General features: G+C 46.1%; 5 protein-coding genes and 1 pseudogene across 17 annotated transcripts in view; 5 read left to right on the plus strand and 1 right to left on the minus strand.

Moving 5' to 3' along the window:
- Positions 1-3792, minus strand: part of SH3TC2 (SH3 domain and tetratricopeptide repeats 2) — a 100800-nt gene extending 97008 nt beyond the window's left edge. Inside the window, exon 1 of the mRNA XM_051843483.2 lies at positions 3656-3792. The gene's annotated coding sequence lies outside the window, so the exon portion shown is untranslated. The remainder of the gene's footprint in view (positions 1-3655) is intronic.
- The window catches only part of LOC138850089 (kelch repeat and BTB domain-containing protein 2-like), a 12377-nt pseudogene extending 3965 nt beyond the window's left edge, over positions 1-8412 (plus strand).
- A 35376-nt stretch (positions 8413-43788) lies between these two features.
- Positions 43789-166242, plus strand: ABLIM3 (actin binding LIM protein family member 3). Of its 11 annotated transcripts, XM_070076295.1 has the most exons (23): positions 44215-44591; positions 84294-84431; positions 101083-101266; positions 103134-103246; positions 111309-111435; positions 115521-115614; positions 121659-121746; positions 136187-136245; positions 138883-138954; positions 143393-143548; positions 144905-144934; positions 145402-145531; positions 146247-146348; positions 148037-148084; positions 151087-151221; positions 152297-152361; positions 153556-153703; positions 155035-155064; positions 155593-155651; positions 157119-157179; positions 158199-158206; positions 158735-158815; positions 164029-166242. In XM_070076295.1, the coding sequence occupies exons 1-23, from the start codon at positions 44579-44581 to the stop codon at positions 164140-164142; spliced, it is 2055 nt and encodes a 684-aa protein (XP_069932396.1). In that variant the 5' UTR covers positions 44215-44578; the 3' UTR covers positions 164143-166242. The 11 variants fall into 11 exon arrangements, with proteins under 11 accessions (XP_069932387.1, XP_069932392.1, XP_069932393.1 ...); XM_070076286.1 differs by lacking the exon at positions 164029-166242 and adding an exon at positions 43789-44140 and having other exon boundaries at positions 44501-44591; positions 148034-148084; positions 158199-158815; XM_070076285.1 differs by lacking the exon at positions 164029-166242 and having other exon boundaries at positions 148034-148084; positions 158199-158815.
- A 12409-nt stretch (positions 166243-178651) lies between these two features.
- Positions 178652-244738, plus strand: AFAP1L1 (actin filament associated protein 1 like 1). Of its 2 annotated transcripts, XM_008255226.4 has the most exons (19): positions 178652-178924; positions 204864-204992; positions 205837-205920; positions 206630-206727; positions 207716-207824; positions 211625-211723; positions 212343-212554; positions 214700-214879; positions 216637-216726; positions 219997-220090; positions 220307-220456; positions 221527-221738; positions 223674-223819; positions 224452-224524; positions 227119-227230; positions 232788-232952; positions 235011-235204; positions 238399-238527; positions 243576-244738. In XM_008255226.4, exons 1-19 carry the CDS (start codon positions 178909-178911, stop codon positions 243597-243599), a joined length of 2316 nt encoding a protein of 771 aa, XP_008253448.2. In that variant the 5' UTR covers positions 178652-178908; the 3' UTR covers positions 243600-244738. The 2 variants fall into 2 exon arrangements, with proteins under 2 accessions (XP_008253448.2, XP_017196665.2); XM_017341176.3 differs by lacking the exon at positions 238399-238527.
- Positions 244739-247756: 3018 nt separating this feature from the next.
- On the plus strand, positions 247757-256174 carry GRPEL2 (GrpE like 2, mitochondrial). Of its 2 annotated transcripts, none has more exons than XM_002710299.5 (4): positions 247757-248470; positions 250280-250433; positions 251771-251852; positions 252656-256174. In XM_002710299.5, exons 1-4 carry the CDS (start codon positions 248394-248396, stop codon positions 253018-253020), a joined length of 678 nt encoding a protein of 225 aa, XP_002710345.1. In that variant the 5' UTR covers positions 247757-248393; the 3' UTR covers positions 253021-256174. The 2 variants fall into 2 exon arrangements, with proteins under 2 accessions (XP_002710345.1, XP_051699462.1); XM_051843502.2 differs by lacking the exon at positions 247757-248470 and adding an exon at positions 248973-249840.
- Positions 256175-258521: 2347 nt separating this feature from the next.
- Positions 258522-268310, plus strand: PCYOX1L (prenylcysteine oxidase 1 like). The gene is made up of 6 exons (XM_002710300.5): positions 258522-258711; positions 262404-262610; positions 263654-263828; positions 264865-265076; positions 266197-266337; positions 266752-268310. The coding sequence occupies exons 1-6, from the start codon at positions 258624-258626 to the stop codon at positions 267411-267413; spliced, it is 1485 nt and encodes a 494-aa protein (XP_002710346.1). The 5' UTR covers positions 258522-258623; the 3' UTR covers positions 267414-268310.
- Positions 268311-270103: the final 1793 nt, after the last annotated feature.

The following is a 270103-nucleotide window of genomic DNA, read 5'->3' on the forward strand; positions in this document are numbered from 1 at the left end:
CTGCACTCCCGGGCCACAGCAGAGAGCTGGCCTGGAAGAGGGGCAACCGGGACAGAATTCGGCGCCCCGACTAGGACTAGAACCCAGTGTGCCAGTGCCGCAAGGCGGAGGATTAGCCTATTGAGCCATGGCGCCGGCCAGAGTTTAGTCTTGCACATGTGAAATTTAAGAGTCCTATGATACATCCAAGTAAAGATGGGTGTTTACAGTTGAGGGGTAACTTATAAGCTGAAAGTATACATTTAGGAGTTGTTAGTGTAGTGGGTATTTAAAGCCATGAGATTGGATGAGATATCCTAAAGGAATCAGCAGAGGATAGAATGTAGAGGATAAATCAAGACTGAGCCTTGAGCAAGAACACTGATTCTTACAGGAATAATAGAGGAGGAGAAACCAGTGAAAGAGATTGATAAGGGTAGCCAGTGAGATTATATGAATCAAGAGAGTATGGGGTTACAGAATTCAAAAGAGGAAAGTGTTTCAAAACCAGAAGGCAATCAACTATGCTGATGCATAAGTTGCAGTAGGAGACATTTATCACTGGATATTCTTATGCAGCAATGAGGAAAAAGCTTAACTAGAGAAGACTCCAGAGTTTATGATCTCATATTGGCTATAGAGAAAAGGGACAAGACATGAATCAGGCAAAGTTTTGGAACAAGAGGACAGCCCATAAGGAGAAGTCCGTGTTGCTTCCTGATTGGTTGGAGTTGGAAGCAGGATGCAATAACACTTTGATGGTTAAGCTCCTGGGTTTTGAGCCAAGGGTTCACTTCATGTTTAGGAATGTGGAGCAGTTTTCTGGTTGGTTTAGCCTGAACTTCTTCACTGATCAGCTTATTTTATCTACCTGCCCCTCCATTCTCCGGAATTTAGAAGTAAATTTAGGGAATCTCTGAATTTTTCTCTTATGTAGTAGCAGTGGAGGTGGTAAGACGTGATGAAATTCTGATTTTTGGAAGGTAGGGGCAAAATTGCTGTATGTGTGGGAAGGGTGGTGGAACAAAACCCTGAGCACTTGGAGTGTGGGATGTCACAAACTGAGATGGGGGTATGACACAACAAGAAATATACAAAGGCTGGTGCTGTGGCACAGCAGGTTAATGCCCTGGCCTGAAGCGTCAGCATCGGCGGTTCTAGTCCCGGCTGCTCCTCCTCTGATCCAGCTCTCTGCTATGGCCTGGGATAGTAGTAGAAAATTGCCCAAGTCCTTGGGCCCCTGCACTCATGTGGGAGACCTGGAAGAAGCTCCTGGCTCCTGGCTTCGGATAGGTGCAGCTCCGGCCATTATGGCCAACTAGGAAGTGAACCAGCGGATGGAAGACCTCTCTCTGTCTCTACCTCTTTCTGTAACTCTGTCTTTCAAATAAATAAAATAAATCTTAATATATATATATATACACATACACAAAAGCTCTTCAAAAGACATCCACCTGAAATATTTAATGGGTAATAAAATATTCAAGTCCAGCATTTCAGAGAAAGGTCTCTACTAGAATTATAAACTTGAGTATTGTTAATATATAAAGATAAATTGGGAATATAAGAAGAAAGCGCTTCTCAGTGGGAAAAGTAAAGAAGCTTCATGGAGAAGTGCTCTGTGATTGAAGCCTGAAAGGAAGGAATTTTGACACGCAGATACAAGGGGGAAGAGGTGTGGGCCTTATGGTACACCAGGTTAAGCCACCGCTTGGGATGCCTGCATTGCATATCAGAGCACTGGTTCAAGTTCTGTCTACTCTGCTTCCAATCCAGCTCCCTGCTAATATGCCTGGGAAGCAGAGAATAACAGCTCAAGTATTTGGTTTTCTGCCACCTACACAAGAGATCCAGATGCAGTTCCTGGCTCTTAGCTTCTGCCTAGTCCAACCTCACCTGTTGCAGGCATTAAGAGAATGAACAGTAGATGAAGAGAACCAGATAGAAATGTGACCAGAAAATAAGCCTTTTAACTTCTAGCTTATTTATGCATTTTCCTACTTATTTATTTTTTTTAAGATTTATTTTATTTACATGAAAGTCAGAGTTACACAGAGAGAGAAGGAGAGGCAAAGAGAAAGAGAAACAGGTCTTCCATCCAATGGTTCACTGACCAGATAGCCCCAACGGCCAGAGCTGAGACAATCCGAAGCCAGGAGCCAGGAGCTTCCTCTAGGTCTCCCACGCAGGTGCAGGGGCCCAAGGACTTGGGCCATCTTCTACTGCTTTCTCAGGCCATAGCAGAGAACTGGTTCTGAAGAGGAGCAGCCAGGACTAGAACCGGAGCCCTTACAGGATGCCGGAGCTTTAGGCCAGGGCTTTAACCCACTGCGCCACAGGATTGGCCCCTTGCCCACTTATTTAAAAAAACGTTATTGGTTACCTTAAAATCCATGTTTGTTGTAAATATTTAATAAGTGTGTACTGGATTCTTATGATATACTCCAGAGAAGTCTATGTTTTATCCCACCTACATAAAATTAAAAAAAAAAAAAAAAACAACTAAGACTCTGAATGATTTCCCACAGCACACTCAGCTAACAGGGTACAGCACAGTCAGGACTGGAACCCAGACAGTGTGACCCCAGGACTTTTGTCCTCACCACTGTTTTACTGCTGTGTCACAAAGACTGAACAAAGGTGTCTGCAAAAGGATAGCCAGCATCCATGACAAATGCAGGTTCCTGAGCCACAGGTGAGTTGTTCTCTAGACTTTCCTCTTCCAGTACGTGAAATGCACTCTCACCAGGGATCAGCTGAGGAACCAGCAGAAGCAACTCCAGGAGGCAGGGCTGCTGAACGCCAGGACAGAGGTCACCACGCTGCTGGCTCTGACCTCACCCTGGAGAGCTGACTGCAATTTCCAAAACATCAACTCCCCATTCATCTCTTGGCTCCCACAGCAAACAGAGGTCAAGGGCAGACTGCTGATGCCTTACCCTGGAAGTCAGCAGCGAAGTGTTCTTAAAGGACACTTCTGTGTCTGTCCCTCCACCCTTTCTCCTCCAAGCCCATTTTAAAGTTGAAGAAACTGGAGGACATGAAACCAAGCCATTTATTCAACACTTAGGGCAATCTGGGGGCAAAGCCTGTGGGAAATCTCAAACCTTAGGACTCTTCAGGTCAGTGTGCCTCAACAAAACATGTTAAGAATAACTGGTGTGGGGCCAGCACTGTGGAGTACTGGGTAAAGCCACCCCCTGCAGTGCCAGCATCCCATACAGGCGCTGGTTCGAGTCTCAGCTGCTCCACTTCTGATCCAGCTCTCTGCTATGGCCTGGGAAAGCAGTAGAAGATGGTTCAAGTCCTTAGGCTCCTGTACCCACATGGGAGACCTGGAAGAAGCTCGTGGCTCATGGCTTCGGATCAGCCCAGCTCCAGCCATCATGGTCATATGAGGAGAGAACCAGTGGATGGAAGACCTCTCTCCCTCCCTCTCTGCCTCTTCCTCTTTATAATTCTGCCTTTCAAATGAATCAATCTTTTAAAAAAAAAAAGAATAACAGTGTATGACTTAAAATTAGGTCCCCTAGTGAGCAGGCTGGGATAAGTTCATATGTGTGTATTTGTGTATGCATGTATGACTATGTGAATGCTTGCCAAGTTCATGATCCAAGCTCAGGCCCACACTCCCTACCACTCCCAGGGAAAGTAATTTCTCCTCAGGTGAGCTTACCTCAGGGAAATCCAGGTTTGCAGGCATCCAGCACAGTGGATTAGAAAGGAAGGAGCAGACTAACCACTGATCCTCAGTTTCTTTCCTGGAGAAACCCTCACACCTGACCACCAAGGAACCTGTGCCAGGAAGCAAGGGCAGCATCCCTGGAAATAGAAATGGAAAGAGCTTAAATGCCCATCAGTATGGGAGTGATTATTAAGCAGTTACAGAGAATGAAGTGGGTCTTCAGAGCGTCAAGGATAGATCTCAAATTACCTCCAGTATTCAAGCTGGCCTTAAATTTGTGGTTAGAAGACCCAAGGCCCCGTCAGTTTTGAGTTGTCTACTTTATGACCTATTTTCTTCTTCATAAACAATAGCAACCGAAATTAAGGGCTTTTTTTTAAAGTCCTATTCCACAAAATGCTGTGTTTGCCTTTTACTTGTGCAAATCTTGCAAGTGAGTATGTGTGTGTGTACAAATACATTCTACTTGTCTTAGGAGCATTCTTCAAGTACCTGGAACTTGAGGACTATGAGAAGGAAGAGGATCCTAGATGGGCAGAATGCACCAATCACTCACAATAGACAAAATCTCAGCTCCAACCACAAAGACCACATGGAAACAAATGCAGTAAAACCAGATAAATCTGCCCTCAAAGATGAACAGAGCAAAGGCCTCACCTAGGCCACATTGGCTGCATGTCTCCTTGCTCTCCATTTCTACAATCATGAGTTTTGCAAGCAGTTAACTTTAGAAAGCAAAATGAAGTCCTATGCTCAACTATTTTCATCATTGCATTGGCTTCATGATCTAACATATCTGTTTCATACAAAGGAAGATGTGTGCAGGTGTGTTTCCTTTTCTAAGTGTTTCCATTGACAAGTTTCAGTGGATGACTATAGGCAGACAAACGTTTCTACTGCTTCCCTTTTTCCCCACATGACACAGCATGGAATCCGCAATCATTCAGGTCTTACTTCTGTGAAGATTTTGTCCAAGTTCCCTAGAAGGGAAGTTCCCAGAGCCGGATCCAGTCAGCCCAGTTGCTGAATTCAGTACCATCTACTCCTTTGTTCCACTTTCTGCAGTTCTATTAATGGGTCTCAGGCTTACACCAACCTTCCAGGTCAGGAGACAGTGCATAGCCTATTCCCTTGGAGACATTTATCAAAATTCAGATGCCCAGATCTTTCCCAGCCCCAACAAATCAAAATCTCTGGATGTAGGGTACTTGAAGAGCTCTTTTTAAATCCGTATTAAATAATCATAATGTATTTCAGCAAATAATGCCCCAGTGATTTCTTTCTCGGGGATGAGGGGCAGGCCCAGGAATGGAATTCAGAGGTCTAAATGCCCAAGTCTCCTGTCACCTTTTGCTCCACACAAAAGTAAATTTACACTCTTAACCAGCAGGGAGCAGCACTGCTGCAACAGTCTGGCTGTCAGTGAAAATCAACTGACAGGACCCTTGGCTTCCTCACAGATCAGAATCCACAAATAACTGTGTAAAGACTGATAATTGCCTAGGAATTCCCTGTTGGTGAAGCTCCTCTATCCCACTACATCCTTACACCACATCCATGACCTATGGTTTGCACCTGCTATTTTATAGGTGAGAAAAGAGCTGGTTGAGAAAAGACAGCTGATTTCTCCAAAGTCTCATTGCTATTAATTGGCAGAGATGAACTTTCTTGAACATTCCAATTAGCACAAGGACCTGTAGTAGCTCTCATCATTTGTCAAAAAAGACGTGACCTACACACATACAGCTCCAACCCCAAGCCCTGTAGTCAAACAACACCTGCCTACTACCATGATTAGAATCAACTTACCCTACACATATCTGCATGTGTGTAGAAGACAAGAAAATAAGCAAGTTTATCACACATGTACCTCACTTGAAAAGTTTTAGGATAACTCAACCTTGGCTACCACTGCTTGCTACACCCTAGGAGTCCGGTGTGTTGGGTGCCAGACAGGATCCCACCCCTCAGAATCAAAGGACACAGATACTTTAGAGAATTCACGGAACATCAGATGTTCACTCATCTGTCATGAACTACGCAAATGCAAATTTGAGTAGCATATATGCACATTGTATTGAAAAACACTCAAGAACCTAATTAGAACAGGATGATACGGGAGTAATTCTTTTTTTTTTTTTTTTTTTTGACAGGTAGAGTAACAGTGAGAGAGAAAGACTGAGAGAAAGGTCTTCCTTCCATTGGTTCACTCCCCAAATGGCCACTATGGCCGGCACTGCGCCGATCCGAAGCCAGGAGCCAGGTGCTTCTTCCTGGTCTGGGAGTGATTCTAAGTCTACAAGATAATATTCATTAGTGAATGTGTCAGTCAGTCTTGATTCTGAATGCTGCAGATATCAGCATACAGATTCTTTCCTTTACTTCTTTTCCCAGGCCACAGCAGAGAGCTGGATTGGAAGAGGAGCAGCAAGGACTAGAACTGGTGTCCATATGGGATGCCGGCACTTCAGGCCAGGGCTTTAACCTGCTGCACCACAGTGCCTGGCCCCTCTCTCCTTTACTTCTGAAGTATTTACTTAACCTTCCATCAATAAGACTGACTTTTACCATATATTCCATGAGATATAAATGGGATATAGTCATGCCTACTTGAGACGAGAGGAGGCAGATCAATGCTGAATATGTGGTATCCTTGTTGAAACTGTTCTTTGAACAGCAGTTGTTTATTGATCTAGTTTTAGTTGTTGAGGGTGCTGTATCCCCTTCCTGTAAGATGATTCTTGCAGTATGTAGGTCTTATTTCAGTGTATATCCAAGTTCATGATTGGAGTAAGTAAAAACTAATACACACATACCCCTGGGGATTGTAGATGCTTCCACGTTACAGATAACACTACTTTACATATGTACAGGTAGCATGGCAATAAATGACAACCTCACAGAACAGCTTTGTGAAGTAGCTTGCTTCCTCCAGATAGATGATATACTACAACACTGTCAAGAACACTTAATTTTGGGGCTGGCACTGTGGCACAGTAAGATAATCTTCCACCTGTGGTGCTGGCATCCCATATAGGTGCCAGTTTGAGTCCTGGCTGCTCCTCTTCTGATCTAGCTCTCTGCTATGGCCTGGGAAAGCAGCAGAAGTTGGCCCAAGCACTTGGGCCCCTGCACCTACATGGGAGACCTGGAAGAAGCTCCTGACTCCAGGCTTTAGATTGGCCCAGCTTCAGCCATTACAGCCATCTGGGGAGTGAACCAGTAGATGGAAGACTTCTTTCTGTCTTTCCCTCTCACTGTCTGTAACTCTACCTCTCAAATAAATAAATAAAATATTTTTAAAAAAGAATCTTTAATTTTAAAAATCAGTGCAGAGAAATGTGTATCACTGTTGAGTTTTGCTGTTCTCAAATTGTGAGAAAATCAAGTGTTATCAGAATGACAAAGCACAAGTTCACTGCCGTATATCACCAGGAAGCCACCATGTGTCTGTCACATGACCTACCAATAGACTTATCTAACAGAAAAAAAGATTCAAGATACTGCTTTGCTTTGGTTAGTTTCCAACACATGATCACTATCCCCATATTTGTCTTCAATTCTTATTTTTTATTTTATTTTATTTTTTATTTTTTTTGACAGAGTGGACAGTGAGAGAGAGAGACAGAGAGAAAGGTCTTCCTTTTGCCGTTGGTTCACCCTCCAATGGCCGCCACGGCCAACACGCTGCCGCCGGCGCACCGCGCTGATCTGAAGGCAGGAGCCAGGTGCTTCTTCCTGGTCTCCCATGGGGTGCAGGGCCCAAGGACTTGGGCCATCCTCCACTGTACTCCCAGGCCACAGCAGAGAGCTGGCCTGGAAGAGGGGCAACCGGGACAGAATCCGGCGCCCCACCGGGACTAGAACCCCGTGTGCCAGCGCTGCAAGGCAGAGGATTAGCCTATTGAGCCGCAGGGCCAGCCTGTCTTCAATTCTTAGTCAAATCAGAATTGATACACTTTTATAGGTCACACAAAGAGCTTGTTTCAAGGTCTGTGACTCAACAATAAGTCTGTGGTTTTCAAGGTCTCTGAGAGTTCATAGCTAAGTTTTCAAACCTAGGCTTGGGTTGACTAGAGTGGAGGTGAGGATTTTCACTGAAGCATCTTCAGAAAATCATTATGGTCTTTACTCTTCTGCTGCAGCACCCAGCCAGAAAAATGTACAAGCTTTACAGCCCACCAGCCTATTTGCACAAGGTGGGATTGTTGTTGCCTCTGACAGTGACATCTACATAGCAAGGGGTCCAGTTCCTCTGAGAAACACAGAAACAAATCAAGGTCAAACAAGCAAACTTCAGACTGCCTTCAAGGCTGTGAACTGTTTTTATTGATTGGATGCACAGCGAAGTATCTGGTATCCAAAGATCCTGGTGCTTTTAGTACTCCTTCAGGTATCTTTGGTTTGCTGTAAAAGTTACATCTATGCAATTGGAGGAGATGGTGTGAGTGGAGAACTTAATTGGAAAGCCATAGAGAGCTATGGCACTGAGAAGGATGAGTGGACAATGGTGAGCCTTGGCCATCTGCAGGCAGTGGAGTACAGACATTGTAGTTCTTGACTGCATTTATGTGATGACACTGAACTTCATGTACTGTTATTTTCTAAGGTCTGATTCATAGGTAGAAATGGCCATGAGACAGACTACTAGAGGTGGTAACATTTTTGAAGTGAAGAATTGCATATTACCTCCAATTCTGGCAGATGACTCCTCTCTCGCACTACAGAAGGGGGATAGGGCAGAGTGAGAGACCCACTAGTTATGTTCAGTTAAAATCCATGATTTCCTCATGCTCAATTCAAAGTTTTGGCATGGAGGGAATTAGTTTAGTAAAAGCCACGTAGATGGAAAAAATAAGATTTCTTTCCCAAGTATTTGCATGATCCATCCGTCTTCTGTCCTCTTTGTATATCATAAATCCAAGGAAAGGAATGGGTATGGATAAAGGCTCTTTGCCTTATGCAGACAAAAAACTTTGGGAACAGCAAATTCCAAATACCCTGCCATGCCGCTGTGCCACATATTTCCATGTGTGTCATGCAGACACATGCAGGGTGTGCTTTGCCTGACGTTTCTCAATTGTGCCACAGAAAATGGCTTTTTCAAGAGTCCCTGCTTCTCTTAAAGAAGACAGAAAGTAACAGTGGTTATCTGTTTTCCTAAATAGTAAGAAATACAAGGACAAATGATGGGCTCTGGAGTTCATCCTTCTGGAATGCCAAGAAACTTCTGTGTTATTAATACTGAGTATTCCTGAAACAAATGGAAAAGTTTAATTTTTTTAAGATAATGTGGCCTGCAGTGTTGAGCACCAAAAGGACATCCAAACCAAGGCCATTCCAGCCTTGCATCCTTTTTCTCAATAGGCAGAGGCAGTGAACGTTTGTTTTCTGGAGCCATTGCCTTGCTCACTAATCTCATCTTAGGAGTTAAGAGTTAAGCAGATGAGATCAGGATGGGTGGCTCTGGGAGACCCTGATGCCCATCAAGGGCAATGTTTCCATAAATGACTAAGAAGGATTCTATGGAGGCTTCAAGCACAGGGCTCTGGGGTTGGATATGACCATTGAGATGCTTTCCAAATCTGTTCAGAGTAGAAATGAGCTACATGGGGCCAGCGCTGTGGCTCACTTGGTTAATCCTCCACCTGCGGCGCCGGCATCCCATATGGGCGCCAGGTTCTAGTCCCAGCTGCTCCTCTTCCAGTTCAGCTCTCTGCTGTGGCCTGGGAGGGTAGTGGAGGATGGCCCAAGTGCTTGGACCCCTGCACCCGCATGGGAGACCGGGAGGAAGCACCTGGCACCTGGCTTCGGATCGGCGCAGCGCCGGCCATAGCAGTCATTTGGGGAGTGAACCAACGGAAAGAAGACCTTTCTCTCTGTCTGTGTCTACAACTCTACCTGTCAAATAAATAAATAAATAAAAATTTAAAAAAAGAAATGAGCTGCATGGAATATCATATGTCATGTACTCCATGGATAAAATGAATAGGTCACTAAATAACGAACAATGTGGGTATATCTCAAAAATACTATATAGAAGAAGGTAGCCAGATATAAAAAAGTGCATACTGTGTGATTCTATTCTTACAAAGCCTAATGGGCAAAATTCATCTTTTGTCCCCTCTGATACAGGGGTAGGGAGATGGTATTAATTGAGAAGGGGCAACTGTTAGTGATGGAATTCCTCTACCTTGATGGCATATGTATGCACTTAGGATCTGTGTACTCTCTGTAATTAGAAGAGTTTTAGCTACTGAATTAATCTACCCTATTCATGTGACTTGTATCAAAAGACTGATATCAAATAAAATAGCACCTGTTACTTCACTGTCACATACTTTTATTTTTAAGAGCCTCCCTTCCAACTTTTTTGTGCGAATCTCACCCTGGTCCTGATGTTCCAGCTACACTGGTCTTCTTGAATTCAATCATGTGCTTTCCCGCACCACAGGAGTGGAAAATGAAAGATAATGAGAGCAAGCCTGTAAAAAACCAGATCCCGTATCAAGTGTTCTTACAACAACTTAAAGAAAAACAGATAAAAGATAAACTGACTGCAAAGACACGACTTTCAGGATAGCGGCAAAATTCTAATCAGCAAAAATAGACATGGGAAGGGAATGAAATTAAATAGAAAACACAAGTAAAGGGTGTTGGGTGATCATTTCTGCAAGCATTTTTTAAATGCACAGAACCATCCTGTTAACTATTGAGGAACATGTGCATTACTAATAAGAGTATCAGAATATGAACTGCAAAGACACCTGTCATCAGAAAAGAGAATGTCTCTGGGAGGAAGGAAGGGGGCATGATTCAAGAGGACTATAAAGGGGACACACATGGATGGATGGATGGATAGATAGATAGATAGAAAATTTTTAAATAATATGAAAAAGCAAGCTCTGTCACCTTCAAAAGATCTGAGATTCCTACAGCCACACTGGCAAAACCCAGGACCATATCTCCTTGGTGGGACTGTCTGCTTGATGCATTGAACAGCTCATTTCCAAGCTTCTATTGGATTAGTTACTGATGCTAGACTCTCCTTGCTTCCATGATAAATAGGCTACTTTTCCCTTTCCATCAAAGTCAGCTTTCTGCAGTGATTTTATTCTCAAAATATTGCCTACTATGGTTTGGGTATGGTTTGTACCCCTGGGTTCATGCGCTGGGAGCTTGGTTCCTAGAAGAGCAACGTGAAAAGATGGAGATCCCTTTAAGAGGTGGGGCCTCATGGAGGTCCCTAGATCACTGGGGCACTGCCCTCAGAATGAATTAATATATTTATCTTGGGATCTGGATTAGTTCTCATGAGAGGACTTCATAAAAGAACAAACTTGGCCAATCCCCAGCTGCCCTGGCTTCCTGGCTCCCTACCACAAACCTCCCTCCATAATGCCATCTGCTGTGATGTGGTGCAGGCAGGGTAGCCCTCACCAGAGCTGGAGGTATCCTCCTGAATCTCCAGAATTATGAGGTTTACTAAACGAGCCTCTTTACTTTATGAAGTACCCAGTCTCAGGCATTTCATCATAGTTTCAGAAAATGGACTAATATTCTGCCTATGTGGTCTGTAAATGCTTCTAGGAGTGAAAGATGAGTACAGGAAGGGCTCCTACACAGGAAGGCATGGAAACTTCATCAGACAACCTTCAGGAACCTGATACCAAAAACCCAAGCTGAGGGTGACACCCAGTGGCCAGAGCACAGCACAGCTCACAGACTTCCACTCCTTGCTGATGCTTGTGTCCAGGTCATTTGGATACCACTCCTCTGAGCCCAACTTCCATCCCTCAGTGGCCGTGGTCCATGGATGTCTGTGGTCTAGAGTGTTGTTGGGTGTACAAGTTCCCAGCTCCCTCTTCTACTTTCACCCCTTCTAGTTCCAGGCTCACTTTCCCTTTCCCTACTGAATGTACAGTCTCTAGAGCATGGGGTCTCATAGAGGACCAGGTATAGGATAACGGACAGCACTGTGGAAATAAGAAGAAAGACTGCCACATCATGGGACACAGGGATGTTGTTCTTCAGTGAGAGAGAGTCCCTTACAAATAAGCCAGATAATGGGGCCGGCACTGTGGAGCAGCAGGTTAAAGCCCTGGCCTGAAGCACCAGCATCCCATATGTGTGCCGATTCTAGTCCTGGCTGCTCCTCTTCCAATCCAGCTCTCTGCTATGACCTGGGAAAGCAGTAGAAGATGACCCAAGTCTTTGGGCCCCTGCAACCACATGGGAGACCCAGAAGAAGCTCCTGGCTCCTGGCTTCAGATTGGCGCAGCTATGGCCATTGCAGCCATCTGGGGAGTGAACCAGCAGATGGAAGCCCTCTCTCTGTAATTCTGTCTTCCAAATAAATAAAATAAATATTTTAAAAAACCAAATAAGTCAGATAAAATATGATTACTAGGTTAATTTAGTGGTTCTGAGCTATTGAAATTCAGGACAGGGTATAAAACGCTAAGATGCCAATGTAGCCAATCTCATCACAAAGGATCCCAGTGAAACTTGACCTGGTTAGGTCAGCCTCACCTCTGCCAGCATGGCTGCAGGAGTGTTTCTAAACACTCTAGCAACAGATAACTTGGAGATTATTCCAAGGGAATGCTGGTTGAGGGCAGAAACCAATGAGGAATATGACAAAAGTTATCCCAATGATAACAACAATACAAATTAATGGGTATTGATTTCTCTGTCTCTCTCTCTCTCTCTCTGCCTCATACACATACACACACACACACACACACACACACACACACACACTGTGTTAGGCACTATTATAAGTGCTTTACATGTATTAGCTCATGGGAAGTCTACTAGTCCTAATGTTATAAATGTGTTACAGATGAGAAAACTGAGGCATAAAGAGAAAAATTAATGTGTCTAAGTTAGAAAGCTGGTAAACTATTGGAGACACAGGATACATTCACATGGCTCCACAAAGCCTTTTGGCAGTCTGACTCCTGGACTAGGCAAATGACGAAGCCATGCTGCCTTCCAGTGACTTCCCAATGGTCAACCCCAAAGACCTCACCCCGGTGGGCAGTGGCTTTCCTCCCCCACTTCCTCCGCACAGCTGGTTCCTTCCTCTCTGCCAGGTCCTGTCTCCTTTGCCACATCCTTTCCTCTACCCTGGAAGTAGAGGACCTTCCAGGACTTTTCCACATCAAATCTGTTTTCCATTCCTTTTATTCTTTCCCCAGAACCTCAGCTATGGAATGTACTGAATTGAATGTCAGCATTCTGGGATTCCAGACCCAAGGCCTTGAGTCCAGCCCCTCCCTTTCTTTCTTTCTTTCTTTCTTTTCTTTTCTTTCTTTCTTTTTTTTTTTTTTTTTTTTGAAGGTGCTGTCTATGTAACATAGCACACTAGATAGATTTTTTTTTAATTTATTTGATAGGTAGAGTTATAGACAGTGAGAGAGAGAGACAGAGAGAAAGGTCTTCTTTCCATTGGTTCACTCCCCAAATGGCCGCTACAGCCTGCACTCGCCCAGCTGAAGCCAGAAGCCAGGTGCTTCTCCTGGTTTCCCAAGTGGGTGCAGGGGCCCAAGCACTTGGACCATCCTCCACTGCCCTCCTGGGCACAGCAGAGAGTTGGACTGGAAGAGGAGCAGCCGGGACTAGAACCCGGCACCCATATGGGATGCCAGCACCGCAGGTGGACGATTAACCAAGTGAGCCACGGCACTGGCCCGAGTCCAGCCCCTCCCTTTCTAGAAGCCCCTTGTCCCCCTGCAGTAACATGGGGGTAGTTTAAAGCAAGTCCTCACTTTGTGTGCCTGCAAGCCCCACCTAGGGATCTTCTCTATCTAAATGTCACTGCCAGGCTCCACAATGGCCAGTAAATGACAGTCTCTGGGGTGGAGCACAGGTGTCCACATTTGCAAAGTTCCCAGAATGTCCAGCTTCCTGTAGATTGGTCCTCAGCAGTGGCCTCTCCTCTCCATTCTCACGCCCCTCTTAGGTGCCGATCTCAGCCTTCTCACTTGTCTCGTGCCCCCAGGTTGCCCCTGTTGATGCACCCCTCACCCAAAGCTAGGCTTAGCCTCCTGGGAATCGTTCCAAACTACCATTTGTCAGCCTTGCTCAGAGACTTTAAGTGGCTCCCCATTCCCTGCCAGGTGAAGGGCAGGCCCCGCGTGGGCATTCCCAACTTCTGTATCGCGGCCCCACCAGGCCTGTGCAGCACTACCTCAGCCTCCTGTCCCCATTCACATCTGTGTTACCCTAGGGAGACAGGGCAGCACTACTGAGCTCTGTCCCCTTGGTAAGCTGGGTGAAGTAGGCTGGCCATCTGTGGCTAATTGATCAGGAAGATAAGTCAGCTCCTCAGAATTAGCTCTGGGGCTGGCGCTGTGGCACAGCAGGTAAAGCCACTACCTGCAGTGCCAGTATCCCATATGGGTGCCAGTTCGAGTCCTGGCTGCTCTACTTCTGATCTAACTCTCTGCTAAGGCCTGGTAAAGCAATAGAGGATGGCCCAAGTACTTGGGTCCCTGCACCCATGTGGGAGATCCGGAAGAAGCTTCTGGCTCCTGGCTTCAGATCAGCGCAGCTCCGGCCGTTGCAGCCCTCTAGGGAGTGAAGCAGTGGATGGAAGATCTCTCTCTCTGTCTCTACCTCTCTCTGTAACTCTGCCTTTCAAAGAAATAAATAAATCTTTTAAAAAGGAAAGGAGAGGAGAGGAGAGGAGAGGAGAGGAGAGGAGAGGAGAGGAGAGGAGAGGAGAGGAGAGGAGAGGAGAGGAGAGGAGAGGAGAGGAGAGGAGAGGAGAGGAGAGGAGAGGAGAGGAGAGGAGAGGAAAGAAATAAGCCCTGCCAGAGTCACAGAGAACAGAAAGCCACTTCTTAGTGTCCTGGCTGAGGTTGACTTCACAGGTTAACTTTCCACAGGAGGGCCAGCATGGTTGAGAATTCTCCTTTACCACCATACTGACAATCCACTGGTCCCTGCATGTACACTTCCCACAATGTAGACCCTCCACAGTAAAAGGATAAATGTCAACGACGCAGAAGCACCCTTACTGTCAAACCCTGGGACCTCTGCCAGGGAGCAGGGGCAGTCACTCACTGGGGTAGGGGAGCCACAGGTGCTCCAGCGCTGTCACTAGCACGAGAACCTGTCACCCCCACAGGCCTCAGCTACAGCCTGATCCTATTCGATTGGGCTTGGAAGAATGTGAGAAAGCGAGATGTTGGAAGAATGTACTTTCCGAAGCACTGGTTTAATTATGTTATTTTTAAATTATCTTTACATTCATCAACTTTTTGTGGCATTCCTTAAAAGCATAATGAAATCTCCAAAGCAAATACACCCTCTTCTAAAACATTCAAGATTGGAATTTCCCAAACTCACAAAGACAAGTGTGATTTCCTGGTACCTTCCTTAAAATTCTGCTGCCTTGGGCTCCAATTCCCAAGCACTGGACAATGCACAGCCCATATAAGAGCCAGGATTACTTTCAATGCTCCCATACCTACCCTCATCCTATGCCCAAGAATTTTACTTCCTAGTAAAAATCAAATGAAAATCATTAACTTTTAATAAAGTATGGTTTTTAAGTGTACTTATAAATACAAATTATCTAGATTAATATTTGCCTCCATCTAGTCATACTCTCCAACAAGCAAACACCTGTCTTTTTCTGTCCTGTTGTCGAGAGTTGGCCCTTAGGTATGCATTTTGTTAGTGTTTCTGGCATCCTTTAATCTGCAAACAAATTATCTGAAGACTTGACAAATGAAGGTTCCATTTCAGGGCCTCTGAGTGGAGCCTTAGAGTCTACATTTCTATCAATCTCCCAGGTGAAGCTGAGCTTTCTAGTCTGTGGATCACACATTTTGAGACCCATAATGCTTGCTCAAGGAGAGGTTTACTACAGAGGCCAGGAAACCACCAAGAACACAGCAGAAAAATTGCTCCCTTGCTCCTTCCCACCATGCAAGAAAGCGTGCTGACCTGACATCCCTTCACAGTTTGAGCCTCTCCTCCCATGGATTCGTCCGCAGCAGTAGCCCAGCATCTACTGGAAGACGTAAAACATGCTTCTATTCAAGTGCACTCACTTGCTTAGCTTGGCTTGCCTTTGTAATGGTAAACTTCCCTAGAGAAGGTTGGTGAGCCAGTATGCACACAGTAGTACTGATGCTGTACTTCAAGGTCCTCCTTTGCCTTTCAGGAAACACATTATAACACAATAAAGCTATTTTTAGAAATTAGCTTTCTAAGGCACAAATAATGTGATTTTTAAAAGACTTCGGAGTAAAATATATTATAATAGAAACACAAAAGATGAGAGAGAAGAAACGGAAGGTTACTCCTGGAGTGTGCTTATCTTGTCAAGATGAAGGTATATATTTTATTTTTTTAAAGATTTATTTATTTTACTTGAAAGTTAGAGTTACATAGAGGAGGAGAGGCAGAGAGAGAGAGAGAGAGAGAGGTCTTCCATCCACTGGTTCACTCCCCAGTTGGCTACAACGGCCAGATCTGTGCTGATTCGAAGCCAGGAACTAGGAGCTTCTTCTGGGTCTCCCATGTGGTACAGGAGCCCAAGGACTTAGGTCATCTTCCACTGCTTTCCCAGGCCATAGCAGAGAGCTGGACTGGAAGTGGAGCAGCCAGGTCCCAAACCAGCTCCCATATGGGATGCTGGCACTGTAGGCGATGGCCCTACTTGCTACACCACAGTGCTGGCCCCGGTATGCATTTTAAACCCTAGAGCACCACTAAAAAAACCCACAAACCAAATAGTATATCTAATGTTAAATGAAATCATTTTGCAAATATAGTAAAAGGAAAAGAAGAAAAAGGAACAAAGAACAAATAGAACAAACAAATAATAACAAGGTGGTAAATTTAAACCCAAACATAATAATTCTATTAAATGAAAATTTCCTAAACTCTCCACTTAAATCTAGAAGTTGGGGTGAACATTTGGCCTAGCAATTAAGACACCTTTGATACCTGTACCAGGGCTGGTGCTGTAGTACAGCAGGTTAATGCCCTGGCCTGAAGCACCAGCATCCCATATGGGTGCCAGTTCTAGTCCTGGCTGCTCCTCTTCCAATCCAGCTCTCTGCTATAGCCTGGGAAGGCAGTAGAAGAAGGCCCAAGTCCTTGGGCTCCTGCATCCATGTGGGAGACCCGGAAGAAGCTCCTGGCTCCTGGCTTCAGATCAGCGTAGCTCCGGCCATTGTGGCCAATTAGGGAGTGAACCAGTGGATGGAAGACCTCTCTCTCTCTCTCTGCCTCTCCTTTCTCTGTATAACTCTGACTTTCAAATAAATAAATAAATCTTTAACAACAACAACAAAAAGACACCTGTATCCCATATCAAAGTGTCTGGGTCCAGGTCTTGTCTCTGCTCCTGGATTCAGCTTCCTCCTAAAGTGCATGCTGGGAGTCAGCAGGCAATGAAGAGGCTGGGTCCCTGTCATCCACATGGGATGGACTGAGTCGTCAACTCTCAGCTTCAGCCTGGCCCCAGTCCCAGACAGGAAGGCTTTTAGGGAATGAACCAGAAGACTGGAGTGCTCCTGCTCATTTCTTCACTGGCTCACTCCTTCCGTGTGTGTGTGCATGTGTGTGTGTGTGTCTTTCTTTCTCTGCCAAATAAATAAATAAAGTCAGAAGTTGCTAGGTTGAATGATAAACCCAAATATATAAATAAAAAGTTATAACTAGATTAAAAATGAAAGGATGGAATAAGAAATTTCATTCAAACATCAATCAAAGAGAAGCCGATATGGTTATTTTACTACCAGTGAAAGTGAACTTCAGAACAACAGATATGATTAGATATAAATAGGAGCGTTATCTAATAATAAAGGGGTTAATTCATTAAAAAAAAACATAAAATTCTTGAAAGGATATGCACCTAACAAAACAAGTAAAAATACACAAAGAAATCTGTAATAGAACTATAAGAGCTAGGAAAATCCATTATTTCATTTAAACATTTTAACACTTCTCTCAGTAATTAATAGTGCGTGGAGACCAAAACTTTTTTAAAAAATCAATAAAGATATATAGGACTTGAACAACACTTTTAATCACCTTGACCTAACTGACGTTTTATACAACCCTTCACTGAAAATCAAGAGAATTGGCATTCTTTTCAAGGAACACTCACCAAGACAGAACATGTCCTGGGACAAAAAGCAAATGTCAATAAATTTGAAAATGTTAAAATCATGCAGAGCATATATACTGACCACTAAGGAATTAGGTTAAAAACCAATAAAAGATATATCTGGAATATTCAAAAATATGTGAAAATTAAACCAAACACTCCTAGCTAAAAGAACAAGGGAGAAGTCACAGGGAAACTGGAAAATAGTTTGAAAGCAAAGAAATCAAAACTCAGCTTATCAAAATTAGTGGAGAATGCAGAGAAGCAATGCTTAAAGGGAACCTACAGCATAAAATTCTCATAGGAGGGGTCTTAAAAATTTTCATAGAAATGCATATTATGAGAAAACTATACATGGATTTCAAATTTTGCATCATTATAAACCTGTAAATTCTGTTTTCCATGAACCTTTTGAAATCCCCTTATATTAGAAAAAAAAAGAAAGTCTCAAATCAATCTAAGCAGAGCAAATTAAACACAGAATAGGGGAAGAAGATAGAAAATAGCAAAGATAAGAGAAACCAAATAGAAACTGGACAAAAAAGACAGCATCAATGAAACCAAAGAGCTGTTTCTTTGAAAGGATTGGTAAAACTAATCTGGATTCCAGAACATTCTCTGCCCCAAGATATAGAAACAGTCACCTATGTTAGCATCATCCGTCCAGAGCTGAGACCAAGGAATATGAGCTGGAATAGGCTGGGCAAGGACAACATTGTAACACTGTCACTCTTCCACCTTCTGCTACTGGAGGCCTAGGAACCCAAACCCCAGTCAATGCAGCCTTTGTAGCCTTTGAGGCCAAGGGAGGGTGGGAGGGGCCGCCCAGCCTGTAGGCCTGATAGTCCTTGCACTGTCAGGCCTCTGCCTGGGGAGCACACTCCCTCTGCCTCTCTGCAGACTGCTTCATGCCTATCAGGCTGTGGCACATTCCTAGCATTCTAGGACTCAGATACACAGCCTGGTTCTTGTGGGGGTGCCCAGGGTGGAGGAGGAGGACAGAAAGCATCCAGGAATCAAGGCTTCTGCCCTTGCTCCCTCCCTGACTGCCTTGGCCCACACACCCTTGCCCACCATGCTTAGAAAGTGAGCCCCACCCAGCCCTCTCTGCAAAGCCGCCCTTGTGTGATCAAGTGAGAGCTGTGGGCAGTGTCTCACCTCAACCCCAGCAGCCTCAAGGAGCCAACTCCTTGCTGACCTTCATAGCCCCAGACACTGGTTCTCAAAGGCTCAGTAAAAAAGAAATTGGCTAATGTAGCCCAGTATTTTATAGGTGAGGGGAGGCAGGACAAAATATTTTAAGGCTATAGGCAAGCACAAAATCTAGTCCCACCAGACGGCCTCATTTGCTTTTTGCTAATTTGGATAGGCAACTGGCAGGAGCATTCAGTTGACAGAATGGATTAATGGTTAAAAAGCCTTACATGAGATCTTGCTCAAACTAAGAGAAAAAATATGGGCTGAATGCAAATAAGGTTAGACAGAGTGAAGACTGATTTAAAGGCCACTAGTGAATTACTTCACACTTTCTTGATACTGTTTTCTGAGCAAGTTCTTAGTCTCAGCTCTCATCCCTCACCAGGCCTAAACCCAATAAAATCTTGATGAAAGGCACAAATTTTACTCTTTTTTTAAGATAAATTTATATTTTTGTCTATTTATTTACCTTTTTTGTGAGAGAGAGAGAGAAGACAGAGCAGAAAGGAGAAGAGAGGGAGAGGAGGATAGGAGGGAAGGAAAGGAAAAGGGAACGGGGAGAGGGAGAGAAAGAGGGGGAGGGGAAAGAGGAGGGGGAGAGGGGCAGAGAGAGGAGAAAAACAGATGGGGAAAGATCTTCCACCTGCTAATTCATTCCTCAATAATATATATAAATGTGTGTGGGACAAGTTAAGATGCGAATTCACTTCTGGATGGTGATGTAGACAAAGCAAGGTGGAGTGTAGAGAGATGCTTAGGGGACTTGGTGAGGTTCCCCTGGTCATGAGTGGATCAAGAAGATACATAGGGAAACAGAATCGGAATTTGCAATTCTCTCAAAAAGCTTGAAGGGTTGGGCCGGCGCCGCAGCTCACTAGGCTAATCCTCCGCCTTGTGGCGCCGGCACACCGGGTTCTAGTCCCGGTTGCCCCTCTTCCAGGCCAGCTCTCTGCTGTGGCCAGGGAGTGCAGTGGAGGATGGCCCAAGTACTTGGGCCCTGCACCCCGTGGGAAACCAGATAAGTACCTGGCTCCTGCCATCGGATCAGCGCGGTGCGCCGGCCGTGGTGACCATTGGGGGGTGAACCAACGGCAAAGGAAGACCTTTCTCTCTGTCTCTCTCTCTCACTGTCCATTCTGCCTGTCAAAAAAAAAATGTATCCCCTCTTTATAAAAAAAAAAAAAAAAGCTTGAAGGGAATGTCACACAATAAGATAAAAGTAAAAGAAATACATATAGAAATATAATGCAAAATGCACTCAAAATTACAATGATGTAAGGACAACCAAAAAAGTGGCTAAAAACACCACATAGAAGAAATACTTGAGGGTACTGGGCTCCTCAAGCTCCATGCATGAAGAATTCCAAAAATGAGGCTACCCAATGCTAATGCCACATAGGCCACATAAGGAGACCTGTGGGTGAGCAAACAAGACAACACATCCTGCTGTGCTTTGTACCAGCTCATGCAACCATGCGTTCAACCCCAGTTGCCAGATATTAAACTACATTTATCAACTGGGATTCACTGAGTAAAGGGCTACTTGTAACACAGTGAGGGATGTCAGTACAACAGAGTACTCACATTAGCAGAGCACACAGTAGCTGCACTTAAGCTCTCAAGAGAGTGACGGAGGGGTCAGCATGGTGGGCAGCACATTAAGCCGCAGCCTGCATCACAGACATCCCCTATGGAAGCACTAGTTGGAGTCCTGGTTGCTAAACTTCTATTCCAGCTCCCTGCTAATGCACCAGGGAAAACACAGACAAATGGTCCAGGTGCTTGGGCCCCTGCCACCCATATGGGAGACCAGGATGGAGTTCCAGGATGCTGACTTTAGCCAGGGCATTGTGACGATCTAGGTAGTGAACCAGCGGATGAAATCAATCAATCAATCTCTCTCTCTCTCTCTCTCTCTCTCTCTTTCTCTCCTCTCTCTGTCCTCTCTCTCTCTCTCCTCCCTCTCTCTCCCTCTCTCCCTCCCCCTACCCAGTCACTCTTTCAAATAAATAAAATAAATCTTTTTAAAAAAATAAAGGATTACACTCCTGTGATTTCTTAGAACCTAACTAAAGGTGGAAATTATAAGAACAAAGATTGCCACTTAGGGACAGAGTATTTGTTCAAGTCAAACAAAAATATACATGCCAGCGCCGTGGCTCAATAGGCTAATCCCCCGCCTTGCGGTGCCGGCACACAGGGTTCTAGTCCCGGTTGGGGCGCCGGATTCTGTCCCGGTCGCCCCAATTCCAGGCCAGCTCTCTGCTGTGGCCAGGGAGTGCAGTGGAGGATGGCCCAAGTACTTGGGCCCTGCACCCCATGGGAGACCAGGATAAGCACCTGGCTCCTGGCTCCTGCCTTCGGATCAGCACAGTGCGCCAGCCGCACCGCGCCGGCTGCGCCGGCCATTGGAGGGTGAACCAACGGCAAAGGAAGACCTTTCTCTCTGTCTCTCTCTCTCACTGTCCACTCTGCCTGTCAAAAAAATATATATACAGATGAAAAAACTTTTATTTGAGAACAAAGAACAGAATTGCAATTTGGGACACATCTGTAAAGGCTGGAGTAGCCTCTAGTGTATTCATTAAACAAAATAAAGTTTTGAAATTTTATTTTATTTGGAAAGAAGAGAGAGACAGGCAAATCTTCCATCTGCTGGTTCACTCTCCAAATGCCTGCAACTTAATCTGGGTCTCCCAAGTAGGTGGTAGGGGACTTAGGTACTTGCATCATCACCTGCTTCCTCCCAGGATGCACGTTAGCTGGAAGCTGGAATTTGAAGCAGAGCCAGAACCTGAACCCAGACAACCCAATACGGGATGTGGGTGTTTCAACTGGTGTTTTAACCACTGTGTCAAATGCCCACCCCCATATTTCATGGCTTTGGTGCTGTTGTAAATACTATTATTTGTAGACTTTTCAGATTTCTAAACATATAGTCACATCATCTGCAAATAGAGACAATTTTTATTTCTTGCTTTCCAATCTGTACACCATTTATTTCCTGTTTGTTTAGCAGCATTTTGAACAGTAGTGAGAGTGAACATCTTTGCATTGTTCCTGAACTTAGGGATAAAGTACTCAGGCTCAGGCTTCCAACATTAAGTATGATGTTGGCTACACCTGCTATAGCTGCAGCTGACCTTTATTAGGTTAAGACCACTCCCTCTTATTCCTTTTTTTCCTGAGAGTTTTTATTATGAATGAATGTTAACTTTTGCTGAAAAGCTTTGCCTATATTTTTTACAGATTGATTGATTGAAAAGCAGATTGACAGGAGATGACAGAGAAAGAGAGAGAGAGAGAGAGAATCTTCTATCCACTGGTTCATTCCTCAAATGGTCACAAAAGCTGAGGCTGGACCAGGATAAAGCCAGGAGCTAGGAACTCTGTCCATGTCTCCCAGGCAAGTAGCAAAAACTCAAACACTTAAGCCATTTTCCATTGCTTCCCAAGCACATTAGCAGAGAACTAGATCAGAAGCAAAGTGGCCGAGATGCAAACCAACACTCAAACATGGGATGTAGGTGATCCAACATGCAGCTTAACCCACTGTGCCACAACACCTGTTTCATTTTGTCTGCATTTAATAAGATAACCGTAACGGTCTATCTCTACTTGTCTGTTGTAAACAATGTTTGATTTTCAAATGTTGAATCAACTTTGCATTTGTAGGCTTACCCACCTGGTCATTATGTGTTATTCTTTACATTTACCATTGGATTTAATTTCCGAATATTTTGCCAAGGACTTTTGCCATCTATGTTCTTGAGGGATACTTGGGCTGTATCTTTCTTTTCATGCATGTTCTTTGTTTGGTTTTGACATTAGGCTAATATTGGCCTCATCAAACAAATTGGGAAGTATTCCACCTTCTTCATTTCTCATGAAAAACTCAAAAACTCTGTAGAATTGGTATCGCTTCTTCCTAAACATTTGACAGAATTCACCACTGTGTTCATGTGGGCCAGTAGTCACCTTTGTTTGAAAGTCTTTAGCTACATATTTAATTGTTTCAGTGGGTGTAGCATTGTTTGAATTACCCATCTCTTTTTTTTTTTTTTTGTGAGCTTTGAGGGTGTGTGTCTTTCAAGCAATTTGTCCAATTTATGAAAGTTTCTTGTAAGCATAAAGTTTCCCATGATATTCCTTCGATATATTTTAACTTCTACAGAATGTATGGCAAATTTTTATCTTTCAGTTCTGATATCATTAATTGATGTGTGCTCTCTTTTTCTTCTTGATCAAGCTGGCTACCAATTTATAAATTATAGTTTCATTGATTCTCTCTATTGTTTTACTGTTTTCTCTTTCATTGATTCCTGCTGTTATTTCATCTGTTTGCTTTGGGCTTAATTTTATTTCTTTTTGTAATTTCTTAAGCTGGAAATTAAGATTATAATTTTAAGATTTTTTATTCTTCTATACATAATTAATACTGTAAATTTCTTTTAAGGCATTTCTTTACATCACACTCATTTTTATGTTATGTTTTTATACATTTAACTGAAAATGGTTTAGAATTTCCTTTATGATTCATTCTTTGTCCCATGGGCTATTTAGAAGTATGTGAGTTTTTGGCCAGCACCACAGCTCGATAGGCTAACCCTCCACCTGTGGCGCCGTCACACCGGGTTCTAGTCCCAGTCGGAGCGCCAGATTCTGTCCCAGTTGCCTCTCTTCCAGGCCAGCTCTGGCCCGGGAGTGCAGTGGAGGATGGCCCAAGTCCTTGGGTCCTGTACCTGTATGGGAGACCAGGAGAAGCACCTGGCTCCTGGCTTTGGATCAGCGCGGTGCACCGGCCGTGGTGGCCATTGGAGGGTGAACCAACGGTAAAGGAAGACCTTTCTCTCTGTCTCTCTCTCTCACTGTCCACTCTGCCTGTTAAAAAAAAATTCTAAAATAAAAAAAAGAAGTATGTGAGTTTTTTAAATTCCTAATTATCTGGTGTTTTCTTCATATTGTTCCCATATTCATCTCTTGCTTAACTCCACCATGGTCAGAGAACAACCACTGTATAATTTCATTCCTTATAAATTTATAGGGATTAGTTTTATGGACAGACTATGATTTTTCTTGGTGAATATTCCATGTATACCTGAGAAGAATGTTTATTCTGTTGCTGTTAAGTAGAGTGTTCTGCTAAGTAGTTGACAGTATCCTTGAGATCTTCAACCACCAGCTGGTTCGTAATGTCCTACATGTCCTTCAGAACATGCGGGTGACCTGGATGAAGCTCGTGGCTTCAGCCTAGCCCAGCCCTGGCGATTGCAGCCATCTAGGGGATAAACCAATGGATGAAAGATCGATATCTCTCTGTCTTTCCCTCTCTCTCTGTAATTTGGACTTCCAAATAAATAATCTTAAAAAAAATAAACTATGTGAGCCAATACTTTAGAGTAAAAAAAATTAACCTATATAAGTCAAGTCTAGCCTGAGGGTTTCCATATTACAGTGTCGGTGTAAACATCAGTTCTTCTCCTTAGAAACTCATGATTAAATTGGAGTAATGAGATATTCATTTGGATTCTATATTTCAAGGGGACAATGTGGGTGGGTCCACTGGGAGATAAGAACAAAGTGGTAAATATTCAAGCTTGTACTCATTCAGCAAACATGCACTGATCACCTCCCACATGGCTCACATTATTCTACATGGTAGAGATTTATTAGTGAGCCAACAGACAAATCTCTGCCCTTAGAGATCTTATAGTCTGGTAAGAGAAAAGAGACAGCACAAAATCACAAGTATATAAATAATATAGTCACTTATAAGGTAATAAGTACCAATTTAAAAAAAAAATCAGAGCTGCCACAATAGAAAGGATACAATTTTTATTTCTTTAGACAGAAATGGGGCCACAGAGCAAAGATTTAAGGATATGAGAGAGAGACAGAGACAGAGAGAGATCCACAGACAGCCAGGAGAAGAGCATGCCAAGAGAAATGAAGAGCCAGAGCAAAGGCCCTGAGGCAGGAGGTGCCCTGCATGCTGGAGGAAGACCATGGTGGAGAGTGCGGCTTGAACAGGGTGAGCAAGGGTGAATGATTGATCAAAATTGAGCAGGAAACAATAAGTACCATAAAAAAGAGTAACTGGAAATGGTTAAACAAAGGTATTATTTACAAAGCTGTGGGCAAAGTTAAAATAAATCAGAAGAGCAGACACCTGACAGCTGCAAAAATTGGATGCCTTCAGTTTAGGCCAGCAGGGGCCAGCAGAGAGCAAAATTACTGGAGAGGAGAGAGCTGGCTGCAGAAGGCTGTTAACCAGAATCATAGACCTGGTAAAGGAACACAGCCTTAGCTACAGCCAGGCTTGGTAGCGAAGGGACCAGAGACACAAATACACCAACCTCTGTCAGAAAGCCTCTCCCCAGCCCATCCCAGTACCAGCCACTAACTGAGCCAATTGCAAGCTATAGGGCAGCAGAGTGTGGTTGAAGATGCATGTGCCAATCTCCTGGAAAAGACAGCAAGGTGAATGAAGAAGACTGGGGGTTGGATCTAGAAGGACATAAAGAGATCATCCCTGACAAGGAGAGTAGTGGACATGAAATGGGAGCCACTGCAGGATTTTTAACTGAAGATTGATGTGCTTGACTTACATTTTACCAGGAATCTTCTGGGCTGCTCAGTGGAAAGAGACTGGTGGTGAGGAAGGGTCAGGGGGAGGCGCTTGGCCAGGACTTGGCCTGCAGTGGAAGCAGTGGGGGCAGGGAGAAGTGCTCATTTCTGGATACACCTAGGTGGATCCAGAAGGATTTCTGGATGGACCAGATGAGGGACAAAGAAGCATCGAGGATGATGCCAAATGGTGTGGCCCGAGAACCTGGAAAAATGGGAGTTGCCTTGAACTGGGGTGGGAGAGCCTGCAAGTAGAGCTGACAGCTGAGTGGGTGGGCGGGGTGCAAACCTATTAAGTGTGAGTCTGTTTGCTACTCAATTGCACATATAGAACAGACAGTTGGGTACACTAGTTTGGAATTCTTGAGATATGTACTGAACACATAAATTTGGGAACCATCAAGACAGAAATATATTAGAGACAGCACTTCCAAACAGGGAAGACAAAGAGGGCTTCAGGGAGGAGGTGGCATGTAATTTGCATGTTAAAGGATGAAATTTCAACTGCAGAAGTGAAAAGAGATTCTTAGACTGAGGAAAAGCTGCTAGTCAAAGTGGGAAGATAGGAATTTGGACTCATGTTTGCGGAAGGTTGGAAGGAGCTGTAGGCTCCAGGTTAAGGGAAATCAGAGGAAGAACTAGACTAGAACATGGTTCCTGTCTTCCCCCTCATGCATGAGTTTGTCATTTACTCATCACAGACTTATAGACCACTTTCCTGCTCTAGAGGCTAAGCGCTGCTCTGAACATTAATAGCAAAAGCATTTATTGATTGAGCACTCGACAAAACAACCTTCATTGAATCTTTACAACATCCTATAAGAGCCATACTTGCATTAATTCCAGTTTAAAAATAAGTAAAGTGGGGCCGTCATTGTCATGTAGCATGTAAAGCCACCGACTGTGACGCCAGCATCCCATTTGGGCACCAGTTTGAGACCTGGCTACCCCACTTCCCTTCCAGATCCCTGCCAAAGGCCTGGGAAAAGCAGTGGAAGATGGCCCTAGTGCTTGGGCCCCTGCCACCAATGTGTGAGATTTGAATGAAACTCTTGGCTCCTGGCTTCAGCCTGGCCCAGCCCTGGCCATTGCAGCCATCTGGGGAATGAGCCAGCAGATGGAAGATCTCTCTGTGTGTGTATCTCCCTCTCTCTCTCTATAACTCCGACTTTCAAATAAATACATAAATCTTTGAAATAAAATTTAAAAATAAGAATAAAGAAGGTAAGAGTCTGAATGACTTGCCATGTACTCCATAGCCCTCTTAGCCGACAGGGCATAGCAGAGTCTGGATTGGAACCCAGGCATTGTAACCCCAAGACCTTTGGCCTCACCACTCTGCTTTATTATTCTGCCAAAAACACTGAACCACGTATGTGTGGGGATGTAGCCCAACATTCATCACAAAGGCTGATTCCTGAGCCACAGGTGAGCTGTGCTCCAGACTGTCCTCTGCCAGGACATGAAACCCATCCTCGCCAGGGATCAGCTGAGGAACCAGCAGCAGCAGTAGCTCCAGGAGGCAGGGCTGCTGACCAGACAGGAGTCACCTGCTGCTGGCTCTGACCTCACCCTGGAAAGCTGACTGCATTTTACAAAACATCAGCTCCCTTGGCCGGCGCCAAGGCTCAATAGGCTAATCCTCCGCCCTGTAGCACCGGCACACCGGGTTCTAGTCCCGGTTGGGGCACCGGATTCTGTCCTGGTTGCCTCTCTTCCAGGCCAGCTCTCTGCTGTGGCCTGGGAGTGCAGTGGAGGATGGCCCAGGTCCTTGGGCCCTGCACCCGCATGGGAGACCAGGAGAAGCACCTGGCTCCTGGCTTCGGATCAGCGCGGTGCGCCGGCCGCAGTGGCTATTGGAGGGTGAACCAATGGTAAAGGAAGACCTTTCTCTCTGTCTCTCTCTCTCACTGTCCACTCTGCCTGTCAAAAATTTAAAAAAAAAAGAAAAGAAAAACAAAACATCAGCTCCCCATTCATTTCTTGGCTCCTACAACAAATGAAGGTCAAGGCCAGGCCACTGAAGCTTACCCTGGAGGTCAGCAGTTCAGTGTCCTTGAAGGGTGCTGTGTCCACCTCTCCACCCCTCCTTCTCCTCCAAGCCCATCTTTGAAATTAGAAAGTGAAGGCCCTGAAGGTTACATCTCTTGTATACTTTCTGGAAATGTTTGTGACAAACCCTACACTAGAACTGAAACCTCAGGAGTGACTCTCAGGTCAGGGTACTCCCAACAGGACGTGCGCACACTGATCAGCTCATGATTTAAAATGTGGTTCCCTAGTGAGCAGGCTGGGATAGGATTACACGTGGGTATGTTTGCCAAGTTCATGATTCAAGCTCAGGACTGACACTCCCTACCACTCCCGGGGAAAAGAATTTCTCCTCGGTTGAGCTTATCTCAGGGAAATCCAGGTTCACAGGCGGCCAGCACAGTAGATGAGAAAGGAAGGCAGAACCCAGGAGTCCAGTCATTGAGTCTTCCTGGAGAAACCCCCACACCTGAACACTAAGGGACCTGCACTAGGAGGCGGCAGCAGCATCACTGAAACTGTGAGAAATGGAAGGAACTCAAAAGCCCGTCAGCATGGGAATGTGATTATTCTGCAGTTACAGAGAATGAAGTAGGTCTTCAAAGAGTGAAGGAATAATCCCAAAGACATATGATTAAGCAGGAAAAGAAAAAGAAAGCAGAAAGAAATGGACAGTTTAGTGCAGAGTATACTCCCATTTATGTGAGAAAAACAAATCCCACTGTGCATTTGCATGAGTGTGCGTGTGTGCCTCCTCTGCCCGATTTCGGCAATACATGAGCCCCTCCACAGGCGTGCATGGGTGTCCCCTTGCTCACACACTGTGCTGCTATGTGGGATCCAGAGGGAGCAGAGCAGGCGACATCGCTGCCTTCTTGCAGCCAGGTAGGGGAGTCAGGGTGGGAGGAGGGTAGAAGGCAAAGAGACTCTCTTTAATGGGCTCTGCATAATCTGAAGTTTTTACAACTATAACACTCATGAATGTATCATTGCAAATAAGCAAATAAATGAAAGAGGAAGGTGGGAAAAATAAAAATATGCAAGTCCTCTGGAAAAAAAAATAATAAAAGAGGAAGGTGGAAGCAGGCAAGAGGGGATTAAATCCACAGCTGAGTGTGGAGAAGTCAAGAGATGCTCATGGCCTTCCTGGCTGTGGCATCAGAGCAGGCAGGCACCAGTCCCCCTCCCAAGCACCATGTCACAGTGTTGTGGCAGAAAGAAGAAAATCAGTAATAGTATATTTTCTGCAACAAGTATATACCAGTAAAGATTCCGCAACACTCATGGTCTCCTGGTGACCCACTTAGAGCAATGCCTGCAGCTGGTTGTGGCCCTGGAGGGTCTCTGTGGGTCCATTCATGAAAACATCTGTGTTTTCCCCTACAGATGTCATCACCTGCAGACCTGGACGCACACTGTCTTCCCTTTGATCACCTGTCTCCTTCTAGCCTGTACCCTCTGTAGAGAGCTAGGCACTGAGCAAGCACCCTTCTCACTCTTCCTTTAGAAGGTGTACTCAGGTGCCCACATAGACTAACCAAGAGCAGATTACACAGAAGGATCCACCCTTCCAACCTGGCTCCCACTCTGTTCTTGGACTTTTAGTCTGAACAGAAAACTGGCATGATAAACTATCAACCAATAGGGTATCACACACCTATTCAATCCGCCCTGAATTCTTTTTTTTAAAGATGTATTTATTTGATTTGAAAGGCAGAGTTACAGAGAAGCAGAGAGAGAGAGAGAGAGAGAGAGAGAGAGAGAGAGAGAGGAAAGAGGGAGAGGAAAGAGAGAGAAAGAGAAAGAGATAGGTCTTCCATCCACTGGTTCACTCACCAGATGGCCTCAGTGGCCAGAGCTGCACCAATCAAAGCCAGGAGCCAGCAGCATCCTCCGGGTCTCCCACATGCGTTCAGGGGCCCAAGGACTTGGGCCATCTTCTGCTGCTTTCCCAGACCACAGCAGAGAGCTGGATCAGAAGTGGAGCAGCTGGAGCTTGAACCAGCGCCCATGCAGGATGCCATCACCGCAGGCAGTGGCTTTACCCACTACGCCACAGTGACAGCCCTGCCCTGAACTCTTAATAATAAATTTCATCCTTAGATTTGGAATCAGAGCCCTGTTTAAATCCTGGAATTGTTCATTTCAAGCTGATTCCCTTAGGCATATAGACATTCCTGTGTTAAAAATATTATTAATTATTAAATGGAGGTAATAAAATGCCTATCTCACAAAACAGCTGTGAAGATTAAAAACCGTAGTTACACGTGTTTGGGCTTTGTCACCTGTGCAAAGCTGGCATATGATTGTGCATGAATGTGTCCCATTCTGTTGGCTGCAGAAACTGTCTATGCATCTGGAATGTGCAGGGTGGTGAGGAGGAAGAAGTGCCCCAGAGAGCAGAATGTGCCTGGCAGCCATGACAAAGATAAAATCTCAGTTTCTGCCAGAAGACCTACACAGAAATATATCGAAGGAAAACCAGATCTGCACATCCTCAAAGATAATCAGAAAGATTCATTTCCATTGCCTCAGACCAAGGGCAACCTGGCTGCATTTCTGTCCTCCTGTTCCTCAACTGGGTGGCATTTTCTATAGACTGAATGTTGAAAGCTATTCACTTAGGAACAAAACAAGCAGGTATCTACCCAGTCATGTCCATCGTACAATATTCAGCTTTGTAGTTTTATGAATCTATTTTAATAATGATGGAAACATGGATGTCTGTCTGGTCTTCTTCCAAGGCGTTTTTATTAATAAATTCCATTGGTATTCTTGAGAAAATCAAACATTTCCCCTTTAGTCCCTTCCTTCTTCCTTACACAATGCAGCTTTGAGTCTCCAAACCACCATCTGTTCTTGCCCCCTGGCAGGCTATACTCAGGTCCCTCTGAAAGTGGCATGTGCTGATCTGCACCCAGGTCTCCAGGTGTGCACCGCCAACACACAGCCTGAAGGCACTGGTCCCTTCCTCATTTGACTCCCTTTCCTTCTACTGAGTCTAGTCAGAGATTCAGGAAATGGTCCCAAGGATCACTTGGGAAATAAGCAATTCTAACTCATATGGACAGATTTTTCTAAACTGCAAGTTCCCAGATCTTACCCTACCAGGTGACTCTATGGAGGCAGAGCCCTTGAGAATTTTATTATATGAAGACCCTTCCAAAAATCTGTGGAAAATGCTTGTGAAAACACCTTGCATGGATTTTGAAAAATTTTTGCACTAAGAAAAACTTATTTCCACTTTCCACAAACGTTTTGAAATATCCTCATATACTCCCTAGGTAACTGCGTAGCTGAAATATGGCAAACACTATCATGGGGACTCCTTTCAGGGTGACGAGGGACAGGCTGTAGAATTCAGGGATCCTCACGCTCAAGTTTCCTTTCTTAAACTTCTGATCCATGCTCAAGTTAATTAAAAAGTCCTAACCAGCAGGAGGCGGCAGACGCAGGGCAGTTGAGCCACTGAGAGCATCATTTGTGGGGACTCTTCACTCCTCACAGTTGCTGTGATCACAAATAACAGCCTATCACTGCACAGAAGGTTCCCGGTTATAAAACTCCTACAAGGCCTGTGATTCACTACATCTTTGCACCATGTCTGGGAAGTAGGTGTTGGTCTGCCCTTGTGTAACTGACGGACATGCCTGAGAAAAGTCAGGTGACGTCTCCAAAGCCTGACTTTTGAAAATTGTTTACTTATGTCAAAGGCAGACAGACAAAGCTCCCATGTTGTGGTTTGCTTCCCAAATGCCCACAATAAGCAAGGCTGGGACAGGCTGAAGCTGGCAGCTGGGAACTCAATCCAGGTCTCCTATGTGGGTGGCAGGGACTCAGATACTTAAATCATTACCTGCTGCTTCCCAAGATGTGCATTAGCAGGAAGCTAGAGTCGGGAACTGGGGCCGGGTATTGAATCCAGGTGCTCCAATATGAGAAGCAGGCACCTTAACTGCTAGGCTAAATGCCCACTCCCTAAAGCCTTATTTTTAATAAGTGACAGAGATGGAAATTTCCACGCATTATAGGAGGAGGATGGACAGAAGATGAATCACACACAGTAGCTTCATCATTTAAACTTATAAGAGAACATGAACCAGAAACCCACACACACAAGTTTCACACCAAAATCTCAGCTCCAGCTTTAGCAACTCTGCCTAATAATAAAGTCCAGGGTGCTTCTAACCTACACAGAACCACATTCCTGTGGAGGCTACACAAACAAGTGAAACAGACTCATCATCACACACTTAGGGGCACAGTCACGAAAGCTGAGAGTGAGTGAGCAAGTACCATTAAAATACCATGGCTAGTTCTAGGGCTGAAAGTTCATTTAATATCACAGATATCTCAACACTTTAAGTGCAAACAAGCTACCTTTAAAATGCAGATTCTGATTCTGCCAGGCTCTTTTTTTAAAGATTTGTTTTTATTTGAGAGAGTTACAGAGAGAGAAGGAGAGACAGCAAGAGATAGAGATCTCCCATCTGCTGGTTCACTCCCCAGATGGTGACAATAGTCAGCATTTCACCAGGCCAAAGTCAGGATCCAAGAACTTTGTCCAAGTTTCCCACGTGGTTGGCAGGGGCCCAAGTACTTGAGCCCTCTTCTGCTGCTTTTCCCAGGCCATTAGCAAGGAGCTGGATCGGAAGTGGAGCAGTCAAGACACAAACTGGCATCCATATGGGATGCCAGTGTTGCAGGTGGCAGCTTTACCAGTATGCCACAAGGCTGGCCCTGATTCCGTTGGATTGAGGCAGAGCCTGAGTCTCTGCATTTTCTAGCAAGCCCCTGTGTGTCACTGAGAGCTGCTAGAGTAGGGACCACACTTTGAAGTAGGAGGGCCATGGCCTGGGGCACTCCTGAGCCTCTGCCATTCCTCTCCATGGGGGAGGCACTGAGCTGGCAGGAGATGGGAGCCCCTAGCTCCTTGTCTTTTATGATGTGATCATCTCTTCCCACTGAGAGTGACTCTAGTGTTTAAAGACCAGGGTCTTCAAAAGGTTCATGCAAAGTATATATTATGATTCTAAAATTTTTGCAGCAAAATAACTTTTCTCTTAATTCCATTTTTCCACAAATTTTTTCTCTCATATTACTCATTCCTGCTCCTAAACCAAGTCCATCACTAAACCTCACACTTACCTGAAGAAATTTTGATGATTTCCCAGCTCCCAGTTTCTGCATCTTTTCAAGGAGTATTTCAAGTGAAATTTTGAGATGCTAACCCTCATTATTGTTGACATGGAGCAAAGAAAAGATTTTTATAAGTGTTTTGTTTTGTTTAAATTTTCTTCATTGTATTCCAGTAGTTCTCAACCAGGGAATATCTATGTCTTCTAGGGGACTTTTAGAAATACCTGGAAGAAACTGACTACTATCTTGGGGTGAGCAGAATTCAGTTAAATATCCCACAGTGTTTGGGAGAGCTGATGTGGCACAGAAGGTTAAGCCACTGCATGCAATGCTGGCATCCCATATCAGAGTGCTGGTTTGAGTCCTGGTTGCAGGATACAGCTCCCTGTTACTGAACATGAGAAAGCCACAGATGATGGCCCAAGTGCTTGGGCCCATACCATCCATGTAGGAGACACAGACACAGTTCCTGGCTCCTGTTTTTAGCCTGGCCTAGTCCTGGCTATTGTAGCCATTTGGCAGTGAAGCAGCTCATGAAAGATCTCTCTCTCTCTCTCTCTCTCTCTCTGTCTCTCTGTCTCTCACTCTCTATTTCTCTCTGTCTCTCTCTATTTCTCTCTCTCTCTCTCTCTCTCTCTCTCTTCCTTTCAAATAAATAAGTAAATCTTACCAAAAAATCCCACCACACTCAAGACACTGCTCCCCACAACAAACACTTGTCCTACCCAAAATGTCAAAGGTGCTACTCAAGAAATCCTGCTGTATTCTGTCCAACTCATTCTCATCTACACCAGTGGCAACTTACTGAAAGCTTTTTTAAAAAAATTTCTATGAATCAAGGGTAAGAAAAAGGTAATAGATAGCCATCAAAAATGGAGGCCATAGAAGTCTTTTCATGGGGCTGGTAACAAGTATCTGAAGTGCTCAGCAACTGGCTGTGAGTACTAGGTCTGCAACCAGCAGACTGGATGGACTTGGACATGCTCCTCAAAATCTCTAGGCTTTAATTTTCTCAAACACCAGACAACTATAGGGCCCACAATGACAAAGACTGTCTCTGCTTGGGGTAACAAAGTTTATGCATTTTCCTGCCACACAGTAAGTGCTAGTGTATTTATCAAAGCAACGAGTGGTACCTGACATACTTACAATAGATTTTTTTCAAATATGATGTTGAATACGTTGAGTGCTACTTTTTACAAATTGTGTTTAGAAGTTTGAATGTTCAGGATTAGTGTGAGTAGCTGTGCCTTCTCCTGGCAGTACCAGACTTGGTCTCCAGGACACGGAGAGCACCGTGCACCACACTTACCCAGGCATATAGTAGCACTAGTAGAAAAGACTTTGCCCTCCAGGCCAGCACCGCAGCTCAATAGGCCAATCCTCCGCCTGCGACGCCAGCACCCTGGGTTCTAGTCCCGGTTGGGGCACCGGATTCTGTCCTGGTTGCCTCTCTTCCAGGCCAGCTCTCTGCTGTGGCCGGGGAGTGCAGTGGAGGATGGCCCAGGTGCTTGGGCCCTGCACCCGCATGGGAGACCAGGAGGAAGCACCTGGCTCCTGGCTTCGGATCAGCGCAGTGCACTGGCCGCAGCGGCCATTGTGGGGTGAACCAATGGAAAAGGAAGATCTCTCTCTCTCTCTCTCTCTCTCTCACTGTCCACTCTGCCTGTCAAAAAAAGAAAAAAAAAAGAAAAAAAAAGAAAAAGAAAAAGACTTTGCCCTCCAGCCTCAGAAGGCCTGGACTCAAATATCAGCCCCTTACTCTGTGAGCTTAGACATCTGATTCATCCTCTCTAAGCTTCAGTGTGTTTATCTGAGAAATAGAGGTAGCAACATCTCTTCCCTAACAAGCCTCTTGGACAAATTAAAAAAAAAATTTTTTTTTGACAGGCAGAGTTAGACAGTGAGAGAGAGAGACAGAGAGAAAGGTCTTCCTTTTTCCGTTGGTTCTCCCCCTAAATGGCCACCATGGCCGGCGCACTGCTGCGCCGATCCAAAGCCAGGAGCCAGGTGCTCCCTCCTGGTCTCCCATGCAGGTGCAGGGCCCAAGCACTTGGGCCATCCTCCACTGCACTCCCGGGCCACAGCAGAGAGCTGGCCTGGAAGAGGAGCAACCGGGACATAATCCGGCGCCCCGACTGGGATTAGAACCTGGGGTGCCGGTGCCGCAGGGAGGATTAGCCAAGTGAGCCGCACAGCACCAGCCAAAGGAAGAATTAAAATTAAAAGGCAAAATGTATGCAAGGCCCTTGCACATTACCTAGAACACAGTAGGCTCTAAGTAAACACAGGCTTTATTCTTCTTTGGGTCCCCAACCCCTATTTCAAGGGCACCTGGTCAGTTACTTCTCAAAAAGGAGGTAGAGAGACGGTGCTGAAACCACAACCTGGCTCCAGGCACCAAGCAGACCCGACCTCTGTCCGCCGGGTGGAACATCAGGAGCTCCTCCTCCTTGCTCTCCACTCTACACACATGAGCAAGGCAGGTGGGAGTGAACATTCCAGGCTGTTCTGCAGGTCCATGCAGTCATTTTCAGAAGACAGCCCCAGTGACCAGATATACAGCATTTTCATTCTGCTGCGAGGCCAAAGGACACCAATAAAGGTGCCAGGGCTGAAAATTGTTTGGAAGGCAAAGAAAGAAATAGGGAAAGGAGAGTGCAGTCTTTGATTCAATCATGAATTTTGCATAAAGTGCTCCATGTAACAGTGCACCAGAGACCAGAACGCCACACACTCTGCATTCCATTTTTTATGAGAAAGAGGAAAATGAGAAAAAAATCCAAACTGATATTAGGGAAGCATTCAAGAAGCTAAGTTCAAGTGTATATCTTGATTTGAGCACATAGAGCCAAACCATTTATATTTTACAGCAGAGTAAGAGGTTGGAGCTGAGCAGAAGCACAGAGTGTGATCCTTTCATCTTCCAGATGAGCAAGTTGAAGCATCTGGCATTCAGCAACAGGTCCCACACCTCCAGCCAGCAGTGGCAGACTCCGCCTCAGAAAGAAGGGCCAGGGGCTGGGACCCTCGACTCATCCTGCCTGGCTAAGGGCTTCCGCTCCTGCAATGCAGGGATAGAAGCAAAGTTGGAGTTCTTCTTGTTGAGGTACACTCTTCTCTCCGAGCTTCTGGACTTCATTCATTCAAGTAAGAGTCACCAAGCCCTTACCATGTGCCACACCCTCTTCTTGGTATTTGGACTAAGGAGGACAGGAGCCTGGTCCTTTTGCACTTACATTCTAGTGGACAGCACAGTCACTGAACAAGTGCACAAGGAATTTGTACAACGTCACCTCAGGTGGTGTTCTGTGCACTAAGAGAAATAAAACATTTCCTGTTTGACATGTGAATGACGAGAAGGAGCCAGCCATGTGGAATTCAGATCTGGAGGGACAGCAACCAGGAATGCCCTAGGCAAGCGTGGGATGGACCTCAAACAGAAAAGAAGCCCGCTGCTGGGACACAGTGAGCAAGGGGAACATGCTGGAGGGCCGGTCAGAGCAGTGGGCAGAGGCAGGATGCAGGGGCTGCAGACACTCGCCCTTGGTTCCCTGGAAGGTGGAAGCCTCCAGACTCACAGCTTTCGTGCCAGCTGTGCACACCTTCCCATCCTGGAGGTCTTGGATGCTGAGTCACTAGATCAGTTCGAGAGGTGCCACACTGGTCCCTGGGCACACTGTGCACACATTCAGGGCCTTGCAGAGGACACACCTCCAAAGGCCGAGGGAGCCCCCAGGAGCAGAGTGATTGGCACTGTGATGGAGAGAGACTTCCCTTCCCCTAGTAACTATAACTCACATAGTCATGAATCAGCCCAGCCAGCCTGAAGGAAGGGCTCAGTGGGGTCTAAGGAGAATTCTTCAATCAACATCATTAATTTTTAATACACAGTACTCAGGAATACACCGTCCTTGTTTAAAAAAAGAAATAAAATTAGACATAGTCTCTACAACTTAAGTACCCTTACACTTTTTTTTTTTTTTTTGACAGGCAGAGTGGACAGTGAGAGAGAGAGACAGAGAGAAGGTCTTCCTTTTGCTGTTGGTTCACCCTCCAATGGCCGCCACGGCCAGTGCACCGCACTGATCCGATGGCAGGAGCCAGGTACTTATCCTGGTCTCTCATGGGGTGCAGGGCCCAAGTACTTGGGCCATCCTCCACTGCACTCCCCGGCCACAGCAGAGAGCTGGCCTGGAAGAGGGGCAACCGGGATAGAATCCGGCGCCCCAACTGGGACTAGAACCCGGTGTGCCGGCGCTGCAAGGCGGAGGATTAGCCTAGTGAGCCGCGGCGCCGGCCACACTTTTCTCCAACCCTGGTCATCTTGTCAGTTCTCCTCCATCCCACCTAGAGGCTAATAGTTATTATTACAGTTTGGTGAAAATCCTTTCAGGGGCTGGCACCGTGGCATAGTGGGTAAAGCCACTGCCTGCGGTGCTGGCATTCCATATGGGTGACAATTAGAGCCCTGGCTGCTCCACTTCTGATCCAAGTCTCTGCTATGGCCTGGGAAAGCAGCAGAAGATGGCTCAAGTGTTCAGGCCTCTGCACCCACATGGGAGACCTGGAAGAAGATCCTGGCTCCTGGCTTCAGATGGGCACAGCTCTGGCCATTGTGACCATCTGGGGAGTGAACCAACAGATGGAAGATTTCTCTCTCTCTGCTTCTGCCTCTCTGTAACTCTGCCATTCAAACAAATAAATAAATCTTTTTTAAAAAAATCCTCCCAGACAATTTCCTATGCCTTAAAACACACATGCATGTACTTCCAGAGAATACAAGAGATCAGGGCAGGCATTTGGCACAGCAATTAAGACCCTGCTTGGGACTCCCACATCCCATAGTGAGTACCTGGATTTGAGTCCTGGCTCTGCTCCCAATTCCAGTTTCCTACTAATGGGCACCTAAGGAGGCAGCAGGTGACAACTCAGGTAGCTGAGCTCCTGCCATCCACATGGGAGACCCAGATGGAGTTCCTGGCTCCTGGCTTCAGTCTGGCTTAGCCCTTGATGTTGCAGGCATTTGAAGAAGGGAAATCTCTGTGCCTTTCTCTCTGCCTTTCAAATAAATTTTTAAAAACAGAAAATACAGAGGATAGTATAAAGATCATTAAAATATCTATTATGAAAAAAACTGTGCAAGGATTTCTAAAATTTTGCACCAAAAAAAACCCTGATCTTTTAATCCCCATTTTTCTACTAACTCCTCAAAAAAACCCTCATATAGTATGATTTTGTGGAATTGTTTTACTTCCTTGTAGCACATCATCTGTAATGGCTCTGCAACCAGTTTTTGCCCCTCATGAGGCAAGAGGTCTTGAACAGCTGTCCAGGTTGTTCTATAAACACCTACCTTGCTTTTTGAATTGCAGTGTAGCGTTTCTTGGTGTGACATGCCAACAGTTTATCCCCTGTGCATTACAACTTAGACCGTTTCTGACTCCTGCTCTAATAAAAGATGTTGCAGTGAAGCCTCCTAGTGCCTTTTGTGAGTATTCCTCACAAAACAGATGGTAGTTGGAGGACTTGACCCTTAGATGCAATTCTCACATGGAAGCTGAGTCAATCGTGGGGATTTCGAAGCACCTTGTGCTTGTCTAGACCCAGAAGACACATCCTCATCATTGCGGCCCTCATCGTTACCTCACAGCATGACCTTGGCCAGCTTACAACTCCTTCAGAGTTCTTTACAGGGAGCAACTCTAGAGTTCTCATAACTCTAGGAAGTCACACAGTCCTTGCCTCCTACAACTCTGTGACCCTGGGTATTAAACCTGTGGGGATGTGTGCCAGGTCGAGGTCTGACCCCCTTTCAGGGGTTATGTGGACGTTGCTGTGGGTTGCAGTGTGTCAAGAGCACCATGTTCCACTCTAAGCAGTGGAACGCACTGCAAGGATGGTCTGGGGAGGTGACCAGCTTGTACATACCCACTGACTTCTGCTTGCTCTGTTCCATGCCCTTCCTGGATATCAGGGAATATGAAGTCATCTTGTATAAATTCCATGTGAATGCCTGAGCTTGAATCACTGGATTAGGATGCAACAAGGGAGAGTAATCCCAATCACTTTTGCATAGACTTTGGTTTACAAAGCACAGTTTCCCATTTCACTCCTGGAATAATCCTGAGATATACACAGAAAAGGGATAAATATATGAGGGAACTTCGAAAAGCTGGTAGAAATGCATATTATGAAAAATTACGCATGGATTTCAAGATTTAGGCACCAAAACAAATCTACAGTTTAATTCCATTCTTTCATAGACTTTCTGGAGTATCTTCTCAAGTATATTATAACAATGTACAATGAATACTATTGTGCACTACACTTGCATAGACTCATTCAAAAAGAATTAACTGGTTGCCCAAGGGTCACATAGTTAGGAAGTGAGGACAAGTATAAAACCCAGAGGTTCTGATTCCTAAGTCTGTTCTCTTGTGCAAGGCGACATCTACCTTCCTTGCTATGTGACTGTGGAGACCTATTTGTACTCCTTGATAACTAGGAGAAGTGTGCGTCTTCAGCAAAGTCTAAAAGATTTACTGTTCAGAGATGGGCTTCAGGGCTTACTGATCCAAAAGAACAAAGAAGCAAAAGAACAAAACCTGGGGATAGGGCATCTCTGAGAAGAGATGAGTAAGTCCATGTTGTCAGAGAAGCTTGTAGTCTGCCCACTGACTGAAGACACTGTCTGGGGAACTTCATGAAAGGCCTTTCTCCAGAATGACAACTAAGTTAGGTCAAGAGGATGAGGATGCTGCAGCTTTAGAGCAATCCAGGTGTAGAAAATAGTGCATGCAAAGTGCCCAAGACACACAAGCTCCATGGAAGGTCAGGGAGATTTCTCAGCCCAGAGCAAAAGAGGGATGAGCAGAGCAATGAGTGACTGAGCCTGCCTATCAGTGCCAGAGGCGCTCCAAGGAAGGACAAAGCTTGAGGGAATATTAAGGAAATGACAAGCTTCATTCAAGGGAGACACAGGAGAAGGGATACTATAGGCATTATTATGATATATATGCATCATATACATATGTTACATATGTGAGATTCTGAGAGTGGAAAAATTGATTTAACTATTTTATATTACATACTGTATTATGTGTATTCCATAAGTTCTACTCATGTTTCTTATGTGCCCATATACATACATTATTCTAAAAAACATATTATGCATACTTTCCTGAAAATTTTTTTATTTAATCACATACAGTGAAAATCCTTTCCTACTATCATACATAGATCTGCCACACGCTGTTAACAACTACATTTACTTTTCAAAAATAAAAATAGGGGCTGGCACTGTGGTGTAGTATGTTAAAGCACAACCTGCAATGTCAGCATCCCATATGGGCACCAGTTGGATTCCTGGCTGCTCCACTTCTAATTCTGCTCCCTGCTAATGTGCCTGAGAAAGCAGCAGCAGCAGAGGACGACCCAAGTACTTGGGCTTCTGCACCCATGTGGGATCCCGGAAGAATCTCCTGGCTCTTGGTTTTGATCTGGCCCAGCTTGACCATTGCAAACATTTGGGGAGTCAACCAGCAGATGGAAGATCTCTCTCTCTCTCTCTCCCCCTCCTCTTCTTCCTCTTCTTCTCTTTCTCTCTCTCTGTAACCCTGCCTTTCAAATAAAATAAATAAAAATCTTTAATAATAATAAAAGTACTTACTCTCGGAGAGAGACTCAAACAGTCCAGGAACAGCAACTGAAATCTACGAAATCACAAGCACCCCTTTCTGTATTCCCACACCTTACAGACTACAGATGGTAGCCAACTTGTGATGGTTCAACTTAATTTTTTTGACTTCATAATGATGTGAAAGTGATATGAATTCAGTAGAACCCATACTTCAAATTTGTCTCCCTTAGGCCAGTAATACAGTATACTCTCTCACAATGTTGGATGGCAGCTCCCAATCACCCACAAGACATTCAACTTTTTTTATAAAAATGGGCTATGTTAGGAAATTTTGCCCAAATATAGGCTAATGTAAGTGCTCTGACTACATTGAAGTTAGGTTAGGCTAAACTACAGTGTTCAGCGGGTTTGGTGTATTAAGAGCACTTTCAACACAGGATATCATCACCTGGTGGTGAGTTTATGGGGACAGACCCCATCATAAGTCAAGGAGCATCTGTAGAAGCGTTGTGCATTCAAGATGAGGTTGCATGAGCTTTATTCACGAACAGACAGGAGCAGCACTGGGCGGACCCAGCAAGAGTAGGCTGACCTGGCAGGGCAAAAGTATAGGATGCAGCAAGTTGGAAGAAGGAACAAGCAACTGGAGAGAAAAGTTAAGGGTTCAGGCTTGCATTGTTCATTGCTCAGTAACAGCCAAGAGGGCAGCAAAGAAGGGCTCTAGCTGACCCTGGGTAGGGATGGGAAGTCAGGAAAGATGGGATTTCCCGATGGAGAGGAAAATTTTAGTGGGGAAATCCCAGCAGCCTGGGAGGGTGAAGCCATGGCTGTGGGAGAAGAGGGCCCCTAATGTATTCCTCTTTACCCTTGAAGAAGTGGAAAATTAGTCTCCCAATGGTTCTGCCACATGGCTTTCCAACACCCAGGAGCATTCGCCTGTTTCCGAGTGGGACTTGTTTATCTCCATTCTGGGGTCTGAACGTTCAAAACAGACTTCCAAACAAAGGGTCCCTGGGCTCTGTGGTTTTCAGTTCAATGCTCTGGCAAGGATGGGGCCAAAATGCTGCCCTCCTGATGACTTTCACAGCCAAGTCCACAGAGACTCCCACCCCCAGCTTCCTCCTGCGTCTTTCCCCAGCTGCCTTCGATTGTTGTGGACATCCTCACGGGGATAGTTTTTCCAGACTCCCTTAACCCTTTTCTTCCTATCCTTATAATCATGCAAGGGAAATAAGATTAGTTCCCTCCAAAAGAAACTATTTGGGTCTTTCAAAGTGGGCCAAGTCTCAGTGATACTGTCTAAGAACAAAATTAATCAATATTCAATTGGATGTATTATTAAAAATAACTCTAGACTAGAAGAACTTGTCATTTAAACTCCTTATAGCTGGAATATTCTGCGACGTGTTTTCATGACTGCCTCTCTGTGGAAAAGTCCAACATATCAACACCCAATACAAAATTGTGAGTGAATGGATTAATAAATTAATGTCATGTTTTTATTTGACTGTGTTCTATAACCTGAAATTTTCTTTTAACTAAATATATCCCTGGAACAATCCTGTTTTATATATCTAATGTACCTGAGTTTTCTCTCAGAAAAGTATCTTTTTTGTGATCAACAGACTCTAGTAATCTGCAACTGAAGAGCTAAATAAGGAATCTCAATCCAAAATTGTAAGGACTCTGCAAAGAGATCTTTGGAATTTAAACATTTATCAACCACTTGCATTTTCAAGCTGTCTAAGGTTTCTGCCCTTTTCAATGGAAATATGTTGACTGTGAATCACCTGGGATATTTGCCGGAAATACCGAGTGAGGGAATCTGGTACCTGGGGATCTGCATCATGCAGGAATCCTGGGTGCTTGTTATATGCACAAAACATTGAAACTCTCTGGCAGAGGTTAAGGCTACTTTTACTCCATGTCATTTGAAAGAAATCCTAATACGCAATCAAAATGCGTTTCCAATCCACTGATTCTTCGAATTACCTAAAGATTCTTTCATCACTATCATATCTTGGGATCAGAGCCACATCAATTTTTTCCACCCTGTGCAAGGTAGAAACATTGGATTTATCTAAAAGGTCCTATTTCCCCCATTTTAAAGGGTGGCTACCAAACCTTACCCTGACATGACAGACTCTAGTACCCCAAGTCACTCTCACAGAGAACCATGCTAGAAGTGAGGAGCTCTGGTCCAGCTCTGACAAGACGCTGTGAGCTTGGGAAGCTATCTCAGATGCTCTGGCCCACTGTCTCCTTGTCTGGAAGCCAGCGGTTTGAGTGCTCACATCTTTTTTATTCTACACATGTTCTATCTAACTGCAGTCACTCTATAGACAGGATTTACTATCCTCTCAGTCTTGGCTCAACACTCTGAAGTCATGCATCAGTGATCATGAACTAGGTTCAGAAGGTCGCTCCACCCTACAGAATCAACCATGACCCAAATATCTGGAATGCAAATATCTGTACTGTACACCTATAAGAATTAATTATCTCCCTCCTCCAAAAAAAAAAAAAAAAAGATTTAGCTGTTGGGGCCAGTGCTGTGGCATAGCAGGTAAAGCCACCGCCTGCAGTGCCAGCATCCTATATGGGCACTGGTTCGAGTTCCAGCTGCTCCACTTCCAATCCAGCTCTCTGCTATGGCCTGGGAAAACAGTGGAAGATGGTCCAAGTCCTCAGGCCCCTGCACCCACATGGGAAACCCGGAAGAAGCTCCTGGCTCCTGCCTTTGGATCAGTGTAGCTCTGACCATTGCAGCCAACTGGGGAGTGCCTCTCCTCTCTCTGTGTAACTGGCTTTCAAATAAATAAATAAGTCTTTTTAAAAAAAAAAGGAATTAGCTTTTCATATGAACATCTAGGGTAAAATTGTGAGATTGAGTCCAGAGGCCAGACACCTACTGCTCTCATACAATACAGGGAAGAATTTCAGGCTGGGGGTGCTGAGACATTCTACTCTTGGTGTTGTGCGATATTAGATTTGAAAAAGACCTGGGTCATTCTGTCAATAAATATTTACTGATAACTACTGTGTGCCAAGCACTGTTCCAAATATTGGGAGCTGGGCTGGAGTGGGAGTGAGGTAAACCCTACTGTAAGGCCCATTCTTTCTTGGAGCTGACATTGTACAGGGGGAGATAGGTAATAAACACGTGCATCCAAGGCAAGGGACATAGAGAGTAAGTGATGCAAGTGGAGACTGAAGTCAGGGGGTGACAGGAATCCCCACTATCTCATTGGCTTATCCAGCTGGGCACAGAGAGAGCAGTGACCTGCTCCAGACCAGGGCTAGGGTGGGAACTATCTTCCTGCAAAGTTCCAATGATAACTTTCTTTTCCTATCATGGTCCAGCCCTTTGACCCAGTACGGAGGAGAGGAATACAAGTGCGCAAGAACCTCCTTGGGGCCCAGGATCCGTGGCTCTCAGCCATCCCCGTCACCTCCCAGGACCCAGCTAGGCAGAAGCTCGGCGGGGCGGGGCCTCGGACACGCGCTGGCGCGTCCAGCAGGTGGCAGCAGCAAGCGGCCGCGCCCCCCGTGCTGCCAACCCGCGAGCCCGCATCATGGATGGCGAGCTCTCCTATTGCGCTTTGCTCGCCCTGGAATTCGAGACCCCAGACCAGGACCAGGATTCATGAGCCGGTCGCAGGGGCCGGGGCAGGGGCCTCGGGCTCCCGACGCTGGCCGAGAGGTGGGTCCCTGGGCGGGTCGCGGCTGCTGGAGGCCGGGCGGGGACGCGCTGCCCCCGCCCTGCCTCCCGTGGTCCACACCCCCTTTGGGCTCCTGAGCCTCTGGGCTGGAATAGTCCCGGCTGCGCGAGAGCAGGCGCTGCCAGCCCGGCTTCTGCCCGGGATTCAGATCCCAGGAGCAGGGGGTCCGGGGCGCCGGTGTCCTCCCCGCCGCCGCCGCCTCCTCCCTTTCGCGCTCACCTGCGCCTATTAGTCCACTCGCCTTCAAGGCCAGTGGCTCCAGCCCAGACGGACAGGGGACAGCAGAGGGAAAGCGCACCTGAGGATAGAAGCGGGCGCTGCACTGCCTTTTCACCCCCCAGGTGATGAGTGAGGTTCGAAGAACGCAAGATTTGAAAAGCGACCGTGGTGAATGAAAGACCCCGGGCACAGGCACCACCATGAACACGAGCAGTAAGTGGATCCTCCTCTCCTTTGCCATGGGAACAGGGTGGGGGCGGGTGGTGCAGGAGCCTGCGCCGCCGGGGCTGCCTGGAAGGAGGCAGGAAGCTTGGCATCTGCGTGGACACCTGACCCCCCAGACTCTTGCGGCTTTCTCTGCGCCTTGGCAGACACAGAGCTGTTGTGTCTAGCTTTTCATGATAATTTTGCTAATATTTTATCCGAGGCGCCAGTTGCCTGTACTGGGGAGGTTACATGTCTCCTTCTAGCAGCGTCTGGAAAGGCCTAGGAAGCTGTAGTGTGACCATTGTCTGCCTACGGGGGCTCTGAGGAGTCCTTTTTGCACACATCTGGAAGCCCATGGAGGGCCCTACTTGTCCCGAAGCTGCAAAGAGCAGGAAGCTGGTCCGTGGGTGGTGGGTGGGCTGTGGGCATGAGCAGGCAGTGGGATAGGAAAGAGCAATTTGATCAACAAATCCCCACTAAGCCACCTTCAGGTCTGGAATTGTGAAAGATCCAGCTCCTGTGGCCCTCAGCCCGATGGGCTAGGTTCATCTCTCTGCGTCCCTGCAGGCTCCTGGCAGCTCCGAGGTGGGGAGAAAAGGGGAGTCTTTTGGGCACAGCTCTGACATGCCAGCAGCAGCTGCTTTGCAGGGCCAGGCCCAGACATTTTGCTGCTGGGCTGGGCCTCAGCTACAGAGAAATGCAGTCAGCAACACAAGGAGGCAGAGTCTGTCTCTCTTCAGTATAGTCCCTTTGGCCATGGGCACCAGCTGGGGTGCTGTGGCCTGGGAGAGCACATCTGGGTCCAAGTCTCCCTCTCCTGCTCTGTTGCCAGCTTAGCTTGTGCAGGTCATCCCAGCATCAGGTGGGGGTTGCTGAACCCCTACACACACTCACTTTCCTGGGTCTATGACTCGGTTAACACTCCCCCTCTCTGCATTTCACATTGCTCATCTCTAAGATCAAAAGGGTTGAATTAGAGACTTTTCTCATCTAAAAGCTGCAAGTTTTTTTTCTTTTTCTAAAACAGATCTGAGCAGCAAGGCCAGAAAAATCAGTGCCTTATTGAGGCTGTGTCCAGCCAAAACCCACTGTTTCCTCACCCTCCCTCCATTGCAAGGTCGTTGGCATAGAGAAGAGGAAAACAAAGCAAAAGCCACTGAGATGGAAATGAAATATATTTATTTACTATGTATTTGTATGAGTCATCTCCTTGTCTTCCTTTGTGTATTACATATCTATGCTAAGCAAGCGAGTGTGGTTGGCCTCTCTGTCTGCCTCTTGCAGCCAAAGAATTTTGCCTCTTGATTTTGACAGAACAGTGTTTTGGCTTCATACCAGGCTCAGGTCGACCCCATCACCTAATGGGCCACATGTTTGCATCTGCATGCTTTCAGACAAGTCAAGGTGGAGATTACCTGTCACTTCTCCTACTTCTAGGAAAAAAATGTATTTATGGGAGCTCTTGCCCACTAAATGACAGCAGAGAAATATGGCTCATCTATTTTTCAAGGAACTGAGAAAACCAACAAGCAGCTGACTCTGCCCTTTACTCTCCCTGGAATCCTAAGGAACTCTAGTCCTCTTTTCAGCACTGAGTATGCCTGAAAGAAGGAAATAGAAACCCACCCTCCCACCTTTCATTTAAGAAATAATGACTGATAGAATACCATGGAAGAAAAAGATGGATACAAATTCCACTCTAGCCTCCTATATGTTTGTGAAGTGGGAACAGTGTGTTTATTTTGCAGAGGTAGAAGGAAATAAAGAGAGTAGATGGCTAGGGCAGCCACAGGAACCCAGTTCTCAGTAAGGGGAAGCGCTTCTCTAAATGAGTTCCCCAGGACACAGGAGGGGAGATGCACGTTCAGGCCTCACCATTACAACCAACTCAGAGCGTCTACAAGTAGAGAGTAGAATCAGACCTCATGGGGTGAAGGGGTAACAGGGCCATAAGGGCATTGGTGGGAGGTCCTGGGTGACTTATTCTAAGCAGAATGTTCCCCTTTGAGATGTGAGATTCTTAGCTTAACCCTCATGTCTCAGTTTTGCTTTCACTTCTGCTTACGGAGTCCCCGCTGTCCTGCTGGCTCAGAGCTAAGCACTTTCCCTGCTGTACCACACCTCACTCTCCTGTCTAAGCTGTGAGATGGGTATTATTCCTTCATTCTGCTAGGTTGGACTTTGTTGCCAGTGTTTAGAAATTTTAAGTCATGCAGGTAATTGTTTGATTTAAAAAGGTACCTGGAGTGCAACATACTTGACAGTGAATAAAATGCCTAATCAGTGGTTCAAATGTCAACACTGAAGTGGGGGCAAAGTACAAGCTTATTAATGAATTCCTAATACTTTTCATTTGGAGAAGAGTAGCCTGAGGATTTATCTTTGATAGCAGTGAGATGGTAGCTGTGTGGTCTTCAGCAGGATTGTCCCATCTGCAAAAAATGGGGATGGAATGACACCAAAAGGTAAGGTTTTATGTAAAATACAGCTAGTAGTCCCTTAGCTATGGACATAGCTGGTATCACATCAGTGATGGGGGTGGCCAGGTTCTCACTGTCTCATGGTGGTAGCCACTGTCATGGTTGACTTTAAGATATTAGCAAGGAGGTCACTGGCTCTCTTAGATGTCACACCTTCATTGTGAATTGAGATGCATACTTGATGTTTGAGATGCTTACCTGATTAAAGTGGATTATGAGGAAATGCTTTGTAAACAAATGAAATTGCTTTTCCAAACAAGACACCCATTTCTCAGATGACAGAAACAGAAGCTTGCTCAGTCAGTGACTCCTCATATGAATTTTAGTTTCATCAGAATCTTGTCTTCTGAAGTCTAGCTGACCATTAGCATCCCAAGAAACCAGCACTCTAGAGAGCATGCATAATTTGGAATATGGGGGGCGGGGCAGTGCTGGGGAGTGGCCAGACCTGAGTAGAATGCAGAGTGTGAGTGAGGAGGTTCCCTGAGGAGAGAACAGGATGCCAAAGATATGGGGAGGACACCCAGGGCTTGGGAAAGCCTGGGCTCATTCCCAGTGGCTCCAACCTTGGCTGAAGGACTTCGGAGGAAAGAAAGGGAAACAGATTGCTCTCTCCCACCTTGGCTTCTGTGGGGGTGCCGCCACCAACCAGCCTTTCCTCCCTTGCCCACTCCCAGCCTAATTCCAAAGATCTGCCTTTTGTCCTGACCTACTGAGGCAACCCCTGCCTGGCTTCCTGTCATCCACTTCAGCCCTCTCTTGTCATTCCCACACATCTACCCTCTGCCTGATACTCTGTAGGGTTCCATGTGGCCTGGACCTGGCCTTCTTACCATCTTTACCTCATCTGTTTTGCACCATTCTCTGTATCCCCATAACATCTGCCTCCTCCCATTCCTGCCAAGGACTTGCTCCTGCCATCCTGTCCTGCATTGTTCCTTCTCCCTGAAGTGCCCTCTCCCAACCAGCACCAGTGCCTCTGCCCACCCATGTGCTCATCCAGATCCTGCTCACCCTTAGAGCTGCAGAAGTCCTCCCCGGCCACCCAACCAAGCTAACATCCCCCTAAGGGTATGCTTCCAGGGCACCTTAGCCCTGTCCCTTCAGAGCCTCATCTCTGTCATTACATGTGCATCTGTGCGGTCACTGTGTTGAAGGCCCTCTCCCACCTGACGGCAAGCACCCTGCGAGCTGTGGCAGGCATCCCCTAACAGTGACTTGTCCTGAGCTGTTTCTTCTGCTTTGTGCACTGGCTGTTTTTCTGTACCCACAGAGTGGGGAAGGAGTAGAATCCAGACTGCTTGCTCTCACAGTCTGGGGTGTGGAGCACCACCCATCTAATACTCTTCGAGTACATTAAATCTTTAATTGTTCCCTATCAGTGTCTCCAATTACCATGCTGGCACTAGGAGTTCAAAAGCCAAAGGAAATTGAGCTGACCCCACTGTGCCAGGGGTTCTGAGCACCAGGATCAATTCTGTATGCCATAAAATGCCATGTTCCTCACTTGGATCAGAATCTCTCAGTGCTTCAGAAAACTCAGGGTTTCCTGTTGTTGCACAATCCTATGTCAGCTCGTCCTCCAAGTTAGGTGAACATCATGTACACCATGAACAATGGTACCATTTACCATCCTCCCTCATTTAGTAGACTTCCTCCTGCTCTCTGGCCCTTGGTTGCTCTTTAGCAAGGATTGGCATGTTAACAGCTGCTTTTTGGGAGCAGATTTTGTTTTGTTGAAGACAGTATTCAGGGTCATATAAGTCCACAAAGGTATCACTTGATAAGCAGACACCACACTGAAACAGGAAGAATCTGAGCTTTGGGGTAGTGATTCCTGAGTTCAAGTTCAAGATCTATCATGCCCTATCTCTGTGATCTTGAACAGAAAAGAGCTCATCACTGCAAATGAATTTTATCATGTGTAAAATGTGAGTAGCAAAATGCCAATGTGTAGAGTTCTTCTGAGGACTGAATAAAGCAACATGAGAAACTGGTTGTTGGGTCTCAGTGAATGCAGTTTAGTCTGAAGTTGAGTTAGCCATTAAGTAAAACAAAGCTCTGGAATGATGGCGTCATGAAAAGGCAAATTTCTGATGGAAAATTAGCCTGTTTTTCTGATATTACAGCCATTTCTGGGTTTTGTGCACAGAAAAGCCACAGCTTTGGGAAGCTTTCAGGAAGATTATTATCCAAATATTATATGGCAGAGGTTGACAAGAAGGATGTTAGGATCCTAAGTGAGAGACAGTAACCCAAGTTCAGAAAAGGTGTGAGGACAAGGATTTTGGTGATGGTAATAAGACTAGAAATTAGGAGGAAGATCTTCTTGAAAATAAAGATTCAATGGCTTATCACCTGATTGTGTTATATGGTGAAGGAAAAGAGAAGTATTCTATCAGTTAGGGGCCTGGCAGGGAACAGATGGATAATTTAAGTCTGTGAGAAGGACTTGGAAGAACTAAGAGAAGCAAGGGTGACACAATACCAGGAGACTAGTGCCAGTGGCCCATGGCCCATTCCCACAATTGCCCCCAACCTGAAGGAGTGAAAGGAGACCAGAGACCCAACTGGGTATACAGCTGCCTGACACGAGTGTGGCTCCCAGCCCTGAGGAGGCAGCCAGTCCAGTTCCCAAGAAGAAAATACCCTGACTCTTCTCTCTTTCCTCCCTAGATACTCCCCACTTACCAAATCCATTCCCAAGCCAGAGGGTGAAGGAGGCAGCTAAAAGACCGGTAACAGGCAACCTCTCAAGGCTCATTATAGGGTCAGTGAAGGGAGCAGAATGGACCTGGAGAGGCAAGAGTGTCCCAAATGGAAGTCACCCATCACCAGGAGTCAGCTGACTTTCCTCCATTGTTGCCATTGCCTAGATCAGGAACTCTAAGAACCCTTCAGGAAAAGATACATGACAAACACAAACACAGTAGGACGCCTTCTCAAGAAACTCCCACTTTGCAAAACAGACCAAATAGAGATGATTGTATGCGTCACAAGGATAGAGACTTTCTAAAAACAGTTCTTCCCAAATGAGTGAAGCAGCTGTTGAGAAACGACTGCTTGAGGCTAAGGAAAGGGTAAGGGAGAAGGGGTGGTGTTAGAGAAATCATATAAAGAATAATTCAAAAATCATCCAAAAGGAGTGTAACACATTTCTGAAAATCACAACGTGATTTTGAGAGCACTTGGAATGCATAAAGGAAGTGATATCAATTGTGAACTCCAACTTTCCTAGCTGGCAAAAGCTTTCTCTTGCTGAGATAGCATCTGCTGTGGTGAATGGTCAACAATTGGCTCTCACCCAGCATTAGCCACATACTATTGTCACAGAGCAGAAAACAACCAGAAGTGAGGAAGCACCTTCCACATTTGGGTATTTTGCTGGTTAAATTGTCATCCTGCCATTCTTAAAGGTGCATACTCAGAGCTCAACTGCTGGGTTCACATTCCACTCCTGCCCTTTACTTGCTGTGTGTCCTTGAGCAAGTTGCTTCCCTTCTCTGTGCCTCAGTTCCTCATCTTTAATGATAGTCACAGGAGGATAATCATACACTTTTCCTACAGAATTGTTACAAAAATATATTAGTAGTTGTGAATTGCTTGAAACAGTGCCCGTTACATAGTCAGTATTTGGAAATGAATACAAGTAGTGTACTAGAGTACATCAAAACGTTCATGAAAAATGAAATTTAAAAAAAGTTTATATTGGTGCAAAAAATTGAAATCCCTGTACAGTTTTTTCCATAACATACATTTTCCATGAACATCTTGGAGGCTTCCCATATATTAATTTGCTAGGGTCACCATAACAACATACTACAAACTGACTGCCATTAATAGCAGAAATGTACCGTTTGGTAGTCCTAGAGGCTAAAAATGGAAGTGTCCATTTCCTTGCAGGCTGTGAGGACAGCTTCAGTCCCAGGCCTCCTCCCAGGCATGCAGATGTCCAGTGTCTCCCACGCCTCTTCAAATTTTCCCTAAGTGTTCCTGTGTCCAGACCTCCCCTTTTGATAAGGATGCCAAGCTGTACGAGATTAGGGCCCACCCTGATGACCTCACTTTAACTTGATTGTCTCTATAAAGACTTGATCTCCAAATAAGGTCACAATCTGAGGCACTGAGTGTTAGGACTTCAGCATCAGAATTAGGTGATGAATACCATTTAGTCCCTAACAGTATCTCTTCCTTGAGGTGACAGCTCCCCTGTGGCTTGGTTTTCTCTAAAATCAGCCACTTCTAGTGGCTAGTATAGCACGCTGACAATTGATTATTAAATATGGGTGTCACAAAAGTTATCTATGTAGCCTTGATGCTTTCACCCTTATTTTACCATGCCTGACCAGCAGAGGTAGACTTTCTTTCTGGAACCTGATGGGAAGTGTTCACAGGTAGGAGATCCCCACCTGGGAGGTCCACTGTTAACTTAGTACATCCACATCGGGTCTGTTTCTGAGAACATACTTTCAACCCAGCCCCATTTGGCACAATATACATAACTGTAGAGTTTCAATAGTGTAAGGTAATTTACAGGCTTGGTGTTGGCTTTCAGTCCACCTAGTTCCTGGGAATGTCCAACATGGAGACTAAGAATTGTATTGTTCATTTGTTCACTCAACAAATATTTACTGAATTCCAGCTCTGCACCAGGCATGATGCTGGAGCCATAGCAGGAAATCCGACAGACATAGTCCTTACCTTTCCACCATGAAGGTCATATGCCCCTAAATGTGCCCCCTGGTGGCAAGCCAATGGGTCATGTCCTATTTGCCATACACTGGATATTTAATGAATTTGGATCATTTGCCAATTATTGGGAAACTGAGATTTCTGGCTTCTCTTAAAAAGAAAACAAAACTGGAAGATCTTGAAATCCTGACCCTGTTTCTTAGGTGACAACAGTCAGTAGGATTGCCAGCTCTGGATAGGGCGTATACTCATACTGACAGTCTTCCGATTGCCACAGTTGTCACTACTTCCTATTAACTTAGACAAGAAAGCATAATATTTTTATGTTATTATGTTACCTTGCCCCCTGAAGTCATTTGGATTTTTAAACCCCAGTCCAGGTGATCCATATAACTTCAGATCTCAAGAAATGCATCTTCACAGAGATGAGGAAACTGCAGCATATCCATTAATGAGTATGGGAGAAGTTCTGTCTGGAGCTAGCAGTTGATCAAGACTGCCATTCTATCAATGTCCTCTTGAAGTGAGCAAAACTCCGTTGTGGGTCCTTATTTTCCCAGCTGACCCATTCTCAGAAGGGTGACATCATATCCTACAGATACAGCCCTGCCCAGCTCCTGGAGGTCAGCTTTGTTCCCAAGGAACCTGATAGCAGATAGTGGGGCACAGAGCAAAGGAGGGCAATTCTGGATGACTGGTCCCAGCCCTGAGTGCCTCCTCCAGCCAAAAGAAGGCATCCTGGGAGGCTAAACTGTTCCAGAGATTGCACATTTAGGACATGTCTCATTCAGTTGAGGACATCTTGTGAACAGCATGAACCCTGTTATCGGCAAAGTCAGTTAGACAGCCATCCAGCTAAGGGGCAATTCCTGAATAGCCACAACAGTCAGCCCATATCACTTACTCAAGGCCTTTGCTCTCTTATTATAGAGTTCTCCTGTTTAAGAAAGTGGATAATGCCAACATGATTTCTTCTGTTGAGAGCACAGTCTTCCTTATTCCCCTGGAAGAAATCAGGGTAGCAAATAATTTGTAGAGAGTAAAGCACAGTGCCTGGCACATAGTCAGTGTTCAAAAGATATCTGATAGATTCATTCATGAACAAAATGCCAGCTTGCTCTACTAAACCCTAGCATAAAGATCTCTCTACTAAGTCCTCAGTCCATCTTTCTGGGAATCTGCTAAGATTCTCACCTGGACATTTCCAAGGCTCTTTCAGCTCAACCTGAAATGTAATAAAGTTGTTCTCTCTAAAAAGGTGGAGTGCAGGGGAGATGATGGTGGCCATTTGGCTTAGCGGTTGGAAAGCTAGTTGTGACACCTGAATCCTTCAGATTTTCCCAACACCTCTGCCTTCCAGTTCCAGCTTCCTGCTAGTGCAGAACCTGGGAGGCAGCAGTGATGACTTGGATGATTGGATCTCTGCCACCCACATGGAAGACCTGGATTGTGTTCTTGGTTCCCACATTTTGCCCTAGTCCAGCCTTGGCTATTTTAGGCATTTGGAGAGTGAACCAGTGGATGGAAGATTTATCTATCTATCTAATCTCTCCTTCTCTATGACATTAATAGACTTTTAAATTTTCTTATTAAAAAAAAACAGCTTTAACTCTTCTGGACCCAGTTACCCAGTCACTTAAGTTAGTGCTCAGGAAGTGGTCCAAGTTGTCCTCTTCGACATTTCCTTTTCCTCGTTCTCCTGTGTTCAGTCTGTCACTACATGTGATTTCTACCTCTCAAATATGACTTGAACTCCTCTCCTCCTCAATCATCATCATTTCCCAATATCTACAACACCATTAATATTAGCCACTAGAGTAAAAGACTGCAGGTTAGGTAGGGGACTAAGCTCAAGTTCAGAAGTAGGCAGCTGAGCAATGTGTGCTGCTAGGAAATGTGATTTCAGGCTATGTGGACACCAGGTCAGAGCACCACTCTGCAGAACCCAGATTAGACTCTTTCTGAAGTACTGTGATCAAGAAGGATAGTGGTCACCTGGGGCAGGCCCAGAAAGGAGTGACCAGAATGGTGGAGACTTGACAACTGCCGGGAAGAGGCCCTTGAAGGAATCACATGTTGATCTGTGTCTGCCTGAGAGTATGGATGATCTCTCCATGATCTCAGATGCCATTGCGGTGTTGTACTTGACTCCTTAGGTGTCTCTAGGTCTCTTTTCTGAGGGCATCACCAGCCAGACAGGGATACATACAGGCCCTGCTTACCACCCTGCTGTCACAGGGCTATGGTCTCTGCTTGTATGCTTGTGCAACAGCCCATCCCCCTCCCCTGGCAGAATTCCTCTGTCTGCTGCCTGTATCATTTCCAAAGTTTCTTCCTTGCATCTGCTTAATTTTGTGCAAAGCACAGGTCTTTCTCCAATGGCTATTATAGCTTGCCCTCACCAGCACTGGCAGGGCCAATGAAACGACTGCTTTGCAATGGTCTAATGACACAGTTGATCTATTTTAAGCACCTGAAGCATATTCCACCAAGTGCCAATCTTCCCGCTGCAAGCTGCTCTCAGCATTCAGGAGCACGGGCAGGCCAAGGTCTGTTCCTGTGTTTTGAGATCTGGGGAAACAGCCCAGGGATTCCGGCCCTGCCTGTCTGAGACAGTGCAAGGCAACCATAAAATTAGATATTTTCACCGCCAGCAGGAGTTGTTCTCGAAGGAGAACTGCCTGTGATGTCTGGATTATATGGTGCAAGAAGCTCGGGTGACCATAAATCCTTCATTCAAAGGGCAGAGACAGAGCCTGGGCCAGTTACACATAGGGAGAAGGGACTTGGAAGGCAGCGTTTCCGAAACAAAGAGAAGCCCAACCCCATCAGAGAGTTCTTAGCTTCAGATTAGTTTTTTCTCCTCCTAATCAAGAAACATTCTTTTCCAACTAGAGACTATCTGAGTGAAAATGTTTTGCATATACAAGGGCACTTCAAAGAGCTCATGGAAATGCATACGATGAAAAAAACTATGCATGGATTTCAAAATTTTGGCACTAAGATAAACTGATCTTTTAATTCCATTAATTTTCCAAAGTATGCTTGTCTTAATTTTATTTAATCCTTACAACAATCCTATGTGAATGCTGGATCTAAGGATGGTCCCCATATTGTACTGCATCTCACCATTTTTCACAGACATTACTATAATCTATAATAATACTATTACCAATAATAATTTTGTTCATTAGCTCATTTGCTTTATCTCTTATATTCTCTTTTGACTATGAGCCACATGATGGCATTGGCACACCCTGTCTGTTTTGTTCTCTGATGGGTCCTCTGAAGTCAACACAGTGTTAAAAACAGACTGTTGATCACTCACGACAGCATTTCTTGAACACAAGCTAAACTCTTCACATGCATTAGTCCACTGAAGTCCTGCAGAAGTCCCGTGAAGTGGACACTACTCTTATCCTCATTTTACAGAGGAGGAGACTGAAGTTGAGTAGAGAGACAGCTGGCTCCAAATGTCAAATTTCAAGTGACAGAATCTTGAATGAATATACAAAAAGAGGAATTTCTTCATTTTACACAAAATGAAAGTAAGATTCAAAGGTAAATCACCCAGACAAGGTCCCATGAGCTACGGAGCAGTGGAGCAGGTGTTTAATTCACCTTGATCTGATTCTGAGGTCTTCTTTCTCTCCTTCCTGCTGTTTCTTTCACTATTTCCCATTTTTTCTGTCACAGTGGTCACTGGAGGAAAACAAGGATCAGCATGGTTGCTTTTGCAATTGTCTGTCCCTGTGCTATTTGCTCATTCACTTGAGCAATCAAACAAATCCCCACTCTATAGGGTCATGATGTTTCTGATACTGTGGAATCAAAGATGCACAGGACCGAGAGCCTGACCTCAGATTGCATCCCTGCAGTGTCACCAGGAGGCAGATGCAAGCATACATGACTGTAATATGAGGGACGCCATGATGGATAGGGAAGGGGAAAGAAAGAGTTGAGAAGACAGGCCAAAAAATCCCTTTGGAAGGTCTGGGAAGGTATCACTCAACCTGGACCTTGATGGGGAAAGAAACTTTATATAAGGGACAGAAAAGGACAGTATAAAGGACAGTATATAAGGGACAGAAAGAGTCTGCCATGTGGCCTTATTTATTCCTACTCCCAGGCAAGCATTCTAGAAACTCTTACTTCACAACTCTCAAATCCTGGGCCCTTGGCTAGGAACTGGGGTGGAGGGTGAAATAAAAAGATAGAAGGCATTTCAGGAAATGTCAGGAAGTCCGGTTTGTCTATACAGAGTATGAGAAGGTGAGCCTGGAGAAAATAAGGCTGCAGGTGAGGACCAGATCTCTGAGAGTTTCTGATGCCAGGCTAAAGAGTGTCTATTACCATCTGGAGCCAAGGAAGAGTCACAGAGGTTTTGAGCTAAGTGACCTGACCGGAGCTGTGCATTATTCAGGAAGATCTCCCTGGCAACACATAACTGATGCATCCAAGAGCCCAGAGGCAGTGAGAGGCAGGCAAGGTGCCATGATGCAGGCGTGGCAGGATAAGAGGGAGAGTGCGGGGTGCAGGGAGGATGCACAGCAGCAGTCCTGCAGCCCCACTGTGCATGACTCTAGCATCACTGCCCTTGTGCTCATTGGAGGATGTGTTATCTGATTCCGATTTTGGGGACTGTGCAAACTGATACTTTGAAAACTAGGTTACTGACCAAATCGAGAAGCCCAGATAATGTATTTGATAAGAGCTGGAGCTGTAAAATCAGATTGCCTGGGTTCAAATTCCAGCTTGGCCACAGATGAGCTGTGCAGCCTTCTGGGAGTTGTTGTACCTCCCCCTGCCCAAGTTCCAGTTTCCTCTCAAGAAGAGAATACTATAGCAACATTGAGTAAGAGACTCAGCGCAGTGCCTGGCCCAAGGAAAATACTCCTTACTGATTAATACTGACAAAGGAATGAAATACATTTGAATGTATTGGGAAAATTCCATTTTAAGTAGACAAATCAGTCAACACATGGTATTGTTATGATACAGTCACTTCTTGATCATTCCACTGGTAAGAAAGAACAAAGGTATGTATTGATAACCCAGAACTTTTTTAGTAACATTTAAGGAGTGTTTTATACATGTCAGAGCATATCCTAAACACTCTCTGTGAATTATCTCTTTTCATTCTAGGCATGAATCTGGCAAATTTAATGTATAGGGCACTCTTAATTGAGTAGAGAACGTGTTGTACTAGACTAGGGGTTGGCAATTTTCCCTATCAGTGTCCAGACAGTAAATATTTAGAGCTCTGCAGGCTACACAGTGTCTGTAGCATGAAAGCTACCACAGACAAAGTATAGACAAATGGGTGAAGCTATGTACCAATCAAAATTCATTTATTAAAATAAAGGCAGGGGTTATTTTGGTTTATTTATTTATTATGATCAAGAAGATCTTTGGAAAAGTGGACACAGAAAGGACCAGAAAGCTTTCCGTTCTCTGTGTTGACCTCCTGCTCATCAGTACAAAATCCACAACCTGGTATTATCCTTGTGTGGCTCTTCTCAGATGACCAGTGACTGCCAGGCTGCAAAGACTGCCCTGGGATCTGTTCAGTAGATGGTCTTGCACTGCAGAGAATGATACTCAGACCAGAGACTTGCCCGTTTAGGAAAGGCATGCAGGACAATATTCCATGCCAACACTTCCATAGCCAGGGAAAATTCTCCTTCCTCTTCAGTCTCATTCACATTTCCTACACAAAGTCTTCATGCTCTTACAATTAAATATGATAGCCCAAGCAACTGCTCAGCATAATTCTTTGTAAGAATTTGCCTCCAACTCTCTGTAGTACTAATAGGCTGTCAGTGTGGTGTTCTGTCTTTCCCCCTTAGGGGTGGCATATGATCCAGGCTAACCAATCAGAGTATCCCATCAACCTTGGATTTGCAGTGGACATTAAATCCAAGATAAGCAAATCAGAGTGTTCCTTGGAATCGCAAAGGGAGATAAGAAGAAATCTTCATTCCATTAAGACTGAAGGAGGGCCAGCACCGCAGCTCACTAGGCTAATCCTCTGCCTGCGGCACCGGCACCCCGAATTCTAGTCCCAGTTGGGGCACCGCGTTCTGTCCCGGTTGCTCCTCTTCCAGTCCAGCTCTCTGCTGTGGCCTGGGAAGTGCTTGGGCCCTGCACCCGCATGGGAGACCAAGAGGAAGCACCTGGCTCCTGGCTTCAGATCAGCGCAGCGTGCCAGCCATAGCGGCCATTTGGGGGGTGAACCAACGGAAGGAAGACCTTTCTTTCTCTCTCTCTCACTGTCTAACTCTGCCTGTCCAAAAAAAAAAAAAAAAAAAGACTGAAGGAGAAATGTTCATTCCATTAAGATTGCTAAGCTGAGGAGATGAGGCTCTGGGGATACCAATGGTCATTCTCACCCAACACATGGGAAGAACTCATCCAAAAACTAGAGGAAGATCATAGTTCTAACCATACAGTAAATTCCCTGAATCCAGCCATGCCCAAAGCCAGAGGTTCACACCACTCCATATCTCCTAGTAGTAAGAATGAGCAAATTCCCTTTTTTTTTTTATCAAGTTTCAATTGAGTTTCTGTAAAGTATATCTGAAAAGATCCTAACAAAAACACTTTTTTTAACTTTTATTTAATGAATATAAATTTCCAAAGTACAGAATATTGATTACAATGGCTTCCCCCCCATAACGTCCCTCCAACCCGCAACCCTCCCCTTATCCACTCCCTCTCCCCTTCCATTCATATCAAGATTCATTTTCGATTCTCTTTATATACAGATCAGTTCAGCATACATTAAGTAAAGATTTCAACAGTTTGCTCCCACACAGAAACATAAAGTGAAAAATACTGTTTGAGTACTCGTTATAGCATTAGATCTCAATGTACAGCACACTAAGGACAAAGATCCTACATGAGGAGTAAGTGCACAGTGACTCCTGTTGTTGACGTAACAAATTGACACTCTTGTTTATGGCATCAGTAATCACCCTAGGCTCTTGTCATGAGTTGCCAAGGCTATGGAAGCCCCCTGAGTTCACTGACTCTGATCATTTTTAGACAAGGCCATGGTCAAAGTGGAAGTTCTCTCCTCCCTTCAGAGAAAGGTACCTCCTTCTTTGATGACCCATTCTTTCCACTGGGATCTCACTCATGGAGATCTTTCATTTAGGTTTTTTTTCCCCCAGAGTGTCTTGGCTTTCCATGCCTGAAATACTCTCATGGGCATTTCAGCCGGATCTGCATGCCTTAAGGGCTGATTATGAGGCCAGAGTGCTGTTAGGACATTTGCCATTCTATGGGTCTGCTGTGTATCTCACTTCCCATGTTGGATCATTCTCTCCCTTTTTGATTCTATCAGCTAGTATTTGCAGACACTATTCTTGTTTATGTGATCCCTTTGGTTCTTAGTCCTATCATTACGATCAGTTGTGAACAGAAATTGATCACTGGGACTAGTGAGATGGCATTGGTACATGCCACCATGATGGGATTGAATTGGAATCCCCTGGTATGTTTCTAACTCTACCTTTTGAGGTAAGTCAGCTTGAGCATGTCCCGAATTGCACATCTCTTCCCTCTCTTATTCCCACTCTTATATTTAACAGCAATCACTTTTCAGTTAAGTTTCAGCACTTAAGAAGAATTGTGTATTGATTACAGTATTCAACCAAAAGTATTAAGTAGAACAAACAAAAAAAATACTAAGAGGGATAACATATTAAGCTGCTCATCAACAGTCAGGGTGAGGGCTGATCAAGTCACCCTTTCTCATAGTGTTCATTTCACTTTAACAGGTTTCCTTTTTGGTGCTCAGTTAGTTGTCACCTATCAAGGAGAACAAGTGGTATTTGTCCCTTTGGGATTGGCTTATTTCACTCAACATAATGTTTTCCAAATTCCTAACAGGGATCACTTTTCAGTTAAAATTTAAACACCTAAGAATAATTGTTCTCCCTGATTGGCGACAACTAACTGAGCACCAAAGGGGAAACTTGTTGAAGTGAAATGGACACTATGAGAAACAGTGACTTGATCAGCTCTTGTCCTCATGGTTGATGTACAATGTAATACTTTATCCATTTTAGTATTTTTTTTTGTTCTAGTACCACAAAAACACTTTCATTAACCATTCCTTCCATTTGGCAATTACACTTATAATTATCCCCAGTATCAAAATCCTAGCTATCTTTAGGTTGAAATATCTTAAATCCAACTACCTGTCATCCACTCCTGAAGTCATTGTCTTCCCTCTTCTGCATCCCTGCCCTTGGTTTAAAGCATTCTTATAGCTACAGATCATTTGCTATAAATCAACATGGTTTGTCGATTCATGTACATTTCTTAGCATCCCTCTTAGATTATAAGCTCCCTGAGGACAGGAATCCTGTATCAGTCAGCTGTATTGTATTGGTTCCCCAACCATAAACCACAAATCACTGAGAAGCCCGGGAAGTTCTGATGCTTACAAATCTATGTGTGGACCTAACTTCAGATACCTGGGACCTGTCACATGCTTGTGTTTGTGAAAATCCAATATGGCAAAGAGCTACCACAGTATTATTTAGATGTAATACTCACAAAGAGAAGCTAACAAATATTTTTCACTTTAAAAACATGTCCTCAAATGATTTGAATGTGGTTGCATGGATGGACATTATCTAAAAAAATATTGAGCTGTATGTTTAAGATTTATACAATTGATTCCATACTAGTTATGCCAAAATTAAAAATTAAATAAAAATGAAGGAGTTTTTATACATGACAAGTTTATCCATCATTCATACTGTTACAAGATCCCTGTTACATTAATAATTATTTGGGGATAGATCATAGACTTAAGTAAACTAAAAGCTAAAATTATATACCTTCTAGAAGCAAACATAAGAGATTATCTTGTGACTTTGAGGTAGACAATGACTATCTAGAACACAACTTCAGTAAAAAAATGGATAAGAATTCTAATATGCCTCACAAAATATCATATACAGATGGTCAGTAAGCACATGAGAAATAGTTCAACATCATCAGCCATGGGGAAATGCACATTGAAATCACCTCTTTATACCCAAATAGCTAAAAATTTCTCATATATTTCTAGTATGAATTAAAAATCGTACAAGTTTTTAAAATTCATAGTTTCATAAAAATTAAGTATACACCCCAATGATCCAACAACCTATCTCCTAGATATTTGCCCCTGAGAGATTGAAACTTAGATGTGCAAAGACTTATGCAAGAATGTTCCAGCAGCTCAATTCATAATAGCCTGAAGCTAGAACCAACCAAGTTTTTCATGTATGGACAAATGGATAAACAAATAGTGTTATACTTACATACTAGATTACTGCTCCTCAACAAAAAGGAAAAAACACTTGATACAGGCTACAGCATGAGTGAATGTCAGAAATATGCTGAACAGAAGAAGGCAGGTATAAAGGAGTGCATACTGTATGATTCCATTTATATGAAGTTCAATGTCAGAACTTCAAAGACAGATCATAACAGCATTTGCCTTTGATTGGGGAAGTTATTGATTGCAAAGGTTGCAGCAAATTAGCTGGAGTTATGCAAATGCACCCTATTTTGTTTGAGATGTTGTTTAAATGGATCTACGTATTTGTCAAAACACATTGTATTTGAGATCTGTATATTCCATTATTTGTAAATTATACCCAATTTTAATGTGTGTGTGCACATGTGTATCCCTTAAATACAGTCTTAGGCTTAGAAACTGAACTGATGTCAACTCACAGCTCTCCTACTAACTCTGTGACCTTGGAAATTCGTACTTTCATCAGTTCTATGAGTCCATCCTATCAATCTTCTTACTTCAAAGAGTGATTTCAACTACAACAACACCTGTGAAAGTGCTTGGTAAACTTCTGAGCATTGTACATTTCAGGAGCCTCCTCTCCAACCTATTTTGTACTGTCCTTAAGTTCTGTTACCTTGGCTTCCTTGATCCCAACCTCAGGACCCTTCATGCCGACATGTGCTGTTGCATCTGGTCTTCTATGGATGACTGTCACCCATCTCTGCAGTCTCAGCTAAAATGTTTTACCTTCAGATAACCTATCTTCCTTCCTACTTACTCATTTCCTTCATTCTGCTTTTCACATTCTGTAAATACCTACTTTTTTATTTACTCATTGTGGATCTTCCTCATGGGAATATAAACTGCCAAAGGACAGGAAACTTGACTTTTATTCTTAGTGTATCCCCTAGTCCTTAGTACATAAAAATCACCCTTTAAATATTAATGAAAAATTGCACCAACAAACATGAGCTTTGTTGCATGGATTTATAATATATTGTTGCTGATTCAAGACTCCCTGCTCTGAACCAGGTCTTCCCTGGGGCTTGGTGGGTTCCAGAAAAGTGACAGAGGATACAGCTGCTGTCACTGTGGTATCCAGGGACCCAGGGAAGCTTCAGGAGATATTGTCCTTAAGAGGACTGGGATACTTTGCATTTATGGCTATGAATTGTGGTCCCTCTGTTGGACTGTAAACTGGGGCTTCTGCATGTGTCTCCAGGCTGATAGGAGCCTGAAACATGAACAGGCTAGCTCCATCACTGCAGGAACTGTCTTCCACCCTTAAGGCCCTCCTAGTGCCGTGCCCTGCAGCAGGTCCAAGAGCAAGTAGAGTAAGTGCCTGTGTCCATATCTGTCCTCTTTCTTGGTACCTTTCAGACCTCTGGCCAGTCATGGAGCCTCTCATCCCTACCCCCTCCCTCTCTCTCCCTGACAATTAGACAACCTTCTGGCTTTTGTTTTCTAGATTGGAATTTGATTGCACTCACTGAGGCCATTTCTCTCCTTTGACTTAGCCCCAGGTCCAGAGTTTGCCCTTCAGCCCAGGACAACCAGGCATCACTCACAGCTCATCTGCTCACAGGAGTTCTCTGATTTTACAGCTAGATTTTGTGTGTTGACCTGCATTATTTGGTTGTCTGTGACATCAGCACTGTGGTAAAATACTTCTTACCCAGTAACAAAGTCCTGTTGCAGATGTAGACTCAGAATGCTCTGGGGGAAAGCCAGGGGATTTGTAACAGGTGAGAAGTCCACCCCTCCTCTCTCACCTACTTCTTCCATAGCCAAAATTCCACTTTCCTTCTGTCTGGCTGTCTCCCTTGAAATCCATTCTTTTAAACAGATAATGTCAATAAGTCTTTTATGTGGGTAGGATTTGGGGCTTCTCTCTCATTTGAGCATCTGTCTTGTGCCAGTGAGTTTGGGCCTCTGGCCTGCACGTTAATTATTGTCCCAGGGTTCCTGGAGCCAACTGGGGACAGAAGGCCCCTTTGGCTAGAGGGAGGTACTCTGGTAGGACTTTTCTTTTTCTTTTTTTTTTTTAAGGCTTTAGTCTAGCTTAAAGAGGCTGAGCAAGTGAAAATGCATGTGTGCCTCATTTATATTTGCTCCTTTCTGTCTGAGCACCACATTTATCCATGTTTTGCAAAACAAATGTTAATGACTATCTTGGCATTTCTTGAACTTTTATTGGTAATAATAATTTTTTACTACCATTGGTGCCAGGGGGGGTTTCCAATATTTTAGGGTACAGAATAGTAGAAAGCAATCTATGCGTTTGTGTGTGCACATGTGTGGAAAGGACTCATGTGGGCATCTGGGCAGTTCTTTGATTCCCTAAGCCTCAGGTTGCTCATCTGTAAAACAGGCAGAACGATCTTTGCCTTGCCTGTGTCAGATGGTTGATGACAGTCAAATGAGGCAATGGGTGAAAAAGACTTTGAGTTAGCCTCTATTTTGCTAGTTATTAAGCAAACACTTTATTCCTTTGGCTGTCCTTTGAGGTCTGTGCTCCACATTGGAGTGCCTAGGTTCAATTAGGACTCAGGTTCCTGACTCCAACTTCCTGCTGATGCAAACCCTGGATGGCAGCAGTAATGGCCCACATAGTTTGGCCTGCCACCCACATGGGAGACCTGGATTGAGTTTCCAGATCCCAGCCACAGCCATTGTAGGCATTTAGGGACTGAACTGGTAAGTGAGCATGTTTCTCTCTCTCTTTCCTCCTCCCCACCCCCGCTCTGTCTCCCTGCTCTCTCCTTCCTTCTCTCCTTCCCTCCCTCAAATAAATTTGGAAAAGATTTAGAGAAAGAAAGAAGCAAGCAAAGATTTGAATTACTTTTTAAATCACTTTTGGTTGCTGGCTGTTTCTTTTAACCATTAAAATTTAATACAACTCTGCAAAGAAATTGAACACAAGGCAAATCCAGCTTTATCTGGGTTATAGGTAAATGGGGCAAGGTAGAAAGAGTCATTTGACTGTGAGTCTACAGTCCTTATATACAAATGTCTTAATTTCAAATATTTCATCACACTATTGGCCCACACATCCAATCCTGCAGTTCAGTATCTCACTGAATTGTAGAGAGGCCTCTATAATTAAATGATGATAAAAAAAGAGACACAGGACAGTGACCATGGGATAGAGGCTTTGCTGCTTCTCTTTGTGTCTGGAAGGGCAGTGAGCAATCCAGACCCAAAGAAAGAGCCCTTTCATCATGCTCATCAGAGCAGGTGACTTGTTGGCAGCCAGGCCCAGAATTTCACCCTTCAGCTCCTTTTACAAGCCCCAGATGAATGGTGCCGTCACCAGGATTCATCAGTGCCTACATTGGGAAGAACACCCTGTGCACCTCTCAAGAGACCTTGCTTTTCACCCCCTCCTCTCACTTACTGCTCCTGACGCATTTCAGCTGCTCCTTAGTTTCTGCCAATAGCTAACCTGACACAGGCAGTCGGGCATGAGCAGTCAGGACTTCTCCTGCTGAAAGCCATCTGCCTCGGGATGTATCTTCCAGGATGTATAACCCCACCAAACTGGAAGCACCTCTGGCATATCTCTTGGAGCGCGCCTTTCGAAGTGTAAACAGGAAGCAGGATACACTGGAGAGAAAAGAGAAAAGGACAGTGTGGCTGCTGTCTGTGGCCAGGGAGAACAAGGTCTGAGATGAAGCTGGGGAGGCCCACAAGGGCTAGATCATGCAAGGTCTTACAGTTCATGGCAAGGAATCTGGCTTCATTCCAATAGCAAAGTGAAGCCATTGAATGGTGCTAAATGCCACTGGAGGTGGTGGTAGTTGGGATTAAGCATCATTGGATTTGTATTTTGAAACTGTCACTTTGAAGAATGATCAGGGGAAGGAGGCCAGAGAGGACCTGTTGGAATCCTCTGGGCAAGGAATGATGGGGCTAGGACTAGGGATTGATGGGGCAGAGCACCTGCCACTCTGAAAGCTCTTGCATGGTCCTGGGGATTCCATGGCAGTTTTTATACCCTTCATTTTACTTAAAATAATATTAGTTTGCTAGAGCTGCCATGACAAAATACCACACACTAGGTAGCTTAGCAGCAAAAATGTATTTTCTCACAATATTGGAGGCTAAGAGCGGAAGATCAGGATGAAGATAGGGTTGATTTCTTCTGGGGCCTTTCTGCTTGGCTTTTAGATGACCATCTCCTTCTGAGCTCATGTGTTCCCTTTGCTCATGTCTGTGTCATAAGGACACCAGTCATATTAAGACCTACCTAAGTGACCTCATTTTAACTTAATTTTCTCTTGAAAACCCTGATTTATATACACATTCACATTCTAAAGTACGGGGTGTTAGGATTGCAACATCTGAATTGAGGCAGGCTCAGTGATCTGTGTTCTGACAAGAAAGCCAGGGATGCTGATGCGTGATCAAGATTGAGAACCACTGTTTAGTCGATATGTACATGCCATGAGGTTTTAAAGGGAGTTCATATGTGGAGGGGGTGGAGGAGAGAGCCTTAACGTATTTCTTGAAGTATGTTGCACATGAGATAGTCCTTGTGGCGTGCATAGGACTTTGATATTTATATGTAGATGAGCGTATTTACTACAATTGCCATCTGCATGTTTATGTATTTCTTTTACAAAAGTAATTAACAGCCTGGACTCTAACTCGAAAGATCTGCTAGCTGTCCCTTCCTTGCATTTTAGCTGGCTCACTATGAATTGAGGCTTCCACCAACATATGCTCAGTTATAGAACTGGTAATTATGGTTAGAGGCATTTTGTTGGAGGATGCTCCCTTCCAAAGTGTCCAAATATAGCTTGCACTGGAGGTGTATAGCCTACCTCTGCATCTTCTGGACAAAATCAGTAGCCTTGATTCTCACAGTGGAAAGGTCTCTTTAAGGTCATCTAGTCTAATAACAACCCAACTACTCTGAGCTAGCCTTAAATGATAGGTAGTGTCAGCATAGACACATACCTCTTCTGTTGGCCCACTGAATGACTCTGTAGCAAGAGTGAGTGAAGTACTACTCAAGCATCCATTCTGACCCCCTGCCTGTCTTTGTAAATAAAATTTGGTTGCCATGCCTACTCATTTACATATTGTCTATTGTTGCTTTTGAATTACACTAGGGCAAACAGTGCAAATTTTCAATCCCCTCCATTAGCCTTATTATTAGTAAGAACTCAAGAGTGCAAGTGTCCAAAACCCAGTTCAAGCTAGCTCAAGTTGTGCCTTTAAAGACTCAGGTCTGTCTGCCTGGAGTAGCTCTTTGCTTGAAATCCCCTGTGTTGGTTCTAAATGGCTGTTTATCTGGTCATGTCTAGCATGCCTCCTGCTAGGAGCTGTTTCCCTTGTCACTCCATCTGGTTAATTCTTTTCCCTTAACTGCCCATGTCCATTTCACCCCATTCAGTCCACTGTACCAACTGCACTTCCGATATGGTGGTATCTGCAGCCATTGCTTTAACACTAAACCTGGAATCAGAGGTCCCAGGCACTAGTCCTGACTGCAATGCAGAATAGCAAAAATATGAGACAGAATGACAAGACACTTGCAAAGTCAAAAAGCCAGCACCATATAGGAGACATTACTTTTATTCTCTTAGAATCAAAGCATATCTAAGCTGGCAGGGGCACTAAAGGTCATCTTATCCTCATGGCCTGGGTGACAAAATGATCCATCTATAAATGTGCTTTAGTTGGCGCACATAATATTCTGTTTTCTTTTTCATTTTTAATACTTGAGGCAAGATATAAAAACTGGGAGTTTTATCTAAAAATTCAAATTTCTGGCTTCATTGAGTCTATGCTCTAACATGGCAGTAATCATATTTGACCATAGTCTCCTACTCCCTTTGTCTTTTCCCACTCCGTGTCACTCATTTGCATGACCTACATATACCCTTTAGCTAATACAAGTATGCATGTGATTCCCAAAGTTCTGAGCCTCATAGTCGTGCAGCCTCAGCCACCTTCTCACATGTGTGGAGCTCACTACCTAGAGAGGCAGCTCATTTCATCCCTGGGGCAACTGCCATCACAGGGAAAGTTTCCACTGCATGGTCTGTCCTCTTCGGTATCCCAAAATGGGTAAGCAACTTGTCTCCAGGCTCCCAGTGTGTTAAGAGACTTAAAAGTTGGTAAGTGTCACCATGCAGGTAGTGTTTTTACCCTACTTAATGGATCTATGTTCTTTCCTACCTTCTTTGCCTATTCAGTAACTCCCAATCCCATTTAGTGATGAAGGGAACATGACAAAGTCATTTGAAATCAAGTTTATTTTTAACTGAAATTTTCTAAAGGACAGGAATTGATGAACTCTTTCTAAAAAAGACCAGATACCGAACATCTTGTTTTACAGGTCCTATGTTCTCTTCTGCACTTATTCTACTTTGCCATTGTAGTGTAAAAGCAAGCATAGATAATATGGCTGTGTTCCAATAAAACTTTATTTACAAAAACAAGCAGTAGGCATGAATTGACCCTGAGCCATCATTGGCCCACTCATGCTATGGAATCATTCAAGGGGCCAGCAGAAGTATATACTTCTACTGATTCCACCCATCTTTCAATGCCAGGTTAGATGGGACATTTACAAGTAGCTTTCCTTGATTCTTCTGCAGGGTGTTATCTTTAGAGTGTCAAGATTCTTATAGTAGAACAGTTTTCAGTGATGTTCCTAGGATCCCTATGAGTCCCTGAGACAGATCCAGAGACCAACGTTATTTGTGTAACAATCCTAAGAAGTTATTGGCCTTTTCCACTCTCATTGTCTCATGAGCACACGGTGGACTTTTCCAGAAGCAATATGTAATGATGTCATCACTCTGATGGCTAATGGAATCTGTGCTTGTGTATTTCTGTCCTTTAAAATTTTCCCAGATAAGATTCCTGATATGAGAAATACATACAGATGGAATCCATCTAAACAAAACTCCTTGGTGTTCACAATAGAATTTAAGAGTATAGGGGAGTTCTGAGACAAAAAAGTTTCAGAATTGCTGATATTACAAATATTCTGACAATTTTTTCTCATACTACAAAACACTTCTCTTTGTGTAATATGGATTTTTAAAGATGATCCTGAGAAAAATGTCATGTTCTCTCAGATGGGGAGCTATGCTAACCACTGTGTTTTATGATCTCACATGAATTTTCACAAAGTGGTTTATTTATTTTAAAAATATTCACTGTAAGCCTGCTGTGTACCAGGCACTGTGCTTTGCATTAGGACTACAGAGACAAGGTCAGTAGATACTACCCTTGCCCTCCTTGAGCTCAGAGCCCAATGGAGCAAACAGAGATTAACCAAATAATTACAGCTAATCCATACTGAAAATGCAATCAATAGAGGGTACCAGGACTACAAGAATCAATGTCAGCAGAGTTTGCACTGCTAAGGAAAGCTAGTGAAGGACCTTTGACCGATTGGTGAGATGGAGGGTATCCACCAAAAGAAGGATTCCTCAACCTTGGCACCATTGACATCTTGGACCATGTAATTTTATGTGAGGAGTGGGAGATGAACTGTTCTGTACATAGAAGAATATTTAACAGCATCCCTGGCTAGTACTAGGTGCCAGTAGCATATATACACACACTCCAGCCAAAAATGTCTCCAAATATTGTCAGATGACCTTTGGCAAGGAGCTGCAGTCCAGAAATTGTCCCTAGTTGAGAACTGGTGATTTGGAAAAGAGGTGTGGTGGGAAGGCTATTATGGTAGTTCAGGTGAGAGATGCTTGTGCCCGGGGCAGGGCTTATGGGGATCAAGAGAAAGTAAACTGCTGATCTATGGAAGGGCACAGACCATGACTGGGGATATAAGGGAGACAAGGGTGAATTTCAGGGTTCATCACATAGAATCACTGACTGGTTTGCACAAGTGACACCATCACAAGCTGACTCGGAGACCTCATCTTAGGGTAGGGAAAACACCTTTGCCCATCTATCAGCCACCTGAGTTCATCTCTGCCTGGTGGGAGATGGCTCTAATAACAGACCTCAAACAGCTCTTCCAAAAGAAATGACAACTTTAGAAAAGAAAACCATCTGCCAGGGTGGAGTGAATTAAATGTGTGTTTAATCTAACTGTATTAGGACATTATTTCATTGCCAGTTGACTTTTTTAAACATTTGTGGGAGTTGGCAAACACATCGGAGAGAATACACTTTGCAATACTCAGAAGGATATTGGCACATTATCTGATGACAGCACTATTGATACAAATTAGTATCCAATAACAGGGTTTCTAAAATTCTCATCTCAGTATTGAAGCATGTGTGAATCTTCTTTCTAAACACTAACCCAAAAGTTCTCAATGTTGAAAGAGAAAAAGGATTTTTAGAGGAGCTTTTTTAAAATGTGAAATCTGATTCCGTAAGCCGGGATAGGGCCCAGGAATCTGTATTTTAACAATCCCCATCTCTTCCTCACCCCCACCCCAGGTGACTCCAAAGCAGGTGGTCAGTTCACCACCTTGAGAAACATTCAGCAATAAGAAGCACCTTGAAGGAATTTGCCCCAATCCCTTTCCACTACTTACTTCTACTCCAGGAGTCCTCCATCTCACCCCAACTCTACTTGGCCAGTTTGTTCACCTGCAGGGCTGCTCCAGTAAGCTTTCCCTGACTCACTAAATGACCCCATAACATAGCACTTGCTTCCATAGAGTGTGAACACTAGTGACAGGTTCCAAACTCAAACTGGCTTCAACTAGCTGAATGTCTCTCATAAAACAGGAAGCCCAAAGAGGGCCAGTTCAAGAATAGGTTTAATGCAGAGGCTTGGCAATAGCATAGATACCCAGTAACTTTCCATCTGACGTAGCTCCTCTCAGTGGTCACCATGGCACCAGGTTTGTGGTGCCAGCATCACACATGACAACAACTTCCATTGAAGAAAACATTGCTGGGCCCTGCTCCCCCTCCAGGAGACCTCCCTTCGTGTCTCACTGGCCCAGAGTGTGTCTCGTGTCATTAACCAAATCAACACATGGACATAGGAATGAGATTGCTAGGGTCAGTTTTCACCAACCAAGATTCCCTTCCCAAGTCTGGGAAAGGTCACAACCTTTCCTGAAAGACATGGCTACTCAGAGGAAAGTAAACAAAAACCTGTTCCTCCTAGGAGAGAAAGGTGCTATTAGCAGAAAAAGCAGGAAATGACTGCTGGGAAGGCAACAACTGTATCTGCCACAGAACTCCCCACCTTTCCCCACCCTTTCACCACTGGAGGCCGAGTCACAGGAGGGCGAGGGCCATGTTCAACTTGTTCATCTTCAACAAGATGCTATGTGTCATGTTGGATACGTGAAGTCCAGCATGAAGTGACCATAAAATATTTAATTTAAATTGATAGCAAATTATGATTCAGGTAGAAACTATGAGTAATTAGGACATAAATTAGTTGCAAGTGACAAATTCACAACTCCAACTCTTTTTACAAAATGGGATATATTATACTTGTTTGTATAGTTAGGGTGTTCAGAAGCACAATGGCTTCAGGCCCAAGAGGATCCACAGACTCAAACTGTGCATTCAAGGATGTGTTTTCTCTCTTTCTTCATCTCTACGGCCCTTTCAATGTTGGGAGCAATATGGTACCGGCAGCCCCAGACTGTCTCCTCCTAGATTTGCAACCCAAGTGTCTCCACAGAAAAACCCCAGAGTAGATCAAGTCATGTCCCTACCTATTCTACAAGAAGGGATAGGGGTTCTTTGATTGGCCAGGCCTGGGCTACTTGCCCACCCAGTGCTGGGAGAGGGTCAGCCCCACCCAAATCCCATGGAATGGCTTCTCTCCAGGAAAGAGAGGCTCTATTGCCAGAAGAAGCAGAGAGCAGATGCTGAGCAGGCAAAACAACAGATGTCCACTACATTTATGGGTGGGGAAAAAAAGCTGTTTGCAGGGCGTTATATGTAGCCAAACCCAAGTTAGGAACCACTTGCTGATACTCACAGAGCTTAAACATTTCCTCCCTCCTCCCCCAGACCATACAAATTCAATTTGGACCTTGAATGATGCTTTGTTTCCCAAAGATTAAAAAAAAGAAAATGTTGTTGATTTTGGGGGAGGATCTTCTCAAAGTATTCTTTGTCTTTTCTATTTTATCTTTGAGTCTTTTTCTTCTTTTTCTTGGTTATTTATCATTTCTAGACTTCTAAAAAATATAAAAATGCCATTATCCCCTCATTCTAATTCTCTCTATCCTCCCCTTCCCAATCAAAAATAATTCATGAAAAACTTATTGCCTATATATGAACCTCTCTAATCTCTTTAGAAAGCTATAGATTGTAGCTATTTGAGGCATATTTTAATCAATTATTCATTTGACAAGTATGAATTGAGTACCTAATATTAGTATTAAACTGGAGCTTTCTTTGGAATAGAAAATGTGTTTATATCTCCATAATATTAGCTTCGTTTTTAGTAGGAGTAGTAGTAGTAGTCTCATTATAGCAAGCTTTTACTTAGCACTTACTATGTACTAGACAATGTGCTAGATACTTTACATATATTGATTCAGATCTCTTCAAAAATCCTGAAAGCTAAATACTATTATCTGTATTTTACAGATAAAGATAAGTTACTCTAGGGACCTTGCTCAGGTTCACACAGTCTGTGAGAGGCAGAATCTGGATTTGAACCCAGATCTGACAGGTTCCATAGCCTGCTCTCGCCACACAGAAACTGTTCCATAAATGCCTAGTGGATCATGGAAATTGGTTTCTGTTTTTCTGTAAAGATTAAGGTTCAAACCTACCACATTGCATGTGGATTGCAGGCTGTGGACTTTGTGACTCTTTTAGTGAAGATAAATCCCCAAGGCCCACTCCTTATCCTGAGTCCTCCTGTGACCACAAACGGATGTCCCAGAGGCCTCATCAATTTGTCCCTATCCCATGTATTTCCCAATCTCAAATACACCTCTGAAGGGCCTTAAGTTGCAACTTCATTAGCAAGACAGTGAAACTTAGTGTAGATGTCTAATAGAATACTCTACAATGAGAAAAATATTGTATTTCTGCACTATCCAATACAATAAACACCAGCCCATGTAGCTATTGAGTTCTTGAAATTGGCTGGTGTGAGTAGGAACTGAATTTTTAATTTTATTTAGTTTTAATTTAAATAGTCACATGTGACTAAATGTTACTATATTGGAAAGTACCATGCTAGAAACAACTTTATCCTTCTTTTGACTTCTGGTTTTATATGTGCCCAAGAGCATTTTTTTTAATGATGTGTTGCAACCCATTAGCAGATCCTGAAATCAATTTTTGAGTTACAAACAACATTTTTAATGAAATGGCCTAAAGTAAAGGAGTAGAATGGAATAATTAAAAAAGAAAACATCAATACATACCATTGGCATTAAGATAAGTTCTGACTGTGAAACTTTTGTCTCATATATTTGTATAGTGGTTCATTTTTCTTCCAGTAGGTTGTAGCCAAAAAAAAGGCTTGAAAGCCACTGCCTGCCCCTCTGTGGCAGCACCCAGACTTTGAGTGTGACATGTGATGTGATGCTTGCTTATCTAGCCTGGGGTTGTGCAAAGCCTTATTCCAGGAGTGTTCTGTCCTTCCAGATCCTACAGGCATGTGGTGAATGCGACTTTTCTGAGATGGTAATTGAAAGTGACTGTGTGGTCATCTGTCTGACCAGATGCAGAGATCCTCAACTGGTGATCCACTGGCAGAATCCAACCCCACAGATAGGCATCTTTGGATCCTTGAAGAATTTGTGCACAGCCATAATCCCCTGCCACCCAGTAGTATCTTCCACTTTAGGTGGGCCTCCTGTTCAGTCTGGTCCCCCCGGGGTTGACTGTGCCATTTACATTACTTGCTTGGGACCTGAAAGCATTTTTGTTTTACAACTTGTATTTCATTTGCATAGGTGTTCTAATCAGAAAGGAAACAGAGATCACAGAATGAAACACGTTTACTTTGTAGACTGAAAAACAAGGGCCCACAGATTGGGAGTAACCTGTTGAGGCTTCACAAAAAAGTTAATGGTACAGAAGGAACCGGTTCTCCCTCACAGGAAAGAACTGGGTATTGGCAGCAAAAGACAGAGGAGACAGGCAGGAAGGAAAGTTGGGAAAGGAAGAGGGAAGAAGGGAAGAATGCATAGGCAGGGAGAGAGGGAAGCAGAAAAGAGGAGTTGGAAATATGATAAAGCCATCCTCAATCCTAGGAAATGTTTCTATCAGGAGCGCCTCCTCATGGTCCTGTAATCCTGTCCTATGAGATTCTAGCAGGCAGGCAACTCCAGAGGCCACCAAGGGGAGCCCTATAGAGCATGAGCAGTGGAACAAACACTTTAGACACCAAAGAGGGGGCCCCTGGACACCTCTGTCCTCTGAGCAGTGAGGGTGTTTGGGATGGCTTCAGGCATTCCTTGACTTGCGTGGCTGAAACCTCAGTTTGACCCACTCTCAGGCAAAGTGTCCCTTATCGGAAACTTTGGCATTTCCCAATGCTTCTCTAGCCCTGTGTGGCCTTTGTGATGGGGATCCTGAGTGAATTCCTCCTTTTTCTGAGCCTTGGGCTACATTAGTAAAGGTACATCTATAATGGTAGAAATGTGGATGAGATTGGGCAGAAGTGACAGCAGGGGATGTCTTAGGGTGGGCCGGGATCCAAGTAAGTAGCACTCCAGGGCCTACCCTCACTCCAGTCATAACAATTCTGAGCTCATTTACCCACATTTTAGGCCAGGATGACAACTCCAATACCTACAAGTGTCCGGCAGTGTAGGAGAGAAGCTGAACAGGGGGTAAGACCAAAGGAAGAGGTAGGAGCCATGGTGAGCCACAAGGACTGGAAAAAAAAAAAAAAAAAAAAAAAAAAACAAAAAAAAACAAAAAAAAAACAGGCCACCCAAATAAAGCCTGTCTGGGAACCACATCCAGTGCAAGCAACCTCTGCTCTAGGAAGTTTCCCTGAATGACTGCCAGGTCAGCATATGCTTGAATTCCAGTCATGGTTTGCAGTGGAAGCAGTGTACCCTAGAAGCCACCTCATCATTCATTTCATTCAAGAAAAGGTTCATAACTTAAAAGGAAGTGCACATGTTTTCTATAACCGCTCCACTCCAATACTGAAAATCTGTGTCGAGAGGCACTGGCTTGAAGGCTGATAGTCCTTGGATTTCCCTGTAATATATCAGAATTTGATGACCTGCCAGTGTCTCTGGAAGCAAACATTGTGTAAGTGTTAAAACCTCTGGCCCAAAGGCCAGGGGACTGAGTCACTCATAGCACAAAGACAATTGCTGGCTTCCTGAAGTTCCTCTATTTCCAACAGGGTTTCCAGGGCCCCAGACTAAACTCAAACAGTACTTTTCAGATAAGCCAGCCAAGAAGATGCTGCAAAGACCACTGCCAGGCTGGAGAACAAGGTGCAAAATCCAGATTACCGCTAAGAAAGGAGTAGGTCTGCCTTCTTCCTCAGGATACACTGGGCAGAAGGAGGCTCTGCTAGGAACATCCCGTAAAAGGAGGAGAGAACATTGGGCCCTCGTAGATCTACGATGCCCCAGCTCTCACTCTAACATCCACGTATGGTGCAACTTCAGGCAAATTACTAATCTTCTCTGGGTCTCAGAGTCTTCATTTATAAAATGGGGATTGTATGGTATGGAGTTGTAAGAGTTAAATAAATGGCTGGTGTTGTGGCAGAGAGGGTTAAGCCACTGCTTGAGATGCCTCTCATATTGGAGTGCCTGGGATCGGATCCCATTTCTGTTTCTGATCCAGCTTCCTGCTAATGCACATCCTGAGGCAGCATGTGAAGTCTCTACCTGGGTCCCTGCCACCTGTGTGAGAGACCTCTGTAGAGTTCCAAGCTCACAGCTGCAGCCTAGCCCAGCCTCAATTGTTGGGGAATCTAGGGGAAGGTACCTGGAGGTGTACTCCCTTTTTCTTTTTCTCTCTCCCCACCCCTGTCTTTCAAAAAGAAAAAGAAAAAAGAAACTTTTTAAAAATAAATTAAATGAGAGGATACATAGAGGCACTAGGCAGAGTGCCTGGCACATAGTAAGTGTTCAAGCAACCTTAGCCATTTTTAGCTATTTTTCCAGACTCCTCTGTGTCTCTAACTGGGCACTTCATTAAGATAGTGAGGGCATAGTCAGCAGTGACAAGAGAGTGGTGTTGATTGAGCGGAGCCCTCCCCGAGGTATGAAAAATGCTAAGGCTGGTAGACCCCTGCACATCCTCCTTTCTGCATTCAATCTTCTTGTCTATACCTTATCCAACCTTATCCAGCTCTGTTTGCCCTATTCAAGCCCGCAGACCAAGGACAACCAGATGACAGTTTTGAAGGCCTTTCCTTCACCTGCCCTTCTATTCAGTGAGCAAGGCCTCGGGGCCAGGATGGGCAGCAGAGACAGGAGTGAAAGGGGTGGCTTCCTGGCTGTGGACTTTGAAAAGCCTGTGCCTTAGAAGAATGGAAGGATTTACTACAAAGCTAAATATGTTGGAGAAAGAATAAGTTAGGGAGGGCAGAATGGGCTCCTCTACTCTGTGCTACCAAGAATAACTCCCTAGCCCAGGGGAAGGGAAGAGAATATCCGCAAAAAATATGAGAACACAGACATATTTGAGTCTTTAGAAATAGGCTGGATTCTGTGGACACAGGCGCAATCAACAGTAGGGTGGGAAGCAAAGCTGGGGAAGATGGGCAAGTGGCTCAACTGTAGTTTCCACTTAGCTTGAAAGAGGAATCAGTTTGATTCCCTTGATAAAATGCTTGGGAACCAAAGTGTTTTGAATTTGGGAATATTTGTATATACATAATGAAGTACCTTGGGGATGGGACCCAAGTATAAACAGAAAATTCATTTCTGTTCCATACACACCTTATAAACATAGTCTGAAGTAATTTCATATAATATTTTTTGCTGCACATGCATTTTGAATGCAAACTGTCCATGAGGTCAGGTGTGGAATTTTCCACTTGTGACATTACCTAGTCCTCCCAGAAGTTTCAGATCTGGGAGCATTTCAGATTTTGGCTTTTTGGATTAGTGATGCCCAACCTGTATAAGAAATAAAGAACTTCTTGATTGTGCACTGCCATTTGGGCCTCCTCCAGTGAGGTTGTGATGTGACTGCTGTGAGGCCCCTCAGGGTCTAACCCAAATCTTTCTGCCAGGGCAATCATGTGACAGCTGGCTGTCAGACAAGAGCTGTCTGTGTGGCCAAGAGTGCACCATCCTGTCACATGTACTGATAGCACAATTCTGAAGGAAGTGACATGAGCCATGCTGCCAGTTACAGACCGTGGAATCCACTGAGGGGCCTGGCAGAGAGAGACTTCAGAGCAATTTGCAGAGCAACAGCGGTTTTACAACATCTCTTGGGGGGACAGACTGTGCTACTGACCTGCTGACACAGGGAATGTGGCCAGGCCAAGGCCATCTGTGGAGGAACCTCCCTGCCATAGCTGCCAGTACCTGCAGAACTTGCCTCTCTTGGGGACCCAACACACACACCTGTTGGGCTTCACCTTCCCATGCCAAGGGAAGCTGCTCAAGGCTGACATCACAGCTTTTTCACGTTCCATGGATACTGAACACCTCTTCCCTGTCTCCTGGTCTGTGCTCCAGTACCACCAATCAGTATTTTTAAGTATTTTTAAAATTGTGTTTTATAACCAGATGGGAAACAGATGATGACTGCTAATGGGAAAGGTAGATGCTCATTTTAGCCCTACCCCACTCCATCTCACTTCCCTCCAGGGGTAACCACTATTCATTTTTGCACTATAGGCAGCAGATTTCAGGGAGAGAGCATAGGATGCGGAGTCAGACTGCCTGGATTCAGACTCTGCTGCTACCACTTACTAACCGTCTGACTTTGAACAAGCAGCTCAGCTCTCTGGGTCCCAGTTTTCTCATCTGTGCAAAGGGTAGTAGTTAGTCTCTCTTGAGGGTATATAAGCAAATTTCTGGGCACACTTGCTGACATAGAGGAACCACTCTCTAAGTATTATCTCGTATCCTTCTAGGCCTTTACTTATGCATTTACTCCTCCTATTTTATGTTTGATTTCAATTCCAGACTGTCACCTGTACTTCTGCATCTTCTGACCATGACCCTCCACACACCCTAACACCAAACCTCAACATGATGTCTAGACTTGAGATAAGCCACACCTCTCCTGGCCCCAAGGCACCACACAGGCCTCTAGATTTGCCCTTGTTCATCTGGTTTTCCTAGATCAGATAGCCCCATGCACTGAACCAGGCAGACATTGCTGTGTGAGGCTGGGTGAATCCCTTCTCTCCTCTGAGCCTTGGTTTTCTCATCTGTGCAGTGAAATCAATGAGACTGATTCAATCATCCTCTCATTCATTCCAAAGTATGAATGCAGTGAGGACACAGAGATGAGCACTTACTGTATGCTTAGTTCTAGACATGTGTTGGTAAAGAAGGGCATGGTTCTCCCACACCAGGATATGGTGATAACTTCCCAGGCCCTTTCTCCTCTCAAAGTCTGGTTCCAGGCATTTGCACAGTGAACACAGATATGACACAGTGACATGTGCCTGGACTCAGGGGTTACCAGAAGCAGCAAATCACTCTATTTTCCTAAGTCAGAATACATAACAAACACACAAACACATCCCCCTGGAAACAGCAGAGGTGCCCAAAACACACCCCTCCAGGATCCCATAGATCATCGCCTCTCATTCCCACAACAGGAAACACCCAATCTACGTATTCCTCTGCAGGATGTACCAAAGGCATGTGAGCCACCCACTTTGCAGTCCACAGAAACCTATAAACAAAGCCCTAGAGAGAAGGGTAGAAAGCAGAGGCTGCAGAAGGTGGCACATGGTCTGTAGCCAAGAGATTTTTTTTCTTGCCAGTTGTCAGCAGGAAAGGAAAATCAGGAAAGCTTCGCTGGACTTGTCCAAAAATAGGTTTGAGAAGAGTCTGAGCAGAGCCCAGTGGCTGGTTAATATGGGTGACTTAGAAAGAATCCCTGCATTGGGTTGGGGCAGAGTAAACTTGGTTTCATGGAGCCCTTAACATTAATTATTGCTCACTGGGCCCACATTTTGTAATAAACAGTGCACTAAGCATTTTTAGATAATTTAGGTAACTCAATGCCCATAAGTGATTTGAGTTATTCCCACTCTAGAGATAAGGAAAATGGGGGGTGGAGGTTTTGTAGCTTGCTCAAGTTTGCACAGTGAGTGAGTGGCAGGACTAGGATCCACACCCAAGCCCATCTGACTCCACCCTCCATACCTTCATCACTGTGCCTGTGCTTCCCATTCCTTCCTGTGCTGGGTCCCACCATAGCAAACAGGATCATGCTGCCAATCCTGGTTCTGCTCTGAAATCAAACCCGGGCCCTTGTTGGGACCCAGATCCTCTCATTGTACAGATCCTACCTTCACCTTGCAGGCAGCTGCTTTCTACCTGTGAGTGCTGAGATCCACACTTGGGCCCCAGTCTGGTGTTTAGTTAATACCTGTGAACACACTCAGAGTACTTTGAGCTCTAATGAAGCCATAGGAAGCCAGAGTGTGACAGCTGCAACCCTCTGCACACACTTGAATGTGCACTTCCCTGGGCCCCAGGCTGGTGCAAGTTCACTGCTGAACCAGTTGATTCTCTGCTTGACGCTTCACTTTTCAACCAGCAGTTCCACTGTTTTTATTACACTTCCAGCCAATTACTCTCAGTTGTTAGGCTGTCTCCAAGTCAATTTTGTCACTTTTTTAATTATACTCCAGCATAGCATAGATGCTCTTACCTGTTAAAGACTATTTTAAAGACACTCTTTTATAATGTGGGAATATTTTTATCACAAGGTCAAATGACCCCCAAGGGAAAAAAAAAAAAAAAACCCTAAATTGTGCAGACAGAATCTAACCTAGAATCTAACCTAGGTTGTGTGGCTTATAAGACGCCTTCATCTACTTTTAAAAGAGATTTAAAAAGCTGATAACATAAAACACTGAACACATTAACAACGAGAACAGTTAATTGCAAGAAGAGAGTGTGCGAGGAGAGAAAGAAACAGAAGAGCACACACAGAGGCAGAATCATCTTCAAGTGGAGAGAACCTTATAAATCACTAGGTCCAAGCTCAGTGATTCCAGAGGGAACTGAAGCCAGAGAAGTTAGATGATCTGCCCAATATAACACAAGTAGGTAACTGCAGAGAGGGAACTGGAATCCAGGTTTCCCCCTCAGTACTATCTGTCAGAGAAATATAGAGACAAAGAATGACATACAGAGGGAAGGAGGAAAAGTCGGTGAAGGAACTGAATGCTTGAGATAATTTTCTGTTGTGTTCAACTCACGTAAGTGTTCCTACCAGGGGATGGATCACACCTTTCCTTCCAATATGTTCTTTTGCACCAACAACTTGAAATGACCTCTGTAGCATTTGGGAAGAACTCTACTTACAAATTTAACTGTGGAATTAAGACGTATTTTCTTGTAGAACTCTAAGGATTTGGTATGCATATAAAAGAGGACTTCATGTTTCAGACGCTTAATTTTTAATTTCAAAGATGTTGACCAGCTAATTTTCTGTCTTAGAAAATTATTCTGATAGCCTTTACCAACCGATTCTCTTGCTTTTATTCTTGGAAAGATTAGGATTGTTCTGTATTTCAATGCCTGAAAAATTGTGATTTATTTCACTACTCAGAATCCTTTATTTCCAAGATGGAAATAAACTCAGGGTGGGTGGATATATGTGTAACTGGTTTCCATTACAAATTATTATTCAAATACTGCTTTAAAACTCTCAGGGATAAAAATGGATAATTTAGGAGTGGGTATTTAGCCTAGCAATGAAGGGGGCACTGCGTATGATGCCCATGTAGCCTATCTGCGTACCTGGGTTTGACCCCCAGCTCCAGCTCCTCACTCCAGATTCCACCAGTGGAAATCTTGAAAAGCAATGTGGTAATGGTTCAAGTAACTGGGTTCCTGCCACCCAGGTGAGAGATCTGTATTGCTTCCCAACCCTCATTTTCAGCCCAACACAAGCAAGCTGCTATAAGCATTTGGGCAGTGAACCAAGGAATGGGAGCATGCTTGCTTGCTCTCTCTCCCTGTGTGTGTGTGTGTGTGTGTGTGTGTGTGTGTGTGTGTTTGTCTGTCTGCCTGCCTCTCAAAGGAAAGTAAATGGAAAAATTTCCTTTAAAAAATGAATGATTTAAAACTGAAGTGGCAGTCCTGACTTAGGCTGTGTAATTGACTTGTACATTATTTTTATGTGACTGGGTTTAATTTCTTTTTCCCTTCCATGGTGTTCCACACTGTCCAATATGGTAGCCACTAGCCTTATGTGATTACTTAAATATAAATTTATATTCATTTTAATTAAACTAAAATTCAGTTCCTTAGTCACAATAGTTTCATTTCAAGTGCCCAGTAGCCACATTTGTCTAATGTGCTAGACTGACATAGAACAGTTCCTTTATCCCAGGAAGTTCTACTGGACAGCACTGCTTAAGGGAAAGCAGCTGAGAATATCCCTCCTGGCCACCTTTAATGCCCAAATAATCCTCAAAAAGGTCAAGTTTACTAATTGTATTTTAGAAACATACACATAACCTACATATCTAACCTGGGCAACATCATGGTTTGTTTCACGGGTTAGCAGAACTAGTAGTCTTTGAGGCCAGTGGCTGTTCTCAGACATTGCTCTCAAGGCTGGGTAGTTCCTCCTGTATGAGGTAGTCTAAAACTTCCTGTGTAATTCAATTTGAAATCCAGAAGACATCTGCCATTTCACTCCCCAGAAAACCAAATCAAATTAGAAAAAATCCAATTGACCTTGGAAAGTGGTTTTTAAAGACTGAGGTAGAAGAAACTCAGTGCAGGGACTCTGGAGGGACTTTTGGGTCCTTCCAAGAGCTCTCATTGCTGATGGTGATAATTGTACTGTTCGTTCTTATTTTATTTTATTTTCAGACTCACAGCTTTTGTTTCCCTTGGCAATGGTAGAGCACCACACTGCTCATATCAACAGAATCTATATTTTTCTCACAAATTGGGGCACAGGGGAGAGTGAAATATTTTCCAGGGCACAATGGGAAGGAATCAGAAAAGGGAGAAAAGGGGATGGGGCTAAAGAGAACAAGAAACAGTTGCTCTGAGCTGCAGGAGGAAGTGATGGTCATCATGACTCATGACAGTCACCATTTATGGAGCACTTTCTGAAATGCTTCCCCCTTTGATGTGTTGAATAATGATTTCATTAACTAGCTAGTTCATTAAAAAATTCTCTTAAATATAAGTCAGAAAAAAAAGATACAAATAATGAGAATGAACTCCATGAGAGAAGGATTGTAAGATGGACATTATTGCCCCACCCCAGTTAGCAAAATTGTCAGAGGTCATAGCTTCAGGGCTAAGCAATCAACTCTTTGCTCTATTGCACACTTGTGATTTAGGGACCCTATGAGACAGAAATCATCAAAAGTTCTAATTCCCTATTCCTATTTTTAAAAGAAGGAAGGATGAGTTCACTTATGGAGATCATAGACCTCTTTGAGAATATGAGGAAAACTATAGGATAATGTGTTTAAAGAGAAGAGTTAGATCCCAGGTGGATCAGATAGGAAAGTCCAGGTCAAGCTGCAGTAATAAAATGTCTTAGGGCTTATAACAGCAGATATTTGGTCTTGTTCATGATGCACATTCATCATGGATGAGCTGGGAGTTCTGCTCCAGGACTTCTCAATTAGGAATCCAAGTGATACCTCCTGCACACCATCTGGGACATCACTCATTGCTGGGTTACAAGAAGGGCAATATGGCAGCTCACATACCAGCTCCTAAGGGTTCCAATTGGAAGGGACACACACAGTTTCCATTCACATTTCATTGCCAAGAAAGCCACACTGTGCAATCCTTTGTATGGTTGCAACGAAATATTCAAACTTTAGTGAACAGACATAAGTTCCACACTAGGTCAGAAACGCATGAAGTGTGTGTTCTCTAAATTCTTTTGTAATTCAAGGTTGCTGTGAGTCCAGATTAGCCTATACTATACTTACTCAGAGGCTAGCCAGGAAGTCTACCTATATAAGAGATCAGCTACCAATTCCTCTTTAATCAGTTGTTATCTTGGTAACTAGGACAAGAATGAGTCTTCTCCTAGTAGGTATGAGCAGAATTCTGTGGACTCCAGCTTCAACTTTGAGGGAGTTCAACTGTGAGTGAACACTAGAGACTGCCTACAAGAGATATCTATTTCCTCACTGCATAAAGTTATCTCAACAGCTTATACATTATGTTATTGGAGCAGACAGTTAATATCCCTTTCAACCCTGAGATTTTGTGATCTAAGCAAATGCTTACTGTTATTAAAATGCCAAATGACCCATCAAAGAAAGGAGGTACCTTTCTCTGAAGGGAGGAGTGAACCTCCACTTTGACTATGACCTTGTCTAATAAGATCGAAGTTGGTGAACTCAAAAGGCTTCCATAGCCTTGGCAACTCATGACAAGAGCCTAGGATGATTACTGACGCCATAAACAAGAGTGTCAATTTGTTAAGTCAACAACAGGAGTCACTGTGCACTTACTCCTCATGTAGGATCTCTGTCCTTAATGTGTTGCTCAATGTGAATAAATGCTATAACTAGTACTCAAACAGTATTTTACACTTTATGTTCTGTGTGGGTGCAAACTGTTGAAATCTTTACTTAATATATACTAAATTGATCTTCTGTATATAAAGATAATTAAGATAATTGAAAATGAATCTTGATGTGAATGGAATGGGAGAGGGAGCAGGAGTTGGGAGGGTTGCAGGTGGGAGGGAAGTTATGGGGGGGGGGAAGCCATTGTAATCCATAAGCTGTACTTTGGAAATCTATATTTGCTAAATAAAAGTTAAAAAATTAAATGCCAGATGACTAGACTTTTGGATGGTCAAGCCACGTATATCTTAGGCAAAGGAAATCTAGGAAAGCAGTCATGAGAAGGTGTTAGCTAGAGGGTAATAACAGACTTAACAGACTAGAGGAGCTCTTAAGCACCATCAAATGCTGACTGCGGCACTCGAGCTCCAAGGGACTTCACTGCCTTCATAATTTCCAACAGCCCCTCTTCCTGATTATACACATCAGATGTTTTCTCAGTACTCTGGAAAGTGCTGCTCAAAGGCAGCTTTAGATGAGTCCTTTCAACCACTTTTTGCCAGCCAGAGTATACCCCGCTTCACGCCTCCTTTGTAGAAAGTCTTGCTGTCATTCACCAACCGCTGTCATCTTCAAGATGTGGATTCTAAGGCCGAGAGACAGGTTGTAAATTGCTTAGTGCAAAGGCCAGGTGGACACAGGAATCATCTATTTCTTTGAGGACCATAAGTCAATTCCAAGACCCAAGTTCCTTTTGACAAGTTTGTTGCCTAATTTGGATCCAAAGATGACCCAAGAAATGGTATTTGCAGAACATTTACTTTGAAATACCATCACATGTCACTTAACAATTGGAATACATTTTGGGAAATGTATTGTTAGATCCGTTTCCTATTGTGTGAACATTATAGAGTATGCTTACACAAACCTAGATTATAGGTCAATCACCCAACATCATGATCAAGAGACATGATATACATGAGATGTATGAGGGATTACTTTCTAAAATAACAATAAAATTATAGTATAGTAAATACATAAACCATAAGCATAGTCTCTTCTTATCAAGTATTATATGCTGTACATAACTGTTTGCTATATTTTATATGACTAGCAACCAATAGTAGGTTTGTTTACATCAGTGTCACAACAAACTCATGAGTAATGGATTGCACTAGGATGTTATAATGGCTGTGCCATCACTAGGAGAATGGAATTTTTCAGCTCTGTTCTAATCTTATGGGACCACCATCATACATGTAGTCCATCATTGACAGACGTATCATTACGTGGCACATGACAGCACTCTCCTTCCTCTTTTGTTTTTGTTCATTTGGGAATCTGGCCTGTTATGGCAAGAAAAGGCTATGCTCACTCAAATATTTCCCTGCTGGAGGAGGTTTATGGATTTACATCTGAAAGCCATTCACTTAATGCTGCCTCAGTTTGGCAAACCCAATCTGATAATAAATTGAAGGTACTTTGCTAATCATTTCTACCTTTTCTTTTTTTTCCTACAGTTAAGAAAATGATAATATCTTTTAGCAGACTTTTTTTTTTACAGAAGTGGAGCCCCCTGGTTAGCATTCTCGTTTTTCCTCCTGCAGTTCCTTATCAGCAGAATCCTTACAACCCGCGGGGCAGCTCCAATGTCATCCAATGCTACCGATGTGGAGATACCTGCAAAGGGGAAGTGGTTCGCGTCCACAACAACCACTTCCACATCCGATGTTTCACCTGTCAAGGTAGGAGACCCAATTGCCCAGCTACCATCGCAGATCCCTGGTAATGCTGTCACCACCAGAACATGCCACAGGGGCAGAAAGACCAAACACAGGAAATCAAGGCAGGTATAAAGTCTCAAAGAGACTTTCCTTGAGCTTCTTCTTACAAGAATTCTCCTCTAAGAAGTGTGGAGTAAAGAAGGCGGTTACAGTGAGAGAAGTGTTGGGGTGTCAGTGAGAGAGGGAGGCTGCTAACTTGAGGAATAGGTGCTGTCTAGAGGAAAAAGGCAGTCCTGCAAGTTTACCTTACGTATCTGAAAAGGCTCCTGGCTTGCACCTATAAATCCACTGAGAGTGAATGAAAGCATAAACTACCTTGGTGAAAATTCAGCCTGACTCTGAGATAAACACCTTTTCTATGACAGTGTGACAATGTTCGAGGTTAAGTTTAACAAAGGAGAAGATATACCTTGCTTTCTGTAAGGTTTCTAATTGGAGAGCAATTGGATATTTATCTCTCAAATCGTTGCAGCTTACTCATGGCTAACTGATAGTATACTAGACTCAACCAAGCTAAGAGTTCCTAAAGAAGGATGGTAGCACCAGGGAGGAAGGGAGACTCATCTGAGAGTGTGCAGAGAGCCCTTTGGCTCTAGAGGCAACACTTCTTTCCAGATTGTACCAACAAAAGCCTCTCCACTTCCACTTCTTGATCTCTTCTTCCAGGCTCCATGGCAGCAGCCATTCTGAGCCTGCATTGCCTATGGGCTTAGAAAACGTTTGACCCCCAACATTTGACCTCTAACTCTCATCCATTGGTTCTAGATTTGTCCTCATAAACTTTGAAGAATACCTGGTGTTTGTTTTTCCTGCTTTTGCCTATGACTGCCCTTCAGGTACCTGTAGCCAGGTCTTCCCCATGTCAAACAATGGCAAGTCCTTGAATTGGGCATTATCTGACATCATACTGGAGTCTTCCTCTTTGATCCATTCTACTTTGTCACCATCACCCTTAAAGGATAATGTCAGAAATGACCACAGTTCTGAAGGCCTGACTAATGCAGCAAGGATTATGAAGATACTTCAAAAAGTTTGTGGAAAATGGAATTAAGAGATAAATGTATTTCATTGCAAAATATCTTCAAATCCAGACATATTAGGAATCTTTATGAAAAATGCATATTATGAAAAAATGATGAATGGATTTCCAAAAATGCATCAAAATAAATTTACCATTTAATTCCATTTTCCGTGATCTTTTTGAAGTATCCTTGTACATTTCTCTTAATATTAAATTGACTTCCTGAGAAGCCACTTAACACCACTGATTTGTACTGAGTGTAAGTCAATTAAAACCCCCAGATTTTTTTGTATCAATAACTGCTTCAGTCTTACTTATCTGAGATTGACTCCCCCTGCTGTTGAGAAAAACCTTGAACTTCTTTCCTCATGACCTAACTGGACTCTTTATTGACCAAATAAACTACATGCTCCTATTCCCCCTAAAAGCATGTATTGGATGTATTTTATTTGATATGATTTCAAGTTTGTACTGAGAATTAGTAAACCCCATTAACACAAGTTGAATACAAGAAGTTAAACACAAGAATATCTTGAGGGGCTGGCACTGTGGCATAGTAGGTTAAGCCGCTGCCTGCAGCACTGGCATCCCATATGGGCACCGGTTTGAGTCCTGGCTGCTCCACTTCTGATCCAGCTCCCTGCAGATGCACCTGGGAAAGCAACAGAGGACAGAGAGAGTGCTTGAGCCCCTGCATCCACATGGGAGACCTAGAAGAAGCTCCAGGCTCCTGGCTTCAGCCTGGTCCAGCCCTGGCCCTTATAGCCATTTGGGGAGTGAACCAGAGGATGGAAGATCTCTCCCCCTCCCTCCATAAATAAAATAAATCTTTTTTTTAAAAAAAGAATATTTTGGTAAATGACTTTACATCCTCAGAAATTGGGATGGAACAAAGGATAAAGACAATAAAGTTGTATGAGATTTAGGATGTGACTTTGCATTTACTGTGCATTCTTGAGAAAGTGAATCAGTTACCTGTTGCTTGTGCCAGAACATAATACTTGGCCTGGGTGCCTACACATGGCTGCTCGCCTACCAGTATGCTGGCTTGTGCTCCTTCATAAGGTGACCTCAGAGGTCCAAGTGTAGAAAAAGAACAAGCACCAATAACCAAGACCTTTTCAAGCCTCAGCTTGTGTCACACTTGTGAATACCCTGCTGTTGGCCAAATCAAGTCAAATGGCCAATCAGATTCAGGGGCATGGAGAAATAAACTTTTGAGGAAGAATCTGCAGCATTACATTTCAAGACTGTGAGTGCAGAGAAGGTAATAATTTAGCCATTCTGACAATCTACCATGAGGAGGTTGTAAAAATCTCTTTCAGTGAAGATCTGTTGTGGGGAGGGGTGGAACACCATTATCTTTCTGTATATTTTCTATGTTAGCTTGCCTAGAGGTAAAACAAATGACAGGATTTTTCTTTCTAACAGTAACCAGTATGGATTTTAGTTACCGTAAATAGCTTTCTCTTTTTAAAAAAAAAGTCTTAAAAAGATTCTAAAATTTCTTTTATAACTCTTTTATCATGTACTACTGTGCTGACATGAAAGGAAGGAATCTTCAGAAGTCAAAAGCAGAAATCCTGCTATGACTACCAATGCCAAATTTCATCCCAACAGCTCATGCTCAACCTTGGAGACCTTGAATTTTACCTTGATATCTAAATGAATCATAGAGAACAAGAGACAAAGCCTAGAGGCTGGCAAAGGGGGGAATCTAAATGTCCATATAAAGCTGAGATTTCCCCCTGAAAAAGTCTTATACTTACTATAAGGTGGGTTAGAAATAAACTGCTTTTGTTGAAGGAAACCTGCTTGTCCCAAAATTGACATTGGGTACAGGGAATAAAACTGCTATGGAAATGTCTGTCTACAATCCATCTTTCATGGATTCATGCATTATGTTCATGTTACATATTTGGTGTAAATAAAAAAAAAATCAGAGAGTTAAAAAGAATGTAGTCCCATACTTGGCAAATGACAGAAGCAATAATTCTCTTTGTAGGAACTGAACTTTAATTCAGACCTCAAAGAATTCCCACAGATTATATTGTTAAGGAAATGAGTATTTTACAGTCAAAACACAAAAATCATAAGGGATAGAATCAATGGAGGGCAGAATCAGAATATCAAAGACTTTGTATATTGGGATTTTTTTATGATGTAATAATAATGCATTTACACAAGCAAGGGGAGCTAGAAAATATGAACAAGAAACAAACAGCACATTATACAGAGTAACACAAAAGATTTGAAAAAGAAACAAATCTTATAGAAAATTACATATAATATTTGTAATTTAAAACTCAAGGTATGAATTAAATAGCAGATGATGTTGTTAAAAAGAGAATTAATAAACTGGAAGATTTAACTAAGAAAGTTATACAGATGTGGCCCAGAATATAAGAAAGTAGTAAAAAAAGAAACTGACACACAGAGAATATAGTGAGAAGGTTTGGCATACATATAACCAGAGTTCTGAGGATACGTAATAGGAAACATTAATGAAAGGACAATATTTGAAGAGATAACAGCTGTGAATTTTCTGGAACTATTGAAAGACACATATCCTTGAATCTAACTAATCTAATAAATACCTGCAGGAAAATACAAAAGAAACACACCCACATATATCAGAGTGAAACCTCAGATCATCAAAGACAAAGAGACAATAGTTTTCAAATTTTTCATTTGAGAGGCAGTCAGACAGATGGAACTCCCATCTGCTGGTTCACTCCTCAACTGCTTACAACAACTGGAGTTGGGTCAGGCTTAAGCCAGAAGTCAGCAACTCAGTCCTGATCTCTGACATGGGTGGCAGGGACTCAACTACTTGAGCAATCAATGCTGCCTCTCAGGGTCCGCATTAGCAGGAAGCTGGATTCAAGAGCACAGCCAAGTCTCACGGCATGATCTTATATATAACAATCATTAAGTAATACACCAAAGAAACTATTATAACTAATAAACAAGTTCATCAAGGTTTCAAGGTTAAAATCATAAAAAGATACAAAATCATTACAACTAAGTCAATTATATTCCTATCCACTAACAATTAACAATCTGAAAATAAATTGAGAAAACAATTCCTTTTACAATAGAACAAAAATAAAATACCTAGGAATACATTTAATAGAAGCTCAAAACCTGTACTATGAAAACTGAAAAATATTTAAAGAAAACTTAAATAAATGGAAAGTCATCCCATGTTCCTTGATCATAAGACTTGATAATATTAAGACAGCAACACTTTTCAGATTGATCTACAGAGTTAATGCTATCTTAGCTTGAGTTGCCATAACAAAATAATATAGAGTATGTGGTTTAAACTGGGAAACCAAGATCACGGTGCCAACATAGTCAAATTCTGCTGAAAACTTTTTTGGCCTTTAGATGGCCACCGTCTTGCTGTGTCTTCACATGGCAGAGACACAAAGAGATAGCTGTCTGGTGTCTCTTCTTAAAAGGGTACTAAAGCCATCATGAGGGTCACCCCCTCATGATCTCATCTAACAATTATTTCAGAAAGGCCATATCTCCAAATGCCATCACATTAGAGGTTAGGTTTTCCACATACAAATTTGGGGGTAACATAGTTCAGTCCATAGCAAATGAAATCCCTATCAAAATCCCAGCTGATTTCTTTGCAGAAATTATAGCCTGCCCCTAAAATTCATGTGGAATTGCAAGGGATCTAGATCTAGAATCAATCAGACTTGAAAAAGAAGAGCAAAGTCAAAGGACCAAAGTTTCAAAACTTGCTACAAGGCTACAATAGATAATACAGTGTAGTACTAGCACAATAATAGACATAGAAATCACTACAGTAGAATCAAGAGTGCAGAAATAAACCCTTACATTTAAGGTCAGTTGATTTTCAACAAAAGTACCAACATAATTCAACAAGGAAGGTATAATCTTTTCAACCAATGATGCTGGTAAAAGTGAATATCCATATGCAAAGAGATAAAATTTCTTCACATACATAAAAATTAACTCAAAATGGATCAAGTTTAAATGTAGGAGCTAAAACTGTAAAACTCCTAGGAGACAACATAAGAATAAATATTTGCGACCTTGAGTTGGGCAAAGCCTCCTTGGATGTGACACAAGAAGCATAAAAGTAACAAAGGAAAAGTAAATAAATGAGACATAAAAACTGAGCAGTTTTGTGTTTAAAAATACACCAGTGGCCGGCGCCGTGGCTCACTAGGCTAATCCTCCGCCTTGCGGCGCCGGCACACCGGGTTCTAGTCCCGGTCAGGGTGCCGGATTCTGTCCCGGTTGCTCCTCTTCCAGGCCAGCTCTCTGCTGTGGCCAGGGAGTGCAGTGGAGGATGGCCCAGGTGCTTGGGCCCTGCACCCCATGGGAGACCAGGAGAAGTACCTGGCTCCTGCCATCGGATCAGCGCGGTGCACCGGCCGCAGCGCGCCAGCCGTGGCGGCCATTGGAGGGTGAACCAATGGCAAAGGAAGACCTTTCTCTCTGTTTCTCTCTCTCACTGTCCACTCTGCCTGTCAAAAAATAAATAAATAAATACACCAGTAAGAATTTGAAAGGACAACCCACAAAATGAAAGAAAATATTTGCAAAGCATACATTGATAAAATACTTGTTTCCAAGCTATGTGAAGAATTCTTACAATTTAACAATAAAGGCAAATAACCCAATTTCAAAATGGGCACATGAAAAATGCTCAGTAACATTAGCCATCCATGAAATGTAAACATAATCACAACGAAATACTACTTCACATCCACTAAGATGGCTATAAGCAAAAATACAGATAATAAAAGTGTTGGCAAAGCTGTGGAGACATTGCAACCTTGATACATTGCTGATGGGAATGTAAAATCATGCAACTATACTTTGGAAAACAGTTCCTCAAAAGGTTGAACACAGACTTAACTTATGAACCAAGAATTTCAAGTTTTATTCTAGATATGCACTCAAGAAATGAAAATATGCTCATACAAAAATTTATACTTGAATATTCAAAGCAACTTATTCATAATAGTCAAAAAGTGGAAAGTACTTTCAAATACCCATCATGAAATGTCCATACAGTGGAATCTTATTCAGCAATAAGAATGAATGAAATGCTAGTACTCATACATTCTCCAATATGAATGAAACTTGAAAATATATGAGAGAAGCCATCACAAAAGGTTATGTTGTAGAACTGCAAATATAAGAAATGCTCAGATTAAGCAAAAAGAGACAGAAAGTAAATTAGTGGTTATGCAGAGTTGGGAGATTGCAGGTTTGAAGGAGGATGAGAAGTGCCTTCTAATGGGCTTGTGGTTTGTTATGCAGATAATGAAAATGTTCTGGAATTAGATAGTGGTAATGGTTGCACAACTCTGAGTATACTAAAAATGGCTGAATTATACATACTAAATTGTTGAATTACATAACATGTGAATTGTATCTCATTAAAACTATTTTAAAAAGAACAAAAGCAGGGCAAAAATGTTTTAAAAAAAAAAAGAAAAGAAAAAGCTGAGTTTACCAACAACAGACTCTCATTAAATGTAATTTAAAGTATGCTCTGTAGGCAGAAGGGAAGTGGTCTCCAGATGGAAGAACCGAGATGAAACATGGAATGGTTTGCAAAATTTTAATGAAAATTATAAAATCCTTAGAAGTGAAAGATAACAAAAATGCTATATATCAGAAATGTGCATTATGAAATGTACTTTAAGTAGTATTCTGAGAAAAATTTGTAGCTTTAAATAATTACAATAGAAAAGATGTTGTGCGAAGTGAGTCCAAGAAAAATATAAGAAATAAAACATTGATGAAAGAAAAACACAATAAACAGGATTAAAAAGCCAAAAAGTTGATTCTTTAAAAATATAACACTTGTCTCCTGTACAAACCGTACCTAAATGTAAGCAACGGATTGATGAGGAAAAGTTTCTATTTTAGGAAACAGTCTACCTAATAAATGAGATATTAAATATCTTAATTTTACAAACTTTTAACTTAATGATCATTCATAGTTGTTTCTACCACTACCACTGCCCCTAAATCACAGACACACACACACAACAGTATCAGTGTGGTATTACTGCTAAGAAAGAAGACCTCAACCTCAGTTAAAGTCTCTAGATATAGCCACCAATTTTACAAGAGGGGAACAAGCTAACTGACATCATAGGGGTACATAGAGGACAAATGACTCAGTTTCTTCAATAAATATATTGCAAGGGAGAAAAATAAGGGAGGAACCTGGAGATTAAGAGATGCTTAAGAGGCATACCAACCAATGCAACGTGTGGACCTTGATAGATGCTGATCCTAACAGCCAATCACTAAATAGAAAAAAGGATGAGATTACTGGGGTTATTTGAACACTCTGACTAAACAATGCCAACTTTTAATGCTTTAAGTTGTTGTGGACAGTTTTTCTAAAGAGTCCTAGAATTTTTAGAGACACATTTTGAAATGAAGAAAATCAATAAGAGAGTTTATCAGGGTTACCAGGTACAGAATAAATACAGAAAAGAAATTTCATTTCTGTACACTATCAACAATCAAGATCTACATTAACAATAAAAAATTTTTAGAGAATAAATCTCAAAAAAATGTATAAGCCCTTATGATAAAGTCATTAAAATTTTAAATTTATAATATAAGAAAGAAATAAAAGGATACCTAAATAAATGAAAACTGTATGGGCCGGCACCGCGGCTCCCTAGGCTAATCCTCTGCCTGCAGCGCTGGCACCTTGGGTTCTAGTCCCGGTCGGGGCGCCGGATTATGTCCTGGTTGCTCCTCTTCCAGTCCATCTCTCTGCTGTGGCCTGGGAGTGCAGTGGAGGATGACCCAGGTCCTTGGGCCCTGCACCCTCATGGGAGATCAGGAGAAGCACCGGGCTCCTGGCTTTGGATCAGCGCGGTGCGCCGGCCACAGCGCGCCGGCTGTAGCGGCCATTGGCGGGTGAACCAACGGAAAAGGAAGACCTTTCTCTCTGTCTCTCTCTCTCACTGTCCACTCTGCCTGTCCAAAAAAACAAACAAACAAACAAACAAAACCAATATGAAGCTCTTTGATAGAAATATAGTCTCAGGGCTGACACTGTGGCACAATAGGTTAATCCTCCATCTGCAGCTCCTGCATCCCATATGGGTGCCGGTTCTAGTCCCGGCTGCTCCTCTTCCAATCCAGCTCTCTGCTTGGGAAAGCAGTGGAAGATGACCCAGGTGCTTGGGCTCCAGCATCTGCATGAGAGACACGGAAGAAGCTCCTAGCTCCTGGCTTGCATTGGTCCAGCTCTGGCAGTTGCAGCCATTTGGGGAATGAACCAGCAGATGGAAGACTTCTTTCTCTAGTCTCTCTCCCTCTCTCTGTAACTCTACCTCACAAATAAATTTTTTAAAACAATCGTTTAAAAATATATATATAATCCCCCAAAAATTCTATTCTACTTGAACTATAGATTCAAAGAAATTTTAATATATTCTATAAGGTTCCCACAGAAATGAAGAAATCAAAATTGTATAAACTGTATTTGTCTCAAAGGGCCATGAGTAATCAGAGGATTCCTAAAGAAGAGCAACAGGAGCCGGCACCACGGCACAGCAGAGGTGCCACCATCTGGCATCCCATAGGGTGCTGGTTCACATCCTGGTTGCTACAGTTCTGATCCAGCTCCCTGCTAATGTGCCTGGGAAAGCAGCAGAGGATAGTTCAAGTGCTTGGGGCCCCTGGACCCATGTGGGAGAACTGGATGAAGCTCCTGGCTCCTGGCTGTGGCCTGGCCCAGCCCTGGGTGTTGCAGCCTTTGGGAAGTGAAACAACAAACAAAAGCTCTCTCTCTCTCTCTCTCTCTCTCTCTCTCCATATATATACATCCCCTTCATCTCTGTAACTCTGCCATTCAAATAGAAATAAATAATAAATCTTAAAATAGTAACAAAGCAGGGGGCCTTTCCTACCAGATACTATTGCTGTATAAACTATTAAAACAGTGTTATCTTGGATTAAGGACAAATAAATAGATCAAAGGAACTGAGTATGCAGCCAAAAAATAAATATTCACATGTATGGAGACATGTTTTTTGTACATCAATAGAGAAAGATTAGGCTGCTTGTTAACTGGCATTGACATGATTAATTGTCCATGTGGGAGAAAACTGGATCCCACTGTGTATCATTCACTGATGTCAGTTCCAAGTGGATTAGTGGCCTAGATGTGATAAGACAACACAATACAATGTTTGGGGATCACTTTTTAGAATTTCACATAGAGAAGAATTTCTTAAACATGGCATTGAAAATACAAATCAGAAAGAAAAAAACTGATGAATTCAACATAAAAACTGTGAACTTCAGTTTAAAAACAAAAAAAAAGGGAAGTGAAAAGATAAGCCCCAAATTTCAGACAATGTTTGAATAGCAAATAACTGCTAAAAAGATTAATTCCCAAAATGGATAAAGAACTTGTACAATTCTAAATGAAAAGGAACAAGAGGCATCCGCAAGCATTCCCAATAGAGAAAACACAAATGGCCATAAATATTTGAGATGATCCTGTTTCATTAGTAATCAGGGAAATGAAGTTTAAAATCACAGTAAGATATCATTTCACATCCACCAGGTTGATAAGGAAGTCAGATGTTACCAGCTACTAGTTATAATACAGTTCACTGGGAACTGCTACATGTTCATAGCAGCTCAACCATAGGAGGGTAGAAGAGGGCCAGCGCCATGGCTCACTTGGCTAATCCTCCGCCTGCGTCGCCGGCACCCCAGGTTCTAGTCCCAGTTGGGGCGCCGGGTACTAATCCTAGTTGTTCCTCTTCCAGTCCAGCTCTCTACTGTGGCCCGGGAGGGCAGCAGAAGATGGCCCAAGTGCTTGGGTCCCTGCACCCTCTTGGGAGACAGGGAGGAAGCACCTGGCTCCTGGCTTCGGATCGGTGTAGCGCCGGCTGTAACGGCCATTAGGGGAGTGAACCAACGGAAGGAAGACCTTTCTCTCTGTCTCTCACTGTCTATAACTTTGTCAAATTAAAAAAAAAAAAAGGTAGAAAAAATCAACGGTGATGGATTGAGTCAACAGAATACAGCCACAGTGAAAATGAGTGAACTGCACTTGGATGTGTAAACGTGGCTGAATCTCAAAATCACTGTACTGTGAGAATGAAGCAAGCATAGAAGAAATGCAGAATGCCATCATCAATGTAAAGTTCCAAATAGGGCAAATTAAACAGTGTAGCATTATGGATACCTCATAAGTGGTAAAACTATTTTTAAGGATGCAAAGGGGCTGGTACCAGCACTCTGCATAGTAGGTTAAGTGTCCGCCTGCAGTGCCAGCATCCCATATGGGTGCTGCTTCAAGTCCTGGCTGCTCTATTTCCGATCCAGTTCCCTACTGATGGTCTAGGAAAGCAGCAGAAGATGGCCAAAGTGCTTGGGCCCCTGCACCCACGTGGAAGACCTGGAAGAAGTTCCTGGCTCCTGGCTTTGGATTGGCCCAGCTCCAGCCATTGTGACCTTAGGGGAATGAACCAGCAGATGGAAGACCTCTCTCCCTCTTTCTGTCTCTCCCTCTCTCTGTCTGTAACTCTGCCTTTCAAGTAAACAAATAAATCTTTTTTAAAAATATTTTAAAAAAAAGAAAGCAAAGGGGTTAAGAAACACATAATCAAGAACAGTGGGAAGTAGTGCTCGTAGGGAGCCACAACAGGCTTCCAGGGTGCTTGTTGATGTTCTGTTTCACGAACATGGGAGTGCTTATTATCATTCTTTAAACTGTACTGATGCACATTATACATTCCATGTGTGCATAATGGATTTCACAATTAAAATGTTTTCAACAATGAATTAGATCATGCTTGGGTGATATAATTGACCTCATTGGTTTTAAAATTTCATAAAATCTGGCTGGCGCCGCGGCTCAATAGGCTAATCCTCCGCCTGTGGTGCCGGCACACTGGGTTCTAGTCCCGTTCGGGGCGCTGGATTCTGTCCCGGTTGCCCCTCTTCCAGGCCAGCTCTCTGCTGTGGCCCGGGAGTGCAGTGGAGGATGGCCCAGGTGCTTGGGCCCTGCACCCCATGGGAGACCAGGAGGAAGTACCTGGCTCCTGGCTTCAGATCAACGCGGTGCGCCAGCCACAGCACACCGGCTACAGCAGCCATTTGGGGGTAAACCAACAGAAAAGGAAGACCTTTCTCTCTGTTTCTGTCTCTCTCTCTCTGTCCACTCTGCCTGTCAAAAAAAAAAATTCATAAAATCCAATCTCCTTTGAAAAGTTCAAAATTACCAGGATGATATTAAAGAATCCTCATTTCTCAGGTGTAGAATACATCCTCAGTTACTACTCCCTAGCCTCCTTGGTTTACAAATGAACTGTAGACTCTGACCTCAGAATCAGCCCTTAAGGCACTCAGATCTGGCTAAAAAGCCCAGGAGAGCATTTCAGGCACGAAGGCCAAGACACTGTGGCAAAAAATTATCTACATGAAAGATCTCTGTGAGTGAGATCCCAGTGGAAAGAAGGGACCATCAAAGAAGGATGTACTTTTCTCTGAAAGGAGGAGAGAACTTCCACTTTGCTTATGGCCCTGTCTAAATACTGATGGAGTCTGTGGACTCAAAAGGCTTCCATAACCTTGGCAGCTCATGTCAAGAGCCTTGGGTGATCACAGACATCATAAATAAGAGTGTCAATTGTTAAAACAACAACAGGAGTCACTGTGAAGTTACTCCCCATGTAGGACATCTGTCCTTAATGAGCTGTACTATGAGGATTAACTGTAAAACTTGTTTTGAAACAGTACTTTATACTTTGTGTGTCTGTGTGGGTGCAAATTGTGGAAATCTTTACTTAGTATAGAGTTGGTCTTCTGTACATAAAGTTAATTAAAAATGAATCTTAATGAAGAATGGGATGGGAGAGGGAGTAGGAAGTGGGACGGGAGTGGAGGTGGGAGGGCGGGTATGGGGGGAAGAACCACAATATTCCTAAAGCTATACCTATAAAATGTGTATTCATTAAATAAATGATTTCTTTTAAAAAAAAAATGGACTGCAGAGAGGTAAGGTAACTTTTTCAAAGTCCCACAGCACCTGAGTGGTAGAATGGAACCAGGGACAGAATTTGAGTGACCCAAGAAAGTACAGTTTTCCAGGGATATACACAGGGGCTGTGCATAAGGCTCCCTTGTAGGAATTATGTGTACAGCATGCTTTCCTTCTGAATGGACTCAGAGCATTTCAACCTGCCCCACTGTCAAACTGTACAATCTGCTTTTTAAAAGTAATTAATAGTCTTTACTTTTTTGATTCACAGAAATAATTACTGCCTGGGGTGTATTATTTTAAAGCAAATTGATGTTTGTTTGTTTGTTTTTAAGATTATTTATTTGAAAGAGTTAAACACACACACACAGAGAGAGAGAGAGAGAGAGAGAGTCTTCCATCTGCTGCTTCACTTCCCAATTGGCTGTAATGGCCAGAGATGCACTGATCCAAAGCCAGGAGCCAGGAGTTTCCTCCGGGTCTTCCTATGCAGGTGCAGGGACCCAAGGACTTGATCCATCTTCTACTGCTTTCTCAGGCCATAGCAGAGAGCTGGATCGGAAGTGGAGAAGCTGGGTCTTGAACCGGCACCCATACAGGATGCCAGCACTGCAGGTGGCAGCTTTACCCGCTACACCACAGAGCCGGTCCCCTGGGGAGTATTAATTCCACATCAGTTGCATACTGCAAGCCTTCTCGGCAGCCTTTCCTGTTACTTGAATACCTGGCCTTGCTCCATCTGCAATCTTGATATGTTTTGCTGGTTCCAACCTCGTGTTCCCCACTGTATTTCCAGGAACCCCTGAGATTCTTATCAATCTTTACATCCTTTCCACCAAAGCTTCCTCTTTCAGTTCCTTGGGAGAAATTCAGGACTGATTGTTCCAGGTTTTCTTATGGCCTGGCTTTCTCCACTGGGAGAGGTGGCTCTGGGGGTGGAGTTGGCAGGGCAAACAAAGGAGAGAAAAGAAGGGAAAAAACAGGAGTTGTTTCCAATAAGGTCGTAGGCCATGACCTAACTAATTCCACAGCTATGAAGTCAATTGATCCACCACCTGCATACCCGAGAACAGCCTGTACTTTGGTTTTGCCCACTCTGACAACCAGGACTTGTTTGATGTAATGAATTTTCACAATTCTGGTGGAAGATGAACCCCAAGGTCTCCACCCTATATCCTGCCTCTCCACAGGGGTGGCTCCAAGGCCCAAGGCAAGACCTCACACTTGGTTTAAAATGTTGAGACACAGGGTAAGCCCTGAAGGAAGATCTTCTTATGGATTCACGGGATGTCGATGCCAAAAGAAAACCTTGGCCTCTTTTTGTACATAAGTGAACAGAGGCCTCAGACAGAGGGGGGCCAAGCTCACTGTCATCCAGAGATTTAGTGGCAGTGATGAGACCGGAGCCCATTGCCCAGGGTTCTGCTGGGGCCTCTGAGGTGGCCTCTGATCACCTCCCTACTCAGCCTCTTCCTTTAAGCTTTTCTCTGGCCTGCAGAGGTGAGCAAATGCTTGGAAAATATTTCTGGTATTCACCTGGAAGTCCCTCCTATTTTTAACAAGGGTGCTTTTACAGAATAACTTTCCTATTAAAGATAAGGTAATATTTACTAGGGATGATGTCACCTGGCTCCAGGCTGTCTCCTCAGACTTACAGGCTTGGAAACTATCTTGTCAGTTTGCCCAACATTAATCACTCTTTTATTTTCAGCTTAGTATTTTTTTATTTTTTGAGATAACATATTCTTAATATGTATTATAGTCAAAGGCTTAATGGCTCTATCAAATAAGAGTTCAACAAATAAAAAAGTAAAAATATGCAAGGGTTGGGATCAGCGCTGTGGCATAGTAGGTTAAGCATCTTCCTGCGGTGCCAGCATCCCATATGGGTGCCGGGTCAAATCCCTGCTGCTCTACTTCAGATCCAGCTCCCTGCTGATGGCCTGGGAAGACAGTGAAGGATGGCGCAAGTGCCTGGGCTCCTGTACATGGGAGACCTGGAAGAAGCTCCTGGCTCCTGGCTTCAGATCAGACCAGCTCTAGCCATTGTGGCCAGTTGGGGAATGAACCAGTGGACAGAAGACCTCTCTCTCTGTCTCTCCCTCTGTCTATGACTTGCTTCTCAAGTAAATAAATAAATATTTTTTAAAAAAATGCAGGGGCTATAAACTATATTCAAATGAAAAGATGTTCAAATTCACTCATATAAAATAAATTTTTAAAATACTCACAAAGTCATTAAAAGTATAGTAGTATTTAATTCCTATCAATTTGCTTGGTAAATATTCAAACAAACTTTGACAAAACACTATATTTGCAGCAAAATTGATACACACAGACATTTGGAGATTTTTTTTTTAATTTTAGCTCCCACATATAAAAAAGAACGTGTGGTATTTGTCTTTCTTAGGGCTTTTTTCACTCAACATGAAGTCCTCCAGTTCTAAACATTTTACTGCAAATGATAAAATTTCATTTTTTTGTATAGCAAATATTCCCTTGTATTATGTGTGTATACACACACACACACGAGAAGACACACACACAATACAAAGGAACACACACACAAGGGAATACACACACACACAAGGGAACACACATACACACACATTTATATAAGAAGGCTGACTAGTATTAAGTTCTTAGGAAGCCAATATATAAAACCAGAGTGCAGACCCATTTATTAATGTGAGCAAGAGCTGTAACTCTCCATTACAGTGGTTCATGTTGGCCTGGCCAGCTGTTTCTCTCTCAAAGGTCATCAAAGTGGACAGTGAGCCTTTTAGTCTTGGTCAGTGAACACTCAGAACCTGGTGAGTTGGTCACAGGATCTGAATGGACTTGCAGTTGTCTCCCTTCTATTGCTGACTGGCCCTTCTCATGGCTGACCCCTCCTTGCTTTAGCTGGCCCATTGTGCTCAGCAAGTTATGGCAGTTCTGGTGGCCCTTGGAGCTATTCATTTCCATAAAAGCAACACTTCCCTTCCTGCTGTTCCCATTATGTGTTGACTTCACAACTCAAGTCCTTACAGGAAAACCTTATTTCCTGTTTCTAAAACCTTCAGGGGGGGGAAGAGCCCACATAATTCAGTTTCCCAAATTTATGTAAAGCCACCTGTTCATCTATTACTTGTCTTGTATTTATTTCATCATCTTACCCACAAGGCCCCAAGAGACATGATGAAATACTCCTCTAAAATCATGTTGTATCCTCATTCAAAAAACACTGATGCAGGTGATCATTTTTGCAGTGTGATAATCATTGTAATCTCCCTACTCTGTATGTCTGAGATGTTTCAAAATAATTTTTTAAAGTTTTTTTAATTTATTTATTTGAGAAGTAGAGTTACAGAGAGAGGGAAAGACAGAAAGGTCTTCCATCTGCTAGTTCACTACCCAAATAGCTGCAACTGCTGAAGCTGGGCAGATCCAAAGCCAGGAGCCAGGAGCCTCCTCCGGTCCCCTATGTGGGAGCAGGTACCCAAGCACTTGGTCCATCTTCCACTGCTTTTCCAGGCCATTACAGAGACCTGGGTCTGAAGAGAAGCAGGTGGGACACAAACTAGCACCCATATGTGATGCCAGCACTGCAGATGGAGGCTTAACCTACTACTCCATAGCGCCAGACCCTAAAAATAATTTTCAAAAAATTTTTAACACCAGAGGGAATAAACTGTTCAGTATCCCTGAAAACCTAAACTTCTTAGACTGTAATCACTTGCAATATCCTGCCTTTGTACATTGGCTCATTCTGTTCCTTCAAGATTCAACTCAAATGACACCTCCTCCAAGAAGCCTCCCATAATTCCAGCCCTCTGACAGGGCTTCCTTCTTCCTTCCCATTCACAGCACTTGCTGTCTGCACCTGCTCTGTGGCCCATCGCTCATAACAGATGGGTTTTTTCTGTATGGTCTTCCCTCTGCCTACATGGTTAGCTCTGCCATTCAGGAACAGTGTTTTCTCACTCATTCCTGGGAACAGAACCACCTTGTATAGATACAGTAAGCACAGATCACAAACTTCAAAGCATCCCTCCTACTGCCATCCCAGGTAGTATCCAGCTTTGTATTGAGAGCACATGGTCCCCACACTGCTCCTCACCTGGTACAAAGTCATGCACAGAGGAAGGACCCAGGACATTTTCCATGAAATGGATCTTTTTTCAGATTCATGATACTACCAGCTGTATGGCATGGCATGAGCCACATGGCCTTAAACTTTTGATTTTTGTCTTGAGAGGATTGTACAACACCAATGATTCTTAGGGTGTTTCAGCCAGCTGGGTGGCGTGTTAAATGCAGAAACCTAGGCACGGGGGGCTCAGAGAGTCTGATTCATGCACAAGCATTCACACCTTAAGAGGCTCATGTATGATACAGATGTAAGTGTTCTACAGCCCACACTTTAAGAAACACTGGCCCCAGAGGCCTACAAGGTCTGATGTGCCATTCTTCTTTCCATCACAACAAACCAGACACCAGCCTTTCCCCCAACAAGGACCTTGCTGCAGACCCTCCCAGGGCTCAACCTGCCTTTTGTTTGCTTCCTTGTTCCTCAGTATGTGGCTGTGGCCTGGCCCAGTCGGGCTTCTTCTTCAAGAACCAGGAGTACATCTGCACGCAGGACTACCAGCAACTTTATGGCACCCGCTGTGACAGCTGCCGGGACTTCATCACAGGGGAGGTCATCTCTGCCCTGGGCCGCACCTACCACCCCAAGTGCTTCGTGTGCAGCTTATGCAGGTGAGCAGGTGGCCAGCAGGGGCCAAGACCCTGTGCCTGGGAAGGGGAAGACACTGTCTTTGCTGGAATTCTGGGGCTTACAGGACTTGTGCTTCCAGAATCTCAGGGGCAGAAGGATCTGACAGGCCAGTGTTGACCAGCCTATTAGCAACTGAATCGTTTTTGTCCAGTATCTCATATAAAACACAACCTGTCCTGTGATGGAGTCAGGGTGAGGCTCTGAGCCACACTCAGCCTCCCATTTCCCAACAGAATATCTCCAAAGGCACCTCCCCTTTCTCTGGTGTCTAGGAATTGTTTTGGAATAGACAGGTTTGGCCCTGGCTCTTGAACTTCTTTCACAGGTGGAATAGGGATGCCTGTTTTTAGTCTCCTTCCAACATCCTGGCAATGTCTCATGCTGGCTGGGTAACCCTGTTTCTATGAGCCTGTTTCTCCATCAGTAAAATGGGATTCAAATCCATTCCAACCTCTTTGGGTTTTCCTGAAGACCAATGAGGTGATACATGTAGAGACCTTAACTCAGTGACTGGAGTAACTATCACAGTAATCATCTCGCCCTGCTCAGGACCTCTCCAGTGACAAAGAACTCATCCCTGCCCTCTTCCCCACACATAGCGCCTCAATCGCTTGTTAATTTAGCAAATGTACTTTAAGGACCTGCTGTTTGCCAAGTACCACATTAAGGAGATGAAAAAACGAAGAAAAACCTCAGTCCTGCCCACAAATACATTAAAATTTAATGGGCTGCTCAGATTACATCATAAGAAAAATCAAAATTCGCATATATGTACAACATACATTTTTTCATTGGAAATGGGATTTATAAATTAAGTACTTCTCCCCCTTCCCCCAGGAAATAACCACTAGCTAGTTACTAGTTAGAATAACTAATGGACAAGAGTTTCTGGTTGAGACTAATGACAGAGTGTGTGAGAAAATATAATCACCCCAAGGAATTCATTCATTTGCTCACCTCATAAAACCTGAGGCCAGGGTCCTGGCTTCCCAAGTCCACAAGAGGTTAGCACAGAGGGTCTGTATGCTACACGGTAAGGTTTGTATTAAGCCCCATCAGGATGAGCTGACACCACAAGGAGGCAGCTCCATGCCTTTTGACCTCAGGGCAGTGGCTGGGATGTGAGAACAACTTGGCTCCCCTGACTCCTGCCTTGTCCATTGCCCGTCTTGCTACAAGGGTAGTGGAGGCACTGGGGTTGTTTCAGAATCCATGTAATGGGCAGCCCAAACTGCAAGAACTAGAACAGCCAAACAATGGCATCCGCTGTGCTGGGGACCATGCGTTCGGTTTGTAATTTAGAAGGGAGAAGGCAGAGCCTGTACAAGCTTGAGCTCCTTGGGCTGTGGAAAAAGAACAAAAACAGCGAAGAGAAAGAATTCTTTATGGATATAAACTTCCTGTTGGGAATTAGGATTTTTGAGAAATGACTAAATAATAAAAAGGAATAACTTTTGGTAAGCTTGGTAATTGAATGTGCTCTTGACACATGGGAATAGGTCAAACTGAGATGGAAAAAGCCCTTGCAGGAAGAGGGGACAGCTCCACGCGGAGTTAGAACCCTCTCCTCTTACAGCTGAGACACGTAAGCTCAGATAAACATCATGATCTGCCCAGTGTCGAAATCGTGTAAACAGCCCAGCAAGGCCTCCAGTCCTGGCCTCCTGGCCCTTCACAGAGTGGGTTTGTCTTACTACCACTGTAAACAGCACTTGGTTTGGCCTGGTGCTCTGGGAAGGCAGCTGTATACGTTACCAACGTCCTCTGGGCACACATACTGTCGGGTCACGAATAGCAAAGGGACCCTTGAAGAAGAGGTGTTTACTTTGTCCCCCATCCCCCTTACAGGAAACCTTTCCCGATTGGAGACAAGGTGACCTTCAGCGGTAAAGAATGTGTGTGCCAGACGTGCTCCCAGTCCATGACCAGCAGTAAACCCATCAAGATCCGCGGACCAAGCCGTGAGTCCTCCCCACAAGGCATCACTTGTCCAAAGGCACTGCCCCCTCCCTGGCTCCATCTCCCTTGGCCCTGTTAGACTTGAAGAGAAGCAAGAGAGGTTCCCACCCTGGGGCCTCCTGAAGCGTGACCCAGTTGGCATATGGCCCAGAAGCCCAAGTTTAACAAGCACAGCACAGGAAAGACAGCTGCCCCACTTCAGTCAGTGATGGCCAGGTCACATCTCAGCCACATGGCTGATCTCTTCTGGGACAAGCTCAGTTCCCGGTCTTGTGTCCCAAGGGCATCCCTACAGGGCTGATCACGTGTTTTATCAACTGTGGTTCTCAATTTTTCCAAACCCTACTAAGAAAGAAATTGCAGACGTCTTACAAAAGGACCAGTGTGGGCATCCTGGGCACAAAACAAAGGGCTATGCTAGTTTCTGTGTGGACCAGCTGCCTTAGCTTCACTGTGGCACATTTCTGGGCTCACCCTGAACCTCTAGGCTGGAACCCGGGAACTGACATTCTTTCTAAGCTTCTGGGGTGATTCCTCTGTTGTTCCTAAGATTGAGAGCCACAAGGAGGGAGCATACACAGATTTAGTGATGGAGGACCAAGGAACAGTCACCCTTGTGGAATAGCCACTCCACTCCAGGTGCTTGCAATAAGATGTCTAATCTCTGTTCCCAGATGTTCCTGTCAGCTGCTGACCACGTACGCCCCCTGGCCCCTGGGTCTCTGTAAGTCAGGCTTAGCTCCAGTGCTCTTTCATGTTATATGACACTCTCACTGGCCTTGTGGAGAGAATCAATGAAAATCCATTAGACTTCTAGGCTGCAGAGCTATGCGGGTGCAGAGCTGTCGGCCATGCACCAGCGCAGTCAGCAGGCTGGGACTGCCTCTGACCCAGGAGTATGCACAGAGAACACTGGCATCAGCAGGCCTGGGCTCCCAGGGGCTCCATTAGAGTCTGCCCAGTGGTGGAGAGTCAGGAGGAAGACAGGAAAGGCTCTTTCCTTTGCTTGCCCTTCCTTTCAGTCAATACGAATTTGTCCCTGAAAGGCACAGTGCCCTTCCCTTGCACCCCTGTGATGTTCAAGAGCAGTTTACTGCTCTGCCAGTTCTCAGCTCCAGGTGGCTGAGTGTGCACACTGCTGTCCTTCATAACTCCTTGAAGGCATCATTCAGAATGACAGCAAGGCTGGGATGCTGAGAGGCAGGACCATGGCTTGCTGAGGGGCCTGGAAACCAGAGGACAGTGTGTGGGGCAATGCAGAGAGAGGCCAGCTTGAGTACAGAGGCCACAAGCCTTCTTCACAATTTCAAGCAGTCCTGGAGACTTCCTAAGATTCCGTTTACCCAGCCAGAAGGACAGATGGAATTTCACATCATCCTAATGGGAGTATTGTAGAAAGCAGACTTACTGGTATTTAGGAATCAAGGTAGCAAATGTTGTAGTTTGTAAAATGCTGTTTAAATATAGATTGAGGGATGTCATTGGTGGAGAGGTTTAATACAGAAAGCACACCAAAGGCACACTGAGCATAAGACTCACAAATCTGTTGTTATTTCTCTCAGGTTGCATTTATGTTATGTGTACAATAAGGTCTCTAACAGATGGGAGATTTCCTCAGCTGACTGTGGGAGTCTCGGATGTGAGCATGCTCCCAAACAGAGGCTCCTAGTACCTAAATTCAAGTCCCAGTTACACTCCCAATTCCAATTTCTTGCTAATTCAGTCCCTGGGAGGCAGAGTTCAAGCAGTTGCAGCCTTGCCACCCATATAGGAGACCTGCATTGAGTTCCTGGCTTTGGCTTGGCCCTGTCCTAGCCATTGTGAGCATTTGGAGAGTGATCAGTGAATGGGAGTCAGTCTCTCTCTCCCTCTCTCCCTGTCTCTTTCTCTCCCTCTCTCCCTCCATCCCCTTCCTCCCTCCCTCCCTCTCTTTCCTTCTCTTTCTTCCCCTACCCCTTTCTCTCTACCTCTCAATATTTTTTCAAAGAGAGAAGAGCCCCTAAACATCTCCAGTATAGTTTTGCAGATGAGGAGGTAGAGAAGGGTGTGGGCAAGCAGGAAAGGTGAGGCAAGAGGAAGACATGAGCACACGGGCAGATCCAGGGGCAGTGTCTGGGATGGTAGTGGGTCTGGTTACTCACAGAGCAAAGACATCAGTCTGTGGATCTGCAGTGCATGTTTTTAGATGGATTTTCTCCAAGAGTTGTCACTGTTCCTGCTGAAAATGCAAGGTCATCTCCTGACTAGAGGCTGTATAGGAAGGTCTTCTGCTTTACCAAAGAGTAGAGGGAGCCCAGGGAGGTCCAAGAAATTGGTGAGAAGCACACAACATGGAAAAGGAAAGGGACACGGCTCTGGTCTTTGTTACCTCTACAAGAGTGTGAAGTTTCATCCCTTGAGGGGGAATAAAAATATTTTGGAAAAACAGGAGCAGTGTGTACTCCAAAAAGACAAAGTATACTCCAGGACTGTCTGAGAAAATAGTGTTACCACAGGAACAAGAAATGTTTCCTTACACATCTCACTGAGAAGAGTCATCAGCAGTAGCCACATCACCATCACCATCATCACAGTCACCAGCACCAACAGCACCATGAAAATCACCATTGTCACCACCACCACCACCATCATCACTACCACCCTTACCACCACCTTCACTGCCATCACCATCACCATCACCGCCACCATTATCATCACTCTCACAAGTATCACCTAACTACCATCACCATTGCTAACACTGACTGACTGCTACTATTGCCAGGTGCTGCACAGATCTCACCAAAAAGAATCAGCAGCAATAGCAACTTTACCATCATTACCACATGACCATGACCACCATCACCGTCATTATCACTGCCAACATCAGTTGACTACCACTGGGCTCTGTACTAAGTAGTCCATACAAAATATCTCATTTTATCACTATAACAACTCTATGAGAGAAATAAGAGTATTTCATAGATGAGAAAACTGATTCAAAGAGCATAAATGACTAGCCCAAAGTAATACAGATAATAAGTAATAGAACTAGGATGTGAAACCAGGTAGTCTGGCTATGGAGCTTATTCCCTTAACACCCGATGCCAGAGACATGACTTGCTAATTGGGCAGAATCTTGTCTTCCATAGTAGATAGCTTGCCATGACTCATAAAATACACTCATTTTTTGCTGATCTAAGCGGAATATAAATAGTAAAGAAGAACTAAAAATGGCTGTCTGGGGTCTTTAGAGGCCTCCATAGTAAACTGAGAGGTTTGGGTGGGACAGGTGGTGTCATACTTTGTGCCAGCTGAAGACTGTAATTTGCACTAGAGAAGAGCACACAAGTGGACAGCTGCTCTTTAGAGACCAACTCAGACAGGGTGTGGTTTCTTTGACCCTGCTCATTGCACGAGACCCATGGGCCCCCTGGTGGGGTGCCTCAGACCCCTTGGTGGTCAAGAATGAACAAAGGGAGAAAAGGGAGAGAAGAGTTCTGATAAATATGAAGCCAAAATCATGGAAAACTGGCAGTATGACACAGAAAGGCACCCCATAAATCTCAGGAGTATAAGCAAGGCTTCCTATAGCAGGAATATTGCTCTGGCCTCAAAATTTCATTTCTTATTTATTTGAAATGCAGACTTACAGACACAGAGACAGAAGATATCTTCACTCTCCAAATAGCCACAACAGCCAGGGCAGCACCAGGGCGGCACCAGGGCGGCACCAGGCCAGAGCCAGGAGTCAGGAGCTTCATCCCTGTCTCCCATGTGGGTAGCAAGGGTCCAAGCCCTTAGGCCATCTTCTGTTGCTTTCCTAGGCACATTATCAGGGAACTGGATAAGAAGTGGAGCATCCAGGATCCAGAAAGGCACCCATATGGGATGCCAGCATTGCAGTGGATGCTTAACCTTATGCTAAAATGCCATCCCTTTGCTCTAGCTTCAGATCAGAGATTTGATAATGCATGTAATATGAGTTAAGAACCCAAGAATGTTTAATAATAATGACAACAAATTAAAAATAGATCTCAGAAAAATAAAAGTGGGCATAAGAGAGGGAGGAGGAAGAGGGGGCAGCATGAGAAGAATCACCATGTTCCTAAAGCTGTAATTATGAAGCATATGAAGTTTGTAACTGTAAAGCTGTACAATTCTACATACATTCCTGCAGACTTACTTCTAAGGGTATAGTTTAAAAACTTGCCATGGGGCCCCAAATCCCCTTAAGCTTATTGGTAAAAATACCATCTTAAGTGTTAAAGTGATCATATGGATAGGTTTAAGGGTTTGATAATAATACTAGATATAATTTAAAAGGGGTGAATGCTCCCACATGGGAAGCAGTCCACACAGAAGCCTCATGGAATGACAATATCTTTAAATAGCACTCTGACCTCAGAATCAGCCCTAAAGGCATTCTGGTCTGGCCGAAAAGCCACGAGAGCATTTCAGGCATAGAAAGCCAAGACACTGTGACAAACAAATGTCCTACATGAAGGACCTTGGTGGTTGAGACTCCAGTGGAAAGAAGTGGTCATCAAAGAAGGAGGTGCTTTTTTCTGAAGGGAGGAGAGAAATTCCACTTTGCTTATGGCCTTGTCTAAATACTGATGGAGTTTGTGGATTCAAAAGGCTTCCATAGCCTAGGCATCTCATGTCAAGAGCCTTGAGTGATCACTGACATCATACATGAGAGTATTAATTGCTAAATTAACAAGAGTCACTGTGTACCAACTTCCCATGCAGGACCTCTGTCCTCAAAGAGTTGTACTAATTATGTCTAAGTGTTTGCAAAACATGTATCATTCTTGAGTGCTTCTTTAAAGTTAATTAAGTTTCTGAAAAAAAAAAGAAATGAAATTAATTTCAAGATGCAATAACTTTTAACAGCCCCTGTCTCAACTATTAAGGAACTGTTTTGTTTCTGTTTTTGTTTTTCTCGTGCAAATTATTGGACTCTTTACTTGGTATAGAGTTGGTCTTCTGTACACAGAGTTAATCAAAAATGGAAGTTAGTGGAGAATGGGGTTGGGAATGGGAGAGGGAAGAAGATGAGTGGATGGGAAGGCAGGTATGGTGGAAAGAATCACTAGATTCCTAAAGTTGTACTTATGAAATGCATGAAGTTTGTATTCCTTAAATAAAATGTTTCTTTTTATTTATTTACTTAGAAAGCTTTTATTTAATAAATACAAATTTCATAGGTACAGCTTTAGGAATATCGTAGTTCTTCCCCCTATACCTGCTCTCCCACCCACACTCCTGTTCCACCTCCTACTCCCTCTCCCCTCCCATTCTTCATTAAGATTCATTTTTAATTATCTTTATATACAGAAGGCCAACTCTATACTAAGTAAAAATTTCAACCATTTGCACCCCCACAGACACAAAGTATAAAGTACTGTTTGAGGAAGAGTTTTACCATTAATTCTCACAGTAAACTCATTAAGGACAGATGTCCTACATGGGGAATAACTTCACAGTGACTCCTGTTGTTGTTTTAACAATTGACACTCTTATTTATGATGTCAGTGATCACCCAAGGCTCTTGACATGAGCTGCCAAGGCTATGGAAGCCTTTTGAGTCCACAAACTCCGTCAGTATTTAGACAGGGCCATAAGCAAAGTGGAAGTTCTCTCCACCCTTCAGAGAAAGGTACTTCCTTTGATGGTCACTCTTTCCCCTGGGATCTCACTCACAAAGATCCCTCATGTAGGTCATTTTTTGCCACAGGCTTTCCATGCCTGAAATCCTCTCATGGGCTTTTTAGCCAGATCTGAATGCCTTAAGGGCTATAAATAAAAAGTTTCTTAATAAAAGGAAAAATAAATAAATAAAAAAATTTTAAAAATTTTAAATAACAATAATGACAACAAGCACTTATTGGGTAACTATCTGCCAAGCATTTGCAAGGCTTTACAGACCTAACTTCAATTCATCTTTACACTAGTCCATGAGGAAAACATTCAGGTAGGAAGCCAGAGCTTACTGATCATGTGACTATTAAGTAGTGGAGCAGGGATTCCCCCTCCCAGACCAACTTTTCAACACTCACTCTTACCTCTCAGCCTGGCCTCTAATCACTACACTGTAGCAGCTCCTAAATTTTAACTTAAGGTGCCAAATTCATCTCAGATGTGTCACTGAAACTTAGAGAAAGAAGACTCATTACTACAATGTGGCTTTAAAACATGTAGCTGTCAAATAAATTGTATTGAGGACACAATTGTATTGTGTTGTTGGCCAATAACATGTCTGACTCCAAGAAATCTACAAGTGACTTTGGTCAGTGGATGACCACATAAAGTGAAGTGTAAGGAAGGAAGAAGAAGAAATCATAGGTGTCTTTAAATACTGGAAGGAAGTATCATGTGGGAAAGGAGGTAGGTTATTCTTGGTTGTGTAAGACAGGGAGAGTCACAAGGAGTCAGGTCTCAGCTCCATATAAAGAAGACACTTGTGACAGTCCTACCTGTCTGAAAGCAGAGTGGGCTGCCCCTGCCTCGAGGAAGCTAAGCAGAGATGGGGTGCCACCTGTTAAGATGCTATAGATCCCTGCACTGGGTGGGCTATTTGACCAAATGCTCTGCGAACTCTGAGTTCCTGTGGAATTATTAAGCCTTGTCAGGGAGGCCCTCAGAAACACAAGTTCAGTCTTTGCAGTCTACAAAGCTTCATGAGATGCCTGAAGTTCTCAGTTTCCTCTCCACGGAGCATGGACCACCTTTCTAAACAACTATGTTCTGAAAAATACTAACTGGAGAGGCTGTACAGGGAGACTTACAGAATGATCCCCAGAGAAAGGAAGGCAGACAAATCTCAAAACATTTCCTTCTCCCAGCACCCTTCTACAGGCCTGGAGCTTGAAGCATTTTATAGTTGGAGACCTTCCTACCCCTAGCTTCTACTTAGGGATATTAGAAGAACAGTCAGCAGCCAGGAAGCAGGCACTGTGCAGGCTTATGCTCACAAACACTTCATCAGGGCCAGGCCCTCCTCCCAGCCTGCTGGACACGCAACCCTTCTTCCATAGACAGACACATCATCTTCATTCCAGGGCTAGCTCCCAACTGAGGGCTTCCAGGCAGGCGCCCCAAACTTCACATGCATTTCCTTTCTCCTCAATGCCTCCCAAGTGCGCATTTGTCTTGTGGTGCCAACAGGGAAGTCTGTCCTCTGGTCAATGTGGCCCCATGACCTTTTCCTCCTCCAAAGTCAGCCTGAATTCCCAGAATCTTCCAAGTATTGTGAATGCAGGTTTCACTTCCTGCCCAGCCACCCCCCAAGGACATTCACTGAGCAATAAGCTAAACCCAAGGCCTATCCCAGCTTCTGTGGGTTCCAAAACACCATCTAGGGTGACAATGACAAGGCACAAGGCACCTTTCTGGTTTAGGACACTCTCATCAGATGCTTTCATCCATACTACTTGGGGAGGCAAGTGTTTGATTTAGAAGCACACTGGGGGACAAGTGGGGTGGCAAAGCTGCTGTCCTTTCTCTACACACTATAAGGCCCACTCGTTCTTACTCATTCAGCAAATGTGCATTGAATTCCTACTATGTGTCCAGCATCCTGCTGAGTAAGGGAATCAATTTAACTGCAAAATACAGACACGGCCCTTGCCATTGAGTGCACAGTGTAAGAGTAAGGAGAAAGGTGTGGCCCATCCCCAGGAGTGTCATACAGAGATTTTGGCAGGTCTGAGTGGGGCCTGTGATGCCAAAAATATGCAGGCTCCCAGAGCTGCAGATGCTGGAGCTGCAGGTGCTGAAATCCAGAGAGTCAGATGAGCTATGTTAGCATCCTGAGAATGGGCCAGAAACATGACAGGGTCTGCACTGGATGAACAGTGGCCAGATGATAAGCAAGGTCTGTCTTTCTCCTCCACACCAAGATCCTTTGCCAAGAGGCCAGGACTCTGGTGACCTTTGCTCTCACCTGTGGAGCGCCGGGCAGGGTGGGAGCAGCAGCAGGCAAGCTGGTGTTCCTGGGGGGCACTGGTGGGGCCTGAGATGATGGCAAGAGGTCAGAGGAGTCCAGGACATTGTACTGATCAGTGTCCCCTGTCTTTGCAGACTGTGCCGGCTGCAAGGAGGAGATCAAACATGGCCAGTCACTGCTGGCGCTGGACAAGCAGTGGCATGTCAGCTGCTTCAAGTGTCAGACCTGCAGTGTCATCCTCACCGGGGAGTACATCAGCAAGTGGGTCTCTCTCCCCTCTCTGTCCTCACTCACTGGGCCTCTGCGTCCAATGAACCTGTCCCACCTGGGCCTGCCCGAGCCTCCAGCAGCATCTCCTGTTATTCCCACTGGGGCCACACAACAACTGCACCATCCTCTCTGAACACTCAGAGCCTCCCTGGCTGTTGCTTCTGCCTGAGACATTCCTCGCCCTTCCTCACCTGCTTGTCCCCCCTCCCCCTCGTTGTGGTCTTGATTTCCATGCCTTCTGCTCAGAAGTGGCCTCATACCATTTCCTGCCACCTCTAGTCCTTCCATATCAGCCTTCCCATTGCTACAGCTGTTTATCATCATGATACCAGCTATCACCTATGGAGCTTTCATTACCTGCAGGGACCTGACTGCCTGCTTGGCACAGGTTTTCACCTTAGCACCTACATCCCCAAACACTACCCCAGGAGACACTCAGGCTCACACAGTATTGAGTCTTGGAGCAGTAAGTACTCTGCTCCAGTGTTGGTGCTCTCTGTCTGTCTCTGCCAGGATGGGAGCTTCATTTTAGTCATTGTTGGGTCTGCTGCCCTTGGCACAGTACCTGATGTGGGCCACTCATGGTGGTTGAAGGAATTTAAATAAGATGAGAAGAGGTGATGAACACATAAAGAGAGGGGCTGAGCCCCAGGGACCTGCACAAAGGAAGCATTAAATAAGGCCCCCTTGTTGCTGGGCCCTGGTGACCAAATGTAGTCCCACACCTACAAACAATCCTGAGCACAGCCTCGCATAGCTGAGACATTGTGTGACCCCAGACCCTTCCTAGGCCCTGCCCCCTGAGTGCACCTGCTCAGCTGTCCAGACACTTACAGCCTAGAAAGGGAATTACGCTGTGTCCATGAGGACCCTGGCACCAAGGGAGGTGGCATGTGATGCTCAGGAAAAGCTTAATTCTCTAAAAGCTTTTTGATCATACGTAATAGAAAACTCAACTCCAACTCACTTCAAAGCAAGGATGAGATTTTAGTAACTCATAGAAATGCAAAGTCCAGAAGAGCAGTGGCTGTAGGCATGACTGAATTCAGGAGCTTAAGCATACAGTACATTAGTATTACAGGAGTCTCTCTTTCCCTGTTTCTCTCCTCACCCTTTTCTCTCTTCTTTCTTCTCACATTCATTCATTCTCTCTCTCTCTCTCCCCCCCCCCACCATCCCTAGCTATTCTTTCTCTGTGTGTGGATTTTCTCTCAATCATGTCTTCCCCAAGTATGATCACCAGCAACTCCAGGGTGTCATTCCATGAGCTTTGCAAGCCTAGCAGAGAAAAAGGCCTTTTTCCCAAGAACTCTAACAAAAGCCCCAGAACTGCCTCTGACATGTCTATCTTGGGAAACACTCATTCCTGACCACTCACTAGTCAAGAGGATCTGAACCTTAGAACCAGAGAGTCACCCTCTGTGATTCCCAGGAGGCTCAGGTGGAAGGTGTGGCTTCCATTGAGACTGCCACCACCAGGGGAAATGGAAGCTGGGCAAAGAGCATGAATGGAGGGTTGTGAATAGTCAGAGGAAGGGACAGTCCTTTCAACTAGCAAGAAGTGGAATCTGCAGTCTGTGAGAGCTACATGAAGGTGATAGTACTTGAGCTGGACCTCGATAAAGATGAGATTTAAAAATGCAAAGGATTGGATGTGAGGGTGATCTGGCTGCGACATCTGTCACCCCATTGATCGTCAGGGTTGATTGGGCTGATCTAGCTGGCTTAGTAGGTGTCCCTTCCTCCTTCACTGCTCTGTGTTCATCCCCCTTAAGCTGCATGCTCAGTCAAAGAAGACGATTTTCCCCACTAGAGGAGGACTGGTCTTTGGTCAAGGGTATAGGAGTAGTTCGCTCCCCTGCTAGAACCTCCAAACAAGCTCTCAAAGTCTATAAAAATGCAAAGGAGAGTTTGTGGGCATAACGCCTTGTCTGGGCAAGGGCCGGGAGTGGGCAAGTGCTGAACCCTTCCACCTGTTTGGGGGCTTCGGTGTGCACAGGTGAATCTGGGTCCCAAGCTGCTGAGGTAGGTCACTGAGAGCTCTGGATGCCAGGGTAGGAGTTTGCACTGCCCTGCAGATCTGCCAAGTAATGTGTACCCTTAGGATGTTGCCGGCTGAGAGTCCTTGAGTCTGGGAGCCCAGAATTTGCAGGGGCACTCAGGGCTCACTCAGAGCTCCTCTAAAGAAGACCCAGCCCAGTTTGCCCACCGAACCTGATGCCTCTGTAATCTGGTCCTGGCCCCCCCACCCGACTGCAGCTGAGTGGCAGGGGCTGGGGGCACTGGCTCCAGTGTCAGGAGCCCAGAATAGAAGCCTGGCCAGTGTGACCATGGCAGGGGGCCCAGCTGCTCTGAACGTCCATTTCCTCATTTATGAAAATGGAGATAAGAGGACTCTGTTCTGCATGGGGCGCAGAAAGGCTCGGGTATCTGTACTTCTTATCTATTAAGTGCCAGGGAGCATTCACATTACCATCTGCCTCTTCCTAACACTCCTGTGTGGTTCAAATTCCCCAAGACCTCAAAATTCATGGGTCCCAGGAGGTTGTGTACACATTTATATTCAAATTTAGCTGTCACCTTGCACACACACACACACACACAAACATATACACACTTGACAACCTTTTCCCCCTGCAGAGTTCCCCTCCCACACCCACAGAGCGAGAACCTGGTTTGAGTGGGAGGAGTTGGAAGGGAAGAGGAGGCTTGTCTCATGGGCACCCCAGAAAGTCCTTGCCTGTGGGCCCATTCTCACCCTCTAGCATTTCCCAAGGCTTCAGTGCTCGCTGCTTCTCCTTCAGGGAAATGCTGACTGTCCTGCTACTCAGGCTGGGCTCTCAGCCACCCTAGCCTGGCCATGGCTTAAAGATGGGAAAACGTCACGTCTGTCCTCTGCGGCTCTCTGAACCTGAGCTAAGTCTTCTTATGCTTAAAAGTAGGGGCAATGTACCCCTCTCCTCTAAGGACTCAGGCCTTATAGCAAGGCCATCCCAGCAGCTGAGCTGTGCTTCCCAGTGTCCCCAGCCAACTCCATGTCAGCCCTAGAGAGCTAAGCACCAAACACCCACCCTGAACACCCCTCTCAGCCTTCACACCCATTAGTACTCACCAAGGGCCAGGCCCTGTGCCGAGTCCTGGGATACACCGGACCCATCTCTTTTTGTCCTCATGACAACCTGCATGAGAAACTGGACTGCCTGGGTTTGATTTCCAGCTCCAGGTCAGACCATGGGGCCTGGGACAAATTACTTTATTACCGTCTGCTTGGATTTTCTTGTCCACGTACTAGGGATGCTGACAGTTCTGACCTCATAAGGCTGCTATGAGGAGTAAACAGAATAACCATCAAAGGGCCTGGCACCTGCTGAGCAGTGTTTGCGTCTGAATAGTAGGGGGCAGTACAATAACAATGAACAACAGTCATTGCTGTCCAACAAATCATAAGCACTGAGTAGAAAGGAGTACTGGGGAGGCAGAACAGAGAGGCTTCCTGTTTTCGACTGAACTGAGCACATGGTCAGATGGCTCTTCTCCTACAGGTGAAATGTGTGATTAAAAGAAGGATACCTTAAGATACGAAAAAAACTGACCACATCGATTCATCTCCTAGAAAGGAAACTGGGAAGGGTTGAAGGGAGGGTGGAGACTTCCCTTTTTGCTTTAGGAACATTGAGCTGCAAGCAAATATTACCTACTCTAGATAGAATTGCACTTAGATAAATGTTTTAAATACCTTTCAAAAAGAGCACTTTGGAGTAAAGGGAACATAGTAGACTTGGAAAACTTGTGGGAAAGGAAGTGGGTAAGTGGCAAGGGGATACCCATAGCTGGCCAGCCAGCAGCAGGGGTGCCCATGTATCCAGGAGCCTGTCGTGATGCAGGTCCTGGACCCATGGCCCAGGGATTCCCTGATTCTGTAGATCTGAGGGGTGTCTGGAAAGACTGCACTTTAAATGAGCTACCCATGTGCTTCCAGTCTTAACCCAGTAGGCTGCAGGTGCTGGGCCAGCCATGGGACCCCCTTCCCCACTGGGAGCCCTCACCTCCTCCCTCGTGTGACATTCCTCTTGCAGGGATGGCGTTCCGTACTGTGAGTCTGACTACCACTCCCAGTTTGGCATTAAATGTGAGACCTGTGACCGATACATCAGCGGCAGGGTCTTGGAGGTAAGTGAACATCAGTAACTGTGAAGCTCTCTCAGCAGGGATGGTCCGTGGCTCCACAAAGTCATTGCTGAGGAAGGAGTCATGTCACATTGCCTCAGCCTCTCTCCCAGCTTTGCTTGCTACCTGACCTTGAGCACATAACCTTGCCAAGATCTATAGGCATCCCCAAAATGAGAAGCTGGATGAAATTATCTCCCAGCTTTATGAAGAAAATCAGCTGCTGCTTTGAGTTTAAACCCAGATTTCTACAGAGTAACAATTACAATTTTCTCTCCAGTCCTGCCTGAGGATGAAAACCTTTTTTTATTTGTTAAGTATTTGGTAATGTGCTGATTTAAGAACCAGCTTGTCTAGCAGCCTGCTCCCTAAGTCCTTTTTGGCTGGTCGTCACCATGGCAACAGTTCTCCCCAGCCTCCCAAGCACAGCTCGCTCTTCCAGGACAACCTGCAGCACCCTTGCTGAGCCTCTGCCCAAGCAACTCGTCCACTGGCCTTGGCCTTCCTGCCTTCCCGCCTTCCCACACCCTGTGTGCCTGAAAGCCATCTTCCTATCTTTTGGACTACTCAGAAACAGGAAAGACTTTGGTCCTTAAGAAAAACCATAGCTTAAGAGAACAACTGGGTTCTGACTCTACTGCTAACTCATGCCTCTCCAGGCCTCAGTGTCTCCATCTGACAGTGGCTGGGGAAGGACAGGCCAGGTCTGCTATTAATGCAGCCAAATATGGCCAGTTGGTCATGGTAACATAGAGTCCTGTGTTGAGAAGGATCCTGCAGCCACATGTGGGCTCAGCATGAGACAGTGTAGCACAGAAGCACAGTCCTGAGGATGAAGAGGTAGAGGAAGAATGAGCTTGACCCTTTGAGGAACAGAGAAGAAGGCCTTTGTGGCTGATTTCTGTGAAGCAAGGCTTGGGGCCAATGGAGTGTAGCATATAGGGCACACCACATTCAGCTCTGTAGACTAGGTTTAGGAGTTTGGGTTCTATACTAAGTGCAATGGAAAGCCACTGGAGAGTTTAAACCAGAGCACCACGACAAGGATATGTGTGTGTGTGTGTGTGTGTGACTTCTTTGTTTGAGAGGCAGAGTAACAGAGAGGGGGAAAGACAGAGAGAAAGGTCTTCTATCTGCTGGTTCTCTCCCCAAATGGCTGTAACAGCTGCCCTGGGCCAATCCAAAGGCAGGAGCCAGGAGCTTCTTCCAGGTCTCCTACACAGGTGCAGGGGCCCAAACATTTGGGCATCTTCTATTGCTTTCTGAGGCTATAGCAGAGAGATGAATTGGGTCACAAACCACTACCTATATGGGGTGTGGCGCTGCAGGCAGACGCTTAGCCCACTATGACAGCATCGGTCCTGATAAGATTATATTTTTAAAAGACTGCACTGTCTACCACATGGACTCAGAATCAGATGAGAAAATGTACAGAGTTGGTGAATAATTTAGCATCTCCTGGGAGCAGGAAAGAGTGCAAAGCAGAGGTTGCAGCAGGAACACAGGAATGGCTGTTGGGCCCAGGTTTCCTGGGATACAATAGGGAGTTTGTATGTGATTCTCTGGGCAATGTGGAGCAAAAGAGAGACTGAGCTGCAGTGATCTATTAGAGCTGCACCCCAGCAAGGACACAGTGATGATGCACACAGGCTAAACGTGAAGGGAAGATTCTGGAAGGGGAGACCAGTGAAGAGGCCCGTGGCACAATTTGTAGATGTGGGTATTTAGGGAGAAAAAGCCAAAATTTGTGTCCAAATATCAAGCCTGAGTGAGAGGAAGTCTGGTGTTGCCATCTGTAGAAATGGCACAGCAGGAAAGAAGCTGATCTGGGCAAAAACATGGCAAATTTCATTTGGGATAGGCTGTGATCGAAATCCCAGGAAGGTTTCAAAAACGCAGTCAGAAAAGTAGATCTGAGCTCAGATACAAAACTCAGGCCTGGAGGGGCCAATCTAAAAAAAAAAAATCAGCATTTGGATAATTGCGCCATGAGAGTCATCAGGATATCTAAGACAAGACAGGGAGGAGAGAGAGGGAGAGAGGAAGAGAGAAGGACCAAAGCAGCCTTGGGGAGGTGCAGAAAGAGGTGGAGGAGTTGGAAGATGTGAGGGGTTATCAGGGATGGGATGGAACATGGGGTAGGTAGTAAAGGAGCAGAACTTCAGGAAGCATGTGAGGTCAGAGTGTCGGTCCAACTCCGCAGAGCAGGAAGGGCTATCTGGGCTGAGCATAAGCTGTTAGCTGTGGGACCAGGCACCCGGCTTGCCCTGGCAGGTCAGCAGGGTGGAAGATCACAAAAGCAGGCTTTTCTTTCAAAAAGAAACTTTGGTTACATGCAGGACTGTAGATGGGAATGTGTTCCAGCATTTCCAAGCTGCTTTGGAATTCTGTGGGGGTGGCTGTCTTACCCCCACCCCCACCCCAGTATGACTGTTTAGCATGTGGTAGCCTCTCTCAGCCCTCATCCTCCTCCAACCCCTCCCTCCAGCAGCTGTGACTGGTTTCTATTGATTCCATTTGTACAAGGATCCATTAACATCTTGGACTGATTTTTTTTTCCTTGAGCTAGAAGAGACTTTTAGCAATCAACTAGTTCAAGCTCTTCATTTTATAGAAAAGTGAGACCCAAGACATGAGGTACTTTTCCAAGGTTAGACAATATTTCTAGTAGAAAGCAAACCAACATCTAGGACTACAGACTCCTCTCTCCCATACTGATACTCATACCTCTCAGACACTCAAGGGTCTCTGAGGCAGCATGATGTCAGGAAAAACTATAGTTGCAGTGAAACAGACTTGGATTCAAGGTTTACCACTTCTAGCTGTGAAGTCCTAAGTCAGTTACCTTCTCTGGGTCTTTTATCTAATAACAGAGAAAAGTATCATCATTTAATTCTTAATGAATCTGCCAGGGCTTTTTTGGTTGCAAATATAGGAATTATACTCAAATGTCTTAGACCAGAAATGAAGTCTGTTCAGCCCATAATAAAGGTACCAAGAGTAATTCTTGCTTCAGGCTCAGCTGGATCCACTGCTTAAACAAAGTCATTTGGAGTCTCTGGCCATCTTGCTTCCATCTCCCCCAAGTCAGCTTCATTCTCAGAAAGACTCTCCTCTACAGTGGAGAGGCGGACACCAGTCACTCCAGTCTCACAGCATCCTTTCAGCCTGTATCCCCAGCAGAAAGTGAGCTGATCCAAGTTGATCATCTTGGGACTCACTGATCCTGGACAATCTCAGGCCCATCCCTGAACCAATAGCTGACTCAGAGTAGGAATGTGTTTTTTGTTGGGATCAGCATTGATTAACTGTATGGAATGATATGGGGATGTCCCACCAAGGAAAGCTTGATGCTATTTCAGGAAGAAAGGGGAAAGGATGTTTCCCAGGGAGGAACAGTGGCCCACTACAGGATCCAGCATGATGCCTGGTAAACAGCAAGCACTTAATTAAATTGTTTCTCCTTCTCTTCTCATCTCACCTCTTCCCTCCCCAGGCCATCTACAATCCAATCTTTAGTGACAGAGCTCAATATGCTGAGTGTCACTCACACTCTCTCCTTAACTGTCTCCCTACCAAGGAAAACCCAAACCTGGTTTCCTTGCTGCTGCATTTCCCAGCCCTGTTTGTCATCCAGTCCTCTCCAGTAAGCCCCATTTTTCTAGTACCAATTCTTTGCCCTGTTTTTTCACTGTTTTGTTGTCTTCAGTTTGTCAGCAGATAAGCAGGTTCATCTTTTCTTGCTGACTTGGATTTTCCTTATGCAAGGTGCAGGCTGTCCTAACAGCCTCCCTTCCCTCTTGCTGTTGTCTAAATCATCCGTGGCCAAGTGTGCTTAGCTGAGCCCAAAGCGTCTTTCAGCTGGGATAGGGTGGTGGGCTGTGACATTTAGGAAGATGCTAAGATTCATTTCTGCCAAGGCGCTGCTGCCTTGGAAAACAGGTCTATAATTGAAAAGTTAAAGAGACACAGAGTGGGAAGAGGCTACTAATTAAACCTATTATCTCTGTCATGGTACGAGAGAATCAGTCCTACAACACCCTAGCTTGAGAAAATAGCAGGCTCCTTCCAAAGTTTGAATATAGGTAGTCTTGATGACAAGAACATTTTCTCATTGGTGGGAACCATGTAAACAAACAAGAATGAAAAAAATAGAGATTTTTTGCCTTTTATAAAAATCAGTCCTTTCTACATTCTTGCTAAGTTTTTAGAATAAATTGACTACTCCACAACAAGCAAAATTCCATTCCGATACATGAACCCCAACAAAACAAGGTTTGGAAATAGCTCTTCTTATTATGCTGTTGTAATTTTGAATTGAAAAGGACCCATTAGCATTAGTCCAAATGAAGGCTTTGACAGGGGACTTTACAACACCTCAGTGTCTACCAGTTTCCCCCAGATATTACCTAAATACACAAATCACATCAAATCAATTAAAATTAACCCTGCCTTGACATGCAAAATATGCCTTCACAACAAACCATACCTTCCAATCAATCGCTACACAAAGCTCCCCCCATATAGAAATTCTGGAGCCGCCACTGAAAGGCCCTTCCACATCGAGACCTCTTGGCTGCCATTTTGGTGCCAGAATTGCCAGTGTAGAAGTGACTAATGGGCTGGCAATGGCTCTCCCAGATCCAGCCCCAACACTGCCTGTGAGAACTTAGGCACAAACTGCTCTGAGGTGGTTTCTTCCACCACAGAAAACTCACAGCTGCAAATCATTTCCATTGTAGTGAGGAAGAGAGGTGGAAATAGGGAAGGGGGCTCACCAGAGGCACAGTCAGGTGAGCTGCAGATAGGGACAGAGGCTCCCAGGTACAACAATCAGGGTTCAGGAGCTCTCCAATAGGTCTGGCTTTACAAGTCCTGTTATTTATACACTGAGCCTAAACATCTGCCCTTCACATACTACTCTCACAGTTTTATCCATGTCTGTGAGCCTTTGATACTTATTCTGACTGAATAATTTGTCTTTAAGTTTTAAGAAAACTTATACAACATAACAGGAAAAGCAGCATCATGTGTCATATTGCAAGTAACTCAAAAATGAATACAAAGAATCTTCAAAAAGATCATGGAAAATGTGTCTCATTAAAGAAAAATTCATGGATTCAATTTATTTTGCGCCAAAATAAGCATGTCTTTTTTAAAGATTTATTTATTTTTATTTGAAAGGCAGAGTTACAGAGAGAAAATGACAGAGAGATCTTCTATCCACTGGTGCACTGCCCAAATGGCCAAAACAACCAGAGCTTGGTTACCCTGGAGCCCAGAAGCCAGGAGCCCAGAACTCCATCCAGGCCTCCCATATGGGTGGCAGGGACCCAAGTACTTGGGTCATCTTTCTCTGCTTTCCCAGATACATAAGCAGGGAGCTGGATTGGAAGTGGACCAGCCAGGACTTGAATCAGCACCCATATGGGATGCAGGAAATGCAGACTTAACCTGCTGTTCCACAACACCAGCCACTAAACTTGTCTTTGAATTCCATTTTTCATGAACTTTCTGAAGTCCTTTCATATAGTTCTAAATTCTATTTTTTTGAGAAGGCTCCAAAGCTTGCTCCTGTTCTCATTCTTTAAAAGGTAGGAAGTACTTGATAGTTGTTAAAGACATACTGGCATCAAACTTGTAGTCTCCCCTGATAAAAATCAGAAGAACTGATAGAGCCTTGAAAGACAGATAGTTTTTTCACTGTTACAATGTTATTAAATCCCAAGCTCATATGCCATGTAAAATTATTTTGGGTACTGCTAGTCCATTTCCCTAGATGTGGAGAAGTGGAATAGTGGTCTCTGAAGGGCCCTTCCCACTGCCAGAATAGAAGTGCAACTGTCCATGGAAGTCCGCTGACCTATAATCAGGGACCCGCAATCTAAATCACCAAGCTTCCTGGGTTCTGAACCCCCAAGGAGATTCCTAACCAACTTTATGGCCATGAAGACACCAGCATCACTCATGCCCCCTGGAAATGTCTAAACCCAATCCTTCCCTCTGTCCTGGCTCTGACAAACTGCTTCATCTCTTGATTGCCATAGGCAGGGGGGAAGCACTACCACCCAACATGTGCCAGATGCGTACGCTGCCACCAGATGTTCACCGAAGGGGAGGAGATGTACCTCACAGGTAAGCAAATCTGACCCTATGTAAAAGGCATTCTAATCTGCACATGACTGGAAAGGAGATACAATCTCCTTCTGTTTCAGTGTTATCTTTGCTTTTGGCTTGTCCTCAAAATTGCAATTAATTCTCCCCCTCTCTGGTCAGATGGGAAAAGTTGCTGGTGTGGCTAATATGAAGTGACATGTAATCTGCCTTCCATCTTTCTGCGCCTTCACCCGCTGCTCGGCTGGCCTGCTTCCCTGGCAGTGCTCTGAGAAGACTCCCCTGGCTCTGCCAGGGGTGGGAGGTTGAGCTGTGTGGAGCCAAGGGGCCAGAGAACTAGAGAGACACTCGCAGAGTATCCACAGTACTACCTTTCTCTCCATCCTTTATCCCTGCATCTCAGAGCATCACACAAGGCTCCTGCTTAGGTCTTCCAGGGACTCTAAAGATGCACAAAGAGGAATTGGGATGCCAATAGTCCCCAGCCACAAACCAGGGCTGCTTTCCTCTGCTACTTCCCAGGGTCCAGCCTTCTTGTCCCGGGATTCTTACAACAGTCATCCAGTTGGCCTCCAAGTCATCTGTCCTCTGCCCAGTGCATCATCCCAAGGCATCGCAGTGCTCTTGGCACTTCTCCCACTTAGGGGTCTTCCAGGCCCCTCCCTGCCCACCAGCTTAGGAACATTCAGTATAGTATTTAAGATCTCACCAAGGCTCCAAACTTCCTAGCCTTAGGCATACCCAACACTTTGCTGACAAAGCTAACATACCATCACTTATTCATCCACTCAACTGCTATTTCCTGAGCCCTACCTCATGCAGGGCATGCAGTTGGCCAGAGTGAGGTCCAATCACAGTCCTACAGTCCAGCAAGAGATCCAGGTGTTAGTCAATAATCACACAAATAAATGTCAACACTGGTGAATTTCATGACAGGGAGAAGCAAGGGGGTTTTCTGAGCACATAATGAGGTGGGAACAGAGTCAGGGGAGACTCCTACCAAAGAGCTGAGAGCTAAGATGGAAAAGTCACTGGGCACTGGCTGGTGTCTTAGTCCATTCGTCTGCCATAGCAAATGACACAGACCATAGACTGGGTGGCTTATAAACCACAGACATTTACTTCTCACAGTTCTGCAGGCTGGCAGTCCAAGGCCAAGGTGCCAGAAGGTTGCTATCTGGTAAGGACCTGCTGTTTTGCAGATGACACCTTCTTGCTATGCTCTATCATGGTGAGAAGGTCCAGGTTTCCCAAATCTCGGGGGCCTCCTTTATATGGAATCTAATCCCATTGATTCTGCCCTCCTGACCCCATCATCTCCCAAAAGCCCCACCCCAAATACCATCACCTGGAGAGGTGGGGGATAGAATTTCAACAGTTGGGTTTGGGGGAAACAAATACATAGACCATAGAGCCTGGACAAAGATATCAAGGATGGGAGGTGCCAGCCTAATGGCAAAAGGTGGGTGAGGAGATGGCAGGTGTGTCAGACCCGGATGAGCCATATGGCTCATGTTAGACAGAGGTAAGAGACAAGCTGGGTACAAGCAGGACTGTCTGGGCTGAGCCTCATCACAAGACGGTGTCCAGTCCCTGAAATAAACTCACAGTTCTTTCCATTGTCTTCCTGTGCCCTCCTACCATTCTATGCACAGTTCAGTCTCTGCATGCTCTATAAACACCACTGACCCCTCCAGCCTACCCACAGCCAACATACTCCCTCATCGCTGAATCCCCACAGTCCTTTCTTTTATACCTGGTCCCCTCAGGCTTGTGTAAGAACTGTTGACCTTCTACTTGAGATCAAATGCTTCTGACATTGACACCTCAATCCTGACCCTGGCACCAGGATTACCTGCTTCACAGATGACCACTGTTGGCTGAATCACTATGATTAGCCATCTCCAGATTTTTTTTTATTTTATTTATTTATTTGAGGCAGAGTTACAGACAGAGAGAGGGAGTGACAAAGAAAAAGGTCTTCTATCTTTTGGTTTGCCCCCAACATGGCCAGAGCTGGGCCAATCCAAAGCCAAGAGCCAGGAGCTTCCTCTGGACCTCCCACATGGGTTCAGGGGCCCAAGCACCTGAGCCATCTTCATTGCTTTCCCAGGCCATAAGCAGAGAGCTGGACAGGAAGAAGAGCAGCTGGGACAGGAACTGGTGCCTATATGGGATGCCAGCACCACAGGCAAGGACTTAGTATACTACACCACAGCGCCACCTGCCCACTTCCCAGATGTTTTAATAGCCACCTTGGAAAGGAGTCAGGGCCCTTCTACCAGGTTTTCCCAAAAGGTAGCTCTGAGGCCAAGGGGGCAGTTCCAGGGAATATGTATTCCTATTGAGCTTGTCCTAGCCACAAATGTCCATGGCCATGAGTTCCCTCAAGATGTAATGAGTCCCCTCTCCTAGAGCAGTTTCTCAACCTTGGCAAGGTTGACATCTGGGAGTGTATGATTCTGTAGTCCTGTGCATTGTATTTAGTATTGTCTGTGGTCTCTACCTGTGAGATGCCAATAAAGTACCCCTTCCCATTGTGCAAGAACGTCTCAGATGTTGCCACATGTCTCCAGAGTCACAAAATCATGCTCAGTTGAGAACCCTTAGTCTAGAACTTGTCAACAGAAACCTGTGCCATCTGCTGGGAATGCTGGGGACTCCCAGGTGGGATTGGGATTAATTTACTTACTTATTTGAAAGGCAGAGTTACAGAGAGGCAGAGGTAGAGAGAGAAAGAGAGAAGAGAAGTCTTTCATCCACTGGTTCACTCCCCAAATGGCTGCAACAGCTAGAGCTGTGCAGATCCAAAGCCAGGAGTCTGAAGCTTCTTCCCATTCTCCCACATGGGTGCAGGGACCCAAGGACTTGGGCCACCTTCTACTGCTTTCCCAGGCCATAGCAGAGAGCTGGACCAGAAGTGAGCAGCTGGGACTTGAACTGGTGCCCATATGGGATGCCAGCACTGCAGGTAGCAGCTTTACCCGCTACGCCATAGCGCCAGCCCTCAAGGTAACCATTTCTTTTTTTTATTTTATTTTATTTATTTATTTATTGACAGACAGAGTTAGACAGTGAGAGAGAGAGACAGAGAGAAAGGTATTCCTTCCATTGGTTCACTCCCCAAATGGCCGCTACAGCCAGCGCGCTGTGCCGATCCAAAGCCGGAGCCAGGTGCTTCCTCCTGGTCTCCCATGCCAGTGCAGGGCCCAAGGACTTGGCCCATCCTCCACTGCCTTCCCGGGCCACAGCAGAGAGCTGTACTGGAAGAGGAGCAACCGGGACAGAATCCGGTGCCCCAACTGGGACTAGAACCCAGGGTGCCGGTGCCACAGGCAGAGGATTAGCCTAGTGAGCAGCGGTGCCGGCCAAGGTAACCATTTCTAAAATGATGTGTCTCTATAACTGCCTACTTGTATGTACTATCACAGGTATCAGAGGTAGGATATCAGGTGTCATTGTAAACAAGTGAGAGTCCTCATTGTATAGATAGGAAATACAGGCCCAGAGAAAGGAAGAGACTTGCAGGAGAAACAGAGCATGTAGAGGCAAAGTGGGACCTGGCCTCAGGACTCTCCGTCCTGGACTTTCTTCACCTCACCTCCTGGGACCCAGGCCTGGCTGCTACTTAGATCCCTGTCCCTTCCCATGAACACCAATCTCTTGTTGCCTGGAGCCCCCAGTGGTTCCTGCTGCAGGACCCTGTATTACCACTCTCAGCAAATGTGATGTCTTCATGGCCCTGTTAGTGTCAGAGTCATGCTGATTACAGTTGTGGGTGTCTTGTGGGGGTGGCAGCCAATGGGGGTTCTGCGATCACTGACATCTGGGCCGTGGAGGTATCAGGACTCCAAATAACAGGGAAGTTATTTCATAATGTCATAAATGGGAAGTTCCCAGGTCATTTATTTAACAAATATTTATTGAATACTCACTGTGTAGCAGATGTCCGAGACATAGCAGAGAGCAAATCAGACAAAGAAGCTGTCCTCATGGTGCTCACAGCCTCACAGATCACTATCAACTAATCCAGCTTCACACAGATACTGAAAGAGTTAAGCAATGAGCAGCTTTGTGATCATGAGAGAGAATGCACCATCAAACCTAAGGCAGAAATGCCTCCAGGAGGTGGGAGATATTCTTGTTAATGAGGAAGGGCCTGTCACCCTCTTATTAATTACCCCCCTCCCTACCCTCCTGGCTCCTGGGAGAGTGGGAGTAATTGCAGGGCTTTCAAGGGCCTGCCTCAAGAGATGCTGAGTGATCCTGGAATGAGGGGGGCAGGGCTGTGCAGTGTTAGATTTATGCTCACTCCAGTTGTGGGTGTCTTGTGGGGGTGGCAGCCAAGGGGGTTTCTGTGATTACTGAGATCTGGGCCTTGGAGGTCCAGGTGGATGTACCAGGACTCCAAATAACAGCCCTCAGAAAGGGCAAAAAAAAATCCTCCTCTTGGACAGCACAGGAATGGAAAGAGCAAGCTGTGAGCCCAGACTTCTGTGTCCAAGCATCAGCATTTCCAGTAGTGGACTCTGACCTCGAGAAGCAACTTCTGGGTCTCTTCCATTCTATCCAATAAATGAAGAAGACATCACTGTCTTTCTTTCACCCATTCCAGTGGAGGTCACATTATATCCTGGACACTGCCATGAGTCAAATTTGGATGCCATGAGAGCATGACCCGGTCAGGGAGGATAAGGAAAGTTTCCCTGAAGCCAATATTTTGAAAATGAGTAGGAGGTGGGAGAGTGAAGAGGAAGGAAAGATTGTGGAGGCAGTGAGAATAGCAGGTGCAGTGGCAGCCCAGTGGGAGGAACCATTACATGGTGGAGAAACTGAGGCAGGCCCACATTGTTGCTGCTCAGACAGCAAGCATATACAAGGTCCTCATGAACATTAGAGGAGAAATGAAAGCAAGGGTGCAGAGGACCCCATAAGGCAATGATGTGACAGAGTTGGGGTGCCCGCAGAGCTTAAAAACCTAGTCTTGACATCTTTGGAGCTGGACAGTCTGAGACTGCAAATGGTCCTTGGAGATGCCTGTGGCTGCTTTGTTGTGCTTGTTTGCTGTCTGATGGGCTCTAATTCTCTAATTGGGAGAAATCTGATGTCTGGCTGGGGGAGGGTTTTCAGGCCCCCACGAGACAAGAGCATGTTTTCTTTTATTTCTTTTAAGTTCTGCTGTGCATTCAGTCTTTTAACTGTCTTTGTAAAGATGCCAAATTTCTAATCTGTTTGTTATCCAAAGACTTCATTTGGGCTTCACCAGAAAATTAGGTCACTGACTTTGTGCAGCAAAATAATAGCCAGAATTCTACAAGTTTGGGACAAAACTTACACTGAAATCACAAAAGTGACAGTTGTTGGGACAGTTTGAGTTTGTCTGATCCCCAAATATGGTTCATGAGATAGATTTTGCCCTTGTCCCAAATGTCCCCAGACCTAGGAAAGGGAGGAAGATAGATTATTTTTCTCATCTATCTACATTAAATATCCACTCCACCCCCCACACACACCCCTATGCTGAGAACCTGAGACAATGACACTAGAAATGCAAGAGTTCAGGATCACATTTTAAAACAGTTTTCTGTTATCAGTTGAATATTTAACTAAAACTCCCCCAGGCAGGAAATCACTTATGAAATCCTGGACAAACCTGTCTGCTAAGGAAAGTACTATAACAAATTGTAGATCTGCCAATAATAATATGCCATCCACTGATATTTGTCAAGTATTTACTATGTGCCAAGTGCTGTGCTAAGAGTTTTAAATACTAGATCCCATTTTATCCTCAAAAGACCCGGTGAGCTAAAACCATTGATGTCTTCATCTTAAAGAATAAAGAGTTTAGAGAGTTTATGTTGCTTGGCCAAGGTTAGCTGGCTTGTCTTGCTAGGGTTTCTTTAAGGCAGTACTCTTATATCTATTACTGGAGTGCTTAGGCTATCTGGTTCAGAGCTGGTCTTCTGCATTCTGTGACTCTAGTGAAACTGCTTGTCAAATTCTGCAAGTAGGTGTGTGTCTCAAGGGAAAAGGTCTGGAACTTTGTTCAGATTTTCAGAGGTGCCTGTGACCCAGAACAAAGTGAAAAGCCAAAGTTCTGTGATAATGCAAACCTGAAATGGAGCCTGAAGGCTTGCTTTGATCACTGCACCAAACCCTTCTCTTGCATAACTGAGTCTATTTCAGATCCCAGGTTCTTTTTTTTGTTTTTTGGTTTTTCTTGTTTGTTTGTTTCGGTTCAGATGATACAAGGTCCTGGAATCAGGGGGTGTGTCTTCCTGGCACAGCTGGAGATACCATTGATATTTAGCAAAGGTCTCATTTTCCTCTGCCAATTAACTCAGAAAAGGTGCACTGAGCTAACAGATGTCAAGTGCAGTGCCTCCCGTTGGTACAGGTTGTGGCACGCCAGCCCTCACTCACAATCGACACATTGCATCAAACCACACTTTAAAAGGCACTATTGTAGTATTTGGTTGCTATAATTTCGTAGTTTAGCGTTATTACTTTAAATTGGGTCTCTCTGCTGACAGCTTAGGCTGTAGGAGTTATGCTTAAATACTTTAAATCTTATGTTTCCCCAATTCTGCTTCATAATTTTAGATTCTTCAAACATATCCTGTTCCTGTACTAAATTGATATTTCCTAAAGTCTGAATCTACTGAGCATATTTCCTTTCAGAGTACATTTTAATTTTTGATGAGCTGCCATTTTTTTTTAAGATTTTAAGGGTTACCAAACAGCCTGAATCATATGGAAAATATTTCAGTGTAGTAGTTCAGGGTTTGTATTTCTAAAGTCTGCTTCCGTCTTACTCCTCTCTGGTCACCACAAACTCAAGATGATGGGACCGTTTTCTCTCCAGTTTCATGTCACATCTACTTTGCCAGCCAATTTGTCCATGTTGGTCAGAATTAGGTCCAAAGTAGCAATTTCCCTGGTTGCTTCCTCTATTTTCTGAGAAACAAAATTGCCTGCCAGGCAAGGCGAGAACTTGTCAGATACTCAGGTGTTAGCTCGATGAGATGTTTTATTAGCCTGGACTTTTTAGGTGGCAGAAATCTGACTCAAACTATGTTAGGTAGAGGGGTTTGATGGGATCACCAAACTGAAAAGCCTCTAGAAACAGCTGGTTTCAGGGGCCTGTGAGTGTCAACAGGTGGGAAGGAGGCCATGGCCAGGCCCTGGTGGCCAGTAGTACAGAGAGGCAGCATTCCCTGCTAGGCTCTGCAGAGAAGTCCCAGAGAGATGCTGAGGGCCTGACTTTAGTCTCAGGCCCAAACTAGGGTGGGAAGATGGACAAATAGGCAAAACGTCCACACCACCTAAACTCCAATTTCCCCATCTATAGTAGAGGGATGAGGACAGGCCCCACCTCACATGGCTGCTGTGAGCATTAAATGAGCTAATGTATAGTGCCAGCTCAGCAAGAGGCCTGACACTGTTGCTTGGCCAGTCTGAGCTTATGATAGAGAGGCAGTAACAGCCATTCCCCATGGTGCAATGCACTGGTCAGTGCTTGCTATTGTCAATGCTATTATTGCTATTAAGAGCACTTAGTGTAGGGCCCAGAATATGTGCTCAGTAAATGTCAGTTATCATCATTATCTTTACTTAAGTGCTATTGTTATAAAGTGTACAGCATGAGGCCTGGCACAGGCACTCTATTAATATTAGTTATAATAATAACAGTAAGGATAAAATAATAAGAATACTTACTGCCTGACACATACCAACCCTCCCCCCTCCAATACATTGTAATTACTGTCCCTGGCAGTTATTTCCCTAAAGTTACTGGGCACCCAGTACTGGCATGCTCCTCTCCTCACCCAGCTTCAATCCTCATGGCAACTGACTTCATGGTAACCAAGTGCTTTCTTTCTTCCACCTCTTTATTAAACTTCAAGCCACTTCATCAGGTCAGCTCCAGGCAAGCCAGTTTTCCCCACTTCTCCTGGGGTGCCCTCATCACTGGGCACAAGCTCAGCCTCCCAGGAAGGTACACTGGCAACCACCCCGGCTTCTGTTCAGCAACTCCACCTGCTCAGCCGGCCCTTCGCTGGCTGTATCCTCCTCATTCACTCAGACTCTGGCTCCCAGGAGTCAGGACAAACATACCTCACCCGACCCACCCAAGTGTCTGCACGACTCCTTCTCCAAACCCAAACAAGATCCTGGCACACAGATTATGCTTTGGATTGGAGTAGGGAGATAATAATGACAGTAACTGATAGTTAAATCGTGCCTAACATAAACAGACACTGTTCTAAGCTTTACACACACACACAAACACACACACACACACACATATACTCATTAATCTTCAAAGCCAAGATAGGAAGAAGACCCTGTTATCCACCCTGTTTTACAGATGGGGAAACCAAGCCACAGAGAGGAAACTAATGTGCTGAAGACAATGCAGCTAATAAATAATAAAACCAGGACCTGAATGTCTTCAGAATATTACATTGTGGCACCATATTAGCCCTGGTTCAAGTTTGGCTGCTCCACTTCTAATCCAGCTCCCTGCTAATGAGCCTGGGAAAGTAGCAGAAAATGGTCCAACTGCTTGTGCCCCTACCAGCCACGTGGGAGACCCTGGTAGAGTTCTAGGCTCCTGGCTCCTGGCTGCAATTCCCAGCCCTGTCCGTAGCGGCCATTCAGGCAGTGAACCAGCAGATGCAAGATCAATCTCTATCTCTCTGTCTCTATTTCTCTCTCCCTCTCTGTCATTCTGCCTTTCAAATACATAAATGAATCTGTTTTTAAAAAAGAATATTATATTAAATCATCGGTGCCTGAGAAATGGTGAAGATTTGCGAACATCCAAGGTGATGATGGTGATAATGACATTATTATGTGACTAATTCAATAGCAGTGCTTGCTCTTCTCCCTCCTGCTGAGTTTGAAGCCCTTAGTAACAAAGGAAGAAGACAGTCTCCTGTGGTCCACAGAAGCAGTTCACCTGCTGGGGAGAGTGGGGTTGCGGTTTTATTTTTATTATTGAGGTGAAACTCACAGAACATAAAACCAACCATTGTAAAGTGTACTATTTAGTAACTTTTAGTACAGTCACAATATTGTGCAACCACAACCTCTATCTTGTCCTAAAACATTTTCATCACTCTCAAAGGAAACCTTGTACCCATTAAGCAGTATCTGCCAGTTCCTCCCTCCCCCAGTCCCTGGAAACCACCAATCTGTACTCTATCTCTATAGATTTGCCTATTTTGGCAATTTCATATAAATGGAATCATTCAGTTTTTGTTCTGTTGTAGCTGGCTTCCTTCCCTGAATACATTTTCTGAGTTCATCTGTGTCATAGTGTGTATCTGTATATCACTCCTATTTAACGCTTAATAATATTCTATTGTAGAGAGAAGCCACATTTATCTACCTGGGTGGGGATTTTAAACAAACCAGGCCAAGCCCTTGCTAATCTATGTCACAAAGGTAGTGCTGTTGTCATGAAGGCAGACTTGAGAAACGTACCCCGCTATGGTCCAGAAAAAAATCTAGAGAAGAAACCTGCTATAAGAGAACCCCTGGGTAGAATCAGGGCCCAAAACCTCAAAAGCTCACATCACTGAATGACAAGTCCAGGAGTCAGACAGCAAGATTCCTGGCAACCTGCAGTGCCTAAAAATATTCAGATTCCAACATGTTTAAAATCACAGTGCTGACCCAACAGAACATTGGGCTGCCTTCAGCCACTGCTGTGTTTCTTTTTTTTTTTTTTTTTTTTTTTTTTTTTTTTTTTTTTTGACAGGCAGAGTGGACAGTGAGAGAGAGAAAGGTCTTCCTTTGCCGTTGGTTCACCCTCCAATGGCCGCCGCGGCCGGCGCACTGCGGCCGGCGCACCGCGCTGATCCGATGGCAGGAGCCAGGAGCCAGGTGCTTTTCCTGGTCTCCCATGGGGTGCAGGGCCCAAGCACCCGGGCCATCCTCCACTGCACTCCCTGGCCACAGCAGAGGGCTGGCCTGGAAGAGGGGCAACCGGGACAGAATCCGGCGCCCCGACCGGGACTAGAACCCGGTGTGCCGGCGCCGCTAGGCGGAGGATTAGCCTAGTGAGCCGCGGCGGCGGCCCTGCCTTCAGCCACTGCTGTGTTTCTAACCCTCAGCTGGGAGTTCTGGAAGATTATGGCACCAGCTCTAGCTTTGACATTTTTTTTTAAAGGCATTGGCAAATTGAATTTCAAGGTCCAGCAGAGAAGTTCATGGGTCCCCAAAGAACAAATCAGTCCCAAACATTACAGGTGTGGTATGTGCCATAGCCAGTCAGAGAAAAGGCTGCTGACTCTACTAGGGATTTGAACAGCCTTTATTCCCAGTTGGTGGACAGTACTGGAGAGTCAGATCTATATCTCTGAGTGAGATGGTATGGAAATAGCTAATCCCTCATTCCCAAAACCTTTGCAGCAGGTTTCAACTGCAGAACTAAGACTTGTGAGCAACATTCTTAGAGGACAAGAGCATGTGACTATGGGATGGACGCCGTTTTGAAGGCAATATGAGCTGGTGCCACGGCTCAATAGGCTAATCCTCCACCTTGCGGCGCTGGCACACCGGGTTCTAGTCCCGGTCGGGGCACCAGATTCTGTCCCGGTTGCCCCTCTTCCAGGCCAGCTCTCTGCTATGGCCCAGGAGTGCAGAGGAGGATAGCCCAAGTGCTTGGGCCCTGCACCCCATGGGAGACCAGGATAAGTACCTGGCTCCTGCCTTCGGATCAGCGCGGTGCGCCGGCGGTGGCGGCCATTGGAGGGTGAACCAACGGCAAAGGAAGACCTTTCTCTCTGTCTCTCTCTCTCACGGTCCACTCTGCCTGTCAAAAAAAAAAAAAAAAAAAAAAAAAAGGAAGAAGAAGGCAATATGAAATAAAGAGAGATTTGAGGTTTAAAAAAAAAAGAGCATGTGACTCATGGAAACAGGAGCCTAACAAGCAAAAGACATTGTATTCTTTAAAGAAGTTAGAGTTGCATCTTGTAAAATGGGTATCTTTTTCCCATGACATAACAAGGAAACAAATTTGGAGTATAATCTAGAATTTAACCCTGAGATTCTCAAATTTAGTGTTATTGACTCTCCTAGGATTCCTAGGCCTCACCTCCATGACGTTATCTTCAGGGACTTCCTAAGAAGGAACCAGGAGTCTATATTATACCAGACTGCAGGACAAGAGGTCCACAGGTCACGCTAAACAAACCCCAATCTAATGAATTGTCTTATAGACAATGGAATTGTAGCTATCAGAGTCTAGATTGTACCACTTGTCCAAATTTCTGAGCCCATCTTAGAGAATTCAACTAGCCTAAGAGAATTCATGTTCCTTTTATTCATTTGTTCACTAAATTAATATTTATTGAGAATCTGCATTTTTTGCAGATAATTTGCACTGAAGATGGATGTGAATCCCTCTCTTCACAGAATCCGCATTCTTACTGGGGTTATTAGATAGAGGCAAATAATTATTTTCGCTATACAGAGAAGAAGGTGGAAACAGAATCCCAAAGGACTGTGAGGGATGGCCAAAGAACTTTAGTGTAACTATGTGATGAGTCGCCTCCACAGTATCCCTTCCGTGCAGTCATCTACCCAGTATGTACCTAAAGACTTCTGAGGACCGGGAGTTCACTCTCAATTGAATAAGGGCTATTAATCTGGAAACTTCCACCCTTTAGTCCTAGTTCTCCTTTGTAAGACCTGCAAAGAAAATGAATGCTTCTTCCCATAGAGAGTCATTAAAATATTCAAAACCAGTCTCTCTATTCTGTTCAGTCTTCTTCAGAGTGAAAACCCTGGTTTAGGGTCTAATTTTTAGTTCCCTCCTTCTTCTGATTACCATCCTCCTCCACTACATTCTATCTTGCTTGTTTGTTTGTTTGTTTGTTTGAAAATGTAAAGTTAGGGGCCAGCGCTGTGGCACAGTGGGTTAAAGCCCTGGCTTGAAGCGCTGGCATCCCATATGGGCGCCGGTTCTAGTCCCGGCTGCTCCACTTCCAATCCAGCTCTCTGCTATGGCCTGGGATAGCAGTAGAAGATGGTCCAAGTCCTTGGGTCCCTGCACCCACGTGGGAGACCCAGAAGAAGCTCCTGGCTCCTGATTCCTGGTTCCTGGCTTCGGATCGGCACAGCTCTGGCTGTTGCGGCCATCTGGGGAGTGAACCAGCGATGGAAGACCTCTCTCTCTGTCTCTAAGTCTCTCTAACTCTGTCTTTCAAATAAATAAAATAAATTTTTTAAAAAAAGAATGCAAAGTTAGGACTCAACCAGTCACTCATGCATTTCCTTATGAAACACACATAGCCCATTGTTGCTGGCTCTGGGGATAAAGTCCACAAAAGAGAATAACCACCACCTTCCCTCTTGATGTTATCTTTCTATCAATGTCATTGTTGAGCTATTGGCCAAGGGCACAAATTAAGCAGACCATAATTTCATAGGGGTCTTTCCTCTGAAAAATGAACAGATCACCTTTTCCTATCTTCACTTATCTAAACTTATTGATAGCTACCAACAAATTACTTTCTGACCTTCTTTAACTTGAATGATATACTACCAACTCCCAAACTTCTGATTTTTTTCATTTCTAACTATGATTTCTTTTTTTTATTCTTACCTACCTCCTTTAATTTCACATATAAACATGTTTTCCTGTGTTCAGAATGCAGAAGTATACCTCAGTTTTATTTCAAAACTGATAGTTCAATGTCATGAATCAAAAATCGACACCATCTAGTCAGCTCCCCTGTATTACAAATCATTTCCCCTCACAAGGAAGTCTATCCCCTATACCTTTCCTATACGTCTTTTACTGAATCTCATGTCCTCCTCAGAGCTCTGTGTCCACCTTGTCTATTTCCTGCAGTGACCTATAACATATGTTTCCTGTCAGAGCCACAGTGGTAAACAACTCCCGGTTGAATCAGAAGCAGCACGGAGAGGAACCGGAAATGCTAATAACTCCAGAGAGCAAGGATCCTGACCCACAGCTTGGTAGTAGACACATCTATGATTGCTAAATCAAGCCACAGGCCCAGAGTCCCTCTACTGGGCTCTGAGAGTCACTGCATTTTTCTTTAGAAGATAACCCATTTTGAATAGTAAGCAACACCCAAGAATGTCAGCAGACAAGAATCAAAGATTCCCACTTTATAAAAGACAAAGTCAGCCCTAGAACTAAAATCTTAGGGTTAAAAATAATCTCCAAGAAATCCAAACCCCACTTCTTTGTTAATCAGATAAAGAAATTGGGACACAGGAGAGGATACATTAGGGGCCAGGCAGAGACGAGAACCCAGGGCTCATGACTTCAGAACCATCCTCACACCTCTCTTCCAGGTCTCACTCTTTAGCCTTATACAACCCCCCATTCCTTAGCCATAATCCAGTCCTAAGGGTATAGGCAACACACTGTAATGGAAAATATATCCTAGAAACAAAGTCACACAAACAAATGCCATCTGGGTGCTCAGGAATCCAGCCATTTGCTGGCTGCTTTCCTTTTAGGGCTGGTTACGAAAGGAATGGCTCCAGCAGGATAATATGTTCCTATTTTTCCTTCTAATCCAGGCCACCTGTCCCTTCTTTGGGGAATGTGTAATATTTGAGGCTTCTTATCAACATGTGACCAGCCACCTGTTGCTCATGCCTTTCCAAATTGGCCTAGGGGGTTTGGGGCCGGTCAACTGGACCCCCAGAGGAAATAAAATGTGGGCATTAGCAGCATACTAAATTTGAAGAGTCTAGAGTCTCTGAGGAATTAGCACATCAAGACGGTGCTCCCAACAGAATGTATAGTGTGACACCGCCTCCCCCTTAAATGTGATAGATAGCACTGATGGACTGTCAGGCTCTTTGAAGAGAAAGAAGGCTGGAGTCCACCACAGTCTGTCATTTTCTTTCACCCCTGCTGCCATTCAATCATTCAACAAATATTTATTGACCACCTGCTATGTGTCACTCACTGCCAGTCGTCCACTCATCTGTTTGCCCCACAAATATGTATGGACCTCGGCTATGAGCAAAGTCCCATACTGGATGCTATGGGAGATAGAGCAATGCTCCTTGCCAGAAGGGTCCCTTAATTTAGTTGGGGTGATAAATCTACAAGCTACTGTGTTTACAGCTGTGTATTGGGAGAGGGATAAAAGGAGTATGGATCACCAAGGACAGAGAAGTCACTCCCAGCTCTCAGGTAAGGTTTGCAAGACAATGTTTTGTGAGACCTGACCCTTGAGGACTGGATAGGATTTGGACACACAGAAAAGGTATGTGACTGGCCAAGTTGGTGCACCAGTGAGAGGTTCTAGCAGGGAGCTAGGGAAGCCAAGGAGGTCCTCCTGACTGATGTGTAGGAACATGTTCTGCCTTGGGAATAAGTGGAGGTGGGGATGGGGAGAGATTCCAAATACTGGTAGGTTCAAAAGTCTGAACCTTCATTATTTTCCTGGCCCCTTAGGTTCTGAGGTGTGGCACCCCATCTGCAAACAGGCAGCCCGGGCAGAGAAGAAGTTAAAGGTAAGCAAGCTAGTCATGACGCCAGACCAGCACTCCTGCATGGCTACTTTTATCATAGTTGGGGAGCTCTGCTCTTGTACAGAATCTGCATTTCTTCATGTGCACATTCTAAGCTTATGCCTGTATCCCTGGCTTTTCTTAATAACATCTGTCTCATGTAGTTTTTGAGGGGACTGAGACATTGAATGTGAAAGCACTTTGAAAACTGCAAATCACTATATTCATGTGAGCTTTCTGGAACAATGGCATAATCCTATCAAGGCTGACCAAGATGGAGGTCTCTCTGAAGAGCTCCTGCCAGGATTTTCCCTGAGCCAAAGGAATTTATTAATAACAACTGTTAATATGGTCACATTGACAATTTACAAAGCATTTTCACAGCCACTGATGAGGCAATGAAGTTTACCTCAGCCTTGCCTACAATAAAGCCAGATCTAAAGAGGGCATGATTTGCCCACAGTAAAGCAGCCAGGCAGAAGCACACCAGGGTCCCCAGGCTCACAGCAGGCCAGCTGAGGTCCTAGTCCTCCTGTTACTGAGCTGTGACAAACTCCAGGAAGGCCTGAGAATCTGGGCTGCTATGGTGCAGGGCTCCCAGGCTGCAGGGAGAGCACAGCTCCTAGGTCATTGATGCTGTGGATGGGTTGAGAGAGAACAGCACTTTGTGATCCCCAACATGCCCTAACACTCTGCTTCTGGATCTCAACTTGGCTCCTTGGGACTCTCTTACCTGCTGGAGCCTACCCAGGTGAAAATACACATGCACACTTCCTGACCAGATAATGAAATGGGTCTCCTTTGCCCATCTCATCCACCCAATGTGAATTTTATGAAAAAGCTGAGCAATGTTTTGAGCCACAAAATTTTTTCCCTATTTCTTTCAAGGTTTCTCCCCTTAAATATGTGAGAAGACCTAATTTTCCTTTTCTGCGGCAGTGCTTCCTCTTTAGTGGCATTTCCAAACTTCAGTCATTCTTATATCCCTGATGCTTTTTGCTGTATCTGTGTTACCAACCTGTGTCACTATATACTGAATACTTTGTCTTTAAACCAACTCTATGCCTTTTATTAATGTAAACATACTGAAAAACAACATACTGTATCACCAAGTATAAACCAATAATACTTGCTATAAATATAAGGTACCCTGAGAATTAATTTAACGACCTTGCAAAAATTCTAGCTAGTATGTTGCCTGCACTATCTTTGTAAAAAAGGGGAAATCAGCAATTGTTGACACAGTTGTTGAATTGCGTTAGCGCCAAATTGAGAGTTTCCCCTCAATCTAATCAAAAGGGGTGAAATAAAATGCTACACTTCACTCTCATTCTATGACTCGGTATTATCAAATGTTCTACTTGAATTCATCTTTCCAAGGCTGCCATTAGCTCGGGATCCACAGTTTGGGACATATTGTTGCACAGCCCTAGTTAGAATATTTGGAATACAGTGTGAGCTGTCTAAGAGGAAATCATGCAGTCCTGAGGCTCAGCCCCTTTCTTTTATAGACCAGGAACCCAAGATCCCTCAAATCACATATTTCTCTAGTGGTCCTTGATTTCCTATCCATTGGCATTTTTACCACCACTCTCTTAGATACTCTGAGATTGGCATCATGCTGTTCTGCTAAAGATGTTAGACATTCATCATCCATGCCATGGTTCAGAGACACATTTGTTAAGCTTATCACATAAGACGGTATCAATTTGCAAGGGATATACCATAAAGAATCAGCATATTGTGCAATGACATGAAGCTTAACCTGATTCTACATTTTGAATAAGCAAACTGCTAAGGAATGAATACTAACCAGTTTTGTTTGCTTAAAATAAATAAAGTAAATGCATTGTTGGATGTGATAACCCAAAATGAAAAGTTTTAAGAATAACTTCCTATTTTAAATGCTAGCTGTAAATATATAGAAAATAAATACATTTTCCTTCCAACATCCTAAAGTCCTGAGAATTCTCAGTCTCATATACACACTGATTGTGGGGAGCAACTGGGAGCAACTCGGACTAGACTGTTACTGGAATTAAGACTTATTCTATGCATCTGCTCTCCCACAATATAGCACTGGGAGAGGAGGAAATAGCTTCTACACAGCTGCCTCCAGTTCAACCAATAAACTGTAGGAATCTGCTCCTGATTGGAGGAGAGCAGCATACTCTGTGGGTAGCAGAGTTGGGATTGGTGGAAGAGGACTATAAAGGAGGAGAGAGACAACATGCACCAGGAACATCTAAGAGGAACACCTGTGCAGCCCCCGAGAGAGCCGGCCGGCGGTGTGCCGCTCCCCTGCGGAAGTGGGGAAAGTGGCTAGGGGGAACCACCCTTCCACGGAGGTGGGAGGGACGGTAGCCAACCCGGGAAGAACCAGCAGCAAACCCGGGGAGGGCCGAGCAGACGAAAGAACAGCGCAGGGTCCTGTGTCGTTCCTCCACGAAGAGGGGGAGCGAAACTGATGATGATTAAAAAGGCAGAGAATAGGGCAAAGGACAGCAATATCCAGAGTGGACTTGCAGAGTATTGCTAATGTTCTCTGAAAAGCTGAATTCTTCTACCCCTCTCTCCCAATCCCCCCAACCTAGTCCAGGATACAGCTTCTCACCTCTTCTGTCTTCATCTCTCCCACAGCATAGACGGACATCTGAAACTTCCATCTCACCCCCTGGATCCAGCATCGGGTCACCCAACCGAGTCATCTGCGTATGTATCCCCCATCTGCCACTGAAAGGCCTTTCTTACCCCTGTCCTTGTACCTAGAGAGTTTCTATGGATGGGAGGGCAGTAAGTTTTTCATCTAACTGATATTTGGTACCTGACTCCGTGCCAGGTCCCAAGGATACAGTTGGGCATAGGGAGTACACTGACCCTGCCCTCAGGAAGCACACAGGCAAATAAATCCAGAGATACAAGGGTAACATAGAGATCTGTGGAGCACAAGAAAGAGGGCAGAATGATAGCAAGTGCCTTTGCTGAGTTCTGAAACCAAGCAAGGTACCTCCTTTTCCCATCCCTTAACTGAGACTTACGTGAAAGCTGGGGCAAAATTTAAAACTGGGGGGTTGGTTGAGCAAGCATTTGGTAGAATATCCTTGTGGCAGTAATAGTGTGTGATAAAGAGGCAAAAAGGAGAAAGAAGCCATATGCATATGGAAACATGGCCATAAGAGATTTTAAAACATAAAGAAAAGCTTTCTCATCATGGGATAAGTCCAGGGATGGAGCAGACCACCCACTTGGGTCTGAGCCCCCATGTCTGGGGCCTTCAAACATAGATAGACTCACCATTTGTCAGAGATGTGGCAAAAGGGACAAAGGTTGAGCTGGATGACCTCTGAGGTCCTTTTTACATGTAATTCATTCATTCATTCAACTAACATATGCTGAGCATCCACACTGTGCTAGGCACTGTGTTCTGCACCATGGAGATGACGGTGAGCAACACAGACCTGATGCCTGGGCTTAGAACATTGAAAACACAGTACCCCATATCATCAGCTGCAATTCTGATGAATGTCAGAGCAAAAAAGCACAGGGCTCGCTGCTGATGGTACAGATGAGCAGAGGGACCTGACACTGCAGGACTGGCTAGGAGAAAGCATTCCTAGGAAGAACTATTCGAGCTCAAAGCTGAGGAATAAACAATGCTCAGCTAAATGAGGCAAGGGAGCTAGAGCCAGGGATGACCAAAATGAGCAGCAAACATCAAAGTGATTAATTCTGGGCTGCTCCAGCCTTCCACAAGTCAAAGGTGCAGACGAGAAAAGAGGGGGAAACAGTCAATAGTAGGAGAACACTCTTTTTAATAAAAATGTCTACATACAGGCCCCATGCCAGCCAGCCCTTTGTGGGCCTTGACCACCACTGCTAGATCATTACTGCAAATCCATATCCAGTTTCATCTGTGATCCCCGAAAAATGTTCATTGATGAGATTGTCTCCTTTCCTTTCTTCCTCTTGTCACATGAAGAGAAAAAAAAATCAGAATTATCATTGGTTTCAGCCTCAGTGTGGGTCGATACAACTATGTGCCTGTCCCAGAGGACAAGCTACTTTGATCACAGGCTTTACTCATTGACGATTCCTGTCCAGAACCAGAGAAAGAAGATAGTGTCACTGGTCCTATGAATGGAGCCAGACCACAGGATTCATGTGCTTAGTTGCAAGGCTTGCTCTGTGAGAAGGTCATTGACAAATGTGAGCGTGTCTCACACCAAGAGTTATTGGACTATAAGAGTTCAAGGAGCTGCTGCACTAAGATACCATCAATCACTAGCTCTTCTCCATGGGCTAATCTTTGTGAAATAAGTTAGGTCGTGGAGTCCTAGAGAAAACCTTGTAGAGTCGTGCCTGTGCAAATTGAACAGTGGCACTTATGGGCACCCGCACCTGGCCCTTCCAACAGGAACTTAAGCGTTGAGATCAGTTGCTCCTGCACCCTAGCACAGGCATGGGTCTCTTCTTCCACCCTCTTTCTCTCTCCTTTATGGAGCCTCACATGCAGCTGCTCTAGGGAGTGCTGTACACAACAAATCAGCTCTCCATTAATCAGACCATTCCAAACACAGCTTCTAAGTTTGGCAAAAAAAAAAAAAATCTACCTGTTTGCTTTGGTAATATGCCATAACAGGTTATTGGTTTAATTTTCACAGACACTAGATATTTGGTATTAAAATAGAATTACTAGTTAACCTGGAGCAAGCAGGTTCTTTCAAACTTTGCTCCATCTCCCACTGGCTTCTAGAATCATCTTCAGGTGTTTCAGTTTCAATAAGCTCCACATGTTTTCATGCTTCCACCCTAGCTAGTTATGTTAGGATGCCTCTGAGCAGTAAGTGTACCTCCAGATCCAAGGCTATTTTGCAGCCTTTTAAACAAGGTGGCTATGGAAGAAATAGAAACTTAGTATTTCTGAGAATGGAGTAAAGTGTCAATATGAATAATTATGGGTCAAGATGAGTTTGTAAGGTGCCAGGAGCTCTCAAGGACAAGATCCAACATCCCAGAAGGAAAGTCAGTACTTAAGTAGACTGTCCTAATAAGGTTTCTTCACCTACATACCCCAAAACTGTGTCTGTACAGGCCACCTCTGGCAGAAACCAGAAGTCACACTTCAAAGCATTCAACTAGGGGAGGGTTGAGTAAAGGGACCGTTTACAGAGGTATGGATAGGTCTAAGGGAATCCACAGGAGGTCAGAGTCGCCTAAGGGCTGCAATAATGAACACTGTTACCTGTGCAAGTCTAAAGAGGCAGGAGAGGGAACAGCATTTCCGGAACTGACAAGAGCTGGAGGTGTAGAGGAGCAGCTACCAGACAGGAGTCATGCCCAACCCAGGCCAGGCAAGAAGGCTTCAAGGAGAAGAAGTTGGTCAGCCACCCCATTCACTCTCCAGTCTCTGCTGGTGCCTCCCACTAGCCAAACCCACTGAAAACCCAGAGGAGAGGCTGTGATACAGGCCAGGGGTGGCTCAGGGCACAGAATAACCAAGAAAGGGTAGACAGTGGATTTAGGGGCAATTTTTTTCAATTTCTACAAAGGTTTATTGCTTCAACAGTGATTTATAAAAGCTGATAAAACTAATTTGCCTTCTAGTAGAAAAGGGACACCTGTCCTAGGGCCCAGGCAGACAGCCCCCCACCCTGACCTGCCTCCACTTGGCACCTGAGAAATCAGGGCCCCTGTGGGGGCAGCTTGGTCAGGGCGATGGAGAGAGTGGCTCACTCAGTGAACAGGCTGATGTCATTTTAGGCTGAGAGTGGACTGCAGGGGGAAAGATGGGGGAGCCACAGGTGCCTCCTGGGCTCTCACTGTCTGCTGAGGCCTGTGTGCAGGCACCAGCCCCAGCCCAGGCATGCAGAGGATGGGGGCAGCTCTCAGTCAGGGTGTGGCACTAAGCCTTCATCCCCTGCCCTTCCTGGCTTTGGCACAGGAAGCCTGAAGTCCTTGCCTGAGCCTCTGGGAGTGATAGGCCTCTTCCATGAGGGCTGCCTGACTCAGATCTGATGGGAGAGAACCCAGGAGAGGGGGTACCAGGCGTCAGGAGCCCCAGGACAGGCTCAGCCAGAACAGGATACAATGCCCACTGCAAACTGGGGTTGTGCCTGGGGGTCCCCTGGAAAGGTTTCAGAACAGTGTTGTGGCTGCCCCTCCCTGGGGCCCCCAGTGACAGGTGCAGCCCTGAGTGTCTGCAGTGCAGGGGCAGGTGTTCAAAAGCAATGGGATGGGACAATGATAGAATAGTGAAAGGGCTTGGGAAGTTATTTTTAATAGTGAAGTTTTAAGGTATTTTTAAATGTTGCTCTCTCAAAGAACCTTGACCCTGGGTCTTGGGAAAACATTATGAGGATAACAGGTGACTACTTCAAAAAGTTTGTGGAAAATGGAATTAAAAGATACATTTATTTTGGTGCAAAAAAGATTGTGAAATCCATTCATAGCTTTTTCATAACATATATTTTCCATGAACTTTTAAAAATCCCTCTACTGAATTTCAAAAATTTCTGCAGCAAAATAAACATATCTTTTAATTCTATTTTCCACAATCTTTTTGAAGTACCCTCAGTCTCCTCAGATTCCCTATCTAGTGGATTCTGTTGTAACTGAGCCCACCCCCAGGACCTTGCAAACCACAGTAGCTATAGGAGAGACAGATCCTGGTTGACCACAGGTCACAGAGCGAAGAACTGCAGGATGTGGATGTGGAAAAGACCATTTTCATCCTCCAAGGCGCTGTGAATAGGAGAGTCCTCAGTGTGGGGATGGAAGCAGTCGGTACCCAGGCTGTGTAGTTCAGACTGGACTCAAACTTATTAGTTAAGTGACGCAAGCTATGGATGCAAGTTTAAGCCTCAGTTTCCTCATCTGGAAAACAGGAATAATACTGCCACACATAACACGATATTTGGAGATGATAATTCCTGTAAAACAAACAGTATGTGCTCCATAAAGGACAGTCCTGTTGAAATGGAAAGCCTCTGAGCCCATTCTGATTCCAGCATTCTACAGTTCTTCAATTTGATCCTAAACATTTTTTAGTAGAAACTAGAGAAGCTTGTTCCTCCTGTACCTTGTTTTTGCTTCCTCTCTCTTTTCCCTCTTATCTTTCTACTTCTTTCCTGTCCTTTTCCCTCTTCCTCAGGCTAAAGTGGATAATGAGATCCTTAATTACAAAGACCTGGCAGCTCTCCCCAAGGTTAAATCCATCTACGAGGTGCAACGCCCCGACCTCATTTCCTACGAGCCTCATTCCCGATACACGTCCGACGAGATGCTGGAGAGATGTGGCTATGGAGAGGTATCGGGTCTTGCCCTTCTCTCTAGGGCTGTTGCAAGAGAAGAGGTTCCACTGGGGTTCCCCACAGCATTCCATCACAGCTTGACCACCTCGGTGTTGGCCCCAAGACTCTTTTAAACTGGAATTTATAACCAGCATTTATAAATCAAGAGATTACATCCAAAAATCTAGCTTTCTGGCTTTTCTTGAAAAAATCAGAGCCAGCCACATTACATCTGCATTTTCACAATCTGGAGGTGGGCAGCAGCGCCCCCTATAGACAGGATGTGGGCTCCTCATTCTCCCCAGGCCCCACAACTCCTGTTAATTCCAGCGTGGAAGCTGGGAGCCTGTGGCCACTCACTGCTTGAGCTGTTGCCTTTTTCACAGTGGAGATTTTTTCCTCAGATTCCTCCCCTGCCAGCCTCACTAGCCATCTAGGTTTATACTCCCCCATTAGACATGTTCTCTGGAGTTTGCACCACCTGGCCTTAAGCTCCTGGGCTCAGAGCAAACCACTTTGATAAAGACTCAGCATCAGATGGCTTTTGACATCATTAAATGGTTACTAAACAAGAGCATGCATTCTCTGGAGAAAGCAGGGTGGTCATTACTTAGGATATCCTCACCATCTATATCCCAGGAGATTCCTGCCGCGTCCCAGACCTCTGAGATGAGTTAGTTGGAAGCAGAAGGAACCCTGGCCTGCTGGGTAGGGACCCAGGCTCCTATCCTGGCTCTACCACAGTTAGCCTCTAACCTCAGGCAAGTCCTCATTAAAGGGATTGGGGTTGCATTTGGCTGAAAAGGTCAATGCTAAAGTTCTCCAAGTTCTGGTACCTGAAATAGATCAGGCAACAGGGGTCAAGTGTTTGGTAGAAGCTGATTGTCCTGAAGTTTGAGATAACAAAGCAAGATCCACAGGTCCCGGCAGTCCCCAGTTGTTTTGTTTCACTCCCAAAGTGTCTCTTAAATGATGTAGATTAATGGCTACCATGTAAACATGGAGAGATTTCACATGAGAATCTTCACAGCTGACTTGTCTTGGATAAGAAGCTGGTTAAGGTGGGGAAGGCATTCCAAACCCTGCCGCTTCCTCCCACAGAGCCCTGAGCAGCCCCAAGATTCACATTCCCTCCCTGGGCCCTGGTTTTCACAGGCATAAAAGGAGGGCATAATCTCAAGGGCTCCTACCTCCTTTTAGCAGCTGTGACATTGTGTACTTCTCAGGGACGCTGTGTTCTGGAGTGGGGTCCCAAGGGGCAGCTGAAGTCCCTCTCTCTGCTGAACCATTTAACCATACTCTGTCCCTTCCTCTTGCCCTTCTCTCTCTCCCTTTGCTCCTTCCATGGCGCCTTCAAACTCTTCACCTCTAAGTCGCTGGGAACCTTATCTCCCTACTCTCAGGTAACTAAGTTGATATAAAGGAGGTGGAGGAGACATTTTATATCATTGTGTCCCTTGATGCCAACCAAGAAGACCCCTGACCTTACCCCTCCCCAGCACCCCAAGCGGCCAGAGCCTTCTCCCAGTTGCTTCCCCCAGCCCGGGTCAAGACCAAGACTTCCTGTTTCACAAGAAACAGCAGGTGCATAAAAGATGTGAACAGTGGGGGAGAACTCATGTGCCCTTTCCTACCAGAAATGACCTCTCTCAAGCTCCTGATTCCCGATCAGGATTCCAGGAACTGACCCATGGGTTCCATACAAGGGCCAATGAGTAGTAGGTCAAGGCTCTGAAAAACCTCCACCACCTTCCTCAGGCTATGCATGCAACTCAGGGAGGGGGGGTCTCTGTGTTTGTGCCTCAACCTTAGACTTCCCACTAGGTCCTTGGACCCCACGCCCAGCTCACAGCCCCACCTCCTCCCCCAGGACATCTACGAGAACCTGGACCTCCGGCAGAGACGGGCCTCCAGCCCAGGATACATCGACTCCCCTACCTACAGCCGGCAGGGCATGTCCCCCACCTTCTCCCGCTCCCCCCACCACTACTACCGCTCTGGTAAGGAAGGGGAAGCCCGGGAGGGAGGGAAAGAGCCTGGGCACGGAGAGGGGCAGTGCAGTGACTTGGTGTCCCTGTGGTAACAGCACAAGGCCTTCCTTCATGGGTCACTGACCAGGCCTCCCCAGTCTCTGGGGTATCCCTGGCAGGGAGAAGGGAAGGAGAGTTATATCAAGAAGCAGCTGGAGGCTGGGTGGGGGCTGCCAGGGGAGGGGAATGGCAAGCAGCCCAGTGGCTCTGGCTGGAAGAAGACCCCCATCCTCACACTTTGGACTGTCCCACATAAAGGGTAGAAGTTGGAGGCCAAAAATGGCTGTGTACTGTCCTTCACCCAAGGGCCCAGCCCATACAGTCCAGGTGTCCACCACTACCCTGAGTTAGGGGGGTTCAGCTGGTGTTTGGGTGGAGGAAAGGGGCCATCAGGAAAGGCCCTGGACAGTGAGTGACAAGGAGCAGAGGGGACAAAGCCATCTTTGTAGAACTGACCCCCAAAATCTGACTTTGGGTCTGGCAGGACACAAGGCTAAGCTTGTTGCTGCTAATGCAGTGCATGTGAGCACATGCTGCTTCCAGCACCAGAGCCTGAGCACGCCAGGCACCAGCCCCACACCCATCCCTGCTGCCATCACCTCACTGCTTCCCTAACTGCACTGCGTTAATGCCTGTTTTCTCTGTGCCTCTGTTCTCTCTGGGGACCACTGCCTGCGTGCTCCAGGGCCCGAGAGTGGCCGGAGCTCTCCATACCATAGCCAGTTAGATGTGAGGTCCTCCACTCCAACCTCTTCTCACCAGCCTCCCAAGCACTTTCACATCCCAGGTAGGCGCCGCCAGCCTGGCAGTGCTGGCATGGGTGCATGCTCCGCGGGGTGGCTGGGCACCTGAGCCACCCACTCCACACTGCCCAGGAGCCAAGGAGAAACCGGTTCCTGGGGGACTCCTTAACCAGCCTCCTGAACTAACCCCACCCTCCAGGCCTGACTTGCCCACAGGCTCCAGCCCACCCCCTGTGATAGACCAGCCTTAAACAGGACCACAGAGAAGCAGCCACAGGAAGAAGCAGGAGCTAGCAGGAAATGCCTGAAGGCCTGAAAGTCTTGATAGGGTGCAGTGGTAACACGAGGTGGGGAAGGCCTCAGGCTTTCTTAAAGATTTATTTTTTTTTTTTTTTTATTTGAAAAGCACAGTGACAGAGAGATGGAGAGACAGAGAAGGATACAGAGATCTTCCATTCACTGGTTCATTCCCCAAAACAGCCACAATGGCCAGGGCTGGGAGAGCCCAAAGTCAGAGCCAGGAACTCTGTCTGAGTCTCCCACATGGGTAGCAGGGGTCCCAGTACTTGGGTCATCTTCTGCTGCCTTTCCAGGAACACTAGCAGGGACCTGGATCAGGAGCTAAGCAGTCAGGACTTGAACCAGTGCTCCAATATGGGATGCTAGTGTCACAGCTGGCAGCTTAACCTGCTGCACCACAATCCTGGCCCTCTGGGCCATGGACTCTTACATCTCAGTTCTGTTACTTAGAAGATCCTGATCTGGGGCCAGTTACATGGCTTCCCTGGGCCTCAGTTGTCCCAGCTGTCCAGCCAGGCACTCTGTGACCTGAAGATATTGCCGTGCTCATTCTAGCTCAGATCCTGCCTTCATGGTATGGGTGTTCTTATGTGGGGAGAGGGATGAGAAATGGGTAAACAAACAGGTGAAGGGTATGGACAGCTAACAATGGATGCTTTATGCATCAAAGGGAGGGAAATCATGAGACATTGACAAGGGAGCTCAGGGTTAGATGGAGTGGCCTGGAGAGGCTTCCTAGAAAAGGGACATTAAAGCTAAAAGATAAGAAGGAGGCAGCCCTGTGAAAACCCCAAGGGAAAGCCTGTGGGCAGAGGGAATGGCAAGAGTGGTCAGAGATCAGAGGAAGGCAAGGCCTGGATGACCAGCAAGGTGCGTTTTGCATGAAGTCCCATCCTGAGCTGCAACACAGCCAGGCCTGGGACTGTGTCCCTGACCCTGAGCTGAATTTTTCAGTCCACACTCACTTTCTTCCCAAGAACGTGTCTTGCCACTTCATCTAAACCTTCCTCAACTGCCCCAGAGGGGTTCTATCCCTTCTGTTTGGGAGGGAGGGGGCAGAGATAATGCTGACACCTGGCTGCAGCGTCCAGGGGGCTTCTACATGGATTAAGGTGTGCCACCATGCAGGGGCAGTGGACACCATCTTGCATGGGGATCTGCTGAGCACGCACCCACCTGTGCCTGCATGCCCACCACACACCCCATATACCCTCCTCAGTACCATTCATATCCATTCATTCCCCTCTTCCTTCTGACCTGGAACCTGTTGGGGTGAGGCTGGAAGTTCACCTTGGGAAGAGGAAGTCCACCAGGGGAACATTGGTGGCCCTGTGGCAAAAGTGGCTGACCATCTCTCTCTTCTGAGACCAACTGACCAAGTACTGTCTCCTTTCTCCCCCCACCCACTATTCCTTCCTGGTCTTTCTAGCAGCTGGAGAAAGTAACATCTACCGGAAACCCCCGATCTACAAACGGCATGGTATGGCTGAGAGGCAGAAAGAGCTTGGCCAGGCCAGGTGGGAGTGGGGTGCAGTCAACCACCTGTGCAGGTGGCTCTCCATAGGCCTCCAAGAGCAACACAATTCAAAGACACAACTTGATCCTTCTTGTTGTCTGTGCCCTAGTCACTCTGGGTGATGCAAGGGGAGGAGCTCAGTGTCATTTCAAAAGTTCGAGAAGGACCCCATCCTTTCCCATCACATCCCCAACCCCGTCTCTTAGCTGCTGTCTGGTGTCCTGAGTTCCATGATCAGAGAAGTCCTTGTCAAATGCACATACCTCTAGGAGAATCACCCAAGTTACTGATACCCAAAAATGTTCATTAGAATCACATGAGATGCATACAGACTCCTGGAATTCCAGACCTTTGGAATTGGGGTTTTGTATTTGTAACAGTTTCCCTGAGTGGCCCTGACGCCCAGCCCATCCTGGACCCATTACTCTAAGCTGCTGTCAGTCACTGTCTTCTGAGAGCGTACAGAGACTTGGAGAGGGGTGTAAATGAGAAGGAAGCAGGGAGTCCCTGTCATTCTTTCATATTTTTTAAAGAGGTATTTATTTGAAAGGCAGAGTTACAGAGAGGCAGAAGCAGAGAGAGAGAGAGAGAGAGAGAGAGAGAGAGAGAGAGAGAGAGAGAATTATATCTGCTAGAACACTCCTCAAATGGCTGCAACAACCAGAGCTGGGCCAATCAGAAGCCAGGAGCCAGAAGCTTCTTCTGGGTCTCACACGCAGGTGCAGGGGTCCAAGGACTTGGCCCATCTTCTACTGCTTTCTCAGGCCATAGCAGAGAGCTGGATCAGAAGTGGAGCAGCCAGGACTCAAACTGGTGCCCATATGACATGCCAGCACTGTAGGCAATGGCTTTACCTGCTATGCTACAGTGCCAGCCCCCATTCTTTCATTTTTTGTTCAGTGAGTGTTTCTGAAAGAAGGGTCTATGGACCTTCTGCACCTAAGAGACATGTTAAGGGGGCATATTCCCTGCTCCTCTCTGCCCCCAGACTTCCTTGACTAGAGATACTGAGCATGTGGCCCAAGAATCTGCACTCTCACTGGCTTCATCCATGATGCCCACCTGTACTCACTATGAGAACCACCAAGTCCTTCATCACTGAGACCACCTGCTCGTTTTTTTTTTAAAGATTTATTTTGTTTATTTGAAATACAGAGTTACAGAGAGAGATAGAGACAGAGAGAGAGGTCTTCCATCACTGGTTCACTCCCCATATAGCCACAATGGCCGGAGCTGCACCTATCTGAAGCCAGGAGCCAGGAGCTTCTTCGGTGTCTCCTATGCAGGCGCAGGGGCCCAAGGATTTGGGTCATCTTCTACTGCTTTCCCAGGCCATAGCAGAGAGCTGGATCAGAAGAGGAGCTGTCGGGACTAGAACCGATGCCCATATGGGATGCCAGCGCTTATGGCCAGGGCGTTAACCTGCTGCACCACAGCACCGGCCCCCACCTGCTCATTTTTAAAAGAAGCATTTATTGAGCCTCGGTTGAATTCACCCATCCCTCCTTTTGAGGACACAGAGGAGCAGCAGTCACCTGTGCAGCTTTGCTTGATACTGGGTCAAATTGAATATCAGAGGGGAACACAGAATAAGCAGTCCTGTACCACGAGCTGAACCAACCGGGTGGTGGAAGGAGCAGCACAAGAGGAGAAGTGGCTCTGTGTGCTGGTGACCCTACACTTAAGGCAAACATTCTTGGTCTCAGAAGGAACTGAGCAGTCATCCACATGCCACTGAGTGACCACAGGGCGGTATCAGTCCTGATACAGGTTGTGTGGCTTTATATCCAGGAAAGGCCCCTAGTCCAAGCATCTCATCCCTTCATGGTATTTTCCAGCTGGGCTCTGAGAGGCTGCACCAAAGCAGACAGAATCAGAAAGAGTCCAAGAGGAGGTGGGCTGCATAGACAAGAGGGCACATGAAATGGCCAGATTGTCACTGGGCAAGAGAGACTACCCAGGACCCAAGTCAAATAGGAGGATTCAAAAGCTCTGGAAGCAAAGTGCATAGCCTGTGGCTGGCTCAAGGCCAAAGATCCCAAGCCCTCTGCTGCTTTTGCAGAGCTCATAGCTTGTCCTAGGATTTCTCTCTAGCTGTCTCTGGAAAATGCTGGCAGGGGCATGCTCACCTCTTCAGCATCCCCATTCCTGCCCTATCAGCTGCCACCAGTCCTCAGGTCACTCTAAAGTCACTGCTCTGTGGGTATCTGTGCCTGCGGCAGCATTATTGGTCACCCACCGCCACAGACTTACTTCTGGTGGAAGCTGAAAGCTGCATTGTACCTGAGCCAGCAGACCAATTCTGACACTTATAGATGAGAAAACTGAGGCAGAGGTGGGCATGATTTGCCCAGTGTTATGACTGAGTTAAGTGGCAGAGCTAGAAGCAGAACCCCTTTGCTGACTTGCTGTTCAATGCTCCTTCCTTTGGGTCCTGTAGGCTTCCCAGAAATGATGTAGCTTTTCAGGATGCAGAGAGAAGGTTGACCTGACTTGGCATGCATCATAGCACCATAGCTCTTCCTGGTGACTCCCACCTCAGTGTGGCTCAAAACCATAACAAGGCAGGCTTCTACAGGACTAGAGAGGTCAGGGGCTTGCGTGAGATCTGCCGAGTCTTACTTTGAGGAGACGCAGCCTCAGCGTTCACTCAGGAACAGACCTAGAAGTCCATGGAATAGGCTGGAAGGAGCCCTGGCTGGGGTCCTGCCCAGTTCTGGCACAAATTTGTTGGATGGCCTCTTCTCCTCTCTGGGCCCCAAATTCCCAAGTGCAAAGTCAGGAGCTGGCCCAAGTGCTTTTCCGGTTCAATACTCCATGTCCCAGACCCTCCTCCCAGAAATCCCTGATTTCAAAGTGGCCTCATCCCTCTAGGCTGGAGCCTGGCAGAGACCAGGAAAAGGGCACACTTCCCTGGCAGGGACACTCAGGCCTTCCTGAAAGTGCTCTCCTTGGGTCCTTTGCAGGTGATCTGTCTACAGCAACCAAGAGCAAAACAAGTGAAGACATCAGCCAAGCCTCCAAGTACAGTCCAGCATACTCACCAGACCCCTACTATGCCACAGAGTCTGAGTACTGGACCTATCATGGGTCTCCCAAAGGTAGTGTCCCCGTGGGCCCCTGGGGCCTGAGCTCATGTCACTCAGAGGTCAGGACAGCCATGCACTTCTTTCCATGATCGTTCTGCATAAGATCCTTAGAGGCTGTATAATTGAGGGTGTTCATTCAGCAGCATGGATTAAGGAGCCCTCAGGATACAGGGGGAGCAAATTAGACCAAGTCCCTGCCCTAGTGGAGGAGGCATAGGTCCCAACCATGAGAGGGAGAGGCTACACCAGAGGTGATGCACAAGGGTAGGAGAGCTGATGGCAGGGGCACGTCATCCAGCTGAAAGATGACAAAAGCTGCTCAGATGCAGAGACTCAGCTGTCACAGAGGAGTGGCAAGGATGTGGGCAGCAGAGAGTACAGAAACACAGCTGCAGTTACACAAGATGGGAGGGAGGTGCCACTGGAGGAAAGGCAAGGCTGCAGCTCGGCTTGAGCCCAGAGAGGAAGGGGGGCGGGGTGAGGGAGGAGGTCCCGTGGGGCCTGTGGGTGAGGTAAGGATTTAGGTTCTTATCCTCACCAGTAAGAAGCCACTGAAATAACGACATGGCCACATTTGTACTTTTGGGAGACCACTTTGACAGTAGGATGAAAAATGGCTTGGAGGAGGGAAAGAGAGGATATGGGGCGATAGAAGGCACCCTGGAAAGAGGTCTTAATGATCCTCAGGGCACCACCTGACCTAGTTAGACTGTCTAAGCTGTTCCCTCAAGTAGAGAGAGGAATTTCCATCAAGATCCACCTTGACTCAACACACGCCTTAACAACTGAATGTCCATTCTGAGGAAATCTTCACGGGCACTCGGAGTTGAGTGCTTCATCGCCCTCTTACCAGTTAGAAGAGGAGATGAGACACAAACACAGTAGTCACCAGGAGTGGACATGGTCAGCACGCATGGGAGACAGTTGTGTTCCAAGGCTGCAAAGGTGGCAGAGCCTGCAGGTGGGGGACCTTAAAACGAGACTGCCACCATCACCACAAAGAAAGGAAAACCAAATCCGAATGACCAAAGCCGGTGCAGGTGAGGGGGTGCATGTGCCGGAGCTGATCCTGTCTGTCCTTTGGCAGTGCCCCGGGCCAGAAGGTTCTCATCTGGAGGAGAGGAGGATGATTTTGAGCGCAGCATGCACAAGGTGAGTGGGCCACACAACTGAACAACATGCTCCAGAGGTGTATCACTGGGGACTTTTTCATTTGCGAGTGACAGAACGCCATCCAGTGCAGAGCTTTGCACATCTGCAAAGTCAAGTGACAGGATTCACTTCAGGTATGAATAGATTCAGCTGCTCCCAAAAAACACCATCAGGAAGTAGTCTGTCTGCTTGTACCACTGGCCTCTGACGGGCTTCCTGCTCAGCTGCTTTTCCTACAGTGGTAAGCAGGTGCCAGAAACCCTGCTGGAGGAATGTAAATGGTGCAGCTACTGTGAAAAAAAAAAAAAAGTTTGGATTTTCCTCAAAAAGCTAAACACAGGACTACCCAGCAACACAGTCACTCCACTCCTAGATATATGCCCATAAGAACTGAAGACAAAAACTCAAACACATACATGGACATGCGTGTTCACAGCACCATAAGTCACAATAGTCTAAGGTGGGAAGAACTCAAATGCCTCTCAACTACTGACTGCATAAATAAATTGTGGCATACCCATGCAATGGGATGTGAAAAGGAATAAAGTAGACACTTGCTACCAAGTACATGAATCACAAAAATATGACACTTAGTGAAAGAAGCCACACACAAAAGTCCCCCATGTATTTTGTTTTCATTTACATGAAATATTCAGAATAGTTAAGTCCAGAGACTGTAGAATGGTGGTTTCTTGGGGTTGGGGCAGACAGGAATGGGGAATGACTGCTTAATGGATACAGGGCCTTCCTTTGGGATAACAAGGACATTTTGGAACTAGACAGACATGGTGATAGTATAACACTATGAATGTACTAAATGCCACTGAATTGTTTAAAGTGGTTCATTTTAAGTTATGTGATTTTCACATCAACTTATTTTCAAAAAGGTGGCAGTCTGCCCAACATTTAACCAATCATGTGGCCAGGACAATGTGATTCTGTCACTGGCTAGCTTGCTTTTAAAACTGTGTCCACCTACAACCAGAGCCCTACCCAGATCTCAACCCTGCCTGTGAGACAGAGATGATGTCCCAAAGGAAAATACGGAAGTGACACAGAAGGAGGGATGCTGGGAAGGCAGAAATGACGGAAGCTTGCTGGAGAGGGTCTGTTCACTCAGCCTTGCCCGAGCCAGGCCCATCTCAAAGTCCTTTACTGCCTTATAACTTCATCTTGCTCCTCCCCAACCCCTAGCTCCAGAGTGGAATCGGCCGGCTGATTCTGAAGGAGGAGATGAAGGCCCGGTCAAGCTCCTATGCCGATCCCTGGACCCCTCCCCGGAGCTCCACCAGCAGCCGGGAGGCCCTACACACAGCTGGCTATGACATGTCCCTCAATGGTTGTAAGCACTGCTCTGCAGGCCCAGCAGACATTTGTGGCACATTCTCTTTGAGCCTGGCACACTGGTGGAGGGTGGGGGTGGGCACAACACACATACACAACTGCATTTTCTTCAATACAGCAGCCCTGGGCAGTGGTGCTATTTTCACCTCACAGCTCACAGATGGGGAACTAAATCACAAAAGCTTCAGGAACTTACCCAGGATCCCTTGGATTCTAAGTGGTGAAGCTCACTGGCTCCAGTTCCCTGCCAGTTTTTATAAATAAAGTTCTATTAGAACATAACCAGCCTGAAACTCAATCTTTTGGGTTGACAAAAGAATTGAGAGAGGCTGACAAGGAAGGTTATTCCAGACCTACCATCTCGCAGAAGGGAGCCCCACTGGGTCTAAAATACAGAGTTGGCGAGGGGCCAGACCCTCTTGGTTCATTGAGCCATCTGAAGCCATGTCTTCCAACCAGGTTAATTGTAAAGAAGAATATCTTGTGGTCAGCATGGCTCAAAGACACAGGGGACTGCTCCCTGGGGTAGTGAGCCTCCCATCTCTACCTAGAAGTCTCATTTCAGATCAATCTTTGATGGATAATAAAAATAATCAGTTCCTATACTCCTCTGTGCCAAACCTTTATAGATATGTTACCACTCCTGGTCCTCACAAAGACATGCAATGTGTAGGGATTATTGTCACCACTTTATAAATGAGAGAACTGAGATTAAGCTACTTACTCAAGCTCAGAAAGCCAGTAAGTGACTGGCCCAGTATCAGACCTGAAACTGATACTTCACCATACTTTGCCTTCACTCTCAGCAACATTTACGGTAGTAGTGGTAAAGCCATTTTTATGGAGTGTTACGTATGTGTCATGTACTATGCTAAATACCTCACTGTATTATATCATACATGCTTCCCATAAAACCCATAATGGAGATGCTATCACTCCCCATTTTACAGATGAAAAAACCAAAGCATAGTTAAGTAATTTGGATGAGGCTAGGTACCTGCTAAAGGCCAAGCTGGGATGAACAGATGTTTCCCTGTCTGACCACTGAGGTGCACTATTTTCAACACCTGAGGCACCCTCTATAGCATCAATACTACTCAGAATTCAACTCCATTTAGCCGCATCTATGCAACCAATATGACAATATATGCTTTGCACCTGATGCCATGTAATAGGACCTGGCAGGGAAGCAAGGATGGAAATTGGCCAATAGGAAAGGAGATGCCAAAGAGGGCCTCCTCTCCACCCGCCAGGGTGGTTGGGCATGGCAGCCATGTCTCCTCCCTGTCCATCTGCCGGAACACTGACCTCTGGATTTCTCTCTTGCAGCCCCTCGGTCACACTACCTGGCTGACAGCGGTATGTTTGACCTGCCCTGCCTTCAGCCCATCATGTTCTATGAGGGCCAGAGCTGAGTGGGCTGCACTTCCCCCATAGCTCTGGTGACTCTATGTTGTGGGTATCCCAGCATAGTCCTGATCTCAAACAGTCCGCTCCATTGTATTGATCAGATTACGGGCCTCGGTCTGGGGCTCTGAAAACAGTGTTACCACACACAGCAGCTCCAAAAGAATAAGAGCGCAGGCCTCCCCCACCTGCCTGTCTGCCAGAGCCTCCTATGACCAGGACACCAGGGTCTATCATAGAACAGATATGTACGAGGTTACGGCCAGAGGAGAGCGCAGCAAGTGCCTCTGTTGGGCCTGGCATTCTGCCTAGGTGAGGCAGGCAAGCTGCAGATCTGGAGCAAAGCAGGAAAGGCCGGCTGCCCCAAGTTCTGCCCCTTGCGCATCGGGTGGGGAGTCATAGGGCCACATGTAGCCAGGTCACCTTGGGGAAAAGGCCCCCTGGCTTAGGACTCCTGGTAACTACTCTTCTCCTTTTCAGATCCCCTCATCTCCAAATCTGCCTCCCTGCCTGCCTACAGAAGAAACGGGCTGCACAGGGTAAGAGGGACTCCACAGGGGGGACATTGTCCCAGATGCCAGCAAGCCCAGCATTAGCCGTGCTGGTGATGGCCGATAGGTGAAACCCTGGGAGTGGAGATGGTTGGACTGGAAAAGCCTGATGACAATGACTGTCCTCTCCCTTACAACCCCTGTGTGAAAAGGGGCTCCCAGGGGAAAGGTGAGAAAACAAATACTTCTTGGGCAATAATCATGTGCCAGGCACTCAACTAAGCACTTTCCAAGCACTAACCCTTTTAATCTTCACAAATCAGGGATGTAATTACTACCATCACCCCTATTTTGTGGATGAAGGAATGTAAGCATGGAGAAAGTAGGTACCTTCTGCAAGCTCTAATACCTAGTAAGTGGTAGAGCCAGGATTTGAGCTCAGGCCCCTGACCTCACTGCCTACACCAACTGCCATGCTCAAGTGGCTTTTTACATGGCTTGCAGTCTCCTGAGCTCTTTGACAGCCTGTGACGGGCTCGAAAAGAAAAAAACATGTCAGAGAAGTCAAAGAAGAGAGAATTTAAACAAACACCTGAGTGCAAGGAGGGACTTCCCCATGGGTACTTGAAGGTCTGCACTATCCATGCAGATGGAGGAAAGAGCTAGTTCCTTAGCAGGGAGTATGCAGTGCGTCTGAGCCAACAAGCCCAGGATGGAGCAAACAAGGCCATGAAGCCACACAGCAATGTTATTAGGGCCTTGCACACAGTGTAATGACTTCAGAGGGTTTCTGGTAGGTGTGCAGCATGATCCAACTCAGAGTTTCAGTGCGACGCCTCCAGCTGTTGAGTGGAGCAGAGACTCCAGAGCAACAACAGTAGAAGCTGAAGATGGACTCAGACTATTTCAGGGCACACTGGTATCAGCAGCCCCTGCCCACTGAGGACCCTAGCCTCCATGTGCTAAGAGCTCACACATTCATTCACTCAGCAGATACTTAGTGGAAGCCTTTACTACATGTCAGGTGTAACTCTGAATGCTTGGAATGTATCAGTGACCAAAACAGACAAAAGATCCCTGCCCTTTGGAGCTTATATTCTAGTTGAGATAAATGTAAAGCACATTGTAAGTAGCCAACAAGTCCACACATACAGAATGTGAGAAGTTAGTGATGTGAAAAAGAAAAAAGATGAGCAGGAAGAAGAGGCCTAAGAGTTTGTGGTGGGGACAACATGCACTTGCAGTAGGATTGTCAGGGCAGCTCTGATAGGAAGAGGGGTGTGTGGACAATGAAAGAAAGCAGGAAATGAAATTTACCAAATCAGTGGGTGTATTCCTATTATGGGCAGGGACTAGTGAACTAGCAGTAAGTTAAATCTCCTTAACATGAAATGGGGGCTTCAGAAAGGGCCCCTGTTCCTACAGCCCTGGTCTACTTTCTGGAGATGGGTGAGTGCCTCAGGGAGGCAGAGGCCAGCTTATCTCAGGCCAGTCCTGCCTCTCTGTCCCCTGCAGACACCCAGCGCAGACCTCTTCCACTACGACAGCATGAACGCCGTCAACTGGGGCATGAGAGGTGAGCGCTGGCCCTGCTGGGGTCTGCAGGAAGAGGGCCCCTCCTAAGACTTCCTGAGACTCCGGATGCGCTGCTCACAACTGCAGCTTGACCTCCAGCAAACAACTGCTGCAGATTCTGCTGCCAGGCTGGACTCTATCCTGTTCACATCCCACTTTCTCCCTTTTCCCTGCTCATCCTGCATCCTCTAGAGTCCTGGGCCTTGGGTGATCTCCAGACTATCTGTCCCATCTGGTTCTCAGAGCCATCACAGAGCACCACTCCCCTTGGACTGCTAGGCTAGAGCTACATGCCAGTCTTAGTGGAGGGAAACACTCAGAGCCAAATGCACTTTGTTCCCAGTAAAAACTCTATGTTCTCTGCAGGGAAGCTTTCATGCCAGCCTTCTCCACTTCCTATTATCAGGCCCAGGGATGAGGGGCCCCTTGGACTCATGTGCTTCATGATCTTAAATTCTTATTTCATTTTTTTTTTAAATTTCCTATTTTATTTGTTTCAAAGCAGGAGAGAGAAACAGAGACAGATAGAGACCTCCCATACACTGGTTCACTCCTTAAATACCTGCAACAGCCAAGACTGGGCCAACATAAGCCAGGATCGCAGAATTCCATCTGGGTCTCCCATGTGAATGATAGGGAGCCAACCACCTGAGCCATTATCTGCTACTCTGAAGGCCATTTGCAGGCAGCTGGAGTTGGGAGTGGAGCCAGGACTCAAACCTAGGCATTCTGGGATGGGATGTGGGCATTCTTAACAACTACACCAAATGTCCACCTCAGATTCATTTGATTTCTGTTCTACATATCTCAAAAGCCATTTGTCCCTCTAAAACCATCTTAAGAGCAGCCCAACTCCTACCTCCAGCCATCAGACTCAACCCAGCCCTGATTATTCTCCAGGGTAGATTCAGCAAGGACAGGACTCTGGATGGACAAGAGAAGCAGATGGACAGAGACCAGTGTAGTATGCAAAACAAAGACTGATGGACTCCATTTTGTGTGTCTCTTTTCTCTTTGCAGAGTACAAGGTAAAGGACATGCACTGTCAGTGGAGGTCTCCAGGATTCTGGGAGTTGCCACACTGGGGACAAGCAGGAGGATGGCAGCACCATCTATGCAGAGAAGGGGACATGGATATTTAACCACAAGGGTTCTTTCAAGACTAACATTTCCTGTCCCTCTTTGGCCCACTTTCCCTGACTCCTTCCCTAGATCTCTTGCCCACTGAAATCAAACAGCTTGCCTGGGCCTCAGAGACTTTGTGGGATTTGACAAATATTAGACACTTACATGCAGGAACCCTTGTACCAACATGAATACCAAATGCCACCAAGCATACCCCTAGCAATATTAGGGGGTTCTTCAGGGCCTTGCTTTGGGGAGAAGGTGCCTTAAGGCTACTTGTAAAGCCTAAGGAGGTGAGACCCAACCCTTCCTCCAAACACCATCAGTGGCCCTTTCTGGATAGAAGAGGGAGCCTAGATACAAAATACAGCTGGAAGGGAAAAGCCCACCATCCTCCCCAAGGTAGAAACACCCCACCCCTCTCTTCTTAGATCTACCCTTATGAACTTCTCCTGGTGACCACAAGAGGCAGAAACCGACTGCCCAAGGATGTGGACCGGACCCGCCTGGAGGTAAGTCTGGAAAACTGAGTGGGAGCCTTTGGGTTTGGAGGAATTCTAGGAGTTTCCTGGTTAAACCCAGCTCAGGAGGAATGACTGAAATAGACAGCTAGCTTTAAGGTCACAGATCTTATTAAAAAAAAAATCAGAGACTTGAATCGACTGCTCAACCCAAGGCACTCCCCACTGTTCTAGGCTGCCTCCTCTTCAGTTCAGTTAGCACCTGTTGCACTCAGCGACTTCTGGCTGTGCTGCTGTAGACATGGGAGAGAACTAGATTTGTTCCCTTCCTTCCACGGACCTACAGTCTCAGGATTTTACATAAAACTAGTGCTTATGGTAGGGTAATTTGAAGGGGGCAGCTCTGTGTAGAAAGTCAAAGCATAAATTCATATCAAATCTGCCTTCCTAGGGTCAAACTCTGACTCTGCCATCGCTAAGTGGGCATTTTTAGTTAAGTGACAACCTTGCTTCCTTGATTCTTCCTCTGACCTCTCCTACCTAATCTTGTACCCTGAGTGCAGATCAAGCATCTGTCACTCTACTTTGTATCAGTTAATTGACTTATTCATTTCCTCTACCTGACCCCGAGCCTCTTAGGGACAAAGATTATCTGTCATCTCCCATAGTGTTTGGGCTGGAGAGGTGTCAGAGATATTTGTGGTACTGAATGCAAGCTTCCAAAGGAGGCAGCTCAGAGCTCTTTGGTAAGAGTCTATGCACCACCCTTGACCCTAAAGAATTCACCCAGGGTGGAGGGTTTTGGCAGAAGAAGAGGAGTGTACATGGACCAGGAAGCTCTTCAGATCTAGTACGCTGGGTTAGCAGTCCAAGGAAGTAGACAGTTTTCTCCATTTGCCACAATGGTCTCCAAGACTGTGGTGCTGAAGGGGACAGCTCCCACAGTAGCTCAAAGAGGCTGGTGTAAAGGTGTGAAAACATTGTCCAAGGCACTCAGAAACTCAGGCCTGAAAAGCTCAGATTCACCCAGGGGGCTTTTTAAAAATGCCATACAGGGACCCCATCCTATACCAGTTAAATTAAAATCTGGAGAAACAGCTGAGGCATAAGTATTTTTAAAAAGCTCCCCAGAGTATCTCATATGTAGCCCTAGCTGAGTCACTGAGCTAAAGTTGCTGCCCTCATGCCCTGTGCCAGTTCAAGGAGGGGAGTGAAGAAGACAGACCACAGTCATGTCCTGAGGGGTCTCAGAGTATAGATGTCCGTTCATCCAAAAAAGAATCATCCAAAGATTAATCTCTTTGGCATGCCAGTTTCTGTTGCAGGTGCTTACAATATATCAGTAAGCAAAACAGAGACCTCTGCCCTCTTGAAGCTTGCATTCTTGTGTAGGCGGACATAAATAAAGGATACAAGTTTTAAAAAAAAAGTGTTAGGATGTGTTAGAAGGCAATTCAGACCAATGGAGGAAGTAAAAGAAGGGCAGAGTGAGAGGGATTGGGGGTGACAGGGAGGGGCAAATTGCAGTTTTAAGCAGTGGTCACAGAGGATCTCATTAAATATGTGACTCCTGAGCAAAGACTTGAAGTCAGGGAAGGAGTCAGCCATGCTTTTGTAGAAAGAAAGGACACATGGGCCGGCGCCATGGCTCAATAGGCTAATCCTCCGCCTGCGGCGCTGGCACACCAGGTTCTAGTCCCGGTCGGGTCACTGGGTTCTGTCCTGGTCGCTCCTCTTCCTGTCCAGCTCTCTGCTGTGGCCCAGGAATGCAGTGGAGGATGGCCCAAGTGCTTGGGCCATGCACCCGCATGGGAGACCAGGAGAAGCACCTGGCTCCTGGCTTCATATCAGCGCAGTGCACTGGCCACAGCGCGCCAGCCGCAGTGGCCATTGCAGGGTGAACCAACGGAAAAGGAAGACCTTTCTCTCTGTCTCTCTCTCTGTCCACTCTGCCTGTCAAAAAAAAAGACATATCAAGCAGAGGCAGCAGCCAGTGTCAAGGCTATGATGCAGGTGGGAGCCAAGTATGTTTGAGCACAGCAGAAGGAGACAGTGGCTGGGCTCACATGAACACAGAAGAGATGAGGAGGGGATGAAGTCAGAGGAAATGGGGACCAGATCATGCTTCATGACAGACATGTGGAAAGACAATCACCATTGTGAGAATGAGAAGCAAATGAATCTGAGTACTTTCTAGTTGCTGGCCACATGCTGAGTGCGTGACCTGTGTTTCTCTCACCCTCACAGTGCCCAGGAGATAGGCCCCAGGACACTCCAATTTCAGCAAAGGAAACTGGGGCTCAAGAGGGCTTGAGTAATTTGTCCAAGGCCACACTGCCTGGTTCTGAAAGCCATGATCTTGACCTTTCTGCTATGAAGTCAGATTTCAGGTGGGCAGGGCTCAGGAGCACTGAGAACTTGAAGGAGGAAGCAGTTTAAGTTGGCCCTTAGGGGAAGGAGAGAAGAGAACCCATCATCTCCCCTCAGTGTGTCTCACTTGTGAACATGTTGCTTGAGACTGAATCTACCATTCCTGTATATCAAGCCCTATAAAAAAATTTTTGGACACAATAGAGAAAGCCAACCAAAGAATCAATAGTACAACGTCCTTCAACAACAACAAAAAAATAGCAAGTGAGACTAAATGGCAGTTTCCCTCAGCTATTACTATGGAAGGAACAGAGCAGAGAATTCCCTCTTACCCACATTATCTTTAAGCTCTCACTTGAACAAATAGGGACAGGCCAATAGCATGGGGAAAAAAGGAGGGATGCTGTAGGGGTCTAACAATCAAATTTGATGTACGGATATGGTTTGTATCTTTGTTCAAACAAAGCAACTGTAATATGATGGCTGTGACACAATTAGAGGAATTTTATTAGAGACAAAAATTAGGTAATTCTGAGAAATTATTGTCAGATTTTCCTAGGGCTTCTCATGGCACTGTGGTTATGGGAGAAAATATACACTATATTTTGTGATCCATACTCAAATCTATGGGAATGGATTGACTCAGTCTCTAGGCTTTGCTTTAAAGTACATTAGCAGGATCAACAAGGCAAAAAGGGTTAAGCTGCCACTCGCAGCCCCAGCATGCCAGTTCAAGTCCTGGCTGCTCAGCTTCTGATCCAGCTTCCTGCTAATGGGTCTGGGAATGCAGTATATCATGGCCCAAGTATTTAGCTTCCTACCACTTTTGTGGGTGACCCAGATGGAATTCATGGCTCCTGGTTTCAGCCTGGCCTACCCCTGGTCACTGTGGGCATTTGGGAAATAAGCCAACAGATAGAAGATTCGATCTCTCTCCCCCCTCCTTCTCTAACTCTGCATTTTAAATAAATAAATAAATAAAACTTTTCTAAAAAACAGAGTACATTAATTAAAAAATAGACAGGTGCAGCAAAAGTAACAAGAGCTTGATAATATTTCAATCTGGGCAATGGACATGTGCCTTGTACTATTTGTCTCCCTTTTGCATATTTTTGATTTTTTTCAGGATAGAGATCTTTATAAGTTACAAAAATTTGTATATAAATTATATAAATATATATATAAATATAAATCCTGTACATTATTAATGTGGTTGACCCAGGAGGGCAGTGAGAGTAAAATGCATATAGAATCTAAAGGCCTAGGCTGTGGCTTCAGCTCAGCTTCCTCCTCTCCCTCCCTCTTGGACAAGCAAGAATTTTCATTTTCTGACTTTCGGTTTTTGCATCTTTCAACTGGATAAAAATAGTTGCCAGTATTCAGAGTGTTCAGTGGACTAAATGAGAGAAATGAAAGTAAACATGAGTTTTAAACTATTGAGAATAACAAAAATGCAATGTAAAGAATTACTGGTGTTATTAAATATGGTCAGGTATGGGAAAGTCAACTCGAAGTCATCAGCAGCCAAGGATATCGATCAGACTTTCACCAAAAGTTACATGAGCTTAAAATTCTGGAAATGTGCCTAAAATATTAGTTCATGGTGACACTAGGCCAGAGAACTAGCTCATTATTATGTGGCAGTGTACAGAATTCTCAGTGAATGGTTTTCAGTACTCAGTCAGTTAACATAATTGCTACCAACAGGTCAGCTCAATGAATCCAGTCAGCTTGCAGGCAGGATAAATGCCTTACATTTACCATTTCAAACTTAATTTTAAGTTTCATTTCGAATAATTTCAACCTGCAGAAAAGTTGAAAGAACAGTAAAATGAACATCTACCTACCTGCTAAATGCACAAATTGTTAACATTTTGTCACATTTTAAGTGCTGTATTTTTTTTAAGATTTAAATAAAATGCTTATTTATTTTCTTCTACTTGAAAGGCAAGAGTGACAAAGAGAGAGGAAGAGGGAGAGGGAAAAGGAGAAGAGGGAGGGGGGAGGGAGGGGGAGGAGGAGAGGGAGAGAGAGAGAGAGAGAGAAAGAGAGAGAGAAAGAAAGAATGTATTCAGCCACTGTCTCACTTCCCAAATACCCACAAGAGCCAGGGCTGTGCCAGGCCAAAGCCAGGAGCCCAGAACTCCATCTGGGTCTCCCACATGGGTAGCAGGGTCATCATCCACTGCTTTCCAGGATGCATGGATAGGGGACTGGTTCAGAGATGAAGGTTCCAGGACTGGGACTGGCCCTCCAATATGGAATGTGGACATCCCAAGCAGTGATTTAATCCACTGCACCACAATGTCCACCCCAAGTGCTGCATATTTCTAACTCTAAAAGCTTTTGATGATCTGTCACATTTTTATGGTTGCTGAGAAGGGATAGAGGGCAGAAAGGGGAGGGGTGGGATTTGCCATGGAACACAGATCAATGTTTGCTCTTGTGGTGTCTTTGTTTTCATATAAAAAAGAGATAAAAGGACATTTCAGTGGTTGAAAACTATGAGTAGTAAGATTACTTTTCTGCATTGACTGGCCTGATGAACAGCAAACTTCCAAATCATTTGTAAAGATATCAATAAGAAGAACCACACCCTAAAATCCTGCAAAAGAGGAGTGGTATGGCATTAATCCCTGTACACTTCCAAACTAAAATGCACGGGGCAGGGACACAGAAAGGTCAAGCAGGGTGCAGGAAGGGTGCTGAGGGGTACTGAGTCATGGGCAGCAGCGACCTCCCCAGCCAGATCAGCCAGGGCGACATTGATTTCCACATTCATCCATTCAACACCTGTGTACCACACACACCTGCCAGGGTCAAGGCCACCTCCCAGACTGCACCTGACCTCCTCATGCTGTTCTCTCCCTGTCCACACCCTCTCCTCCCTACAGCGCCACTTGTCCCAGGAAGAGTTCTACCAAGTCTTCGGTATGACCATCTCTGAGTTCGACCGGCTGGCCCTGTGGAAGAGGAATGAGCTCAAGAAGCAAGCTCGGCTGTTCTAAGCGGAGGCTCTATAACTATATATATGCATTTCTACAAAGATAGCTGTAAAATCTCAACACAGAAGCTTGGTGTAACCCTCTCTTGTATAATGGGGCATGTTGCCTGCCAGAGATTCACTTTTCTGTACTGTCAGGCAAGCCTGCACCATCAAGATATTTTTATGCTCCTTACTCCCTCTTTTCTAAGTGCTGTGGGACCTGGGAAGGGATTTGAGGGGACTCTGTCCTTTGACGGGGGATCCTTTTTATATCAAAACATCTGTCCTTCCTAACTTGAGTCCCCTAAAGTCCAACTCTCATTCCTAGAAAAGGTGCCTAGAGACACCTCTCTTCTCTCTGCTTCTTGGCCCTTAGTCCAAGGCTCCAGCACTGATGCTGACCATGGGATTTTCACATCTTATTGGCCCCAGAGGGGCCCTCCCACAGGAGGATACACAATGACCTCCTGAACCACGGAGCGCTTTGGAGATCCCAAGAAGAATTTTCTCAAAATCCCCACTTAGGAGCTCTCTGGGGGATGATGCACTTGGATGTATGAGCCTCAAATCCACTGGCTCTTCCAGTAAACAGAACTGAATAGGGCCCTGATCTCTCCTCAGCTCTTCAACCCTCCTCCTTCTGCCCCTTGACCCTAACCTCTCCCTTGTCCAAATCCAGAATCCATGGTAGGAAAAAAAAAAGGCACTTCCCTTCCCTCCACCACTTCCAACTGGCCCCTTTGCCTGGCCCGGACTTAGAGGACCAGAGGAAAGGAGAGGAAGCTGGGTGTGGGAGATGGAGCCTGGCACCTGTTGAAATCTGAGCTGCAGAACCCATTGGGACCTCCTCTTCTTCACTGCTCCCTGCAACTCCCCACCCTGACCCTTTCAAGGAGAGGCCCAGTACAGCAAGCAGCCTGTATTCTTCAGCCTTATTACAATCTATGTGCCTGACAACTCAACAACCACAGGGCTATGTTCCCACCTTAGCTCCTACCCAAAAACTAGACAAGCAACTCTCACCATGGTCTGGAGGGAGAGTGGGCCACATCCAAGAGAAAGGTCCTAGTTGGTGCCACTAGTCCTTAGCCTAGCAGAAAAACCATCCCAGACCCCACCCATCCCTGCTCCTGCTAAGAAGTTGGCTGTATCACACAAAGAAACTTCAGAAAAACAGTTGCTTATAGGATTCCCAAGTGAAGCAGTGGCCAACACTGCTCATGGTCATCCCCACTTTCCCCGTGGCTGCCTTTTCTGCCTCCTTGCCTTCTGGAACACAGTGGAAACTTAAACTTCTCTCCTCCCTTCTCCAGCCCTGAGTTGGTAATGTTCAGTGGGGGCTGTTCCTGCATGGAGATGTCTTGAGTCAGACCATTTTGAGGTCTTGGAGGAAGGATGAAGAAGTGAAAATGACAGTTACGACTCTGAAGATTCTGGTGATGTGAAGTGGCCAATGTAGAACTGACTTCAACAAACCCCCACTGAGCACCTACTGCTGCTGCACACTTGCTGAATATGGGGCACTGAATGGGAGAGGGGGGACACTGGGATGAGACACCACAGGCCCTGGGCTTAGAGACAGTCTACTCATCATGGGTATCTTAAAGCAGTTACCCAGACATGATGGGTGTAAGGAAGAAAGTGACAGGAGAAGGCGTGAGAAAGTGTGTGTGTGTGTGACACTGAAAAGGCATATGCAGTTCATGCTGACCAAGAAAAGCTTTTGGGAAGAGACTGTATTGAGCAAAGTTCAGGAAGTATCTGTGTACACTGGGAGGAGACTGTATGTTGAAAGGGTGATAGGGTGAGGGACCAGAAGGGAAGTCTAGTATACTCACATTTAAAGTCACCCCCCATAACTTCTCTCTTTGGCCAACGTCAATAACTTCCCTGACCCTTTAGAAATGTCCCCAGTCAGACACAATCATTGAAACTGCCTCATTATCACTGGTTGAGAACTTGGTGAGATGGAAGAGCTTTTGTTATTGTTGTTGAATATTTTTGTTTCCCATAAAAGCACACCATTTCAACCCAAACCTCTGTCCTTCTGTGGTTCCTAGTGTGAGTGGAAGTGAGAGCCTGAACCATGCACATTGTTCAAAATAAAAGAACCTAAAGAACAGCTACTGATTTGGCCTGCTTCTCTTCTGTAAAAAGAGTCTGAGGAGATCAGTGTTATTGATGACTATGGAATGTGGGGTTCCTCGGGATGGCAGAGGATCTTCCAACAACAAATGAGGTGAGGTTCTGTCATCAAAAATATTAGGAAGAATAGCTCCTCATTATCAAGTACCAACAATGTGCCAAATTCCAGGCTGAGGACACCACATCTATCATCTCCTCTAAGCCTCTGTAATGAGTGGCACAAGAGGTGGCCATTATTAATAACATCTCCAGCTCATAAAGGAAACAGCTTTGAAACAAACACGTGATTACCACAGGTAAACTGGGGGCCGGCGCCACAGCTCACTAGGCTAATCCTCTGCCTAGTGCCGGCACCCCGGGGTTCTAGTCCCGGTTGGGACGCCGGATTCTGTCCCCGTTGCTCCTCTTCCAGTCCAGCTCTCTGCTGTGGCCTGGGAGTGCAGTGGAGGATGACCCAAGTGCTTGGGTGCCTGCACCCCATGGGAGACCAGGAGAAGCACCTGGCTCCTGCCTTCGGATCAGCGCGGTGCACCGGCTGTAGAAAAAGAAGATCTTTCTGTCTCTCACTGTTTAACTCTGCCTGTCCAAAAAAAAAAAAAACAAACAAACAAACAAACAAACACATGATTACCACGGGTAGAACTGGGGTCAATTCTAGCCTGTGTGACTGGAGAAAAACCAAATGACCCTTTTTCCAGGCACAGCCCTTTCAGCTGTGAGTGAAGATGGCTTTAACAATGAGAACACGTGTCACTGTGCACAACCAGAAGGGCACCATGCAAGGTAGCAAATCCAGCAGCTCAGTGACGCAGCTGAGATTCCAGGTTCTCTGCCTCTATTTACTCCACCATCCTCGGCATTTTGGCTTTTGTCCTCAACCAGTGTGTCGCCTCATGCTTATAAGATGCTGCTGTGGCTCCAGGTATCATGTCCTCACCCAATGATATCACAAAAGAGGGAAGAATTTCCCTTTGCGTATCTACTGTGATCAGATATGCCGCTGCTCAGATTCGCTACCCAGATCTAGGCACCGTGTTCATGCCCTTCCTGCAGTGAAGGCTGGGAAACTGAGTATTTGACAACTTCATACTCAAAAGTAGGAGGGAGGGCACCTGACAACAAGGAAGACAACAGCCAGGCAGAAAAGGAATAACCTCCCAGTAAATGAACCACAATGCCTCTGCCACAGCCACTGTGCCACTAAAGACAGGATTGTGCCCCTTCCTTTGTAGACTCACGATGCACAATGCCAAAACTCATGAGAGGTCTTACAGTACCTTTATGTAATCCATAAACTAATTTCACATGAACTCCTTTTAATAAATGCTAGGCTTACTGTATTTCTTCTAAGATGCACGCTCCTTTCACTTTTTAACAACTCCAAAGATGAGTTATGCATTCATTTTTCTAAAAGATTTATTTATTTATTTATTTGAGAGGCAGAGTTACAGACAGTGAAAAGGAGAGCCAAAGTGGTCTTCCATCCGCTGGTTCACTCCCCAGATGGCTGCAATGGCCGGAGCTGTGCCGATCCAAAGCCAGGAGCCAGGAGCTTCTTCTGGGTCGCCAATGTGGGTACAAGGGCCCAAGTGCTTGGGCCAACTTCCACTGCTTTTCTAGGCCATAGCAGAGAGCTGGATTGGAAGAAGAGCAGCCAGGACTAGAGCCAGCACCTGTATGAGATGCCAACACTGCAGATGGAGGATTAACCTACTGCGCCGCAGTGCCAGCCCCAAGGTGTGCCTTTAAAATAGCTCCTTTCCTGACTTACTCTATGCCCACAGCAGGAACTGATTCTGTCATCCCCATTGCAGCCACTCCAGGCAGGTGACTCAAATGTGCAGAAGGGTACTCGAGAATGTGCCTGGGACCCTGTCTGTACCCACATGCAGCTAGCAAATACTTACTTACTCAACACCTGCTGCCGGGCGCCACCCTAAGGATACAGTGGTGTGGGAAGCTCTCCTCAGATACCCTGGACTGAAGGAGAAACAAATTGCAAGTAAACAGGAAAAGAGGTGGCACAGGAAGTTAACTGCCACAGAGAAAACCAGTAGGGTGCCATGAGAAGGGAGCGGAGAGGAAATCCCTTCAGGAAGTGGGACTGGGAGGACTCTGGGGACAGGGAATGTGCAAAGGCACTGGCGAGAGCATGCGATTGGCTTATGTGAAGAACTCAAAGTGCTAGTGAGGATGGAGGGAAGTGGGAGATGAAAAAGCTGGGCAGGCAGGCAGAAGCAGAACATGCAGAGTCTACCAGGACACCCCTCATCCAGCCAGGCTTTCCAGAGATGATCTGTTTTGCGCTGCAGGTATTAACGTGGATGTAAGGAGAATTGCTGTAAACCTTGTCACTCAAAGTGTTGTCCCTAGTCCCCAGCCAGAAACATCAGTATCACCCAGAAGAGGTGAGAAATGCAGAAAATTTCAGGCTGCACTCAGACCTGCTAGGTCAGCATTTGTGTTTTAACATGGACAGACACAAGGAAAGCTGTGTGACCAACCTTCTGCAATTCTAGAAGGGAGTATTTTCCCCAAAGACGTAAATCCTGTGGACACTGGAAGGCAACATTGCATGAATAATACAAAACACAACTTTTGGGGGCCCAGAAATTACAGAAGGTTGGCATTCAAAGCTAAGCGATGGCCACACTTTGCAGCCAGAAACAGGCTAACAGAACCCTGGAGCAGTTCAGCACCAGGGGCCAGGTGCCCAGTGCAAAAACACAGGGGCAGGCTATGGAAGGTGTGAGCAGCTGCAGCTGACTGCTAAACAGAGCCAAATGCGGAGTAGATAGGCTGCTACTCAGCACTGTTAGCAAAATTCAAGGGGGAAAAGCAGTGCTGAAACGAATAGCAATTAACCTCAGAGAATTATGCCAACTCTGTTAATGGCACCCATGGAATGAAGTTTTAAGTGTATCGTTCGGCATCACCCTTTGAATGGCTCAAACTCCTGACCGTGTAGGAATAAACACCTGCTTACACACACAGCTGCTGCCAAGCTGGTCAGAAGCCCTGGAGTGAGACTCCAAATAAACAAAATCCAGAGGCTGTGAGGATGAGCGCCAGCCCCTGCTTGCCACTAGGAGCCCTCTTGCCTCTTTCTCTGGCCTGGTCCTGTGTGACTGGCACAAGGTCGCAGACAAGAGACACCAAAGGTCAGCAGCTGCCACCCATGGCTATTCCTCAGGGCCACGTAGGGCCAAATGTGCTGATAAATCCAGTTTTAAAAAAATCACACGACCTCTCTGCCCAGGACCAGACATGCTTCCTTCTCATGGAGACCTACCCCAGTGTTTCCCAAATTTCAGTCACTCTAGCAACCACCTTCACAATTGTCAAATGATCTACTGAATGATACTTACATAATGTTTTTTCTTTTAACTGACCTGATGTTTCTATTTTACTTTTAAATGATTATTTTTAATTTATTTGATAGAGTGACAGAGAGAGAGAGAGAGACATTGTTCATCTACTAGTTCAACTCCCCAAATGCCTGTAACAGCTGGGGCTGGGCCAAGCTGAAGCCCGTAGCCAGGAACTCTATTCAGGTCTCCCACTTGGGCAGCCGGGACCCAAGTACTTGAGTTATCATCAGCTGCCTCCCAGGATGTGCGTGAGCAAGAAGCTGGACCAGCACTGTAGCCAAGACTTGATCTCAGGTACTCTGTGATGGGATGCGGGCGTTGTAAGCAAGTTTAACCCACTGTGTCACAATGCCCTCCCCTGATGGCTCTACCTCAATATCAGTCAGGTTATAGTAGGATGGGTGCTGTGTTTTTAATACAAATTCAAATAAATTCATAACTCTCCAAAGATGTTGGTCTGTGTAACATCCAGGTTTATCTCACAATTTCACCAGTAGTTTGAATTCCACACGTTAGGAAACATTGTTCTATTTGGTGGTAGCAGGAAGAGAGAAGGCAATTTATAGTCTCACAATGTCCTGGTGGTATTGGTCTTCAGGGAGCCCAAGAGAAACAATGCTGCAGGGAGGAGCCGGCGCTGTGGCAAAGTGGGTAAAGCTGCCGCCTGCAGTGCCGGCATCCCATATGGACTCTGGTTCAAGTCCTGGCTGCTCCACTTCTGATCCAGCTCTCTGCTATGGCCTGGGAAAGCAGTAGAAGATGACCCAAGTCCTTGGGCCCCTGCACCTGCATGCGAGACCTGGAGGAGGCTCCTGGCTCCTGGCTTTGGATAGGCACAGCTCTTGCCATTGTGGCCATCTGGTGAGTGAACCAGCAGATGGAAGATTTCTCTTTCTCTCTCAGTCTCTCTCTCTCTCTGCCTCTCTGTAACTCTGCCTTTCAAATAAATAAATAAATCTTTAAAAAAAATGCTGCAGGAAGAAGAAAACACAGGAGGCTCAAGCAATCAACTGCAGCCCACGTCCAACAACAAAGACTCCTATGGCATCAGGTGGACACGCTGTCCCTTGAGCTCACTGAGGTTTTCACTGGACATGGTCCCTTATTTCCCTGTTCTTCTGGGCTGTGCAGCCTTTCCCTGTGGGTACTGCCATAAGCTGCAGCAGGAGCATCATATGAGGAGACTTCAAAAAGATCTTGGAAAATTTTAATTGAAAAGATAAATCTACTTTGGTACAAGAATTCTGAAATCGATGCAGTATTTTTCGGTGTGTATTTCCTGTGAACTTTTGGATGTCCTCTCGTAGGTCTCACTTCCCAGTGCACTTCTCAACTGAATCGTGCTGCTCCCCAACTTCTTACATCTAAGTCCTACCCCTCAGCACTTGTATTTTGAGAAGAGACTTGTAAAGGGGTGACTGAGTTAAAATGAGCTGTTAGAGTGGGCCGCAGCCCATTGTGACTGGTGTTCTTATAAGACAAGTAGATTTGGCATTGTGGTATAGCAGGTGAAGCCCCGGCCTAAAGTATTGGTGTTCCATATCAGAGTGCCAGTGAGAGTTCCAGCTGCTCCACCTGCCCCACTTTCTATCCAGCTGCCTGCTAATGCACCCAAGAAGGCAGCAGAAGATTTCCCAAGTGCTTGGGTCCCTGCCACCCACATGGAGACCAGGATGGATTTCCAGATTCCTGGATTCACTCTGACCCAGTCCTGAGCATTGAGGCCCTTTGGGGAGTGAACCAGCAGGTGGAAGATCTCTCTGCCTCTGTTTGTCCCTGTCACTCTGCCTTTCAAGTAGATAAAAAACATATTGTTTCAAAAGAGAAATTTGGACACAAAGATGCTGTGGCACACGTGCCCAGAAGGCCAACCATGTGAAGAGGCAGCACTTGGGCAGCTACCCACAGCCATAGAGAGAGGCCTCCAGGAAACCAGCCCTGTGCTGTAGCCTCACTACTGTTTAAGCCACCTATTCCGAGGTATGCTGTGATGGCAGCCCTGGAAAACTCATCACCAGGAGGAATTAGGCTCACAACACAGGAGGAGCAGCATGTCTGTAATGGTTTGTAACGGCTGAATGAGGTAGGTCAAGTGTAGCAACAGCAGCAGTCCTGCTCTGCCTTTGAAGGCTGTGCCTCTATGGCATGCTGAGATCCTGTGGTTTACGCAGACTGTGGGTGCCCTCTCTGGGCCATTTGTGGAACTGCAGGGAGACATGTGAACCGTTCTCACCTGCCATCTGGTGCTCCAAGGGCACCGGACCTTGGTGGCCCTCTTTGCTACTCATGGGGAGAGAGCACACAAAGACAAAGATGACACAAAGAAAACCAGGAGAGGGAGAGAAAGACTTCTCTGCATTCCTGCATCCGAGCTTGCCTCAAAGCCAGCTTCACCCTCTGAGCAAATCACTCTTTTAAGCTGGTTTGAGTTACAATTCTGTCACTTGCCACCAAAGGAGCAGTGACAAATGCACTAACTCCTGGGGTGAATTAATGCTAACAGTGGAGTCTCATATGCCTTCCTCTGCCATCTGTGTGAGGGAAAGTAACCACACTGAATTAGTGCAGGCATCTGTCCTCACAGGAGCACATGGTGGGACATGAGAACCACTAAGGAAACTGAGCAAGCATGTAGGAAGGGGCAAAGGCTAGCTTCAGTCCAAGCATTGCAAAGTGCTTGAAGGGCCTATCCCAGAGCCTTTTGGTTTTCATGGATAAAGGGCCCAGTGTCATACAAAAGTGTGCATCTGCCTTTGTAACACATGTGCTTTTTTTTTTTAAGATTTATTTTATTTATTTGAAAGACGGAGTTAGAGAGAGAGGTAGAGACAAAGAGAGAAGTCTTCTATCCGCTGGTTCACTCCCCAAATGGCCACAACAGCCAGAGCTGGGCCTATCTGAAGCCAGGATCCAGGAGCTTCTTTCAGGTCTCCCGCATGGGTGTAGAGGCCCAAGGACTTGGGCCATCCTCTGCTGCTTTCCTAGGCACATTAGCAGAGAGCTGGGTCAGAAGTAGAACAGCCAGAACTCGAACTGGTGGCCATATGGGATGCCAGCACTTGAGGTTGGAGCTTTAACATGCCGAGCCACAGTACCAGCCCCAACACATGTGCTCTTGTCCACAGCCCAGCCAATCTGTCCTAAGAAAACAGCAGCCCTGTTCAGTTTCTTAAACCTACATACAAAATACACTGTCTAACACACTTGAGGATCTGGGGAGCCAGAAGCTTAAACCAAGCTTCAGGAACACAGGGTGTTTCTTTCCACCCCAAGGAAGAGGAACCTAGCAGGAAGGTGGCATTTCCATGGTTTGATTTGTGTAAAACTCCCTGCAGGGGGCAGACTGGGAATGTAGCCATGATTTCAGCACCCCTGAGTATTTCCATAAGCATCTGATGACTTCATGGAAAACCCACACTGATTGCAGAACCCACCCTTCTGCCAACAGGTCAGGCACTGCACCAAGCACATATCTTGTTTAATCCTCTGGGTACCACTTGCATTCTCATTTTACAACTGAGGACATTAAGCACTTCGTAAGACATTCACCTAAGGTTTCACAGCTCTATATGGCAGAGCCTGACCTTGAACTCAAGGATGTCTCAAAGTCCATACACTTGACCACACACAACTAGCTCCCTAAACACAGTACAGCTGGCATTTGGAGGAGCTCACCAGGTGCCAGGCATGGCACCAAGCTCTCTACATACATGGTACCCTGTGTCAGAGAGGTGTTAGTAGCCCTAGTTTTGGAATAAGGAATTTGAGGCTGAGACAGGTTGAAGATCTGCCCTTGGTTGTATGGAATCAGGGCAAGATATAAAGTTCAGGTCTCTCTAGTCCCAAAGTCTTGCTCTTCATCAATATATTCCACAAACTGAAAAGAGTAACCTTTGGGAGGGGTGCACCCCATGGCTACTTGTGCTTCTGAGGCTTTGTGTGACTTCATGGGAGATTTCTCTCCCTCTCTTGGCCTCAGCTTCCCTGTCTGACACAGAAGGGACCAGACTGGCTAATCGCTCAGGTTGCTTTCAGCTCTGTAGTTCTTCTAGCTGAAGGTTCACTTTATACCTCTTCAACCTGTTGTTAGCTGCAACTTAGGGATTTCTGGATTCTCCTGAAAACTCTGAAGATGCAGCCACTGCAAGGCTGAGCTGAACTAGAGCATGAGGGTCTGCTTTGCCACAGCCCCACCCTCCCCACAGCCTGCTTCATGCACTGCACCTCCTCTGCCTGCCCTGATGGTGCTCCAGCATGTGAGCCTCACCTAAGGAGTCTGGATGCTCTTTTCCTGGGGAAGGATCCTGTCTTAATCTTATTTTTTTCTGTAACAGAATCCCTGAGACTGGGAAATGTACACAAAATAAGTTTATTTAGCTCACAGCTCTGGATGTTGGAAGTTCATGGCAGGCACCTGCACCTGGTGAAGACCTCATGCTACATCAACACATTGTGGAAGGCAGAAGGGCATGCAGGCAAGTGCAGACGTGGCCACATTGGCCAAGAGAGGAAGGTGAAGAAAGGGAGCCAAACTCACTTGGATAACAACATGCTCTGCGGTAACTAATGGACCCTTCAAGAGCAAGAATTCACACCCACTACCCATGAGTAAGGCGTTAATCCCTCTTAATGAAGACCCCACCACATCTCAACACTGCCACACTAGAGACCAAATTTCAACAAGACTTTTAGTAGAGGACAAGCCACATCCAAACCCTGGCTGACCTGAAGGAAGGGGCAGGCTTCTTGCAGTATTAGGCATAAAAAGCTCATTTCCCTGCAGACTCAGCCAGGCAGCAAGGCTCTGCTGAAAGTGGGAGGCAATCCTGGGTGTAGGCAGAAGCCCTGCGCCCTAGAGCAGAAACCTGTTCGGGAAAGAGGAGTTTACATCCATCCATGAAGCTCTGTCTCCCAGCAGCAGCCATTGCAGATCTCTATCTGCTGCTTTCCCTGGCCCAGGGTGGACCAGCAGACTTGTGCCATTCCTCTGGTTGGGGCTATAATGGCGACATTGTGCTGAGTGGAACAAGAGAGGTTTTCATCTAGCAGTTGGCATCAGGCAGACACCCGAGCAAGGGGCTCTAGGGCTCACCCTACACAATGGAGCATGGGAGAGGGGACTGAGCCAAGGAGAAGCCGCACGTCCACCACAACATAAAGGCGTTTCTCACAAAGCAACGCACTGCAGCCTCACTTCCCTCGGCAAACAGACAGCAGATAAGACAATCCCAGACAACAGACAAATGGGACCCCCAGCACACGGGCACTAGCAGAAGCCAGCGATGGCAGACCCTCCCAGGTCCTTGAGCGTTTACTCACTGACTCACTCCACAAATACTGTTTACCACTCCCTAGGTGCTGGGAGCCTGCTGGGCTCTGGGGACATAGTGGGAAGCAAGACACAGAGCCCATGCTCATGGCATTTGCAAAGCAAGGGCCAGGGAGGGATGAGGAGAGAAGTAAGTAAGTTGTTAAAATACAGGCAACTCCTTGAGAGAGCTGAGATTCATGCAGCAATGGAGTCAATTCAGGAACCCAGAACCAAGACAGGAGTCTCCCAGGCTCTGTGAAGAAGCCACCTCAACTACTCTAAGAAAGAACTCGGACTCTCCACTGAGGGCCAAGGGGAGCCATCAAATATTTCTAAGGGGGAGGTGACATGGTCACATGTGATGGTCAATCTTGTGGCCATGGTACAAGCAGACCTGGACACAAGGTGATAGGTAAAGAGGGCCAAGGGTGCTTCTCTCCCTGGGACAAAGAGCCCTCAGCCGCCAGCATTTTCTTTCCCAGAGTTCCCAACTGCACCTGATAAGCTAAGAGTGAGACTGGGGAAGATCATTTGTTTTCATAAGACCCGGAGTAGGAGGGGAGCTGAAAGTTTTCTTCCTGCTATTGTTCACTGGGACTGAATATGGTATCTTTTCACAGAACAGGAGGTCTCCACATGGAATTCCTCAGACGAGCACCAGGCGAACCTGGAAAACTTGATGGTGAGCAAGAAGGAAACAGGAGATACACCGCAGATCCCAAAACTGTAGTCTTGCATGGCACTCAAACCAGGAAACGGAAAGCAGAGGAAAAACCCGGACATCCACAATCTCCTGCCCCACCCCCATCTGAAGCTCACCACCTAACAGCCTACAGCCTAGCCAGCCCACTGCTCTGCAGGCACAGCCCACTGTTTCCTACCTCCAGGTCTGTGCTCTCGCTGTTTTCTTTGCCTGTAATGTTGTCTCCTCATTGCATGTTCAAATCCTGGGCAACTCACTTGCTACATCATCCAAATGTCTGTCATCCATTACTGTCAATAGTGAGAAACTTGCTTTGTCTTGATGGCCTCTGAGCGCATGTGCTCTCTCCTCTGATAATGTGTGCTATGATTATTTTGTACATGCCCATCTCCTCTCCCAGCATGGACATTCCTTGAGGACAGGGATCATTTCCATCTAACATGCATTCATGCAATAGGAACTTGCAGAGTGCAATCAATGTAGCCTTGATGGGCTGATGGACAGCAGGGGTGGTTAGTTTTTAATAGTGACCATTGACCTCAATAAAGGAAAAGTACAGAAAAAAAATGTATATGGTTAATCCTTGTCCAAAACCCCACAAATAGCTCCCTCATGGGTTATCCTGACAGCAACCAAACTGCAGTCAGCCTAATCAACACTGCCACCTAGTGCTAGTGGACAGCATGGGTAATTATCTACACCAGAACCACTAGACCTTGGAACTGCACAGGGACGGTGTCCTCCCACCTTTATATCTTACCCGGACCACAGCTCTGTTAGCTCCGCTCCATAAATTACTCCACAGACACATGTAATTCTCCTTAGCACTTGTGACTTTTCTGTTCCAATTCTCTGAATATACCTCCAACACCCTGGAAGGTGTCTGAAAGTTCTCTAAAAAGAAATCTCTGCAAAAGCCTCCATCTGTGTGTGCTACAGTAATGCTTCCTACTGTGCTTTAAAGATTGCTTTAAGTGAAATATTTTGTTTCTCAGAGACTTGGGGGGCTAGCCTGGGAACCTAACCACAGTTCTCAACCTGATTTCAAAAGTGTTTCATAGTACAACCTTTTGGGACTTGGCCCACTTGTAAATTGTTAGTCGGCCGCTATACAATTTAAACTGACCTTTTCAAATCGGAAAAGTGGGCAGGAACAGAGAGGAACTTGGAAAATAATAAAGGCTCACATTTGTAGAGCTCCTTAGGGTTTCTAAAGTGGGCTTGCATCATCATTTCATTTGCCCTCCCAACAGCCCTGTGCCATCTGTAAGCCTTCGGCCCTGCACCCGCATGGGAGACCAGGAGAAACACCTGGCTCCTGGCTTCAGATCAGCACAGTGTGCCGGCTGCAGTGCGCCGGCCGCGGCGGCCATTGGAGGGTGAACCAACGGCAAAGGAAGACCTTTCTCTCTGTCTCTCTCTCTCACTGTCCACTCTGCCTGTCAAAAATTAAAAAAAAAAAAAAAAAAAAAAAAGAAGAAGTCTCCTGAAACACAAATGAACAAACAAGGCTGGCAGAATGGAGGTTTTACACTTACTGTGCAGTAAGAGCTTTGTTTTTAGACTCAAATCCATTGTTTTTTCGCTAAGCTTTTTCCCTCCCAGTACCAACACATATAGTAAACAAACTACTGACACCGTTTTGCAAAGACAAGGTTCCTTTCAATTTGCCCAAAAAAGCAACAGAGAAAATGTTCCCAGGTCAGGAGTATATAGGATGCTCAACTCCAGGCCCTCTCTTACCTTAGTGTCTTTGCACAAGGTGCTCCCAACACCAGTGTTCTTTTTTTTTTTAAATATTTATTTATTTATTTATTTGAAAATCAGAGTTACACAGAGAGAGGAGAGGCAGAGAGAGAGAGAGAGGTCTTCTATCCAATGGTTCACTCCCCAATTGGCTGAAACAGCCAGAGCTGCGCTGATCCGAAGCCAGGAGCCAGGAGCCTATTTTGGGTCTCCCATCCAGGTGCAGGGGCCCAGTGCAGAGCTCTGGATCCGAAGAGGAGCAACCAGGACTAGAACTGGTGCCCATATGGGATCTTTTTTCTTAAAGATTTATTTTATCATTTGAAAGGCAGAGTGACAGATGGGGAGCCTGAGGGCATGGGAGGAGACTGAGATCTTTCATCTGCTGGTTCACTCCCCCAACGGCTGCAACAGCCAGGTCTGGTCCAGGCAGAAGCCCAGACTCCATCAGCATCTCCAACATGGATGGCATTGGCCTATGTACTTGTGCCATCTGCTGCTGTTTTCCCAGGCACATTGGCAGGGAGCCGGGTCTGAACTCCAGTGTGGGATGCTAGAGTCCACACGCAGCAGCTAAACCCAGTGCTCAACACAGTGCCGGCCCCTGTGAAGGGTCTTAAATTCAGACACAGGATGTTGTCTATAAATGAGTTGTGCCTATTTCCACAGTGATCACAACGATAGAATGAAGAAGCAGACATTTCTCTTACATTTTAAATTTCAAATCTATTCCTGGGCCACACTATTTTCTATATATCCTCTAAGTATCTTGGTAAGAGCACAGTTATAGTACACTCTGCTTTGCGTCCTAAATGTGTTCATTTCCACAATGTCTCACTCCGTGTTGACATTTCTTCACATTTCAGTTGCAAGCAGAACTTCAAAGGCTGAAAATGGGCTATTGCCCACCTATTTCTCCAATTTCTAGAAAAGCTCTTCTTTTTGAAGATCTGTTATTATTATTATTTCTCTACTCTTTGACACCCTCATTGATGCAGCCCCAGTGTAGCTCCGGGCCCACGGACTGCCCCCAGAAAGGGCTCAGAAAAGATCTGCCGAGTGGGGAGGGTAACCCAAAGAAAGGCGTAGCAGCCACCGGGAACCGGGCAGGAGAGAAAGGCGGTCTAACAGCCTTGGCCATCCGAGGGGCGACGGCCTAGGAGGTGAGGTCGTAAACTCCGCACGAGCCACAGGAGCGCAGGCAAAGCTGACTCCACACGGGGGCAGACAGCGGGTGCTCCATCCCCGCGGAGGGCAGGGCGTGGCGCGGGCGTGTGCGGGACACGGGACACCGGCCGGCGGCCCAGGGGCGAGGCGTGCTCGGGTCTATTCCGGGAGCAAAGCCGAGGGGCGGGCGCGGGCGGGGCGGGGGCGCTCTGCGAGCATCCTGTCTGGGGGAGGGGACCACAGCCGGCCTGGGAGCGAAGCGCTCCCGCCTCCACCAGCCGCTCCGGAGCCACTGTGCCCTGCTCTGCGTGCCCCGGGGGGCCGGGTCGACGCCGGGGCGACGCCATGGACCGAAGCCGGGGTAAGAGGAGCTACATGGTGCTCGGCGCTCGCACTTGTTGCGGCACGGGGTGGGGGAGGGCGACCCGTGGGGGAGGGCGACCCAAGGCCGGAGAAGAGGGAAAGAGGTGCCCGGAGGGGAGGGGGAAGATAAGCGGGCGGAGGGGCATGGTGCCGGGTTTACAGGTGCCTCCTGCTGCCTGCCCAACCCGGAGCCTGTCTGTCCCTCCTTGTCCTGGGGCTGAGTCGCTCCTGTGTGTGAAACTGAAGCTTTCCTACACAGGGATTCGTAACTTCATAAAAGATCCCCAGAATTCTGGAGGCGGTGTGCTCCTCCCTCCCATGCCGCTGGGGAAGAATGAAATGAAGTTTGCAGGTTGCGGTCCCCAGACCCCTTTCCTAGTGCAGCCACTGTGCGCGCCGGGGAAGCCCAAGGGTTTGGGGAAGGAAGGGCTCTCGAGCAGTCTGACCTGTGAGTGCGTGCCCCTGTGTGTCTGGGGTCTGGCTCTGTTCGCGACAGGCCTTGTGGCCCTGACCCAGTCCCTTCTTTCTGGACTAGTGCCACAGTTGAACTAGATGTCTCCCAGGCCTCTTGCTGCTCTGTTTTTCATGGATGAGCATATTTGGCAGAATTTTCAAACAAATAGTGAGACTTAGGGCAACTGGGTTTGATAGAAGCACAGAGAGCTGCAGGAGACAGCCGCAGTGTGTGTGTGTGTGTGTGTGTGTGTGTGTGTGTGTGTGTGTGTGTAAAGATGTGGCCTGCACGGGCATGGGGGCATGGAGCAGTATCCAAGGCTAAGAATGGAAATGCCGGGTTCCTCACCCTCCAGTATCCAAAGAGCCTGCAGGTGTGAAGAGATCACAGGTGTGAAGGCACTTGGTGAACTGGCAAGTGCAGTGTCAACAATAAGCTGCTGTGAATGTTGGAAAATTCCTCACCCTCCCCAAACAACTTTGCAGCCTCTTCCATCTGCCTGTTTGTGTTGAGGTTCCTGGGGTGGAGAGGGGAGTTGGAGGGGAGTGACCAGGAGGATGATAGGGAGTAGAAGGCACTGGGGCCAGGATGAGTACAGGAGCAGGTGGGGGGTCATTTCCCCAAAACCCCCGGCAGAAGCTCAGAGGGCCACGGGGTACCCCAGCTTCCGGTTCAGCCTCCCCAGCCACCCCTCCCTAACACAAAATGCAGTATATACCCCCTCCTGTGGGGCCCTGGAAGGGCAGCAGGAAGTGGAGGGCCTTCCGTTTGGCTCTTTGGGAACAGGCTGTGGTTTATAAAGCAGTTCTCACCTGCTTGCTGACTTCTGAGCAAGTGTGCAAAAAGTGAGCACACTCACAAATAAGGGAAAACAGAGAAGAGACACAGCTCCTGTGCCCACCTCTCACTTCCTCTATCTAAGGCAAAGAGCATGGTCCCCCGACCATTGTCAGACCCCTCCCTGTAGGAACGCACCTCCCTAGGCCTACCAGACTTGTGGAAAATGAACAGAGTGACAGTAACTCACTTTGCTTTAAATGCCTGGGGACCAATGCCTCTTCAGAAGCTTGTCTGCATAGCACTCCCCCAGGGAACCAGACCTCCAGGGAAACCTCTTGGTACTCAGAACCTTCCAGAGTTCTGCCCTCCTACAGACTTTCCTAGCCTGCTTTCCTTCTCTTCCATAGCTCTTGTCACAACTCCATAGAGTGAGTCATCTGACAACCTGTTTAGTGGCCTCTGCCCCTGCCCAGAAGTGATGGCTCTGCTGACACAGTGCCTGGCACACAGTAAGAGCTTGCTAGCAGTGGGTGAATTCGCAATGATGTGACTTTTTAAAAATCAAATACTTCTGGATCTTTACATCTGAGTGGTGCTTTGTGGTTTGCAAAGGAGTGGTTGGAATTCCCATCCTTGTCTTACTTTGGCTCTGGTTTCCTGAACATTTCAGGCTATCTTGAACAGGACCAAGTTACCTGTCTAGATCCTCAGTTTTCTACCATAATAATGCAGACATCTCATGAATGAAAGCAAATGTGACTATATTATAGAGTGCAAGATCTATACCTGTTCTTAAGATAACATCTGAGCCAGCGCCGCGGCTCACTAGGCTAATCCTCCGCCTGTGGCACTGGCACACTGGGTTCTAGTCCCAGTTGGGGTGCCAGATTCTGTCCCGGCTGCTCCTCTTCCAGTCCAGCTCTCTGCTGTAGCCTGGGAGGGCAGTGGAGGATGGCCCAAGTGCTTGGGCCCTGCACCCCATGGGAGACCAGAAGCACCTGGCTCCTGGCTTCGGATCAGCGCAGTGCGCCTGCCGCAGTGCGCCAGCTGCGGCGGCCATTGGAGGGTGAGCTAACGGTAAAGGAAGACCTTTCTCTCTGTCTCTCTCTCTCTCTCTCTCTCTCTCTCACTGTCCACTCTGCCTGTCAAAAAAAAAAAAAAAAAAAAAAGATAACATCTGAGACTTCAAAAATCATTTCATCAAGCCTTTCTTGACATGTCGTTTCCCAGGTAGATATCACTCTTCAGTTGTCAGGAAAAGTATAAGCAAGTATAAGCAACACAGGTCTCATTTCAACCTCATACCTGCTAAGTGAGGAGCAGGGGATGGGAGGTCGATGTGTGGAATTGTCATGACTTGTGTCCTGGAGAGAAAACCTTTCTTCATTGGAAACAACAATGAGAACTGAAGTCATCAGGCTCTGATATTGTGCCTGGCAACATGCTGAGCATATTATATGGCTTCTCTTCTCTTGGGGTGGGGGCTACATCCAGGTACTGTTGTCACTACAGTCCCCACCTCAGAAGCAAACAGGCTCAGCAGGTGTACAAATACTGTTCAACTTATGAGGGGGCTATGTCCCAATAAATCTATCATAAGTCCATATTTGCCCAAAATGTTATCAAGTGTTAGTTTGCACACTTCACCTACCTAGCATGCTAGCCTAGGTGACAGAAGCCAATGTGTGTTTCCCCTTGTGACTTCCGTGTAACTGAGAGCTGCACTCAGTGCCACTCCCAGCACTGGAAGAGTATCATACCATATGTCACTAGCCTGGAAATTCAAAATCTAAAGTCTTAATTTCTACTGAATATGCATTCTAATGTTGCAAATTTGTTAGATGCTAAGTCAACTAACATGAATAGGGGACAGCTTGTGTTAGTTGGCTAGGGCTACCCTGTCAGAATACCACTGGCTGGATGGCTTTCATAACAGAAATTTAGTTCCCATGGTTATGAATTCTGGGACTCCAAGATCCAGGAGCAGGCAAGGTTAATTTCTAGGGAGGCTTCTCTTCCTGGCTTGTAGGGCCACCTGTTGCTGTGCCTTCAATAAGGCCTCTTTACTGTATACACATCTTGGATGTCTCTTTCTCTTCCAATGAGAACGCCAGTCCTACCAGATTAGGGCCCCATCTTAATGGCCTCATTTCACAATAATCCCCTCCTTAAAAACCCTGTCTTCAAATACAGTGACACAGGAAAGTTGGGGCTTCAATCTGTGAATTGGAGGGGACACAAGTCAGTGCCTAACAGTGGAGTTAGGTCACTGACAGTCACTCCCATATGAAACCCACCCTGCCTGCATCAAAGTCCTGGCTTAATCCTTGATCTGACTGCCTCTGTGGTGGCAGGCATCCTGCCTGGGGTCCTAGAACGGGGCTTATGAAATTCCACTCCTTCCTGCTCCAGACCAGGGCCCAGCCTAATCTGAACTGCTCCGATGTTCCATAACAATTGCAGCATAAAAGCTTGTCATCAAAGTCAAGCGATCCAATAATGGAAACAAACCTGGGATGCAGAGTCTCTCTTCTAACAGGATATGTCTTCCTGTGAGTAAAGCAGGGTTTGTATGACGCAGTAACAGGAATTTCTTCCAACAGGATTTCCTGATTCATGAATGTCGTACAAAGAGAATCAGTCATTAGTGAAGGTAGCAAACAGGTAAACCCTGCAATCATTGATATCCTTCTACAAGACAAGCTAATTAACTTTCTACCCTCAGATGAGGATAAAATATGGACACTGATAATACTTTTGCTTGTTGTAAATATTAAATGCACGGAAAATATTTCCAATAATATCTAGCACATATGGATCTGTACAAATGCTATTATAATAATTATTTAGCTTTTTTTATTTTCATCAGACTCAGCCACAATGTAGAATTTCCTTTGCTCCTTCCACAAACTGGTCCCACTTGTGTAGAAGGCAAAGACAGGGAACCTATTATAATCTTGTTTGGTGCTTGTCTCATGGAAATCCATCTCTTAACTTCAGTCCCATATCACTGTCCAGCTCCAACTCTGAGTACTGATGAAAGACTAAAGCATATGCCAACACGCTCGTTTTCTCTGACTTGTCTGATTTAGTCATGCCTTCTAACTGTGGCTACATCATCACAATTTTGCTTTTGTGAAATTTCCAGTCTTCTTGAACCACCATCTCTTCAAACGCTTCAGTCTAAATTTCCTCTGATGTTTGCCTTTTTTTAAAAGATTTATTTATGTATTTGAAAGTCAGAGTTACACAGAGAGAGAGGAGAGGCAGAGAGAGAGAGAGAGAGACTTCCATTCAATGGTTCACTTCCCAATTGGCCGTAATAGCCGGAGCTGTGCCGATCTGAAGCCAGGAGCCAGGAGCTTCTTCCAGGTCTCCCACGTGGGTGCAGGAGCCCAAGGGCTTGGGCCATCTTCCACTGCTTTCCCAGCAGAGAGCTGGATCGGAAGAGGAGCAGCCAGGACTCAAACCAGCGCCCACATGGGATGCCGGCGCTTCAGGACAGGGAGTTACCCTGCTGCGCCACAGCGCCAGCCCCATGATGTTTGCCTTTTTAATGTCCAGGATTAAGGCTGAGCTCCCTGACTCTTGTGAAGTAACTGGTTTCCCCAAGATTCCATTCCTTTTCTACTTCACAACTACTTCTTTTTCAACTAGTGGAATTCAGAGCAAGACGGGAGTTTCTTATGTTGCATTCTGTGTTCTTGGGAGGTTTTACTGTCTACTGGGCAACTCAAGAAATAACCTGATACTGTGCTGTTCATTGAATGAAACTTTTATGATTCAAGAGATGGAAGAATAAACAATTTTGATTATGTCTTGCTTCTGTTGGACCAGCTTTGAGGCCACATCTTCCCAATGGTATCCATGGGCCAAGCAGCTTACAGCTAACATTCTCCTCCAGTGATGCACCATTCAACCTATCCAAGACTGAATTCCAACACACACATCCCCCTGCCCTGATATCCAAGTTCATCCCCTACTCTTTCTATCAGTACCAGTCCTTTTGAAAGGAGCACTTATCAATGTTATCGTCATCTTTGACGTTGCAACATGTTCCAGGAAGTCATTTTTGTCAGCCTAGGGACTCAGTAGAGCTAAGTAGATCAGAAAATTTGATAAACTTGGGTTTCAGTTTTGACAACAACTTTATAGTTGCATAATCCTGGGAAAAGGACTTAATTTCTGTGAACTTCAGTATCTTCATTTGGAATGTCATGGAAAAGGTATACATGTTGGCTAGCACTTGGATTTTAGCCACACTGTGCAGTGGGTGTAAGCAATCCTATGGAGCCATGAGACTTGACCTTACTCTCTTCCCTGTAGAGGCTTCTGCTGGTCACTGGGCCCTACTTCAATTTCCTTGTCCCACTCAGCCACCATAATATTTGGCTTCTGCATTTCCATCAGGATTTTTTTCTGCCTCTCTGTCAAATATCAGTTTCAAACCCCTCTTTGCACACGGGTGAACATTCTGCCAAGTAAGTCCCTCCCTCCCCACCCTCTGCCAAGAACCTATCATTACTCCATTCTCATCTTTGGTCCAGAAAAACAATCCTGTTTTTGGATACCATCAGCTTTTCATACTCTTATTACACTTCAAAGAAACTTACAATTAAACAAAAAGGTGAAGCCACTTGTGCCCCTTCCCCAGAACACACACACACATACACACACACAAATACTCACACACCACAACTACCCTAAGCATCTTCCTCCTTCCTTTTTTGGCCAAACTTTTCAAATAAATGGTTGACACAGCCTCCTGTTCCTTCCGCACACCCCTTTCACCTCCTGCAGCTTCACTTCTAATCACACCTCTGCTGAAACCTCCCTCTGAAGGGTCACAAATGCTTCCACTTGCACTGGCAGAAGTCTAAGTTTTTGCCTCTGCCAAGTTCCATCTCTTCCTAGTCTTCTATGTAGCTCTGCTGGACATCTACTACGCTATGGTGTGTTCTCCTGTTTAGCAGAGATGGGCAAAACATTGATTCAGGGGTCAAATACATCTAGATGAAATAACCATACTCCATACCTCCAGGATGATTTTCTACTTCTTTCTGCCCCTATGAGCTTTGACCCTTAGCAAGTTACCAACTAAGTCATTTCCTCAGTCTGTAAGGTAGGAAGACTGACACCCAGAATTTGAAGACTGAAATACAATAGTGTTTGCCCTCTGTAAATGCTTACTCATTGATCCCATAACCTCTCATTGCTCGGTGTGTCTTCCTGCTCTGTCTTTCCTGATGGTTCTTGCCCCTCTCCTGCATCTCCCAACACCTCGGTCCTCTCTCTGGGCTCACCTCTGTAGAGGACCAAGCCCATTGATGAGGGTGACTCCCAGAGGTCCTCATCAGTCCCTGTTTCTGCATCACCTCCTGCCTATGGTACATTTCCATTCAGATGTCAACCTTCCAGTAACCCCATTTTGAACTCATTTCATTCAGCACCCAATCAGAGGATCCTTCCTGTTTCTCTTTTACTGTTAACAACACAATCATGTGAGGTGCTGTTGAAGGAAATGGGGGTGTTTTTGAACAAGCCTAAATTTGAATGGAAGGAGAAGGAATTCATTCTCCAAGTAGCTATTCTTTAGAAAAGGAACAAGAGGGTTCTTTCAGAAGGATGTGTGAGTTTCAACAGAGCCTGGATTGGGCTCAATCTGGGGTAAGCATATATATGCAAAAATCCATTCAACAACAGAACTGGAGATGCCCAGGGACAGAATGAAGCAGAGGTTTCATGACCACAGATCAAGGAAGCCACAGAATGGCTCCTATTGAGACCACATTAACATGTAGGTTAAGGTCTTCTGTCACCTAACATTCAAGAAGTTTCCATGGGGCCGGCATTGTGGCATAGCAGGTTAAACTGCCACCTGCAACATGGGCATCTCATATAGGCACTGGTTCAAGTCCCAGCTGGTCTGCTTCTGATCCAGCTCCTTGCTAATATACCAGGGAAAGCAGCATAAGATGGCCCAAGTACTTGGCCATCTGTACCCACATGGAAGATCCAACTGCAGCTCCTGGCTCCTAGCTTTGGCCTGGCTCAGTCCAGGCCATTGTGGCCATTTGGGGAGTGAACCAGCAAATGGAAGATTTCCCCTTTCTCTCTGTCTCTCCTTCTCCCTGTCTGCCACTCTGCCTTTTAAACAGATAAATAAATCTAAAAAAAAAAAAGAATAAGTTTCCATGGGCATGACCCTTTTGCTGACTCTGTATAGATTAGGACTTCTAGGAATACATGCTTCAAACTGAAGTGTCCCTCTTTTTTTTAACAAAAATAAAAAAGATTTATTTATTTATTTGAAAAAATCAGAGAGGGAGAGAGAGAGAGAGAGAGAATCTTCCATTCTCTGGTTCATCCTTTTATTTAGGTATAGAATGGATCATAGTTTTCAATGGGACTTGTGAAATATCTATGTTTAAAGACAGAATTAAAGGAGAGGAACTCATTTAATCAGAAACAGTTATTTAAAGCTGTGAATCTAATCGTGCTTAAGCTGTCAGCGGTTTCTCACTGTTCATAGATATAAACTACAATCTGGGAGGAGGCCCTCAATGCCTTTACTGCCTGCTCTCTGCCCACTTCACCAGCTCACTTTGGGCCCTGGCCTACCTGGGATCTCTTCACATTTACCTTGCTTCTTCCAGCCTCAAATACTTTGTACGTTCATCTGCTTCATCCCTGTTCATCTTTAACTCTCTGCTCAAATAAGACATCCAAAGGCAATGCTTTCCAAGCTACACATCACTCTTCTTGGTACTCAGAGCACCCCCTGCACTTCTCATGAGTTGCCATGTGCATAATTACAGTTCATTGTGGGATTGAATTAGCTGTTAACATGAGCTCTGTGAGGGCACAGACCTTCTGCCCTTGTTCATATCTCCTTCCCTAGCACCTGGCATAATATCCGGCACATAGTAGGTGCTCCATAAATGTCCAAATGGTGAACAGTTGAAAGTGAGAGTAGATAATTCACAGAGTAGAAATTGGATGCAGTCACTTTCAGCTCCAGATTCCCCACTTTAGTAACACTTATTTTAGGGACAAAAACAGAGTTTACTATCATTCCTTTGCCTTCACCCTTTATATAATCAAATACCAAATCCTGTTGACCATTACTGGGAAACAGGTCTTGGATTGCTGCTTCTCCTATATCCTGTTGCCTCCTACAGGAGCTTCCTGTTTCTGCTCTCGCCCTTTCCAGCCTGACTTAAGGACCCCTCCCTGATGGCTAAAGCTGGTTCTCAAATCCTGCTGACCTCAGAATCATGTACTGCGGAGCCACTGAAAATCCACCCCCAGAGATCTGATCAGAGGGAACTGAGTGAGGTTTGGAAATCCTCATTTTCTGCAGAGTGCTCAGCTGATTCCAAGGTATTCGGAGGAGGTCAGCCATGGCTCTCATGCACTGCTTTGATCGTCACCTTGATCCCTGCTCACACAACCTTCCAGGATTCAGTGGCTCTGCCTTTCACACTTTTCAACTAAGTGGGACTATGGAGTCTGGTCTGTTTTCCAAAGTGGCCTTCTGAAAGTTCGAAATGTCTCATTTTATCTTTAAAAGGCCATGCAAATTTTTTATTATAGCCTATAATATATCTAATTCTCCCTAAAATTCCCCCACAAACAAAAAACCTTTGTGCAAAATGGGCATCCAGAGATGCATTGTGTTTACCTTAGACCTTTCCTTCCTCATCCCCATACTGCCCTCTGCCATGGACTCCCAGGTTATGTCAACTCCAGCCTCCAGTAATATCCCAGCATGCATGCCAGAGTGGAAGTGGGGCTGGGCATAGAGACAGAGCTGCCTAGCCCTAGCTCAGCTCCTTGCTTCTGTGATGAGAACATACATTTTTATGAAACCTGTAACTTTTAGGAGCATTTTGAAATTCCAAATGACACTTATGCCATCTTAGCATCAGGGATGTTGAGCATCATGGAGCGCTTCCTGCAGAGGCCAAGCAGCCTTCACCCTTGGCAGTCATACATGTTCTCACTTAGCAGTCATTCCCTGCAGCGTGGCTTTGGCAAGAATGGCTCTGGGTGATAGAAGTCATCAGGTAGGATTGACTACAAAAATCCTTTTTCTGAATAGTTGCCCAATGCTGAGTTTCTCTTTGGTGGCTCTCTGCCCTGGAGATGGCTGTATGAGGTAGACAGCAGAGGCATTCTCTCCATTGAATGGATGTGAACACTGAGGCTCAGAAAGATGATTCTGTCATTCCCCTTCCTGAAAGAGACCAGCTCAGTGTCATCTCCCTGCCACACCCCCAGTTCCAGCACCCCTCTAACTGAACAACTATGCTCCTCCGCAGTCTGGGCTTGCCGGAGAATTTACTGCACTTTTTTTTTTTTGACAGGTAGAGTTATAGACAGTGAGAGAGAGAGACAGAGAGAAAGGTCTTCCTTCCGTTGGTTCACTCACCAAATGGCCACTACTGCTGGCACTGTACCAATCCAAAGCCAGGAGCCAGGTGCTTCTTCCTGGTCTTCCATGCGGGTGCAGGGGCCCAAGCACTTGGGCCATCCTCCACTGCCCTCCTGGGCCACAGCAGAGAGCTGGACTGGAAGAGGGGCAGCTGGGACTAGAACCCGGTGCCCATATGGGATGCCGGCACTGCAGGCAGAGGATTAACCAAGTGCGCCACAGCGCTGGCCCCTGTACTTTTTTGATACAGCTCCTCTACATATGTATGAATCCTGGGCTCTGGTACAGTCTTTATGTCTCCAGTGTCTACCTCGTAGCAAATGTCTATTAGGGTCAAACACTACTGATGTGAAGTGTCCCCATGAGTCATTAACGCTCTCAAAAGTCAAGAGGTAGGCACTGTGGTTCTCTCCATTTCATTGTCACAGAAACTGAGGCTTAGAGAGGTCAGTTGTTGACCCAGCTCTGCCTGTCTCTAAATGAATGCTGAGGGCCAGCCCCAGCTTAGTGACCTGAAGGATTTGCCAGCTAGGCTTCAGGGACTTAGAAGGTAAAGATCTCAAAGTGCAGACATGGAGGCACTGGGAGAAAAGGGAAGGAGGGGGATCAGAACCATTCCAAGCACTCCTGTCCATTAACAAAGGGTCTGGCCCCATGAGGTCTTGCTTTCTCATCCTTCCCATTCCTGCCACTGGAGCCCTCAGAATTCTGGGCTTTAAACTCCAAGAAGCTCTCATGCTCCTGGAATGAACAAAGAGGCTGGCCCAGGAGGGTCCAGGCAGGCTTATTCTCCCATCTGAAATTCCATCCAGGGAATCCCAGCCATGCCCCAAGTGCAGAGCTAGCCTGGTGTGATCCTTCCCCCTGGCACAGCTGTCAGGCTGCTGCAGGGACAGAATGTGGCACTGCATTGCAGTCATTCCACCCTGGGGAATTTACTGACAGCAGCCTAGCAGGAGTGTGGGGCTTTTTATAGCCCTCCAACAGTCCAGAGGAAAAGGAAGGGGGGAGTGGAGCATATCTTTTCCAGGCACATTCCCTCCACCTGTGGAGTCCCCAGAAGCCTGCAGTTGAATTCAGAGCAAGAGTCACAGCTAAGTGAGCGCTGTGGGGAGGAAGCCCATTGCATGGTGGAAGAAGCGGTTCCCAACCCAGTTCCTTGAATCCCCTCCCTGGGCTTCAGTTCCTTTACCTATCAGTTCAAGTGTTATAGTGAGGGGATCTGCAGACCTCAGCACCGTGTGCCAAATCCAGGCCACTAGCCTGTTTTTGCAAATAAAGTTTTATTGAGGCACAGCCACAACCATCCCTTCTGTATTGTCTATGGCTTCTTTCTCACTAGGGCGTAAAGTTGAGTAGCTGAAATGGAGGCCACATTTGGCTTACAAAGCCTAAAATAAATACTATCTGTCCCCTTACAAAGAAAGTTTGCCAACCTTTGGATTAGGTTATAGAGAAACTGGGCATGTCTGCATAGAGCACTGTGGTGAGGAGCTGAGGGTGTGTCCAGACCGAGAGATGAAGCACTGTCATTGTGCCATCTGCCAGTGTTTTTCAAACCATGTTTGACCTTAGAATGCTTTTACAAACAAAAATCTTAGCTATCTGTAGAGATGAGGCACTCTGAGTAGGAAGTATAAGAACACTGAGGACTGCCCTCCTCCCCACCTACTCTCCAGGCAGTCCACAGGTTTCATCTGAAGACTTGAAAGCCACTTCTCTAACCTTCTGCCCCTCGCTTAAAAACTGGGGAAACTGAGGTTGAAGGGATTGGTGGCATCTTACCTGAGGTCACAAAATGGATGCCCAGGTGGCTTTCCACGGAACCAATAAAGTGACTACAAGGTCTCAGCAAAGCTCAGATGTCTCTGCTGGGGAGAAAACCCATCCATTGCCTGGTGGACATCCAGGCTGCCACTTGAAGTGGCTCGGAGCTGAGCTTGGCTGGGACACATTGTTCACACCTGCTCATACTTCACCAGGAACTGGGCAAGGTCTGGGGGCCTCTTTTTCTGAGAGCACCAGAGCCACAAGAAGAATTGAATTGGACCATCTTTCCTTTCACTTCGTTGATACAAAGACATGTTCTTTCTTAAACTCAGAACGTATCTTACAACTCATGTTTTTATTATTCATTTCTTTCTTTAAAAAAAAAAGCTGTCATTATATCTTCAAATCACTGGCATCTTAGAATGGAGAAATTATGATAATTTATACTAAAGCATTCTTTTGAAGATGGAATCAGATTTACTCATTTGTAGAATAAATATTTACTCTTCCTGCCTATTCTTGTTGAAGGGTTTGCTGAGAGCAGATCCTGCTGATATGAAACCAAGGGGGAAGTTTTATTTTAGCTGCACTTGAACCAAGAAGAAAACTGATCTCCTGGGAATGTGCCAGGAAGGCAGAGCGGCTGAGCGCTTTTCTCCACCTCCAGCCAGTGGCCAGGTGCAGAGCTGGGGGTTCCCGGGGGCAAGTTTGGGGTCTCTGTACCCTGGAATCTCATCATGTGGCAGAGAAAGCAAGACTTGGTGACCAGTGCCTGTAACATGAGGTCAGAGCTGGCCGGTGTCCATCAGAGAGAATATGCAATGGGCCAGAGGACCCAAGGGACACTCTGTAGTCTGGAACCTCAGAAACACTATGGGATGGCATTCCGGGTAGAGAAAATGCTGGAGAGAAAGAAGGCAGGTCCCAAATGGTGCTCAAGAAGCAAAACCCAAAGCGTGCTTGGAGCAGAAGAGCAGGTAGAGATTAAGGAGGCCTGAGGAAAAGAGCAGGGTCTTATCTTCCAGGTCCCCAAGTGGTGTGTCCCGGTCCCTCAGAAGCTCTGCGGTTTGTGGTCTGTTCCTAATAATAGAGGCAAGATCATGCCAGAGCCAAGTACATTGGCTGCATGTCATGTTGCCCAGGTTTGAGTCTCAGCTCTGCTCTTTCCACTCGAATCCCAACTCTCAGTTTCACTTCCCCACCACCCCAGGGTAATTGGATTCATGGAAGGAAATCACTCAGCACATAGGAAGCATTTGATTTTTTTACTCAAAAAGAAAAAAAAAAGGAATGTTAAGTTTCAAGTTTGTAGATTGTCTTTCTAAATAAAAGAGATAGGAATCCAAGTGATCTCAAAGACACTTTCTCTCACACTCCTTGAAGGCCTCCGGGGAGGGATGGAGTTACAGAGGAGTGGGGGGTAAGCCACAGGGAGTACCCGGAGCACATGGGGGTCTTCTGTCATCTATGTCACAAAGGAAATGGGAGTTCTGAGCCCTCTGACACGTGACGAGCAGGAAGGGTTTCCAAGGTGTTGCAGTTGGAGGAAATTATCAAAGCCGGTGGTGGGTGCAGGTCAGAGTGGAAAGAGTGGGACTGGGAAGGGGCAGGCAGTGAGGAGCTGTAGCAGCTACTTCAGGTGAGCAGCAGACTGCTCGAGATTACTGCTCCTGATGTTTTCAGAGCAGAGGAACAAAAAATTAAAATTGTGGCTCAATGAGGTGCTGTCGCTGCCTGGGGCTGCAGAGTGAGAGGTGTTTCTCACCGTAAGTTGCAGCATCTCCTCTGCCCACTGTCCTGACTCGGCCCCAGCCTTCCTGCCAGGGGTTGTTCCATTTGATTCAAGCCCTCCTGAAAGGGACACCTGCCTGCCTGTCTTCTTCATTCAGATTGCTGGGAAGTCCTTCTATGCAGTGAACCTAAGACAGGGGTCTAGATCTGCACCCCAGGCCCCAGTGCTACACAGAGCCAGCCTCCCCCACTCCCAGGAGCCCTTCTGCTTTTGGAGACCGACGTCATAGGCAGGATGCACAGGCCTCTCCCACATCTGTGGTCCTTTCCCAAATTCCAGTCATCAGTTTTTCCCTCCTCCGTGTACCTGCTGGGCACTGGGTGACTGTGACTTCTCTACCCTCACTGGGGTCACAGTTTAGTGAAGAGAAACAATGAACTTCTTTGAACAGTTGACCTTAACTGTCCAGGACTAGCCTCTTGGAGGAAATAGCACCTAAGGTAACTCTCAGAGGATGAGATGGCACTTTAGCAGTGGGGAGCAGTTCGGATAATAAGACAGTCCGTCTCGCACGTTTCAGGAACTTTTCTACACATGCTGTGTGAAACCTCACAGGGCCCTCACAACAGCACCATTAGGGATGGGTACTATTATTGTGCTCATTTTGTGGATGAGGAAATAGACACAGAGAAGCTAAGTACTTGTAGAAGGTCACAGAGCTCCTAGGAGGTGGCAGTTTGAAGAGGACAGGTTGTTCAGAAGAAACAGGACAAACAGCACTGGGGTGAGCTCTCAGATACTGAAAACAAGTCAGAAACAATAAAAGCTGTGTTTAAAAACTCTCTTGAGCAGAACAAAGCTGAAGACATCCTGGGATCCTATTAGTGCAGCCTGAGGCATCTGTTGATGTCTTCCCAGTTACTTTATCACACTGAGGCTTCTGTGAGCAGACCGGCCACCTAACCCCAGCCTTTCTGAATGGGGTGCTGTTCGTCTTCTGGATCCGCCATGGGTTCTGTTGTTTGGTGGGGTGGGGGAGGGGTAGAGGGCGGAGCATTTACCGCTAGTCACAGTTTACAAACTTGCCTCTCAGCAGCAAGGTCAACAACAGGCCTGCTGTAATCACCTCACTTTGACACTGAGGAAACTGAGGCTCAGAGAGGTGAAGCAACATTCCCAAGGCCACACAGCAAATAAATATGAGCTGGGGCTTAGGCCCCAAGATCCTGGTTCCTGTAGTTATGTTTTCTTCGTTATATCAAAAGGTTCCAATCCTGACTCCTGTGGTCTCCAGCAAGTTCCTTAAGCTTTCTAGAACTCAGTTTCCTGTTGGTAGAAACGAGAGAGTTCCTGCTATGTCAGTAATAGGCACAGAGCATCAGACACAGAGAAGATGTCCACCGAGGAAGAGAGTAGCATGCAGTGGTCAAAATGAATGAGCACAGGGCAGGCAGCAACAGGGATAAACTAGTCACATATCACAGAGGAAAGGCATAAAGCGTTATCTACACCATTATACCCTTCCAATAAATGAAGTTAAAGGCAATTAAACATGTCAATTATGTTTTTTCAGCTTTGCATTCAGGATGTGGGGACAGAAGTGGAACCTTATAGTCAGATATAAGATGTCAAGATGCTAGCTTTTATTCTGAACAGTAGCTTTGTGGGTGCTTACTTCATTATCAAAAATAACTGGATGAGTAATAGATAGATAGATAAAGTAGGGCATAGAGGGTACAATGATAAGAGTATCCAATCAAGATTAATTTATTTTTTGTCTACCTGAGGTTCTGTTTCTAAATGTTCTGCCAGTTCACTTCCCAAATGTCCAAAATAACCAACACCGGACGAGGCTGAAGCCAGGATGCTAGAACTCTACGCAGGATGGCAGGGGCCAAGAACTAGATCCATCATCATCTGCTGCCTCCCAGGGTACAGTAGCAGGAGCTGGATCAGAAGCAGAGGAGGTGGGATTCCATCCATGCACTCTGATATGGGATGTGCACATCTCAAGTGGCAGCTTAACCTGCTGCACCACAGTGCTCACCCAATGAGATCCTAGTCTTAGAAAAGAAATAAAAGTGTTAGGCACAGCACTGGCATATAAGTATTCAGCAGTGTTTACTGTTGTCCTTGGGCATCTTTATTATCTGCATAATCCAGATAGCTCTGGCCAGAGCCATGGATGTCTCCGTGGGGGCTGGTAAATCTTCAAACTCTGACTTCTCAGGAGTAGAAAGTCCATCCCCATCTAGGCCTGACGTGACCCTCTTCCTGGCCAATGAACACCAGTGGGGAAGAGTATGAAAGGCTCATTTCTGGGACCAGCAAGACTGGGGTCAGGGGATCCCTGTTAAAAGAAGGCCAGAAGGTATTATAAGGCATTCATTGAAAGCTCAGGCTCTGCAGCTGGGTCGATATTGGAATCTTAGTCTGCTCACTGTGTGCTTTAAGATAAACAGCTATGCCTCTTGGAATCTCGCTTGGTTCATGTACAAAACAGCAAATAAAAGCAGCAACTAACCTGCAGGACCCTTAGGAAGATGAAATTAGGTCATCTATGCAAATATCTGGAACATCACTTCAGAGCCTGCAAATACTGCCTGAGTTTGTCGCTGGGCATCCCATCCACCCCCTAGGACTGCTGAGGTCCCAAGCCTTTGGTAGAGAAGTTGGTTCAGGCAGCTGCATAAGATGGAAACAGCTGCCATGTTGGGGGGGGGGGGGGGAGACGCAGTGTGTAGTGTGTGTCACAGTTTTCCACTTCCTCCTGGAACCATTTCCTGTGTGAGCTAAACAGGGAGGAATCCACAGACAAAGGAACAATTCTGGGAGAGCCCCATCCCACAGCCCAGAGTTATTTCCTTGGAAGTCAGTGGCTGGCCCCCGCCCCTGCTGGGTGGTCTGGAGATAGCTTGAGGAGAGGAAGCTTCAGCTTCCCTTGCAGCCTGGAGCTGAGGTGCCTGAAGTCAGGGCTCTCCTGGTGGAGGACTGGAGGGGCAGAACTGCTGCTGGGAGGCTACTGAAGGTGTGGTTTGCCCTGAGTCCATGAATGTGACCCGCAGCACCTGGGGGAGCATCATCCTGAAACACCCCTAGACCTGTTTCCCCAGTGACCTACTACCTCCCTGACCTGTGACCTCTTCATCTTCCTGAAACAGCAGCAGCTCAGAGACAATCCCAATGGTTTCCAACCCTTTCCCAGATATTCCTCCTCACACAAATCTATTCATGGGTTTCCTAAACCCCTTTGTACAGAAAAGTGAAATTAATGCTCAGAGGGGTGAAATCATTCACCCGCATTTTACACTGGAATGGGTGAGAGGAGTTAGAGCCAAGCTATAGGCTCTGAGGCCAATGCCAAATCCTGCCCCCCTCCACCCTACCCCACCCCGCTGCTCCACCCCCCTTCCTCGTGAATGTTTCTGTGTTTCTGTCTGTGGAGTCAAAGTTGCCCTCTTCTCTTCAGCATAAGAATGTATTCAGTCTCCTGTAACAGCTCTAATTAACACGCACAAAGGCCGCCCAAGGTGACCTCACCATCCCTTGCCCTGCCCACACCAGGCTATATTTAACTCCTGGAAAGCAGAGCACAGGGGCCCTAGTTTTGCAGCTGGGTTTCCCCTGCTGCTGCTTTTTCAATCTTTTCCAGCCTGCATGAGGCATGTAGCCTGCAACAACAGGAAGTGTTTGTTCTAGTGATAAACAATGCAGGTCCAACCAGGGCTGTCCTCTCCAAGGTTCAGCCCGCTGTTTGGCCTTAAATTCAAAGGAAGGAGGCGAGACATCCCTGTGGTCCCAGCTGGGTAGATGTGTGGCAACTTGGAAGACACTGTGAGCAGAGGAAGAAAAGATTTCTGAACCCAAGAAGTGACAGGACAAATCTACTGGCCTCGCCAGTGGAGCTGGTGATCTCTCTGCAGAATTAACCTCAAGCTGGGCACAGACAAAGCAGCATCCTAAACAAACACTGGTAAAGGGATCCCAACTAGCTCCTCAACAATTCTTACATTCTGCAATCCTCAGTTCCCCCACCTGTAAAAAGGGATTAATTTATATAAATAATTTATATAATTATATAAATAATACATGCAAATCTCCAGTAGCAATGGAAGAATGAAATAAGTAGCCAGCATTTACTGAGTACTTACTATGCACTGGGCATCATTGTAAGCACATTCTAATGTACCAGGCCACTCCCACTGGTGAGGTGGACATTCTCGCATGCGGTAGGCATGAAGCATGGCATGGTTATATCAGGAGCCCAAAGGTACACAGCTAGGAACTAGGGGAACAGAACTTAAACTCAGGTAATTCGGGTTGCTCAGTACCTATTAATTATCATTATCTAATTTATATGTTAGAATTAAACTCCTGGGGCTGGCACTGCAACACAGTGGGTTAAGCTGTTGCCTAAAACACTCACATCCCACTCTGGGGTGCTGGTTCCAATCCCTGCTACTTTGCTGCTGATGCAGCTTCCTGCTAATGCACCTGGAAGGCAACAGGTGATGGCTGAAGTACTTAGTTCCAGCCACCCATGTAGGATATCCAGATGGAGTTCCTGGCTCCTAGGTTCAAACTGGCCCAGCCTCAGCTATTGCAGCCATTTGGGGAGTCAGCCAGCAAATGCAGGATCTTTCTTTCTTTCTCTCTCTCTCTCTCTCTTCTCACTCACTCTCACTTTTTCAAATAAATAAATAATTCTTTTTAAAAGATCCACCAACTACAAAATGCACATCACTTAATCAATTGACAGCTGTATTCACATGAGGGGTTCAAGTTCAACCAAATAGCATGGTTGGGTTTAGCCAAGTGAGAAATTGGGCTTCTGCTTCCTTTTTGTTGCTTTTTTTTTCTTTTCTCCATGCATCTTTTTACTATACTGAACCACAATAAAGTTAGACACAGTTTTTAAATCACATTAACATCCACACTTAAGAAACAGTTTGCTCCAAGAATCCATTCACTCCGCTATCACTTAAGCACTTAATCTGCATCAGGTACAAACAAAAGCTGGCACTGTTCCGGCCCACATGGAGCCAGGGTTCATGTCAGAGAAATTGACAGTAATAAAAAAAAAATATGTACTGGGGCCAGCACTGTGGCACAGTAGGTTAATCTGGCACCTGCATCCCATACAGGTGCCAGTTCTAGTCCCAGCTGCTCTTCTTCTGATCCAGCTCTCTGCTATGGCCTGGAATGCAGCAGAAGATGGCCCAAGTTCTTAGGCCCCTGCACCCGCGTGGAAGACCCAAAAGAATCTCTGGCTCCTGGCTTCAGATCGGCCCAGCTCCAGCCACTGCGGCCATTTGGGGAGTGAACCAGTGGACAGAAGACCTTTTTCTCTGACTCTCCCTCTCACTGTCTGTAACTCTACCTCTCAAATAAATAAAAATCTGAGAGAAAGAAAGAAAGAGAAGAAAAGAAAAGAAAAAGCAAGTGATTTTTAAAAAACTATGTACCTATATATGACTCTTACCATGTGAAGTGCCACAGGGAGAGGTACTTGATGTTATGATAGCAGGAAATGGTAGGAATGGGTGGGGTCAAGGGATCCTGAAGGGCCAGGATTAAGGTGAGAATAAAGAGGACATTACTGATTGGCAGGGGAAGAGAGCTGACAGACAGAGGGAACAGCCTATGCAAAGTACCTAGGCTAAGCAGCCCAGGAGGACAGCATGAAGGCCGGGTGGACAGAGGTCTCTGGAAGAATCTGCAGGGTTTGAAAGTCTCAGGAAAGCTTCCTTGTTCTCTTCTCCACATCCACACACGGAGCTCCTGTCTCATTAGTAACTGCTTTCCTTTCCAGGATAGCTTGCCTCCTTTCCATTATAATGGGTCGTTCATGGGCTGACTTCTCAAAGCACGCTACAGAAAGCTATCCCCTAAATCATGCACTGGCGCTTTCTCCAGGACAGGATGGTTTTAGAGACGGAAAATGGATTCTTTTACTGTTTGGAAATAAGAAAGGAAACCTGAGTAAGCCAAAAGAAAAATTGTAGGATATTTCATAAAACCACATTCCCACAACGCTTCTTACTTTCTCTGTTTAAATCCCACAAGTTGCATTTTCTTTGTCATTGAAAATAATAAAAAATGAGTGATCTTTGTGCCCTCTGTAAAGACTTGTAAAATAGTGAGGTGGGAGGGAAGAGAAATGGCAGTTGCCTGTACTGCTCTGCATTTAATGAAATTGTTTCAAGCCTCTGGCAGGTGCACAGGAATGAGATTCTGTGTCAAAGGGCCCAGGTGTTTTAATCCTGTGATCTGCTGAAGTTGAATTATTCATTTCCCTTTTGTCTTGGAAATTAGACTCATTATCTTTGAGATCTCTAAATGAACACGACCCTCTGTGTGCTGGTATCCTTAATGGCTTTTGCTTGAAGTTTTCACTCACACTGTATGGGGATAATGTCCTAAGAGCTAGTGGCATGCTTTTTGCCTGTGGCTCATTTTTGTTACATAACAACTCCTTTTTAGTTCAATTAGATGGAGGAGCACAGAGAAAATTAATACTAGTCTTGGTTGAATACTCACGAAGAACAATAAGCACCTAGCAGCCTATTCTTAGATATATTTTTAAACAGGTTTCTAATTTTATTGGAGAAACTTTTTGCATCCTAGAGAATGATTATCCCCTGTCTTGGGTTTCTGTGCCTTTCTGCCCACTTAAATGATTGAGGACTTACAAACAATGATCAGACCATTTATTTCTGTTGGTTTTGTTTTTCCATCATTAGAATTCACCTTACATCCTAAGATTCAGCTAAACAAACAAGATTGATGAAATCTATTCTTGAGTCCAAATAAACTTAAGACATAAAGACAGTCCTGTCCTAGTGTCCCAGTCTGCCCTCAGGGTATGGATGGCTTAGATCAGGAGCAAAGCCGCAGGGGCCAGGTTCAGAATGGGCGCCTCCTGAGTTGCATTATTGCCCCTCCTACAGGAAGAGGCTGTCCCTTCACCTGGTGTGGAGGAATCCTAGGTTTGTGAACACTGAAGCAATGGGCGTCTGCCTCCTTCTGCCCCAGCTATCCCAAGCTCAGGGTCAGGGCCAGAGCCATGAAGAGATTTGCAGAGTCCCACAATGTCTTCCCCAACACACAGACCCTGCTGCATCCTCTCTTCTGTGCGTGCCACTGCACTTGACTCCACCCTAGCAGGTCACATAGGAATGAAGAGAGCAACTACAGTGCACTGAGTGCCATACACTTCACTTCATCTTCACAGTGACCTTGGGAAGCAGCTCCTGTTATTGCCCACACTGTTTGCAGTGAAGAAATGGAAGCTTAGGAAAGTTAAGAAATTTCCCCAGGAGCCCACAGCTGGAAAATGACAGAGCTGGGAGGGCCCCAATTGCCCACAGCCAGTGCTCTTAGCCATTCTTCCATGATTCATCTTAAGCACCGTGGTTTGTGTAAACTTGTATGAATTCGACACCAGATATTTTTTTCCAACTGGTCATCTGATGATAGTTAATTGCATTAACTTCTTTGACCCATCCACATCTTTAAAATGAGAGGGTTAAACTAGGTCATCAAAATACTGTGTTCAGTGAATAAGTGTTCCTTGGGCATCTGTATGCTGACTGAGACACAGCCCCGTCCTCGCGGACAGAGCTTGTTACAGATACAGCAAATATGTCTATCAATGCCATCTGATCAGTACTTTGCAGTCTGCATGGCTCTGGGGAGTGTCAAGAAACAGCAGCAATGACAACAATGTGCAGTGTGGCTGTTGTTCAGTGCACGGTCCAGACATAGCACCATGCCAAGTGCTTCACAAGCATGAAGTTACTTGGCCCTCCCTGCCTACGAGGTTGGAATCAGACTGTCCTCGTCGTTCATGTGACAAAGCCAGGCTCAGCATTCGCTAACATGGTCAGAAGTGACAGTACAAGAATCCCAGTGTGCACAGGTCTGACCTCAGAATTCTAACCACTGCACTGTTCTAAGCAGGACTCTGTGCTCCACCTGGCTGCCTTGGTGGTGAGTCTGGGGCCTTGAAGGATCACTGGTCTTATGCACTACTCCCATAATACTTCTCTCCCGCTGATTTCTCTGATGGTTCATATCCCTGTGGTTTGAATTCTCTGGATTCAAGACGAAGCTGTCACTGAAGCCACTTCTATAGTCACTTGTGTCTCAATCAGCAGAAGTCATTGTGCTTGAAAGCTAGCTTTTGGGGGTGAGCTCTGTATTGTTCTGGGAGAGCCCAGCACTGGCTGAGAAGTTTCCTGAATCCATGATGTATATGAAGCTGTCTCTGGGACGAGGTCCCCACTGTTAAGTCAAGCATTTGCTTTGAGTCACTTGGTTTTCTTCTATGAGGTCTTCATAGTTACGGCCCTGAAGTTCAGCAGGCACAGTGGGAGAGGGCCTGGAGCAGAAATGTCAGCCCCATAGTGAGGGACTCCTACCCAGAGGTTAAGGAGGCCCCATAAAGCCACAGCCTCCATCACCCACTTCTGCCCACCTGTCTTCCCCAGCCTGCTCCTGTCCTACACTGTGCTGAACTTAGCTGAATTCTTCCAGTGTAGGATTCAGGCACAGGGATCCAAGTTCAAAGTCAAAGCTGAGTTCAAGGCATGACCTTACAACCTACAAACTGAGTAACTTCACTCCTCAGAACCTCCATTTCCTTTTTCGTAGGCACTGGAGGATTAAATGAGATCATGTGCACCAGCTGCCCAGCTCACGGTAACTTCCCAGCTCTAGGGAAGGATCTTGCATGTTCACTGCAAGCTAAGCTCTGGCCCATGGCTCAGACTCCCTCTGGCCCTGTGGCCTGCCGGTCCCTTCTAGGCTACAGAAGCCAGCACCAGGATGGCAGTCCCTGAACGCTCCATCTGCTCCCCCAAAATTCACTCATGGCTTTCTTCTCCTAGGGTCAGTTTGGTCTTTGGAAATCATATCTCACTCAAATGAAAAGCACTTAGAAGTCCAGGTCCCTTGTTAAGAATCCCATCAAACACTTAGAAGTCCAGGTCCCTTGTTAAGAATCCCATCAAAGAACAGGAAAGAAAAACAAGATTATGAGCTTGATACCAACCCTCATGTTTTCAAATGCAGAGAACTTAAGCAGAACTTAATTTTTCTTAACTTTACAAACAACTGTTACAAACCTTATATTCGAAACAGTATAGCATTTTGGAATGCTGCTGCACTTAGGCACTAGCTGATAGCAGACAGAAAAGCCGGGGGGAGAAGGAGGGAGGAAGAAAAAGAGAGAGAGAGGAAGAAAGGAAGGACTACTTAGTATTTAAGAAACCCCAAAAGGCTTAACAATCAGAAGTCATTTATTGAAGGGGCGCCCAAGATTCTTCTGGGGATCTGTAAAGTCAAATCTGCTTTTATACAGCACTGAGAGGTATCCCTGCCTTTTCAATATCCTTATCCACAGTGGACAGTGGAGTTCTCCAGCAGTGCCTGATGCGGTGGTGGTTCTGCAGGCTGGTGGGCCGAGTGTGTGCTTTTGTGTTTGAAGAATTTCTGTTTTTATTGTGAGTGCAGTAAATATTGATAGATACAACCTGCATAAAACCAAACTTCTTTGAGGTCCTCAAAAAATTTTTAATATTTTATTTTATTTATTTGACAGCTAGAGTTACAGACAGTGAAAGGTAGAGACAGAGAGAAAGGTCTTCCATCCGCTGGTTCACTCCCTAAACGGCAGCAATGGCCGGAGCTACACCGATCCAAAGCCAGGAGCCAGGAGCTTCCTCCAGGTGCCCCACGTGGGTGCAGGGGCCCAAGGACTTGGGCCATCTTCTACTGCTTTCCCAGGCCATCAGCAGAGAGCTGGATCAATAGAGGAGCAGCTGGGACTAGAACCAGTGCCCATATGGGATGCTGGCTCCACAGGCGGAGGATTAACCTCCTGCGCCACAGCGCTGGCCCCAATGATTTTAAAAAGTATAAAGATATCCAAAAAAAAAGTATAAAGAGATCCTAACACTAAAAGATTTCAGAACATCTGGCATAGGGATGAATGGCTCAGTGCAGCAGCGCCCTGATGTCCCTGTGCGAGGGCAGAGTAGCATCTCCCGTTTCCCTGCATGAATCCCACCTGAAGGCCACAGAGAGCTCCCGTGCTGCTCTGTGGCACCGCAACTCTGCGTTCACAAGGTCCTTGCTTGTGATCACAGTAAGCACGCACACGTGTGTGACAGAGGACAGAGTGCCCACCGGGCCATCCCTCAGTCACTGTTTCCTAATCCTACAGGGGCCAGCAGGATATGCATTTAAGTGCTCAATAAATGTAGAGAACTGAGGAAGGTGGAGAGAGGTTCATGATTCCATTTCAAGACTTCCTTCAAAATGGCTAAGTTTAGCTGAAATGATCTTGCATGTCTTCCTGCTTTAAAGAAGGAAGTCCCCCCTCCAATTCTCTACCCTTATTTCAGTGGCATGGGGGTCCTCAGGCACCACTAACCTACCTGCACCCCCACAGCTGTGCAACACAAAAGCCTAGAAATCATGCAGACTGGAATTGATCAGGCTCCACCTCCTTCAGGCTGTGCAACCATTCCATGGCTCCCATCCACCTCAGCAGTGTCTCCTGGAAAATCAGTATCCCAGTGGGACACACTCAGCTATACCATGGGGCTTAGATAAGAAACTGCCATCAAGTTCCTGCCTTAGTACAGCATCACATTCTCCCAACAGTGCCCCAATCTGTACATGTGACGTCCATTTAAGAGGAAGTCCAAGTGCAGGCACTTGGTCATGCCCACTGTCAGCCAGCACTCACAGAGCACCCATGCTGGCCGAGCAGGCCCCACTGTAGATGCCAGGGAAGCCACCTTGCAGTCTAGCCTGCACCTCCAAGAGCCTCACGGCCTGAAGCAGATGCTGGCAGACATTGGCACAGACCAATGAGAGATTCTCCAGTGGCAGTAAGGACAGCTTACTCCCACTGAGTAAGCAGTGAGCTGGCCAGGTCACTTTTCATGCTTGCTATAATTAACCTTCACATATCCCTATGAGGCAGGTGCTGGCATTATACCCTCCTCAACAGAGGAGAACACCAAGTCACTGACAGGTAACTTGCAGAAGGTCTAACGCTAATGATGGAGCCTGAATTTGAATCCAGGCCTTCTGGCTCTAGGTTCATTCTCTTCTGCATGATGTTATAGCCCCAAAGATACATCTTAGATCCTGGATGAATAACTAGGGCTCTCCCTGCTTCCACAGCATGATCTGGGGCCAAGGCGAGCACATGGAGTTAGAAGCCATAACCAGAGGTGACATCCTGCCTCTTCCACTTGCCCATGTAACCTTATGCTTGTTACTCATCTTCTCTCAGATTTACTTTCTTTAGCTAAAAAGTAGGGATCAGGGCCAGTATGTGGTACTGTGGGTTACTCTGCCACTTGCAACGCCAGCATCCCCTATCAGAGCACCTATTTCAGTCCCAACAGCTCCATTTCCAATCCAGCTTCCTACTAATGCATCTGGGAAGGCAGCGGAAGACAGCCCAAGTACTTGGGCCCCTGCCAACCATGTAGGAGACTTGGATGGGGTTCCTGGCTCCTGGCTTCAGCCTGGCCCAGATTTGGCTGTTGTGGCTCTTTGGGGAGTAAATGAACTGGTGGGAGATCTCTTTCTCTTTCTGAATGAGTAAATCTTAAAGTAGAAGTGATCCTAAGACCTACTTCAAAACTTGGTGGGATCAAGTAAGGTACTGTGAGGTGATATAGCCCCATGATTAATAGAAGAGCATGAAGGAGGCAGATGTGGTGGAGGTTCTGCCAGCCGGGTAACCCCAGATATGCTCTGTAATCTCCTGGAGCCTTAGTTTCATCCTCTAATGGGGATAACAAGATAGATCTTCATGGGAGATTTCAATCAGACAACCACATGCAAAAGGCTTCCCACCGATCCTGAGGTGGTTCAGCACAGGCTGGCTTTCTTCCTGTGCTCCAGAACTCAGGACACTGCAAAGCAGAACAATGCTGCTCCTGTGACCAAGCTAGTCTTCGGTTCTAAGGCAAACCAAGTCCCAAGTAACATCAGTGACATCATAGTCTTCGCATGCTCCAGTCTTTAAAGGATTCTGTGCTCTAGGATCTTGCAGCTCAGAGCAGACTTCGACCTGGGAGCATGGCAGCAATGCAGCATCTCAGGTCCCCTCCCCCAGGCCTTCTGAATTCTGAATCAAAGATTCTGAATCAGGACTTGCACTCTGATAAGACCCCTGGGTAATTTCCATACACGCTCAAGTCTGAGAAGCACTGGTGTTGCTGGGAAAGAAGGAATGGTGATGATAGTTTGGGGCATGGGGTGGAAAGGGTTAAAGTTTAGCTTGGCTCTTGCCGAGGCACCGGAAACAGAAGGTTCCAGAGATTGAAGCGCATGAACTGATGGGACAGGAAGGCTCCCTTCCTGCCTGTGTCCTGGACAGCTGGGGGCTCCCACCAGAGACCTGTGCTGAGTACCCCGGGCCTGCAGAGCAGAGGGCAGCCTGGGACAAAGGGAGGCCTAGGGTCCTCTGCTGGAGGCTGCCTGGGCTCAGAGTTACCAGGGTAAGCCTGGGAGGTCCAGTCCTCCAGCAAAGGCCATTTGAGGTCTAAGGCAGAGTGGGGAGGCCTGGAAGATTGCCACAAGGTTAATTGAGCGGGCCCTCCTAAGGGAGGCAGTGGCCAGAGCTGGGACAGCTGCGCAGGGGCCCAGCCCTGCCTCCTGGCCTCTAGTGGGTGGGGAGGACACAGGGTCCCCAACACAGAGCTGTGACTGTGCTCCTTGGCCCTCTTCCCCAGTGCTGGAGCAGCTGCTCCCAGAGCTCACAGGGCTGCTCAGCCTCCTGGACCACGAGTACCTCAGCGACACCACCCTGGAGAAGAAGATGGCTGTGGCCTCCATCCTACAGAGCCTGCAGCCCCTCCCAGGTCAGCCATCGGCACTCTGCCTGGAGGAGCTCCACCTTGACAGGCAGGAAAGCCTCCATGACCCTCCTCCAGAACCTTCAGTAACTCCCCAGGTCCTGTGGCAGGCAGTCACGGGAGCCTCTATTATGGTAGTATCTGCATGTCTCGCTCTGTGGTCCAACTCCCCATCCATGTGGGCCTCCTGTTCCACCACATCCTGCCTGTGCTGTTTGTATGCCTCCACCCTGCCCCAGCCCTCTCCAGAGCACACACACAAACATAAACATCACACTCCTACACAAACGCTCCCAACACCCCATCTGATACACACACACTCACTCATCCTTCTGAGATGGACTCCTCCCCCGCATCTTGTTCCTTGCCCCTCTCCTCCACTAAAGCCTCAGGTCTCTGCCCTTTATTGTGGGCCCAGCAGCAAGTCCCCTTCATCTACTCTAGCCTCTTCCCCTACTCAGTTAATGGGACATAATGTGTTCTGCAGGGTTCATGGAGTCCGAAGGCCATTGTAGGAAGCCATATGGTGGGTGACTGAGCCTCCCTTCCCAGAGACAAAACAAAGTTGATGTCACCTGCTGCCCTCCAAGACTGCTGGAACAATGAAATGGGACAGCAGTTTTCTAACTGTGCTTGCTTGAGCCCCTGTCCCCTGACTGTCCCCAGAGCAGCCCTCAGACATCCTTTTCCTTAGAGACATTGCTATCTTCAATAGCAATGGAAAAAGAAAACAAAGTTCGAAAACCATGAGATAACTTGGGATATAAACTGGGATGGAAGTGCCAAGGAGGGCAGAGGAGACCTGTTTCCTTCCCTCCTCACTGCTGCTGTGTCCTCCTCCTCCTGATAGCCAAGGAAGTCTCCTACCTGTACGTGAATACCGCAGACCTCCACTCTGGGCCCAGCTTTGTGGAGTCCCTCTTTGAAGAATTTGGTAAGTGACCCTGTCCTCACCTCAGCTGTGAGAATCTCCCTCTCCCAATGTGTATGTACACTGCCCCAGACTATGGAAGGCCAAAAGATAGGCAAGGCCTGGTTCTAACATTGTATCTCAGTCACTTTGGGCAGTCCTTCGGCCTCTCTGGCCCTTGCCAGCTCTGGAAGTCTGTGCACAATCTGCGTTGATAAGAAGTCATCCCAGAGATTTTATGGACAGTGCAGATGAATGTGCAATCCAAAGAGGGCCCTGCACAAGAGAAAGAACACTTGCCACTCCCATCCTCCAGTCTCCTCATAGTTGCATAGTCCCTGGGTTGCATAGTCCCACAGCTCAAATGAGAGCTGTGACAGAGGAGCAGTGGCTGCCTTGGGCATGGGAGCATCCTGGAGAGGGACAGCCCTACTCAACACTGGGAGAGCTATAACTTAGGTGAGAGATTTGTAGAGATTGTACCTGTGTAGCACAACCAAAGCAACCTGACAAATACTGTCTTCTTCCATGCTCTCAAGAAGCCTGGGAGACAGACAGAGGGGGGACTCTTGGGACTTCTTTGTGCAGAGGGATTGGATCACTTGCTCATGTTACTAATGGAGGAGATGGTGGGGCCTGACCTCATCTGCAAGCTCCTAACCCCAACCCAGCTCTCTTTCCCTCTGCCATGTACATCTGTGTCTTTTTTGCCTCATGGTCTGACCTTCCATAGACTGTGACCTGAGTGACCTTCGGGACATGCCAGAGGACGACGGGGAGGCCAGCAAAGAAGCCAGCCCTGAGCCAGCCAAGAGCCCATCTCTACAGAATGTGAGTTGTGGCTTGGGTCCCCATGCCTGCAGGCCCTCTGACCCTCCTGGTTGTGCAGGGATCTGTTCTGTCTCTTGGAGGTGGTTGGCGACAGAAACAGAGCCACACGGGGCATTTCAGTGGCTCCTGATGCGCTCTGTTGTGGTGCAGAGCAGGGAGAGTGTAGAGAACTTATCTGCCTCTCAGGCCCAAAGGCTGTCACCACCTAGCCTCAGAGCTAGGTACAACACATGGGCACTGTGGGGAAGCTCTGCACAAGGAGCTGGGTGGTCTCTACCCTCCCCACTACTCTGCTCCATGGCCTTGGGCAAATTACTTCCCAGTTTGGAGCCTGAGTTTTTTACCTACAAAGGAAGTATTGGACCAGATCTGGGGCTCCCAATCTTGGGGCCATGGAATTGGGAAAAGGGGCCCATGGCCACCAGAGGCACAGCTCATCAACTGCACAGCTCATCATCATCATCATCATTGCTATCAACAGCACCAATTACTGACAGCTCATTGTGTCCTTTGCATGCCCACAGCAACCAAATGAGGTTGGCACAATTGTTTTCCCCATTCCACAGATGAGAGGACTGAGGCTCAGAGAGAGTGGCAATACACCTAATGTCCCATAGCTAGGAAGTGACAGAATGTAGTTATAAAGCCAGGCTTCCCCAGAGTCTGAGCTCTTGCTGCTGGACTGCTAAGGACTGCAGAACTCACAGAGGCCTGATGAGTCTGCACGTGCTCCAGCAATGAGTATAACTGCTACTGCTCCATAGCTGCGAAACCCTTAGACACAACAGAGGGGCCCTGACCCTTAAGAGACATGGGTAACACACACGGGACACCTAGGCTCTCCTGTCTAGCTAGTAATGCAACTCTTAAGTTGGGGCTTTACACTCAGACTGCCTCCTGCCTTCCAGGAGCTCCCGCCTCCCTCCTGCCTGCAGCCCTCTGCTCCTCCCCTAGCTTGTTGGTCTTACACACCTTTGTCCCTCTGCAGGCAGGTGAGCTGCCTCCGCCACTCCCCAGCAAGCCTCCGCCTGAGGAATACTATGAGGAGGCCCTCCCGCTGGGACCCGGCAAGTGCCCTGAGTATATCAGCTCCCACAGTAAGTTCTGGTCCCCTCATGTACTCCTGGAGCTAGAGCTATATGCCTGGCACCCGCTCAGCCATGCCACCACCTGCTGAGGAGCAGCTGCCCTGAGCACCTGGCCTCTTCAGTGCCAGCCCATGGGATCTGATGGGTATGGTCCCAAGAGGTCAGGGGCTTGGCCTTTAGTACCAGTCTGGGTTGCCTTGGACAGCCCCCTTACTCCCCCTGGCCCTCAGTTCCTGAGAGCCAGGTGCTCTTATATCAATGTGCCAGGATGGAGTGCTATATGGCCACCATGACACCCTGTTCCAAGGGCTGTCATTATACTAACCCAAGTGCACCTCTGTAGCAGATGATGACAGAAGAGAAGCACAAACATCCTACAGGGAAATCAGATTTGCAAGTTAACACTTGAAATAAAAAAGGACTACAGCAGAGGCCTTTATAGTAGGATGCAGGCACCCCAAAATGATGTCGGCAGAAACACAAGAAGCTTTATCAACATTTACTTTCACACATATTTACAAAAATGTTGTGTGAATATTTTTAGCATTTCTAATCTAATAGCACAGCACTTATACTTTATATATACATATACAATTTATACATACGTAAGAAAACACAAATATACTACATGGACATGTTTTTACTGCTTAGAAGGCACAATAAAATCATTTAGAAGACACTGGTACAAACTGTCTTGGAAAATCTCTTAAGCTGGCCACAAAGAAGAACCCTGACCTTCCTCCTTGTCGCCAGGGTTGTTCCTTTGAGGACCAGAAGAGGTGACTGGCTTGGGGGCAGGGACTTCACATCCCCTGCAAGAAACTGTATTGTGGTTTTTGGATGACCAGCACATGTAGTCTATTTGCATGAGATAATGTCTGCGTGATGCTACCCACCATTCAGTAGCACTGTGGAATGTTCTCCAACCACCAGAAAACAAATAAAACCAATTTATGCTGATTGGACATGAATTCCAAGATAGAGTCATTTAAAAAAAACCAAACACAATATACTGCCTATAACATGATTCCATTTGGGTTTTTTTCTAGTAGGATATACAAACACACATGTACATGTTCATTTTAGTCATTTCTCTAGGATAGGCAAGAAACTATCATCAGGATTTTCTTGTGGGAAATGAATTTTTTATTACGGGTGAATTATTTTATTGCAATAAAATACATGTGAGATTGACCATTTCTACTGTTTTAAAGTGTCTAGTCAGTGGCATTTAGTACATTCACAGTGGTGTGCAGCCAACACTACTGTTCAGTTCCCAATCATTTCCATCACCCCAAAAGGAACCCCTGAAAACCAATGAGAAGTCACTACCACAGCCTCTGCTGACCACCAGTCCACTTTGTCTCCACAGTATTGCCTGTTCTGGACGTGACAGAAAAGTACCATATGTGGCCTTCTGTGGCTGGCTTCTTTGATGTAGCTTCATGTGCTGTAACACTAGCAGAACTATTCCTTTTTATGGCCAAGTAATGTCCCACTGCATGGATGTCCCATGTTGGGCTTGTCCACTCATTTGCTAGTGGACCGTGGACTTGTTTCTGAAATGTGGCTGTGGTGGGGTTGGACCAGCAGAGCCCCCTTCAGCCCTCACAGTCATGCTTCTGTGTCCCTGCAAACAGTTCTTCGAAACTGAAGCAGGCAGTTCGATTCTATCTACTCAAAGGCGGGGAATGGGGTGCTTCTGGGCCCTACATCCCTGTGAAGCCCTGGGCTAGGGGAGGCTCCTCCACCTTCCCAGACAGTCCACTTCCCTCTCAGACAGGCAGAGAGGCCTCCTCCGGGAACAGCTGGGATCCTAGGGCAGGAGGGAAGGGAGGGCCTCAGGAAGTGCTGGGATTCCATCCAGGGACAGCTGCCAAGCCCACTGGGGAGTATCCTTCCTCTCACACAGAGCGCCCAGCCCTGCCAGGTGTCCGAGCGCCTTGTCCTGGGCCCCACCCTCTTCCCCACTGCCCCCACCCTTGAAAACTATCTACCTCACAGGATGATGGCCACCTTCTGAGACCCCAGAGAGCCTGCTGGGAAAGGCGGGCCCTGAGCCTCGCTTAGGACGTAGAGCTGGTATCCCCGTCACCACTGCTGTGGTCCTCTGTGAGGCCAGCAAAGAGTGCTGAAGAACAGTGTGGTGTGACAGCCAGTGGTGAAGGCAGGCTTCCTGGAGCAGGGGACGTGCATCGGAGCTGAGGACCTTGGTTCTGACCCAGGCTCTGCCACTTGCAAATTGTGTGAGGCTTGTCTCCTCATCTGTAAAATGGGTCTAAGTCCTACCTCCCAGCACTGTGGGACTCCAAGGAGACACTACTCATGATAGCTGGCATTTGTCCAGCACATTCTGTGTGCCACATAGTACTATGAATTTATCTGCATTAAATTACTAACCCAAGGTCAGCGCTGTTCACTGAACAATCTGAAATACGAGAAACTGCATTTTCTTTCCTAAGGTTACTGGGTAAATGGTAAAGTTAGGATCTGAACTCAACTCAAGCTGAAAGCACGTGCCTTTAATCAACCGAACTTCTAAGTGTGCTCCAGGGACTGTCTGTATAAAAAAAAAAAAAAAAAAAAAAAAAAAAAAAAAAAAAACTTATTTAGTTTTGTAAAATAAATTTGGAGAATAATTCACTGGAGCTGAATACTGTTTCTATTTTTACATATGTTTAGAACTTTCTGTTTGCAAATTGAGCCTCCCTAATCTGAAATTCCAAAATTCAAGGTACTCCCACACATTCAAAACTTTTTCAGCATTTCATGACAACCAAAAGTAGACAATTCCACACCTGACCTCCTGGGACAGCGCGGCCAAATGGAGGTACACTAGAAATACTGAAGAAAATTCCTTCAGGAATTTGACATTGATGTTTAGACTTGGATCTCATCCCCAAGGTATCTCATTATTCATAGGCAAATATTTCAAGATCCAAAACACTTCTGATGGCTGGCACTTCGGAAAAAAGATAATCAACTTGTACACAGGTTTTTGTTTTGTTTTTAGTGCAGCTTCCTCAGCCCAGCCCACTCCAAGGGATCCAAATCTCTGGGGATTCAGCCCAGGGGGTCTGCATTTTAAAACAAGCCCCAGGTGACCCGAATGCAGAATACAGTTCAAGGTGTCCCCAGGAACCCCTGTGCTGCACTGCCTCCCAGCCCCAAATGGGAATATGCCCTGAGAGTTCCGGGTACATAGTCGCTCCCTTGCTATATCTTGCTCTCCTCTAGTCCAAGCCTTCCTTTGTGTTCGCAGAAGTTCAGGAGGAGAATCACTTTGATAAGAAGAGGGAGCAGGTATATTTGGAAGTAAGTAGAAGGAATGAGGTGCAGAAAGATGCGGCAAGGGCAGAGCAGAGAAGGAGGTCTGAGCCTCGGCAGCTGGAACACCACTCTATGCAGAGCAAAGACCAGGGCACACACCCCCAATGCCCTAGAGTCAAAGTTAGAGACTGGCCACGCACTACCTAGGAAGGTGAGAGGACAGATCTTTGGGCTGGGTCTTGAAGGATGATTAGGAGTGCTGTGATAGAAGATAAGAGAGCACGGGCAAGAGCATGAATACAGGCCTAGAGGTGTGACAGGGCCCAGCAGTACAAGGCCCACCAGTCCTCGTGGCAGGAGCACAGAGGGTATGGGGAGCAAAAGACAAGATGAAGAGACCAGGTCCTACACTCAGACAAAAGTTGCCTATAGCTCCCACTGTCTTCCCTGAATTGGCATGTGGTTATCCATGGTTTTCCCCAGCCCTACCGCTGGAGTCTGCCTGTATTTCTCTAAAGCTCTTTCTGACAACCCTACAGATGGCTGCAGCCCAGCCCACTCCATTGTTGATGGCTACTATGAGGATGCAGACAGCAACTATCCCACGACCAGGCTGAACGGCGAGCTGAAAAACTCCTGTAAGTACTGGGCGGTGATCAGACAAGTGCTGGCCTCACAAAGAGCAGGTCTTGACCTGGGCCTGGGCAGGCACATGCCCACCACTCCTCACCCGGGCCAGGGTCCCCAAAGCCCTTGTTTCTGATGACCCCAGAGTTTACTAGAAACACCAATGCAATGGGAGTCAGGACCCAGAATCTAGCCATTGGCCTGACATTTGACAACTGATCCTAAGTGAGTATTTTCTTCCATTTGAGCCTCAAGCCTGCTTATCTATAAAATGGAGACTTGCTTATCTATATAATGAGGATCACCTGAGACAATGGAGGTGAAGGTGAGGGGTATGGACAGTGGTGAAGTTTACTGAGTGCTTACTGGGTGGTAGGCACTTGGCTAAACATTCCGCATGCACCGGTGTTCCAACACCCCGAGGAAGGAGGTACTGTTATTTATTATGATCACTTTATTGATGAGGACACTGGGACATGAAGTCACCAAGATTACAAAGCAAATGCAAATATAGGGGTGTGATTCATTACCATTAGCATGCCACATGTCCTTTTATGGGCCCAGGGCCCCAAGCTGGGGGGCTTCCCTGAGGATGGTACAATGACAGGTCCTTTCCTGTGGCACCCACAGACAACGACTCTGATGCAATGAGCAGCTCCTACGAGTCCTACGATGATGAGGAGGAAGAAGGGAAGGAGCCGCAGCCCAGGCATCATTGGCCCTCAGAGGAGGCCTCAATGCGCCTGGTGAGGGACTGCAGGATATGTGCCTTCCTCCTGCGGAAAAAGCGCTTCGGGCAGTGGGCCAAGCAGCTGACCATCATCAGGGAGGACCAGCTCCTGGTGAGTGGCCTCACGTGGCCTGGCACGCGAGTGTGTCTCCATGCACATGTGTCTGTGTCAGCCCTTCTGGCCTGATTCTGTGTAGAGTTCAAAGCCTGGAGCTTCCAAGATGGAAGAATTTAAATACACAAACCCTAAAGACCTAATGACATGGGTTTTGCCAAGTTTTTCTTTGGCCAGAGAAGAACACTTTAACATGTTAAAACAACAGTTCTTGTTTTTTATTACGCAAGTAAATGTGCTGATTTATAAAATTAAAGAAAAACAAAGGAAGTGACTTTTAAAACCACCTGTAATCCATTGACTAAGAGATAACCACTGTTAAGTTTTAATGTACATATTTCTACTCTCATCTCTATACTTTTGCCTTTTATAAAACACAGATTCCCTATAGCACTGTTTAATTTGCTTTGCTAAATGTTTTTTTTTTAATTTACCATCTCTCATCACTATATTTTCATAGAGGAAAATATACCTTTAATTCCAAAGTAGGAGAATGAATATAATCTCATAAAAAAATAATAGCTGTTAACCAAAAATATGTTGACAAGCCTTGCTCAACACTGATGCATTTGAAATCTCAACCTCTTCCTGCCCTGGGCCAGTGAAAAACTCATCCCAGGCCAGCACCAGTCCAGAGTCATGCCTGACCTCTCTTCACTCCTATGCCTTCTCTATTTTCCTGGCTTCCTGCAGTGGCCAGGACCTCCAGCATAGTATAAATACAAATGGTGAGATCAGGCATCCCTGACTCAGTCCAAATATCAAAGGGAAATTCATGAGTTTTTAAACTTATGTATTTGAGAGATAGAGACAGACAGAGAACTTCTATCCACTGGTTCACTCCTCCAAATGCCCACAATGGGCACAACAGACAAGAACTCAATCCAGGTCTCTCATGTATATGGCAAGGACTCAACTACTTGAGATATCACCTCTTCCTCCTAAGGTCCACATTAGCAGGAAGCTAAAGCCAGCACTCCAATGTGGGATGCAGGTATCCTATCTGCTCTCTTAACCACTAAGTCAAACAACCACCTAACAAAGGCTGATGTTTGGGTTGTTTGTAGATGTTCCTTATTATCATGAAAGAAGGCGCCCCCTAGATTCTAGTTTGCTAAGAGTTTTTATCACAAGTGGGTACTGATTCTGCCTCCATTGAGATCTGTGATTTCCTTTTTTTCCTGTTAATATGATGAACTATATGGTTGATTTGAATCTTAACCATCCTTGCATTCCTAGAATAAATCCCACTTGGTTTTAATGTGCCCTTTATATGTGTCTAGGTTTGCTAGTACAGTCAGCTTACTGGGTCCACAGGTCTGTATTCACAGGTTCTACATCCAGAGATTTAACCAGCTGTGGATCAAAAATATTCTGTAAAACTGGGTTGAAATAAAAAAAAAAAGTCTGCAAAAAACTGCATCTGTACTGAACTTGTGCATACTTTTTTTATAAAACATACTTATAACAACTATTTATGTGTCATTAACATTTTATTAAGTATAACTAACCTACATGAGTATATAGTAAAATGTGCATAAGTTATATGCAAATATCATTCCATTTTATATAAGGGGCTTAACCATCCTCAGATTTTGATGTCCATGGGTGGCGGGGGTAGTCCAAAACCAATTCTCTGAGGATATTTGTTCAGGGCTTTTACCACTATGTTAGGAGAGAAATTGGCCTGTAATTTTCCTTTTTTGTAATGTCACTTTCAGTTTCTGATATGGTGGTAATGCTGGCAATGCTGGCATCATAGTAAGAATGGAGAATGACAATCAATGTGATAAAGTAATGACTTCCCAAAGCCAACTCTGTGTCTCCTAGAATTCTCTCTGCCCAGTTCCTGCCAAGGAACTCTTTGAACCAGATTCCTCCCAAGCCAGCCTATATCTTCGCTGATTCTTTAGGCTATCATGGTGTCCCTGGCATTGTGCTGAAATCTGACTTTTCCTAAGCAGGTGGTATACCTAAGGATTGCCCAGAGGGGCCGGGCTTCTGAGTGTCCTCGTGCAGTGCCCATGGGCGGGCTGGGTTGGAGAGGTCTCTGGGGTAGAGGAATGATCCCTGAGCCTTTGTGTGAGGGGTCTCCCTCCTCTCCCCCCAACTCCAGAATCCACCCCTTCTCTCCCTGCCCAGTGCTACAAGAGCTCCAAGGACCGGCAGCCGCATCTGAGGTTGGCACTGGGAGTCTGCAATGTCAGCTACGTGCCCAAGGACAGCCGGCACAAGAGGCACGAGCTGCACTTCTCCCAGGGGGCCACAGAGGTCTTGGTGCTGGCTCTGCAGAGCCGGGAGCAGGCCGAAGAGTGGTTGAAGGTACATGGGACCTGCGCTTCCCACCCACCTGTCCTTTCCTCCTGTCTTCCCTGGGACCAGCCTCTGGGGACCGGATCCTACCCATGGAATGAACCAAGCCTTATTCAGGGGAGAAGCAGGCCATGCTTGGGCCCAAGCACCCTGGTCACAAAGGGGCCCAAGCACTTGGGCCATCCTCCACTGCCCTCCTGGGCCACAGCAGAGAGCTGGACTGGAAGAGGAGCAACCAGGACTAGAACCCGGTGCCCATATGGGATGCCGGTGCTGCAGGCAGAGGATTAACCAAGTGAGCCACGGCACCGGCCCCTGTGCTAGGCACTTTACACATATGATGTCATTTACCCTTTACAATGGGACCATTATGGCTTCCATTTTACAGATGAGGAAAATGAGGCACAGAAAACTTCCATGACTTGCCAAGGTCATAAAACCAAGTGGTTTGGGGGGAGGATTAGAAGCTAAAAAATGAATCTCCTCCAAAGGCCACAGACGGGACAGCATAGTGATAGCAAGAGAGGACTTTGGTGCCATGCATTTACTGGCTGTGTGATACTCTGCAAACAACTTCCCCTCGCTGTGCCTCAGAATCCTCATCAGTAAAGTGGGTCTTGTCAGTATTCTAGAGAATACCTGTCGCAGCGCCTGCCAGAGAGTAAGTGTCCAGAAGCTGCCAGGCCTTACTGCTGCAACGACAGCGAAGCCCCCACCCCAATTCGTTCTTACTGATCTGTTCTTGCCTGCCTCTGCTTCCCTTGGACACCTCTCCCCTACTCCTCCAATCTCCCTGCTGGAACAATGGAACCAAGCACCTCCCCCCCTGCCCTTCCTCCCTTCCTTCCTGTGATAACCCACTCTCCAACCGGAATGTGTGTTGTTTCTCATTGCTGCCCTGGTCTCAGGAGAGGAAGGAAGGGAGAGAACCTGCCTGCTGGGGGGCGGGGAGGAGCCTCTGCCCTCCAGGGGCTGGAGGGGTCAGAAGAAGGAGCCATGGACCCTGGGTTAAGAGGCCTGGCTTGACTTCCCACAGGGAAGAGCACATAGCCACAGGGCCACAGGGCCAGAGCAGGCAGCCATGTTTGGTGTTTGCTGCTGCTGCCTAACAGCTCATCCTCCTAATGTGTAATTCAGGGATCACAAGGCTGTGGTGGGGATAAAAATGAGGCAATCCACAGAAAGCCATCTGACAGGTGAGCAACGAGTGATGGCTGCCGTTACTTCAGGATCTGCCTGTTTACTGCCAAGTGGCCTTGGGCCAGGGACTTTTACGTGTCAGTTTCCACATCATTGCAATCATTGGTGCCATTTTTAACCCTTGCTGCCTCTTAGGTTGCTGTAAAGGTCCACACGGTCATAGCAGGCGCCTCACCCTAGTGAGGCTTGCGGTTTCCATCACCCATCACAGCCATGATCTCTGTGTCCTCAGACAACCCAAACCAAAGATGAGCATCATTCCCATACTACAGAAGTGGACACTGAGGTCCAGAGCAGGGCAGTGGCTTTCTAAAAGCCACACAACTAGGATCACTGAAGCCAGGTCTAGAAGCCAAGCCTCTTGATTCCCAGCCCTGCATCTTTTCAATCTGAGGGACAGATGGAGAAGAAAGCCTTTTAGATCCCGAGCACACCACACCTGTTCAGGCAGCTAACGGCCCATCTCTTCCTCCGGTGACCCTGACCTTCTGCCCAATGCCCCATCCACACAGATTCCATTCTTCCATTTTTGCCTCCCTGTTTACAGCTGTGTGTCCTGTCTACAGGTAGTTCGGGAGGTGAGCAAGCCAGTTAGAGCCGAAGGGCTGGAGGTCCCCAGGTCCCCAGTCCTCCTGTGCAAGGTGGACCTAGACAAGGTATGTCTCCACTAGTGCCCCCCATGCTGGGCAGTGGGTACTCGGAACACGGGGTTCACCCTGGGGGAGCTCACAGGTTGTTTCAATAATTGTCTACTGAATTCACATGTGTATACATCAGTGAGTGCTCATGTCCAGGCTGCAGCAGGAGCCAGAGGAGGAAGTGACTGATTCTGCCAGGAGAGGAGAGTCACATAGGAACTGTGCCATGAAAAACAGATTGAAGTTTGTCAGTCAGAAAAGGAGTGAGCCTGCTTGGGCCATGAGTGAAGCATTTGTTAGTCAGCTGGTCAGGCCAGCAGCGCTTATGTTCTAGGATCTTGCTTTTCCAGTTAGTTTGGATGGTAGAGGGACACAGGCCTAAATGTCCTCACAAGGATATTACAGTCTAGTGTAACATTTAACACCCACATACCTGAGACTTACAAAATACAGTATAGAATAGCATTTAGATGATGGGAATATGCCTAGTCTGAGTAGGTTTTTTCAGATGAAAAAAACATCAGGCACATGGAGATTCACCTAGTTACCTAATAAATAAACAGAGCTAGGACTTTTTAATTATTTATTTATTTAGGAAATAGAGACAGAAATATAGAGTTCCCATCCACTTGTTTTCTCTCCCAAATGCTGGCAACAGCCAGGACTGAGACAAGCTGAAGCCAGAAGCCAGAAATTCAATCCAGACCTCCCATGTGGGTGGCCAAGACCCAACTACGGGAGCCAGAGTGAACACCAGCAGGAAGCTGGAATTGGGAATGAAGGCAAGGCTCAAACCCGGGCACTCCAATATGGGATACTGGTATCCAAAGCAGCATCTTATCCTCTATACCAAGTGCCTGCCCCCAGAGCTGGGATTTAAATCCAGACACTCTGACTCCTAGTGATGAATGTCCTGAGCACCCACTCTACCAGCACTTAGTATCCATGCACACTACTCACTGTGCTAGGCCACTTCATGTAATCCAGAGACAGACACAACCCTGCCCTCACAGTGCTTACACCCAGGGAGAAGCAGACACGTACACGCCAAGCTGTGCACATGCTAGGAAGGAAAAGTACCAGGCACTCTGGGAGCATGGCTTGCCCCTGTGTCAGAGGTTGGGGAAAATTCCCTGTGGAAGTGACATTTCAAGTGATAATGAAACATTAGCAAGGAAGGGGAGGGGCAAGCCGAAGAAGCAGGTGCTGGAGCAGGAGGAAGCGTGGAATTGGAAGCAGCCAGAACAGCTTGGCTCAGAGTAAAGGGGGAGCTTACAAGCGTGTTGATCCTACAAGGGGGTGGAGGCGGGAGCTCACGATGGCCAGAAGGGCAGGGAGGGTTAGAGAAGCCAGTAACTATGATGATCCCTAAAGCCTAAAGTATGGACAAGACTGCATGGAGGCATAGGTGGCCAAGGGAAGGGGACAGAAGTGTGTATGTGTGGGGTGAGGGGAGTGTCACAATTGTAGGTCATGTGCTGTAGTGCAGTATGAGGGATTCATAGTGAGGTGGATGGGGCCAGCTTGTGCAGTTGGGCTTTCCTGTGGCTGAATATTCAGGATAATTCTGGTGGGGAGACAGGATGGGGTTGTGGTATCTGGGTGGGGGAATTTATCTCTCCATGGAATCATAGGATTGTAGTGCCATCACCATGTGCTTAATTCCAGGGTGCACACAGTGTTTGTATGTGTTCTCTATCTTAATGAGAAACTTGCCATCTGTACACCATTGAGGACAACTACAGCCATAACTTCTGCTCCACAGTTCACAGACATGAAGCTTTATGCTTGGACAGTTTGCTCCCATTTCTTACAGCTGCCATTTGTCCACCTGTCCTGGACATCTCCTATACTCTCTGTACCTCAGTACTAGACTTAGAGAAAAGCATCCCAGGCCTGAGCTGGGGATCCTCAACAGGAAACATTTAAGGGCCTCAGCTCTGTAATTCCACCTTTTAGGTGGGCTGGAGTCATCAGCATCCTGTCCCAAGTCTGACTGGCACAGTTTAGCCCCTTAATGCAAGATGGCAGCACACCACACAGGTGTTAGAAATGGTACAATATATTGGCCTCATAATTCCACCTGGACCAAGTTGCCTGGTGCCTCACAGCAGCCCTCTGAAATGGGTGTGATTCAGGTAGGAAATCCAAACCTCAGGAAAATGGGAGGAATTTCCCATATTCCCTCAGCTAGTAAGTGGTAGGAAAGTCACCAATTTCTTCCAAGGCTGGTCTGGCCACTTCACACCACTTCCCATGCTACCTAGTAGGCCCTTAATTGACCTTGTCTAAATGAATGAATGATCCTGAGTTGGTACAGTGAAAAAAAATAATGTTGGCTGCTAATATGGTTGTTAACATGGTAGGTATGGTTGTGTCTGTCTGTCTAGCCTTACCATCCTCTCTCCACCAAGGTAGGATCATAATGGGTTGCTATTGTGGTCCCAAGTCCATTATGACTACTTTGAATGTCTCTGCCCATCCATTTCCCCATCCTCACTGTTATCTGGGCTTATCCCCTTCTCTTGACCAGTATGACCCTTTGTTTAGTGGTTCCTTTGCTTCCAGTCTTCTTCTTTTTTTTTTTTTTTTATTTGACAGATAGAGCTAGACAGTAAAAGAGAGAGACAGAGAGAAAGGTCTTCCTTCTGTTGGTTCACTCCCCAAATGGCCACCACTACAGCCAGCGCTGCGCCAATCTGAAGCCAGGAGCCAGATGCTTCCTCCTGGTCTCCCATGCGGGTGCAGGGCCCAAGCACTTGGGCCATCCTCCACTGCCCTCCTGGGCCACAGCAGAGAGCTGGACTGGAAGAGGAGCAACCGGGACTAGAACCCGGCGCCCATATGCGATACCGGCACTGCTTGCGGAGGATTAACCAGTGAGCCACGGCACCAGCCCCTGCTTCCAGTCTTGCGCAATCTTGTCTGTCCCCACAATGCCACTGGAGGGAACTTCCTAAACCAAGCTGGATGTCATTATATCCCACTTAAATACCATTCCAGCTCCCTGTCTCCTGCTGAATACAGTCCAAACTCCTACAGCATTGATCCTAATGTGTTACCATTAGTTGCCTTGCTTCCATGTAGACCAAGAGTAACTAAAAGACACATCCATGTCTAGTCTCAGTGGTCTTCCCACTACCTGGTATGGTTTCTGGCACATGATTGCAGCTGACAACTACTTGTTAGCTAATTATCTTGTGCTGGGGGAGTTGGGGGATACTGAACCAATAAAGGGGTCTTCATCAGTGTGTCCTCTAATATGAGGCTGTCTGTGTCCTACTCCAGAGGCTGTCCCAAGAGAAGCAGACCTCAGACTCGGATAGCTTGAGCACAGGTGACAACTGTTCCACCCTTGGCCGTCGGGAGGCATGTGAACATGGTAGGAATCTACGGGCTCAGGATGGGGGATACCAGAGCTGGGAGGGGACACAATGGCAAAGCAGATGCTGACCAGTTTGGAGACCTGGGTAAGATGATCCAGCCTGGCATACTTGGAGCCACAGACCAGTCACCACGGGGGCAACAGGGAAGTCCAGGGTTGGGTGAAAGTGGGATCTGGGGCTCCCCACTTTCCTGATGCATCTCTGTACAACAGGCAAAGGAAAGAAGAGTAGCCTGGCGGAGCTGAAGGGCTCCATGAGCAGGGCTGCAGGCCGCAAGATCACCCGCATCATCAGCTTCTCCAAGAAGAAGGCCCTGGCTGATGACCCGCAAACACCCTCTGCCGAGGAGGTTCCATGCTGTGGTGGGTGTGGGCCATGGGGAGGAGGGAGGTCTGGCCTAGTGGACATGGGGTCTTGAGGCTGAAGCCAGGAGCCCTGCCATGCCTCATCCACCTCACACCCATGGCAGAAGAGAGAATCCCAGGCCAATGGATGGCTTAACACTAATTTGTCAACAATCAACATGTCAATCACCATCCTGGCCCCATTACCTCTCCCACAATGCTCAGCAAAAGGAATAGCCAGCTGATGCCCATATTCCTGTGCTCCTGTGACCTTACCCCAAATCCCTGTCTATCTCTGCACTTCGCTGTCTCAGTTTCCCCCACTGTAATAAGAGGAAAGTACAGACCTTTACCTTATTTCCCAGCCGATAACATGCCAGGCCTACAATTTACATCCAGTCTTAGATAGAAATGTCTGGATATAAGTAGGTAAGTGCATTCAGTTTGAGTTAAAAGTGGCTTGGAGGTGGGACACATTTTATTAAATGAAGGATTCCATATACTGGAATTCAGTAGAAAGTCATACCAGTGTTTTAAATAGGCAGTAATATTCTACTGGCCCTGAAAAAAAATTATAAAAACCTGTAGCCTCAAATAAAAATTTTGTCATCAGGGAATAATGGCATGTCAGTGTAAAAAGATTAAAGCCTAAAACAATAAGAAGAAATTCTAATTCATCACCTGCTGTACTGTGCTTATGCCTTGCTCTGTCTTCTAATGGTTTCCCTCAGCTAGATGTTCCTGTTCCCACACGCTGCCACCAGGTGTCACCATCTGCCATTATTGTCCAGCTTTTAGTGACAGTTTTATTTTAAGGTGAGGAAAGGCAGGAAGGACAATGTGTTGGTAGTTCCTGCCCTTGCCGCTGACCTTCATGTGGCCCCAAGACCATGCAGGTGTATATGGACAGGGATATCACTGCCCATATCCCAGCTACTTAGTGGACACTCATCACGAGATACCCAAGATCACCAACCGGAAAGGCCCAGATGCCTTCTCTCCAGCTGCAGGCTGGGCATGTCCTGGTGTTCTCTCCCATGTGTGAACCATGCACCTGGCCTGCATCACACCACCCTCTCCCCTGCCAGGCTACCTGAACGTGCTGGTGAGCCAGGGCTGGAAGGAACGCTGGTGCCGCCTCCAGCACGGCACACTGTATTTCCACAAGGACCGCAACGACCTGCGCACTCATGTGAATGCCATCGCCCTCTGCGGCTGCGAGGTGGCCCCAGGCTTTGGGCCCAGACACCCCTTTGCCTTCAGGATCCTGCGCAACCGACAGGAGGTGGCCATCTTGGAGGTGAGAGGAGGGTCCAGGACGCTCTTGGTAATGGACTCTGGCCTGGGTGTCTCTCTTTTTTTTTTTTTTTTTTTTTTTGGAGGGGATACTTGCTATTAACACGGCAGGGACTAGGGGGAAAGAAAGGCAAGCCTAGGGGCTGTTGAGTGACCTGGCAGGGTAGCCAGATAACATCCAGGACACCCAAATCAGTCTGAATTTCAAGTATACAATGAATGATGTTTTTTACACAAATATACCCATGCAAGATTTGGGACATACCTAAACTCAAAGATTATTCATTGTCGACCTGAAATTCAAACTTAACAGAGCATTCTGCATTTGTTATTAACTCAAACTGCCAGCCCTAAAATCAAAGCTTGTTTATGCCCCTGATCTTAAAATGAAAGGCACCTGGTCTAATCTAACTGGGACCTGACCCCAGGAACATCCCCCCAGGGTTCAGCCACCTCTGCTGAACCACTCTGCTGAACCACTCCCCTTGAAGGTAGTATGCCTGTCCCATCAAACAACTCAGACTGTGTAGCAAGATTTCCCCATACTGAGCTAAAGTCTAAAAGCTCCATCAAAGCAATCATTATGCATACTTTTTCAAGGGGTTGGCATACTTTCATTTTTCTAGAACCCTGCCAGATATCATGTGCACAAACACATAATGTAGGCTCTTAACAAACACTTATAGAACAAATGAGGGAATGAAATGTGGCTTCACGTCTGTCATTCATTATCCCTCCTACCTTCTCCGAAATCATGCAGGAGGCATTCAAAGTCTCTTCCACATGGCAGTCCTCTGGCTATTGAGAGTCAACAGTGGAGAACAACTTAACCACCTTCTCACATTACAGATAGGGAAACTCAGGCCAGGGCAGACAAGTGCTTTGTCTCTTCCTAGACCTTGAACCCAGCCTCCTGCTCCCATTGCCTTTGCCCACAACCCAACCATTGCTTCCTCTGGAACTTGCTTCCATTTTTTGCTAGTTTGAGTCTCTTATTCTCTCTTAATTTACACTTCAAGCTTTCTAGAAAAAAATGTAGCTCCTTTATTCAGTTTTGGCATTTGAGTGTTAAATTAACTTTACAATAATAGTCTCTAAATGAGAATTTACATTAAGTATGAGTTGTTTTTGGACACTTTGCTGTATACAATGCTATAAATATTGTCAATTATAATACAAAGGAAAATTAATGGCATTGTATGAGAAATAGTCTAATAAAAATACTTTTTTAGAAAAAGTCAGGGTATTTGTTTTTATTACTATAAGGAAATTCCTGAGGCAACTGATTTATAAAGACAAAAGGTTTTCTTTGGCTTACAGTTCTGGAGGTTAGCAGTTCAAAATCAGGTGGTCCCACTGGCTCCATCACTGGTGGTAGCTTTCCTGCTGGCAGACTCCTGTACAGGGAATCACATGGTAAGAGACAGGGAACATGCACCTGTCTGTATCTATGTGATCTCTTATAAAACCACCAGGATTCAGTCATGGACACTCCACCCAATGACTTAATCCAACCCAGTCACTCTGCAAAGCCCTAGCTCCCAACAGCAAAATTACATTTCATTTCCATCCTCTTAGAACCATAAACAGGAGTTTGGGGACCAAACTCCCAAGTTTTGGGGGAACAAATAGTCAAGCCATAGTTCAGGTAACATCTGAATACAAACAAGTGGTTCAGAGGACCTGGGCTACAGAGTGAAGTCATGTTATCTTAGAGAGATAGTCCAGGAAGGCCTCTCTGAAGACATGGCAGATACCTAGAGCGAAGAGGGCAGCCTCTTGGATTTCTGAGTGTGTATTCTCATCTCATTCCTCTGTGATCTGTAAGTATTGCATGTGCAGTAGATACTTAGAAATATTTGTGGCTTTGGCTGGAATAAGCAGGGAGCCAGATGCACTGGCAGTGCCAAAATGGACTCCCCCTGTGCTTCTTCTGCAGGCAAACTGTTCAGAGGACATGGGTCGCTGGCTGGGGCTGCTGCTGGTAGAGATGGGCTCCAAAGTCACACCTGAGGCACTGCACTATGACTACGTGGATGTAGAGACCTTAACCAGCATCGTCAGTGCTGGGCGCAACTCCTTCCTGTAAGAGACCCCTGGGCTACCACACCTGGCCAGGGCCCCTCGTGTCTCTGCTCTGTCTCAGAGGCTCAGAGTCCATCCTGGGGAACTGGGAGGAAGGGGAGGAAGAGCTGAGGAGGACGGTGCTTCCTTGGGAAGCTAGAAAGATGCCTTCCCCTTCCAGCAAGGAGGAGCTCGCTATAGGAGAGAACCGGGGATCAACGGCAGCTGGGGATGGAATAAGCAAAGGTGGAGGAGTCCTGGAGCAGTGGCCTGGGCTCTGCCCACCTGCCCAGGACTGTAGGCTCCAGGACTGTAGGCTCTGACAGTCTTGAGCATCAAATGGGCGTGAGGCTGGCCCATGGCCTTGGGCATTACAGGAACCAGATTCAAGTCCCAGCTGTATCACCACCAGCTGTAGAAGCATAGCTGGTTGGGTGCCATCTTGAATCCAGTGTTTTCTAATTTACAGAATGCTGGTGATGAACTGCCCGCCTTCTGCGTTGTTATGAGCATCACACAGGTCTTTGTCCATGGAGCTGTGTTGTTGTTCCTAAATCTCCCATGCTACACTGGGAGCTGCCAGAGGGTGGACAGGACAGCACCGTGAGCTGCCAGGTATCATAGTCATCATCATCATACCTTCTGTTTTCCAGATACGCAAGATCCTGCCAGGATCAGTGGCCTGAGCCCCGCATCTATGACGACGTTCCTTACGAAAAGACGCCGGTATGATCCCTTGAGGCTGTCCAGGATGTGGCAAAGGCCATTTATTAGCTCTCCTTCTATTCCTCTCTTGCTGCTCCTTTTAGCCTTTGCTTTCGTTTAACCAGCAACCAAAAAGGGAGTCCATTCTTACCAAAGATCATGGCTAACAATGAGGAATGCCTTGCATAGGAGCTGAGTGGGGCAGTAGAAGGAGCCCCCTCTGGGGCGAAGAAAGGGCTGTGTAAATTGCCAAGCACTATGAACATGTGAGGCAGCATCTCCAATTTGAACCAAGTAGTTGGACTCTCCTGCCATTTACCACTCTGTGGACTGATACTGCTGATGCATGCTGTCTGGAGCAGGTGCTGTATGGCTGAGCCATAGCCCTTCACCTGTCATCCACAGCTTGAGCTTACACTCCCAGGACAGTCTCCCTGGTTTTTTTTTTGTTTGTTTTTTTGTTTTTTTGTTTGTTTGTTTTTTACAGGCAGAGTGAACAGTGAGAGAGAGAGACAGAGAGACAGAGAGAAAGGTCTTCCTTTTGCCATTGGTTCACCCTCCAATGGCCGCCGCGGCTGGCGCGCTGCGGCCGGCGCACTGCGCTGATCCGATGGTAGGAGCCAGGAGCCAGGTGCTTTTCCTGGTCTCCCATGGGGTGCAGGGCCCAAGCACCTGGGCCATCCTCCACTGCACTCCCTGGCCACAGCAGAGGGCTGGCCTGGAAGAGGGGCAACCGGGACAGAATCCGGCGCCCCGACCGGGACTAGAACCCGGTGTGCCGGCGCCGCTAGGCGGAGGATTAGCCTAGTGAGCCGCGGCGCTGGCCAATCTTCCTGTTTTGCTTGCTAAACCAAAGCAAAGCCACCTCATTAATTTACAGTGAGGCTTCTGTAGCTGTCATCTGATCCCGAGAGCTCCTTGCAGCCTGCCCCTGGGAGAAAAGAAAACCACATTCTGATCCGGCGCTGGTGGGTGGGAAAGGCCCCACAAAAGGGGGTGGGGGAGAATTGAGCTGCTAAGGACATCAGACATGGCTGAATGCAGGATCTCTGCCATGGATGGTGCAGGATGACTCTGAACTCCACCTCTAGAACTCACCTTATAGAACTGTTGCAAAAATAAACAAGATATTTTATGTCAAAGAAACCTGGCACCATGCGTGGACATCAGAAGGTCTTATATAGGAGCAGTAAACAGTGTAATTGTTATTAACATGATTCTAATAACCAGTATTATCTTTCTCCACCAGGGTTTCCTGTGTTTTGACTGCATTTTTTTTTAAGATTTATTTTATTCGTTTGAAAGGCAGAGTTACAGAAAGTGAGACCGTCCATCCACTGGTTCATTCCCCAAATGACTGCAACAACTAGGGCTAGGCCAGCCTGAAACCAGTTGCCAGGAGCTTCTTTCAGGTCTTCCACATGAGTGCAGGGGCCAAGCACTTGGGCCATCTTCCGCTGCTTTCCTAGGAGCATTAGCAGGGAGCTGAATCAGCAGTGGAGCAGCTAGGACTTGAACTGATGCCCATATGGAATGCCAGCATCACAGGCAGTGACTTTGCTTTTAAAGATTTATTTTATTGCCGGCACCGCGGCTCACTAGGCTAATCCTCCGCCTTGCGGCGCCAGCACACCGGGTTCTAGTCCCAGTCGGGGCGCCAGATTCTGTCCCAGTTGCCCCTCTTCCAGGCCAGCTCTCTGCTGTGGCCCGGGAGTGCAGTGTTGGATGGCCCAAGTCCTTAGGCCCAGCACCCCATGGGAGACCAGGATAAGTACCTAGCTCCTGCCATCGGATCAGCACGGTGCACCAACCGCAGCGCGCCGGCCGCGGTAGCTATTGGAGGGTGAACCAACGGCAAAAAGGAAGACCTTTCTCTCTGTCTCTCTCTCTCACTGTCCACTCTGCCTGTCAAAAAAAAAAAAAAGATTTATTTTATTTATTTGAAAGAGTTACAGAGAGAGGTAGAGACAGAAAGAGAGAGGTCTTCCATCCGCTGGTTCACTCCCCAGATGGCCGCAACAGCCAGAGCTGCGCCAATCTGAAGCCAGGAGCCAGGAGCTTCTTTTGGATCTCCCACATGGGTACAGGGACCCAAGGACTCAGGTCATCCTCCACTGCTTTCCCTGGCCACAGCAGAGAGCTGGATGGGAAGAAGAGCAGCCGGGACTAGAACCAGTGCATTTTGAATGTTCTTCATATTCTTTCTTCACAGCCAGTAACATTAATTCATGTCATTTCTATTGTTGGCTGATTTTACCCATGACATGTTTTTTGAGAGGACTCTGTATTAGTAAGGCCCAAAATTAGAAGGATGCTTTCAAATGATGTGAGGACAAAAAAATCTATGATAAATCAAAATACCTATGGTCACACAGTCTTTTGAAACTTCCTAGCTTTCCTCTCAGCAGGTACTCATTTAGGGTTGCCTCCCCAAAGAAAATTATGAGTTCCAAATGATACAGGGCCAAGGAAAGTGCTTTAGAAACTGTTGAGTGCTGCCTAAGTCCACAAGCACAAGGCCAACATCTCAAAGGTTCCACGAGCACCAAGCAAGGACCTGTGTCAATGAGCCTGAGCCTCCCTGTACTTAACCTTCCTCCTCCGTCTCCCACCAGGATGAGGAGCCTGAGCGCCCCACTGGGGCCCAGGTAAAGCGCCATGCCTCCTCCTGCAGTGAGAAGTCCCATCGAGTGGACCCACAGGTCAAAGTTAAGCGCCATGCCTCCAGTAAGTCCTGTGTGGGCCCTCCCTGCTCAACAGAAGTAGCGGGTTGGGGAGTGGGGGGAGGGGAACAGTCCAAAATAGCCTCCTGCTCCAGGAGTCAGGCGAATAAGTACATGAGGGAAGTGACAAGTAAGAATCCTCTACCATAAGCAAAATGACAGCTCACAGTGATGAAGCACAGCAAGCCTGTGCCCTTGGGGGAGAAATAACAGGTGGTGGGTGACTGTGGGAAAGAGGAGCACTCAGACTCCAACCCTAGAGGTGGCTGCCACTCAGCCCTAGTCCATGGCCCCCACGTGGCAGGCCAGCCCCTTATTATCAAATTGACGACAACATTCAGAGAATGCCAGAAATCTATGCCATACACAAAATCTATTTTTTGAATATTAGCAGCTAGCTTTTTAAAAAATTTAATACCAAATAAGGCCATATATTAATTAAAGTGGTCTTCAAAAAGTATATGAAAATATGTATTATGAAAAAATGATATATGGATTTCAAAACTTTTGTACCTACCAAAATTTATTTTTTAATTCCATTTTCCACAAACTTTTAGAAGCCTTTGTGTGAGTGTGTGTGTGTGTGTGTCTGTATAGGGGATCATCTATAAACTGTATCTGTTTCAGAGTTTAATGATTTGTGGCTTCTGATTTGGATAATATCTGCAGAACTAAGCCCCTCCAGATACCCTGGAGTGGGCTCCCACAAAAGTCACAGCTCACCTCCGTGTCCTAGGCTTGGTGAATTGCCAGATTGCCACACTACACTATAACGACAAAGTATGCCCAATAATTCTGTCCTAAGTCTTGTCTGATTTCCAACACTCATCTCTGCTCCCATGTAATTTATATTTATGAGCAAGTCTGCTTCCCGTAGGACATGATGTTCCAAGAGTTTTTTTCTTAATTGCTTTCTGTGTCTTCCCTCTACACCTGAACACAGTCAAGTTCTGTTCTTTGCTTTTCAAAGGCTTATTTTTAAAAAACGCTTTCCTATGTGACAGCTCCATTTCATAGGAATAGATAACCCCTCCTGGGGTCAGGGATCTGCCTTCCATTTCTCACAGACCACTAGATCATTGTGTGACTTTGGAAATTTCCTTTCCTCTCTGCTGGTCTGAGGAATTAGAGGGTGGTTGTGTAAATTTTTTAGACTCTACTCTCATAGGCAATGGAATCAGGACCTTGTGAATTGCCCATTTGTAAATGGAAAACAAAACTGAAATAAGCATGTAAGATTTTAAAAATCACAAAATGTACAGAAAAAAAAACAATAACATTAACAACAAAGACAAAACAAAAAAAAGATCCAAACCCTTTCTTCAAATCAAATATATGTGAAATCCCAGTTCAGAAAAGTGATAAAAGTAGAGATGCTTAGGTTAAGGCCACTTGGTCTCCTCTTTGCCCAAACAGTATCCTGTGAGCTGTCACTGTGAAGCCACAGGGCTCTTTCAATGGCAAGAGGAAACCACAGGATAGACTACTAATGTCATCCAACAACACTGGTTTTCAGATAAAGAAGCTGAAGAACATAAAAGGGAAAGTGCCCTGGTCCTTTCAGGCTGCTATAACAAATCTCCACACACTGGGTGATTTATGAACAACAGAAATTTGCTCAGAGATCTGGGGACTGGGACGTTTAAGACTGAGGTGCTAGCATATTTAGATTTAGTGTCTGGTGAGGTCCCATCTCCTGTTTCATAGATGGCCATCTTTACACCATGTATTCTTAGGGCAGGAGGCAACGGAACTATCTGGACTTTCTTTAAGAACTGATACTAATCTTACTCATGATGACTCCACCCTATGAGCTAGTCATGCCCCAAAGGTCTCATTTCATAACACCATCACACTGGGGATCAAGTTTCAGAATATGAATTTGGGGTATGTCAACATTCAGTCTATAACACAAAGGTCTTGTCCCCAGTCACATATTAATTATCTATTACTACATAACAAAGTACTAAAAATTTAGCTCCCCGAAACAATAAGCATGTGTTATGTCACAGTTTCTGTGCGTCAGGAATCCTGAGCATCTTACTTAGGCTTAGGGTCCTTGAGGTTGCAGATGGCTTTTCATCTGAAGTCATCTGAACACCTGACCAGCTAGAAGATCCACTTCTACAATGGCTCATTCACATGGCTTAATTTGTGCTGGTTGTTGGAAGGAGGCCTCAGTTACCAGGGCCCTCCTGGTATCAGAATAAATCTCAGATACTGGCCTCTAAAATTACCATGTATAGGCCTGAATTTAATTGGATCAACCCCTGGAGCAATTTTTGCCCCAGGGCAATGTCAAAGAAAATGGAATTATCAATTGACAATTAGTCAAGCCTAACAGCTAACTCTGATACCAACAGAGGCAAACTGCTTACCAGAAAGATCAGAGGGAGAATCAGAGAGCCTTGCTAAAACCACTGTCATCCCAGGATGACTGTTCTCATGCCCAGTGCTGTGCCCTCTGAGAAACAACATCAGAAGTTTCACATTGCAGGAGGAAGTACACTTCAGTAAAGTAGTCCAGCCAAGTCACAGAATAAACAAATAACAACAACCCTGCAGGAGGAAGGCTCAGTATTCAAAGATGCTACAATGTATTATCTCAAATGTCCAATTTTCAATCCAAAATATATGCAAAGAAGCAGAAAAGTGTGAACTACACAGAGAAAAAACAAGCAGGAGAAACTGCTTGTGAGAGGACCCACATGTAGAATTTAACAGAGATTCCAAACAGCCAAATAAATATGCTCAAAGAAGAAAGGAAACCATGCTTAAAGAAACAAAGGAAGGTACTATGACAATGTATTATCACACAGAGACTACCAAAGAGATAGAAATAATAAAAAAGAAGAACCTAATGGAAATCATGCAACTGAAAAGTATAATAACTGAAATGAAAAACTCATTAGAGTGGCTCAACAGTAAAATTGAAGCAGCAGAACTGGTGAACTTGAAAACAGATCAGTGGAGATTACACAAGCCAAAAAACAGAAAAAAGAATGAAGAGAAATAAACTGAATCTCAGAGAAATGTGGAACATAAGTAAGTTCACTAATATGAAAGGAATTCAAAAAGTTCGTGGAAGCCGGCGTCGCGGCTCACTAGGCTAATCCTCCGCCTAGCGGCGCCGGCACACCGGGTTCTAGTCCCGGTCGGGGCACCAGATTCTGTCCCGGTTGCCCCTCTTCCAGGCCAGCTCTCTGCTGTGGCCAGGGAGTGCAGTGGAGGATGGCCCAGGTGCTTGGGCCCTGCACCCCATGGGAGACCAGGAAAAGCACCTGGCTCCTGGCTCCTGCCATCGGATCAGCGCGGTGCGCCGGCCGCGGCGGCCATTGGAGGGTGAGCCAACGGCAAAGGAAGACCTTTCTCTCTGTCTCTCTCTCTCACTGTCCACTCTGCCTGTCAAAAAAAAAAAAAAGTTCGTGGAAAATGTGTATATCTTTTCATTTCATTTTCCATGAATTTTTTGAAGTCCCTTATATTTGTATAAAGGGAATACCAGAAAGAGAAGAAAGGGAAAGGAGCATAAAAATGTTAGAATAAATAATAACTGAAAACATGCCAAATGTATTTTAAAAACATTAATCTACATGTCCATCAAGTTCACTGAATCCAAGTAAGATAAAGGCAAGGAGATACCCAAGACACGTCATAGTAAAAATGCTGACACCAAGACGAAGAGAAAATCAACCCCTCACTTACAATAGAGCCTCAATAATATTAACAGTTGAGTCTTATCAGAAAGCCAGAAGCAGTGAGGTAACATATTCCAAAACCATGAAAGAAAAATGCTGTCAACCAAGTTCTTATGTCCAGCAAAGCTCTCTTTCAAAAATGAAAGTAAAATAAAGACACTTCCTCAGAAACAGAAAATCTGTTGCCAGCAGACCTATTTTACAAGAAATGCAAAAGGAAATTCAGACTTAAAGCCAATGAATCAGATGGAAATTGGAATTCACACACACATAACACCACACACACATACACATAAAAGCAAACATTGTTAAAGATAACTGAGCAAAAGACAAAATACATATTCTCTTTTAATTCACTAAAAAATGCATAGAAATCCATTTATTTGCATTTTGTTGGGCCTGTAGTACATAGAAACATAAAATTTTGAAAATAATGACCCAAAGAAGGTGGGTAGATGTAAGAAAATGATACTAAATGGAAATAAGAAGCCAGATATAACAAATTCCACTAATATATACTTTCCCTCCTCCTCTTAGCTTAATAGCCATAAAATAATATAATAATTATAATAATGCATTGCCAAGTCTGTAACATATATGGGTATAACAACAGTAGCACAAAAAGGTCCTTGTCTGATGTCATAAAATACTGGTAATCCTTTGTTCTTTTTGTTTTTAATCCAAGCTATAAAAATGTAAAGTCTGGAAGCCACCTTGCCTAGCATGTCATTGTGTGTCTTGAAAATTTGGGGAGGTACAGGTCTGCATGTCTGCTCTCCATGTTGTGTTTATGATCAGGCTGGAATTGCAGTACACTTGTGGTAGGAACTGATTTTTGCAACAGTCACTGGGTGACCATTCCAGTCCCTCTAAGAGCTGAAAAGACAGGAGCCCCAGTTATCAGTAAACCATGGGAATCATTTTGTACCCCACGAAATACCAAAGGGCTGTGTGTGGCTATCTGTAATCAAAAAGTAAAACTCTCCCCCAGAGAGGCTGGAGCATAGCCTTGACTCGGCTAGGGTAGTACTAATGGCTCTGGAGTCAGTCATGGATTCAACCTCAGCTCTGTTACCATCGGCACTGGGACCTCACCTCTCTGTGCCTTAATTTCCTCAACAATAAAATAGAGCTGATGATAGAAAGCTCTTGTGAGGATTAAATGGAAATACAAGTCAATGGCTTAGCATGCAGTACTTAGAATATATTTTTGACATAATTGTTTGCTGCTGTTGTACATCATAGTGTTGAGCCTACAGTAGTATTAGGTCTGTCCTCCCCCAACTCTTCTCATAAATAAAATGTGCAGTGCCTGACTTTAACTGAAGGTTTAGAATCTATATAGATCTGAGTTATATGTAATTATCTTCTTGATTTATATATACTTGGGAGTTGACAATCAAAAATTTGTTTTATAGTATTATCATTATTGCCTAACAATTACTAAGTGCTATCTGCCAAGAACTATAAGTATTTTTCACTAATTATCTCATTAAACCTGACCACAATCCTAAGAAGTAAATTTTATCAATATTTACACATAAGGAAAGTGAGTCCTGGAGGGAAAGGCACAAAGCACCACCATTCACTTCCACCTGATGTCCCACAACCAGCAAAGGCCACAGAAGACCCAACCTTTGTCTGTCTGGTTCCAAAGCTCTTCTTTCCCATGCTCTACTGCCTCCCTTTTGCTACTTATTTCCCTCAGAAATGCACGCTAAATATATTGAAAGGAATGGATCTAAATATCCCCATTATCTAGATGGAGAAGCTGAGGCTAAGACAGAAGCTAACAATATCCAAATACCAATACCCTTACGAAGGTCAGAACTAAAGGCCTCTGTCTTCCCCAAACCTCTGCAGGTGCCAATCAATACAAATATGGCAAGAACAGAGCTGAAGAGGATGCCCGAAGGTACCTGGTAGAAAAAGAGAAGCTGGAGAAAGAGAAGGAGACAATCCAGACAGAGCTGGTGGCACTGCGGCAGGAGAAGAGGGAGCTGAAGGAAGCCATTCGGAACAGCCCAGGTATCTACATGGGTATGGTCCTTACAGCCAATGGGTGGCTCATCCAACACACCGCTCCTGGCACAGAACTCATACAGGTCACAAGGTTTCCTACCCTGGAGAGGTGGACTTCTCATCTCCTTCTCTTCATTAACACCATCATCACTCCCCCTCACTAAAAGAAACGTCATCAATGTTGTAACTGCTTTTGGGTAAAGGACATGAAAATGCATCACAGTAATGCAAGTGCTTAATGTAGCAGGGTGCAAACTAATATTAGAAATGAGAAAAACAAAGAGTGTCATAGCATAAAGAAAACAAGAGCTCTCTGCTGTGGCCCAGGAGTGCAGTGGAGGATGGCCCAAGTGCTTGGGCCCTGCTCCCACATGGGAGACCAGGAGAAGCACCTGGCTCCTGGCTTCGGATCAGCGCAGCGTGCTGGCCGCAGTGGCCATTGAGGGGTGAACCAATGGAAAAGGAAGACCTTTCTCTCTGTCTCTCTCTCTCACTGTCCACTCTGCCTGTCCAAAAAAAAAAAAGAAAGAAAAGAGAGAGAGAGATCATTCTGAACCCTACATTCATTCATTCATGTGTGACAATGGTCAGGAGCTGGGATGAGGGGCAGCGATACCTGCCCAGGATCTTCTGAAATCCAGGGACCTAAGCAGGCCCCTGCCTTCTCTGGATTCCTCCACACACCATTTTCTGATGCATTTCCTTTGGATTCTCTCTCTAACTGTGGTTGGCCACATTTTCAGCCTGAAGTTTCCAAGATCACATAGCCTGGTGAGAGTCAGAACCTCTGGACCCGTTCCTAAGAGGAAGCCCCACAGTTCACAGTCCTGTAGACCATTTCAGGAGCTCACATCCCTGTTGCTGGAGTCTACCCACAGATTGCTGAAGACTCATTGAAAGGATAGAACCAAAATCAGTGGGAAGGAGGCCTAGCAAGACAGCTTGGTTTCAAAAAATTTCATTTTGCCTTCAATAAAGGCAGAACCAGAGTCTGCAGCAAGCTATCTTTTCTCCTTTTCCTGCTCAGCATTTTTTTAATATCACTTTGTACCCTGCCAGATTATTATCCTCATTTTTATTTATTGTTTGTCTCTCTCTCTTACACACACACAATCAAACCCCTTAGAGCAAAGATCATTGCCTGTTTTATTTGCTGATATGTTGAAGGGCCCAGGATAGGGCTTGGTACACAGAAAGCATTCAACAAATATTTACTGAATAAATGAATGCAAAAAGCTCAACATTACTGGAAAATCCTCCACTGCAGCTTCATTCAGGGCAAAGAATGGAACCAGTGTATAAACCTGGTAATATCCAACACAACACTTGGCACAAATAAGGTACTACTCTAAGTTTGTTGGATCAAACTGAAAAAGCAGCAAAATCCGACTAGAAATCCTGACCTGTATAAATCCCTGTGTTATTACTTTAGCTTACAAGTAACAGAAATCAAAGTCACACTGGCATAGAAATGAAAAGAAAGTAATAATTGGAAAATTGAGAGATCAGGTGTAGTGAGGTTCAGAGACTTCAATGATGTCACTAGGAGACTTATTTCTCTAGTCTATGCTTCTGTCTTCCTCTCCTTCGGTTTCATTCTCTCCCCCTTATGGTGGCACAGTGGCTGTACACCTGCAGTCCTTATGGATAGCCATGCCGGCAGAGGCAGCTCTTTCCAATGACCACCACAAAGTCTTAGGATTCACTCTCATTGGACCAACTTTGGTCCCTACACCAATCTGTGACCAGAAGATACAATGTGGTGAGTCTAAGTTATTATCTACTATTCGCTTGAAGGAAAAGTGGGGTCAGCCTCACCCAAACCATAGAGAATGATAGGGGAAAGGTGGTCTCCAAGTGGAGAATCAGGGTGGTGTTTTCAGAAAAGAAGTACTGGGCAAGAAAGAACACACCACCCAGCATGAAGCTAGAAGCCCAAGCCCAAAGTCCATCTCTTAACCAGGACTGTGGGGCAGGGAATGTCCTTCAGAAGGGGCAGGCAAGGGCAGGGGGCCGTGCCAGAATTGCTGACATTTCAAGCCAGGCTCACCCTTTTCTCATCAGGGTCTCTAGACTCAGGAGTAAAATTAAAGGCTCTGGAGGAAGCCATGGCCACCCTGGAAGTTCAGTGTCGGGCAAAGGAAGAACGCCGGATTGACCTGGAGCTGAAGCTCGTGGCCGTGAAAGAGCGCTTGCAGCAGTCCCTGGCTGGCGGCCCAGCCTTGGGGCTCTCCATGAGCAGCAAAAACAAGAGTAGGGTGAGTGCCCAGCCCCCCACACCAGGGATTGCTGCTCCTTAACACTCTATAGACCTTTCTAACATGATGTTTTTTTCAGAAATAAAAGGATCACTGGGGCAGGCATTTAGAGCAGCAATTAAGATACCACTGAGGATTTCCACATTTCATCTCAAAGGGCCTGCCTTCGAGTTCCAACTCTACTCCAGATTTCAGCTTTCTGCAAATGTGTACCCTGGGAGATGGCAGTGATAGCCCAAGTACTTGGGTTCTTGGCATCCATGTGGGAGACTCAGATTGATTCAACCAGTGGATGGGCGATCTCTGCCTGTTTCTCTGTGTCTTCTAAATAATTACACATAAATGAATACATACATACATAATTTTTAAAGGGTATGATCACTTACAGATGAGAAAACTGAGGCCCAGAGAGGGGAGTGGTCATGGCACAGGTGGCACAGCTGAAAAGAGACTCTTAGAGCAAGATTCCTTGGTCTCTGGATGGTTATTTTCCTCACAGCAGCACCACTATGTGATCACTTCTAAGCACTACTTCTGTGAAAGTGATCTCAGAAACAGCTGAGGTTACTGTTAACAGTAGCTACCTCATGTTGAGTAACCAACATGTTGGTCGATTTCCATAGACCTATAGAGCATCCTAACCTGTTATCTCACATGATCTTTACAACAATCCCATGAGATAGGGTTATGTGTATTAACCCCACTGGATAGACAAGGGATCTGAGGTTCAGAGATGTTGAATGACATGCTCAAGATCACTCAGGGACACAGAGTCCAAACCAGGGGGTCTGATTCCAGAGTCTTGCTCAGCCACATGATGCATGCCCTCTTCTGGGATCTCCCATGCACCAGCTCTTGTCCTTGGGTTCTGCCTTCGGTGTCTCTACTACACTCAGCAACCCTACAGGAAACACACTGTCATCTCCAATGGGACTTCCTCAGGACTTCCAAGACCTTGTCTGTATCAGGGCTTCTCAACTTCGGCACTGTAAACATGTGGGCCAATCATTCTTTCCTACAGGGGACTGTGCTGTGCATCACAGGATAGTTATCAGTATCTCTAGCCTATGCTCACCACCAGTTATGACAACCAAACTGTCTGCCAAAATTGCCAAATGTTCTCTGCGACAGCAAAAATCATCCCTGGGTGGAAACTACTGATTAAAATTACCAACAGTCCTACTATTCTTCCTCAGAGCACTTAACCATAAATTGTGTGTGGGTGTATGTGTGTGTCCTTACTTATTACATGTCTAGACTTTATTTTTTATTAAGAATTGGACTATGTCTGTTTTATTATATCCCTAGCCCTTTACAAAGCCTTTAAAAATATGAGTGTAATAAATATTTGTTGAATGAATAAATGATTTACTTGCTTTCAGACAAGGAAATCAAGACTTAATGAGATGAAATCACCTGTCCAATAGGTATGAGTTGGCATTGGGTGTTGTATTATTGTTATTGTTGTATCAAGTCACATGGCCTGGTTGGCCCACACCCATGACACTGAAGCCAGTCCTTGGTCTTTACACCCTACACTTCCTCCGCACGAGGCATTTCCAGCCTTACTGTACAGTCGAAGAACAGAAGGACCAGGGATCATACAGGGCTGGGGAAGGAGCTAGGAGTGATTCATTCACCAGCTGCTTGCTCCTACCAGTATGCCCTGTTGTTCCCTCCACTCTACAGCCCTTTGATGCCCCTGGGAGATAAAAAAGAAATTGTCTCTAATTCCCCACAAGCTTAGCTTTTTTTTTTTGGGGGGGGGGGGGACAGGCAGAGTGGACAGTGAGAGAGAGAAACAGCTCACTGCGCTGATCCGATGGCAGGAGCCAGGTACTTATCCTGGTCTCCCATGGGGTGCAGGGCCCAAGCACCTGAGCCATCCTCCACTGCACTCCCTGGCCACAGCAGAGAGATGGCCTGGAAGAGGGGCAACCGGGACAGAATCCGGCGCCCCGACCAGGACTAGAACCCGGTGTGCCGGCGCCGCAAGGCGGAGGATTAGCCTAGTGAGCCACGGTGCCGGCCTAGCTTAGCTTTTGAGATGTTATACTTAAGGAACTATATTCAGTAAGGCACCAAACAGTTATCTGGAAAATTTAAGGGGTGAAAGTAAGGTAGAAAATGAAAAGGATACAGCAGAGAGGTTAAGAATACAGCTGTGGGGTTTGAAGGTTTGAATCCCAGCCTCCCACTCAGCAGTCATGTGACCTTGGTTCAGCAAATTGACCTTCCCATCTTCCTCATCTGTGAGATGGAATGACTATCAGTAACAGTGCCTACTTCACAGGCTTGTTGAAAGGTTAACTATCCTGGGGCTGGCGCCATGACTCACTTGGTTAATCCTCTGCCTGCAGCGCCAACATCCCATATGGGCGCCAGGTTCTAGTCACAGCTGCCCCTCTGCCAGTCCAGCTCTCTGCTGTGGCCCAGGAAGGCAGTGGAGGATGGCCCAAGTGCTTGGGCCCTGGCACCTGCTTGGGAGACCAGGAAGAAGCACTTGGCTCCTGGCTTTGGATCGGTGTAGCACCGGCCATGGCAGCCATTTGGGGAGTGAACCAACGGAAGGAAGACCTTTCTCCCTGACTCTCTGTCTCACAGTCTATAACTCTACCTGTCAAATTTAAAAAAAAAAAAATTAACTAGGTTAACTATACTAATCCACTCCACGTGACACCTGGTGCGTGGTGAGGCTCAGTAGTTTCGGTTGTCACTATATCTATCCTATGGCCCTGAGTACCTTTTTCACTCACCCTGTTAAGTGCTGGCAGGTTTGCCTAGTGCTTTCCATTTTAAACTACTCTCTTTTTTTTTTTGAAAGGCAGATAACAGAAATCTTTTATCCACTAGCTCACTCCCCAAATGCCCCAACAGCTAGGGATAGACCAGAGTTGCGCCAACTTAAAACCAAGAACCTGGAACTCAATCCTGGTCTCCCATGAAGGTGGCAGAGACCCAACTACATGAACCATCACCTGCTGCTTCCCAGGGTGTGCAGTCAGAGAAACATGGAATTTGAAGTACAGCCAGGACTCAAACCCAGGCACCCTGATATGGGATATGGAATATCTCAAGTAGCATCTTAACTGCTGCGCCAGATACTTATCCCTGCCCTGATTCTTTCGAGGATAGGGTGGGTGTGGGTAGCCATCACTAGACCCATCCTACTGAACTGTTTTTGTCATCACCAGGAAACTGCAAACAAACCCCAGACCAGCGCCCCAGAGCAACCTCTGCCTGTCAACTGTGTTTCTGAGCTAAGGAAGAGAAGCCCATCCATAGTTGCCTCCAACCAAGGAAGGGTGCTGCAGAAAGCCAAGGTACAGTCATCACTCAGTGAATACACAGTCAGAGTTCAGGAAGCCCCTTTACATGGAACCTCCCCAAAACCCCTACATCTAGTCAGTGAGAAAAGATAACTGTTCACCCACGTGCAGTAACGCTCATGAACCTTCCTCAGAGGGAAGAGTCCTCTGGCCTCATTCAGAACAGGTTCACTTTTGTTGATACATCATGCTAACAAGCTCAGTCCTCTGACTTCTGAGCCTGCCACCTGTGTTCTGAGCACAAAAGGGGCTTATTCCCTGGGTGAGGAAACTGAAGGTCAGGGGGTAATGGAACTTGCCTAAACCGATGCAGGCATCAAGGTAAGAATGGAGCCACCTCTTCCAATCCCAAGTCCAGGATTTGCTCTGAAGTATTGGTCCACAGTCCTTTCTGTGGAACTCTTAAGGTCATCTGTTAATTAGAACTTTTTGGATTTTTGAAAGATGAAATGCAGTATTACTATATATACATCAAAGTACATACCTAGGCTTTCAGGGCACACCCTGTAGTCAAACACATTCACACTGCTACAGTAAAAGATGGGGACTTTTCACACCAAGGGAACAAAATAAAGATTATAAACAGCTTCACACTGGGTTGTGTCAGGTTTTTCACCAAATGAGTTTGACGAAACCACTTGGGAAATATTTTGGTTTCAGGGCTTTCTAGGTCTCAGAATTGTAGATAAGGAAGTGGATCTGAATAACAAGTGCCTGGCACACCAGAGATGCTCATGAGCCTTCGCTAATGCTGGCACTCGGATCCACCTGACAGCACAGAATGAGCAACTGAGGGGGAGGTGAGACTAGAAAGATGCTTTGGTATAGAAGGACCTGAAGTCCAAGCTAAGAAATGTGGACAGATTTTCAAGGTCCAATTTCTTTTTTTATTATTATTTTTAAATATTTATTTATTTATTTATTTGAAATGCAGAGTGAGAGACAGAAAGATGGAGAGAGAGAAAGAGAGAGAGAAAGAGAGAAATATCCTCCATGTGCTGGTACATGGTCACAACAGCCAGGGGCTGGGTCAGGCCAAAGCCAGAAGCCTGGAAATCCATCTGGGTTTCCCCCTGGATGGCAGGGACCCAAGTACCTGGCTATCATCTGCTGCTCTCCCAGTCACATTAGCAGGGAGCTGGAGCAGAGCAACTGGGACTTGAACTGTAGCTCTAATATGGGATGCTGGCATTGCCCCACTGAGCCACAATACCAGCCCTGGAACAATATCTTTTATTTTATTTTTTTTGTAAATCCATTTATATTTATTTAGAACAATATCTTTTATAAGACATACATAAAAGTAATCTTGCTTAATTTAAAATAAAACAGCAATGTGGAATGGTGGTTGCTGGGGCCTGGGAAGTAGGGGAAATGAGGAGATATTGGTCAGATGGTACAAAATTTCAGTTCTAGAGATAGATCTATCTAATATATAGCATGGAGACTACTGTTAACAATACTAGATGAGTATGGTATACTTAAAGTTCTAAGAGATTAGGTCTCAAATATTCTTACCATTAAAAAAGTATGGTCATTAGGTAATGTGATAGATGTGTTGACAAACTTGACTATGATAATCACAATATATAAGTCAAAAATTAAATTTAAAATTAGAAAAGTAGTAACATAAAAAGGGATAATATCCTGTTTAAAGTAGTGGAAAATTCAAATTTTATTCAATATAGAAATACAAGGAGCCCTTGCTAAATGCCAAATATTTTGCTAAACACTTTCATTGCCTTCTTTTTTTCAGACTTTGTAATGACCAAGTAAAAAGGGCATCCTTAGCCTCATTTCACAGCTGAGGAAATTGAAATTTAACTAAAGCAGTGAACATGGCAGGAAGGGTCTTAGCTCTCAAGGAACTTCCAAGCTAGTGAGAAGAGATAGAGAAAATGTTAAGTGCAGGGTTGGGCATTTGGCACAGCAGTTAAGATACCACGTAGGATAGCTGCATCACATATTGCAGTACCTGGGTATGATTCCTGCCTGTGCTCCCAATTCAAGCTTCCTGCTAATATGCACCCTGGGAATAACAAGTGATGGCTCAAGTAGTTGGATCCCTCTCACCCATGTGGGAGACCTGGACTCGGTTCCCAGCTTTGACTTGACCCAGTTCTGGCTGCTGCAGGCATTTGGAGAGTGAGAACATAAATTCATTCTCATTCATTCTCTCTCTCTTCTCCCCCCATCCAAATAAAATTGTTAGAGTCTGAAAAAGCCCACCGCCCGAGGAACGACTCCAAGAGACTTTTTTCTCATGCAACCAGCAAAGGGTTAAAGATTTATTGATTATCCAGCATGCTGGGGCTGTCTGATCATACATGAACAGAGCAGCCCCGAATAACCAAAGGTTAGGGTTTATAAAGGCAAAAACCGCAAAACCGGGAAGGGGGGAATACATGGTTGCTATGCACGGTTGCTAAAATCAAAAGAGAGTACATAAAATCAAAAGAGAGTATATGGTTACTGGGGTCAACATAACCTAAAACCTAAGTGAAATTAATATTTATCATAATCTTGACAATACCAGTTACAATATTACAATCAGCAATTAGGACTTGACATTAATGTAAGACACAGACAAATCACATCTTCATTATTAGCCCAGGTAACCCAGGTGCAACCTTTCTACTTTTAAGCTTGAGCAATCATGCTAGGGGGTTTTTGTGTGTTGCCAAGGGTGATGTAGTGCACTGCTATTGTCCGACTATTTGAGATCATAGTTTCAGACCAGAGTCTCACGGTGGGGGGTGCTTTCTCAGAATGGAGTCTCAAGTGCTCCAAAATGGAGTCCCTACTGTCAAGGTGCTACTTCACTCTGTCTTATTTTTACAGCTGTACCAGGAAGGTTTAAACCTGTAAGCTTAAGCTTAACTTTTTACACCCGCACATATACAATTTTAACTCTTCAAAATAAATAAATAATTTTTCAAGAATGCCCAGTTACTATGAAAAGGTACTTCCAGATACATTTATAAAACAACAAGAAAGAGGGACTGGGAGTAGAAATAGAGAGATACAGTGATTACAGAAGGCCTCTATTACAGTCCCTTGCATGGTGGGAAGGAATGGCCTGAGAAGATCTACAGTGTAAGCATTCCAGGAAGAGGGGCACAAAGCCCTGGCTCTCTATTGTGCCTGCTGACCACAGGCCAGGGAGCAGCTGGAGCAGGGAAAGCAAGTGGATGAACTGAGAGGGGAGAGGTAGACAGCACCCAAGCATCCAACTATTTTCTGGCCTGAAATTGCATATATCATATCAGAATATAATTAAAGGGCAGCTACTTATTACCTTCATGGCAACATTGCTTAGAGAAGGCTGGCCAGTTTTGTCTAGAACTTAAATGCAGGGCTCTGTAGCTAAGCATCCTCATTTGGAATTGACTTTCAGGGCCTCAGAGAGCCAACATTCACTCCTACAGTTGGCCAGTCATTCAACAAGTATTTATTGAGGACCTACTATATACCAGTCTTATTCTAGATTCTGGTTACATAACAGGGAACCAAAACAAAGTCTCTGCCTTCATGAAGTTGGGAAGACAAGACTTGAAATACATGCATAAATACAGAAGATGATGCCAGGTGGTAATGAGTACTTTGAAGAAAGATAAAGCAGGGGCTGGTATTGTGGCTTGGTGGGTAAAGTTGCCATCTGCAACACTGACATCCCATATGGATGCTGGTTTGTGTCCTGGCTGTTCTGCTTCTGATCCAACTCCCCTGCTAATGGCCTTGGAAAAGCAGTGAACGTGCCCCCAAGTGCTTGGGCCTCGGCCACCCATGTGGGAGATCTGGAAGAAGCTCCTGGCTCCCAGCTTCAGCCTGGCCCAGCCCTACCTGTTGCAGCCATTCAGGGAGTGAAACAGCAGATGGAAGATCTCTCTCTCTCTCTCTCTCTCTCTCTCTCTCTTTGAAATAAATAAATAAATGAAAGAGAGAGAAGAGGAAGGAAGGAAGGAAGGCAGGCAGGCAGGAAGGGAGGGAGGAAGGAAGGAAGGAAAAGGAATAGAAAGGAAGAAAGGGAAAGGAAAGACAAGACATGCAAAGCAGGGCAAGGGAAGAATGGGTGATGGGGGTGGTGGTAACTGTTGTTATCTAAGTGACAGCAAAGACCACTTTGAGGATGTGACACAGTAAGCAGAGACCTGAATGGAGGGAGTATCAGGAAGTGAGCCACGTGGGAATCCAAGAAAAGGACGATCCAGGCAGAGAAAAGAGCAAGTAGCAAGTCCCTGAGTGGGTTCCCTTAACATGTTTGAGGGTTAGAGTAACATCAAGAAGATAGGTGATTCCAGTGAAGAGAACAAAGGGTGTGTAGCAGGAGAATCAAAGAGGCAACCAACTAGAAGCCAGATCATCCAGACCAGGAGTCACCCAGTTTTTTCTATAAACAATTAGACAGCAAATGGTTTAGGCTTTGTGGACTATATGATCTGTTTCACGTCCACTGAACTCTGTCACTGTAGCACAAAAGTGGCCACAGACACTACATAAACTAATTAGACGTGGCTGTGTCCCAATAAAACTTTATTTACAGACACAAATATTGGAATTTCATGTAATTTTCACTTGTCATGAAATACTATTCTTTTGATATTTTCCCAACATTTAAAAATAGGAAAAACATTCTTCTATGATGAGTTAGAAAAAAAACAGTTGATAGGCCAGATTTGGCCAATAGGCCATAGTTTGCCAACCCTTTTTCTGAAGCCTTGCAGGCCACTGCAGGAACTGTGGATTTTGTTCTAACATAATAGGAAGTAGTTGGAAACTTTTGAGCAAGGGGTTTTGGGGTATGAACTACATTTTTAGAAGACCACTCTGGCTACTATGTTGAGAATAGATGAAGGGACAAGAGAGACCAGCACGGAAAAGTGACTTAGGACCACATAGAGAGAATGGGACTGGGATCCAAGGCTGTCTAGCATGGCCAGTGGAGATATAACACAATATATTTAAGACAGTGACACGTTTTTATCCTACAGGTTACAGTGAATATCTAACAGACTGATTTATCTTGTCCTCTTTTACTTCAGGAATGGGAAATGAAGAAGACCTAGAAAGAGGATGCAGATTTCATTCCAAAGGAATTACCAGCTTTTCCTTCTATGGGAGAAATGCTTTTTCACAAGGAGACACCCTGAGAAGACTGGAAATGGGACCTATTCTTCAGGCTCCCTAAAAGACCAGCCTTCATTGTTTGCATGATTTCATGGGATTATGGGGAGGGAAGAACCAGAAGGGAAGAAGAAAATAGAGGGCACCCTTATGACTTTACAGAGAATGGAACTCGGTGGGGGGTAGGAGACAGAAGTCTACACAGTTGTAAAGAGTTTTTAGATGCCTTTACCTTCCCTTCTGAAGAAGAAATGAAAGCACCTGTGAATAAACCAATGCATCCCCTCTCAGTATCCAGTTCCCAGTCCTTACGGCAAAGGAAGGCAATGCTGAAGCATCAGTGATGCACTGCAAAGAGGAAGAGACTTGATCTTCTGACAGCACTGTGCCAACTGCATGTGTGTTGGGCTTCGCTTACAACCTCCAGGCAAGGCAAAGGGGCTGAAAGGTCAATAACATTATCCCTGTCTGCAAAGCAGTGAACAAAAGCCACAGAGGACATGCAAATTCTACAGTCATTCCTCATCTGCTTAAAGCTAAGTGCAGCTACTGGAATCTTTTCCAGAACTGAGTTTGAAAATCAGAGATCAGAGTATGCAGAATGCAAAGAGAAGCTGAGAAGCTAACATACTTTAAGCTCACAGCGACACTCAGAGACAGGAATGTGGAGTTCTAACGTTCACAGGACTTTGCAGGCATTGTAAGGTGGGGTCATTTGCAGTCTATCAAGGACTTTACCTATTTTAAATCACACGGAGGCTCCTGGTGCTATGGTTAAAAATCCAGAAGACAGTGTTTTTATACTCACGAAGTCCTCATCTTAGAACCTGGAGGCCCACTAGTCTACCCTTCCATATCTACTGTAAAGTAAAACTACCAGGAAAATCAAGAGGATGATGGCTTATTTCTGCCTCAAGGGTGCTAATCCTTTATGAACTTGATATTTCCAAAGGGGGAAGCAAGGACCTTGAGCCCTGGACAGTGTCCTTAATTTGCCTCTCACTACTGTCTCAACTCTGTCGGAACTTTATAGGTCTAACTTTAACACATTTTCCACCAATAAAGGTATGACTATTTAGGAGCTCAGGGGTTATTTGAAGGAGGAGAAAGGAAATTCCAGAATAATCCCTGGATACTTTGCTAGAGGCTTTACAGATCTTACCCCACCTAAGGTTTTACATACCTTAGCCTCATCCAAACTTTACCACCATCTGTGTAACTGGAGACCAGCACAGGAAAATTAACCTGATCAAACTCACTCAAAAGATCAGTAAGAGCACGAAATGTAGGGTTTATGACCCAGATCCAGATAGGACTAGATTTGAGTCATGCCAGCCTGGCCACTGATCAGCTAGGTGAGCTTGAGAATGTCAAAGACTTAACCTCCCTGATCCCTACTTTCCTTATATGTGAAGATGGGGTTAACAACTGTACTTTCTTACCAAGAATGTCGGGAGATTTAATGAGATAATGCCTGCGAAGCAGCTGAGAAATGGGAAATGCTCAGTCACGGTGGTTCTCATTATCAGCTGGATGAGAATGTCTGACTCAAAAGCCTGAGTTCTTCCCATCAAGGATGAAATGACTGACACGTAGTAAGTACAGCCACCAACAGCTGAAGGCGACCCAGTTATAACTGATAGGTCTCATCCCAGTTCCACCTCAGTGTCTCCAGTGTCAGAGGAGCTCACATACTCTGAATTGTCAGTATTCTTTTTTTTTAAATATGTGACCTTGGAATGGCACCCAACACTCCAACCATGTCCCCGGTGTCTGTCTTTCTCATGTGGTTATTTCGGGATTAAGTGTTTCTTGGACTCTGTGAGAATGGACCCTTAGTAACTATTAATATTTATTGCACACTCACTGTTATCAAGCACTGTGATAGCTAGGGCAGGCTTCACAGGCTTGCGGCCCGTGCAGTCACACATGACCTCACACTAATGACCCTGTACTTGGTTTAATGCTCTGCTGTTTACTTCTTGGAGTTCTGCATTTCTCCTTTTGCCTTTAAATTCCAGTGCCAGTGCTAACTAATCACTTTTCCAGGCATTATTCCTTTAGTCGTCACCAAAACCCTGTGAAATAGGTAACATTAACCCAGTTTTCACAGTTCAGGAAAAGGAAGTGCAGAGCGGATAAGTAACTTGTCCAAACTCACACAGTCAGGAAGTGGTATAGCTAGCACAAACCCTTACTCTTAATTCAAAAGCTCTATTTCATCCATACATTGCCCTCCCCTTACACTATGGCATTCAGAAGCATATTAGCATTTAATAAATGGATGCATATATGCAGCACTCTTGGTGTAAGTTGAGCAGCTAAGAGAATTGTAAGCAAAATGGTTAAGGCACAGATACCAGTTCTTGTTCCTGCCTATTGAAATGCCTTGTTTGTTTGTTTTTTAAATACATGCCATGGATCTGATGTAGAATTTTAGCTCCATCTTTCCCAACACTGCCAACTGTTGGATCAGAATTTTCCTGTCACTGGATCCTCAGCTCTGTTTTGTTATATGTAAAAGGAGATCTCCTAAAACCATGCTACTCTTCTCATGAAGCCAAAAAAACCAAAGAGTATTAGTTATGACATATTTGATTTGGGCCTTAAGTGGGGACATAAAGATACAAGAGACTGCAGCTCTGCCATCATGGAACTCGCTATGAGAGACAAAATCTAACCCAAATTTCTAGACTACAAGTAAGTCATGTTATGTTAAAAATTGAGATGCTTAAGGAATACTTTCCATTCTTTTTTTTTTTTTTTTTGACAGGCAGAGTGGACAGTGAGAGAGAGACAGAGAGAAAGGTCTTCCTTTGCCGTTGGTTCACCCTCCAATGGCCGCCGCGGCCGGCGCGCTGCGGCTGGCGCACCGCACTGATCCGATGGCAGGAGCCAGGAGCCAGGTGCTTTTCCTGGTCTCCCATGGGGTGCAGGGCCCAAGCACCTGGGCCATCCTCCACTGCACTCCCTGGCCACAGCAGAGAGCTGGCCTGGAAGAGGGGCAACCGGGAAAGAATCAGGCGCCCCAACCGGGACTAGAACGCGGTGTGCCGGCGCTGCAAGGCGGAGGATTAGCCTAGTGAGCCGCGGCGCCGGCCCTCCATTCTTTATTTTAGAAAAAAAAATTAACCTTTAGGGGCTACCCAGTGGTTAAACCAGCAACTCCAAAAGCCCCAGTCCTCAATTTACCAGTCCTCAAAATCATCTCAACTTTATATTCTAGATTTCCAAAATTCTTCCACATCTTCCTGTCTTCACACATTCAACTTAATTCACTCAATAAGTATTTATTGAGCACCTGCTATCCTAGATGTCAGAAATCAGCTGTGAACAAGGCAGATTCCTCGCCAAGTTCACACTGCAGTTACAGAAACAAAATAAAATTCTAAGAAATTAAGAGTGCTGGACACAGCTACTCTACACAGAGGGTGCTTACAAAGGATTCTGTCGAGGTGATCCCAGGACAGAACACAGCCTCTCTTGCCTGGACTATTTACAATAGCCTGTTTTACCTGTTTTCTTTACCCTGCATTTTACATACACCAAAGGGCCTCTTAAGGCCAGCGCCGCGGCTCACTAGGCTAATCCTCCACCTAGCGGCTAATCCTCCACCTAGCGGCGCCGGCACACCAGGTTCTAGTCCCGGTCGGGGCGCCGGATTCTGTCCCGGTTGCCCCTTTTCCAGGCCAGCTCTCTGCTGTGGCCCAGGAGTGCAGTGGAGGATGGTCCAAGTGCTTGGGCCCTGCACCCGCATGGGAGACCAGGAGAAGCACCTGGCTCCTGCCTTTGGATCAGCGCGGTGCTCCGGCTGCGGCGGCCATTGGAGGGTGAACCAACGGCAAAAGGAAGACCTTTCTCTCTGTCTCTCTCTCTCACTGTCCACTCTGCCTGTAAAGAAAAAAAAAGGGGGCCTCTTAAATGTGTAAAGGCGTTGTCACATGTTTACACTGCCATCAGAGTAAGACTATAAAGTCATCCAGCAAAACAAATTTTGAACACTCACACTAGGGAAGGAAGGAAAATATTCCTGTCATAACGGAGCTTGTGTCTCAGACCGGGGAAGTCAGACAATACGCATCATTTGAAAAGTTCCGTCGGGAATAAAGGCATTGGAGAAGAGGCAGGAGTTGCGCGGGCACAGGGTTTCAGGGTGCAACGTCTCAATGGCTCACGTGACCTAGGGCTGCCTGACCACTGGTCTTCAGTCACTACGCCCCCTTCCCTGTATTTCCTTCCTAGGACCTTTGCAGATGACGTCTCCCCCTTCCTGAACCACTATCCGTTCTTCAGTTCTCCACTCAATTTCACTTCCTTTGGAAACTCCTGGCACACTCGGCCGTATTTCTATTCTAGACTTCGGCTGCACGGTACCCCTCAGTTTTGAGCACGGGTCCTACTTTTACTTTCTATCGCGTTTTTATGACATAACTGCATGTGAACTCCATGAGGGCACAGACGCTTCCGCTTTCTTTGCCGCGAATCCCGTGCTTCGGACCCAGCCGCAGTGAAGTCAAAGACCGGTCTCGCCCAACTTACTGAGAACCGGAACTGTTGCGTTCAGTCAGGAACACAGGCTAGGGAACAGCGAAGGGCATAGCCAACCGGAAGTGTGGCGTTCCTGTCCGGAAGTCCTAGCCCCCAAAGGCTGCCGGGAAGCGTGGTTTTCAAGGGTGCGCTACTCCTCACTTGGAGCGAACGCGCATGCGCTGCCCGGGTCCTCCTGGATTGCGAACATGGCCGCGCGGTCGCTGTGGGCGGTCCGGCGGCGGGTGCAGCGCCTCCTGACCTCGAGTGCCGCGTGGGAGAACAGGTAAGTTTGTGGGGAGGGGGTTGCGGATGTGAGGGCTATCCGGATGAGCGAGGTGGCGGATGGGTGAGGGCTGGAAGGCGAGGGTTATCGCAGCCCAGGCGAGAGAGCCCGCCAAGCCGCTCGGCCTCTAAGACTGGGTGTTCACGCCCGGTTTGACAGAGAGGGGAACTGAGGCCACAGGTGCGCCTCGTTCCCGGGCTGAGGAGAATGAGAAGACGCAAAGCCATCGAATCAGTCGGGGTGCACCCCTCTAGCTGCTCCTCCTCTCCGTGTGGAACATCTGCAGTGAATACGGGTCTGTCCCGACTCCGGGTGACCTTAGGCCAGTCCCTTCCCCTGTCTCCTGGCATCACTACCTGTCGGTAGAAGGTGGGCGCTGGACCTGATACCTCCTTCGGGAGACGGAAGTTCCACTAGCTGCCTTTTTCCATCAGCATCCACAACTATGGGTGGTTCTTTTTAGTGATCGCCGTTTAGTAATTGAGGAAACTGTCATTTAGAGGGGGGAGAAATGAGTTACTTTTCTAAACTTAATCGGCAAGTGCTAGAACCCGGGCTGGAAACCTATCAGGGCTCTGGAATTTCTGCGACGATGTTAATTGCTGTTTTCCGGGAGACCATTCCTGGGAAAGAAAATGTATGGCGGAATACGGGTAGGGTTGGCCCTCTGAGCTGTCAATTACGCTGTGGAGGAGTCCTGGAAATGTGTGTAACTATTTGTCGCCTGACCCAGTACCACGCCCTGGCACCTGGGTAGAGGTTGATTCAAGGTTTCAGGGTTTTTGCTTGTTTGGGCTTCCAAGCCTTTTTTGGCAGTTTGTTGGTGAAGCGAGGAAGTGACCAGACAGAAAACTGTTGGTTCTGATGAAGATTTCCCCCCACTCCAGTTGTGAGGCAGCAGCAATCGGGATCTGTCCCAGTTCTCTCCTCCTTCACCCTCTGAACTCTGACCATTTTCAAACCCTTGAAGTTGGTCCTGAGAAGAAGTTATTTGACCAGATTTAAATAGTGTAAGTGTGGATTTTTAGGGAGGAGAGATTTCACCCAGTATAATTTGCCCTAGATTTAGGAAGGCCCTATTTTCTGAACTAAGAATTTGGAACCAGTATATAATAAGACATCAGATCATAATAACTGAGTTCAAGGACCTATTTTAGTCACCTGTTGATGGACCACAAACCACGATAGGATGTTTCTAAGTATTTCAGTGATTTATTTTACATATTTCCTTATAGGTGAGTTCTCAACTCGGAATTACAGCTTCTCTCCCAAAAGCCTTACAGCTTATGTGAATGAAGGCTTAGCGTTCTGAGCCACACTCCAGTTTGATAAGGTCCCTTTATTGGACTGAACATTTTCCAGTGTATGAGGTGAAAAGTGAAACCAGAACTCTCTGACTTTGTGTATTTGAATTCCTGCCTCTGATAAGCCTTTGTGGGTCTGGGTATTGGCACTCGATTTCCTCTTTGCTGACTTAAGTGGACCCATTTCTGAGTGTTTGCAGTGCCTGGTGCTCAGTATCCTGGCTCTATACAGTACCAGCTGTGTGATTTTGAGCAAACCATCTCTCAGTGTCCCTCTTCTCAGCTGTAAAATAGAGGTGACAGTAGTGCTTGTTGTGAAACGAATCTGGGTAAAACGAATTCTGTTATTTGATAAGAAGTTCCTAAGTGTTCAGTGGTTACTGTGTCTGAAAACACTTTGTTAGCAGATTCAACCTGGAAAACTTTGCAGTCTGTAAACTGGGTGGACTTTTCGGTTGTTGATGAAGGCAGTTTTTCATGCCGTGCCACCTCTCTCCTCCCTCAGAGGATGGCTGCCCCCATTCAGCACTGCCACCCAGAGAACTGCTGGTGAGGACTGCAGTTCCGAGGACCCTCCAGATGAGCTTGGGCCATCTCTTACTGAACGAGCCCTAAGGCTAAAAGCTGTGAAACTGGAAAAGGAAGTCCAGGATTTAACAGTGAGTAGATTTTATATTAACTGTTCTTCACATCTCTCTCTGATTTAAATAGCCAAACATTCCTTAGGTCAATTTTTTTTTAAATTTCATGTATTTCTTATATACAATTTCTTTTTTTTTTTTTTTTTTTTTTTTTATTTGAAAGAGTTACACAGAGAGAGAGGTCTTCCATCCGCTGGTTCACTCCCCAATTGGCCGCAACACCGTTCCGAAGTCAGGAACCAGGAGCTTCCTTCAGGTCTCCCATGCGGATGCAGGGGCCCAAGGACTTGGGCCATCTTCCACGGCTTTCTCAGGCCATAGCGGAGAGCTGGATCATAGGTGTGGAGCAGCCAGGACTCGAACCGGCGACCATATGGAATGCTGGCACTGCAGGTGGCAGCTTTACCCACTACACCAAAGAATTGGCCCCAGGTCAATTTTTAAAATGAAATTTCCTCTAATTGGTTCTTTACTCTTCATCCTCCATTCTCTTGCTAGGTACGGTAGGCCAAAAAAAAAAAAATAGTAGTTCAAAAACACCACTGGCTAAGGACACACAGTGCTCGACATGTAGTAGGCATAAAGAAATAGTAGTTGAGTGAGTGAGGTCACTGAACGTTGCACTCTGCCACTCAAACTTCATCTAGCATATTGGACCCAGTCCTTGGTTGACAGATACACTCTGAGGAATTAGAGAAACCGGAGTCCTTGCCAAAGCAAGTCCTCCCAGAGTAGGAAGGAAGGTGGAAAACATATAAGAGCAGTTGAGGGGCTGGCACTGTGGCATAGCAGGTAAAGCTGCCACCTGCAGTGCCAGCACCCATATGGGCGCAGGTTTGAGTCCCGGCTGCTCCACTTCCGATCTGTCTCTTTGCTGTGGCATGGGAAAGCAGTAGAAGATGGCCCAAGTCCTTGGGCCCCTGAACCCACGTGGGAGACCCAGAAGAAGCTCCTGGCTTCGGATCGGTGCAGCTCTGGCCTTTGCAGTCATCTGAGGAGTGAACCAGCGGATGGAAGACCACTCTCTCTCTTTGCTTTTACTTCTCTGTAATTCTGCTTTTCAAATAAATAAATATTAAAAAAAAAGAGCGTTGAAGGAACCAGGAATTGCAGAAATGAAAAAGAAAAGGACTAAAGGAGGTAAAATAACTACCTCCAAATAGATGACATGCTTTGAAATTGCTCGGTTGTCCTAGAGTTCAGTTCAATAAAAGAATGTTGACAAGGTTGCCTGAATAGGAAAAAGAAAGCCAGCTCCTCTGTTTTATAGAAACCTACAAGAGTGACATGTGTATAGTAAGCAAATCAGTAAGTATTTGTTTTCTCATCCTTTTGACTTTGCTTTTGATCTTCAGATAAGATACCAGAGAGCTGTGGCTGACTGTGAAAACATAAGGAGGCGGACCCAGAGATGTGTGGAAGATGCCAAGATATTTGGTAAGAGATCTATTCACAATAAAAATGCCTTTCAGTTTCGCAAACTGTAAATGCTCATTTCGCCCCCTTTCTGGATTAACACCACATTAACAAGCCCTTGCTTGCCCTTTACCACCCTATCCAAAACTTTGCGTATCATGTTGTAGACATCTCTGATGATGACATTCCTTATCCTGATTTCTTTAAAAGAAGATCAAGTTGCAGAATTGGAAGTAACAGGATTCTCAGCAACCAAGTTTACTTTGCTTTTGTGATACTTCTTGGGACTGTAAAAGATGAGACCCGTTTTGTGGCCCATCTCCTGCAACCTCATAGTAGGCAGTTGAAACTTACCTCGTCTGTGGATATGTGTTAACTTTGTTATTCCCATTTAGCCAGTCCACAAGAATAAGCCACTCTGGACATCCCATAGCAGAGTATACTCCCCCACCCCCACCCCATACGCCATGAAAAACTATTATCTTGTCCCTGTTGAAAATGTATGCCTTACCACAATGAGATAGGCAGGAAGATTAACCATGTACACAAAGCTAAAGGTGAAAGCAATAAAAATAGTTATTTTAAAAGGGCAAATTTTTGAGCCTTTTGTATATAGCATTATATAGTATTGGGTTCTAACCACACAGACTTGTCAAGTGGATTGGTGGTACTTGATTATGAACTCCAGTAAGTATGGCCCTTTCCCACTTTCTGTGGTACCTCATATACATGTACCACTTTAATCTCTAGGTGTTCCCTAAACTCCACTGCCAAGGGCAGAGTGCTTTCCTCCCAAACAATGAAAGTAACTGGTTTCTCTGTAGGAATCCAGAGTTTCTGTAAGGACTTGGTGGAGGTGGCGGACATTTTGGAGAAGACTACTGAGTGCATTTCTGAAGAAACAGAGTCTGGGGACCAGACACTCATTCTGGAGAAGGTCTTTCGGGGGCTGTCACTCCTAGAAGCAAAGCTGAAAAGTGTGTTTGCCAAGCATGGCCTGGAGAAGATGGCACCCATCGGTGATAAATACGACCCTCATGAGCATGAACTCATCTGTCACGTGCCAGCTGGTGTTGGGGTGCAGCCTGGCACGGTGGCATTAGTAAGACAAGATGGCTACAAACTTCATGGTCGCACCATTAGACTTGCCCAGGTAGAAGTGGCAGTGGAGTCTCAGAGAAGACTATAAATGGGCCATCAAGGAACTGCATGTTCTCCCAGAGCGCAGCCACCTTTGTTTCCTTATTTATTAAACTAGGTTTGTATTGTACATGAGGTACTTCATGTGATCTGTTTTGGATTTAGTCATATTGGCTTTATTTCTCAGATAGTCTTTTGATTTAATGCGACCTGTTCGGTCTCATCAGAAGTCTTGCCGTTGGGCATTTGAACAATGTGACAAGTGTTCCTACAACCTTTGTCAGAATATGTTTACGAAAATTATTTTTAAATTGGTACTCTGATGACTTTGAATCCAAAATCCTTATAACTGTAGTTTCAACTAAACATTCTTTCCTAATGTTCCCTGTAACGGAAATTGTATAGCAGCTGGTGTTTTTTTGAAAAGGGAAACTAGGGATTGGTTGAACACGCGGGTGCTTAGATGATAAAGCTTCATAATTGTAAGTTTATCATTTGGGTTGATTCTCATACATACAGATTTTTGATTTCCTGCCCTTTTTTGTTGTATTATTTTCCTGTCAGTCATCCTTCATCCTTGTAGTCCCTGCCAGGTATGTTTTCACGCTCACATCATTGTCCCAGCCCACTCCTTTCTGACTCCCACTTGCAGGAGCTAAAGGCACAGGCAGACATGGGAGGCAGGGATCATGGAAGAAATCTGATACCCAGGACCCTTTCAAGCAAGGATGGCCAGGAAACCTTGTGCTTTATTTGTTCCAAGTTATCTTCAAATTATTTTCAGCCTCCTGAGCTATATAATCCAGGAAAACTAAGGTAGCACCAACAAGTCATTACCTAAATGGATCTACATAGGCAGTTTACCTACAGCTTGTTGCTCTGCCAGCCATGACTCATTTGCCCCTTTGTCAGATTTGCCTTCTGATTCTTTATGAGATTATTGGGCAAGCGAGCAGGACCAAAATGTTGGGCTCCCACAACCTCTCATTTCATTTAGTGATGCTGAATTTTTTGATTTGATACTCACACATCACTACCTCTGTTCCACTGACAAGCTTTACTCCTAGCTTTCGTATCTTAGGTCACATTTATGTAAGCACCTAGCTCCCTTTTTATGTATTAACATACTAGAGTTAATGGACCTGTGTGTTTATTTTTTGTTTGTTTTTCAACCCTGCTTATAGTCATATTCTGTAAAGGATTTGTCCAATAAATGAGTGAAAGAATGCTACGTCAGACTTTAGAAATCATGGGTATTTATGTTAAAAGAGGCCTTAATCTAATTTCATACTTTCTGCTTCTAACGTATGATAGTCTTTAGGACTGGACCTGAAGTAAAAAAAAAAAAAAAAAAAAAACTAGTGATGAAATTTCAGTGAGAATTTGAATAAGAAACTATGTTAATGTCAATCATTTAATATTAAGGAACTTCCAAATATGTCCCCAGTAGATAATTGTTAGATGCTAAGATTGCAAAGGTTTAGGCTTCAGTTAGTTACCTATAATATAAATCAACTTCCACTGTGAAGTGAAAAATGGCACCCTTCCACACTTTAGGTTCTTTGGCTAAGATGTTAATTAAATTGACATAAGGCTGATTAACAGAGGAAAACTCCATGTTTAATTATATATACCCAAGAGTTCCAGAGAATTAGTCTTGAGGAAGGGTCACACAGTTGAAGCTTGCAGCATCCTGAACTACAGACAGGAACAGGGGCTGAGCAGGGTGGTGAGAGGAGGAAATGAATGGAGGAAATCACCCAGTTAAAGTCTAATACAGATTATCTGGAGCCATCCTCTTCCTATTTATTATTTATGCTAATTTAGGTTTCCCTTATAGGTATAAATTTCCTCCTTTTTTGGATACCTGTGTCCAGTTTTTGTCAAAATTATCAGCTTTAAATATACCAAAGACGGATATTTTGGGGTGCCACATTCTGGTTTTTTTTTTAAGAGTATTTGGGATAGTGTGTCCTGAGCCCCAATATCCCCATTCGAAGATACCACATTAGCCCTATATAATAAAGCCGTGCCCTTGTGAGCCCTACCATCTCCATCTTCACATTTAGATACTCTTAAAAGGCAATCAAAAGACTGGTAGTAAGATTATAAAACCAGAATCTTTTTTTTCATTCCACAAAGTACATACTGTAATTTGAATGAGCAATCAAATTTCACAATAAGAATTTGTCTTGTATTTTTTTTGTTTGTTTGTTTTGCCTTTATTCCTTGAGATTGACAGATGGTGACAACAGGGGGGAAAAGCCCTTTATAATTACCCATGTGTGTTTTTGGAACAGTAGCAATCATTACCAGTGAATTAGAATTAACCATAATTTTAGATATGGAATGTTCTGATTACCTAAAGTGTTTTCTGTTACTCCATTCCACCTTCTATTTTTGCAAGTAGATTAAGAATCATTTTAGGTTCTTTTATTATTCAGTACTTTTGCAGAGTTAAAAGTCTAAGTTTAGAATTGGAGGGTGAAGCTACAACAGAATGTCAACTGGAAGGGCTGTGGGGGAGCCAGAGCAGCATAGTAGAGCATAGGCGTGGTCAGCATACACTTGAACCTGATCCCAGCTCACTTACCTGTGTGACTGGCACCAGTCATTCAGTCTTCTGAGCCTGTTTCCTTATTTGTAGAGTGCTTTTAATTCTCTCATGATACTGTGAGGGTTAAGTGAAATATGTCATTTGCCTACTACAGTAGGCCCTCATATTTATTTTTATCCTTTTTTTGTTATGTACATTGTACTGTGTTTTTGTAGCTGCCTAAAGTCTAAGGAAAGGGGAAGACTAGTTAAATGATGATTATTAAAAAACATATAAGCTAATCATTCACAGTGAATTTTTTTCCTTCCGGTTTCTGGTTGGTTGGATGGTTGTTTTGTTTTTAATTAACCACCACAAGGAACATACATTTTTAGATTGAACAAGAAAATTGTGTTAGTGCTCTTAATTATTTTGAGGTGACAAAACAAGAAGACAGTGTCTAGCAGGTGGTATATAAGGAAGCTGTGGCTCACCTAGGAGGGATGTTGGTGTTTTAGTACTTGGATTCTACAGACCTTTTACTGACTTTCCTTATTGCCATAAAGGAATCAGTCAGTTTGAAGTTGATACAAGTTATTTGGTGATGTAAGGATGAAATGTAATATCCAGAAACAACTTTAATAAAACTGAAATTGGAATAACTGCAGTCTGGGTGTTGAGTCTTTTGTCTTCCTCATTCATGTTGATTATTGGTATGTTATGGTCACTCACTGAATGCTGTGGATGCTCGGGGAGGCACCCTGAGATCTCACAGCAGCGCAGCAAAGTGGCTGCAGTATAGGCGTCCCATATTCTGCCTCAGTATTGAAGTCTTGGCTGTTTTTCTACCTCCTGGACTCCTCTCTCTCTCTCTCTGATTCCTATGCATTTCTTAGATCTGGAGTCTTGTTTCTGCCTTCCTCTCTGGCATTGCCTTATTTTCTCGTGTTTGCCTTTTCATTCTAGTTGTTTTATCTGTGTTGACTACTATACTTGCACTGTTCTGCTCTTGACCATCTCCTAACCATGTTGTTGAATGTGGCCCTGATCTGACCTTCAGCTTCCACATGTCCTTCCCAAGTTTTGATGGGCTTTGTTTTTACCTCTGCTTCTCAGATGGCTTCCCTATACTCAGCCTCCTGGCCGAATTGCCCTTTGGAGCTGGCCTTTTCTGAGATTTGGCCTTGCGTTTTCATCATTGCTCAAGTCTTGTCTACACAACCTGGCTCCATAATCCATTGTTTCACGTATTCCTGATGTTTGTTAGTATATTCTTATTCCTGTCCATTCAAATGTCCATGTCTGATGCTTTGCAGAGATTTTAAAACTGTTTCAGAATTCCTTGACACTTAAATAGGGGGTTAGGACATATGTCCGTTTTTCTTGCCTGTCCTTGGAGCTTTTTTGCATTTCTTGTCTAATAGGATACAGTGGAAGTGACACTACAGTTTCTGGACTCAGAACTGTTAAAACTGGCAGGCCCACTTCCTGTCTTGAGCCCTAACCATCACCTCAAGAGCAAGCTGAAGTGGCCTGTCATAGAGCTGAGAGCCCTGGTTTGAGGTTTCAGCTGGGTCAGCACCCTCTGCCTGCCAGTGAGGCATCTTGAAAGGATTCTCCCACCCTCAGTGGAGCAGTTCCAAATGAACTACAGGGAACACATGAGCTGATCTCATTGCACCCGGGCCTATGGCCTAAATAAATAGATTGTTACTTAAAGGCCCTATGTCAGATGGCTTGTGACACAGCAACAGACAATTGATACAGTGTCCCAACCTCATTCCCAGTCTTGCCAGTTGCTTTGCACCTCTGTGCCACCGTAAGTGTGCCTCACCACTTACGGGCTCTTTTGAATCTGCCTTACAACCTTGAGAGCTTACACATGGTCTCTGGGCTGCTAGGGTTGGAAGGACTTCCTAACAGAAGAAAAAAACAAGTCTAGATTCAAGAGTTTAAAAAGAGGAATCTTAAATATGATCTGTCCCACCAGAAAATGACAAGAATCAGATTACGTCACACACAAGAGACCTTGGTATTAAGTGATCAGTGAACAGTCATTGACAAAGGACAATAGGGGAATATTGAGTCTTTGCTAATGAACTGAAAAGATTTTTCATCCTGACACAAATATTGCCCAAAATATTTTTTGAAGATTGTGAAGCTTAGTCATCTATCGCCTTTCTAGCAGTCATCCATGTTGGCCCTATGAAGACTCACAGAGCTAACTTAGAGCCCCAGCTATAAACCCTTCCCTTCCGTTTCTTCTCTTATCCATATCTCATTGAATAAATAAGACTTCCTTTATTTATCCTGAAACTCGCCCCTACCTGTTCCTCTGCCAGAGGAAATCTGGGTTGTACAGCGTTGTAAAACAGACCAGAGCTGCCCTTGTTCTCAGAGAATGAAAATGGAAACTCCTATCTCCTTGCCTTTTCTCCTTTCTGACAAGAGAGCAGGTGGGACCTCCTCCTTTTGTTTTTTAAGAAGTGGAAGGCAGATACGTAAACTATATAAATAGCAGCAGTATCCAGACCGTGCGGGCTCGCTTCAGCACACGCAGAGGGCAGCCGTGTAGCCGCCCTGACCGCAAGCTTGGTCAGCAATTTCCAGTTTGTGCAGACGCTGCAAAACGGCCTCCCATCCCCTATCTCACGTGACCGTCACAACCACTCGGAAGCTCAGCAGGCATTGTTCTGCCTGTTTTACGAAAACGGAAGCGGAGAAACCCGGAGAAGGCATATTACAGAGCTCCTAACTCTCCGAAGTTGGCCTTCTGTTCCTTCCCATGCAACCATTAACTGCATTGGGGCCCTGGTCCTGATGCTGAGGCGCCGCCGAGGCGCGCACACCTGCGCCCGAGCAAGGATCGGCCCGCCAATGAGGAAGCCGTATTCAGGAGGCGGGCCGGGGAAGCTGCCAATGAGAGAGCCTGCCCCGAGAGAGATGTAGCTAATGAGGGCCTCGTCCTGGAGAAGGACGGCCGTTGAGCCAATAAAAGCCTGGGACCAGAGAGGCTGGAAGGCGGAACGGCCAGTGGGGCGCCTGGGCGGGCGGTGAGCCGAGCGCCAACCCGCAAGCGGCCGAGCCCCCGCGCGCTGTCCCGGACGCCACCCGCCATGGCCCAAGCTGGGCCGCTCCTCTCCGCGCTGGCCGCGCTGCTCGCCGCGACCGCTGCAGGCGGAGACGCCCCGCCCGGCAAAATCGGTGCGGAAGGACGCGAGGGGTGGGGGCCTGAGCCCTGAGGGCTGGGCGGGAAAAGGGACTCCGCTGGCTGGGGGCAGAGAAGAGCTGCTGGGCGAGTGAGCGGTGCTCGGGAGAGGAATGGGGCGGGGGCGAGGGCGAGGCGCGGGACTGGGGACTGGGCGAGGGCCGGGCCCGCACAGGTAAGGAGCCGATGCGGAGGGTGGCATGGGCGTGTGGAGTGGGCCACCTGAGATGGAAAAAGCACTGCGCGGGACTGGTCTCCGATCTCTCCAGAAGGTCCAGTGTCACCGAGCATCTGCCTGTGGACCTGGCTCCTTGCAGGGCGCCCTCATGACGGCAGACAGGGCTGGGCTTGGCGTTCATAGAGGTGTGTGGAGGGCCGTGTATGGGATAGGCGTGGAGCAGCCACCTCCCGGTCCCAGGCAGTCTGCATGCAGGCAGCCTCTGGGGCAGGGCTTCCTGGGAGTCACATCTAAGCCAGAACCCCTGGGAACATAGGACGCCTTCAAGGAGAAAGACCAGTGGGTCAGCTGCAGACAGACTTGCTGAATGACTTGTATTACTTGTGTGGCTTTTCAATGTTTGATTTTGAACGTTTTCTAAGGTACAGAAAAGCTGGGAGAATGTTACAGTGATCATTTGTGCACCCACCTTCTAGACTGCCATTCACCCCTACTCTCCCTACTTTGTCCTGTCCCCACCACATGTCCTGCTGCCCATCCCTGGCATCGTCGTCCGTTTTGATGCATTTAAAAATAAACCAGACAAACCAGGATGCTTCATGGAATCCATCATGCCAATCATTGACAGGGTTTCATCTTTGTTTACACTTGCTTTTGTTTATTTACTTACCATTGTATTTGAAAGACAGAGCAAGACCTTCCATTGGTTCACTCCCCGAGAAACACAAGAGCCAGGCCTGGGCCAGGTGGGAGAAGGGGACTCAGAACTCCATCTGGGTCGCCCACATGGGCGGCAGGGACCACCCAAGTGCCTGGGTCCCATTTGCTACCTCCCAGGGTTGACATTAGCAGGAAGATGAATGGGAAGTCAAGTAGCTGGGATGCAAACCAGGCGACTTCAGCGGCAACTTAAGCCATTGTGCCAAATGACCACCACCCTCCTTTCCCCCCCACCCTTCTTAACAATTATGATCATCTTAACTCTCTGTGACTCATCAGGATTTTCAGGTCCCTTGCATATAGAATTCTCACAGGCAGGAATGTGTGGAAGGACACAGAGTCTCTGCCCCATTAGGCTGCCCTCCTGCATCCCAGTTAGTGGAAGTGCTTTGGCCCATCTTGCAGGAATGCCAGAGCTGTGCCAAAAGCTTCTTGGATTTGAAAACCACAGCCCAAGCCATCAAGGGTCAAGACAGACTAAAGCAAGCCAGAAATCGGCTTGGGTCTGGGGGGGCTGGAGGAAGAAGAATCTCAAGGGCTGGAGGGGAAGGGTTTGAGCTGGCTCTGAAGGAGAGGGAAGGGTCAGGCGTTTCCCACTGGTGAGTAGGGAAGGGCGGGGCCTCCCAGCAGATCTGTTCTGGCCATGTGGAGCTTGCTGGCCTGCCTCACCCCAGTCCTTCCAGAGCACGGCCACATTGCCCTTCAGCTCTCCTCACTGTGCACTCGGACAGAAACCTGTGCAGCCCTCGGTGGTTTGGACTCTACCCACCACGAGAACAAGGGGCTTCCTGCTAGGATGGCCAGATTCTCGGATCAAACGTGGATCTTTTAGGCCCACCACATCACTGCCCTACCCTTGCTCTTCTCCCTGCCAAGTAGACATTGCCTCGGGCTGGAAAGCCCCTAGCCTGCCAGGGTCCTGTGACGCCTGTGTTCCCACCCTGCGTGAGGCAGAACTCACTGCTTTTTGCCTTGGGACCCCCTGGAATCCTGCTGTGTTTTGCCGCAGGTGCGTGTGTCGCTCTGTCCACAGAGGCCTGTCTGATTCATCTGTGTGCCCAGGCCATCTTCTCATACACCAAGAATGGTCGGCGGCTGTGTTGCATGAGCTGTTTGGCAGTGAAGTGATGTCTTCTGCTTCCCTGTAGCCCTTGGTCAGCTTCTTGGCCTTTTGCTTCTCTTGGAAAACGGGTCATGGGGGACTCCGCAAATGAAAGCCAGGAGACTGCAGAGGTTTTCAGAAAAAGGTTAAGGGCACTTTGGGAAGTAACTTTGTAAATCTTGAGGAAGAGGAAGTGGTTTATCTGTCCAGGATTCAACACATACTTCGTGTACTCTGGTACTTGCTGGGACCTGGGGACCAAATGGCCTTGCTCTCTCTCTGTCCTGAGACAAGCCACTTTAATACACTGTGGCAAGGGCTCGGCCGCAGGTAAGCAAGGATATGCTTATGGGAACAGGCAGGAGGGACGCCTGACTCATCTCAGGTGGGTCACTCAAGCCAAGCTGAAAGTGACCTACAGGGTGAAGTCAGCGAGGCACAGCAATAGTGTGTCCGACCCAGCAGCCCCGCGGTGGCCCCACAGGAGAGGGAACACGGGCATGTGCTCCACAAGGCCAGAAGGTGGAGGGGAAGCCGGATCATCAAGGACCATGTGGAGTCTTCAGGATTTGCCTGATGCTTCTTCACAGAGCTGTTGGTCTGAGGGTGCAGTTTGGGTCCAGGAGGACAGGTGGCACCAGATTTATCTCACTTTCTTGTTGGATAGGGTTACTGCACTGTCAGAGGAGAGGAAAGTGGCGTTTCGGGGACAGGGTAGGCAGACACTGTGTGTAGGTTGGTGCCAGGTCAGTAGCTACAGTGAAATTTAATGGTTAGTCTCTGTCTAGACAGTGGTTCCTGGAAACACTTCCATGCCCTCACCCGTGACCCCTTCTTATCAGTGCCTGGGAAAAGACTGACGGTGTGGAAGCCAAGTTGGCAAATACCAGGAAGGCAGGAGGTGTAGTAAAGACAGGGGCTGATAAGACCCAAAAAGATCTTGGCCATCTGGAACTTGGTCACAGGAGTGCAAACTGGAGTCAGATGCCTCACCAGGTGACGGGCAGCATGTCAAAGCGTGCATTCCAGTCTTGGCAAGCACAGACAGTGGTGATTTAAGTGGCCGGTGGTAGGCTAGACTTAGACCAGTGATCGACCGAGGTTTTCTGTAAGTGGCCAGAGAGTAGAGATTTTAGGCAGCCCCTGTTGCAACTGACCAGCTCTGCCTCGCACGAAAGCAGCCACAGACAATAAAGAAAAGAAAGGGCAGGACAGTTCCAGGAAAATAGTGTTGGCAAGAACAGGCATCTACCTGGGTTTGGCCTGTGAGGCTGTGGCTTGCTGACCCCTGGGTTAAGCAGTGGTTTCCAAACACTGACCCACCAAACAGAAACGGTCAGTAGCCATTTTTCACCAATTCATAGTGAAATTAGAAAAATAAGGATAAGGTAGTGAGTGTTGTATAAAACTAAATTTGCTGTCTTTAAATGGTCATCCTGAATTATGCATTTCTTTCCTGCTCTTTTGGTGTGCATGTGTCCTTTATGAAATGAAGGTTATGGATATGGCAGTTCTCGAGTTGGCCTTGCTTATTCCTGATAGCTCCATAGAAAATTCCGTCTGCACATTTCCTGCACATGCCTGTGAAACCAATGCCTGGGGAACCCTGGGGCAGGAGGACATGAAGGGGTAGCCTGCATCTCACTCAGTCCCGTGCTCTGTCTCTCTCCTCCCGCACCTGTCGACAGCGGTGGTTGGGGCCGGGATCGGGGGCTCTGCCGTGGCCCATTTCCTCCAGCAGCACTTCGGACCCCGGGTGCAGATCGACGTGTATGAGAAGGGAACCGTGGGCGGCCGCCTGGCCACCATCTCAGTCAACAAGCAGCACTACGAGAGCGGAGCCGCCTCCTTCCACTCCCTGAGCCTGCACATGCAGGACTTCGTCAAGCTCCTGGGTGAGTGCACAGTCCTGGGGCCCCGGGGCCACCGGCAGTAGCCATCAGGCCCTTCCCAGACTGCCCGGATTGGATCGTTGAGGCTGGAAGGTCATGAAGCCTCATCTCCTCATTTTACAGATGGAGCAGCTGAGACCAGAGAGGGGAAGGAACTTGCCTGAGGTTACACAGTGAGTTAGTTACAGAGCCGGGATTAGAACTCAGGTTTGACTCCCAGGCCAGTCTCTTCCCCCTTCCATGTGCTGCCTCTTAATAACTGCGATCCTATAAACGTCCACAAGCTTCAGGGAGCAGGCATTGCCTGCGAGCTGGGAGTTGGGCCTCCTCCTAAGGACACTGAGGCTCTGAAAACTGAACATTTTCTCAGCTAACACCATGCAGCGAGGGAGGTGGGACCTCAAACCTGGCAGCCCCTGTCGAAACCACGCGTACACACAGTATTTGATGCAGAAATCAGAAGGGGCCCTCCCAGGTGGTCTTGCAGATGTACAAAGGGGCGCGTGCAGGTTCTTCCTGACAGTACTGCTTGTTGTCACAAAAGCTTCAGAGTACCCCCCTGCCCACCCAGCTGGAGCTGGGCTTCAGTCAGTCACTGTGCACGTACTCAGGAAGTACTTGATGCCTAGCAGCAGAGCGGTCTCAAGACCCAGACTGCAGTTAGGCTGCAGGGGGGTGAGGGGCCGATCAGGGCACTCTGAGTGTTTGTAAGCTGGAGCACGCGGGTGGCCGGAAGCAGCTGTGACCAGTTCCCTGAGAGCCAGCCCTGTGGCTGTCAGCCCCTGGACGTTCTGGGCCAGCACGTGAATTTCCCTCTTACGTGGCAAGTGGATTCCTGTGGGGAAACATGTAGAATGCCATTGCCTAGGAAAGCCAAATATTTCCCCAGCACGTGGATTGCTCTTTATAAAAAAGCAGCACAACGGAGCGAACCCTTCATGGAGACATTCTGTTTGCATTTGGAAAGCCCTGACTCTAAGCCTGAGGCACTGTCAGGTCTCCCGGGGACCCTGTGAAGAAGACCTGAGGGACTCCCATGTCCACAGGGCTGAGGCACCGGCGCGAGGTGGTGGGCAGGAGCGCCATCTTCGGCGGGGAGCATTTCGTGCTGGAGGAGACCGACTGGTACCTGCTGAACCTGCTCCGCCTCTGGTGGCGCTATGGCATCAGCTTCCTGAGACTGCAGATGTGGGTGGAGGAGGTCATGGAGAAGTTCATGAGGTAGGGCTGGCAGAGCTGCAGGGGTGGGGTTTGGAGGGGGAGGAACCCGCTTGGCTGGAAGTTGTGACAAAGGGGAAGGTCCTTGCTGGACATAATTCAGGGCAGGCTCAGAGCGAGCCCCCTGCATGAGGAATGGCCTTGCCTGGGGAAGAAATGGTCTCTCTGATGTTAGCACACTAGCATGCATCCTCCCTCCCTCCCTCTGCCAAGTTGATAAATGCATGGGTTGGCATCTCAGTCACCTACAAGGGCTGCAATGGGATATGGATAAGTGCAGGTGGAAGAAAACAGGGTGCACTGGGGAGTGGGGTGACCTGAAGAGCAAGGACCCTTTTAAAGGAGGCATCCAGCACCCTGCTGCAGCCCTGTGGGGACTGGGACTCAAATGCTTGGCTTCCTAGACACCACCATCCAGTGTCCCACCACAAAGCAAACACAATGTTTGCAGAGCAGCCCCAGGATGCAGCCAGTGCACAATCAGTCAGCAGGGGTTCTAGTCCCTGCTAGTCCCTAAGGTTGGCTCAGCAGTGGAGGGACAAGATGAGAGGTCGGGAATAAACAGGAGTCCTGAGAGGTCAAGAGGACAGGCTGGGCCAGCAGAGCCGGTGACAGTGCTGGCATTAGACGGCTGTCATCAGCTTCAGCGTGGTCCTAGGAGCTACAGCAGAGCCAGAGCTGCTGGAGAAGGAGATGTGTCAGCAAGCGTGGGCCCTGGCACACTGCCTGGCAGTCTGAGCTGGGTGAAAAGGGGCTGTGGACCACAGGCTCAGGCAGGGAGAAGCTCAGAAAGGTGGTGCAGCTGTCCCTGAGCAGAGCTGTGCTGTGAAGCCGGTGCACTGGGTTTCTAGCAGACTTGCCCTTACCCCTTTGCTATCCAGAGACTAGACCAAGCAGAGCGTAACTGGCCTCCTTGCCACCCCTCGGTAGGTAGAGGAGGTGGCGGGTCCAGGCAGGCCTCCTGGGTACAGGGATGCGGTACCTGGCTGTCGGGCCCAAAGCCGCCCCGCACAAGGACTCCACTCTGTGTGCCTCCTAGGATCTATAAGTACCAGGCGCACGGCTATGCCTTCTCAGGCGTGGAGGAGCTGCTCTACTCGCTCGGGGAGTCTGCCTTCGTCAACATGACCCAGCGCTCCGTGGCCGAGTCCCTGCTTCAGGTGGGTGTCACGCAGCGCTTTATCGACGATGTCGTCTCCGCCGTCCTGCGGGCCAGCTATGGCCAGTCGGCAGCGATGCCAGCTTTTGCAGGTGAGTGTTTAGCCCTCAGCCTGTCCACTGCCCTTCCCCTGCCACGCTGCCCAGAACGGCCAGGGTCCCTGCCGTAATCGCAGGTTGAGCCACCTTGTTACAGTTCCCGGGTACCTTGATGCTCCATTCTCATTTAATGCTGGTGTTGGTCCTGCAAGCTGGCAGGAGATGGTATTCCGCCCACTTCACAGATGGTGGAAGCCAAGCTTGGCTCAAAGGGCCAGTGTGTCTCTACCACTGCTGGCTGTCTAACAGTCCCTTACATGTGTGTCAGCATTGGAGTTGAGAACAGCCGTGTGGGGGTCCCTGACCCCTAGGTACTCCTCTGTTGGAGCACCTCATCTTCCCGGCTCCCCACCATGAGTGGTTTGTGCCTGGTCCACCATCCTCCAGCACTGGCCATGAGAGTGGAGAATATAGGCTTCCCAAGGGCGGGATTCCCAACACTCAGAACAGCGCCCGGGCCACACCAAACACTCAGCACATGTTTGTTGAATAAATGAAAAGGTTTGTATTTGTGAATGCCTTCAGCGTGCCCAGGTTACTCTTCCTCTGGCTCTTGACACAGTGGGCTCCTTCCCAGCCTTCAGGGCCTGCCTCAGTATCCCCTCATGTGACTTCCCTGCTCAGTCCTACAGTACCTCATGTGTATCCTTCTTGGCATTTTTGCATTAAGATGTCATTTCCACACCCTGTAGTTCACCCCTTTAAAGTATTCGATTCAGTGGTTTTCAGTGTATTTGTCTGCACAGAGTTGTGCAGCTGTCATCACAATTTTATAACATTTCCATCACCCCAAAAAGAAACCCCACAGCTTTTAGCAGTCACCTCCCCAGTGCCTCCAGCCTTGCAGCCCTAGACAAACACAGATCTACTTTCTGCCTCCGGGGATTTGCCTACCCTACACAAACAGCATCCTACAGCGTGTTCTCCTTGGAAGCTGGCCCTCCCACTGGGCACGATGCGCTCACCTCACAGTGTCATGAACGTTCAGTCGTGCTTGTTTGCACGTTGTCTCCCGGTGCCCGTGGTTGAGAGGCCCAGGTAGAATAGTGCTGTACCCTCCAGCCCCTGCCCAGTGGTTCTGAGAGCTCACGGCCACCCTTCCTGCTTTGCCCAGGAGCCATGGCGCTAGCAGGGGCCCAAGGCAGCCTGTGGTCTGTAGAAGGAGGCAACAAGCTGGTTTGTTCTGGTTTGCTGAAGCTCACCAAGGCCAACGTGATCCATGCCACAGTGACTTCTGTGACCCTGCACAGTACAGGTGAGTGGACAGAGCCCAAGGCATGGCTATTCTTAGCTAGGCCCTCCTTTCCTATACAGAAATGGGAAGCCCCAGCCTTTTGTAGTGACACTAGAGGGCGCTATTGTCCTGAGCAAATATCAGTCCCAGAAAGCTTACTCTTCATCAAGCCTCTCTGATCCAATGACCAATGAGGACTTGGAGCTACAGCCTTTCTCAGGCTCCCCCAGTGGCAGAATGAGAGTAAGAACGTGTCCAGTCCAGTGCTCACCCTCTGGCCACACCAGCGTGGAGAGACCATGACCTGTCCTCTGGACAGCCCACCAGCACTCTAGGCTCCTGGGTCGTTTTGTATCTCCAATACCAGGCCCCAGATGGAAGATCAGATAGAAGCCAAGGAATAAGTTGCCTTTTTTGTGCTTTTTCTCCTTCCAGAAGGAAGAGCCCTGTATCAGGTGGGGTATGAGAATGAGATGGGCAGTGGCTCTGACTTCTACGACATTGTCGTCATCGCTACCCCCCTGCACCTGGACAGCAGCAGTAGCAACTTCACCTTTGAAGGCTTCAACCCACCCATCGCTGACGTGCAGGGGTCTTTCCAGCCCACTGTTGTTTCTTTGGTGCATGGCTACCTCAACTCTTCCTACTTTGGCTTCCCTGACCCTAAGCTTTTCCCCTTCGCCAACATCCTCACCACAGATTTCCCCAACTTCTTCTGCACTCTGGACAACATCTGTCCCGTCAACATCTCTGCCAGCTTCCGGCGGAAGCAGCCTCAGGAAGCAGCTGTTTGGCGAGTCCAGTCCCCCAAGCCCCTCTTTCGGACCCAACTGAAGACCCTCTTCCGTTCCTATTACTCAGTGCAGACAGCGGAGTGGCAGGCCCACCCGCTGTACGGCTCCCGCACCACCCTCCCAAGGTTCACACTCCATGACCAACTCTTCTACCTCAATGCCCTGGAGTGGGCAGCCAGCTCCGTGGAGGCGATGGCTGTAGCCGCCAAGAACGTGGCCTTGCTGGCTTACAACCGCTGGTACCGGGACCTGGATAAGATTGACCAAAGGGATTTGATGCACAAGGTCAAGACTGAACTGTGAGGGCTCCAAGCAGAGCCTGAGAACTTCGTCCCCTAATGGACATGGCTCACGCCCCACATCAGTCTGGGGCCACCAAGCCATGCTTGCCCTCTTCCATACGGTGTGGGTCCAGGTGGCCAGCTGTCTGTCTGTCTTGTGGATTCTCACACCAGATGCTTCTTTCTTTTTTAAGGAGGAGAATCAGAAATGGAAAGAAAACTCAAGCCAGTATATTTATTTTTTTTTTTAAGAGGAAGTAAAAAGTCCACCTTCTCAAGCTGCCTGTGACTTGGTTTCTGACTAGGAACTAGGATGGTGATAGGAGGGACTATAAGGCAGGGAGGACTGAGTCTGTTTCCCACTTCCTGCTCCCAAAGTGGACAGTTGTTTGAGGCATCTAAAACAAACTAGATGGCTACAAATACAGGGAAGATGAGAAAACCTAAGAAGTGATAACAGCCCTCACTTACTGCAGGCCACGAGCTGTAAGAACCTAGTTCAGAACTTACTTAACGCCATCTCCAAGCCTCTCAACAACACTGTGTATCAGGGGACACGACTGGGAGGACCTAAGGAAGACATGTTTACCCCAGTGGAGCCCTCGATGTGCTCTGAGCTTCCTGGAAGCCAGTGGGAAGAGGGAAGTTTTGCTTGGTGCCTGGAGGAACTGACCATTCTGTTCTTCATGCACGGGTTGAGGATGGACCTGCCTTGCGAGGAAGACAAGTCCCCAAATGATGGACAGCAGTCACCCCCCAGCCCCCACAGAAGAACAGAAGACCAGGTGCTGGAGTGGAATTCCTCAAAGGTCAACCTGGTACCCACTCTTCTGACGCGCACTTGGAAAGAGAGGCAGATTATGCTTTGCTTTGTTTTTTTTCTATAAATCTTTAGAAATAAATAATTTTAGAAAATGAAGTTCAAGTCCCTTCCATTTCTTTAATGCCTGTTCCTTTGTGTAAAAGGGGAGAATGAATTGAGCTTTAGGCACCAGCAAGTCTGATCCATGCACCACCACATCTGAAGCCCCTGGGAAGGGAGGGGGCCTTGATAAAGGTGCAGGTGCCCGAGTCCCATCCAGACTTGCTAAGTCGGGCTCCAAGGGCCTGGAAGAAACAGTCCTGCCAGACAATGCTAATCCTCATGGCTTTCCTAACACAAATAGGCCCCAGAGGTGGAGATAAAGCCCAAAGTAAGGAAACAGTGGATCCTGGTAAATTCATGGTACAGCTCGCATCAGTTGGCAGCTTCTCCTTAACACTGAGTGGGTTCAGGGGTGGTCATACCCTCATCCCATACCGAGGTGCCTGGGTCCAAGTCCCGGCTTCACTCCTGATTCCAGCTTCCTGCTAATGCACACCCTGGGAGGCAGCAGGTGATGACTCAAGTCCCTGTACCACATGAGAGACCTGGGTGGAGTTCCCAACTCCTGCTTCAGCCTGGCCCAGCCCCAGCTGTTGGGAGCATTAGGGGAATGAACAAGCAGATGTGAGCTCACTCTCGTTCGCTCGCTTGCTCTCTCTCTTTCCCCCTCTCCCTGTCCTTGTCTTTTTTAAAAAAAAGGATTTATTTTATTTGAAAGTTACACAGAGAGAGGAGAGGCAGAGAGGGAGAGAGAGGTCTTCCATTCGCTGTTCACTCCCCAGTTGACCACAATGGCAGGAGCTGTGCCGATCTGAGGCCAGGAGCCAGGAGCTTCTTCTGGGTCTCCCATGCAGGTGCAGGGGCCCAAGGACTTGGGCCATCTTCTACTGCTTTCCCAGGCCACAGCAGAGACCTGGATTGGAAGTGGAGCAGCCAGGACTTGAACCTGCACCCATATGGGATGCTGGCACTGCAGGTGGCGGCTTTACCTGCTACACCACAGCACCGGCCCCAAATAAAATTTTCCAAACATTTAAAGAAGGGTTTCCCTTTAAGAAAAAAAAAAAAAAAAAAAAAAAAAAAAACTGGGACAAACCTCTTTAGTTGGAGGGGACCCAGACTGGTTGTCATGGTGATGTTAAAGGCAGCAAAAGAGATGAGGTCTTTAATGTACTTGTTGGCTGTGATGGAAGTTATGAACCTAACACGTTGAGACAACCCAACCCAACCCAAATGGACATAAGCAGTAAAAGGTTTTCATTGGTTGTCACGCTTCCAAAGCCACGGCATAGAGCACTGCAGTCGCCTCTTCCATCCTTGTTCTCATGCTCAAACATGGCTGCCAACAGCTCCCAAGGTGAAAAGCTCTCTCGTAGCCACCCCGGGCTCCGGGCCAGTGAGACCCCCCCCCCCTCACCCTGTGCCTGTCACCAAAGCCATGCTACATGCTGATTGGCTTGGAACATAGATACCAAGCCAGTAATGGTGGCACAAGGGATGAGATGAAGCTGACTGGCTTAGAGTAGTCGGGGCGTATCCCTGGATCAAAAGTGCACCTGCACTGCAAGGTCGGAGAGCTGGAAAAGGGCAGTGGAGAGGGAGCCCCGTGTTGCGTCCCCCTCACATCCATGCCAAGTGTGCAGGGGCATTGTATGACAGCCTGTGTTTGGGACGAAGGTGGCATGAGCTGTTGTGGTGTGATTGACAAATGACTGGAATTGTGCCAGAGGGCCAAGGACAGCACAAGGCTCCCCTGACAACCACCCCTCTCTGGCGTCTGTCAGAAGAGGCACACAGACATGCAAACTGGGACAGTGACACGTGCATGGCTGGGGCCTTGGCTCCAG

The sequence above is a fragment of the Oryctolagus cuniculus genome, chromosome 6 (assembly GCF_964237555.1).
Source record: "Oryctolagus cuniculus chromosome 6, mOryCun1.1, whole genome shotgun sequence".
NCBI classification, from domain to species: domain Eukaryota; kingdom Metazoa; phylum Chordata; class Mammalia; order Lagomorpha; family Leporidae; genus Oryctolagus; species Oryctolagus cuniculus.

Coding starts and splice junctions, on each gene's coding strand:
- ABLIM3 (XM_070076295.1), top strand. Junction 143,549..144,904: donor AGAGATGTGGCTATGGAGAG/GTATCGGGTCTT, acceptor TTCACCTCTAAG/TCGCTGGGAACCTTATCTCC. Junction 158,816..164,028: donor TGGACCGGACCCGCCTGGAG/GTAAGTCTGGAA, acceptor TCCTCCCTACAG/CGCCACTTGTCCCAGGAAGA.
- AFAP1L1 (XM_008255226.4), top strand. Junction 207,825..211,624: donor TGAGTATATCAGCTCCCACA/GTAAGTTCTGGT, acceptor ACAACCCTACAG/ATGGCTGCAGCCCAGCCCAC. Junction 220,457..221,526: donor CGAGGAGGTTCCATGCTGTG/GTGGGTGTGGGC, acceptor CTCCCCTGCCAG/GCTACCTGAACGTGCTGGTG.
- GRPEL2 (XM_002710299.5), top strand. CDS start 248,394: ATGGCCGCGCGGTCGCTGTGGGCGGTCCGGCGGCGGGTGCAGCGCCTC. Junction 248,471..250,279: donor AGTGCCGCGTGGGAGAACAG/GTAAGTTTGTGG, acceptor CTCCTCCCTCAG/AGGATGGCTGCCCCCATTCA. Junction 251,853..252,655: donor GGAAGATGCCAAGATATTTG/GTAAGAGATCTA, acceptor GTTTCTCTGTAG/GAATCCAGAGTTTCTGTAAG.
- PCYOX1L (XM_002710300.5), top strand. CDS start 258,624: ATGGCCCAAGCTGGGCCGCTCCTCTCCGCGCTGGCCGCGCTGCTCGCC. Junction 262,611..263,653: donor GGACTTCGTCAAGCTCCTGG/GTGAGTGCACAG, acceptor CCATGTCCACAG/GGCTGAGGCACCGGCGCGAG. Junction 266,338..266,751: donor TGTGACCCTGCACAGTACAG/GTGAGTGGACAG, acceptor TTCTCCTTCCAG/AAGGAAGAGCCCTGTATCAG.